General features: G+C 36.6%; 7 protein-coding genes, 1 long non-coding RNA gene and 1 pseudogene across 15 annotated transcripts; 3 read left to right on the plus strand and 6 right to left on the minus strand.

Moving 5' to 3' along the window:
• The first annotated feature begins 71148 nt into the window (after positions 1 to 71148).
• si:ch211-195b13.1 (STKc_SGK domain-containing protein) lies at positions 71149 to 91106 on the plus strand. Of its 2 annotated transcripts, none has more exons than XM_051136451.1 (12): positions 71149 to 71532; positions 85471 to 85546; positions 86551 to 86658; positions 86759 to 86816; positions 86904 to 86987; positions 87075 to 87206; positions 87325 to 87437; positions 87530 to 87653; positions 87896 to 87991; positions 88098 to 88253; positions 88340 to 88429; positions 89439 to 91106. In XM_051136451.1, exons 1-12 carry the CDS (start codon positions 71499 to 71501, stop codon positions 89604 to 89606), a joined length of 1239 nt encoding a protein of 412 aa, XP_050992408.1. In that variant the 5' UTR covers positions 71149 to 71498; the 3' UTR covers positions 89607 to 91106. The 2 variants fall into 2 exon arrangements, with proteins under 2 accessions (XP_050992408.1, XP_050992407.1); XM_051136450.1 differs by lacking the exon at positions 71149 to 71532 and adding an exon at positions 84649 to 84884.
• A 4826-nt stretch (positions 91107 to 95932) lies between these two features.
• On the plus strand, positions 95933 to 129900 carry eya3 (EYA transcriptional coactivator and phosphatase 3). Of its 3 annotated transcripts, none has more exons than XM_051136659.1 (19): positions 95933 to 96040; positions 105724 to 105847; positions 106066 to 106115; positions 110618 to 110721; positions 111907 to 111990; positions 112070 to 112139; positions 113221 to 113330; positions 113567 to 113704; positions 113905 to 113984; positions 114220 to 114400; positions 118327 to 118496; positions 119504 to 119587; positions 119707 to 119796; positions 119877 to 119935; positions 120124 to 120284; positions 123685 to 123799; positions 123969 to 124090; positions 126927 to 127027; positions 127534 to 127720. In XM_051136659.1, the coding sequence occupies exons 2-19, from the start codon at positions 105815 to 105817 to the stop codon at positions 127627 to 127629; spliced, it is 1848 nt and encodes a 615-aa protein (XP_050992616.1). In that variant the 5' UTR covers positions 95933 to 96040; positions 105724 to 105814; the 3' UTR covers positions 127630 to 127720. The 3 variants fall into 3 exon arrangements, with proteins under 3 accessions (XP_050992616.1, XP_050992617.1, XP_050992618.1); XM_051136660.1 differs by having other exon boundaries at positions 95940 to 96040; positions 127659 to 129900; XM_051136661.1 differs by lacking the exon at positions 113567 to 113704 and having other exon boundaries at positions 95940 to 96040.
• Positions 129901 to 130495: 595 nt separating this feature from the next.
• Positions 130496 to 135147, minus strand: LOC127181487 (XK-related protein 8-like; annotated as a pseudogene).
• A 15592-nt stretch (positions 135148 to 150739) lies between these two features.
• Positions 150740 to 165232, minus strand: LOC127182326 (XK-related protein 8-like). 3 transcript variants are annotated; one of them, XM_051137590.1, is made up of 4 exons: positions 164268 to 164408; positions 156552 to 156739; positions 154449 to 154660; positions 150740 to 153868 (listed from the first exon to the last, which is right to left on the minus strand). In XM_051137590.1, exons 2-4 carry the CDS (start codon positions 156719 to 156721, stop codon positions 153138 to 153140), a joined length of 1113 nt encoding a protein of 370 aa, XP_050993547.1. In that variant the 5' UTR covers positions 156722 to 156739; positions 164268 to 164408; the 3' UTR covers positions 150740 to 153137. The 3 variants fall into 3 exon arrangements, with proteins under 3 accessions (XP_050993547.1, XP_050993545.1, XP_050993546.1); XM_051137588.1 differs by lacking the exon at positions 164268 to 164408 and having other exon boundaries at positions 156552 to 159012; XM_051137589.1 differs by lacking the exons at positions 150740 to 153868; positions 154449 to 154660; positions 156552 to 156739 and adding exons at positions 156865 to 159738; positions 164743 to 165232 and having other exon boundaries at positions 164268 to 164461.
• A 2131-nt stretch (positions 165233 to 167363) lies between these two features.
• Positions 167364 to 179069, minus strand: xkr8.3 (XK related 8, tandem duplicate 3). The gene is made up of 3 exons (XM_051137729.1): positions 178344 to 179069; positions 171303 to 171490; positions 167364 to 169145 (listed from the first exon to the last, which is right to left on the minus strand). Exons 1-3 carry the CDS (start codon positions 178676 to 178678, stop codon positions 168409 to 168411), a joined length of 1260 nt encoding a protein of 419 aa, XP_050993686.1. The 5' UTR covers positions 178679 to 179069; the 3' UTR covers positions 167364 to 168408.
• A 1568-nt stretch (positions 179070 to 180637) lies between these two features.
• LOC127182003 (hepatic lectin-like) lies at positions 180638 to 186651 on the minus strand. The gene is made up of 7 exons (XM_051137069.1): positions 186538 to 186651; positions 185946 to 186005; positions 185665 to 185790; positions 185392 to 185481; positions 182899 to 183023; positions 182121 to 182227; positions 180638 to 182010 (listed from the first exon to the last, which is right to left on the minus strand). Exons 1-7 carry the CDS (start codon positions 186602 to 186604, stop codon positions 181860 to 181862), a joined length of 726 nt encoding a protein of 241 aa, XP_050993026.1. The 5' UTR covers positions 186605 to 186651; the 3' UTR covers positions 180638 to 181859.
• Positions 186652 to 193578: 6927 nt separating this feature from the next.
• On the plus strand, positions 193579 to 194774 carry LOC127181613 (uncharacterized). The gene is made up of 3 exons (XM_051136423.1): positions 193579 to 194024; positions 194134 to 194326; positions 194439 to 194774. The coding sequence occupies exons 1-3, from the start codon at positions 193681 to 193683 to the stop codon at positions 194625 to 194627; spliced, it is 726 nt and encodes a 241-aa protein (XP_050992380.1). The 5' UTR covers positions 193579 to 193680; the 3' UTR covers positions 194628 to 194774.
• A 6605-nt stretch (positions 194775 to 201379) lies between these two features.
• Positions 201380 to 202402, minus strand: LOC127181621 (uncharacterized). Its single transcript, XR_007829789.1, has 3 exons — positions 202298 to 202402; positions 201681 to 201742; positions 201380 to 201511 (listed from the first exon to the last, which is right to left on the minus strand). It is a non-coding gene; the product is annotated as an uncharacterized LOC127181621 (long non-coding RNA).
• Positions 202403 to 215707: 13305 nt separating this feature from the next.
• On the minus strand, positions 215708 to 255405 carry ptp4a3a (protein tyrosine phosphatase 4A3a). 3 transcript variants are annotated; one of them, XM_051136426.1, is made up of 6 exons: positions 255302 to 255405; positions 232620 to 233081; positions 231260 to 231352; positions 221867 to 221997; positions 217044 to 217118; positions 215708 to 216694 (listed from the first exon to the last, which is right to left on the minus strand). In XM_051136426.1, exons 2-6 carry the CDS (start codon positions 232722 to 232724, stop codon positions 216577 to 216579), a joined length of 522 nt encoding a protein of 173 aa, XP_050992383.1. In that variant the 5' UTR covers positions 232725 to 233081; positions 255302 to 255405; the 3' UTR covers positions 215708 to 216576. The 3 variants fall into 3 exon arrangements, with proteins under 3 accessions (XP_050992383.1, XP_050992384.1, XP_050992382.1); XM_051136427.1 differs by lacking the exon at positions 255302 to 255405 and adding an exon at positions 254792 to 254888; XM_051136425.1 differs by lacking the exon at positions 255302 to 255405 and adding an exon at positions 233607 to 233768.
• Between the last annotated feature and the right edge of the window lie 5931 nt (positions 255406 to 261336).

The following is a 261336-nucleotide window of genomic DNA, read 5'->3' on the forward strand; positions in this document are numbered from 1 at the left end:
TTTTTTCTCAGTGTAGTTGCATTTAGCATTTTTTCCCCTGCTATCCTTGACCTATGTGACCTTATCAAAACAGTGCTGGTATGCATTTTTATGTCACGACCCATCAGTTGCGAAGCATTGCTCTAATAGCCTTAAACAAATATCTTTAATGAGCCAGCAGTAGACAAAAAAAGATGAACCACTTAAATAGTTCTTGGATAAGACCTGGCTGGTCGGATGACAGCTGTCTCCCTCTCCCTCTGGCAGCCATTAAGAGCAGTAATCCATCTAAAGGAATTCTGGGTAAAGTGCAGTTTAACAATGCTGTAACACAGTGACGCACATCACAAACGTTAGGACTCTGACCGCTGCGCTGGCCTTGAGGTCAGATGTCACTTTTCAAGAAGCAAACAGATGCTGCTTTAATTCTGCACAACTTACACCCGTTTGCACTGAGATTCAAGAAGTCGTGTTTACCTCTGAGATTAAATGCAGTTGCTTTTGCGTGGAGTTACATAAGCGGAGCAGTGAATGATGCCTTTGTGTGTGTGTTGCAAACTCTCATCAGCTGAAGATGGGGGAGGAACACAGCGCTACACAGCGTGAAGGGCAAGAGGACACATATACAAACACTCATTTAGGGGAAAGTGATTCATTGAAGGACTTTTGCATTCTGTACCAAAACACTGCAGTGAAATGAAACAAAACAGTACAGAACTAGTATTAAACACATAGTGATACATCTGCGGCCCAGCTAGTTGAATAGGCCAGCGTAGGGTTTCAGTATAACACCTGGTATATGTTGACCTCAATGTAAATTTTCCACTGAATACCCTGAGAGAGCACAGACTCCAGCACAGGGAGGTGATCGAGTGATAGTCGTGTACACAGCTGCCTGTGTAACAGGAGAACATTGGGAAGATTTTGAAACACTCAGATCAACGGTTTAAGGTCTTATTGACGTATAATCAGGGTTCATAAAATTCCAGTCAGCTGACCTTATCGGTATATTAGATTAAAAGAGGCAAAAACAACAACACAGGTCTCATAGCATGGTCTCATAGCGGGCCACACACACGAGAGAAACTTGAGTCAGGTTCATTCCTGCCCTAGTAGGTTTCATTTCACAATTTTTCTCTTTCCTGCTGGTTGTTACTAGCTGATAATAACTGTTATCTTTCACAGCTTCAGGTTTATAGTGGTGTTGTGTTGTGTTTGCTGTGTTCACATGAAAATGAACATTCTGTCATCATTTACTCACCCTCATGTCATTGTAAACCTGTGTAACGTCATTTCATGAAACACAGAGGAGATATTTTGAAGTGCATTTAAAATGCAGTTGTCTTTTCAACAGATTAAATTATTACTATAAAATAAAGGCCTTCTGAAGTGAATCAATGTATTTGTGTAACAAGAATATCCATATTTAAAACTTTATAAACCATACTATAGTTTCCACCTACTCTCGTTTACGGAACAGGTTCCCAACCACCGGGTCGCAAACCACTACCGGGCCGTGGAAGAATTTCTACCGGGTCGCGAGAACATTCTGGGGAAAATTTGTATAGATATGATGCTCTGTTATTTATTGGGCATAAATGATTGTTCTAATTATTCTGTACTTTCGTTGTATGCGATTGATATGGAGTAACAATTTGATGATTTCACGTTAAATTAGTAAATAAAAGATTGCTCTGATCTGTCATATAATCTATTAGGGCTTAAACTGATCGCAGTTGATCCGTGATAGCACGAACCAGGTCCAGACCCCACCATTCGGCATGTGATTTGAGGATTAATTTGCCAATTTACACGTTCAAGCTATTTAAAACCACAAGAAGAATAAACGAAACAGAACTCAATTTGTTACTCACGCTCTGTTCTTGCACACACCCAAAGCTCACACAAGCATAGAGACGTGTTTCAGACAGCATGACATACCGAGTTGATTCCTCTTTCATGTCTCCCCACATTTAAGATACATATGCATGGGGGTTTGCGGTTACGTCACAATATTGGAAATATTTCTGTTTTAAACCACAAATGAAAGCCAGTGGATATCACACAAGAAACGTGAAAACTTTGCACATTAGTTTTGCCGGTGAACATCTTAACTTCAGTCAATTCACTATACAGAAAGCGAAGGCAAAAAAAACTGTCAAAGTTTTCTAATGCTGCATTAACGGCACATATTCTCTCAGAGACGACAAGAGACTAATCTACTGGTCCACAGGAATATTTTCAAACCGTAACTGGTCCATGGAGAAAAAAAGGTTGGAGGCCCCTGGTTTACAGGGTTCACGAGAGATTGACGTTCCATCGGATGACATAGGACGCAGCGTAGCGTAAGCAAAGTAAAACCAGTCTCTTTTGACTTGTATCTAAATCCTCTGATATTTTTCTTTACAAATCCTTGTTTTGTACTTCAAATTTTTGACCGGTGTTTTGTTTAGCTCTCTCCACTGTGCTTCTGCATTAATCACCATGTTCGCCTACAATTTTATGATGGATGGATGAACTTTTTTGTGCTTCAAAATCTCAACATCCATTTACTGCCATTATCTGGGAAGAATCAGGACATTCTTTAATGTAACTCTGACTGTATTGGTCTAAAAGAAAGTCATATACACATAAGATGGCTTGAGGGTGAGTAAATCGTGGTAATTTTTAATTTTTTAAATAAGGTGTACTATTCCTTTAAACTAACTGATTTTTCTATTTTTTCCCCAGTAATCCCATATCTCCTCTGCAGAACTTAAAAATTCTTACTCTACTGCAACAATTGTCTTTTTATGTCTTCTGAAGAATTTTAAAAGAAAATCTGGGATGAAATTGATACTTTAATGAAATATAGACCCATGGCATAACATGTTTAAACTACTTCCGTCTGGTAGGCATTATAAGGCAGCTCTTTATGGCTGCCATTTATGCCTTACAATTTATTAATTGCATCTATTGGGAAATTTGCATGTGAAAATAATTTCATTGGTGGGTACAATGAAAGTTGTTCACATACAATGACAATAATGTAATTCAATTCAGTTCAAATCAATTCAGTATAGCTGAGAACTTCATTCAGTCACATGAACTGTAAAAGAACAACATCTGAACAATACATTTTCCATCAGGCTATGCAGAGCTGCACTGTGCACTTAATGCCTGAGCAATGTTTGGTTTGCCTGTGTTAATATAATATGCCAACGGTGATCATTGGACTGCATGAATGGCGTCATGGAGGAGTTGTATTTGCAGTGTCATCTTCCTGGCTTGTTAGTCACGCAGTAATACCCGCTCCAGTCCTCCTGCTAGTGGCCTGATGACTCAGGTCTCATGTACTGCCACTGGTTGCTGGATGTTCTGCTCAAGTGTGACAGTGTCACTGGCCTAATCCTTCCTGCCTTCCATCTTTTTCAAGCCAGCTTATTTCCGTTCCATTCATTCATCCATCTCTTTCCCAGGCTCATTCTCCTCCCTCCATCCTCCTCCCCTGTCTGTAGGTCAGCTGACTGGATAAATCCAGGTTATTTGTGGCCTGATCCCCGTGTAATGGAATTATCACATGACACACTGTACCGTGACACAGCATGTGTGCGCCGCCCATCCGCCAGGTAAACTGACCGTCTGGGCTTCTCAGACATGACATGGAGGTTAAATGGACAGTGATAGATCAGTTTTTGACCATTCAAGAACATTAAAGCCTTAAAATGATAGTTAACCCCAAAATTTTGTCATTAATTACTCACTCACATGAGTGACTTACTCACCTGTAAGACCTTTATTCATCTTCAGAACACAAATAAAGATATTTTTGATGAAATCCTAGAGCTTTCTCAAGGCCCAGAAAGGTAGTAAGGACATCATTAAAAAAGTTCATGTGACATCAGTGGTCCAAACTGTCATGTTATGAAGCTACGAGAAAACATTTGTGCACAAAGAAAACAAAAATAAAGACTTTATTCAACAATTTCTTCTCTTTCATATCACAACGCATGCATGTAGTGCTGCTGATGCTTTCTTTCTTCTTTACTGTTTTACTATAGGAGAAAGCCATCTACATCTTGTATGGCCTAAGGATAAGTAAATTCACAGTGGATTTGAATTTTTTGGGTGAATGAAAGACTAAATGTGCACACTGAATACAATTAAGCACACTTATTTTTCACACTGAGGTATCTGTGTTTCTACAGATCAGAATGTTCCGTCTATTAATGTTTTAAAGGAGGTGGTTGTTGCAATCGCTACTGATTGCAGAACATTCTGCCATTGCAGTATTTCTCCTCGGGACAGAATGTTGTGAGAGTTAATGAGGTATGACTCTCTTTGCTGTCAGCATGTTATCAGTAAAGAACATTTGCTCACAACGGGAATCTTCTGCTGTGCTTTGATAAGTGAATATGACTATAATTGCTATTGCTCTTAATGTTCACTCCATGCTTCTTATGATTCACTGTATAATCCAAAATCTTGTTCTAGATAAGCATGGTAGGAGGTTGTGCTTGTAAAGTGACATGTTTCCTAGTTTAGTTTAATTTATCAGTGTGTTGTCAGATTAGATAGAAAACCGGCAATTTTTACCCACACACTTGAATAAGATGTGTTTAGTGTCATCTCAGGTAAATTATATAAAGTAAGTATAATGCATTTTGCAAATTAATGCATTCAGTTAATGCATTAACATGAGAGATCTAATATGTGTAATATATGGGAAACTTGGTCAGATCACACTTAGAATAAAAATGAAAAATTGCTGTTATTTTACTCACCCTCAGACAATCCAAGACAGAAGACTTTCTTTCTTCAGTGGAACATTAAAGATAATTTTTGTCCCATGGTTCTTGGTTATTCATAAAATGCAATTTAACGGGTTCTGTTGTACTGAGAGTCAAAAAGCGAATATAGGAAACATAAAATAATTCGCCGTGGCTCCTGGTGATGTATTGAGGTCTTATGAAGCGAAAGAATCAGACTGTGCAAAACACTGTGAACGTTATTTACAATATTATTGCTTGTAATCCATTGCTTCAGGCAAACTTAGTGCTTTTTGACTCTTAAACTGACAAAAAACATTTACTTGCCATTAATGACCCACTGAGGACTTAAAAAAAAAACAAACAAAAAAAGAATGTCATCTACATCTTGAATGGCCTGTGGGTATGTAAATTAACAGCTTATTATCAGCTAATTTCAATTTTTGGGTAAACTATATTTATACTCATATCTGTGAATGGCAAATGTATGTGAATCTTTGCTTTCAGTATCTGGTACGTCCTCTTTCTTAAACGTTTCTTGTAACTGCTGATAAGTCCTGCACTGTAACACTGGATCACTTTTCTCAATAAATAAATGATAAAGTATATACTTTCTGTCTCATTTGTTTGATTGGGTTCTCTTTGCCAACTTCTGGAAAATCTGATGATCTTTTGGGTCATGTTTATGCAGAAAATTCTGAAGGTTTTTTTTGGTTTGTTTATTCAGAGCCCTGTAATGAGTTAATTATTTCCGCTATTATTTCCGTTCAGATGGTCATTTTAAGTATCCAGACTTCTCTTCTGTGGCAGTCCGGCTGTATCTGTTCAGTACAACCTGTATCAAGTCCCCTGCCAGTCTGTCTCCTCATATCTGCATCACAATTACTGCACAGTGGATGAAGTTATAATTTAGCAGAGCAATTGAAGCACAGTCCAGTTACAACTGCTTTTTGTCAGGCAGCCTGGGTGCTGACAAACAGCAGGAGTGTATTACGTGAGTTTGTGACTCCAACAGGGGCTCTGCGTTTTTTCCCACAAGTCTTGCAGACACCATGCAAGAGCTGTTTTCCCACAAAACTTCTCACTTCAAATAACTGACTGGAGAAACTCCAGTATGTGACATTGTAACTCTAGTTACATGTGTCTAGTTTAATTTTTAGTTTACTAAAGTTTATTTTAGTTTACAAATTTAAACTACCTAGGCTATTAGCTGAAATAAAATTTCATAATTTACTCACCCTTATGTTATGATGTTCATGTCTTACTTTCTTCAGTCGAAAAAGAAATTAAGGTTTTTGAGCAAAACATTCCAGGATTTTTCACGGTACTGTGGACCTCAATGGTGGCCAAAAGGTCGAAGGTCCAAATTGCAGTTTTAATGCAGCTTCAAAGGGCTCTGCACAATCCCAGCCGAGGAATAAGGGTCTTATCTAGAGAAACAATTGGCCATTTTCTAAATAATAATAATAATAATAAAAAAAAAAATTATATACTTTTTAATAGGGGTGTAACGGTACACAGGTCATGGTTTGACACAATTTCAGTACAACAGAAAAAAAAACAAAAAACAAATCTACTATGCTAGGTTTCTTTACATTTATTTTAAACAGACAGTGCACAACTTACAATTTTTTTCCACCTACATGTGAAAATACTAATTATATCAAATTATTGTCATATATAGGCTATAAAATCTGCAGTACATACATGCATACAAGGAATAAATATTTGAAATATATTTAATTTAGTTAACTGATAGACAAGGGGAAAAAACTGCGACACGTAACGTAGCCTATATTTGCTGAGTTTCAGTTCAGTTTTGTGACAGAAAGTAAACTCAAATGGCAGAAAGCGACATTCTGTTTGCTTTTTAAGTTGATTTTTCTGGTATGAGGAAAGCTGAAGTAATCACGCCGGCAAACAAATATCAGTTCCAGACTTCTAGCATTGCTAACTTGACAGCGCAGTTGGTACTTTATCAAAATAAAACACAGTGAACCAAACATCAGCGCGCCCGCCTCACTGTGTCACCGTTAGAATGTGACTGAAGTAAAAAGTCTACAATTTACATAATAAATAACAGTTTAGCATTTGGATGCATCACAAATATGGAAATATTATGGAATGTTTGTTTTTGTGCCGAATGAAAGAGGTAGGATACAAAAGCACAAAGCTCCATTTCACAAAAACTTGAGTGCACAAGCCTTTAAAGTAATGTTATGCTCCTTTGTCAGTGAGAGAAGCGTTCAGAGTCAGCACATGGTCACTGTCTAGTGGACTTTGTTTTCAAGTGCGCAGCTACGTGCATTCGCTGTTCTTCTGCCGGCGGTTATCAAACAGAGTTGCATTACTGCGGGCACCCCCTTCTAGATGAGATGGGGGTGAATTGCTTGTATTAGGCCTCATACACCGAACCGAGATGCCCATACCGTGACGGTTTGGTGTGAATACATGTATCCTTACACCCCTACTTTTTAACCACACGTGATGTAGGCAGAAGAACAGACTCAGTGTTTACAAAGCGAACATGCAAAAAAAGTCAAACTGCCTTTACAAAATAAATAAATAAATAAATAAATAAATAAAACAACGTCTGACGATTTTGAAGTTGGAGGAGAAAACAAGATGAAGTTTTTCGCCTTACCCTACCTTGTTGAACCGAAGTACACAGATGAAGAACTAGCCACCCATGACCTTTCCAACTTGATTATGCAATGAGTAAAGTTGTAGACATGCAACGCAGAGCTGCTGCAAGACGAGCATTTGTGATTATAAAGTATATAACTTTTCATTTATTTTTAGAAAATGACCGATCAGTTCACTAGAGAAGACCCTTATTCCTTGGCTTGGATTGTGTAGAGCCCTTTGAAGCTGCATTGAAACTGCAATTTGGACCTTAAACCCACTGGCTCCCATTGAAGTCCACTATATGGAGAAACATCCTGGAATGTTTTCCTCAAAAACCTTCATCGACTGAAAAAAAGGAAAAGAAAGACATTGTAACGAAGCGGAGATGAGACGAGGATCTATGTGCAGGAGTTTATTGAACATCCAAGGAAAACAACAAATAATCCAGAACGGGGAACACTGAGAAACCAGGCAAGAACAGGGAGCAACCATCACAGACATTAAACAACTGACAGAATACAGGGGAAAGACAAGGACTATTTATACACAGGGTGAGGTAATGATCTAATTAGTAACCGGGGTAACTGATGAGGGAGTGGGTGTGGTTCAATGAAGATCCATGGCAACAAACAAGGGAACAGAGGTACAGGGAAGCAGGGAACAATAAGACACAAAAACTACAAAATAAAAGTCCTTAAACAGAAGACAAAGACCAGGCACATGACATAACCCCCCCCTCAAAAGAGTGGCTTCCAGACGCTCCAAACAGAAATACCAGTCCAGGAAGGGGGAGGAGCTCAGGCAGAACTGGGGAAGGGATGGAGGGCCAGGTCCATGTAAGGGGAGATAAACAAGGGACTGAAGCAGAGCAAGAGGCCAGGGTGGAGTCGGCCAGATGGGAGGAGCTGAGGACCACCAGATCATGAGAGAAGACCTCCACGGCGGAGCAGGCGGTACCCAGCAGGGCGGAGCAGGAGGCTCAGGAGCCCTCCAGGGCGGAGCCGGAGGCAGAGCAGGTGGCACTAGAGCCCTCCAGGGTGGAGCCGGAGGCAGAGCAGGCGGCGCTAGAGCCCTCCAGGGCGGAGCCGGAGGCAGAACAGGTGGCACTAGAGCCCTCCAGGGCGGAGCCGGAGGCAGAACAGACGGCGCTACAGCCCTCCAGGTCGGAGCCGGAGGCAGAGCCAGCGACACTAGAGCCCCCAAGGGCAGAGCCGGAGGCACAACAGCCCTCCCAGGCGGAACAGGAGGCGGAACAGGAGGCGGAGCAGGAGGCGGAGCAGGAGGCGCAGCAGCCCTGCGGGGCGGAACAGGAATCTGCATCACGCTCTGGGACCTGGGGAGAGCAGGGACAGAGGAGGCAGACAGAATAGAGGGAGAAGGCGCAGCAGCCCTCCAGGGCGGAACAGGAGGCGGAGCAACCCTCCGGGCGGAACAGGAGGCGGAGCAGCCCTCCGGGGGGAACAGGAGGCGGAGCAGCCCTCCGGGGCGGAACAGGAGGCGGAGCAGCCCTCCGGGCGGAACAGGAGGCGGAGCAGCCCTCCGGGGCGGAACAGGAGGCGGAGCAGCCCTCCGGGGCGGAACAGGAGGCTGCGTCATCGACTGGGACCTGGGGAGAACAGTGACAGAGGATGTAGACAGGGAAAAGGGAGAAGCAGAGAGTTTGGTGGTTAACGCCCCCTCTGTAAGAGGTTCTACGGCTGGCGCCGACACCTCTGGAGGCATTGGCGCAGCTTCTCCGACGGGGAAGGCCTCTGGAGCAGACTTGAGACCAGACGGGGCCTCTGGGGCAGACTTGAGACCAGACGAGAGCTCTGGTGCAGGCTTGTGATCAGACGAGAGCTCAGAGGCTGACCTGTGAACAGGCGTGACCTCAGGAGCACAGTGTGTAGCCCACACACACCACATGGCCACTGCCATTAAGGGAAGAGCAGCAGCGATAACGTCACTTGGCTTGTGAAGATCTGCTGTAACGTGGCTTGACTCGGGAACAACATGGCTTGACTCGGGAACAACATGGCTTGACTCGGGAACAACATGGCTTGACTCGGGAACAACATGGCTTGACTCGGGAACAACATGGCTTGACTCGGGAACAACATTGACTTGGCTTGACTCGTGGGGAACAGCTGCTGTAGCTTGACTCGGCCCTGTAGCTTGACTTGAATCAGGGGTAGCTGCCGCAACAAGAGGGAGCGCCATCTTAGCTGTCCGTACAGCCATTAGGGGTGAGTCCAACACGTGGGTCATCATGTGGCGTGACTTGGAGACAGCGACCATCTTGTGGACTGGCTTTGGCGTGGCGGCCATCTTTGCGACAGGCTCTGGCGTGGCGGCCATCTTTGCGACAGGCTCTGGCGTGGCGGCCATCTTTGCGACAGGCTCTGGCGTGGCGGCCATCTTTGCGACAGGCTCTGGCGTGGCGGCCATCTTTGCGACAGGCTCTGGCGTGGCGGCCATCTTTGCGACAGGCTCTGGCGTGGCGGCCATCTTTGCGACTGGCTCTGGCGTGGCGGCCATCTTGTGCAGTGGGTCTGGGCTGGCGGCCATCTTGCAAGGAGACTCAGGAGTGGCGACCATGCTGTGAATTACCCTTTCTACTTCCTTAACAGAAAAAGGGGATTCACAGAACAGCAAAACAAAGTCTATATACTGTGACAGGGTCCAGCTGGGGTCCTCATCCGGTAAGTTTAAACTAACCTCTGGATCGAGTCCACTCCAGAAACAGTCCTTTATTTTGGTGTCATCTCCAGGCACTAGCTGGCTGTAATAAAGGAACTCCTCCACATAATATTCGATCGGTCGGCCGTTTTGAAAAATTGAGCAAAGAGTGCTCAGAGGGTCGCGATAAACTCCTGCTAGATCCATAGTTGGTCAGTTGTTCTGTAACGAAGCGGAGATGAGACGAGGATCTATGTGCAGGAGTTTATTGAACATCCAAGGAAAACAACAAATAATCCAGAACGGGGAACACTGAGAAACCAGGCAAGAACAGGGAGCAACCATCACAGACATTAAACAACTGACAGAATACAGGGGAAAGACAAGGACTATTTATACACAGGGTGAGGTAATGATCTAATTAGTAACCGGGGTAACTGATGAGGGAGTGGGTGTGGTTCAATGAAGATCCATGGCAACAAACAAGGGAACAGAGGTACAGGGAAGCAGGGAACAATAAGACACAAAAACTACAAAATAAAAGTCCTTAAACAGAAGACAAAGACCAGGCACATGACAGACATGAACATCTTGGATTGGGTTGAGTAAATAATCAGGACATTTTTGTTCTGGAGTAAACTAATCCTTTAATTACAGATTAATAACCCTGCACATGACCTATTGTTTGTTTTCTGGTTCAGACACATAACTGGTATTGACAACACTTGAAAACACTTCACACAGCACATTTAAGAGGTCTAGACACAATCTACCAGACAAAGTCACTTTCATTGAGGGGCATGTCAGATATCAGAGTTACCCTACAGACTAATCTGATTTGATCTCATTATATCGGCGCTCCTACCTCTGCATTCAGTAGCATGCTCTGAATATTCTTAGCAAGTCTTTCTCAGCACTCCGATGGTGAAAGTTCAGTGTGTTCATTCCTTATACCAGCGTCATACACACTCTAAAAGGCTGGGTTAAATACAACCTACTGCTGAGTAAAATATGGACATACCCAGCAATTGGGTTGTTTTGACCCAGCGGTTGGGTTAAATGCTGGGTCATAACAACCCAATCGCTGAGTATGTCCATATTTTACCCAGTGCTAGGTTGTTTTTAACCCAGCAGTTTTTAGAGTGTAAATAACAATTATCATACACAGACAAGAAAATAAACAAGTCATTACAATAAATTTGGCCATCTTTGCAGTGGCCACAGCTGACTCTATTAAGATTTATGAAGATCACAGTACAAGCAAAGTATTGTAAGAATTAAATTTCCACTGGCTTGTTATTGCATAATATCCAGAGCCTTTCCAAATTCTTTCATTGTACTTTAATCAATTATCCTCTTAAGATTATTTGCTTTCAAATATTTGGTCTCATTACTTTTTTTTTTTTTTTTTTTTGGGTAACAGTTGAACAGTTGTCATCATTTACTCAACCTCATGTCATTTCAGACCTACAGCATATGAGTTTCTTTTTTTCTGTGGAACATAAAAGAAGATATTTTAAGAAACGTCTCTTTTCATCCTTAAAATATCTTATTTTATGTTCCACAGAAGAAAGAAAATCATATAAGTAGAACATGAGGGTGAGTAAATGGCCCATTTCTAGGTGAACTATTCCTTTAACTGCTCTTTTTTTTCACATCTCATGGCATGAATGCCAATTTTTAAGAAGCCATATCAGGTTAAAATATATTTTAACTTCTAAATGCATCTCAAGAGTGGTTTTGAATGAAAGAATACACCCTGCACGGCTTCTCAGGTGTCAGTTTGAATGAGTCCAGAGACACAGTTGACTTTCGACCTTCTGTGCAAGAGCAAAAAGTAGATTCAGGTTAAGTGGGGATCGAGTCACAGACGCTAAATCCATTTTCTGGAACCTTCCCCATCAGACAGAAGGTGAGCCACCGGTAACCATGGTAACCAGACTAGGGGACTTTCCATTTGCCTGCAAGTCCCAGTCGCTCAAACCATTCATACACAGACACATAAACAGCAAATTCAGCAGGGGTCGTTGTCCAGACCAGACGGATTATAACCAACCTGCTGTACAGATGGACATTAACAAACAATACAAAGCTTGTCAGTAGGGGCGACACATATTCAGGCCATGTTAAGAAGTGCAATATGAGAAACAGATCAGACGCATTTTCCAGGTCAGGAATTATTAATTTTAACATTTGTTTACAGCATTTAACAGGAACCTTTATCAAAAGTGACGTGCAAAGGATGAATATGGCATAAGAGCTTCATTCTGAGGAAGCAGTAAAATATGTGTCTTTAGATGTTATGCAATTTAAGCAGTTTTTTTTTTTTTTTTTTAAGCATCAAGTCAAAGAAGATGTTCGTCATGATTGTGTCAGAAGATATACATTTTAGTTAAGACTAGCTGTGTTAAACTGACAATTTATGCGACCACCCACACACAAGTTAGCCTTTTCAATAATTCTGGCAGTCCTTTGCCTGGATGACAAGAGCGTTGGCGTGCCTGTAGTGAGTTGTGACTTGAAAAGAGGGAATTCACCATCAGTTTCTGTGCTCTTATTGTTTCTCCATTAGTCAGCTGTCGTTGGAGCGGACACACTGCAGCACTGTGATCCAAAATTTATGAAACTGTCAACATTTCCGAGGTAAGGATTCATCACAAGGGCATTCAAGGGGTGTTCAGTAAGCGTGACACATCACATGAATAGTTCATGCTCTCTGCATTCATAATGTCATCCTAGAACCTTTCAAAGACAGCGTTGCTTCCGGTGGACACAGGTTTATAAATGTCCCTCTAGCTTTTGTTTATTTTGTTAATTCACTTATTTGTGTCACTTACTGTACAAACTGTCACGAAAAATTCACTGCGGTTTCAGAACATTAGTGGCAGTGAAACACTAACAACTTCTATTCTAAAAATGTCTAACAGTTAGCATACAGTTTGGATTGTATGGTTCTGTTCTGGTAAAACACTCTCTGCCTATCCATGCTGCCTAGCATGGACAAAACAGAACAGAACCAACATCAATGAAAGCCACAGACATATCACCCTGCAGCCCAAGACTGGTTGCACACTGAAGCTAAGCAAGGCTGAGCCTGGTCAGTACCTGGATGGGAGACCTTATGGGAAAACTAGGTTGCTGTTGGAAGAGGTGTTAGTGAGGCCAGCAGGGAGTGCTCACCCTGTGGTCTATGTGGGTCCTAATGCCCCAGTATAGTGATGGGGACACTTTACTGTAAAAAGCACCATCCTTTGGATGAGATGTTAAACTAAGGTCCTGACTCTCTGTGGTCATAAAAAATCCCACTTCTCGTAAAGAGTAGGGGTGTATCCCCAGTGTCCTGGCCAAATTCCCTCCTCTGGCCTTTGTCAATCATGGCCTCCTAATAATCCCCGTTCACTGAACTGGCTCTATCACTCTCTCTTCTCTCCACCTGTAGCTGGTGTGTGGTGACCACACTGGCGCCATTGTCCTGTGGCTGCTCAAGACAAGATGAGCATTTGACATTAAAAAGTATATAAATTGTTTAGAGCCCTTTAAAGCTGCATTTAAACTGCATTTCAGAAGTTCAAACTCGGAAAATCCTGACATGTTTTCCTCAAAAAACATAATTTCTTTACGACTGAAGAAAGAAAGACATAAACATCTTGGATGACAAGGGGGTAAATACATTATCTATAAATTGTTGTTCTGAAAATGGACTTCTCCTTTAACAAATAAATATACAGCTCCTTGGACAACACTATGTTATGACCTCAAAAGAGTTACCATAGTGCTTAATTTGTAAAGGAATACATTTTAACATGTACATCAAATATCTGTGGGTTTTCTGGCATAGTAAGCTTGCTTGGTAGCTCACCTGGTACAACATTGCACTTGCGATGTAAAGTAAAAAAAAAAAAAAAATTACATTTAAAATACATTTATTTCATACTAAGTATACTTCAAATCCAAATCCTAACTTACTGATATTAAAATTACAACTATTTTTATTTGGACTTTTTCTTTATTGAACAATGCACATTTCTTAAACATTAGCTATTGTCCCTCTTTTTACAAAATGTAAACAAATGTAGAAAATAAGTCTTTGATGTCCCCAGTGTGTGTATGTGACATTTTAGCTCAAAATACACAAAAGATAATTTTTTATAGCTTGTTAAAATTGTCACTTTTAGGGTATCAAAACGTGCAGTATTTTTTTTGTTTGTCCCTTTAAATGCAAATGAGCTGGTGCTCCCGGTCCCCTTTTCTCAAGACGGTGGAGCTTAAAGAGCTGGCAAAAATAAAACAGGACAATCTTATGCACTGAAAATGTCAGAAACTCTCAGCAGCGGTGTTTAGCCGGTGTTCCAACCAGAATCAGTTTAAAAGTCAGTCATCTGATTGTACTGTGCATAATAAATGCGTGTTTCTGAATTACACAGACAGGAGCACGGCGCAATAAAACTTACAGCATAGCTGGTCTCATGGTGCCGTCATGTGCTATCACTAACTTTATAAGTCCCACTTGTGATTATGAGTTAGACAAATTCAAGTGGTCGACTTCACATTTCTTTCATATGCAGTTTTTAACTACCACATTCCAATTTACGATTATTCTGGTAGCACATAAAGGCAGCTTCAGTGAAAACAGGTAGAGACAATGGTAGCTTTATCAACATTAGCCTTACACACAAAGCGCTGGTGTTGATCTGTAAACATACAGGGGACTTTACAGACTTTTTACAGGACATTTCATTCGAAAATTTAATTTAATTTCATTTTATTTCATAGGATAGATATTGTCACAAATGGGCGGGATTTCACCCTACAATGACATGTACGTAGGGAGAAATTTGGAATTGTGTGTTCAGAGAGTCTGTTTATGAATTAATTGGATTTATTGGTGTTTCCACACACTGCAGCCACACAACTGTGTTCAAACATGTTATAAAAGTGATTTTTGCATAATAGGTCCCTATTAACATAATTTCTAAAATGTGTTTTAATATTACGTATGTATGATCTCTGCATAATACCAGTCTTTAAATGCAAGATATTTAACTTGTACCAGAAGTATACTCGTAACTAGTTACATGTAACGAAATTACGTAATTTAATTACAAAATAAACGTAACTGTGATTAGTTACAGTTACTGAGAAAAAATGTTAATTAAATTACAGTTTGAAAATGTTAATGATTACAAAGGGGGTTACATCAGAATTTTTTCACACACAGCCACATACAGATTTAATTGACTTCTTTCATAAACTGCATTAACTGCTCTAAAAATGAACATGCTTTTAGCAACGCTAACTGGACATTTCACTTTGACAGTGTTGCAAATGTTCAAGAAGTGGTATAACATAATTTTGCAGAAATGTTGCCACAGTTTTTTTCCCCCCAATAAGTCTGGGTGGTTAAAAACCGTTGTAACTCTTGGAAGTTGCATAGCTGTCAGGGTGTAATTCTAGCTTGCGATTTCCAGTTTGCAAAAGTGATTTCCTGTTTCATGTGCAATATGCATCAGACGGTTATGAATAGACTGAGAATAGGCTTAGAGACACTTCCTTCCTATCTGGGCAGTTCATTGCTAGATTAAGCTACAACATGGACCAGACTTTGTAATCTAATAATAAAGTAATAAATTAGTAAAGTTATAGAGTCTGGCCTTGTAAGACTATCTGATCTCATTCAGAATCAGTGAATGATCCAATTATGGATCTGCTCATAGAGATGACAAAAGAATGTAGCAGACTGTGAACATCTGTGAACTTCATTCCTCCACCTCATGACAGCACTAAATTCAGGTTTCAACAGGATTGAACAAAGACTGTCCAACTGTCAGGTTCTCACAGAATCAGCTCTCAACCACCAAGGGAAAAGACTGACCTGTTGTGTCAAGAATGAACTTTGGAAACAACTCATGCCATTGAAAACAAGCAGCGAGGAGCATTCACAACACCAGCTGTCTAAAGACCCCTCCACGGGTGACAAAGCTATTATTAGTATTAAATAGACAAGAATGAAAATGGATCAACAGGTCGGTTCTACTAATGCACGTCCACAAAAATGCTCCCCCAGTGAGACATCTATTTTAGCAAAGTAAATACAAACACTGAGTGTCATAATAGCAAAATCTGTTGTATTGTTTTTGCTTATGAAAATTATATGTTTAGCTTTTGCTGTTTCATACTAAAATTAGTTTTTAAAGGGAACTAATAGTTCACCCAAAATTGAAAATTCTGTTATTACTTACTCACCCTCATGTCATTCCAAATGCGTAAGACCTTCGTTCATGTTCAGAACACAAACTAATATATTTTTGATGAAATCTGAGAGCTTTCTGAATCTGCATAGACAGCAACGCAACTACCACATTCAAGGCCCAGAAAGTAAGTTGTTTTATCAGTGTCCCAGAGGTCGCGTTAACTGAAAATTTTCCGTCATTGCCGGATTTTTTTTTATCAGTGACAGAAAAATTTGAAGGCCGTCCGTCATTTTGACGGATACACTGAGGGTGATCTATTGTAAAATTGTAGCTGTAATTCGCACCTCTGTCCAGTTGGTGGCAAGTGCACGCCAATGTAGCAGCAGAGCACTGGATCCAGAACAAAAACGGAAATGTCACAAATGTTTTCCTATGCCTTTGATTACGCACAGACGAGTATACAGAAGCTACAACGATCTATCACGCCATTAAAAAGCGCCAAGACGGTATTTATTGCTTGAATTTCCTAATGAAATGGACAGAATTTGAAATCTGAGACTTTGTTTTATATCAAAAGTAACACAAAGCCTAGCCTATTGCTATTTTTTGGAAGGAAGACGCACTCTGTATTGTAAAAACTGCGCTGTCGTCCTGTAGGTTCATGATTAAAAATGAAAATGTGAACAAAAATAAAAACAATTAAATGTTTTATTATAATTAAAATATGAAAATTATAATGACGGGTAATAACAGATTATGACGGAATTTTTTCGACACTGTCTGTTAAAATGACAGACAATGTTAAAGTCTAGCGCAACCTCTGCAATGTCCTTACTACTTTTCTGGGCCATAAAACATTTCAGTTGCATTGCTGTTTATGCAGGGTCAGGGTTTTCATTTTTGGGTGAACTATCCCTTTAATAATAGCAGCAAATAGAAGAATACAGCAAGCATACAATCTTAAAAATAGTAGTTCTAAAAAGGGTGTTTTCACAAACATTCCAGAGAAGAACCATTTTGGGTTCCCAAAAAGACAATGTCAGTAACAGTTATTAAAAGAACCATTTTTTCTTGGTGTGGAGAAACATTGTAATAATCTAAAGATTTTCAGCTATATGCACAGTGGAAAGGTTCCATGGATGTTAAAGGGTCTTCGTAGAACCATAGATGCCAATAAAGAACTTATATTTTCAAGAGTTTAGGAAGACAAATTTTCCCCAAAAATAAAAAAAGTATTTAAATTTTGTAAGCCTGTAAAATACACATCTGTGGTTTTACTCAAAATGTCAAATATGACATGTTGAAATGTCAGAAAGTTGGAATATAGGTCATCAAGGCTTTAAAATCTGTTCTCCATGAGGAAAGGCACTCTCATGTGAAATTTAGGCGTCTAGCTCAAATGAGGTGGCAGGGCTGATGTTTTGAATATTGCAAATGTAACCTCTAGTTGCTAAGCAACCATATATTCCATCCATCCCAACCTTACATAAAATGCATTAGGTAACTCACTCTTCATGCAGGCAAAGTTTTCACTGTAAGGATAACAATTTATAGGTGTTCAAAATGTAATAAAGAATTGTTTACAGAATAACAATACTAGGTCTGAGCAAGAATCCCACATATATTGAAGTTCTGGTTCCAAAAAAGAACAATAATAGACATAATTAAAAATAATGTTGAGATGTGATTAATATACAGTACTGATAACATTTCCTCAAATGTGTCAGAGATTTAATCTTATTTATTGGTCATCATTTGGCGTCCAGATGTTGGTTGCGATCTGTCGTCTGGGTCACATTATTTCAAACCCCTTGAATCCTCTCATGTGAAGCAGTCCGTTCACTCAGGAATAACATCCATCATGTGATCTCCTGTCTGTCATTCACTCATACCCCTCTGTCACTTCATTCATTCTTTGGAAGGAGCTTCAAGATGTGTGAAAATATATTAACAGTGTGTAAATACCATTCAAAACTAAAGGTAATGTAGCTCTAATCTGTTTAAACCTTGTCAGTTTTAGGTTTTTGGTTTTTTTCCTTCTGTTTTTCTGAATGAAGATTTTGTGTCATGATTAATCTGATCGGTTCTCAATGAAGATGGAATAATCCTTTGTAATCCCACTGACGGAGACTCTGTAATTCCACAGCCACTTCATCCATCTGCTTAACCGTCCAGTATGTCCAGTGTACAGTACATTTGTGTGCATTAATATGAATGTACATAGATCAACCCAAAATACATATGGACATTTAAAGCAATAGTTCACTCAAACATGTCAATTTGCTGAAAATGTACCCACCCTCAGGCCGTTCAAGATGTAGATGAGTTAATTTTTTTCATCAAAACAAATTTTGAAGAAATGTAGCATTTCATCACTAGCTCACCATTCTCTGTAGTGAATGGGTGCCGTCAGAATGAGCGTCCAAACAATTGATAAAAACATTACAATATTTTTTTAGAATTGTTTTGAACATTTGCTTGTCACTGGTGCTTATTCTGTACATATTTCTCTAAATTTTTTTTTTTTTTTTTTTTCAAGATGTTAACTGATGGACTAGAGTGGTGTGGATCACTTGTGGATTATTGTGAGGTTTTTATGAGCTGTTCATACTCTCATTCTGCCGGCACCCATTCACTGCAGAGAATCCATTGCTGAGCAAATGATGTAATGCTAAATTTCTCCAAATCTGTTCCCATGTAGAAACAAGCTCATCTACATCTTGGATGGCCAAAGGTTGAGTACATTTTCAGTGTTTAAACATATCCTAACAAGCCTTTGTGCAGCATAATGCAATTTTAAATGTGACTTAAGATCCAAATACATTTTGAGGCAACTGTAGGTTTTCATTATTCTTTTAACCAGACTGTATTTTTATGCTGTGTGTGTGTTCGGAATCATCTGACTATAAATGTGTGTGTTTGTGTGAGTGTGAGAGCGCTCTGAAGTTTGGTGGAAAATCTCCTGCTGCTGTAGAGGAATCCAGTCACGGCCGGCTGCCAGCGCTGCATCTCACAAACACACTTACTGCAGCCTGGTTTAAATATCACTCAGACATGACTGACTGACACAGCAAATGCCACAGCACAGCCTACTGTAATGTAAGCCTCTAAACTGCATGTTGGTAAACGTTATTGCGTATTAAAGGTTCAACAAACACTCAAAAAAACAGGGCAAACAACAACCCAGCCATGTAACGCTAATCAGTGCGACTGAAAACTAATCCACTGCAGTTTATTAAATGCTCCTGATGCAGAAACTGACCACGTATTTTTCACTGTTTCTAGGTCACTAAACAAAGTAATTTGTGACAGTGAGTATATTAACTTGTTTGTACAGACAGTCAGGTGTTATTGCTTCCACTGAAGCACAAAATGTTTCATTAATGATCTTCTCAATCATTTAACAAATGGTTTGATTGAAAGCAGTGGTTCTAGAGGCAAAGTTGTTCAGAATGAGGTGGTCTATCATATGATACAGATATTGTGTGTATGTGTGAAAAAACGCACAATATACAAATGTTTACGCCCTTGAACAATGAGATATTGTACCCCCGTGGTCGATTTTGATCAAATTTCTCACAGACCTTTAGGGCCGTGAGTCAAACAGGCCAATCGATCTCTGTTAACTTTGTCTAATAAGTGCTCAAAACAATGGCGGCCATGCTTTTTGAGATACACAAATGTCCTTATAAATACTTGTGGCACTTTGGGCCAAGACCATGCATACCGATTTTCATGTTGATAGGACAAACGGTTGCATAGTTCTAGCAATTTTTAGCTTTATAGCGCCACCAAGTAGCCAAGCTCAGATTCAGCTCTTACATACGTGTTTTGAGTTTGGTGAAGATGTCTCATTATGTTCAAAAGTTGTAGTCGTTTTAATAAAAGCTGCCCTGCCCCTTTTAGACATTTTGTGTCCCTTTGCAATGGAGAGCCAAAAGTTCAACTTTTTTTGATAATTATTGATATTTTACTCTCTGGAGAATCTTCTTGCACTGATTCGGTTCTCATCGGGTGAAAAACCTGGGACTATTTTGCAAAAGTAGGAAAATTTCACTATGGTGACAATCAAATAGGGAACCTGCGACAAACGGTTTAGGAGTTATGAGCGATTTCATACTTTTGTTCGCAATAACGCCCCCTTCAGGCTAACTAGGGTGATCCTTGGTCACATTGTCGGCGGTGTGAGTGCTACCGTCCCTCCAAGTTTTAAGTCTCTATGACTTACGGTTTGGTCTGTACAATCAGTTTTACATGGAGATTGCTGATCCTTGGCCATTCTAACAATTACAATAGTGTTTCAGTGCTACACGCTTGAACCCCTATTTAAACACTAAAGCAGATACTATTCAATGATGCTACAATTTTTATGAAAAGTACTTGGAAAAAAAAGAGAAATAGAAGTGTTTCACTAGTAGTCTTACACTTTTAAACTCCACTGGATAAAAAATACACATATACATGCTTTGCTTTTTACACTAGATGGACCATTTGTGCAAACTACATGAACATATGCATTAAAGAACCACACAACATGACCTCAACTGATGAATACATCACCCTGACTTAGTGCAGAGCATTGGGTCATAGAATGCACAATATGAAAAAGCATATGGGATCCCTATTACTGAATGTGTTTAGCTGTGATCACTGCTTCTATAGTAAAAGACAATGCAAGAGTTTCCCACATTGATAAGTCTGTAGAAAATATGCGTTAACTGCAGCTGTAGAAGAGATTATAATTCAGCTAATGAGCTTTATTGACTTAAAACAGAGTAGACTTTATAGACTCAAACTTTCCTGTGGCACATGACTGCGCACAGGGTTCCACATGGTCAAAAAATCCAATCCGGAGTACACTCAAGAGTTTTGTACTATTCTGTGTAATTATGTAAGGCCCTTCCTGTGAATATCAGGATAAGAGAGCTCATGTGACTCTTTACAGTCAGTATCGTTAATAGCACAAGGAATGTGCTGAGAACAAGCTCACATGACCATGAGCACAGGAAAGGTAGTGCTCGTAAAATGGCTTCTCTCATGTACTGTATCTGTGCACAGAATGAGGTTAATGATGTGTTGTGTAAAAAATGTTCATAATCATATATATGTAATCATATAAACTTTGTAATATGTAACAGTTTATAATAATACACTTATTTGTTTTATATAAAAAATCCAAATATTATTACAATTGAAAATAATGTTTTCTATTTGAATATGTTTCAAAATGTAATTTATTCCTGTGATGTAAGGCTGAATTTTCAGCATCTTTACTCCAGTCTTCAGTGTCACATGATCTTTCAGAATCATTCTAATATGCTATTTTGCTGCTCAAGAATATGTATTCTTTAAAGGTGACATAGAATGGAAAACTGTATTTACCTTGGCATGGTTGAAAAATAACATCTGTACATGGAAATGACATACCGTGAGCCTCACGCTCCATTGTTTCCTCCTTCTTATGTAAATCTTGTGTGTGCATAAGACCACTGAAAAAGACACAAATCCCAAAATAACACAGACTGTGACGTTATATTCGGGATCATTAATAGTGACGCCGCCAACATTTGCACATACCAGAAACAAGCAAACAAGCAAGAAAATGGCAGATCATGGGAATAAATGTTATGTTCCAGGGTGTGCAGGGATGGGTTGGTGACTGTATTCAGAAAGGCATGGAAAACAAATAACGCGTTCTAATAAAATAACGCGAGCCACTGAAGGGACATGGTTAGCTTCTTGTTAGTGGTAGCTGGTTACATTACAGTACATCAGGTTTCACTTACCACATAAAGTAAAGAAGAGTAAGAAGAAATGACTGAGGACGATGGTGAATGATTTGCAGATCCTGAGCACCACTGACAAGCATCTAATCTTGTAAAATTTGTGGTAAGTACTGCCGCTGTAGTATACACAGAGCATGACTGTGTGTGACTGCAAATCTTGAAAGTGCAAGTAAAAAGTGATCATGCATTCAAAAGCAGATTCAATGCCCTGCATATTAATAGCAGCTCCCTGAGTAAATATATATTTTCCCCCCTGTGTTTCCTTTCTGCTCTGAGCTACTGAAATGAGCCAATCAGAGCAGAGCTCATTATTATTATTCATGACCCTTCCAGATAAGGTGATAGCAGATCTTTTCATTCTAGGGACAAATCCTAGGGTTGTAAATGGACATGTAAAACCGGTTCTGGAGAATTTTTGCTCTTACCTAAGCCATATACCTTCTATGCAGATATCAGAGAACAATTTAAAATATTGTATCAATGCATTCTGTGGCGCCTTTGATATATTTAATAAATACATTAAATTTGGTATAAAGGCTTGTAGAAGTAATTTCAGTATCAAGCTGATTTTGACACTGACCTTCAAGGTCATTTAATATCTTACTGAGTTGAGTGTTTCAGTGCAGACTCTAAAACTGTGCATGTGAAAGGTGATAGTTCAGGATTCCGGAAGGGTGACCCATGGATATAGGACAGGATTTCACCCATCCATCAAGTCTGCTGACTGTTCCAGAGGTCTAACACAGATATACATCTACCTGTTGGAGAATTGTCAAGCTACTGTATATTATGTAACAGTCTTGATATTGGAAACAGCTGTGTGAGTGTTACATAATAGAAGAAAGAGGTCAACTAATATTTACTGTCATCATTTACTCACCTTCATGTTGCTCCAAACCTGAATGACTCACTTTCTTATGCTGAACACACACACACACAAAAGAATGCTGGCAACTAAACAGTTTCAGGTCCCTTTGACTTCCATTGTATGAACAAAAATACAATTGAAGTCAGTCTGAACCGAAACTGTTTGGTTACCAATATTCTTTAAAGGGAACCATGAGTATTAAGACATAATATAATATACATAAGTATTAGAAAACCCATTAAAGTAAAGGACTATGGGGGGTGCAGTTATTTCAATTATATGAAATGGTTGCGCTCGATAAGCTACTGGTGCTACCTGTTGATATTTTTACCACAACACAACTCGGAAAAGAAAATACCGATACGATGGTCACAGCTGCTGAGAGACCTTACAGGTGGTGATGGATGTAAGCACAGGCTTAAACAAAATGCCATACCATCTATTTTTCCCCAACAAGGAGTGTAAACGCTCCGGATATCCAGTGAAATCTACACTGAGAAACTCCTGCAATGTCTGCGGCGTCGTGACAAGTGTCGGCATGTTTACATCTTGCCAGGATGGCATCTAGCATTTCTTGTCTCTGCCATTTGTAAGCTCTTTCAGTAGTTGTGGTCTACTAAAAGCCTCTAAGGCATCAGGGTTAAAGTGGAGAGAACAAATACGCAGGATTTAGGAAGTTTTATTCATCCACAGGCATCTTCCCAATCTTTTCTCCTCTTCTTATTACTAGGAAAGCAGTGAAGACTTGCATTGCTTCTCTTGTTGCCCATCGACTGAAAATTGCACCCAAAAGCTGCACAATGTGGCATCATATCAGTATTTTATCTTCTGAGTTGTGGTACAGTAAAAATAGCAAAAGGTAGCACCAGTAGCTCACAGAGTGCAACCATTTCATGTCATTGAAATAATGGCACCCCATAGTCCAAAATATGTGTCTACTACATATTTCAGTAAAAAGGCATCATTTAGAGCATTCAATGACACATTTCTCTTGAATGCAGCAAGTTATTTTTAATCTGTTTTAACCTTAATTTTTAATTGAACACAAACTGAAGACATTACTTGAGTTGCAAGTAAATGTAAAGGCCTTTAGCCAGTAAAGTAGGACACTAAATTGACTTCCAATAACATGACAATCTTGTAACGCTGAAGGGTTGGGTGCGACTAGGTTATCTATAAAAAGACTAAATATACCTCAACTCTTCAAAGCCAGAAGAGAGAGTGAGACTCATGCTGACTGTGACAGTTTATAAACGACATTCACATGTCTTTCAAAGGGTCTGAGGTTTTTCGACAGGGGCCTGGCCATATCAGCTGTGCCTGAACAGCATGCTGTTACACAAATACTTTGTTCAACATGCTTGTGAACATGATCAAACCTCTTTTTCCTCCTGTCATGTGAGACTGCTGGAAACAGGAGGGGGTCTCTTTGCAGTTGCAATGTCTGAGCTTGTTTCTGATTCGACTCGGCCTGGAGAGCAGATGAAGTTTCAACAACATCGAGGAGGGTTTTATTGTGCTTTGCACCACAGGAATCCACTTATTGTTGAAGGCCTGGGAAAAAGAGACATTGCATTTAGCAAGAATGCTCCAAAACAATGTCTTCATCTTTATGTACACTTGAAGAGAAAATGTATATGTGCCAACAACATTGTCTTTATGTAACACAGAGCCATCAAGACAGTATGTTGTAGCCTGAAGCATGAAAACAAACACTCCCTTTTACAAATGTCATCTTTTATCATCTAAAGCCCCGGTATTAATGACAGCTGGTCTGAGAGAGTGAAAGTTGTCTGTTACGTCAGCTGAACGTCAACAGGCTATTTTTAAAAGGGTTTGAATGATCACCACTGTAATTTGCTGAGTGGAATGTGAGCAGTAAAAATAAGTGGTATTTTAAACATCCTCACTGTATTTTTATCTTTGCAAGTGGTATTGTGTGTGAAACTGATTTTACCTTTGAAAACCTCCGCCTTTGAAAAGCATTTGAGCAACATTTCCTGCCTGGGGCCTTTTTATGCACAGACGTGCACAATGCCGGCGAGGAGAGAATAGTGACGCATTGAACTGCATGCTTTAAATGAATGAAGCACCATTCTTGAACCATTGTACTTCTTTAATGTTACATATTTCTGTGTTTAAAAAGACAGTGTTTGATTATATCCATTTGGAAAGAACTGGATCATGCAAAGTTGTCTCAAGAGGGGTCAAGGTTTATTGGTTAGTATGGGTAATTATATATATATATATATATATGTGTGTGTGTGTGTGTGTGTGTGTGTTGTGTGTGTTTGTGTATTTAATTATATCCATTTGGAAAGAACTGAATCGTGTATATATATATATAATGTGTATATAAAGTGCCTTGCGAAAGGTTTTAAATTACTTTTTTTCACATTAATCTACACTACATAAATCATAATGTCAAAGCAAAAACAGAATCGTCATAACATCACAAATGAAATAAAAATAAAAAACCTAAAATAAGTACGTTGTATAAGTATTCATACCCTTAACTCAGTACTTAGCTGAAGCACATTTACAGCCTCAAGTCTTTTTGGGTATGATGTTACAGGCTTTGCACATCTGCATTTGGTAATTATCTGCCATTCTTCTCCTCACGTCTTCACCTTTCAAGCTCTGTCAGCATGGTTGGTGGCAGACACTCATTTTCAGGTTTTTCCAGAAATATTTGATTGCGTTCAAGTTAAGGCTGTGGCTGGGCCACACAAGGACATTAACAGAGTTGTCTATAAAGCCACTCTTGCTGTGTGCTTAGAGTCATCGTCCTGTTGGAAGGTGAACCTTCTGCCCAGTCTGAGGTTCTGAATGCTCTGGTCTGGGTTTTAATTAAGGCTACCTCAATATTTTGGTGCACTGAGAGGCACATGATGCTTGTAATTGAGGTTCATCAGACCAGAGAATCTTATTTCTCACAGACTGAAGGTCCTTTAGATTCCAAGTGTGTTTTCATGTGTCTTCACTGAGGGTAGGATTGAGTCTGGCCACACTGCCATAAAGCCCAGATCGGTGGAGTGTTGCAGTGATGTTTGTCCTTCTTTAGGTTTCTTGCATCTGCATATATGATCACGGAGCTCAACTAGAGTGACCATCAGCTTCTTGGTCATCAGTATAGCCAAAGCTTTTCTCCATCAGTTGCTCAATTTGGCCAGGAGGCCATCAATAGGAAGAGTCCTGGTTGTTCCAAACTTCTTCCATTAAGGGTAATGGAGACTACATGCTTCTGTGAACCTTCGATGCAGCAGAATTTTTCTGAACTCTTCCCTAGATGTGTGGCTTGATGCAATGCTGTTTCTGAGCTCCACACACAATTATTTATTTATTTACTTATTTATTTACCTCAGGACTGTTTTTGCTCTGACATGCATTTTCAGCTGTTAGACCTTTTATTAACACGTGTGTGCATTTCCAGATCATACCCATTCAATTAAATTTGCCACAGGTTAACTCCACTCGAAATAACATCTACAAGCAATATGAATGCCCCTGAGCTAAATTTCAAGCATCCCAGATGAAGTGTTTTAATTATAATTCGTTTGCAAAGATCTTAAAAAACTAATAAATAATTTATATTAAATTGCAATCAACATTAGTGTGTTAAAAAACGTTGCACTCAGTTCACACTTTATATTATTTTAAAGTATATTATTTCCACATTATGTACTGCTTTTAGAAGTATGCTAAAGATTTGATTTTTTTACTTTTTGATGGACAGTATGAGGATGGAATAACGTGCACCTGTGAACTACACATAGTAAGACCAGAAACATATGTTAAGACAATAAATAAGATCAAGTTGATTTCATTTTAACTTTACTTGACCTACATTTCTAACAATGGTTATGTTGAGAAATCACAGTTTGTCCGTTATGACAGTGGCCTAATTCAGTAGCTCCCAATCAATAAAAACAGATAAGAGAAGCTCATTTTTCCTCTGAGAAAAAAAAAAAAAAACCTCCTCCTGCCCTCCCATGAATAGCCAGACATGCTGGACAAACTCTGCATTGTTTCTTTATCTGAGGAATCTTTGGGTGGTGGCAAAAGTGTAGGTGTCCGAACAAGGGGGGAAAAAGCTCTGCAGATGAACATGGACATTCCAGAATGAGAGGGCAGGGAAGATAAATGAGGTTAGATAGTAAACAGACAAAAAAGAGAACAATGATGACAGTGCAAGAAATCACAGAGCAAATACAAGCAGAACAAAAATAGAGGTGTCAACAACACCTGCGTCATCATCATTAACTTCATTAACCCAGCGTTATCACTTTCACCCACTTCAAACAAGTAAAAAATCTAATAAAAGAAACAAACCTTATGAAACAATTACACTAAAATTCTTTACAATAATATAATTAAGTGAGAACTGAATGTAATGTTTTCAGACAAAATTCCATGCTAATTAGAATTAAATAAAAACATATTTACATTTATATTAAATGTAAATCAAGTGAATGTTCTGGGTTTAAGTTAAATCATTATTTTCTATAGTAACTGACAGTATGAGGTTAACTTGTTTTACTCTTATAACATTATGTTAAGAAATGGGACCAAAATCACGTAATTCCCTCACAAAAACAAGATCAAGTCTCAGATGTGTCATTACTATTTTTGCAGCACAGTCATGATAACGTATTTTGGTGTGCCCATGGGAAGCTCTGGGAGAAGTAAACAGGAAGATGCATCTGTTATTGGTCTTCATAGGATAATGTGATTGCTGCCATGGCCCTCCAGTGTTATATAACATAAACCAAAAGATATTCTGGTGAGCCTGAAGTGAACTCGTCTCTGTGCTGTTATTAGAATTGCTGGGCTGAGTGAAAAGGTTGCAGACTGCTGTAGCACCCTATAAACTGTCTAGCAAAAAACAGCTCCTACTGCATGACATTTTAAAGGCTCCAAAACATTAAAATGACCAAAAATAGGCCTTGATATGCCATATTTTAGTGTTTGAAATTTTCAGCGATTTCACTGGAAATATTAATGGCACAATAAGCCTGCAAAACAAAACAGACAAAAACAATACACAAGTAACAGTCAATAATATATGCAAATGCCTTATTAATAAACTTTGTTACAGTTTACTTAGCAGGACATTAGATAGTTATTCCTGCAACTCTACAGAGGGTTTGGAGAACTGGTAAATAAAAAAAAAGTTTAAAAGTTGTGATGACAAGTGCTACAAGTGCATTAATTATTTATCCATTTTAAATCTGGTAATTATTATAATTTTGAAATGACTTGTACACACTTGGTTTCAGGTGACTTGTAATATAGCACAATGGTTACATGTTTTAGTTTTTTTGTTTGTTTTTTGGCAGTTTTTTTTTTTTTGGAGTTTGGAAGCCCCAATACCCATTTACTTTTATTGTATGGACAAGAGCAGACAGAACATTCTGCAAACTATCTTCTTTTCTGTTTCTCAAAAGAAAGAAAGCCATACTGGTTTCTGTGTTTGATTTTTCAAATTTTTGCCATTTTTTGGACCTCTGTACTTTCAATACTTTGCATATGGCCATGAGTATAGTATGCCAACAGAATGAGAACAATTTCCATTTTTATATGAACTGTGCATTTACATTTTGAGCACAAAGGTTGCAAACACTAGTCCCCGGTTTCACTGATAAGGCTAAAATGTAAGTCTGAGCTTACAAAAAAAACTTAGACTGACTGACCTTGTTTTGTCTCAAGATGCACAGCAGTAATGTTTTTTCTAAAGCATGTTTATAAAAATGACTTTAATGTCTTATAATTGAACTGTGGTCTAATCCTGGCTTAGTCTAAGTTCTGTCTGTGAAAGCAGCCCTAGGTTTTCTTGTCAGTTAAAAGAAATAACAAAGGAGACAAAAGAAGAAACATAGTTAAAGAAGTTGTATAGTAATGCATTTGATCTATTTGCAAATATTTTTATTTTAATAGACTAACTGACTGTCCTAACCAAAGCCACATTTTTTGCCATGTATGTAGTGTCTGAGAATGATAAGTGAGTTACTGAAAGGCTATCAGGAACTCATGACCAAGGTTTCATTCAGAACATGCACACATTCATTCTTCAAGAGATAGTTCACCCAAAAATGAAAATTGTGTCATTAATTACTCACCCTCATGTCGTTCCAAATCCATAAAACCTTCGTTCTTCTTCAGAACACAAATTAAGATATTTTTGATGAAATCTGAGAGCTTTCTGACCTGCAGCAATGCAACTGACATGTTCAAAGCCCAGAAAGGTAGTTAGGGCATCATTAAAATAGTCCATGTGACATCAGTGGTTCAACCATAATGTTATGAAGCTATGAGAATACATGTCAGTTGTGTTGCTGTCTATAGGGTCAGAAAGCTCTCTGATTTCATCAAAAATATCTTAATTTGTTTTCCAAAGACGAACGAAGTAGGGACTGACATTTTTTTTTGGGGACAGGAATCCCACAGGATGGGAAACAAAATCACTATTAATCACGTGATTGGGACGGGACAGAAAAAATGTCAGCGGGAGTGGGCGGGACCGGGAATCGTAATAACACTATGATACCCAACTTTATACACAAATATACCTTTTATATAAATAAACCATAAACTATATCATGTAATTTTGAACTTAATTCTAGTTGACCTGTCTCTTTATGCTCTCCTTCTGCTTTGGTGTGGCTGGTTAAGTGAATGAGTTTGTGACGGACAGATCGTTAACGGCTGGTCTATGTGGTAATATAGTACATCAGGCAGGACATCCAAACACTCACCTATCATTCATCGACCTCAAATATGGCTTTTCATCTGAAAGATGTATGTAGTAGCAACTTTACACAGGCATTTAAACTAATGTTAACCTAGAAAAATGTGTACTATTGAAGTGTCTGTGCGGAGTGTGGAAGCTGAAGAGTAGACAGCATGACAGATGGAAGCGCCGATGCGGTCACTTGCTCTTAAAATACCATCATTTTTGGTCATACAGATAAGAGTAATACATCTTTCGAATCTGTGAAGACTCAAATACGTTTATTTGTGTGCACTCAGAATAAAAAGGAAATGTTGCGCTTTTGTAAAATAATGAAAGCAAACAGGACGCGCTTTCTGCCGTCGTTCTCTGTGAACTTGAACGTATCACTTTGAAACTCTGTGTATACTTGCCTTAGAGACATGAAAAATATATTTATAGAGAGTGAAATGTCTACTTACAAACCAATTCAAACAGGAAATGTGTGTGTGTTTACATGGATGATTTATATGAAATTTAATGTGCATGCGATGCCCACTCTGCATTTAAGTTGGTTTTCAGTTAAATTAAAAAAATATACATGTTGGATTTTTATTCAACTAAGGTGGGCAAGCTGTGATCTGTACTGCATTTTTTACTGTAACTGACAAATTCCAGCCAAAAAAAAAAACACAACAAGGGATTGGGAGGGAATGGGAGTCATTTCCTGAGTCACCCCAATGGTAGGTACAGCCATGACAGTACTGTAAGTGTAAGTGAAAGACTTTATTTTTTGGTGATCTATCTCTTTACGAAGACATTCGAGCTATTTCGACCCTTAAAAGTTTTGTTAGTATAACCTGATGCTTCAAGATGCTTCAGTCATATTAAATAGTGTTTCTGACCTGGGTGAAATCACGTAAATTTACATGTTATGACATGAAGCACATTTTGGAAGTTCCCTGACAAACACTTTGTAGTGTTAAAGAGATAAAGACGGTTCTTCACACAGCAGTGAATGTTCTAGCAGCTCTGAGAGAGCATCCAGGCCATAGGGTGTGGAGGAGTGATGTGACAGATGATTCAGGGAGAGGTGTGATGAACAGATGAGGTGGATGAGTGGAGGGGGAGATGGAGAGGAGGATGGGGTCTGTGTTGTGGAGGTGGAACAGTTGTCTTTAATGTCGGCCTCTTCAGAACATCACCAGCAGCCTACACTGAGTCTGAGCCACAACATTCATTCTCCCGCCTCCTGTCTAGTGCTCTCTCTGTCTCACTTTATCTTCTAAACGTCAAAACCAACCTATCTATCTATCTATCTATCTTTTTCACCAACTGATATTTTGTACAAAATATATAATTGTTTTGATCCTGTAAACATTCAGTACAGTGTTTTAACAGATACTCATGGTGATGTAATGTTCAGCAATCATACACCGTTTAGCACAGCAACAACACATAGAACATAATGCCAGCATCTCTCTGGCACAACACATAAATCTCCCAGTCTCGTGGGGAGCTTAAACACACCTGCACATGCTGGCCGAGCCTGATGGGAAAAAGATTATGTCCAAGCAGAGGGGTCAGAACCTCAGAGTCTGCAAATCCTGCTGCCTGCTTGCTTACACAGAGGAGACATTTCACACATGCCTGTTATGTTCCCACTGGCTGGAGGCAGAGTTCACCGCTCGTCTGAAAACTTGTTTGTGCTTCTAAAAGCAGGGGTGTGTGGGTAAGGGGGGGTTATAATGCCGCTCTTTCTAGTTACTGTAGGACTTGCGCAAACTTTAATTCCACCTCATTCTGGTCTTGACTTGGCGTCCGACACATAAACACAGCTTAGGTGCAGGTTTAGCCTCAAGTAAGGTTCACCCAGGAACTGAGGAGTTTTTCTGATCTTATTTCCTCTCTATAGCCATTGAGCACATCACATAAAGAAGTAGTTCGTTCAAAAATAAAATGGGTGCTTTTCGTCTATTTTTTGAGGATTATGACCATTGGTTACTATGCTTGTGTGTGGAAAAGAACATCATATAATTCAAATTTTCACAAAAGTAGGAAAGTTATACTGGTTTGGAATGGCATGAGGGTGAGCAGTGATGAAAGACGATCTGGAATTTCAGTTTTGCAGAAACTATAACTTAGTGTTTGTAATGAATACACTACACGTGGCTGTAGATAAAATGCATATGTACTCAATAACTCATTTCGTGAGAGTGATGCCAGGATACATGACAGCATGTGCTATAAATCTGTGTATCACTGACATATGAAACTGCATTTATGCTGATAGAGGTCTGATGGTCTGGCACGTAACCCAAATGAACTGGACAGAGTTGGGACAAACTGTTCTAGCCGTAGCGTCTGTCTCTCCACGCACAGCTAAGCTCTCATGAAGGACTTGAGTGAGTGCACTTTTGTAAAAGCATGAAAGGTCCATAGAAAATACAAGTACATCCATTCATTAAATCATTCATTTATTTATTCATTATTTATTCTGGTTTGTTTTTGAAGTAAATGTGAGCATGTGTGATTGCATGAAAAATTAATTAATTAATTCATTAAACACATAAGCCATTGGGTTCATTCCAAACATAGTGAAAGCATTTAGTTAATGTACAGTCCACAGCTGGAAGCAGCTTTCTGATGACGTCAGATGTGCGTAGGAACATTCAGGTCCAGACTGAAAACACATCTGTTTACCTGTGCATTCTCACTCTAGAGTACAGCTGTACTTTCCTGAATACACTGCACTATTTTGTTTATCCTTTTATACTTCTTTCTTTTCAGTTGTTTTAGTCTCTTTTAAAGTAAACTTGTATTTATTTTTCTTGCTTATTTCTATGTTCTTAAATAATTTAGATGGACTTTTAAATGTTCTTTGTTCTCTCTCTGTTTATTATGCAAATATAAAGAACTTCAAAATGCCATTGCCTATTAAGTGTACTATGTAAATAAACTTGGTGTATTCTGAATGGTTGCCAGGTTGGAGAAGGTGTGTAATGTTGATGTACATTTGGTGTTCTTAGAAGGTTGTTTTTCAAGCAGCTGATAAAAACATCACAATAATCCACAAGAAATCCACACTCCACTTCACTCCATCAAAAATATCTTAATTTGTGTTCTGAAGATGAAGGTTTTATGGGTTTGGAACTACACGAGGGTGAGTAATTTTTCGTTCTTTTTTTTTTTTTTTTTTTTTTACCAAATTTACCAAAATCCACCAACATATTTATCACACACCATTAAAAACTGTTTTTACTTGTAAATTGTGCTTGATCTGTCCATATTTCGCTCCTGATTCAGATGAGACAATTTATTCCCTGGAGAAAATAATATTATTCTCACATTTTTGCCAAAAGCTGTTTAAAGTTAAAAATGTGTGTTAGCACTGTAACACATCCACCCTATAATGACAAAAATCCACCCAGTGGTATTTTTTTAATCAAATCAAGCCATTCTCAGCTTCTTGTCTGTGTGAGGTCACATAGACCAAGGCCACTCCCACGACAGTTGATTGACACTGCCTTCTTACCTTAGACCCACCCTGAGTGAGCTGTAACAGTCCGACCGCCATTGTTTCGATGCCAGAACAGAGACATAGACAAGAATGGCGCCTAAGCGATTGAGGTGTTTTGTTGTTGGATGTAATAATGAACATAGTAGTTGTCATTTACTCCCGACATCTGAGCCGCTGAAGACACAGTAGATTACGTTTGTTTGTGAAGGGAATGCGTCTCCCGATCTACATAAATGTGTCTATGTTTCTCGCAAATCATTTGTGATCAAGCTTCATCTACAGCAGAAGTGAGTATAAAGGGTTTTTTTTATTAATCTTTGCAATCGCCATTCCTAATAACGTGCTATAGTTAGCAAGTTTCACAGCTAAAGTATGTGGCTAAAGTAAACAGTCCTTCAGAGCACGGCTCATCGCCCCACAGAAGAGAGGGGCAGGGTGAGCAGAGCTCATCTGCATTTAAAGCAACATGCAGCAAAACACGTTGATGTCTGCAGAGCTGATTTTGACAAGGTTAAAAGGGTTTTATTTTGCACTACTATTGAGAAATTTTAACCAAATTATGTTATAGACTTTTCATTCAAGGGGTCATCGGATGCCCATTTTCCATAAGTTGATATGATTCTTTAGGGTCTTAATGAAAAGTCCATAATATACTTTGGTTAAAAAATCTCAATTGTTGTGTAAAACAATACCCTTTTTACCTTGCCAAAATCAGCTCTGAAAAAATCATCCTGTTCTGGTCGAGGCTGCCTTAAATGTTAATGAGCTCTGCTCGCCCCGCCCCTCTCTTCTCTCTGTGGAGTGACGAGCCTGTTTACTTTAGCTGCATTTATCCGCTAAACTTGCTTACTACCACATTATTAGTAAAGATGATCGCAGAGATTCATAAAAAAAACCCTTATACTCATTTTTGCTGTAGGTGAAGCTGAATCACGAATGATTTGTGCGAACATAGACGCGTTTATGTAGATCAGGAGGTGCATTCCCTTTCACAAAAAAATGTAACCCACTGCATCTTCAGCGGCTCAGATGTCAGGAGTAAATGATGAACACTATGTTCATTATTACATCCAACAACACAACACTTAAATCGCTCAGTCAGAGATATTACAGGGAATTTACATCCCTGCTCTGGCATCGAAACAGTGGAGGTCGGACTGTTACAGCTGATGTAAGGTGGGTCTGAGGTAAGTCAATCAACTATCGTGGGAGCAGCCTCTGTCGGTGTGATTGAGAATGGCTCGATTTGAAAAAGGGGATATTATTTTTACAGATTAATTAAAAACCACTATAATGATTTTTAGCATTATAGGGTAAATTTGTACATACACTGCCAACACACATTAATGTTCAAACAACATGTAAAAGTGAACTTTGCATCAAATGGGCATCTGATGACCACTTTAATGATAAATTTGTTTCTTACAAACACGCAGCTTTTCACTTCATAAAACATTAATTGATAGACTAGAATGTGGATTACTTGTGGATTATTTTGATGTTTTAACAGCTGTTTGGACTCTCACTCTGACGCCACCCATTCTCTGCAGAGGATCTATTGCTTAAGTGATGTAACGCTAAATTTCTCCAGATCTGTTCTGATGAAGAAACAAATTAATCTACATCTTGGATGGTCTGAGGGTAAGTTTGTTTGTTGTGTTGGTTGCACTATTCCTTTAATCTAATATAATAGTGATAATAATGAAAAGCATGACATCACCATTCTATTCACAAACACATCTTTCATGTGGACAGCTAAATAATGACGTCATTTTAGTTGCAATCTAATTCCAAACCACTGATAAATCAAATTTTCATGTGAGGACAGGCTTTTTCATTTTAAAGGAATATCTTCTAGAATAAATGGCACAGGAGGAAAAAAGATCCCTTTGATTTGCTGGATAAGAGCCTTTGGTGATATAACATATGTAAGCTCAGAGATTGAGCTCAGAGGAGAAATCACTCATTTAAGCTCTTGACTGAAGAGATTTACTGTGGCCCCTTTCTGGCTTGATGGCTTTGTGTGGAGTTTGGGCATTGACGTGAAAAATCATGAGATCTCTCCTGCTAACACTGATACTATTACTACAAACACAACTGCTGTGTCATAACTGATACTTGATCAGGCAAAAATCAACATACATTTACTTAATTTGTAATACAGATCTGAATGTTCACATGGGGCAGTAAGCAACTGCACCTGCTGAATTTAATTATTTAAAAAAGCACTTAAAAAATACTGACTCTAAACATTTGAACAGAAGTGTGTAAAAAACTATTTTCTATTGTTTTTCTTTGCAACAGGAAATAAAAAGAAAACACATATCCAGCTAATGTTGTTTTTGTTGATGTTATTGAATCATCACTTTTCACTGTAATAAAATAGAGCCGAGTGGTGCTGCAGAAACATTGTCTGCATTGGCATCATTTGTAATATTCAGCCCCAGCTGAGCTCCCTCATAAACCCAGCTGTGCCTTTTACCATTTGGGTTCTCTCAGTTCCTCCTTTTAGTCTCTATCTCACTGTTGGTCTTCGAATCGCTCTCTCAGTGGGATTCTGGGTAATTCAGCTGTGATTTTCCACGATTCAAGGTCATGTGCTTCTTCTCCATGGCAGTGAGATCAGATGGTTCATATCCACATCACCCCATGAGAACGGTCCCGTGTGGCGGAGCTACTGGAGCGCTGTGATGCCATCTCCATAGCCACATCATCAACCCAATGTGGCCTATAAATAAAAGCTCTATTCATGGTGAATGAGTGTGTCTGTGTGTGTGTGGTTGGATGGCACATTTGCACACAATTCCCCATTGATTGCTGCTGCATGTGAACATCATGTCAAGTGGGAAGCCTGACTGAGTGACTAACAACAATCAATACGCAGCTAATAATTTGCCATGACGAAAATCACCACAAGTTCACGTCAGCAACCTTATTTATAACAGCTGAACTGTAAGTATATCATTCGCATTATCAGAGAGGCATTAGGGTTAAAGTTACCCTCTGGGTGAAGAGTTATTTATATTCTGGCTCACTGACATAATCAATCAGAAATCTGCCAATATTAAAAATCTAAATGGACAGTCGCATTTGCTCTTGCTTTTATTCCTGGAGGCATATCATGCTCTATATAGCTCTAGCAGAAAATAGCGACATGGTAGTTATTAGATAACATCCATCAAAACGATGAAGTGACCTCAGTCAGTCCTACAATAAACTTTGTGTGTTATGCAAAGAGTTGTCTTACATCACAAGCTCTCAAAGCTACTGTCTCACTTGAATACATTAACTGACTGGTGATTCAGTACGTTAATGTACAAAATAGGTCAAATTCCCTTTAGAATTCCTCTTGAGAAAAAAAGAAATGCAGGATGAATTGGGGTTATTTTTAAATGGAAACAAGATTTGACTAGCAAAACGAGAATTTGCATAGTTACAAAACAAAAACACATGCACCAGTGGAAAACCCAATGCATGTCAAAGAGCGAAATTCCCCACTTACAGTTGAGGTCGAAAAAGTTTACATACACCTTGCAGAATCTGCAAAATGTTAATTATTTTACCAAAATAAGGGGGATCATACAAAATGCATGTTATTTTTTTGTTTAATACTGACCTGAATAATATATTTCACATAAAAGATGTTTAAATATAATCCACAAGGGAAAATAGTAGTTGTATTTATAAAAATGACCCGTTTCAAAGGTTTATATACACTTGATTTCTTTCTTTGTTTCTTTTTTTTTTTTTTTTCAGTGATAGTTGTTCATAAGTCTTTTGTTTGTCCTGAAACTGCTCTTCAGAAAAATCCTTAAGGTCCCACAAATTATGTGGCTTTCCAGTATTTTGGTGTATTTGAACCCTTTCCAACAATGACTGTATGATTCTGAGATCCATCTTTTCACACTGAAGACAACTGAGGGACTCATATGCAACTATAACAGAAGGTTCAAATGCTCACTGATGCTCCAGAAAGAAACAAAATGCATTAAGAGCCGGGGGGGTGAAAACTTATTGAATTTGAAGATCAGGGTAAATTTAATTTATTTTGTCTTCTGGGAAACATGTAAGTATCTTCTGTACCTTCTGAAGGGCAGTACTAAATGAAAAAATATGATATATTATGCAAAATAAGAAAAATGTACACATCTTCATTCTGTTGGTGCATGTAAACTTTTGACCTCAACTGTATGTTTTATTAATAATTGATTATTTAGATTTCACAATCAGCTCAGCTGAACCTGATGTTCTTATGTCTCCATCATGCAGCCGAAAAAAAAACGCTTATGGCAAACTGACACAAATGTCTCCACATCCTGCTTATGCAACCACTGAATTTAACTCAACTTAACCTGAGGCCCCAGAGTGAGAGCGGATACAGTCAGAGACAGAAGGACATGAGAGAGCGGGAATGAAAAAGAAGACATAGAGAACAACAGCCTCACTGAACTGTGCTGGTGAGACCTCAAGGCAACATAGCTGATCGTGAGGCAAATGCACTGCAGAAAGCTGAGGTTAAAATGTTTTACGATCCCAGGCCACACATTTATGTAAGAGTAAAAACTGACGTCAGTGGAATCGGGAGATAAGAAGTTTTCGCAGAAAATTACAAGGTATATGTAATCAAGAGACTTAGTTTACAAATTAAAACAGATTTTAAACTGGATTATACAATAAACAGCTATAGAAAACTGTGTTGGAATAAATGGGGGCATTGAGTGTCTCTTGAGGACCTCATAACAACCTCAGAGACCCAGTTTCTGTAGCGCCATTGCCTGATAAAACTTTGTCTCGACTAGGTCACCCAAAGCTATCCCATTCACATTTAACTATTCACTGACGGCTCATAATCACAGCACTCGTGCCACTTAAATTCATGTAGAGTGCAAAGACAGATTTTGATGATTGCCGAATGACACTTCATGTCCATATTCTAGTCTGCATGGCTGTAATCCCACGCATATGATGACATTATGCCATAATGTAATGAAATACAGTTGGAAACATGTGCTTTTCTCCCAGCTAAAGCAGCAGGCTGGAAAATCTGTTCAAATGAAAACTAAGTCTTACTGGAAAGGATAATCAGGCCTACGAATTTACATAAGCTTCCATTTTAAGCTGCACTACTGTCAGTGAGCGAATGATATGATGGGTCAGAGAGTGAAACAGTAGGCTGTAGTTGTACAGCTGGACAGATGTTTATTATTTGATGAGCTGTGAAAGGTTACCAGGTAAAGAGATTGAAATATGAAATGAAATGAAATTGAAAAGTCTGAGTAACATTTTCCCCACATCCATTCTGACAACATGGATTTCCATGAAAGAATAATAGCAGTTTATTAGGGGCGCATCAAGTCCTTAGCAACCACCTAGCAACCGTCCTGAACATCTGTAAACAATTAAGCATACCTTAGCAACTGCCACCACCCAGAGCACCACAGTCACCGCCTATCAATGCCCTAGTGATTGCTCAATATACTATAACATAGCACATAGCAACACACTAGAAACAACCCAAAACGCATTAACAAAAGCCTAGCAACCTCTTATAGCACCTTAGCAACTGCAGTGTCATAGCAACCACTTAAGAAAGCCCTGGAAACCACTGTAAACACCTTAGCAACTGCATGGCAACACCCTTGCAACCGTCTGTCAAGACCCTTATGATCACCCTGAACAATTTCAAATCTGCATAGGAATGGCATAGCAACCAAGAAGGTCTTAGCAACCATGTCAAACACCTTAGAAACCACATAGCAATGCCCGAGTGATTACTCAAAATACTTAAGCAACCACATAGCAACACCCTAGAAACAGCCCAAAACACATTAGCAAAACACTCATAACACCCTTGCAACTGCAGTGCCCTAGAAACCAATTAAGAAAGCCCTGACAACCCTGGCAAATGCATAGCAACACCCTAGGAACCATCTATCAAGGCCTGTATGATCACCTGTATCAACCTAAAATCTGCATAAAAAATAGCATAGTAACCAAGAAGGTCTTAGCAACCATCTCAAACACCTTAGAAACCACATAGCAGTTTCCTGGCAACAAAGAAGAATACCTTATTAACTATATTCACCCAGAAAACCCTAGCCTTAGAAACCACATAGCAATAGTGATTACTCAAAATACTTTATCAACCACATAGAAACAAATTAGCAAAACACTCAGAATACTATAGCAACTGCCGTGAAAGCCCTGGCAACCATCCTAGAAACTGCATAGCAACACCCTAGAAACCATCTATAAAGACCCTTAAGATCATCTGGAACAACAAATAGCATAGCGACCAAAAAGGTCTCCCTGGTGAAAAAAACAGTCAAGGACCAGCATAAACCAGCAAAAGACCAGCTTAAACCAGCATCAAAACATACCTAACCAGCATCCCAGCATCAAAACATACCTACCAGCATATGCTGGTTTTTTAACCAGGGTTAGCAACCATCTCTAACACCTTAGGCTTCTAACAATGCCCTGTCAACAACCAAGCATACCTTAGCAACTGCAACAACCCAGAACACACAGGCCATTGCCTAGCAATGCCCGAGTGATTACTCAAAATACTTTAGCAACCACATAGCAACACCCTAGAAACAACCCAAAACACATTAGCAAAACACTCATAACACTTTTGCAACTGCAGTGCCCCAGTAACCACTTAAGAAAGCCTTGGCAACCATCCTGAACACCTTGGCAAATGCATAGCAACTCCCTAGCAACCATCTATCAAGACCCTATGATCACTTAGAACAACCTAAAATCTGCATAGAAATAGCATAGCAACCAAGAAGGTCTTAGCAACTATCTCTAACACCTTAGGCTTCTAGCAATGCCCTGTCAACAACCAAGAATACCTTAGCAACTGCAACCACCCAGAACACCTTAGCAACTGCATAGCAACACCTTTGCAACCATCTATCAAGACCCTATGATCACCCAGAACAACTTAAAATCTGCATAGAAATAGCATAGCAACAACATTGAATACTTTAGCAACCACATAATAGTGCCTGGAAACAGCCAAGAACACCTTAGCAACTGCAACCACCCAGAACACCCTAGCCACTGCCCTAGTGATTACTCAAAATACTTTAGTAACCACATAGCAACATCCTCAAAACAACTCAAAACACATTAGTAAAAGCCTAGCAACCACTCATAGCATCTTAGCAACTGCAGTGCCCCAGCAACCATTTAAGAAAGCCCTGGCAACTATCATGAAAGCCTTAGCAACTGCATTGCAACACCCTAGCAACCATCTATCTCCCTTACAATCACCTGTAACAACTTAAAATCTGCATAGACATAAAATCTGCATGGCATAGCAACCAAGAAGGTCTTAGCAACCATCTCAAATACCTTAGCAACCACATAGCAGTGCCCTGGCAACAAACAAGAGCATTTTAGCAGCTGCTACAACCATCCAGAGCACTCCATCAACTGCTTATCAATGTACTGGTGATTACTTGGCAACCACATAGTTACGCCATATCACCTTAGCAACTGCAATGTCCTAGCAACCATCTCAAAAACCTTGGCAACTGGATATCAGCACCCTATCAAACCTCTTTAAATACCCTAAAAGTCACTTACAACATCTTAGAAACTGCATAGAAATGGCATAGCAACTAAGAAGTTCTTAGCAACCACCTCAAACACCTTAGAAACAACATAGCAATGCCCTGTCAACCACCCAGAACACCCTAGCCACTGCCCTAGTGATTGCTCAAAATACTTTAGCAACCACATAGCAACACCCTAGAAACAACCTAAAATGCATTAGCAGAAGCCTTAGCAACTGCAGTGCCCTAGAAACCACTTAGAACTATTGTGAACACCTTAGCAACTGCAAAGCAACACCCTAGTAACCGTCTATCAATACCGTAATCCGGTCACTCAGAACACCTTAGAAACTGCATAGATACTGCATAGCAACCAAGAAAGGCACAACATCCATCTCAGACATCTTAGCAACTACACTGCAGTGCCCTGGCAACAATCACGATCACCTTAGCAACTGCCTAGCAACCACCCAGAGCACCCTAGCCACTGCCTATCAATAAACTGGTGATTAATCAGAACACTCTAACGACTACATAGTTACATCATATCAACTTATAACACCTTAGCAACTGCAATGCCCTAGCAACCCTCTCAATCACCTTAGAAACTGCATATCAGCACCCTAGTAACCGTCTATCAATACCATAATGGTCACTCAGAACACCTTAGAAACTGTACAGATACTGCACAGCATCTAAGGCAGGCCTAACATCCATCTCAAATACCTTAGCAACTGCATGTCACCACCCTAGCAACCATTAAAGCAACCAAGAAGGCCCTAGCAATCATCTTAAACACCTTAGCAACTGTATAGCAGTGTCCTTGGATTACTCATACTTTAGCAACCATATAGCAACACCTTAGCAACAACCTAGCAACCTTAGCAGCTGTCTAGCAACCATTTGTGAATATTATAGCAAGTACTCTAATGTTTTAGTGTTGAGTTTTGCACAGAAAAACATCACTGATACTGTCTTCAGAATTCCAACTGGTATTTGTCCTTGGTGTGTTGAATATTTGAGAGAACAGACATAAAACAGTGTTACGTCACCGAGCAGATTTTCCTAGATCTTTGTTCATGCAACACTGCAGCATGATTTGTCAGCATGCTGGGTCTCAGGTCTTCAAATTCATCACACTATTCAATAACATTGTTATCATTTTTTGTGCCAGCCAAGATTGTGAGGGGGAGTGAGGAATGTGACTAATACTTTGCCAGGCCTGCAGGCATCTCTAGTAAAATCGCCTGTTTTGATGCTCTACTTTAGGGATTTAAAATGTTGAAATGCTGGATATGGTCAAATGCTAGTGTGCTTATGGCCATTTACACACTGTAAAGTATCAGAAGTGACAACCACATTATAATATAGTAGTGAATCCACTAAATTACAGTTTCATGTGTGTATAGAACAGCATTCGCTCTCGAAATTGCGATGATTGACACGCTGGTAACCATAGCAACATTAATATTACAGCAACCAAAGACTCATTAAGTTCAGGGATTTTAACTAAATCATTGTCGACAGGGCCGGTGTGTTTTGTTTTTGTTTGGAAGGCTGCTTAGCAGCGTGCTTTCGAAGGGATTCCATGTCAATTTATTAGAAGCCATACTTATTGTGTTTGGGTTTGCTGTTTGGGCTCGGTTTATAAAATGCTCCAGTTTATGAATTTAATAAAGTAAGAGGTGCAGGTTGCAATAGTTTGGTATGTGGCTTATTTCCAAGGTAACACATTTGGATTTGAGTTTCTTATGGGCTTGTTAGTTTTTTCTAGCAAGATCTGGCAACACTAATGAGTCAAAGCGTATCCTGTGATTACTTGCACTGCACATACAAAAAAGACACAATGCTTTATTATTGGCTTCTTCTTATTTTCAGGGGTAGTGCTGAAACCCTGTTGTAACTGTTAGAATGGTCACAGATCAGTGATCTCCACGTAAAACTGATACCAAAACCATAAGTCATAGAGACTTGAAACTTACACCACAGACTCAGGCTCACCACAAACAACCTAAGGGGGCGTTAAGGCGATCAAAAGTATGAAATTGCTCTTAACTCCTAAACGGTCAGTCGCAGGTTCAAGTGTCTCACGTCATTGGAATCCTTTGCTCATGTCAGACAAAATGCGAAATTTTTGGGTATTTCGCATTTTTTGAAAACCTACTTTTGCCAACTAGTCCTAGGTTTTTCACCCGATCGGAACCAAACCAATGCAGAAAGATTCTCTGGAGAGTGAATATCAATAATTATCAAAAAAAAGTCAAACTTTCGACTTACCGTCACAAAGGGGCGCCAAAATGTTTAAAAGGGGCAGGGCCACTTGTAGTAAAATGCTTATAACTCCCGAACAGAATGAGATATCTCCGCCAAACTCGTAACACTTATTAAGTGTAAGAGCGCAATCTGAGGCTATATGGAAAAATCACTGCACCTGGCCACTTGGTGGCGCTATAAGAGGGAAAAATCATAAAAATGATATCCATATTGCATTTTTCAAGGGCACAAACAATTGTACTTTGTGCAATATTCGTATAATATAAAATCAATAGAACTCTTAATTCTAGACAACTTTGCCTCTAGAACCACTGCTGTCATTCAAATTGCTTGTTAAATGACTGAGAAGATGTAAAAAAAAACTACTTTTGCAAACTAATCCTAGGTTTTTCGCTCAGTCTGGAAATAAACACTGCAGTTGAAATTTAAAAATGTTGAATTTTACCTATTGGGAAGCTATAACGGGGTTGTTTAGAAGAGGATAAAGTTTTAAGGGGATCGGACCACAGCTGGCGCTCACAGTCATATCCGTTAACAAACATAATATTTCTATGGTAATCCTGGATTTACTAAAAATGCTTTTTAAATCATTGATTTAGATGGTTACAAGTTTGCTAAATACAAGCTTGTCTTTTTTCATATGTGCTTAAATGCCTTAAAGCTCTTGAACTCGATAATTGCATCTATATTTTACTTATTTTATTTTCTAGCAAAATCTGGCAACAGAACAGAATTAAGCTGTAAAAGGTGAATTGATAACCATGTGTGTGGCCATAGAATGTTGTATGTAGAATGCAGAATGAATTAGTTTTGGGCCACATATACACTGCAGCCAAATTCAGTTGTCAATTCTCCTTTTACAGCTTAATCCTGTTCTTTAAATAGACAGTTAAGTAATTTACAGGAGTGACAACTGCATTCTACAACCGAACTGACTCCCAGGAAATTCAGGCATCAACAACCGCATTTTACGGAAATTCCATTGCAGTGTGTACCGAACTGAACAACTAGTTTATAGATGTTTTTCCTGAACATGGAAGTCACATCTGACTTTTAACCGGAAGGATGCTTTGCATTTCCGGTCTCCAGTGTCAAATTAGCATATATTCTGAGCTGATAATGTAATGTTAAAACTATTCAAATGTTTTCAAAAAGCACATGGCTCCATAGTGCCATAACTTTGCAATGTCACAATGATCGTTATTTGTCAGTGCCTCACTCCACAAAGTTCAGTGAGTGTGTAGATGACACGAAGCTGCCGATGTTAGCTACATTAAAAACAGATGGGCACTATTTGAATGGGTCCCTATGGAGACTGAAACAGAAGAGCATCCAATCAGAAGTTAGAATTCATAATGGCGGCGCTCATCGGAAAAAGGTCTATACCCAGCTAACAGAAAATGTTCTCCTAACTTTGGCTAATGTTCTCCAAAGGTTCTCTCAAAGTTTTTGAAAAAACGTTCATGCAGTAATGTCAGTAGACCATTACCTCAAGGTTATATGTCATTGATAAACGTTCTAAACACATTAGCATAAATACGTTTTTTTTTTTTTTTTTTTTTTTTTTTTTTTGCATTGTTAGTGGAATGTTTTAAAAAAGTTATTAAAAATATGTCTTGACAAAATGAGACATAATTTCCATAGCAACATAATTTGTGTATCCAATGACACAAAGACACATTCCAGTGGCCTTTTCCCCCTGGCATGAGAGAGAGCAAAAAACTTTCTGTAATTACAGGGTACTTTTTGACTCATTAGTGTTGCCAGAACTTGCTAGAAAAAAAAAAAGAACAAGCCTATAAGAAACTCAAATCGAAATAAATGGAAATAAGCCACATACCAAAATATAGCGACCTGCACCTGCCTACTTTATTAACTCCGTAAATTCAGTCAGTGTTGCTTATAATAAGAGAACATGGCAACCCTTCAAGAACGCGCTGAGAAGCAGCTTTCCAAACATTAAAAAAAACACACACACACACAACGGCTCTGTTGCCAGTGGTTTAGTTAGTCAGTGAATGAGTCTTTGGTCGTTGTAACATTACATTGGTCACTCCTGAAAATTTACAGTGTGTTCGTGGCCTTGGAGTATTTCAGTAAATCTGTATAGCACATTGTTATTTATTTATTTATTCATTCATTCATTCATTCTATCATGTAGTATGTACTATGCAACACTTTGGACAGGATCTCAGTGCAAGTGTAGAAAACAAGTCTATTAAGTCCTGGATACCCCAGAGGGCATCTTTCCATTGACGTCTCCATTTAGTATTACAAGAAATTGTAAGCACATGAGAGTTTAAAACCACTGTGTGACGAAGAGTATACTGTTTGGGAGAGCTAATTCATCCAGAGCACCTCAAGCACTGTGACGTCAACTTCTGGTGTTTAAATGAAAGATGTTTTTATGAATGCACAAAAGGCTCATTTCAGATGGTGCGCATGTGACGATCCGTTTGTACATTTTTGTGTACTTTCAAACCCCCAGGGTTGTCGCCACGTGATGTTTATATATGTGCGTATGTGACGTCAGTTTATGACGTGTACATTCTTCTTCCTCTGGGACACTCCAGCTGCATATTTCACATGAATGTGAAACACGACCTCACTACGATAGCAATTATTTGTGAGAAGACAAGAGGAGGCCGAGGGAGGTACAGAAACAGTGATACCCCTGGAGATATCGTTCTACCGGCTCAGGTATCCCAATGCAGTGTTCCCTTCATGAATAATGAAGAGGTGCTCTCAACTTTTCTTTGTCAGAAAGTTCCAGAACAGCCCCTCGCTCTTTTTGCCTCCCTTTCGTTTTCTGAACAAACTTCAGTATTTGTTTAATGTTTTATTCAGGAGCATAAAACATAGCTCAAGTCTTCCGTGGACCTCAAAGGAAGATATTTTTAAGACTGCTTCAACTGTTTTTGTAAATTATGAAAACGATGACAGAATTTAATTTTTTTGGTCAGCTATATCTCAAAACAGAAGTACACTTTAGTATACTTTTTTAGTGCTAATTAGGGGAAAACATTTTTTATAAGAATATACTTGTATATTGCTGTCTATGCAGGGTCAGAAAGCTCTCGGATTTCATCAAAAATATCTTAATTTGTGTTCTGAAGATGAATGAAGACCTTACAAGTTTGGAATGACATGAGGGTGAAACTTAATGACAACATTTTAATTTTTGGGTGAACTATCCCTTTAAGAGCACATTCTTTTTCACAAGTGATGCCTTTAAACTTAAGTTTTGCCACCAACTATGAGTCAGACTAAGAAATGAGCCTTATGTAACTCATTTTAAGTTTAATTTCTTAGCCTTACTACCAATATCATTACAGTGTTTTCATATTCAGTCTTGGGACTGTGCTAACAGCATGTTTTGTTTGCACATGACTAGTTCCGGTGGGTTGGAACCAGACCCCAGCTTGCCAAAGCCAGATCCCCTTTAACTACCCATGTGAGCACACCGGATTATGTTGTTAATGTTCTCTCTCCCTCTGTCAGATTCCACATGTTCACGATTGTTTTGATGGGTAGAGTGTATGGAGGCTCTCCAAAATAGAGCCTTCGCTGTCCACACAGCACCTGCAGGGGTCACAACCTTTTTCTTTCTTTAGTTCATCATTGAAGGGAACTTATGCAAGAGCGGAGTGTAAAGTCAAAACAGACCGGGGGTGTGTGGCGTGTGTGCTCAAAGTAATTCACTGACCTGCCGCTTGCCAAGTAAGAGAGATGGCTCATTTCCCCCAAGTGCATTGAGGCAGACTTTAGAGCCACAGATTGTAATTGGAATCATTAAATGTCTCCTCCCTTACTGATACGCTTGATTTAGTAAGTCATCCTGCTTCTGCTCAATGGAGCGTTTCTGTTGTTGCCAAAGAAAGCAAACTGGTCAAGGTGACAACAATGTGAAAAAATGGTCAACAGACATTTGACATCAAAATATTGCATAATATTGCATCATATCTATTTTATATTATATTATATATTTATTTTAATTTAAAAAAAAAAATAAAATAAAGGCATGTAATAATATTGTTTCATCATTTTAGATTATTTTTTAAATATAATTTTGGTAGTACTTTAGATTAGGGAACACTATTCACTATTAAATAGATGCTTATTAGTGTGACGCGGTCAACAACGGAGTCGTAGGCGGAGGATCCATTTGCGACGAGCTTTATTGTGAGCGAAGTCAAACAGGCGAGGGTCATACAATAACAAACGGGAGCAGAGCAGATAATCCACAAACAACAACGATAGTCCAGGCAAGGGGTCAAAAGGCAGGCAGCAAGAATCACAAGGGGAATAAACAGTTCGGTCGGCAACGGGAAGACAATAATACAAGGAAAACGCTCAGAGTTGTTAGTATAACTAGCCAAAACTTCGCGAGGGAAAACCCGCGAAGAGAGTCTATAAATGGCCGCCAGAGGGAAGAGCACCGGGAGAGACCCGGAACCGGAAGTGGGGTCCCAGGTACGGGATGTGGTTAAAAGTCCGGGGGAGGGTTCCCGCTGGCGGCGGGCAGAGGGAGCCACAGAGACCGCATTGGTGACAGAGCCCCCCCCCTGCGAGCGACTCCTGGCGCGAGGAGGTGCCCGACGCCGGGGTCGACCTCTTCTTCGGGGAGCTGGCCGATCTGGGTGGAGGGCATGGAATTCAGTGGTGAGGGCCGGGTCAAGGATGTCCCCGGCAGTGACCCAAGATCTTTCCTCGGGTCCGAAGCCCTCCCAATCGACCAAGTATTGAAGATGACCTCTCCGGCGCCGGGAGTCCAAGATGGTGTTCACACGATACACCTCCTCGCCGTCGACAAGAACGGGGGGAGGTCCCTGGGGAGCGGTCTCGTCTAGGTTCCCCCCCTCCTTCCGGAGCGCCAGCGGGATTGAACAGAGACACATGAAAGGTGGGTGAGATACGGTAATCTGAGGGAAGTTCAAGACGATATGATACTGGAGTGATTTGTTTGATAATCTTGAATGGACCCACGTACCTGGGACTGAGTTTCTTGCAGGGGAGGCGTAACCGCAGATCCCGGGTTGACAGCCAAACCCACTGGCCGGGCTCGTAGGGGGGGTTGGGACGGCGCCTGCGGTTGGCCTGTTCCTCAGTGCGGCGGATGGCTCCCTGCAGGTGGACGTGGGAACGATTCCAGGTCTCCTCGCTGCGCTGGAACCAGGAGTTGACTGCTGGGAGGCTGGACGGCTCCCCGGACCAGGGGAATAAAGGAGGCTGGAACCCTAGGATACACTGGAAAGGTGTGAGATTAGTAGCAGGTTTATGCAGGGAATTCTGGGCATATTCGGCCCAGAATAGATACCGGCTCCAGTCCTCCTGATGATCCTGACAGTATGAGCGAAGGAAGCGAGTCAACTCCTGGTTCAGTCTCTCGGCCTGACCGTTGGCCTGTGGGTGGTACCCCGAGGTGAGGCTTATGTTGACCCCCAGGAGGTGGAAGAACCCTGACCAGAGCCGTGAGGTGAATTGGGGGCCTCGGTCCGACACCATATCCTCTGGAAGGCCGTAAAATCTGAACACCCAGTTGCAAAGCAGTTCGGCCGTCTCCATGGCCGTGGGGAGTTTCGGAAGGGGTATGAAGCGACAGCCCTTGGAGAAGCGATCTACTACAGAGAGAATGGTGGTGTGTCCGTTGGATGGTGGCAGGTCAGTGATAAAGTCCATGGCGATGTGGGACCACGGGCGCTGAGGTACAGGCAATGGTTGAAGCAGTCCGGCCGGTAGGCGACGTGGGACCTTGGTGGTGTTACAAATGGCACAGTCTCGGATGAATTTGATGGTGTCCTGGCGTATGGTGGCCCACCAGAATCTGTTGCCGAGTAGACGTAAGGTAGCCTCGATACCTGGGTGTCCTGAAGCAGGAGTTGCGTGAACCTCGGTTAGAACTCGTGGTCGGAGGCATAGGGGAACATAGGTGAGATCGGCAGGGCAGTTCGCCGGAGAGGGGTCCTGGATCTGGGCCTCGGCAATCTCCGTCATGATGTCCCATGACACGGGCGCTACTACCATGGTGGTAGGCAGAATCGATTCTGATGAGACTATGGGTTGTCCGGGTTCGTGGATACGTGAGAGGGCGTCCGCCTTGGTGTTTTGCGTGCCTGGTCGGTAAGAAACCTGGAACTGAAAGCGGGTGAAAAACAGGGACCATCTGGCCTGACGATGATTGAGTACCTTGGCCGACCGAAGGTATTCCAGGTTCTTATGGTCCGTAAGAACAGTAAAAGGGTGCTTGGAACCCTCAAGCCAGTGCCGCCATTCCTCCAATGCCAGCTTAATGGCCAACAGTTCGCGATTGCCCACGTCATAATTTCTCTCAGCGGGAGTTAGCTTGTGTGAATAGTAGGCGCATGGAAACATCTTGGCCGGGTCACCCTGTCGTTGAGATAATACTGCCCCTACGCCGGTACTAGATGCATCCACCTCCACGACGAAGGGTTTCTCAGGGTCTGGGTGATGGAGAATGGGTGCGGTGGTAAATCTTCGACGAAGGTCGTCAAAGGCCTGGAGGGTAGGTTGTGTCCAAACGAGACGGGAGACGCCCTTCTTAACCATGGCAGTGAGGGGAGCGGCCACAGAGCTGAAATGACGTATGAATCGTCGATAAAAGTTGGCGAAGCCAAGGAAGCGTTGCAGTTCCCTTAGGGTGTTGGGGCGAGGCCATTTCAAAACTGCGTTCACCTTCCTCTCGTCCATGGCGACCCCATCAGCACTAATGATATATCCAAGGAAGGAGATCTTGTCTTGATGAAACTCGCATTTTCCTCCTTGGCGTAGAGCTGGTGGGCGATTAGGCGTTGGAGAACTGCTCTGACGTGTCTGATATGTTCGGAGAGGGAATTGGAGAAAATCAGGATGTCATCAATGTAGACAATCACCCAGCGGTTAAGCATGTCTCGGAAGACTTCATTAATGAACGCCTGGAAGTAGGAGGGGCTATTGGCTAGGCCGAAGGGCATGACCCTGTACTCGTAGTGCCCCGAGGTGGTCGAGAAAGCAGTCTTCCACTCGTCGCCTGCACGGATTCTAATCAGATTATAAGCAGAGCGCAAGTCCAGCTTGGTGAAAATCCTGGCAGACCGCAGCTGTTCCAGGGCTGAAGGAACCAGTGGCAGAGGGTAGCGGTACTTGATAGTCACCTCATTAAGTCCGCGGTAGTCAATGCAGGGACGGAGGCCTCCGTCCTTCTTCTTTACAAAGAAGAAGCCTGCTGAAGCTGGTGAGGTGGATGGAGTGATGAAACCCTTGGCCAGTTCCTCCTGGATGTACGCGTTCATGGCCTCCGACTCGGCCCGGGACAAAGGAAACACCCGTCCCCGGGGTGGTGTAGCTCCTGGAACGAGATCGATGGCGCAGTCCCCTGGCCGATGTGGTGGCAGCCGGGTGGCCTTGGATCGGCTGAAGGCCTCGAGTAGATCATGATAGTCCGTTGGTATAGAGCTAGGGTTGGTGTGAGCCCCTGGTGCGGTTAGTGGGTGAGTTGCGGTCTGTAGACAGTGCTGCTGGCAGTGGGGTGACCAGTGGGTGATGGTGCGAGCGGCCCAGGAGATGGATGGTTCGTGTTGGTTCAGCCAGGGGTAGCCCAGGATGATGGGTGACTGCGGTGACGTGATAATGAAGAAACGTATGGTTTCCTGGTGAGACGGTTGGATCTGTAGGCTGAGGTCGGCAGTGGTGCGGAGGATTCTTCCGGGTCCTAGCGGTCGCCCGTCGAGGGCGGCCACTGCCACATGGGGGGAGCAAGGGAGAGTGGGAAGATGATTAGCATTCACGAAATCAGCGTCAATGAAATTTCCAGCAGCACCAGAGTCAATTAGGGCGGTGGTCTCCACGACAGAGTTGTCACTTCCGATTTTCACCCGTATAACACAAGAATTTGTGAAGGACTTAAGAGGACTCACCGAGTTAGGTTGGCGTGGTGGACGGGTGGGGCAGTTGGCCCGGATGTGACCCGCCAGTCCACAGTACAGGCAGAGGTTGCCACGCAGCCTTCTCTCCCTCTCCTCTAGGGTCAGTTTGGTTGCCCCCAGCTGCATCGGTTCGGGAGTAGCTTCGGTGTTGGGTGAGAATGGTGGTACCGGAACTGGTAGGCGGCCAGGCTTGCGAGCCCTCATGATGTTGTCCACCCGGATGGAAAGATCGATATATTCCTCCAAGGAAAGGTTCTCGTCGCGACAGGCCAGTTCTACTTGAAGGTCTGGATGAAGCCCCTTACGGTAGTGTAATTTCAGCGGCCCATCGTTCCATCCGCTCTGAGCTGCAAGGGTCCGGAAGCTGAGGGCGTAGTCCGCAGCAGTCCTCCTGCCCTGCCGAAGCGTCATGATCTGCTCTCCTGCCTCGCCTCCCTCCGTGCTTAGCTGGAACACCTCCTTAAATCTCTGTAGGAACGTAGCAAAAGAGGGAAAAGTGGGGCGGTCAAGCCGCCAAACCGCCGTGGCCCACTCCAACGCTCTCCCGGAGAGAAGAGAACACACAAAAGCAATTTTAGCCTCATCAGTAGGATACAGGTGCGGTTGCTGAGTGACAAACAGCGAGCATTGCAGGAGGAAACCCTTACACTTGGTGGATGTGCCATCGAATTTTTCGGGAAAAGCTAGGCGGGGACTAGAGGTTACTGGTTGAGCTGCTACAGGCGGTGGAGTCGCGGGAGGAATGGCGGGCGGCGCCGTCAACTGTAAACCTTGTAATGCTCTTACCAGCTGTCCGGTTAAGTCGGTAAGGCGATCCAGCTGTTGTTGGTGCATGAGGAGGGTGGATGCCTGTGCCGTTAGCTCGGTGGTCAGCTGGTGCACGGTCGCCGAGTCAGCCGAGGGAATCCCCGGAGCGGCAGCAGTCGCTGGATCCGATGACGGCGAAGTTTTCTGTGACGCGGTCAACAACGGAGTCGTAGGCGGAGGATCCATTTGCGACGAGCTTTATTGTGAGCGAAGTCAAACAGGCGAGGGTCATACAATAACAAACGGGAGCAGAGCAGATAATCCACAAACAACAACGATAGTCCAGGCAAGGGGTCAAAAGGCAGGCAGCAAGAATCACAAGGGGAATAAACAGTTCGGTCGGCAACGGGAAGACAATAATACAAGGAAAACGCTCAGAGTTGTTAGTATAACTAGCCAAAACTTCGCGAGGGAAAACCCGCGAAGAGAGTCTATAAATGGCCGCCAGAGGGAAGAGCACCGGGAGAGACCCGGAACCGGAAGTGGGGTCCCAGGTACGGGATGTGGTTAAAAGTCCGGGGAGGGTTCCCGCTGGCGGCGGGCAGAGGGAGCCACAGAGACCGCATTGGTGACAATTAGCATGCATATTACTAGCATATTGGCTATTTATTAGTACTTTTTAATGCATAACTGCACTGTAAAAAACAATTTGTTGAGTCAACTTAAAATAATTTGTAATCTGGCTGCCTTAAAATTTTAAGTTCAGTCAACTCAAAAAAAAGTTTATTCAACTTTAAATGTTAAATTATACTAAGTGACAGCTTAGATATTTGAGTTGAATCAACTTAAAATTTTAAGGCAGCTGGGTTACTTACCCATCTGTTAAGTTTAGCAAACACAAATATCTAAGTTGTTACTTACTACAACTTAACATTTCAAGTTGAATAAACTTATTTTAGTTGACTGAACTTAAAATTTTAAGGCAGCAGGGTAACAAATTATTTTAAGCTGACTCAGCAAATTGTGTTTTTTATTTTTTACAGTGTGTAGATCCTTTCAACCCAACCCCATACGCAAACATAACTACTACAACAACTGCCTTACTTACTAACTTTTCAGTAAGCAGAAATTAGGAGTTTAGTTAATAATGAATATGTGTTCCCTAATCTAAAGTCTTAGCTATTCTTTCTTTCTAAAGAGGCTTAAAAAGAGGGTGAATTATTTAATGAAATATTTTGTTATTAAATTAATAAACAACCTTTTGACATAGGAGTCTGACATGCACTCACAGTTGAGATAGATAGATAGACAGACAGACAGACAGACAGATAGATAGATAGATAGATAGATAGATAGATAGATAGATAGATAGATAGATAGAGTTTACATGTTTATAGTCACAATACAATATAAACAGTGTATTTTAATTGGCAAGGTCATTTTGGTTTGGTTCATTTAGAATCAGTATCAGAAATCAGAAAGAGCTTTATTGCCAGATATGTTTACACATCCGAGGAACTTGTTTTGGTGACAGAAGCTTCAACAGCACAAACAGTATGACAGTCACAAGACACAGATATTAAAAAGAATAAAAATAGAACAAGTAAATAATATCTAGTAAATGTAGTAAATTCTAGTAAATTTATTCTGTCTCCTTGAAAAGACATAAAGTCATCTGCACATAGTATGCATTCCACACGCACTGGAATGTTGGAATGTCAAAAAAAATCTAAATGTTTAAAATGTGCACATTTGTGATTCACTCACTCACTGTGTGACTAATTCGCTTCTGTCCTTACTGTAACGAAAGACAGGCTGACCTCACATTATGCAACCATGTTCCTTGGTTGGTCTTAACAAAATAAATAAATCAGTAGGTAAGTAAGTAAGCAAGTAAGTAAATGAATGAATGCATAACAGGTGCTGACCAGGTGTGTGCTTTCCAAAATCATCATTAGCCAACTATGGTTGCAAATTCCGTTTTTTTATCAACATAGTCCAACGATTTGTTGTTTCTCGAAACCATAGTTCAAATGAACATTCGCAAACAGTGTCAGAAACTTACATGGTTGGAACTAAAGCTCTCGACTAGTTGTAGTTCCTTGTTAGTAAGACGTGGACTTAAATAAATTATGCTCTTGTACACAGTAAGCAAGCTACCATGCAGTACAATCTATATCTTCCATTCTATCTAAAAACATATACATTTTAATCTATATACAGGTGCATCTCAATAAATTAGAATGTCGTGGAAAAGTTTTTACTGAAAAAATTATTTCAGTAATTTAGCTCAAATTATGAAACTCGTGTATTAAATAAATTCAGTGCACACAGACTGAAGTAGTTTAGGTCTTTGGTTCTTTTAATTGTGATGATTTTGTCTCACATGTAACAAAAACCCAACAGATTAGAATATGGTGACATTCCAATCAGCTAATCAACTCAAAACACCTGCAAAGGTTTCCTGAGCCTTTAAAATGGTCTCTCAGTTTGGTTCACTAGGCTACACAATCATGGGGAAGACTGCTGATCTGACAGTTGTCCAGAAGACAATCACTGACACCTTTCACAAGGAGGGTAAGCCACAAACATTCATTGCCAAAGAAGCTGGCTGTTCACAGAGTGCTGTATCCAAGCATGTTAACAGGAAGTTGAGTGGAAGGAAAAAGTGTGGAAGAAAAAGATGCACAACCAACCGAGAGAACCGCAGCCTTGAGAGGCTTGTCAAGCAAAAAGAATTTGGGTGAACTTCACAAGGAATGGACTGAGGCTGGGGTCAAGGCATCAAGAGCCACCACACACAAACGTGTCAAGGAATTTGGCTACAGTTGTCTTATTCCTCTTGTTAAGCCACTCCTGAATCACAGACAACGTCAGAGGCGTCTGACCTGGGCTAAGAAGAAGAAATGGACTGTTGTCCAGTGGTCAAAAGTCCTCTTTTCAGATGAGAGCATGTGTTGTATTTCATTTGGAAACCAAGGTCCTAGAGTCTGGAGGAAGGGTAGAGAAGCTCATAGCTCAAGTTGTTTGAAGTCCAGTGTTAAGTTTCCACAGTCTGTGATGATTTGGGGTGCAATGTCATCTGCTGGTGTTGGTCCACTGTGTTTTTTGAAAACCAAAGTCACTGCACCCGTTTACCAAGAAATTTTAGAGCACTTCATGCTTCCTTCTGCTGACCAGCTTTTTAAAGATGCTGATTTCATTTTCCAGCAGGATTTGGCACCTGCCCACCCTGACAAAAGCACCAAAAGTCGGTTAAATGACCATGGTGTTGGTGTGCTTGACTGGCCAGCAAACTCACCAGACCTGAACCCCATAGAGAATCTATGACGTATTGTCAAGAGGAAAATGAGAAACAAGAGACCAAAAAAATGCAGATGAGCTGAAGGCCACTGTCAAAGAAACCTGGGCTTCCATACCACCTCAGCAGTGCCACAGACTGATCACCTCCATGCCACGCCGAATGCAGTAATTAAAGCAAAAGGAGTCCCTACCAAGTATCGAGTACATATACAGTAAATAAACATACTTTTCAAAAAAAAATTCACTTTTTTTTTTTATTGGTCTTATGAAGTATTATAATTTGTTGAGTTTTTAGTGGGTTTTTGTTAAATATGAGCCAAAATCATCACAATTAAAAGAACCAAATACTTAAACTACTTCAGTCTGTGTGCATTGAATTTATTTAATACACGAGTTTTACAATTTGAGTTGAATTACTGAAATAAATGAACTTTTCCACAACATTCTATATTCTATTCAATAACATTCTATTTAATAACAATCAATAATCAATAACACTTTATTGTGATGTTCCCCTTTAGACATTATACTAACTAACTTTGCAACTACATGTTAACTAGCAGTCATTAGAGTATTAGTAGACTGTCTGCTTAATATCTGCTAACACTTTATTTTAATGGTCCTGCAAATCTACTGACTATTATAACTTTGCAAATAAATGTCAGCTTATTCCACTAATCCTAACCCAACAGTCTGCTAGTACTCTAATAAGAGTTAGTTGACATGTAGTTGCAGTTACTTCAACAGAATGTCCAAAGAGGATCATCACAATAAAATGTGACCAAAAAATAAATAAAGTTGATTTAAAATATAAATGAATACTATAAATAATACTAAAATAATACTGATTGTTCTCCAAAACTGATATAGTATAAAACTTTATCAGCTGAACTAATTGCATACTGACCCAAGGATGTCCTTTACTGTGTGATATAACACCGAGTGACCTATTTGCAATCTGACCTGTTGCCAAAACACCCGTTTCAGTGCTTGCATGCAAATACGATGAAGAGCAGCTGTGTTCTGCTGCACCACCCCACATCTGACACTAGCATCAGTATGACACAGCTCTCTCCCTCACTAACCCTTCTTAAACCCATAATCCCATTCACTACAGCAGCACATAGCTGAAGGACTGTTGTATAACCTCAAGACCATTATGCTGCATAATGCTTTACATTTGACCCTCCCTACCCACATCAGAGCCTATTCAGGATGGCATGACGGCATCTGGCAGATCATTTTTAACCAATGCCAAGATGATTACCAATACTAAGAAGATATTTGGGATTTTTCATGGGGGATAAAGCAGCAGCCCCTCTGCAGACCATTGGAATACCGTGATGTAATGATAACGTTACGCTTTATTAATCAGGCCAGTCTGAGAATTTATTGGATTTCTGAGAACTGCTGACGCATGAGTAACATGTGGGCCCGGGCTATTTTAATGTCAGGTCATCCTTTACATTGTGTACAGCGCTAAACCCGGCGCTCTTCTTCCGAGGCACAGTCAATGAAAGCATTAATCTGAATGGCAAAGTGCTAAGCTGTCACCTCTTCTCAGAGACATGCTCATCTCTGAAAGGAAGTTTCCATCATGTCAGGATCACACAGTACATCAGCCGGATTTTTAAAGGTCAAAGAAAGGCACCAAGAAAATGGCCTTGCAAATCTGTCTGCCAAATTAAAAAACAATTATAGCAAAGTTATAATACATTATAATACACACTAAAATAGTGTATTTAGTATTACATTTTAGTGTCACGTTTGGTAACACATTTAGTGTCCTTGTTACACATGTACTTACTATTATAATAACAAATAATTATGCATAATTACATGTAAGTAAAATTAAGCCAAACCCTAATCCTAACCCTAACCATATAGTAAGTACATGTAGTTAATTAATATTACTTAGTACTTAAATGTATAATTACAGTGCAACAAGGAAACCTTAAAATAAACTACATGTGAGTAACCTCATATTTTAATATCACAGTCAGTTTACATGTCATTGTAGTAGTGAGAAACTATATTAATTTTTATTAATATTTTGCATTGGTTAACTGATATATTAACTGATAACTGGTTAATTGGTTAACAGATATATAATATAGTTTTTGTAAGTTATGTTATGACAAATGTTATGTTGTGTCATTTTTATTAGTTTTTTTATGTCTATAGTTTTTTTCAGCAACAAGCTGAAGTTTATTAAGTTTAGAGATTTTTTAAAAATATGATTTGAGTATAATAAAAATTTAAATTAATATATTTTATTCGATTTCTGTTAAACTTTGTTATTTCAAATATTTTTTAAAAAATTCAATTAAATTTTTTTTTGATGGTTTTAAATAATAAACGGAGCATGGTTGAGGGTATTTTATGTCTGTTGTCTGTCTGTTTTTTTTTTTTCATGTGATGTTGCTAATAGGAGACATCAAGCATGTACCTAGAGGATTGGCACTGGTGTGTATAGTGCATAACATTGACCTTTATACATGATTATACTCACAATAAAGCACTGCTTTTGTACCTTTTTGCTTAAATAATGCATTATATTTATGGACAAATACAGTCAGCTGGTCATTACCTAAAACGAAAAATTGGACATTAAAAAGCTTGAAAATTACTACAATTTTAAGAAAAATTACGATGACAATAGAGAATAAAAGAAAAAAAAAACTAATTCAAACTATTAATACAAACTAATTATGAAAACAGCCTGATAACATTTTACAGTGTTTTATAATTGGTGTTCCCGAGGGCAGGAGAACAGAAGAGAATGATATGTAACCTCTCTGACGTCTAGCACATGCTTCTCACATGGATTTACAATAAGCCTTCATTCCTAATCTGGAATGAATGGCAAGTCTTTCCTAGAACTCAACAATGTCCAGAGCGGAAAGATTCATGAAGCCTGAAGCACGTGCAGACAACTGTCAAATGCAAAATATTGCATATATCCCAAACCATTTTTAAAAATAAAGCTTTATTTGCATCTGTGGTTCCAAGAATAACCTTTATCATTCATTGAGCAATTCCATTACACAAGAGGTTCTTTAAAGGATTATTTCACTTCCAGAATAAAAAATTCCTGATAATTTACTTACACCAGTGTCAAGATGTCAAGATGATCTTCAGTCAAAAAGAAATGAAGGTTTTTGAGGAAAACATTCCAGGATTTTTCTCCATATAGTGGACCTTTATGGTGCCCATTTGAATGTCCAAAATGGAATTTTAGTGCAGCTTCAAAGGGCTCTACACAATCCCAGCCAAGGAATAAGGATTTTATCTAGCGAAACTATCAGTCATTTTCTAAAAAAAAAAAAAAATACAATTTTATATACTTTTTAACCACAAATGTTCATCTTGCACTAGCTTAACCTCACACATTATGTAATCATGCACGCATGACATACTGTAGGCGGAGGTACCAACCCAGTATTTACAAAGCTAATGTGCAAAGAAAGTCACACGTCCTTTACAAAAAAAAGGTAAATCAACGATGTCAGACCATTTTAAAGTTGGATGAGAAAATGAGATGGAGTTTTTTGCCCTACCTTACCTTTCGAAGTACACAGACAAAGAGCTAACTGTGCGTGACCTTTCCAACGTGATAAGGTAATGCATCAAGCCATGCATCCACATCGCAGAGCTGGTGCAAGATTGCATTTAGCTAGTGCATGATAGCATTTGTGGTTAAAAAGTATATACATTTGTAGAAAATGACTGATGGTTTCAATAGATAAGATGCTTATTCCTCGGCTGGGATCATTTTGAAGCTGCAGTGAAACTGCAATTTGGACCTTCTACCCGTTGGCCACCACTGAAGTCCTCTATATGGAGAAAAATCCTAGATTGTTTTCCACAAAAACCTAATTTCATTTCTACTGAAGAAAGAAAGACATGAACATTTTGGATGACATCCGGGTGAGTTAACTAATCCTTTAAAGTGGAAGGAGATTCTTCAGAATCCTAAAATATTCTTCACACAAAGAAATAAAAATGGACCTTGAAAGCTTAAAGCTTCTTTGAAGAACTAAAAATATGCTTCATTGCATTTCTATGAAAACCCCTTTGGGAACCTTTATTTTTAAGAGGGTGTGACTATAGGCTGTGGCTATTGGGCTGTAAAAAGTCCCAAATGTTTTTTTGGGGTTTTTTTTGGCCCTGAAAAATATTATATTTTAACACCCTATGCACACTGCATTGAGTATGAGCAATGCAACAGCTTTTAAGATCACACTGCTGCAATGCAGCTTTGTATGTGCTTTTCGACAATTATTGTAAAAATGTACAGATATTGTACTCACCCCATTGTCATCTAAGATGTTCATGCCTTTCTTTCTGTAGTTGTAAAGAAATTGTTTGTTTGTTTGTTTGTTTGTTTGTTTGTTTTTTGAGGAAAACATTTTAGGAATTATCTCCATATAGTGGACTTCATTGGTGCCCCTGAGTTTGAACTTCCAAAATGTAGTTTAAATGCAGCTTCAAAAGGCTCTAAACGATCTCAGCTGAGGAATAAGGGTCTTATCTAGCGAAACAATCTGTCATTCATACTTTTAAACCTCAAATGCTCATCTTGTCTAGCTCTGTGATGCACATGCGTACTTAATTTGTAATTTGTTTGGTTTATCGAAAAACTCCCATCTCATGTTCACCTCACCCACATTGCTGTTTTACCCTTTTTTTGTAAAGGGCATTTGACCTTCTTTGAATGTTCACTTTGTAAACACTGGGTCGGTACTTCTGCAGCGATGTAGAACGATTTTGAAGTTGAAGGAGAAAATAAGACGGGAGTTTTTCGGCGTACCTTAACTGTACTGACCCGGATTACACAGAGTACACATGCGCATCACAGAGCTAGACTAGATGAGCATTTGAGGTTAAAAAGTATATACATTTTAATTTTTTTAGAAAATGACTGATTGTTTAGCTAGACAAGACCCTTATGCCTTGACTGGGATCATTTAGAGCCCTCTGAAGCTGCATTTAAACTGCATTTTGGATGTTTAAACTCGTAAGTCCACTATATGGAGATAATTCCAGAAATGTTTTCCTCAAAAAAGCATATTTTCTTTACGACTGAAAGAAAGGCATGAGCATCTTGGATGAAAAAGGGGCTGAGTAAATTATCTATAAATTTTTGATCTGGAAGTGAACTTCTCCTTAATAAATACCATTGGCTCCATTTTGTTTTACCCCAATATTATTTACAGTATATTATTTGAACCAATTTTGGACTTTACTTTACATTACTTTACATTACTTTATTACTTTATATACGTTGTACAATAACAATGTAACAAGGACACCTTAAAAATTCAAACAAATGTACATTCGAGATTTGAAGCACACTAAAATTAAACTTTTTTCCATTGGCCATTGACTCCTTTACTCACTCCAACTTTGGCCTTAACTACTATGTAGTGATATTTAAATGAATAATTTGATACAATGCACTTATTGTGTACATGCATGTTTTTACATTGTTCAGACCTATTCCTTACACCTTAACCCACCCTTAAACCCACCAATACCACCAAACCTGTCCCTAACCTTACCAGTATCCCACCTCAATAGCAGCAAATATGAACACAATAAGTACATTGATGTAAGTAGTTAAGGCCACCTAATATAAAGTGGGACTTTATCTATAAAAGCAGCACACATTTTAGACTATTACTTTAAGGAAAGAAAATGCCTTATATGCAATGTATACACCATAATCATTGCAATCTCAGCCCGTATCACATTGTTTCATGTCAAGCAGCCGTAGATGTTTAATTAACAACTGTCTCTGGCTCGGTGCCTCTAAGGACTTCCCATAATGGATCTCTGACTGTGTGTTAACTTAGATTATTCTCCAAGGGAACAGCTTATCTTAGTGACAGGAAAAAGTGTGAGGCTATTTCTGGCACATGATAGTCCTGCAGCGCTAGATCAGGTGAAATGTGGGTCAGCGTGAGTTCGGGACAGAGCTATAGCCACACATGTCAGTTTTAGTTTGCTAACTCAATTTCAGAAAACACACTTAACCGAAATGAAATTAAATGATTGCCCGAGAGTGAATGAATTGTTGGCATTCGCTGTTCTTTGCTGCTAAATGTGCTAAGATTGGAAGCCTGATTCAAGTACTTGTCCATAAGTCCAATCAATCCTGTCCATAAGTCTCATCAGTACAAACTTAGAGACGGTCAAAGGCTATTTAAAGAGTGTCCTAGACAGTGTGCAGGCTCGAAATGTCATCTTTGACCCTCTCTTTCTCTCTCTTCTCCTGTGCTGCCCACTCTTTATCATGAATAAGCATGAGTGAGCAATCCTCAAACTGACTGTCACACTGAATGATTAGATGCTGTTTGCTGAAGTGCAGCACTCAGAACGGTTACTTTTTATTCATGAGTTCACAGTTCAAGTAAGTGTTAAAAGACAACTGTATTTTCTGAGAAAAATGTGAGCGGTGTTTACCATCCACAATGCTAATCATGGTTGTGGGTGTTGTGTCTGAATATGCAGCTGCAAGAGCGTTCTGTGTGGTTGCTAGGTGGAATCTATTATGGGATGGGTGGTTGCCAGGCAGTTACTCAGCCTATATGGCATTAAGGTCCCTTGATATTTGGGTTATTCACGCTCTTGTAAAAAAGAAGTCCACTTAGCATACTTTTATAAAGAGTATTATTTTACAAATAATACACTTTGAAAGAATACTCATGTGAAATGTTTTGGTGCACTTATGTTAATGTTCAATGTTATGTTACATTTTGTAAATTCATTTTTTTAAAATGTAGTTTATTTATAATAAATGCAAAAGAAGTGCTTTTTTAAATCATTTAAGTACATCTTTATGTGTAAGTTCATACTTTTGTTTTTGAAAAATATTTTAAAAAATATTAACTTTAAATATAATTTCAAATAACACAGTTAAAATTATAAGTTAAAAGCTTATTAAAAATGTTAATGGTTTAAAGTGTACTTAATTTGACTTATAAAGTGCATTTTTTAAAAGTCTACTTAAGTGTGTAAACAGTCATGGAAGTAAATTCTCTTTAATTGCACTTAAGTGATCATATTTTCATTAATTTTATATTATCAACAAATACAGTTTTTAAAAATATTTTTACTTATAAGTAAAAAGTACTTTTAAGTAACAATTTAGTACATTTAAAAAATATTAACTTTAAATAAAATTTCAAACAACACAGTTAAAATTATAAGTTAAAAGGTTATTAAAAATCCTATTGGTTTAAAATGTACTTAATTTAACTTTATTATAAAGTGCACTTTTTAAAAGTCTACTTAAGTGTGTAAACAGTCATGGAAGTAAATTCTCTTTAATTGCACTTAAGTGATCATATTTCATTAATATTATATTATCCACAAATACAGTCTTTAAAAATATACTTTTAAGATTTGAAGTACACTACATGGGCACATTCAATAAAATTAAGTCCCCTTTTAGTATTTTTTTTACTCGGCCTATATGGCATTTAGGTCCCTTGATATTTGGGTTATTTATGCTCTTGTAAAAAAGAAGTCCACTTAGCATATTTTTATAAAGAGTATTATTTCATAAATGATACACTTTGAAAGAATATACTCATGTGAATTGTTTTGGTGCACCTGTGTTAAATTCAGTGTCATTAAAAAAAAAAAAAAAGTGTTAGTTTATTTAAAATAAATGCAAAAAAATGCTTTTTCTAAACAATTTAAGCAAGACTTAAGTACATCTTTATGTGTAAGTTCATACATTTGTTTTTGAAATATGGTTAAAGTTTTCTGTGGAATGTACTGACAAGCATTTATAAAAAATGTAAGTATATTTTAATGTCATTTCTATTGAAACTTGTATATCATGTATTTAAATATATTTGTAATTACATGTATGTAATGATAACGTTACAATTTAGTACATGTAAAATATATTAACTTTAAATACTATTTCAAAAAACACAGTTAAAAATGTAAGTTAAAAGCTTATTAAAAGTGTCAATGTTAAAAATGTACTTAATTTGACTTTATAAAATGCACTTTTTCTATGTAAATGTGTAAACAGTCATGAAGGTAAACTCTCTTTAATTGCACTTAAGTGACCATATTTTCATTAATATTATATTATCCACAAATGCATTTTTTAAAAATATACCTTTAAGACTTGAAGTGCGCTACATGTGCACATTCAATACAATTAAGTGCACTTTCCTTTTTTTTATTTTTTATTTTTTTTACTTGGCCTACATGGCATTAAGGTCCCTTGATATAAAATAAAATAATATATAAAATAAAAAATATAAATAAATTAATTAAAATTAAATTACATTAAAAATTAAATTAAAAATTAAAATAAAATAAATTATAAAATAAAATAAAAAATGTAAGTTAAAAGCTTATTAAAAGTGTCAATGTTAAAAATGTACTCAATTTGACTTTATTATAAAGTGACTTTTTAAAAGTCTACTTAAGTGTGTAAACAGTCATGAAAGTAAACGCTCTTTAATTGCACTTAAATTGACCATATTTTCATTAATATTACATTATCCACAAATACAGTTTTTGAAAATATACTTTTAAGATTTGAAATGCAGTACAAGTGCACATTCAATACAATTAAGTGCACTTTACTTTTTTTACCCGGCCTATATGGCATTAAGGTCCCTTGATATTTGGGTTATTCATGCTCTTGTAAAAAAGAAGTCCACTTAGCATATTTTAATAAATATTATTATTTTACAAATAATACACTTTGAAAGAGTCTTTTTAATGTATTATAGTTTATTTATAATAAATGTAAACAAAGTGCTTTTTTAAACCATTTAAGTAAGACTTAAGTACATCTTTATGTGTACGTTTATACTTTTGATTTTGAAATATGGTTAAAGTGTTCTGCTGAATGTACTGACAAGCATTTATGAACAGTTTAAATATATTTTAATGTAATTTTTATTGAAACTTGTATGTATTGAAATATATTTGTAATTACATATTTGTAATAATGAAGTTACAATTTAGTACATTTAAAATATATTAACTTTAAATGTAATTTTAACTAGCAGTTATGAATGGTTTAAAATGTACTTAATTTGACTTTATTATAAAATACACTTTTTAAAAGTCTACTTAAGTGTGTAAACAGTCATGAAAGCAAACTCTCTTTAATTGCACTTAAGTGATCATATTTTAATTAATATTATATTATCAACAAATACAGTTTTTAAAAATATTTTTACTTTTAAGTAAAAAGTACTTTTAAGTAACTTTTAAGATCTGAAGTACACGTTTTTTCACAAGGGTGTCAGTATCGAACAATACAAGACGAGTTGCACACTAAAGTTTACACTTGAGATGTTAAATGGTGCATGGTGCAAATACACTTTGTTTTGTTGCTAGGTAAAGTGTGTTTTTCATTTCTTGTTACTTCCTCTCAGTATGTATTATTAGATCTCAATACAGTATCTTACGAAGGAACTGAAAGTAGTAGCTGTTTGAACTTTGATGATAAAAAAACACACAGAACTCCGCTGGGCTTACAAGAGATTCCAGCTGGCCTGTCAACAGCCTTAGTCACGGTTTATCATGAATGTTTGTCATTCCACAGAACTCAACATTCCTTTGTTCTCTTCCACGAATCATTTCCTTCACGTGATCATGGCAGAGTCTGAAAACATGAATGACATTTGCAATTAATCTGCTGCTAATAGCATAATGTAACAACACCATCACTGTATGTGTTTCAGGAAACGCTAACCTCTTTCTTTTCATTACTCATTAACCTTAGTATGCAACTTAGTTGTGTAACGTATCCTATATCTGTGCTCCAGACTCCTCAGTAACGGTGTGACTTAATGAAGAGGTGTGCTGTTATCTAAGACTTATCATAGAGACTTCGGAGTGTACTTGTTAGATTTAGGTCAGTAACCAACAGCATAGCAACCCCTTCAAAACACCCTAACAATGCTCTGGAATTCCCCTAAAACCCTAACAGTGATTTGGTGGGTTTTGAGGAAATCACCCATCACATTGTCTTTGTAACCTTAAAAATTTCCACATAGCTTAGGGAGTTATTTCTACCTGATATAACTTATAAATTTAGCTTGTGTGTACGTTTGTAACTTAATGCATTTAGGTTCAATAGCACAATTTAGCTAATAGAAACTAACAATGTGCAATATATTTTAAAGCATTTATTCATCTTTGTTAATAGTTGTAATAATGACTATTGTATTTTTAAAGTTGCTTTACAACAGAATTTGAATTTATCATATTTGACTCATAATTGATGTTTATACTGTGATGCTGCTTTGAAACAATCTGTAGCACATAAATAAAGATGACTTGGCTTGACTAAAATGATTAATAATAATTAATAAATGCTGTAAAAGTGCTGTTGACTTAGTTTGTGTTAATGTAGTTAACAAATGTTAACAAATAAAACCATAATGCAAGCGTTACATTTTTAGGTTATTTTGTGTAGCTCATTATTATTATTATTATTATTATTATTATTACTTACTTACTTACTTTCCTTTAGAAAAAGACCTTGGAAAGTTACAAAAAACACACTGAATTGTCACATGGAGCTAAATTTAGTTAAACAGGAAGTGTAACGTAATAAATGACTGCCTTTGCTAATAAAAAGTACCAACACTTTCAGTTCCTCTGTTAAAAGCATCATGGGATGATGCGCTAATTATGTACAGTGTGGCTGTAAAACATACTGACCTTAAGATGTGAAAATGTCAACAAAATGACCTTAAGATGTGAAAATGTCAACAAAATCCACTCGGTTTGACACCTAGATCAAAGTTCAGCACATCTGTCCTCAGTTTAAAAGTGAGAAAATAAAAAGTCACCACATTTTTAAAACAAATACAGTAATTGTGAGGAAGTCAATAAATACAGTGCACCCTGAGGAACTATATGCAATCTCTCTATCTATAAAAGCTGAACTAGCACATTATGAACAATGAACAAAATCCTGATTTATAGTTTGACATCCGTTTGATAAAAAAGCTCTGCAGTGCTATTGCCGAAATTGCCTTTGTGCCCTTTTTGATTCCAGGCTAACTGAATTGGCCCGCAGAACGAAGGAAGACATAAACTTCGAGGTGTCCTATGGAAAGGGGTAGGCAATAATAAGGATATAATGGTTTCATTAAACTTCCTGCGTGTCATTAAGCCAGCCGTTTAGAAAGCGCGGCCTAGCAAATGCCATTTACGGACGCTGCTGAGGTGGTCTCTATTACCCAAAAGGCCATTAACAGAAAACGGCTCTACCGGGGGGACGAATGTGCACTGGGCAGGAAATAAGTAATGAAAATTTTGATTGTCTCTTTAAAAATGATTGTTGTCTGTGGATGGTCTGTGTGATTTAATGAGGAAACCTTTAGCACGAAAGGGAATGTGCTTCTTTTCATTAAAGCACTTCAGTGTTTAGCTTTCTTGAATTTGCATTGGTTGATTTGAATGAGGCTGAATGAAATTGAAACCATTTGAGGTCATTAGGACATTTGAGGTCTTTACACATGTAATATATGCAAGTAGATCTTTAAAAATTTTCAAATGCCAAAAAAGAAATTAAAGGGGACATATCATGAAAATCTGACTTCTTCTGTCTCTAAGTGCTATAATCGTGTCCCCAGTGCATCTACCAACCCAGAAAATGTGAAAAAGGGCAACCAAGTACTTTGTTTTGTTAAGCTGCTCATATTTTGCTCCCCAGTGACATGGTAAAAGGATCTTATTATAATATTGCCACCCTTAATCAGCATGTTTCCACCCACACCTCTGCCATTTTTCAAGTGACAATGGTGTGACAGTTCTAGCAAAGCATGCTAATTGTTCTGTTGTTGGCTGCACAGATGAGCACAGAACACTATTTAGAGTCCCAGCCTGAGAGAAAACAAGAGCAGTGCACTTATTGATTTATTTACTGTATATTATGCTGCTGCTACACAGATCTAATATAAACTTGCGATTTGTTTCCCAACTGTTTACCTTCACAGATACAATATAACCGACTGTTTTTGTAACTTGTGTGTTTTTAACATAAACTTGTGTGTACTTGGCAGTTTAAGCACAATAAGACATGAAGGAGAACTTAGTTTAGTACTTACATGCCGTGTGACAGCTGCTTTCTGTGCGCTTATAAAACCGTATATCAGAAGTTTAAACTAATATGTTATAAAACGCATGATTTCAGCACGATAGACATGATAATCAAGAACAAACAGATGTTTTTTGGCAGAGTATCTGAGGTATGAGCTGTGAAGGCACAGCCCTATTCTGGAAAGGAGGGCAGGGAGCAGTAGCTCATTTGCATTTAAAGAGACATGCACGAAAACAGCGTGTTTCTGGCTCCACTCAAAATTGGCATTTTCAAAATTATATAATACTTGATTTGTGTGGTATTTTTAGCTGAAACTTCACAGACACATTCTGGGGACACCTGAGACTTATATTACGTATTTTAAAAAAGGGCATAATAGGTCACCTTCAAGGTTTTTGAGGAAAACTCTCCAGGATTGTTCTCCATATAGTGGACTTAAATGGGAGGCAGTGGGTTGAAGGTCCAAATTGCAGTTTCAGTGCAGCTTCAAAGGGCTCTAGATGATCCCAGCCGAGGAATAAGGGTCTTATCTAGTGAAACAATCAGTCATTTTCTAAAAAATTTTTTTAAAAAACTAAAAAATTAGATACTTTTTGACCACAAATGCTCATCTTGCACTAGCTCAGGGATGCACATCTATGACTTCACGCATTACGTAATCACGTTGGAAAGGTCACGGGTGGTTAGTTCTTCGTCTGTGTACTTCAGTTCAAAAAGTTCGGGTAGGGTAAAAAACTCTCATTTTTTCCTCCAACTTAAAAATTGTCATTTAACCTTTTTTTGTAAAGGGCGTTTGATTGTGACAACGTGACTGTGTAATGCATGAAGTCAAGCTATCACTGTAAAAAATAAAAAACACAATTTGTTGAGTCAGCTTAAAATAATTTGTAACCTGGCTGCCTTAAAATTTTAAGTTCAGTCAACTAAAATAAGTTTAGTCAACTTGAAATGTTAAGTTGTACTAAGTATATTTGTGTTTGCTAAACTTAACAGATGGGTAAGTAATCCAGCTGCCTTACAATTTGATCCAAGTCAAATATCTAAGTTGTCACTTAGTATAATTTAACATTTCAAGTTGAATAAACTTTTTTTGAGTTGACTGAACTTAAAATTTTAAGGCAGCCAGGTTACAAATTATTTTAAGCTGACTCAACAAATTGTTTTTTACAGTGTATAGCAAATGACTGATTGTTTTGCTAGATAAGACCATTATTCCTCGGCTGGGATCTTGTAGAGCTCTTTGAAGCTCCACTGAAACTGCAGTTTGGACCTTCAACCCATTAGCCACCATTAAAATCCACTATATGGAGAAAAATCCTAGAATGTTTTCCTCAAAAACCTTAATTTCTTTTTGACTGAAAAAAGAAAAACATGAACATTTTGGATAAATTATCAGGTAATTTGCATTCTGGAAGTTAACAAATCATTTAAGGGAACATTCCATTTTAGAATTTTGCAAACATTATGGGAATGTTACTTTTGGACATTCTCTGAATGTTCTAAAACACTTATGTTCTGAAACATTTAAACAATGTTAGATGAACATCCAACAGCTCAGAAATGTTTCAAGAATGTTGCATAATGACATTTACTATCATAAAAACAGATAGACCATTAGACCATTTTGCTAGATGTAAACAACACTGGTCCAGAAGCACTTCCTGTTTTTTTGTTTTTTATTTTTTATTTTATTTAACATATACAAATACACCTTAAAGGTGCTAATGTAACATTTTTATCCAGTCAAATGTTATGTTGGTTGTATTTTTTTGTGATGTTTGTGTAAAGTTAAAAAAAAATGAAACAGGAAGTGTATCGGGACCAGTATGTTTACATCTGACGAAATGGTCTATAGATAACTCTCCAGCTAATAAATATATGTTCTGAGGATGTTTTGCTAGCATTTTATTAAAGGAGAAGTCCACTTCCAAAACAAAGATTCACAGATAATGTATTCATCCCTTTGTAGTCCAAATCAAGTCAAGCTTTATTGTCATTCCGCTACATGTGTGGACATACAGTGGAACGAAATGTCGTGTCTCGCAGGACCACGGTGCTACATAAATAAACATAAATATGAACATAAATACACTAGACATACAATTTTTTTTTTTTTAAACCTATACATGTAACTATACATATACTATAAATAATTGACTATACATACACATAATCTAAGACAGACTATACAAGTACTTTACATAATAACTGTGCATGATAATGTGCAGAAGAGGTATTTAAAGGTTAAGATGCAAATAGTGCAAAAATGATTTGTGGTGTGTTGACAAGTAAACATTTGTAAGTCCTTATTAGGTCCTTGAACATGTTAATAAGTGTTAATAAGAAAGTGTCTGGTGCATAGAGAGAAAAGAGTGTTTCTACAGGTGGTTTGTCTATCCCACTCACCTGTAGGTAGCACACTCAGAGGTGCACTGTGTTTTCTGTGTACATGTAGTGTTTATAGGAAAGTGTCTGGTGCATATAGAGATGAAAGAATGCACTACTACAGGTGGTTTGTCCAGCCCACTCACCTGTGTGTAGCACACTCAGAATTGCAAAAATTGTGTTTTGAGTTTTTCAACAGTTCACATTGTGGATAAGGTTTCAGAGGGGGGTGAGGTGGTTGGAATTGAGGGCTCTCACAGCCTGGGGGAAAAAGCTGTTGAGCAGTCTTGCAGAGCGGGCTCTGATGCTCCTGATGGCAGGAGCTGGAAGAGATGATGGGAGGGGTGGGTGGGGTCCTTCACGAAACTGGTGGCTTTACCTGAGCATCGTGCAAGGAAAATGTCCAGAAGGCAGGGGAGAGGGGCACCGATGATCTTTGCAGCTGTGTTCACTGTCCATTGTAGGGTCTTGCGGTCAGCAGCACTGCAGTTCCCGTCCAAGATGTTCATGTCTTTGTTTCTTCAGTTGTATGAAAGCATTTTTCTTCATATGGTGCCCCAATTTTGAACTTCCAAGATGCAGTTTAAATGCAGCTTTTTTTTCTTACGGTTTATGAAAGTTAGGGTATGTCGAAAAACTCCCATTTCATGTTCTCCCTCAACTTCAAAATCGTCCTGTTTTTTACCTTTTTTGTTAAGGGTGTTTGATCTTCTTTGCATATTTACTTTGCAAAGACTGGGTCGGTACTTCTGCAGCAATGTAGGATGATTTTGAAGTTTTGAGTTTTTCGACATACCCTAACAGTCTTGAGTCAGAATACACAGAGTTCAGGGAGAGAAAGACAAGATAAGCGTTTGAGATTAAAAAAATGTTTAAATTGTATTTTTTAATGAAAATAACCGATCGTTTCGCTAGATAAGACCCTTCTTTCTCGGCTGGGATCGTTTACAACCGCATATGGGATCGTTTGAAGCCACATATAAACTGCATTTTGGAACCACCATATCAGTCCATTATATGGAGAAAAATGCTGAAATGTTTTCCTCAAAAAATATAATTTTTTTTTTACGACTGAAGAAAGAAAGAAATGAACATCTTGGATGACAAGGGGGTGAGTACATTATATGTGAATCTTTGTTTTGGAAGTGGACTTCTCCTTTAAGTTATGAAACCATTACTGGTGAAGGTTCTCTGTCCATTCAAAACGTGAATGGTGGTTAATTTGTGTGTTTCATTTGAATGTTTTAGTATGACCTGCTTACGCTCCAGTGATGGCTATGTTTAGGACCTTTATGCTTACTTTTTTTTAACAAAATGTCTACGTTTCCATACAATTCACACTGAATTCATACATAATCACCACCTTGTTTTCTGGTAATTCAGGTTGGTAATTCTGTAGCTTCTCTTGTGGCCTATTTGCACAAATCATGCTGGCCAGGTGTAGCTGCACATTTGCCTGAACACGCAATTCCTGACAGCACGAATCTAAAAAAACTTGCCAAGTCATTGTTTTTATTAGTTTTATTTATGTAAGACATAAATCTCTGAGCATAGCAAGGGACTGGGGAAGTCATTAGAAGCTCATGGCACAATTCAACATGCGTAAAAGTCAGTGCAGGTATTGCCCTAGTGACTGCTGTAACCTGGAAACTGGTTTCCCTAGGGCGGGACCAGGACACTCATGAGACGAGCTGCTATCCGACACCTGTCGCTTTGTTTTGTTTGTGAGCCTCGGGAACAAGGGAGCTGGGAGGGCAAGTAGATGCGTCACTGGTCTTCGGTTTCAGCTATCATTGAACTATGAGAAAGACAAGGAAAGAGCAAAAAGAGAGGCGAGGGATACAGTGCGAGGAGTGATGAGGCCAATAATTTGCTGATCTTTGAAACTGAGGCTATGAGACTGCCTCTAACAATACTGCAGCAGGACAGAGATAGGCTCATTTAGACACACACCTACACACTCCCACACACACATACATGTTCACACGCAAAATGATGCAAAATGAAGAACTACTGAGGATACGGTGCTAAAATCTGCTTTTGAAAGGATTTCTGTCATAGCGCAATTGAGAAGAAGGATCCACTCTGGACTGTGAGATACGCTGTTAAATGAACATGAAGACTGGGAAGAAATCATTCATAGGTAGGAACTTTTTCTATTAAAGCATCATCCTAGATGTAACAAAGTTTGTAAATTTTACTGGTAACACTTTACAGTAAGGTTCCATATGTTAACAGTATGTTAGTTAATACAAACTAACAATGAAAAGTACTTGTAAAGCACGTATTAATCTTTTAAACATTTACTGATAATCTATAGGCTGTCTGTTAATAATATGATTTAATGGATGAGCTAACAATTAAGAGTTGTGTTTTAATATCTAACATTAAAAAAAGATTACAGAAATACTGTAACAAACGTATTGCTCATTGTTTGTTAATATATCAATGTTAAACAGTGGGGCCTGATTGTAAAATGTTGCCATCAACCTTTATGTGTACAGAGTACTGCTCTGTTCTGTTTAACTGTAACTGTAATGTAAATGTAACTTTTAAATCTCCCATTTTGTGAGATTCGTCAAGATCTGAAGACAATAAGTAAAGGTTTGAAGGTTTGCAACCCTGTTACCAAAATGTGGGACATGTCTAAATAAAGTTTAAAGCTTTGATTTGTGTGATTCTTATAATCATGAAACAAACATCAATAATACATTAACAATATGTATAATGCTTTAAAAAATACTATACGAGTAACAGGGTGATGGTAAAAGGGAACAACTGGCCTAAATTAAGCTGTTGCTATGTAGTTGGTTTAGGACCAAACCTTTGTTTATATTTATTTGGAAATATATATTAGTCATTAATGTAAGAATAATATTTACACTCACTTGTGTAACAGGGTTGAATATCTTGACAAATTCAGCAAACACCTCAATATTTTAAAGAAGAGATATCATTTACAGTTACAAAAAATGTTAGTTCTTAGATGTTAATGCAAAAATGACAGAAAACCATGTGGAATATGGCAAATGTACACTCTTAAAAATAAAGGTGCTTAAAAGGTTCTTTACAGCGATGCCATAGAAGAACCATTCAGTCAAAGGTTCTTTAAAGAACCATCTCTTTCTTAACTTTTTATAATCTGAAGAACCTTCTTTTGCCACAAAGAACCTTTTGTGAAACAGAAAGGTTCTTCAGATGTTAAATGTTCTTTATCGAACCATTTAAACAAAAAAGGTTCTTCTATGGCATCGTGAAGCACCTTTATTTTTAAAAGTGTAGGACATAATATTGTGGTTTTGGTAAATAAAATGTCCTAATAATCAGCGAATTGTGTATTATGATGCTGTAATTGCTGGATCCAAGTGAAAAGATAAAACCGATGAAGTAAGATACACAAACAAATTCCCATGTAAAAGTATGTGTGAACCGGATGTCATTACTTAGTTCAATATTTTGATGTATTCATAAGTGAAACCGAATATTTAAAAGAGGGCGGGGCTTCATCTTAGGGCTCCTACACAGAAGAAATGGAATTCCAGACAACAATCGTCTAAACAAAATATGAAGATGAACAAGTCTTTCATTTTGCACAAAGGAAAGAGACATTACAGAGAAAATTATTGACATGACACATATTGTCTTCAGTAGATCAGCTTTGCCAGTCCATCCGTTCATTCATCTATCACAATAGACATAATCCACTTTAGACTGATCCAGTCATCTAGGCTTTGATCTCTCTGGCTCTCTGTTTGTTTCATCTGTCACCTGAGTGAGCAGGACACTCTCTTTCACTTTTATATTCAACCTGCTACTGAGGCCTTTCATTTCTAAATACAAATAGTCTAAATATGTACATTGGACATGTGCATATTTCCAAAGAAAGATGTCTGATTACTTATATTTAAATCAAATCCCATCTTACTTTTTGTCATTAAATATCATTAAATATAGGCACATGTAGCAAAATAGAAAGTAAAATGGGTTGTGGATTCTTCATGTTAGCTTCAGTTATTATCAGAAAGAGAAACAACAATAGTTGTCTCAACCACAGTGATCATTAAGGGAAATACCGTAATGTGAAAACCCTGAACTGAACACAAACACACACATTTTGCAGAAATTTGCAATGACTTTCTGTGGGACTTCTTCATATTTCTCATAGCAGAGATTCAATATCCATATTTAGCAAAGCAGATTAGGCTTTGGAATATTATTTACTTATTTTCATTTATTTATAATATCTGCAAAAAATAATAATGTAAATAAATATTTGTTTATTTATATTTATAAACAACAATTTCAGGCCATATTTAGTGGATTTCATTACTAATGCAGTAAGGTTTAATTTACTGGGTATCATGAACTAAAGATAAATAATACTCTTACATTCATTAATTTAGGTTAATGATCAATAAAAAATAATTTAAAATTATTTAGAATTGATTCATAAATGATTCATTATAATTATAAAATAATTAATGTATGATTTTGAGATCCATCTTTTCACACCGAAGACAACTGAGGGACTCATATGCAACTATTACAGAAGGTTCAAATGCTCACTGATGCTTCAGAAGGAAAAACGATGAATTAAGAGTCGGGGGTGAAAACTTTTGAACAGAATGAAGATGTGTACATTTTTCTTATTTTGCCTAAATATCATAGATTTTTTCATTTAGTACTGACCTTCAAAAGCTACAGAAGATACTTACATGTTTCCTAGAAGACAAAAAAAGTTAAATTTACCCTGATCTTCAAATTCAAAAAGTTTGAAGTCATTCGTTCATCACGTGACAGCCCCATAAGATAAACGAACAACTCGAAAAACCCAAAGACTCAAAACAGGTGAACTAATTCCACCACAGAACCTAATGGGATGTTGCACATGTGCGACTGAACGAATCACTCCCCTAAACGACTCGTTCTTCCCGAGTCACATTAAAGATTCATTCAAAATGAAAGAATTGTTCAAGAACGACTCATCACTAATTCGTAGCATCGTGGATGCACATCCCAGAGCCTGTGCTACACGAGTTTTTGTGCTTAAAAAGTATACAATTTTTTATTTTTCAAAAAAATGACCGATCGTTTTGCTAGATAAGACCCTTCTTCCTTGGCTGGGATCATTTAGAGCCATTTGAAGCTGCATTTAAATTTAGCTGCATTTTATTCTACCCGTCACAAGTCATTTTCTAGGATTGATTATATTTTGGTTGATCCCTTTTTGGTCCAACACATCAGTACTATTGACATTTTGTCTATTTTTGATATCGGATTATTCACCGGTTACTTGTAATATATAATTTACAAGTGTTAAATTCTCTAAAAATCAATAGATGACGCTTTAATAATACACTATTATATGATTATATATTAAATGATGAGTTTAAATTATTTCATTCGATGCTGTATTTGTCTGAGCTTTCCCTTGACAGAGGAAAATGTAGTGATTTTCTTAGTTACTTCAATCTTCCCACTTTTATTGATCACGCCTGCACTAGTAATGTTACCTGCGCAATTTTTTCTTTGGATGCTCTCAAAGCGTTTGACAGACCTGAATGGGACTATCTATGGGCCGTTCTGGAGCGATTTGGATTTGGCCCCAAGTTCCTAAATATTATACGACTGTTATATAAAGGTCCTTCTGCTTCCGTAACAACAGGTTCCTGTCAATCACAGCCTTTTTCACTTCAAAGAGGTTGCCAGCAAGGTTGTCCCTTATCACCAATTTTATTTGCACTCTCATTAGAGCCTCTTGCACAAGCTCTTAGACAACTCCCATCATCACATTATGCTTTATCTCTCCGATTTTAAATTCCTCTCTACCAGAGGTTTTGCAGTTGTTCAGTTCTTTTAGTACTATGTCTGGCTACAAGATAAGTCATTCATAATGGCACTTAATAGTATTACTAAAGCAGCATCTTTACCTAGTGGCCTTGTCTCTGCTAATTCATGTACTTATCTTGGTATTAAAATTGTTGATTCTCTGTCTAGGTTTGCTCAGACAAAGGTGCGACAACTTAAAAACGTCAATGCCATCTAGAATCAGTATGATTAAAATGAACATTTTACCTAGAGTTACCTTTTTTTTTCATGCTCCCTTGTTTTCCTCCCTCTAAATTTTTTAAAGAATGAATTCATTAATCTCTAAATCGTAAGCGTCCTAGAGTCAGTTTTTCAGTATTACAGCGTGCAAAACTGCATGGTGGTCTTGCTCTCCCTAATTTAATGCTTTACTACCTTGCTTCAAATTAGGGCCATGCGTGTCTGGGTGGACAGTCACTCCAAAATGCCTTGAAGGAGAATTGAGTCTGACCTTGTTCTTCCCCATAGGCTTCAAGATCTACCTTTTGCTGCTGTAGGCTCAAGAAGTTTACATTAGAACTACTTTAAAAGCTTGGTTTAACGCAGAAAAGATTACAGGTCGTGTAAATCTTACGTCAGTCTCTTCTTTGGAACAATACAGGCCTATTATCTGGTATTCAACCTTTCAGTTACCCTCCCTGGTCCTTAAAAGGTGTGTTGACATTTGGTGATATATTTTTGGATATCAAAGTAGACTACTCCTTGCCAGGTACCTCCTTTTTTATGTATTTGTAGTTAAGATCTGTTATGAAAGCATATGGGGTAACTTGGAATTCTAGCTTAGATGATCACCCATTGTTAAAGTGGATCAAAAACACTGGAAAACTCAGGGCACAGTCTAATGTTGTTAAATGATGATTCTTCTTACAAGTTTACATTAGTTCAGAGAAGATTGTTAATGTCTGGCTTCACTGCTGCTAAACAGACAATTATTTAGCAATGGTTTACACCTGACATGGATCTTAGAAGATTCTGGCTGCTTTCTTTAATCATATTGTTTGTTTAGAACGTAGGACTGCAAGGATTAATGGGGCTATACAAACTGTCACCTATTGGAGTAATATAGCTCAAGCTTTGAAAGAATTGTTTTAAATTGAAGATTCATTATTCTGTGTGGTAATTTGCTGCCGAGGTCTTTCTGTATGTTGCTTTTAAGTTACTCTTAAAGGGGTCATCGGATGCTAAGTTCACTTTTACATGCTGTTTGAACATTAATGTGTGTTGGCAGTGTATGTACAAATCGGCCCTATAATGATAAAAATCCATGCAGTGGTTTTTAATTAATCTGTAAAAATAATTTCCCCGTTTTCAAATCGAGCCATTCTCAGATGTCTGTCGTTGTTGCGTCACACTGACAGAGGCCGCTCCTACCATAGTTGATTGACATGAGCGTCTTACCTCAGATCAGCTGTAACAGTCCAACCTCCATGTTTTGATGCCGGAGCAGGGATGTAAGTTAGACGAGAACTGTGCAATTGAGGTGTTGTGTTGCTGGATGTAATGATGAACGTAGTGGTTGTCCTGACATCTGAGCTGCTGAAGATGCAGTGGATTATGTTTGTTTGTGAAGGGAATGCGCCTCCTGATCTATGTCCGTCTATGTTGACGCAAATCATACGTGATGCAGCTTCACTTACAGCAGAAGTGAGTATAAGGGTTTTTTTATGAATCTTTGCGATCGCCTTTCCTAATAATGTGCTAGTTAGCAAGTCCAGTGGCTAAACATGGCTAAACGCAGCTAAAGTAAACAGGCTCATCACTCCACAGAGAGAAGAGAGGGGTGGGGCGAGCAGAGCTCATCTGCATTTAAAGCAGCCTCGATCAGAATGGGATGATTTTTGCAGAGCTGATTTTGACGAGGTAAAAAGGGTGTTGTTTTACACTACCATTGAGAATTTTTAACCAAAGTATATTAGAGACTTTTCATTAAGACCCTAAAGAATCATATCAACTTGCGGAAAATGGGCATCTGATGACCCCTTTAAGTATTAATCACTGCACTTGTGGTTTGGTGTTTCTTTTTTATTTATTTATTTATTTATTCTTCCTTAGTACTCGTGCTGTCACTCAAGCTCTGTAATGTTATTATTTCAAATAAAAATAAAATCACCAAAAAAAGCAGTTAAAGAAGTCCTATTATTCCCCTATTTACAATATGTAATAAAAAAAGTTTCAGCTGTCCCCAGAATGTGTCTGTGAAGTTTTAGCTCAAAATACCCAAAGATCATTTATTATATCATTTTGAAAATGCCTATTTTAAGTGGAAGCAAAAACACAAACGTTTTCATGTATGTCTCTTTAAATGCAAATGAGCTGCTACTCCCTGCCCCTTTTTTCAGAATAGTGCCTTTACAGCTCATACCTCAGATACTCTGTTCAAAAACATTTGGTTTTGATTATCATGTATATTGCGCTAAAATCATTTAGTATAAAGCAATATTAGTTTAAACTTCTGATATAGGGTTTTTTGAGCGCACACATCCGAAGCGAATGCACAGAAAGTGGCTGTCACACAGCATTTGAGTACTAAACTAAGTTCTCTTTCATGTCTCTTTGCACTTAAACTGTCAAATACACACATGTTTATGTTAAAAACACATATGAGTTACAAAAACATTGGTTATGTCTGTGAAAGTAAACATCTGGGAAAGAAATTGCATGTTTATATTAGATCTGTGTGGCAGCAGTGTAATATACAGTAAATAAATTAATAAATTCCCTGCTCTCTTGTCTCCTCTAAGCCAGAATGATGGCGCCGCGGGTGGAAACGTGCAGATTAAGGGGCAGTAATGTTATAATAAGATCCCGAAATCTGAGAAAGGTTTACCAAAACAAAGTTACTGGGTTGTCCTTTATCACATTTTTTGGGTTGGTAGATACACCGGGGACCCGATTATAGCACTTAAACATGGAAAAAGTCTGATTTTCATGTCATAATATGTCTAAAATTTAACCTTATTAAATTATTCCAATTTCTTTTTGCAGCTATTGATATAGGCTTTAATTATGACATCCTAATGCAGGTTTTCTCCTTTGCACCCCTAGTGCACAGACCTAGTAGTAATATTAGCTTTTATATACACACAGCTTGTTTTCTAAATCATGTCTTCCCTGTAATCAACATTCACTTAACTAAATAGTAATGGGTGTAATCGGTTAAGAGTTGAGATTTGAAGAACACCCACTTGCAGAGACGCCAATACCCATTAGACAGCTCCTATTGAGCTCTATACAATACAAACACACTACAGACAACATTACTGTACATAGCTGAAGCATATGAAGGATGACAAGAAAGAGAGAAAAACGGAAGTAGTGGGAGGAAGTCGTGAATAAATTAGTCAAGAAAACGCAGAGCTGAGATATCAAACATCAAGACCATGGGTCCGACAGGGCTAACTATCGGCGGCTAGAAAGAACTCGATCTGATTTGCATGAGTGTGTGGGCATGAGGTTGGCGCTTGATTCCCGATGGCGAGCCGGCATGGAGGTAAAGTCTGGGTCCAACGGGCCCTGAGCAGTGAGAGGAGGTGCAGAAGTTGAGAATAAACTCCCCCTTCTCTTTGGATGATTCACTTCCTGCCCACCAGAGTGTGGCAGACGGTATCTGACCGAACGACACATTTGGCCTGTTATGCAAATGCACACTCTCTTGCACTCTCAGTCGCGCAGCAGAGACCTGCGTCTCCACGGTAACGGGGCAAGTATAGTAACAGGAAATAAATAGTAATAATTGGATCTGTGACAACTATGATAGAATGACTCATTGAGAGAACCTTGTGCAGTGGAAAGACTTTGCCACCTGTCCGCTTGGCATATGAGATACTGTTACTGTAACACGATTATGTGAAATCATGGGCAGGTTAATGGGGGAAGGAAGAGATAAGAAAAATAGAGAATGTTATAAAGCTGAACCAGTCACTTGTCATCTGATCTAGGTAAATTTTGGTAATATTTTTGTTTCCTTGTGCTAGTCTCAGAATAAATAAAGAAACAGAATTATTAAAATGGAAATTTAACTTTTAGTAAATTATTTCAGAAGCGTTTTTTGTTAAGTTTCTTTTTGGACAAGTTATTAGGTTATTCATCAGTGAAAAAAGTCAGTGATCATTGTTTTTGATGTATATTCATAGAAGAGTAAGGAATTTTTAATGTATACATAAATAGAAATTAATGAATGAATTTCATTTTTAAAAACAACTTTTTAAAATGGAAATGTCATGTTTCATAAATTCTTCCCTTTTAAAGTTTTTTTTAAGATTATTTTTGGATAAATTATTTAATATCATAAGTATTTTTGGTGTATTTTCATTGAAGAGACATTTTTAATGTATAAATAAACAAACAACTTTTCAAATGCATATTTTTTTATGTACAAGCAAGCAAGAAAGCATAAATACATAAATAAATATTCAAACAACTTTTCAAATGGACCTTTTTCTTTTAGTAAACTCTTCCTTTCTAAATGTTTCATTCTTTCCTCTTTTCTTTTCTTTTTCTTTTTCTTTTATCTATTTTCATAGAAAGGTACATTTTTATGTATTAGCAAGCAAGCAAAATAAATAAATAAATATTCAAACAACTTTTCAAATGGACATTTATCTTTTAGTAAATTCTTTCCTTTTTAGTTTCTTCTTTTTGTCTATTTTTATAAGATTAAGGATGTATAAGAATATAAGCAAGCAAAATAGAAAAAAAAATAAATACACACATAAATATAAATAAATAAATAAATATTCAGACAACTTTTCAAATGGACAAAATACTTTTCTTTTTAAAGTGTTTTCTTTTTTTTTTCTTTTTAACTATTTTCATAGAAGAGTAAGACACTTTATATGCATATGAAATTCTATAAAATTTAATACAGTCAACTTTGGCAGGAACAAATGGCCTCAAAGAAGTGGATTAACACCACAAAACTACATTTTTACATTACTCAGTTTATCTTACATAGCACATTTACTGGGTCTGAAACTAAATAATAAATAAAAAACTCTTTTTCAGTCTAATATGCATCAGGTTCCAAGTTATGAGCTGAAATGTATTCACTATGCGTTGGAACCACATAAACACTATCCAGTATTCCTCTGAACTAGTTAATCTTTCAGTGAAGATCTTCCTCATAGTTTTTGTTATTTGAAACGTGAATTTCCCTTTATGGTTCCTCTTAACTGTTATCAGAATGATAAGATGTTAATACAAAGCATGTAACTCTTTAGTTATTTAATATCACGCCACCTGATCCTGCTCATGTACACAGACTTTGGCTAGTCTCCAGTAACCCACCAACAGTGATAAATTGCTCCGCTGGCAGGACCATTTTAAAGCTGTCTGAAAGTACTCAAGCTCTTTGTGTAAAATGAAAGGATGAAAAGGGCATTACGCATATATAGACCGGATTTACAGATAGAACAGGTTATGCATTCCAGAAGAAGAGTGCCATGGAAGTGAAAATGCAAATCATACACACCAGGGCTAAGTAACTAAAACTAGAACCATAAAAAAAAAATAATAATAATAATAATAATTTTGCTAGTTGCCAAGGCAAAATTTCTCTTTTTCATTTAAATAGGAAATGTACTCAATGACTACAACTAAAACTGAAATAAAAAACAATCAAACTTATATAGACATATTTAAACAAAAACTAGTAAAAATGACAAAAACATACAATACAATTACTTCAACATTAACTAAAAGAAATGAAACAATATATAAAAATAAAAACTAATTCAAAATGTTACTAAAAACGATATCTTAATAATAGAAAAAACACTAAAGGAACAAGGAAATATAAATATACCTTTATTTTTCTCGTCCTTTTTTGACTTTACTGTGGCTATATATCTACGATGGCGTTTTAGTGCCACGTTAAAACATTTAAAAAATACTAAGATTACGAGTAAAAATTTTAAATATTTGAGGATGAAGTCGAAATATTTTTAAAATAAAGTCAAAATTACAAGAATGCAGTTAAAATATAGTTAGAGAATACAGTCAAAATTACAAGAATTAGGTTAAAATATTTTGAGAATTAAGGCAAAATTACGAGAACTAAGTTGTAGCAATTAAGAATAAAGTTGTAGGAAAATATAACCTATATTGTGCATGCAAATGGCCAGGAGTGGGAGCACCTGACCTGGCATCTGATTTGAATATATGTGGGATTATTAGCAGAAATCACAGCATGTGTCATGTTGTGTTCAATCTTTCATTCCTCACATGTATGTAATTAAAAACAACAATATATAATATATAGTAAATGATTGGAAATAATATTTCACGTCTTCAAATCCACTCATTATTTGTTGCGCGCATGCCACCCAGTAATTGCAGTAAATTTTGTGCTTTGTTACTTTTAATTTAACACAGCTCAGCTTTAAAATTCTGTCAGTTTTATCACAAAATACAAATAATGTGTTTTTCCACTTTATTACAAGTTATAGCATGATATAAACATGAAGGAACATCAGAAGACATTGAAAAAAAGTACAGCGATCTGTCATTTCACATTAAAGACTGTGAAAAACACATTGTAATAGACACATTGTTTGTATTTCGTTATAAAACTGACAAAATATGAACGCTGTGACTGTTTAACATTAAAAGTACCAAAGCTTATTGCTTAATGTGTGGCTGACGCACTGTAAATAATGAACGCATTCCAAGACGTGAAATATTATTTCCAAGCATACTGTATTATAACTTTTACTATAACTTTAGTCTTGTAATTTCGGTTGTATTCTCGTTATTTCAACTTTATTCTCAAGATATGTTGACTTTTTTCTCAAAATATTTTGACTTCATTCTTGTAAATTCAACTTTATTTAGACTTTATTCTCATAATTTCGACTTTATTCTCGAAATATTTTGACGTTATTCTTGTAATTTCAACTTTACTTCAAATTTATTTTTATAATTTCGACTTTATTCTCAAAATATTTCAATTTTATTCTTGTAATTTCAACTACTTCGAATTTATTTTTATAATTTCGACTTTATTCTCAAAATATTTCAACTTCATTCTTGTAATTTCAACTACTTCGAATTTATTTTCATAATTTCGACTTTATTCTCAAAATATTTCAACTTCATAGTTGTAATTTCAACTTTACTTCGAATTTATTTTCTTAATTTCGACTTTATTTTCAAAATATTTCGACTTCATTCTTGTAATTTCAATTTTACTTCGAATTTATTTTCATAATTTCGACTTTATTCACAAGATATTTCGACTTCATTCTTGTAACTTTTAACTTTACTTCGAATTTATTTTTATAATTTTGACTTTATTCTTAAAATATTTCAACTTCATTCTTGTAATTTCGAATTAATTATTGTTATTTTGACTTTATTCACAAAATATATCGACTTCATTCTTGTAATTTCAACTTTACTTCGAATTTATTTTCATAATTTCGACTTTATTCTCAAAATATTTCAACTTCATTCTTGTAATTGTGACTTTATTCTAAAAATAATTTGACTGTAACCTATTGCTACGACTTGATTCTCATAATTTAAATTTTATTCTCAAGATATTTTGACTATTCTCATGATTTTGACTTTATTCTCTAAATATTTTGACTTTATTAATGTAATTTCGTCTTTATTCTTGTACTGCTATGACTTTATTCTTGTGTATTTTGACCTTTTCTCAAAATATAACGACTTAAATCTCATAATCTTTTTTTTTACATTGTACTAACACAATGTGGTAATATATCACTCTCAGAAATAATGCCCAAAAATGGTACCTTTGGTCACAACAGGACAGTTTACCCAAAAATAAAAATTCTGTCATTAATTACTTTACGTTCCAAACCCATAAGAGCTTTATTAATCTTCAGAACACAAATTAAGATATTTTTGAAGAAATCTGAGAGCTTTATGACCCTGCACTGTAAAAAACAATTAGTTGAGTCAACTTTAAATAATTTGTAACCTGGCTGCCTTAAAATTTTAAGTTCAGTCAACTCAAAAAAAGTGTATTCAACTTGAAATGTTAAATTACACTAAGTGACAACTTGGATATTTGAGTTGAATCAACTTCAAATTTTAAGGCAGCTGGGTTACTTACCCATATGTTAAGTTTAGCAAACACAAATATCTAAGTTGTTACTTAGTACAACTTAACATTTCAAGTTGAATAAACTTATTTTAGTTGACTGAACTTAAAATTTTAAGGCAGCAGGGTAACAAATTATTTTAAGCTGACTCAACAAATTGTGTTTTTTATTTTTTACTATTTTTTAGTAAGGATATCAATAAAATAGTCCATGCGACATCAGTGGTTCAACCGTAATGTTACAAACCTATGGAAATACTTGTAAAGACATGATGATCAATTAATGACAGAATTTTCATTTTTGGGTAAATTGTCCCTTTAAAAGCACATCTTTGTACCTTCTTTACCCCTAAAGTGTGTCATAAAAGTACATTACTATCTTAAGGGTACATATTACTACTAAGGTACTAATATGCACCCTTTAGGTGTCTCTTTGAGGGACAATTTTTGCACATTTTTCCTGACTTTTTATACTTTTTGATGCCATAAAACCTCAAATATGATGATCCAGTTGTCAGAACCTCTTTCCTAAAATATCTATAAAACATTTTTATAATTAAAATATCTTGTGGACCCCAGTTTCAAAACCCTGGGTTATGCCTCAGTTAGGCCCCTTTTATACAGCTGATGTCTAACCTGGCAAATTCTGTACTAAAAGACAGGATGGCATCATATTATGGCACACTTATATAACATACAGGGTCAGTGGACCACATTTGGAGAACAGGCTGAAAAATAAATGATGTGGCTCAGAGAGTATCGGTTTACGTAAACCGTGCTGCCGCAAACTCCTCACACCCTTGACCTGGTCGGATGGCTTCAACACTGTGGCTTGTTCAAGAGAATCTGGTAAAGCACAGGCTTTAACAGATTAATAACATGCGTCATTATTGAAAATGCTAGACACAGGGTGAATATTTTAGCACATCTGTTCAGCCTTCCATTAACAAAGACCTTAATCCCAGATGCATGATCCTACATCCCTAATTCCATCACTGCATGCTTTTCATTTCTCATTTTTCACCGCTTCACGTTCCTCTTCATCATTACTGATAAGGATTAGAAGTTAATCTGTTACACTATGATGAGTTTACGAGCCAGCTGTGTAGTAATTTTCCGTTCATAGAAAGACTCCGACCGCTTAATCTGGCTCACATGAATGGAAGCGCTTCCGTTTCTCCTCGCGTCGCCCGCTAGTGGCGAAACAACGATTCGTGGGATCCCGTGACGTCACATTTTGCAAGTCTCCTCGGTTACTCGAGTGATGTCACAGCCTCGCCTCCACAACCACGTGTTCCGTATAAAAATACCAGTCCACGGCTGGCGGGGGGAAGACAGTAGCGCTGACCACCCGACAGCCCGGCATCAGAACTCAGAGGTGCGCTCCGTCAAGCCGCTTGCTGCTGGGAGATCAGCGCGTTGCAGTAACAAAAAAGGCTTAACCGAAGGAATACATTCCTCCTGTGGATTTACACTTATAATACTAGTGATGGCAGTTACTCAGGCTGGATGTGACTTGACATACTGCAAGATGAGGGGGATCGTGTCCGTTCTTACTGGTACGTCTCGGCAGATTTGAGTTCTTCTGGTGTCTATAATGGATTTCGTTCATTTGTGTATGCTTTTGAGGAAAAAGATGCAATACATCAAATATGGAAAAAAAATGCAATGAGAAAAAGAGGTGTAAAAGACGTTTTTGTGTTTGTACAGTCAATTTTAGATATCACGTTTTATTATTATTATTAATATAATTATGCTAATCGCATTTGTATATCCTTTATACAAAATTCAAGATAAAAAAATAAATTTAAAAATTTTTATGTGGTTCCATGAGAGTGATAGAAATTAAGCAACATTGTTCTCGGATATTAGTACAGCTACAGTGAGCAATGCGGTCTGTTGTGTAACACTGACACTCTTGTTGACATTAAACCAATTCACGCGGATCCTCTGAACCACGGCATCTACAAAAACCCGTTTTTATGGCATAGACTTGACGTGCAAATGATTATTCTACCGATAACCTTTAAGATTTCTTAGGGTTTCCTGTCACATAGCGTTGCCAGTTCATTCAGTTCAAATGCAGGGTGTTAGTGACGTCAGCTGTGGATTTCCTTCTGACGTAAATACTTGTTTTTATTTCAGCTTTTATTAAAGAAAGGAAGATGGGCTTGAACGACTTCATCCAGAAGCTTGTTTCCAACCCTCCCATTTGTCAACAGTAAGTATCTCAATATTTACAAACACCAGTATGGGAATAAACAAACGCATGATGCTTTTTACAATTACATGCAGATGTGTGAAGCAAAACATCAACACATAAGAGTATTTTTGTGTTTTAAAATCTGTGAGAAAGCAGTTCAGGAAAATTCCAGCATTCATTCATAAAGGCAACTCTGTGACCTGTAGTGTATTTATAGCATGCATTCACTGAGGTGACTGTACTAGGGGATGTAATCCCATCATCTGAGTTTAGCTGTGCATTCGGCTAATTGTGTAGGTTAATCTGTACCGGCGAGATAAAGCCCAGCACCAGAATAGTGCTCCACGAAAAGCAGCTGTTCGGCCCGCCGCTTGGCCGCAGTAAGCACCTTTGAGAAAATCCCTGATGTCCCCTAGACGAGGATAAGGGCCTAATTCAATTAAGCACGGCCCATTTGGTCTCAGAGTCATTCAGGTCGGACCAGCGGAAAATTTCTCACCGCGTCATCTCTAGCCTCCATATGCTCCACAATATTTATTCAAAGAGGATTGTATAAAAGGTTGAGATTTAAGCTTGAAGTAGTCTAAAAGTCATCATTTTGAGCAGGGAGGAAGTTATAATGAAGGCAAATGGTGTAAATGAAATATTATTTGATCTATATGTTAGCAGATGCATCTGATCTAAAAATCTGACTAATGACAGCTGTCAAAAAGAAATTTTGAATTTTTAACATACCTGAAACACCTCTCATAAACTTCACCAATACTGCCATCTATCTGTCTGTAAGGGCATTACAATAAATAAATAATTTAAAGGAATGTTCTGGATTAAAAACACACTGTGCTGTACAAAAACAAACATTTTGACTCATTTTAAAGAGATTTTGAAACAAATCCACTTATTGGAGTCTATTAGGCAATTGTTGCATAATTGTGGTTCAATAGATTTCCATTGTTTTACAATGAAACATGTTAACACTCCGAAATGGAATCCATAACAATTTTGTAATCTCTTTCCCTTAGTGCCGAGGTTGGTTCGTTCTTAAAAATCGATGAGAACCAGAATGAAGAGCTTGAGGAGAATCACCTGTGTTTGACCAATCCCAGGAGCTCTTTGGCTGAGGAGACTCAGTACGTAGTTGCTCTTCGTTTGTTTGTTTATTTGGATTTCAGCCAGTCAGGCTGAAAGCTTGTTGTTTGCATTACTAAAGTTGTTTAATTTTCTTAACAGGATCAAACCTTCCGATTTTGACTACTTAAAGATCATCGGGAAGGGGAGCTTTGGAAAGGTGGGTACAGACAGCTTTCATACAGTCAACATGTAAACACATGTCATATTTATAAACTGAGAATGCTAACAGCATCGAAATCCACAGGTTCTGCTCGCGAGGCACAAGGAAAACGAACAATACTATGCTGTGAAGGTTCTGCAGAAGAAAATCATTCTGAAAAAGAAAGAGGTAAGACCTAATGCAGTGTTCACACAGATGCGAAAGCACTTTGCACTAACTGCAGTATAGTAACAATTGTACATATTGTGTTTTCAGCAAAAGCATATCATGGCAGAAAGGAGTGTATTAATGAAAAATATCAAGCATCCATTCCTGGTGGGGCTGCACTTCTCTTTCCAAACCACAGACAAGCTGTATTTCGTACTAGACTACGTCAATGGAGGCGAGGTGAGTAAACAATGCATTCATCCTGTACTCTCATTAAGCCTAAAAGAGGCCGCACCTTTGCTCAAAATAGCTGACTAACTTAATGAATTTATGTTTTCTTTTTTTTTTTCTCCTGCAGCTGTTCTACCACCTCCAGCGCGAGAGGGTGTTTCTGGAGCCCAGGGCGAGGTTTTATGCTGCTGAAATCGCTAGTGCACTCGGTTACCTTCACTCACTGCATATAGTTTACAGGTATGTGATTGACTGTAGCGCTCCCTAGTGGAAAAGCAGTGGAAATGTGTCCTCAATAATGGGGTCTTAACATTTTCTTTCAATTTTCACAGAGATTTAAAGCCAGAGAACATCCTCCTGGACTCTCAGGGCCACATTGTGTTGACAGACTTTGGTCTATGCAAAGAGGGACTGGATCCCAACGGCACAACCACAACATTCTGTGGAACTCCTGAGGTAAAGACTAATCCTAGTAAAAAAATAAGTGTGCTACTTACTGTAATTGGTTTAAAAGTCTAAAGTTCAGCTAATTGCATTTAATACACACGTAAACTATAATGCCTTTTTTACTGAATTGCAATTAACATTTCTTTCCATTCACATTTAAGTATATTCTTTTAAAATGTATTATTTGTATATTTTAGACAAGAACTTGTATTTTAACCAGTGTTTTGATGTCATTTTTTCTTTTTCAACAGTATTTGGCTCCCGAGGTGCTGCAGAAACAGGCATATGATCGTACGGTCGACTGGTGGTGCCTGGGATCAGTGCTGTTTGAGATGCTGTATGGACTGGTGAGAAGACCTATCAAATCTTTTGCCTCAGACATTACTAGATCAGCTGTAGCCAAGGATGCATTTTGCAAACAATGTGAATTAATCTCCGTCTCTTTTATTCTAGCCTCCATTCTATAGTCGCAACACAGCCGAGATGTACAACAACATCCTTCACAAGCCTCTAGTCCTGAAGCCCAATGTGTCCAACGCTGGGCGTGACCTGCTGGAGGGTTTGCTGCACAAGGACCGTACCAAGAGACTGGGGTCCAAAGATGATTTTGTAAGTGGAGCAACACACATGGCACATGCGTAACGTTTATTTTCCTGAGATTGCAGATTCTTATACAAGCTTTTGCTTATTTGTAGCTGGAAATGAAGTTCCACAGCTTTTTCTCTCCCATCAACTGGGACGACCTCATGGCCAAAAAGATCATTCCTCCTTTCATTCCTACAGTGGTAAGTTAACTCTTTACCTGCAGTAGTGCTTTAAAAAAGACACAGACTGAAACACGTTTTAACTACATCAGGGCTTTACAGTGCGACTGATAGATGAGTGACAGCTTTTAATGATTTTTAAGGGAGTTTGTAAATAAGATATTCATTTAGTACAACAGTTAAATTAACAAGAAGTTAATATTAAGTGACTTAAATAGTCTGACTATAATACTATTGCCTGATTTTGCTTTATTTCGTCATCAAAAATCATTTGAAACAAGTCACAGCTGAGCCGCTGAGCATCTCCATTCAAACACAGCAGTGTTTATGAATGAACATGCGTTTATAAATGAATCTAGTGAGTCTGTGATTCAATTTCCCATTTTTAAAGACAGTCACTTGCTTTATTCCTGAATGAATCAACTGTTTAAACAAATCAAACGAATGATTCAGTAATTAAATCAGCGATTTGACGCCACCTACTGACAGTTTTAGTTTAATTTTTAAAGTATCTTTTCAGTTATTTAAATAATTTAATTTAATTTAATATTTCTATATTCAAAATGTTATATTTAATGAATTTATGAATTTGAGCCTCATTAAACATGAAAATACACCTACAAGTCACTTTTGTGAAATTTTTAATTTTTAATTTTTTTTTTAATTTTTAGAAATGTTAAAATCTTATCATTTTAAATTAGCTCATAAAAGATACATACTTTTAATAAAGTTAGACAAATGCCATTATGAAGGTAAGAACAAAATTCCCCTTTAATTCACTTTAAGCAGTCAAATGGAAAGGCAAAGGCAAATTTTTGATCAGATTTTTAAATTATTGATTAGAAGGTACTGCTGAAATTTTAACAAGTGCTCCTAAAAGGAAAGAATAAGCTTAGAGCCCTGGCATGACATATGAATTTCAACAGAATTTACATTCAAGTATATCTTAGCATCCTTGTCAATACTGTGGTAGCATTAAGAACAATATTTCTGATGTATTTAATAAATTCTCTCTCTGTTGAATCCCCAGACTGGTCCTACTGATCTCCGGCACTTTGACCCAGAGTTCACCCACCTACCCGTGTCGACCTCCCTATGCAACACCGATAACCTTCACGTGACCAGCAGCGTACGAGAAGCAGCCGGAGCCTTCCCAGGCTTTTCTTACGGTCCCCCGGCTGACCATGCCTTCCAGTAACGGCTTCCATGACCCTCCAGAACGTCCATTCCAGCATCACTAGATGCATCGAGAAGAAGGACCACAGTGTGGGACATTTAGCTCTTCCAATTTGTTTGCATGCACGACCTGGGACGCTCGTGCGTGACCAAGAGGAATGTGGGACGCTGTAGGACACAAACTACCGTAACAACTTCTAGAAAGGATGCAATGTGTGCCAATGGATGCAGAGAGGACCTGAGCTCCTTGAGAGAGAGCTTAGAAGTGCCTGAGGCAAATTTACACAAGAAACAATTGCTTGCCAGAGATGGTGGCACCAGCTACTAGGCGAAATGCCTATTGCGATCTTTTACATTTGATTAAAATGTCTTTGGATGATGTTTTATTTAATTGTATTTTTCATGCATCATTGCACAGTGGAGTTAAAGGATCAAGAAAAGTACAAAATACACGGATGGTCCGAAAAAGGGGTTATTATATCAACCCCCATTAGTACAAGAGGATACACAGGCTGTCCGACTCAAATATCAATACATTTTTAATGAATGCATTTGTTATCTTCTTCCTGTTGACAAATGTTAATTTAATAACTGCATTATTTGTCATACTGCATTATATTAGTGTGGTTTAGCTTAACTCTTCGGTCCTACTCAAAACTTCCTCAAAAGCTACATTTAGTTTTATATTAGAAGGAGAATTAGTTCCGCAAAGCTTTTAGCTGTGATTATTTGTCTGAATGAGTAGAAGACATCCTGTGTTCCTCCTAAGTGAATATTTTGTCTTACAAGTACTTTCTTTCCTTTCTTTTCTCCAATGCCAGCACTTTTACACAAAATGCCAGACACTGTGTTTCCTAGGAAGGCAATTTTAGTAGTCGCACATCACCTTCTGTTATCATACATTTAGTGAGATGGATGTATGTTTTATCTGAAGCGATTGCTGTCCATTGCAAACACAGCATGTCGATTAGATTGTATTGAAACCTTTGCATCATGTATAGAAGTCATACAGTAGCCCACAAGGAACTGTGTCTTTTTTTGTTCAAACTGTGCCTGTACAGCTAATTTATGTACGTTGTGATGCATTTCCATGTGTGTCTATCATTCCTGTCTGCATCGCTCTGGGTTGGATAGGGACATGGAATGCTGTGCAATAGAAACGGTGACTTGATAGAGATGTGAACAATTTGTCATGGGACGACTGAGTGGTATCGACTTAATGAAGGAGAGCGGTTTGGATGCCCTCATGAAACGCATCCCTGTTTTATTTGTAATATATTTCATATCATTGGACCAATAATGCGCTATACGTTGTTCTTTAGATAACTGCAAACATGGCAATATGGATAAAGTTTATTTTCTTCCATTTTTGGAAGTTATTCATATATTGTTTTATATTTTTCCATGTATATTTATTTACATGTGGCATATTTGACCTCTAATGATCAGAGTATTAAATTCTTAGAATAATGAAATGTTGAGAATGATCTATATGAATGCAAAATAAATATATAAAAATGAATATGTCTTGGTGTATTTATTCCTTACCTTAGTTGTGATGTTTAATTTGTTCACATTAATTTGTTCATGCTGTGAAGGAATTCGCACAAAGGAAGGATGGGTGAATTCTTTTATACTGTATATATATATATATATATATATATATATATATATCATCTGAAAGCTGAATAAGCTTTCCATTGATGTATGGTTTGTTAGTATAGGACAATATTTGGCAAAATAAGATAAAACTATATGAAAATCTGGAATCTGAGAGTGTAAAAAAAATCAAAATATTGAGAAAATTGCCTTTAAAGTTGTCCAAATAAAGTTCTTAACTGTGTAATATTAATCGAAAATTAAGTTTTGATATATTTACCATAGGAAATTCACAAAATATCTTAATGGAACATAATCTTTACTTAACCCATTTAATCACAATTTTTTCACATGACAATATCCAAATGATGTGTCATTAGTAACCCTTTGAAATAATAATATATATATATATATTTAATTATTATTATTTATTTATTTATTTTATTTTTTTGGAAAAGTGCGTAAAAAATGTGTTTTATGGTCGGTGGGATAATGTGTGTACTGAATTAACATATTTCTGCAGTCATCAAAATTATTATATGTGACCCTGGACCACAAAACCACTGTTAAGTCGCTGGGGTACATTTGTAACAATAGCCAAAAATACATAGTATGGGTCAAAATTATTGATTTTTGTTTTATGCCAAAAATCATTAGGATATTACATAAAGATCATGTTCCATGAAGATATTTTGTAAAATTCCTACTGTAAATATATCAAAACTTATTTTTTTTTTAATTATAGTAATATGCAATGTTAAGAACTTTATGTGGACAAATTTAAAGGTGATTTTCTCAATATTTTAATTTTTTTGCACCATCAGATTCCAGATTTTCATATAGTTGTATCTCAGCCAAATATTGTCCTATCATAGCAATACATCAAGGGAAAGCTTGTTTATTAAGCTTTCAGATGATGTGTAAATCTCAGTTTGGAAAAATTGACCATTATGACTGGTTATGTTAGCCCAGCTATTTTAAACTGTTTGATCACATTCTAGGGTTACTATTCTGCATAAAAAAACCTTTATACAACATTGATAGGAATACAGAGATAAAAGACAAAAAAGTGCAGCCATCAGCATATTTCAAAATTAGTGCTACCAGTATTACAGTATCAGTATTGTAACTTACAGTATTTGTTACATTTGAACTTTTCATTTAGCGCAATCATCCTAAAGAGGCAAATCAACACAGAAAGTCCTCATAATACCATATAACAGGCTTTGTTCAGATAAGTACAAGCTAGAAAGGGAAGAATAAGAGAAGAGTAAAACAAAGCCTTTCGTCACTAGCCTTTCGTTTTGGAGCGTTGATGCAGCCATCATCATCTCAAGGTGCAAACAGGAAATAAACTGCTCTGGTCATGTGACAGTTTGCACTTTCCATATGAAACTGCACATATTTAATTGAGACCCTTTTTTTTTTTTTTTCCCATATTTGCAGGAAGTGCACTAACACATTAGTCAGTAAGTTTTTTAGAGCTTTATAAATGAACACCTTTTTTACAGTCACTATTGTGACCGGTGGGATTAAATGGGTTAATTTATATCCTAATGATTTTTGGCATAAAAGAAAACTCAATATTTTTGACCCCATACAATGTATTGTTGGCTATTACTACAAATATACCCGTGCTACTTAAGACTGGTTTTGTGGTCCAGGGTCACATATGCTGGACATTACTTATTATTATCAGTGTTGAAAACAAAGTTGTTTTCAGTTTACTTTTATTATTATAGAGTGTTTTCATGCGTGTCATCAGTCGGCCATATTGGCAGCACTGATCGTAAACAATGCCACTGAATCGAACAAAACTCGCATATTTTGCTGCTGAAAATAGTCATGTTTTAGGCTGTACTAATTGGTCGGACTAGGAAAACATTTAGAGTACTATATTCTGTCAAAAGTTATAACAAATCAAGGAGAAGAGTGCAAAAAACTGTCTGAGGAATAAAAGGCGTTTGTGGTTGGCCAAACTGAACCAGGATTTCCAGGGTAAGAATCTTGACAACACTGGGTCAGGTAGGTGAAATATTAGGCTAATTTCTTAACACTGCTCATACATATCTTTAGCACTAAGTGTACTAATAGCAGAACAATGTATTCAGTAGTACATTAGCCATGCAATACATGCTGTTGTTTACATCCGAGTATCGCCAATATGGCCGCGTATCTGGGTAACTGACCAAATCGTGACGTAAGCGCGAACTCTCTATTGCTAAGATCAATATCTAGTATTCTGACCTAGATTGTAGTTATTGATCAAACCCCTCTTGTTTTGCCTACCTCTGTTCATTTAGTTACTTTCTCTTACCTGGTGGAAATCATACTTAACTTAAGCCAGCTTACTGATGGTCAGATATTATTCCTTCTTGTCTTATAATTCAGGTTTTGAATTTTGTCACTCTTAAAAATAAAGGTGCTTTAAAAGGTTCTTCCCAGTGATGCCATAGAAGAACCATTTTTGGTTTCACAAAGAACCATTCAGTCAAACCATTCACTTTAACCATCTCTTTCTTACCTTTTTATAATCTGAAGAACCTTCTTTCACCACAAAAAAAAAACTTTTGTGAAACAGAAAGGTTGTTCAGATGTTAAAAGTTCTTTATGGAACCATTTAAACCATTAAGGTTCTTCTGTCAACAGTGGATAGGAGTTTAATAAATGGCACAGTCTTTATTTTAAGTATGCTCTGGTTTTATAATTACAGATCTCAAAATTACCATTTCTAGCAGCTCCTGGAAAAGGTTGTTTATAATGAGCTTTCTAAATTTACAAATGATATGATTTTTGACAAATTTCAATCAGGTTTTAGGTCAAAACATACAGTAGCACAGTAACTAATCTTCTTTAAGGACTAATGATTTGTTGATGTTGGTAGATTAGGGGAACTGTCCTGTTTTAGTACTTCTTGATCTGAGTGTGGTTTTTGAAAGGGTGCATCATGAGATTCTTCTTGGCTGCTTAAGTTAGAGTGAATTCAGAAGCTTGTATTAAAGTGATTCTCTTCTTATATAAAGGTGAAACATTTGCTGTTAAATTAAGGAGCTTTGCCCACATCTCCTTTGGGGTTCCTCAGGGTTCTATTCTTGGCCCTGTTTTGTTTTCTTTATATATGCTTCCACTGGGATTAATTTGTCAATGTTGCATATTATTGTTTTGCGGATGACAGCTGCATCTACCTTTAAAGTTTAAAAATAACTCCAAACTAACGTCTCTGCTAGGTTGTTTGGATAACATAAAGAGATGGACAGCACTTGGGTTACGATCCTTCAGTTTAATGTTTCAAAATCTAAAGTGGTGGCATTTGGCCCATCTGATTTAGCCAAACAATTAATTAACCATGGTCCTCTATTCACTAACTGAATCTTTCAGCTGAGGAATCTTGGTAGGTTTATTCAACTAAGGCTATTACTAGGCTAAAATATTATTTATTTATTTGTCTTTGAAAGATATAGAAATTGTGATACATGCTTTTATTTCATCTAGACTGATTATTGTAATAGTTATATCTGGGACTATCAAACAAACTGCATTCATGTATACAGTTAGTGCAAAATGCAGTGTCACATTTGATGAATTCAATGAATTAAAAATAATAATAATAAAAAATTCTTACTGACCAAGTCGGTAAGTGGGGGTTACTACACTGTAAAAAACAATTTGTTGAGTCAACTTAAAATAATTTGTAACCTGGCTGCCTTAAAATGTTAAGTTCAGTCAACTCAAAAAAAGTTTATTCAACTTGAAATGTTAAATTATACTAAATGATAACTTAGATATTTGAGTTGAATTAACTTAAAATTTTAAGGCAGCTGGGTTACTTACCCATCTGTTAAGTTTAGCAAATACAAATATCTAAGTTGTTACTTAGTACAACTTAACATTTTAAGTTGAATAAACTTATTTTAGTTGACTGAACTTAAAATTTTAAGGCAGCAGGGTAACAAATGATTTTAAGTTGTGTTTTCACAAATTGTGTTTTGTATTTTTTACAGTGTAGGTAAAGTCTGATATTTTACACTACCAGTTAAAAGTTTTTGAACAGTAACATTTGTAATGTTTTTTTTTTTTTTTTTTTTTTAGTCTCTTCTGCTCACCAAGTCTGCATATATTTGATCCAAAGTACAGCAAAAACAGTAACATTTTGAAATAGTTTTACTATTTAAAATGACTGTTTTCTATTTGAATGTTTAAAAATATAATTTATTCCTGTGATTTCAAAGCTGATTTTTTTTAGCATCATTACTCCAGTAAAATCAGAAATCATTCTAATATTCTGATTTGCTGCTCAGAAAACATTTATTATTATTATTATTATTATTATTATTATTATTATTATTATTATTATTATTGTGTTAAAACAGCTGAGCAGTATTTTTTTTTTCAGGTTTCTTTCAGAAGAACAGCATTTATCTAAAATATATATATATTTTTTTTTCATTATAAATGTCTTTATCATCACTTTTGATCAATTTAAAGCATTAATTTTTATGACTTATTTCCCCCCTCAAAAAAAGCTTTTAAATGGTATAGTGTGTAATGTTACAAAAGTTTTTTTTTTCAGATGTATATAAATGATAAGTGCTGATCTTCTGATCTTTCTATTCATCAAATAATCCTAAAAAAATGAACTTAACTGTTTTAAATATTGCCAAAAATAAAAATAAAAAAAATTGCAGGGGTTTAACGTTTTGTGATTCGAAGGAACGTTGGTAGTTTCTGCGCATGCGCGTTGCGAATTGTAGCGACTTCCTGCCAAATAGTTGTCCCTAACAACACACGGCGCCCCACCGAGGGAATTTCAGTTTAAGGAAACATAAAGTTTCCTCGAAAGTAGCAGTGGGTGACATGGTAAGAGTTCCTTTCCCATTTGTGTGATGTACATTATACATGTGAGCGCTTTAATGAGAGGTTTAGTGTGAAATGTTAAGGTCAGTGAGCTGCGAGCTAAATAACGCACGTTGGCTAACTGGCCAAACTGTGCTAAACGCTACATTAACACAGACACTACTGGACAACAGTTGATGTTGCGTCCTTTTTATAGTCTGTACGTCATGCGTGTTTCCAAAGATGATCACATTTAATGTGTGTGGTGTCTTGGACATCTCCGGTGAACTAGCCACAGTTTTAAGAGAAACACTGGCTGTGTCTCAAACCCTGTTTAGCTTCCTACTTAGACAGCGTTTTTCGGCGTCATAGGAGCGAGACGTTGTTTTTGTAACGAAATATTGGAGAAATAAGTGTCTGAAAGCAGTTGGGGGGATGCTCTTCTTCGCTGGTCACTCGTCCTTGACTCACTGCGGTTGAGTGTATGTTAAATTTACATTACTTAAGCCTCTGCCACGGAGAGCCTTCTGCTATTGTGTTTTGTTTAATAGGTAAATGCTGTGTACTGCTCCGATCCTACCTGAGCTGATCTATTTATATCTGACAAAGATGTCTATAAAACATATAGGGTTATTCCGTGTCAAATTTCAGAAACTTCCTAGGCTCAGATGTTTGATTTTGTCAGTATTTTATTCTGAAAAAAAGATAAACATGTATAGTGATGAAAGCCAAAATATGACTGTATGTCATTGATGTATATTTGCTGAGTAATCCACTACTTTGTAGAGGAGGGTCAAAATGACCATTTTTTAATTTAGATTTAGAGCCAGATTACAGGGGGTAAAATATACCTTCAGAAAGATTGCAGCATCAAAGACTGTAAGGTTTATTAGTAAAAATTGGTTGACTTTAGCAATCTCATAGTATTATGTGCCACTTGTGAGCATTCAGAAATGGGGGGAAAAAAAACACTTTTCAAAGTTTGCATGCCTGCAGCTCAAGAAGTATTAACTGCTATATATCTTAATCCTTTTTTATATTTTGGGTCTTAACAAACTTTCCTTTTGGCATCTTTTTTTTTTTTTTTTTTTTAAGGCTCTATATGGTTCCATTCCAGCAATGTTGGAATCTCAATATGGTTCCAGAAGTAAATTGTTAAATTGTACACATTTTCAGTGGTCAAAATCCATACGTGGGTCACTTTACACACATACTTTCTTTTTTTTTTTTAAGAGCGACGTGTGAAGAACAAATAATGTTGAAACTAGAATTGTATCTTGTTTCCCTATATCAAAAATAATTGCATAGAACACATCTGTGAGTGCCATAAACATCATTTTCCCAAAGTTTGCATGTCTGTAACTCAAAAAGCATTAAAGATATATCAAAATTATTTCAGATTTGAATTCTTAATAAACATTTCCTTTGGAGTTTTCAATTTTAAAGCCCTATAATGTTCAGTCCTAGAGATATGGGGATTTTAATGCAGTTCCATATTCAGATTGTTGAGTATTACCTATTTTTAGTGGTCGAAAAGCAAATGTTGGTACTTTAGATTCAGCTGATGCTTATTGTATTTAAAGGGAAATGTCTGAAGAAAAAAGAATGTTAGCAGTAGAAATGTAGCTTGTTTTCCTCAATCAAAACAGTTGCATAGAACTCAGACATGAATGTATGCAATTGTCTTGATAGAATGAAACAAGATTTGTTTTAAATGTCTTCAGACATTGTTCTTCAAATACAATATATCTGGGATTGAACCATATAGGGCCATAAAATAAAGATTACAAAAGAGTAAAAAAGTACAAAAGTTTGTTAAGAACCAGAGTTTAAAATGATACGGAGAGATTTTTAATACTTCCTTGGTTACAGGCACTCAAACGTTACAAAAATAATATTCATGGCTCTAAAAAAGGTATGTTCTATGTCAGGGGTGAGGAACCTTGATCCTGCAGATTAGGATTGGAGCTAAACTCTGCAGGGACACCGGCCCTCTAGGATCAAGGTTTTGACTTGGGGAAACAAGCTGCAATTCTAGTTTCAACGTTATTCTTCTTCAGACATTCCCCTTTAAATGCATTAAATATCTGCTGTATATAAAGTGACCAACACTGATTTCTGACTACTGAAAATGGGTAATATTCAACAATCTGGACATTGAGCCTCATTGAGATCCCCATTTCTCTGGGACTGAACAATGTAGGGCCTTGAAAATGAAGATTAAAAGAGAAGAGTTTATTAATGAACCAAAGATTTAAAGAGATATTGAGATAAATTTAATAGTTTTTGAGTTACATGCACACAACTTTGGAAAAAGAATATTTTTGGACTTGGACATGTATGTTCTATGCAATTATTTTTGGAATCAAGATACATTTCTAGTTTCAACATTATTTATTTTTCCAACATTTCTTTTTAAAAGAAACAACGTATCAGCTGAATACAAACTGACCCACATTTGGTTTTGACCACTGAAAATGTGTACAATTTAACAATTTATTCCTGGAGCCATATTGAGAATCCAGAATTGCTGGAATATGAACTATACATGGCCTTAAAAATTAAGATGCCAAAAGGAAGATTTGTTAAGAGGCAAAATGTAAAAGGGCATGTCACATGATGAACAACTGACTCAAACCTGAAAACTTGTCAGATAAGAGGCGAGGTGAACTAATCATAGAGTAAAGACCCAGGTAAACAATGAATTAATCTTTTCTGTTTCTTATAGTAATATAGTTTTGTTTTGTTTTGTTTGTAGTGTGATCAACGTTTGTGTAAGCAGTAGATATGTTAGGGAGGTAACATGTAACATTTTAATTATATTTTGCTAAAATGAACGAAATGACTCGAAAAAAGATTCGTTCATTTTGCTGAACGAGACTCAAAGGTCTGAGCTGGTGAAATGATCCGAACTTCCCATCACTACAATCTCTACAAAATAGTGTATTAATGAATAAATATACATCCATGACATTTAATATTTTGGCTTTCATCGCTATACATGTTTGTCTTTCTTCAAAAAAAAAAAATGACAATCTAAAATTTAAGCTGAGGACCATTTGGTGAGTTGACACAGAATGACCATATTATACATATATATATATATATATAGTGTGTACTAAAACATAAAAATAAAGAATTAAATTTTGCCATTTAAAAAATTGTATACACTTTATAAAGTTTAAGGTCAAAAATATTTTTAAAAAGAAATGAATACTTGTGTTTAGCAAGGATGAATTCAATAATCTAAAATAACAGTAAAGACATTTACAAAAAACTGAACTTCTAACTGAAAGAATCCTGGGAATATGTATCACGGTTTCCTAAAAAGAAATTAAGTAACACCACCTACTAAGTTGATAATGAGCAACAAATCAGCCTTTTAGAATATTATAATAATTTCTGAAGGTTCATGTGACACTGGAGACTGGAGTAATGATGCTGAAAATTCAGCTTTGATCACAGGAATAAATTACATTTATTCAATAGAAAACATATATTCAAATAAAAAGTTATTTTAAATTGTAATATTTCACGTCATTATTGTTTTATTTACTGCTACTTTTGTTCTGTATTACTGATCAAGTAAATGCAGCTTTGATAAACATGAGACTTTCAAAATCATTAAAAATACCCTCGAAGGTTTTATTTTTATTTTTATTTTTTTGTTTATGGTTTTTCTTCCAATTTTAGTTCAGTACATTTTATGCAATCTTACATGTTTGTAATGATTGATCTAATGTTATATGAATTGGTCATTTACTGAATTACTTTTTATGTTCTTTCATTTGCATTACTGTATTGATTGGTTATTCTAACCAAGATGCTCAGAAAACAAAAAAAGAGACCATGGGAGGAGTTTTTTTGCTTTCTAGCCTAAACCAAGGTCATCTGGGTTCTAATCTAGTTCATCTGAGTTCAAACCTAGCTTGGGTTCACAGAAGTGCAGATATAGATAAAGCTGCCTGGATATTTTAATGATATTCAGTGTTTTTGTCTATTTGATCTGAAATGCCATTCATAGAAAATATGGGCCCGAATTGCTCCCTGTTTCTGTTTATTAGGGCCCGAGCACTGCAGTGCGAGGACCCTTCTCTGTTTCTTCTTCTTCTTCTTCTTCTTCTTCTTCTTCTTCTTCTTCTTCTTCTTCTTCTTCTTCTTCTTCTTCTTCTTCTTCTTCTTCTTCTCCAAAGTAAAAAGTCTTTTTGAGGGCCTAAACATGCTCGAAAACTCATGAAACTTTGCACACGCATCAGTCCTGGTGAAAATTTACATCTGATATGGTTTTCAGAAGTGGGTGTGGCAAAATGGCTCGATAGCGCCACCTATAAAATTTCAACGGAGTGCGCCTCGAGCTGCGTTTCACGTACATGTACGAAACTCGGTACACAGGTGTAGCACACCAATACCTACAAAAAGTCTCCTGGTACAACATCCTAAACCCAACAGGAAGTCCGTTATAACGAATTTCCTGTACGATTTTTGTGCAGTTTTTGCCATTTTCAGGCCTCGTACTTTAACGAACTCCTCCTACAGTTTTTATCCGATCATCTTCAAATTTGCTGAGTGTTATCATAAGGCCCTTGCGATGTTAAATTGCGAAGCTTTTGAGTTTTCGTCGAGGGGCGTGTCCGTGGCGGCCTGACAAAATTTGACGTGTCGCCATGAAAAAGGAAGTGGCTGTAACTCAGGCAAACAATGTCCGATCTGCCTCAAACTTCACAGGTGTGATAAGAGTCTGGTCCTGAACACATGTCAGTGCCCATATTCAGTTATAGTCATAGCGCCACCTGATGACAACAGGAAGTGACATGTTTAACACTGTTACGGACTCCTAGCAACATATTAAAAAGCATTAGCAAGTTTTAAATAGGCTAGCAACATGCTACAGTCATGCTACAACATGCTAGCAACACTTAGCTAAGAGCTAATGCATGCTATTAATACAAAGAAAAAGAAAATTGCTGTAACTCATGCACACAATGTCCAATCTGACCCAAATTTAATATTCAACATGCTACGAACATAGTAAAGCATGCTAACAACACTTAGCTAATATGCTAAAGCATGCTAATAATACTATAAAACAGGAAGTTACTTTAACTCGGGCATACAATGTCCAATCTGCCCCAAACTTGACATGTTTGATAAGAGTCCTGGACTGAACACATGCCCATGCCCGTATTCAGTTATAGTCATAGCGCCACCTGCTGGCAACAGGAAGTCACATGTTTAATACTGTTGTGGATGCCTAGCAACATTTTAAAAATATCAACACGTGTTAAATAGGGTAGCAACATGCTAGAAACATGCTAAAACATGTTAGCGACACTTAGCTAAATGCTAAAGCATGCTCTTAATGCAATGAAACAGGAAGTTACTGTAACTCAGGCATGCAATGTCCAATCTGCCCCAAACTTAATATGTTTGATAAGAGTTCTAGCCTGAACACTACGTGCCTATATTCAGTTATAGTCATAGCGCCACCTACTGTCAACAGGAAGTGACATGTTTAACACTGTGATACACTATTATCAACACACTAAAAAGCCATTGAGTGCTAAAGTAGTTAAAAACACACTCAAACATGCTAGCAACACTTACTTAATGCTAAAGCATGTTGTTAAAGACATAAAACAGGAAGTTGTTGTAATTCATGTAAACAATGTCCAATCTGCCCCAAACTTCACATGTTTGATAAGAGTCCTGGTCTGAAGATATATACATGCCCATATTCAGTTATAGTTATAGCGCCACCTCCTGACAACAGGAAGTGACATGTTTAACGGTGTTACGGACTCCTAGCAACATATTAAAAAGCGTTAGCAAGTTTTAAATAGGCTAGGATCATGCTAGAATCATGTTAAAACATGCTAGCAACACTTAGCTAAGAGCTAAAGCATGATATTAATACAAAGACAAATTGCTGTAACTCATGCATACAATGTCCAATCTGACCCAAACTTAATATTCAACATGCTACAAACATAGTAAAGCATGCTAGCAACACTTAGCTAAAATGCTAAAGCATGCTAATAATACAATGAAACAGGAAGTTACTGTAACTCAGGCATACAATATCCAATATGCCCCAAGCTTAACATGTTTGATAAGAGTCCTGGCCTGAACACATGCCCATGCCCATATTCAGTTATAGTCATAGCTCCACCTGCTGGCAACAGGAAGTGAGATGTTGCACTCTGTAATGAACGCAACATTTTAGAAATATCAACAAGTGTTAAATAGGGTAGCAACATGCTAGAAACATGCTATAACATGTTAGCAACACTTAGCTAAGTGCTAAAGCATGTTATTAATGCAATGAAACGGGAAGCTACAGTAACTCAGGCATACAATGTCCAATCTGCCCCAAACTTAACAGGTTTGATAAGAGTCCTGGTCTGAACACATTTACATAACAATATTCAATTATAGTCATAGCGCCACCTACTGTCAACAGGAAGTGATGTTTAACACTGTGATACACTATTAGCAACACACAAAAATAAGCCAGTGAGTGCTAAACTTGCTAAAAACACACTCAAACATGCTAGCAACACTTACTAAGTGCTAAAGCATCTTGTTAAAGCCATGAAACAGGAAGTTGTTGCAATTCCTGCAAACAATGTCCAATCTTCCCCAAACTTCACATGTTTGATAAGAGTCCTGGCCTGAAGATATCTACATGCTCATATTCAGTTAAAGTCATAGCGCCACCTGCTGGCAACCGGAAGTGACATGTTTAACACTGTGATGGTCTATTAAAAGCACAGCAAAATATGCCATATTGTGCTAAATATGCTAGACACACTTTCTAAGTGCTAATGCATCCTATTAATGCCATGAAACAGGAAGTTGTTGTAACTCAGCCATACAATGTCCGATCTGCCCCAAACTTCATATGTTCGATAAGAGTCCTGGCCTGAACACATCTAAAGGCCAATATTCCATTACAATTATAGCGCCACCAGCTGGCAACAGGAAATGACTTGTCTTACACTAACTCAAGCATACCATGTTCAATCTGCACCAAACTTCATATGTTTGATAAAAGCGCTGACCTGAAGACGTCTACATGCCAATATTCAGTTATAGGCATAGCGCCACCAGCTGGCAGCATGAAGTTTGGCACATCTAAATGACTTTGATATATTCCTCCTAAATTTACTATGTCAAAAGCATAGTGCCCACCGTTCGCTGTTTCCCTAAAGCCACCGGTCGGCGGTGAGCCCGGGTGCGAGGGCCCGTTCATCGCTGCTTGCAGCTTTAATTAGATTTAACATTTAGCAGATGCTTTTATTCAGAGCAGCTTAAAATAGTGTAGAATAGCAATTATATAAAAAAGAGAACAAATTTTGAACCAACAGTAATTTTTGCCAGTCATTTTCAAAATGATTAAACCAAGAAGTACAAAAGAGTAAAAATAAGTGGACATTTTGGGGCATGAAAATGCTAACTTTTAAAAACTGTTTTTTTGAAACAGTACCGTTATTGTCTGTATGTATAGTACAAAAAATGAACTTGTGAAAATGGTGATGTAGCATGTGTATTATGTGCAGTGTTGGGGAAAGTTTCTTTTAAAATGAATGCATTACAATATTGAGTTACTCCCTGAAAAAGTAACTAATTATGTTACTTAGTTACTTTTTATGGAAAGTAATGCGTTACTTTTTAAATTTGGGCAGGGCTTACTTGTTTGTTTTTAATATAAAAAGTTCTATTTTTGGCAAATGTAAAAGCCTTTTGACACCAAAAGCCTCAGGCTTTGAGAAAAGTAAATTCATGTCTGTACAGTAGACCGCAGAAGAAAAAAATGTCAACTCTTCAGCAATAAAAAAAAAAAAAAAAAGGAAAACTAATGTTAGATTATCTCAAGTAATTTTTGCTTATTATTATGGTTGAATTGGATCATCGAAAGTCGGCAGCAAAGACATCGGGTAATAAAATGGGATTAAATGCATAAAGTATATTTGTATTATTTAACATATTTAATTATTGCAGGTTTGTGTCTTAATTTGAGTTGAATTTCACTGTTTTTATTCATTTTGAGGAATACTGAATCTGTTTTTTGTGAGTGAGATGAATTAATGCATGTTCACATTTATTCTAGAACTAACATCTTAGTCCCAATTTCTCTCAACATGGGGACAGGATAATCAATAAATGGGGAGAAGAGTAACTGGCGTTACTTATTTGAAAAAAGTAACTCCGATATTTTTCTTGTCAATTAAAAAGTAATTTGTTACTTTACTAGTTACTTGGAAAAAGTAATAATATTACGTAACTTGCGTTACTTGTAATGCGTTACCCCTAACACTGATTACATGTTCGTTTAGTGTTTCTTTACAAAGTGACATTGCCAGTTACTGACCTGGCAAAGTGTTTTAAGTCATGTTTTCACATCCATGTTATTTGTATGCAAAGGAAAACCTTTCTTTTTTTAGACTTTTCATGAAATTAGCAGAATTAAAAAAATACACTTAAAAGTTTTCCTCCATTTGCACCAATATTACAGCATTAATTAATCATTTTGAATACATTTTTATGAGTCTGTTAATTGAAATGCATAGTTTGAACCTTGAACCCAAATGATTTAAACTTACCTACTATGCTTTTGCTACCAGATTGTACATTAGAGATGCTCTCATACTCAAAAGCTGCAAGGAGAAATCATGGAAATATTCAAGCTCTAGGAATTAGCTAACTATCTTCATGCCTTTCCAAACCTGTATTTCTTTCCTCTTTAGAAAATAAGACAATATTTTGGAAAATGTCTCAGTTGGTGGTGGCCAGTGTTCTGTTGGACATTGACTTTCATTGTAAGAGTTAAAAAAAAAAAAACAAAACAAAAAAAAAAAAAAAAAAAAATATATATATATATATATATATATATATATATTTTTTTACTCATGAGCAGGTTTGGAGTGACAAGTAAATAAACGATGACAGAATGTTTATCTTTGGGTGAACTGTCCTTTTAAAGATGTTTAATGTAGGTTGACTGAATGAGATGTTTTAGTATTTGGTTCACTTGTTTTTTTTTTTTTTTTTTTTCCACATTTTCCATCCACATTAAAGTTGTTTTTCATATCCAGATCACGTTCCTGAGACATCGAGCTGGACATTGCATAAGGATCGCTCAGGGCTACACGTGATTTATTAAACATTGTAGTCTCACATTATGTGAATGAAGCTTTAGCACGCGTCTGCAAAATTGGCTCAAGTGTAAGTGAGCATCTGACCTGCTTTCTGTGTTTCCTGCTTCATATTCCAATTATATAAATGCAGTTTAAAGAAAGAACGGGGTGAATAAAATTAGGTTAGATCTTATCCTCGCCCGCCCTTTAGATGTGACAGCTTGCGCAGAAACACCTAATGCCTTTGATATAATCAGGAAAGAATACAAGCTTCCTAGCTTTCACCAAATGTAGGTTAGCATACATGTAAGGAGACGCGGCCATATAATCCAGGCATGTGCGCTGGAAAGTGGGAGGGTTCGGGGGAAACATCTGGTGCTTTTGTGGGGGAGCCTCACGTGCCTCACCTGCCGGGCTGAGCTCACCTGCTAGCAGGGTGACAGTGGGATTAGGACCCGCAAGACCCAGTTTTTCCCTTGGCTTTCCCATAATGCAAAGCTCCTAAGAGGTAGGGGCTGGAGGAGCATATATAAAGATGTTTCACAGTGTTGACTTGTGTCTTTCATGCAGGGCCTTGGCCAAAGCAGAAGCAGCAGAAACTGCAGAGACTGACGGCGCAGGTTTACCAGGGCGGACGGTGAAGACGTCCTCTCCCACAGTCATGGACGAGTCTCAAGAGGTGCCCGAGCTCCCTGTGAGTACAGTGCACTTGACATCAGGATGTTTTTTTCAATCACCCTGATCACTTTTGATATTTAAAATGACTAGAAATATCATTAAGTATAGTATGTCACTCTGAAGGATGCAGCTGTCACTGCATAAAATGTTACACGTTAAAAGCCATTGGCTGCTGTTAATCATTTAACACAGTGAGAGACATAACTCGTTTTTTCTGTTGTTTTGGTTGAATAGACAAAGAAAGCTCGGCATGATCCAGAAGTGAGTCAGGAGGGTGATTCACGGTAGGTCCATGTGCATTTTCAGTATTTAGAGTGGTGCATTTCATATTTTCATAAATAGCTTGCATATAGGCTATAGCTTACTAGTTCAGGATTGGGCTGCTAGGATAAACGGTGAAGAAGTACAGATAAAGGAACTGGATGTAAGATTGTAATCTTGCTTTATTACTGCTCTGCCCTTGAGCAAGGGGAAAGAGAGAGAACAAAGAGTTTCTTGTCAGAGTGAAGTATGATTTCCTTTTGGGTAATTGCCAATCTTCAATCACACTTTATTATCGTTTAGTAGAATGTCAAGACATTTAAAAAAAAAATGGCATCAGAAAGGCTGCAATCACTGCATCTTTTAGCCACTCATTCGGAAGATTGAAGAAATTTTGAAGATGACAGTTTTCAAACCTCATCTTAAAGGCGTATCTTTAGGTCTGGGTTGAAATGATTGATTTCCAGATTTAGCAAACCAATGTCTTAAATATTATAATTCTTAAATAAACAATGTTTGTTAATACTCCTCCCATCCAACAATTGCAATATGTGTTCTTTGTTGCTTTTGATATTTAGTGGAATTGAGTGGAATAATTTCTGTGAGAATACCCAGCCCTATTCATCTTATGATATTGTTGCCGATTGTTATTGCTACAACTTGATCTTCCTATTTCTATTTGTTTGTTGTTGTTGTTGTTATTTGTTTTAGTGTCTAGGGATGTAGGAAGTCAATACAATGAATAAATTAATAAAGAAAATAAATTAAAATGTTATTAGAATCAGAGCAGCTTGTTACTAATAAAATTGAGCTGTTTGAATTAATGAATCAGACAGCTATTTTTAGTAAATAAATGCAGTCAAAAATCAGTCAAAAGTTTTTGAACAGTAATATTTTTAATGTTTTTAAAGAAGTCTCTTCTGCTCACCAAGCCTGCATTTATTTGGTCCAAAGTACAGCAAAAACTGTAATTTTTTTTTACTATTTAAAATAACTGTTTTCTCTTTGAATATGTTTTAAAATGTAATTTTGTTCCTGTGATTTCAAAGCTGAATTTTTAGCATCATTACTTGATCAAAAATCATTCTAATATGCTGATTTGCTGTTTAAGAAACTTTTTTTTTTTAATTTAAATAATTAAAACAGTTCAGTACATTTTTCTTCAGGATTCTTTGAATAGAAAGATCCAAAGATCAGCATTTATCTGAAATAAAAAGCTTTTGTAACATTATACACTATACCATTTAAAAGCTTTTTTTTATTTTTATTTTTTAAATAAACAATAGAAATTAATATTTTTATTTACCAAGGATGCTTTAAATTGATAAAAAGTGATGATAAAGATATGTATAATGTTACAAAAGATTTCTATTTCAGATAAATGCTGTTCTTCTGAACTGTTCATCAAAAAAAAAAAAAAAAAAAAAACTGAAAAAATTCTACTCTGTTGTTTTCAAAGACTACAGAAATACAAAGACGGTTCACTCCTATACTCAGAAATGGGAGAAACAGCAACACGCCATATGGCAGAATAGTCCCGCCTTCTAAATGAAAGAGCCACTCGCTGATTAGTAAAGTCATTGCGTCACTGCAGCGGCCGGTAGAAGCGCTGGTTCCCATAGAAACCTGAGACTGGACCAGCCAATGTGCATGCGCAGTCATAAGCATGTTGTAGCTGCGCATGTGCATTGGCTGGTCTAGCTTAAAAAATAAACTTTTTATAATAAATAAATTTATAATTAATAAACACTATTTGAGCATAAGAAACTACATTCATGGGGCAGTCATATTTTGTTGCTGATTTGAAATATGCAATTTAATTGTGAGCTCAGCGATTTCCCCCGTTCATTTAGATAGGACTTGGTCTTAGATGAGCTGCCTGGAGGCTGAGTGAACAGACTTTTCTTGAACGGGACTTTGGTTGTTTTCAACATAATAATAAATGCTTTTTGAGCAGCAAATCAGAATATTAGAATGATTTCTGAAGGATCATATGAGTCAGCTTTGAAATCACACGAATAAATTACATTTTAAAATATATTCGAATAGAAAGCAGTTTTTTAAATAGTAAAAATATTCAAAATGTTACCGTTTTTGCTGTACTTTGGATCAAACAAATGCAGGTTTGGTGAGCAAAAGAGACTTAAAAAAAAAAAAAAGACATTAAAAATCTTACTGTTCAGAAAGTTTTGACTGGTACTGTATATCCACCAAAACAATACACCTAATTGCTCTTTAAATTTAGTGACAACCAAAGCTTCGGAAAGATGAAGGAAGAAAACAGTATTTACAAATTATATACAAACATATTGATAATGAACCCAAGAGTGTGAGACAGAAAAGAAAAAAAAATAATAATACACATGCTAACATCAGCCAATCCAAACACTAATGTAAACGAACAAAAAAAACAAAACCAAATCTTTAGCGTAGAATGAAATAACTCCCACTCCTAAACTAGTGTTTTTATGTAAGCTTAAACTTAGGGCACTATGATTTCTGCAATGTGGAAAACGTGGATGGAATCGCAGAATCCAGTCATACAAATGGAATTTACTGTATAACGCAGAATGCCATGCAGTTTGCCAAATTTTGAATGACTAAATCAAAAGTAGGTCAGTACACTTAAGACAAAACCTGGTATGGACTAATGTCTGGGAATATTAAGCTGCAAAATACTATTTAAAAATGAATGCGTGTCTCTTGCTTAATTAATAGCGCATACTGAAGCGCTCGTGATGCTTTTAGTGTTTTCAGCCTCTGTCGCCTCAGTATATGAGTACATGAACAATCTCTAGAACTGCTCTGAGGGTCACTTCATGAGCTTTTTACCATTTCTTTTGTGAAAAAAAAACTATTACCATATCATTAACAAACAGAAACTTAAACTTCTTCACATCAATCCGTCAAAATGAAAGTTTGATTTAATTTAAAGAAACTGTCACAGAAATATGACTTACTGTAGTGATGGTATACCTACTAATAATAAAAATATTATTAAGACATTAATGTTTAAGGCATTATGTTTTACACAACACAGTATTTCTGATCAAATAAATAAATAAAATATTATGCAATTTTTTAAAAATTAATTAGAGATGCTTTTGATCATTAAATTGAATGAAATAATTAAAATGGAATTCAGAAAATTAAAAAAAACAGAGAATTTGGTAAAAAAAAAAAAAAAAAAACTGAATTTGAGAGAGAATTTATTTCATAGGGCCTTAAAATTGTAATTTGTAATAAATACAATATTTAATTATTTTAATTAATTGCTGTTAAAATGTAAGTTTCATAATTTCAATTAATTAGACATGCTTTTTGATTATTAAAATGTTACTTAATTATTAAAACAAAATCTAGAAATATTACAGTGGAAAAAAAACTAATCCAGAAAAATTAAAACGGAACAAAATGGAATTTGGGGAAAAGTAAAACGGATTTCATAGGGCCCTATAAACTCGATATGTTGCTTTGTGTAAGTCACTTGACATACTAGCCTTGTCTCAGCACTACGAGTAAGGAATAAATCAAAGAAATATAATCTTGAACAGAGAATGAGTGTCAGCTTGCAGTACAGGTGGACAAAACGACATCAGAAAGACATCACGTCAGAAAGACTGAGAAACAGAGCAACAAAACTTCAAAAGGTGGACAGCATGACGAACAATCAAGAGCGATGAGAAAAAAATAAACTTGTGCTCCCATCTTGTCATTTCTGGGTCCTTATACAAGGCAGAGGATGTCTGATTGGTTCTGAAAGGGGATTTGTAATCACATTGACAATGACGATTGACAGGGATGATTTCCAATCCCAGGATGTCCAATCCCAGTAACAATCCAGAAGGGAGATGGAAAAAGAGAAACATCCCAAAACACTACGGAACAGAACATCCACACCTTAAAAACAAACATATATGTTTGACAAAGCCAGAATTCACAAACCAGTCTTTAGACTTCAGACAGAGCAACTGCCACAATATTTTCCATACCTCTTTTATACTTTATCTAAAGGTTGTAGTTCTGAATGATGAGTGACCATCTCATCAACCTCTTGTTCTGGTTACACATGCATAAAACAAAAGTTATTCGGTTACAATCTGTGTAAACAACTACAGGAAATCTCGAAATGTTGAAGTGCTAACAGCAAAGCCAAAGCCGCCTCCTCTTCAGTTACATTGGCTTTTAAAGAACTTGTTAGAGAAGTAGTAAACAGGATGATTGATTCTGTCCCTAATAGCCTGACATTTTGCCATTACCCATCATACTTGTCCTACATGTTTACCTAAATAGGTCACGGTTGCTTTGCTGATATCACATTTGGCAAGGTTTAATGTCAAAAATGCTTTCTCTACATGCCTAAATACAGTTGCTAACAACAGTACATGTTTGGGCTAACTCTGTGAATAAACAATCAGATCATCAAGATAGACATTACAGTTGGGAACATCAGCAAACACTAAATTCATTGATGATTGTTGTGTTATTGAACTGAAAAACAGTTCTAAAAGTTGTTATTTTGCAGAAGTGTGGCTGCTAATGACAGCAGTGACTCCCCTAACCGTAACGAATCAACAGCTACAGAAGTCAATTCATATCCACCGTCATCTGTCGCTCACTTGCACACAAGTAAGTTGCCTGCTTTGATTTTTATCATATGAAATGCATAAAGTTTGAGCAATACAAATGCATGTGTATGGGCAGGGTGATTATATCAGATAGCAACTGTGTAAACACTGAAATGGTTTTAACACCTTAAACAGTGTAGAAACCATACTATATTTTAATAACTTAATTTTTACTGCTTTACTGACACATTTATGTTCATTTTAAATATACTTTGCAGTTACAGCTCTGTTAAATTGACTGTTCCTCTGAAACATTTTTTTTTTTTTCATAATTTCATTACATAATTTCAGATAATTTCAGATTTTTTTATTGTTTATAGAAGTCTCTTCTGCTCACCAAGCCTGCATTTATTTGATCGCAAGTACAGCAAAAACTGGAAAGTTTAGAAATATTTTAGTATTTAAAATAACTGTTTTCTATTTGAATATATTTAAAAATAGAATTTATTCCTGTGATTTCAAAGCTGAATTTTTAGAATCATTACTCCAGTCACATGATCCTTCAGACATCATTCTAATATTCTGATTTGCTGCTCAAGAACATGTAGTAGTAGTAGTAGTAGTAGTAGTAGTATGTTGAAAACAGCTAAGGAGAATTTTGTTCAGGTTTCTTTGAATGGAAAGTTCAGAAGAACACCATTTATCTGAAATAGAAAAAAAAAAATAATACACTGACTCCAAGCTTTTGAATGGTGTATAATGTTACAAAAGCTTTTTATTTCAGGTAAATGCTGATCTTTGGATCTTTCTATTCATCAAAAAATCCTTAAAAAAAAAAGTACTAAACTGTTTTAAATATTGATGATGATAATAATAATTAAAAAAAAATATTTCTTGAACGGCAAATCAACATTAGAATAATTTCTGAAGTATCACGTGACATTGAAGACTGGAGTAGTGATGCTAAAAATGTAGCTTTGATCACAGGAATAAATTACATTTTAAATGTATTCAAATAGAAAGCATTTATTTTAATTAGAAAAAATATTTCATAGTATTACTGCTTTTGCTGTATTTGGGATCCAATAAATGCAGGCTTGGTGAGCAGAAGAGACTTCTTAAAAAAAAAAAAAAATCTTACTGTTCAAAAATTTTTGACTGGTAGTACAGATATGAAATATTGTCATAAGGCTATAGTGTCCCTACATTATGTATACTTAATGCAACACCTCAATGTCTCCGACAGTGTCTGGAGGTCCAGACCAGTCAAATCAAGAGACGTTATCAAGATCCCAGGGCTGTGTCACAGAAAATGCATATGATCACAATGGTAAGGCCCATTGCTGTCATGCTCAGACATTTATTTAAAGCATGATACGTTTGTAACAAAACATCCTAATTTTTAACAGCAGTGACATGTAAAGACCTCACCACAACCACAGCCACTGAATATACCTCACAGATCTACCAAGGAAGCAAGTAAGTACTAAAAGTTGTTTAAGAATGGGTTTGTATCTTTTAAAAAACAGTTGATTATGAGTTTATTACTCATAAAACCTGTACGGAATGCAGTCTGTATGGGATACGCATTCATGTCAACTCTAAGATCATACTGCATATTAAAGGGATAGCTCACCCAAAGATGAAAATGTGATGTTTATCTGCTTACCCTCAGGGCATCCAAGATGTAGGTGACGTTGTTTCTTCAGTAGAACACAAACAAAGTTTTTAACTCAAACCGTTGCAGTCTGTCAGTCATATAATGGCAGTCAATGGGAACCATGGCTTTGAGAGTCAAAAAAAACATGCACAGACAAAACCAAATTAAACCCTGCGGCTTGTGACGATACATTGAGGTGTTAAAACACAAAACAGTCGGTCTGTGCAAAAAAACTGAACAGTATTTATATAAATTTTTTTTTTTTTTTTTTTTTTTTTTTTTACCTCTGATCCACTGCAATGTCCAACCGTTCTGAATACGTTCACTATAGCCCATGTGTGACACTCATTGTTTATACAGTGAGATTGTGGGTACGACGGCTACTCAAAATGGTAACTACTTGTGCTTATCCTGATTGTTTGAGGCTGATCGCATATAGCCAGAGCACGTAGACGCGTCATGTGCCGGCTGTTGTGAACACGCTCAGGACAGTTGGACATTGCGGTGGATCAGAGGTAAAAAAAATATATATATAAATACAGTCTTGCACAGACCGATTGTTTTGTGTCTTAACACCTCAGTGTATCGCTATGAGCCGCAGGGTTTAATTTGTTTTTGTCCGTGTATGTTTTTTTGACTGCCATTATATGACTGACAGACTGCAACGGTTTGAGTTAAAAATTTTTGTTTGTGTTCTGCTGAAGAAACAAAGTCACCTATATCTTGGATGCCCTAGGGGTAAGCATATAAACATTAAATTTTCATTTTTAGGTGAACTATCCTTTTAAATGGACTGCAAGTGAATGTGGCATCTACCCAGACTAAAGTCTATAGCAGCCTTCCTAAGTTCAGTTGTGTTATTGAATGTTCAGCTGGTAACTTTCCTCCGTTATTCTTCAGCACCGCTGTCACTGCATATGCCAGTCAAGTGGCTTTCCCCTCCCTGGGCCAGTCGACCGTATACAGCGGCTTTCCTCAGTCCGGCCAGACGTACGGACTGCCACCATTTGGTCTGTGCTTCACCCAGTTGCCGTCTGTGCTTTAGTTCATCTGAACACTTCACCCAAACTCATTCCACTTAACCCTCACCCTGCATTCACACTGTACGCTGGCAGTCAGATCAGTTCATGTCTCAGTGTTACATCCTGTTCTTAACCTCCCTCTAATCACCTCTTTCATCTCTGCATCCCTTCTCTCCTCCACGCCTTTGCCCTCTCCCGCTCCATCTATCCATGCACGGCCTCAGGCGCCATGTGGCCGGGCTTAAAGACAGAGTCGAGGCTGCCCGAGGCGCCCTCTGTTGGTCAGACGGGGTTTCTCAGCTTCAGCTCAGCCTATACCTCAACCCAACCCAACCAGATCCACTACTCCTACCCCAGCCAAGGCAAGCCTGCTACCGCTCTCTCTCTCTCTGTCTCTACACGCTCTCTGCACCTCACAGCCTTAGCAATACGGGACCGCTGAGGAGAAAGACCTGCCCATCAGCCAAAACCACTTCCATTAACAGCATTTCATTCAGTAATACTTATGATCGTACTGTTTGCTGTTTGACATCTTGTATAATTGTTCTTCATCCCCAATCAGGTTCCTGTTTCACTACATCCAGTGTGTACACTAACATCCCTCCAGCAACTGCTGTGACCACAACTGCTGGCACACATCAGGTGAGTCCACCTGCAGTCAGAAGAGGAACGAAAGACAACACTACTATTATGAAGATGCTGTTCACTCCTTTCGAATTAGATTATCTGCAGACTTTACAAAAATACAAACAAAACCGTTATGTTCTTGATGGCATATGTTGCAGAATTGTTCAGAAAAGTAGGTTTTATGGATTGCTTTGTTGAACAAACAATGAACATGGTTTAAACTTCTTAATCTTAATTTGTTTTATTCCAGGAGTTTTCAAGTTACAACTCTCTTGGTCAGAGTCAGTTCTCGCAGTACTACGTTCCCCCTCCCAGTTACCTGTCCGCTGGGCTGCCCAGCAGTGATAGAGATGGAGCAGGTGTAGTTGCACCTGGATATCCAGCCATTAAGACTGAAGGCAGTGCCTCAGCAAACCTGCCCAACACAACAGGTGTGTTATTATTATCCCTTTATAAGTGGCACAAGATCTTGTGACAATATCCTTCAAAACATTTTGCATTGTTTACATTAAAGCCGCACGATTAATCCTTAAAATATGGAGATATCGATTCAGACACTCACGCGATCTTATTCCTGAATGACAACCATTTAGCTATGCCTATTAGGACTGTTTCACATCGCGATTGTCAGTGGAGCGTGAGAAGCACGTTTTGTCACTGCCCATGTTAATGAATCAGAGGGTCGGGGTAAATGTGAACGCAAAAAGAGCAACGCAAACAGTCTTTTCAACCACAATATAATCATTATTTCTGTTGCAGACATTTAAATAATAGAAATACTGGGATAAAAGTTTATAGTTTGGGTATAAACGTTTATTGTCTACAGTAGCGATCAAAACGAAAGTATCTTAACACTTGTATGTATAGTAATGCTTATCCTCTTCCGCCAAGAGGTGGCGACAAAAAAAGTAAAAAAGTAAAAAATACTGAGACACAGACTCCTTCATTGAATGTTTTTTTTTTTTTTTTAAGTAATTATATGTTTTAAAAAGATTTAAGCAATGAACAGTTTGTCAGAACCACTTGTAAATCATGTTATTTTGTTTAGTTTTCTAATCTTTTTTTCTCCAGAATGGTAAGAGAATCATGGTCTCCAATTTATAAAAAGCAACTGGGATTCTCAATTTATCCAGAATTGTGAAGCTCTTCTTTAAAAGTTGTTTATTACTGCATATAATTCATTAAAATGGAAGTTTAATTTCATAAAGTTCAAAATGCACCTACATTTTTTTTGCATTTTATCTGTTTTAGTTGAATAAAAGACTATTTTCCCTATATATTTCATCATTGAGGATTTCTTAAGAAAAAAATCTGGTCTCGTCTCGTTCTCGTGAGATAAGAGACCTTCTGTGAATGGCAAAAAATTGTCTTTGCAACTAAAATTAGAATAAAATTAATCCACACATTACCATTCAAAAGTTTAGGTCTTTTTTTTTTTCCTATTTCGTCAAAGACAAATTAAAGTAACAAAAATCACTGTAAAGGCATTCATAATGTTACAGTTTCTAATTCAAATAAATGCAGTTTTTTAGTTTTTTCTCTCTCTCTCCTTCGGCTTGCTCCCTTTTATCAGGGGTCGCCACAGCGGAGTGATCCACGTAGCCGATTTGGCACGTTTTACGCCGGATTGACAAAAAATGTTTAAACCAAAATATTAACTGTTTTTAACATTTCCAATTATAAGAAATGTTTCTTGAGCAGTAAATCACCATATTAGAATAATTTCTGAAGACTGAAATTAATGGCTGCTAAAATTCAGCTTTGCATCACAGGAATAAATGATAAAATTAAAATATATTGCAATAAAAAAACAGTTATTTTAAATTGTAATATTGCTTTTGTTTGTTTGTTTGTTTGTTTTTTTGCTTTACTGTATTTTTAATCAAATAAATGTAGGCTTGGTGAACATAAGAGGCTGCTTTCTAAAATATTTTACAATAATACCAACCCCAAACTTCAAAACATTAATAGCATATATATAATGTATGTACATAGTATACTGCTGTTATATATTGTACCTAAAACAGTATAAAATTACTATATTAAAAATATTAGATTTAAATATTAAAATAAAGACATAAAGATTTATTTATGACTTAAGTAAAGAATAATTTACAACAGGTAGTTGAACTGCTAGAGAATAATGCACACCCAGGGTGGTTACCTGTTACACCTTAGGTGTGCTTTATTTTCTAATAATTCAGTGGACCAGAGTCAATTGTTCTGCTATTACAGTTACCACACCTTAAATATTGTTCAGATGTTGTATTTAAAGACATTCGTCAGGTTTTTGTCATTGAAAAGCTTTTGTAAATAGAATTAATCTCTTCCAACACCTCCATTGCTAATTCTAAAACAATGTATTTAATAATGATGTTATTACACGGTGTCCGCAGGGTATTAAAAAGTATAAACTAAATACATTCTGAGAAAAAGAAGGCCCTTAAAAAGCATTAAAAAGTCTTTAACAAGGTATTCAGTTTTATATAATATCTTCATTATGTAGGCTGTATTTGTCCAAAGAGGTTGCATGCTAAAGTTTGCCTGAATTTAAAGGAGAAGTCCACTTCCAAAACAAAGATTCACATATAATGTACTCACCCCCTTGTCATTGGAGATGTTCATGTCTTTCTTGAGGACAACATTTCAGCATTTTTCTCCATATAATGGACTGATATGGTCCCCCCGGTTTTGAACTTCCAAAATGCAGTTTAAATGCGGCTTCAAATGATCTCAAATGATCCCAAATGCGGCTGTAAATGGTCCCAGCTGAGAAAGAAGGGTCTTATGTAGTGAAACAATCGGTTACTTTCATAAAAATAATACAATTTATGTACTTTTTAATTGCAAACGCTCATCTTGTCCTGCTCTGCCTGAACTCTGTTTTTGTTCCGGGTCATGAAAAATTCAGTTTGAGGTTAAAAAGTATTTAGATTGTATTATTTTTATGAAAATAACCGATCGTTTTGGAAGTTCAAACTCGGGGGGCCCATATCAGTCCATTATATGGAGAAAAATGCTGAAATGTTTTCCTCAAAAAACATCATTTCTTTACGACTGATTAAAGAAAGACATGAACATCTTGGATGACACTGGGTGAGTATATTATATGTGAATCTTTGTTTTGGAAGTGGACTTCTCCTTTAATCATTGCAATGGCGAGTTGGGATTGTGTGTAATTTACTGATGAAATCCCGCTAGATTACCGCACTGACTGACTGACTGCACTGCTACATGATAGCGCAGATTTTCTTGATGCCGCCCACTCCCGCAATGTGTGTGGCACATCAGGGAGCTGAAATCAGTATGCGGGATTTTAAAATCGTTTTGAATCAGTGCTCATTTCACTTTCAATTTCGTGATCACGCACACTTTGTGTAATGGGAGCACATCTTACGATACAAGATATTTGTCTATGAGCCCAGGATCTGTTGAGAAGCAAGTCTTGATCAGGTGCAGTACTAACACACTTGTGTTTAAAGGACTTGCTCTGGTGCCTTAAATCAAGCACCCCGTAATCGCAGGTAAACTGTCTGACCAGTCAGGTGTTTGTCATTAGAAGTGTTCCACAAAAGAGCTATGGTTTGCAGACAGTTATAAGAGCTGATGTTACAAATATGTCTTTTGAATGTGTGAACTCATTGTCCCATTAGCTCGGTGAGCTTTATTTTCCCTTTCCAATAAGCTTTGTTAATTTTGTTTATTGGTCTAATTCTTGTTTTTGGTTTCTCTTTGGGTTAGTCACTCAATTAATTTTCTTGTGCTTCATTCCCACCCTTCTGAATTATTTTGCGTTAATAAGCAGTTATCACAAACTAAGACTGTTTAGTTGTGCTACCTTACAATCAATATATAGTATATGTAAGTTAAAGTGATGCCGACGTAACCGGTTAAAACTTGAAGTGGCGATGAGTTCTTAAAATGTATGTGAAGGGTCTTAAAAAAGGTCTTATAAGGTATTAAATTTAACTCCACCATTCCTGTACATACCCTGTATTAGACAGAGAAAGAGAGGGAGAGAGCGAGATTAAGCGTGTGAATTACCTGAGTCTGCGTTTCTCATTTCTCCCTGGAAACTACTTCAGCTATGTGTTTTCCTAAAAAATAAGTGCACACCTTAGAATGTTCGTCAGCCAATTAGATTCAAGCATTCAGCAGTGCTGTGGTATAGTTCACATGTAATTCATATATTAATTTGAGTGTTAAAAGTATTTCAGTAGAAATAGTTTAGTAGTAATTTTAACAATAAATAGGAGCTATACTGTTTGCTCAGTACAGTCCTGGAGTAGATAATCATTGTGGATGCCGTCATTCTTCGGGCTCTCACTACTGTTCATGTTTTTGCTCATTCCATTAGATGCATCCCCAGGTGTGACGCTCCCAACAGGTGTGGCTCTGCCTGCTGGGATGGCCCTCCCCACAGGAGCACGGGACCAAGATGAGGCCAACCGCAAAAACCCTCCTGGCAAAGCTAAAGGCAAAGCCAAGAAATCTGATGGTTCCCAATCCACAGACAATGACCTTGAGGTAAGGAAGCGACTTGCATGGTTTTAAAGGAGAAGTCCGCTTCCAGAATAAAAATTGACAAATAATGTACTCGCCCCTTGTCATCTAAGATGTTCATGTCTTTTTTTCTTCAGCCATAAAGAAATTGTTTTTCGAGGGAAACATTACAGGATTTTTCTCTATATAATGGACTGATATGGTGCCCCAAGTTTGAACTTCCAAAATGCAGTTTAAATGCAGCTTCAAACTATCCCAAATGTGGCTGAAAATGATCCCAGCTGAGAAAGAAGGGTCTTATCTAGTGAAACGATTGGTTATTTTCATACAATTAATACAATTTATATACTTTTTAATGTCAAACGCTCGTCTTGTCTTGCTCTGTCTGAACTGTTTTTTTTTTTTCCGGTTCATGACAGTTAGGGTCAAAAAATTCCCATCTCATGTTCTCAACTTCAAAATCGCTGTTTTACCTTTTTTGTTAAGGGTGTTTGATCATCTTTGCATGTTCACTTTGCATATACTGTGTCGGTACTTCTGCAGTGATGTAGGATGATTTTGAAATGATATTTGAAGTTGAGGGAGAAAATACGATTGGAGTTTTTCGACATACCCTAACTGTCTTGAACGAGAATACAGTTCAGACAGAGCAAGACAAGATGAGTGTTTGAGATTAAAAATTGTTTAAAGTGTTTTTTTTTTTTTTTTTTTTTTAATGAAAATAACCAATCGTTTCGCTAAATAAGACCCTTCTTCCTCGGCTGGGAGTACATTATCTGTAAATTTTTATTCTGGATGTGAACTTCTCTTTAAACAACACTCTAAAGTCCAAAAAAATATGCAAATGCCGACGCAAATAAAAAAAACACATTAAATTGAGCTTGCTTAGTTAAACAGAGCCAGCTTTGCTGTTTATTTATTTGCTAAATGCACTAAATTGGAAAGTAGAGTGATGAACCATGATGAGCATAATGGATTGTGCAACAGCCAGTTGCAACGAACAAGATAAGGAACTCCTTTTCTTTTCTCAGCGTATCTTCTTGTGGGACCTGGATGAAACCATCATCATTTTCCACTCTCTTCTTACTGGCTCATTTGCACAGAAGTTTGGCAAGGTACAGCAAATTGCTTTTACAAACTGGCAGAAGTAATGCCTGTTTTTTTTTTTTTGTTTTTTTTTTTTTTTTTTTTCTTCACGTTCTTACTGTATCCTGGGATGCTTTTATTTATTCAGGACCCAGCGACAGTTCTCAATCTGGGTCTTCAGATGGAGGAGCTGATCTTTGAGCTCGCAGACACGCATCTCTTCTTCAATGATCTGGAGGTAAGCGGAGTATAACACAAGGGTCGGTTTGCTTTCTGCTATGTTCAAGTAAATAACATTAACCCCTCCTGTCAACCCAGGAATGTGATCAAGTCCATGTTGATGATGTTGCCTCAGACGACAACGGGCAGGATTTGAGGTAATGAAACCAAGTTAAAGTTTCTGATGAGGCTTCCAGCAAGTTTAAACCAGAAAATTGCTTTTCAATAACGGATCCATTTTCCACTTTACCTCAAAATACAGATATTGCCATTACAGTTATGACCAAGGCGATGTATAGAACCTTTTTGTCGATAATAACCTTTAATATTGATTATTCTGGTTTAGCAACTACAACTTCTCCAGTGATGGTTTCAGCGGGCCCAGTGCGGGCGGTGGTCCAGGGTCCACCACAGCGGTACAGGGAGGAGTAGAGTGGATGCGTAAGCTGGCCTTCAGATATCGCAGACTCAAAGAGATCTACAATGGATTCAAAGGGAATGTGGGAGGTGAGTGTGTCTGGTATCTCTGCTCCAAACCACACTGCATGTTCCCACAGGGTGGCGCTGTTACTGTACTTTTATTACTTTGTTGAGAAATAGTTCCCTGCCTTGCCTTCTAGCATAATTGTCCTCATATTTGTTTGATTTCTAATCAAGAATACTGGAATAAAGTTCATGACGGCCTCATGTGTGCTGTCTGATTGAACTGACAGGGATTATGTGGAAGAGCTGGTTTTATGTGGGAGCTTGTACACAAGCCAACACACACATATGACTCTTGTATCAAAATCACTGATGCACATACTTCAGTAGCAGTGTTACACCACAGTGTGGATGAAGTCACACCAAGGACGATAACTATAACATTAAAGATACCGTTTAAATAATACATTGTATGGGTCAAAATGATCAATTTTTCTTTTATGCCAAAAATCATTAGGATATTAAGTAAAGGTCATGTTCCATGAAGATATTTTGTGAACTTGATTTTTGATTAGTAATATGCATTGCTAAGAAGAGTGTTCCCACGGGTTCTTGAAATCCTTGAAAGTTTGTGGTTCTGAAAAAAAACATTTCAAGGCCCTGGAAAGTTTTTGAAAATAAACATACATGCATACAGGTCCTTGAAATTTATTTTGTGCAAAAAGGTTTCTAAAAAAAATTACATATTAATCCCTCCGGTCTGCTAATGTGTTATTTCGCCAACAGTTCATATCCTATGCATACTAGCTTGCTTGATTTACGTTAGTTACGCGCATTTACGTGTTAGGTTAAGTGTTTCCCGTGTGGGGTACTTTGTGTTGTACATTGCCATGATGTTCAAGCATGCATGAAACTACTACGATGGTACCTCAACGTTTCACAGGCACCCCGTGAAACATTGCAAAAATTGTCTGAAACCGCTGAAACATGATGTTGTAACATGGTGTAACCTTGCTCTCACATGAAATGTGTTCACACATTAAGTCTTAAAAGATCCTTGAATTTGAAGTTAACCAAGGTGTGGGAACCCTGTAAGAACTTCATTTGGACAACTTTAAAGGTGGTTTTCTTAGTATTTTTATTTTTTTATTTTTTATTTTTATTTATTTTTTATTTTTTTGCACCCTCAGATTCCAGATTTTCAAATAGTTGTATCTCGGCCAGATATAGTCTTATCCTAACTATACATCAATGTAAAGCTTATTTATTCAGATTTATATCCTTATATGATGTATATGTAATCTCTTTAAAAAAACCTGAACCTTGTAACTGGTTTTGTGGTCCAGGGTCACATTGTTGGAATCATTTTCCAATTTTTTTTCCAGCTAATGAATAAGAACACTGACAGCTAATCTGAAGCCATCACACCTTAAAAAACCTGAGCATATAAAGCGTCAGACGGCATACCTATATTGCATACTTATAATAAAATGTTACTATGCAGGGCTCCAGACCAATTTGTGACCATTTTTTCTGCTGGTGCAACTAAATCTTGTGAGTTGTCCCACTGGCAAAACCACTGTGTTGTTTAATTTGTAACCCTGCTATTTCTGTTGCATATGAGAAACATCAAATGGTAAACAAAACAAAAGCGTGCTACTCGTTTGAGCTGCACAGTGCAGACCATTTGTCAGCTCGGACCGCAACGCAAACACACTTATCCAAGCTCAAACCAGTTTTACTAGGGAATCAAAGTTGACTTTTCGACACTTACTGCACAGCGCTGTGAGATCCAGTGAGAAGCATTTGAATTCACCACAGAATGTATTAGGTTGCTGCGAGATCTAGTGAAAATCATTCAAATTCTACTCAGAATTCTCTAAACAGTGCTGACGTTTGTCAGAAAACCAGTAGTAGAGCTAACTGTAACCTTGGTGTTGTGTCGAACATAGTCGAATGTTATTCATTTCAGGGTTCATACAACCTTTTGAGAGAGAAATTCAAGCACTGTTTAGTAACTTCCAAGCAAACTATTTCCAGCACTTTAAAGCTCTAAAATGAACCAATTTGAATGTTATTTTAATGAGATGACCAAAATATACCTTTTGGTAAACAAACACTTATGTAAAATTTAAAAAATGCATCAAATCACCATTATAACCAGTAAATCACAGCAAAGGAGCACTTATTGGCTTATTAGTCATTCCTTTCTAGTTTTTGCTTTGTGTTTTGAAATAATAAAATCACTATTATAAAATCATCAAAAAAATCAGATTTTGCCAGAGTTTTACACTTTTTGTGTATGAATTAAAAAGTGACTTGAAAAACTAACTTTTTTTCAGTTTGCAACTAAATCACAGTTCCATATAATACCAAAGTCCCTTTAAGGCAGGTAATTTCACACGACCGCCATCTTTGAAACGCCTCTCGGGCATGCAAGTGCAGCTCCTATCTCTTTGAATAAAATGAAAACATTAAATTCTCCAAAACTGTTTACTAAGCTGACGATTAAATTTTATATTTAAAAACACCAATGAAGTCTGACAAGAAGTCTCATAAAGCTTGTTTTTAATGTTAATGTTTTTGATGTCAGACCAGTCAGTGCGTATGCACAGTCATGAGCGCAAGTGTGTGGATGCTGCTTGCTTCTATAGGAACCAGGGCTTCTAACGACAGCTGCAGTGACGCGATGACTTTACTGATCAACGATTGAGGCTTTCTCCCATTCATAAGTAATAGGAGTGTGCAGTCTTCCCATGTATAAAATTTTTGATAATACTATAGAAGAATAATGGTACATTTAATAAGAGCAGAATGTACAAGTTTTCTATATAAAAATAGAATTTTGCACATTACTGTCGTTAATAAAAGTACATTTTGTATGTTTCCCAACTCAAGCTTATTCTTTACTGTCAAATCTGTATAAGCATGAAATAAACAAGAAATGAACATGTAATGTTATTGGTAACTGCACTTACTTACAAAACAATAGTGCTACCAAAATTCGTCCTGGCACCGCCATCTATAGAACTTTGTTGTCCTGGTGCTACTGCTGTCAAATGTCAAAAGTCTGGAGCCCTGTTATGTGTTAAAATGGACAGTAAAGACATTTAGAATCATATAAAAGATTTGTATTTCAACTGAATGCTGTTCTTGAGAACTTTCTTGCCATCAACAAATCCTAAATACTGAATTTAGCGTATGATTGGCCTATTTAGTTTTTTTCACATTGTTGTTTGTGAACGTTGTTTGTAGTTTTACATGGATTAACAAGCTATACAGACTAGGTGCGGCAGTGTCTTCAAATTACTGCTTATCATTGACTGCTTTGTGGGCAGCATCCCAACATAAAGTGCCGTTGCGCTACAGGCATCCCGAGTTCGATACCCATTTTGAGGACCTTAAATCTAAATTGCTGCTTATCAGTAAGCCTAATACAGTATACAATGTATATTAATGCCAGCGTCTTCTGTCGATCTTGCAGGTCTGCTGAGCCCAATGAAGAGAGATCTACTGCTCAGGCTGCGCTCTGAGATCGAGACTGTCACGGATGCCTGGCTGAGCACTGCCCTCAAGTCTCTCTTGCTCATTCAGTCGAGGTGAGACCTGTGTCTGTTCTCACAAGTTTAGAGGAAATCATCAGACCCGCCTCTAGGCATCAAACATTGTATGTGATGTGCTAGAGCAACATGCTAAACTGGTTTCTCAGTGTAGATCCTTTGGCTTTAATGTAGTATACAAAGGGCTAATTGTTTTGTTTGCTCACAGGGGCAGATGTATGAATGTCCTGGTCACCACCACTCAGCTGGTTCCTGCTTTAGCTAAAGTGCTTCTCTATGGACTGGGTGACGTCTTTCCCATTGAGAACATCTACAGCGCCACTAAAATAGGTAATAGGTTTGGTTTACCTAAAATTAAAATTCAGACGTTTACTCGCACTCATGTCATTCCAAACGCAGATGCTCCAGAACACGAAAGGGGAAATTCTGAAGAATGTTCACATTGCTGTTTCCTATACAGTGACCAGGGGCTGTCAAGCTCCACAAATTTGAGACAAACTAAAAGAAATGTATACGTTTAGCTGTCAAAATCTCAAATAGGCATTTCCTCAAATTTACGTTCGATTAAAAAACCTGTGGAATTGTGAGAATTAGGCTGGAATAAAGTCCATAAGATATCAGATGGCTTCAGAGGATAATACAGGGGTGGCGAACATCGGTCCTGGAGAGCCACAGCCCTGCATAGCTTTGCTTCAACCCTAATCGAATGCACCTGAACAAGCTAATCAAGATCTGAAGGGTTACTAGAAAGCAACAGGCAGGTGAGTTTTAATTAGGGTTGGAGCTGATCTCTGAAGGGCTGCGGCTCTCCAGGACCACCACTCAGTTCATCACCTCTGGTATAATATAGCACTTGGATTTAAGTGTTAGGCCATTTTGGAGCTTTCATCCACTTTCATTTACCTAGTGATCCACATAAAATGTATGGTTTTGAATGAGAGGAGAGTTAAAGGGATAGTTTCTCACCCCCATGTCATTCCAAACCTGTAAGACCTTGCATTCATTTTCAGAACACAAATTAAGATAGTTTTGATGAAATCTGAGAGCTTTCTGAACCTACATAAACAGCAACACAACTGACATTCAAGACCCAGAAAGGTAGTAAGGATGTCTGAAGATTTCTGACTTGTAAATTTTTGCTCCGCCATACTTATTCAAGCCAGAATATACAGACGATGAACTAAGATCATAACGCTAGCTCCTGCGTCATCAGCATAACACACATGCATCATGATACTCTCATGAACGCGCTGTGAAGACTTACACGTAGGGCTAGGCATATCACCATAATTTGTTATATGTGACCCTGGACCACAAGCTTAACTTAACTTAATTTTTGATTAGTAATATGCATTGCTATGAACTTCATTTGGGCAACTTTAAAGGCGATTTTCTCAGTATTTAGATTTTTTTTTGCACCATCAGATTCCAGATTTTCAAATAGTTGTATCTTGCCAAATATTGTCCTTTACGAACAAACTAAACATCAATCGAAAGTTTATTTATTCAGCTTTCAGATGATGTATAAATCTCAATTTCGAGAAATTTACACTTATGACTGTTTTTGTGGTCCAGGGTCACATATCAGTCGATATCGATAATTATCATGATAAATGTCAATTTTTTATTTCTTTCAAGTTTGAAGGCAGAATTTTGCTACAGTGTGAACGTTGTAAAAAAACAGACAGTTAATTGTGGCTTTAAACTATTCTTTATGGTCAGAACATGACAAATGCTTCATGTTTTTTTTTTTTTTTTTTTAATTCTTTACACTTTTTCCAGTTATTTTTCCTTAATAAATAAATATCTTAATAGGAAAAAATATTCTTAGTTCTGCATATTTTAATAAATAATATTGTTTTAAATCAAGAAACAGGTTTGTGTTGCCTGATGATGATGATGATGATAATAATAATACTATTAATAATAATAAAAATTTGTCTCCTAGAAATACACATTTGATAGTAGCTTGAGTTAGGATGCAGATGTAAATTTGTTCATTATCAAAATCAGTCATATCTGTAAAAAAAAAATGTAGCAACCTCATTTTTAAATGGTGAAATTTAATTTGAGGGTTTTTTTTGTTTTGTTTTTTTGTTTTTTTAATTAACCATTGCTCTTCCATAGTAGCCTACATTTAAATCATGGTAATCACAGATAAAACCACAAATATAGCACCTCAGTACCATGGTAAAAAATGTAATATGGTTTCTTGGTATTTGTATGAAAAACTAGTAGTCTAAATACATTTAATATAAATGCAAGCTATATCACAAAAATTACCATAATTGTATTCCATTACTACTACTCCAATATATTCAATACATGTCTACATTAATAATGTAATAAAATTCAACACAAATGCTGACACAATACCATGGTGCAGTTAGTGCTACTACAGTAAATCTATGGTAAATGATGGTGATTTGTAAATTAAAAAGTCTCTTGACTGTATCATTGTACACAGTGTTTCTCCTGTTTGTCAATGTTGTTTTGTCTGGCTGTAAACAGAGTAATTTGTGTTCTTCACTGAATTGAACCACATTGAATTAGTGACCAGGACTTATCAGTGAGTGAACACAACTGCTTAAACGGTCCGAGTGGCGTGCTTTAAATGACTAGTGGTCTTTCGTTAACTCTTATTGTTAATTGAAGAAATTTATATTGCGTGATAATTATCATTAGAGATTTATCACCCAGCCCTACACGGAAGAGAAAAAATTGAATAAGTCGTTTTTTTTATAAGGGTTTTTTTCTTTCTTTAGACATTAAAAGTATTCTTGTAGCTTCATAACATTAAGGTTGAACCACTGATGTCACGTGGACTATTTTAACAATGTCCTCACTACCTTTCTGGGCTTTGAACGTGTCAGGTGCATTGCTGTCTATGCAGTGTCAGAAAGCTCTCGGATTTCATCAAAAGTATCCTAATTTGTGCTCCAAAGATGAATGAAAGTCTTACAGGTTTGGAATGACATAAGGTATGAGTAATTAATGATCAATTTTTTTTATTTTTGAGTGGACTATCCCTTTAATAAATGGTGACAGTGTGTTCATTTTTGGGTGAACTCTTGTTTTAAAAGCATTAGTATCAACCTGAAACTAAGCACCAGGATAAATGTACAAGTTATGTGTAACACATTATCTGTGACTTTAATATAAACAGGAAAGGAGAGCTGCTTTGAACGCATCATCTCTCGCTTTGGGAAGAAAGTGACCTATGTTGTTATAGGGGACGGTCGTGATGAAGAGTTTGCAGCAAAGCAGGTACATTCTCAATACCAGCATTTAGACATTTTATACCCCTATCAATGTGATCATATCACAGTATAATACCTCCTATTATGCCAAAGCAAAATATTCCTGATGATACAGCTATTCAGAGATTCCCAAACTATTTTTTTTCTTGCAGACCTCTTCGATCAAAATTACTTGCCTAAGATAAACTAACATTAAGAAAACATCAGTAAAATGCTGTAATGCTTATAAAAGCTATATATTACCATTTAAAATGATTTTTTTTTCCTATTTAAATCTATTTTAAAATATAATTATTCCTGTGATCAAAGCTGAATTTTTAGCATCTTTACTCCAGTCTTCAGTGTCACATGATCCTTCAGAAATCATTCTAATATGCTGATTTGCTTATTATTTTTGTGGAAACTTTGTTACAGTTTGATGAATAGAAAGTTTAAAGCAAATGATACATTTCATGCTTCCTTGCTGAATAAAAGTATTAATTTGTTTCTTTCTTACTGACCGCAAACTTGAAGTTGAACAGGCCTGACATAAAGGTTCACAAATGTTGCTTTATTGTACTGATTTACATTTTAATTGAAAGTTCTTTGTACTGTTTTGTGCTTGATTGATCTAATCCACGTGCATCGTCACTCTTTAGCACAACATGCCGTTTTGGCGAATCTCTTCTCACGGAGACCTGATTTCCCTTCACCAAGCTCTGGAACTGGACTTCTTATAGATGGAGCTGGAGCCAAGACATGGATCTCTCCGGCTGCACCCATCAGCAATCCCATCCACCCCTTACCTTATCCAGCGCAGCCGTGGAGCAGCCGACATAGACTCTGGGACGCTAGCGGTCATAGACGAGAACTCAAGACGATCTGTGACGCAATCTCACAAGCCCTCCATTCCCTCAATGGCAGCTATCCTCCTGCTAGGTTGAATCTTGCACTGGGACACCACACAACCATACATGAGGAAAAGAGGAAAAAAACTGTCTCCCATTCGCATCTTTCTCTTGGAATAAAAGGATGTACTTTACCATCTTCAACATAACTGGATTCACCAAAGGAACAACCCATGACCAAAGGTCTGCACTGGCACACAAACTTAGTTTAAGTCGTTTTTGCATTCTTTTTAAAAGGGCTGAAAAGTAAGTTGGAGTCATTTTGATTTGCACTCATTCCAAAGGTCAGGATATTGGTTCTTGTGAGATGGCATGTTACATGCTTTAGAAGCCTCCAAGAAATAATGCAGTTATTTCAGTTCTTAAAACTGTCTACAGATGGTACCAACAGGGTTTAGCATAGATCCCACTTCATTTTTACTGTATCAACATATGAAATTGATTTCCTAAGTGCTCCTCAGTCCCAGGGATCTGCATGCGTTTACCTTTCACTTTATTTTGTCTGCTTTAAATTAGGCAATGTGAATTATAGAGTGCCTAATGAAAACCATTTCTTTTTGTACATTTTGTCCCTCTTTTCTAAAAGAATAAATCACCCAAAAATGAGAACTGCCAACATTAATGTTGCTTTTGTTCCAAATCTATATAAAAGACTGACTTTCGTAAAAGAGGAAAGGAGATGTTTAGAAGAATGTCCATGCTGCTCTTTCCATTTAATGAAATGAGATTTCAGAGCTGTTACTGGAAGATTTTCAGTGAGCGTTTACGTAAATTTGTCTGTTTTAGTGATTTCAGAAGACTTTAGGATCTCTACTAACTTTCTTTGTATGGATTCTCTTCCACAGAAGAAAGTTTTGTGAGTTTGAATCAACAAATGAGACTTTTTTTTTCATTTTTGGGTGAGCTATTTCTTTAAAATCCATATCAAAATGATGTTTCGAGGGGAACGTAGGCTCCTAGAATGATGCCGTCCCATTAGAAATAGATTTGTTTTATGTTTATAATGCAATTATGAGCCACACGAACTAACTGCGTTCTTATCCCCTGAGGAGAGTCACCTGGCTGAGTGGGATTTTGTAAAATTACCTCTTGCATATAGCCAAAATTCCCCATGGATTTAAAGCCACAGGGCTCCAGCCTGTGACCGTTTTCTTTCGTTTGTACAAGTTTGGGAGAAAAACTGTGTGATAGTGTGCAATACATTTCTGGTCAGTGATAAATGATTGTTTCAATTTTGGTTGAAGGTGGTTTTGCGAGCAGGTTTGGGTGGGATATTCCTAACCGCTGCGAGATTTTGACTGAACATTACTGAGCCTGAAGAAAAAGCATTTTTACGCAAGCAGCTTTGACAATTAAGAATGTGTACTCTTCATTTGTTTGCATAGATGTGTGTGTCTGTGTGTTTCTTTTCCTGTATATATTTATATTGTGCCTTTTAACTATAATCACCATTCAGTAAATGTATTATCTTAAAGGGAATACCTGAAATATGACAAACATATGTTTGAATTGTTTTTCTTCTGGTGAAGTGTTACCTTTGACTCATAGGCCTTTGCTGTTATCTTTTCGTTTGGTACTTTCGATGTGCGCTGACTTCATCTCTGCCGAAATCATTTTTCTCCACAGCTCAGCCAATCAGATGCTGTTGTTCTTTAACTTGAATCATAAGAACTGCTCTTCTGGTGCTCTTTCTATGTCCTACTTTGTTTCCTGCATTTTTCAGGAAAGAAAAATGATTTAGTCCCTGTATGCTGTCTGTTATCTACGCTAACTGAAGATACATGATTGTATCATCATGAGATCTTGGGATTTGTTACTAATGCATAGACAATCAAGGGATGTATTGGCGCTTTTAGATCAGTAGGAGAACCTCTGGCATATTCAGACTGAGACTGACTGAAGAAGCAAATATCTGTACCTACACTGTTTATGGTTTTGTGTAAGTGATGTTCATTAAATACTTTGAGGCTGGCCTACCTGCTTGGCTTCTTCATCTCTGACTCATACTTGTGTGAATCTCATCAAAACAAAACACCTTCCATGGCAACACATCATCACAAAACATTATCAGAAATATGTCAGTTAAACAGCTGAGCCCAAGCCTTTGTTACTGATTTGAAAACATGTTTAGAACTAGTCAAGAAAGAACGTTGAGTTGCGTAATTTAAAGCTTATTGCATTACTGTATTACAAGCTCACGGTATTATTAGAGAGATGGACTGAGCGAGTGATTACCTGCATCTGATACAGCATTCATTCTTCAGCTCAATCTTATATTCACAATAAAACATTAGTTTGAATGTCCGCTGAGGAAAGTGATATCTTTGTCGTACTATCCTTTCATCTGTTATGGGTGATTTCCAATGACGGCGCTGCTCAGCGCACTTGTTGGCTGCATCTTACAAGGTGTTGTGAGTAAAAAATAACATCCACAACACTGTTTCAGTCTCTTTCAGAATAAAGAATCTTATATCACCATCACAAACACACATACAGTTTCCCAATACTATATACTAGTATTGAATACTACTAACATTTATATAAAACAATATTTATTGAGTAATAATATTTGTTAAACAACAGCCATTATAAAAGTTGCTAGGCAATTCAGTCAAAAGTACAAAGGCAGCGCTCTGATATACAGCATTAAACTTACATAAAATATAACGTGATGAGATTTTGCCCTCAGCCAAAACTACTTGCTCTGGAGCAAATAACAGATTAATGAGACCAAAGACTTCCAGTTAGATTTACCCAAAACAAATGATCTCCCATGTATAACCACTACGAAGACATCAGAGGCAGCGGCAAATTCCAGAAGATTTGGCCGAGGTAAGGCTGCTCTCGGCGGGTTCGTGAGAGCTGAACGCCCGTTGACGTCCTGGATCTCCGAAAACAGAGGCAAATTTTCAAATACACATTTGTATAAACAAACCTCATATTCCAAGTCTAGTACATTCTCACCTAAACAAAAATCTTAAAACTACATTCCGTGACATAAAAATTGTATTACTTATAAAATTATAGTGGATGTGTGCGTCCGCAATGACACTTGCAGTGAGAAATACCACAAGCCAATCAGATTATATATATATATATATATATATATATGAATATCTCAACCAATCAGATTCAAGGGGCAGAAAGAACTCTTGTATAAATGAAAATAAAATTATCTGGCTCTATGTGGACAAAAAGTTACTTTTGGGTCTCTCTAATTAAATAGGTTACCATCTTGCTCTCTTAAATGTATAATTTGTTCACAGGTATGAAGTTCTGTCAAGAAACTCTAGATGATGCATCTGATTGGTTTCTTTTCACATTAGCAGCCAATGAGCTTGCTGCTTAACATTTAAATAGTTGGCTCGTGTTTGCTGTAGCAGTTGCAGCGCTTCAGAAACCCTTCCACTTTCCCAGCTCCATCTGTATATATCTGCTACAGGGTGATTTCATGTAGTTATATATGGGGGTTATTTAATATATGTGCAGCAGCAGTATTTCTTACATGTTCACAGCAGCATGTCTATGGTTGTATTAGCAGTAGTAAGTCAGCACAGTACAAACACATGAAAATTGTGATATATTACCATGCTAAAGTTTTCTTCCACTAAAACAAGGTATACTCTGTATAAAAACAGATAATAAATACATTTTTATAAATAAAACCTTAACTTGAAAAGTTCAACCAAGTACTAAAAGTAGAAATTAGCAGCCATGGTCCTGCTCCTCTGGAGGACTCCAGTGGTAGGCTGTGGAGGAGTTGCAGCTACATCTTCCGGGGTCAAATCTATGTCCATGTCATATGTTGCAGCTCTTCTGTACTTCCCTTTGGGTTCAGTGGGTTGATCTGTTTTCTCTTTATCACAGTTGGGATGACACCATTTGTAATATATCATTTTCACTAGTATTCCAACGACATACAAACCTAAGAGTGTCGGGATCACTACATAAGGATTCAAGGAGCTCCAGCAGCCTGCATACTCAAACACCTTCCAGCACCAGAGGCCCAGCAGCAGCATTGTGTCCAAAGCCATAAAAATATAATACAGAACCATCTTTAATTTTTTGCCTTCTGTCGATACGTTAAACCAGCTGAAGTACCAGATGAGTCCAACAGCAGCTCTGTAGAGCCATTCCCAACCAGGATGTTCCATGTAATTTGTTTTGTGTCTCCAGGCCACCAAAACCAGCAGCATCCATATGGACAGGAAGTGAGCTATGATGAAGCATGGCAATACACTGCAGAAGAGCGCCAGAGCAGTTACACGTGGAATGATCAGCAACAAGTTCCACAAGAAGTAGACGCCGGTGGAGATCCAGCTCATCTTGCTTTTTTTTCAGGAAGATAGATACGCATGCTGCGGTGGTACAAGGCAACACTACTGGCAATTGCAGCAGCTGATGTAAGGAATTTTAAACCTGAAATGAAAAACCATTGCATGAAATTTAACATCACATAAAAATGTAATATATATGCTTATAATTAGCCATGCTGAAACACTGAGAGACACAGAGCAGTGCCTCTGCTGAATGCATTGTTGTTTGGAATGAATTTGTTAAGTAAATTGACCAATGACTCATTCATAACAACAATAGCTGCACCTGAAATCACATTCTTTCTGAGTATGATCTCCAAAAACCAGTCATTTTCTAAAAAAAAAAAAAATGTATACACTTTTTAACCACAAATCTTGCACCAGCTCTGCGATGCACATGCGCATTTTCATGCATTACGTAATTATGTTGGAAAGGTCACTTGTGGTTAGTTCTTCGTCTGTGTGCTCCTGTTCAAAAAGGTAGGTTAAAGCGTAAACCTGCGGCTCGTTTTCTCCTCCAACTTCAAAATCGTCTGTTGTTTTACCTTTTTTTGTAGAGGGCATTTTATTTTCTTTGCATGTTCGCTTTGCACGTTCCACTGTGATTATGTAATCCATTAAGGCAAGCTAGTGCAAGATGAGCATTTGTGGTTAAAAAAAAGTATATATATGCAGTGTCATGTGAAAGTTTGGGAACCCCTTGCAGAATCGGTGAAAATGTGAATAATTTTAACAGAATAAGAGAGATCATACAAAATGTATAGTTATTTTTTATTTAGTACTGTCCTGAGTAAGATATTTTACATAAAAGATGTTTACATCCACAAGACAAAAAACTTAAAATAGCCCCTTTCAAAAGTTTGGGAACCCTTCGTTCTTAATACTGTGTGCGGTTACCTGAATTATCTACGACTGTTTTATTGTTTAGTGATAGTTGTTCATAAGTCCCTTGTTTATTGTGAACAGTTAAACTGAGCACTGTTCTTCAGAAAAATCCTCCAGGTCCTGCAGTGTCTTCAGTTTTCCAGCAGTGTATGATTTTAAGATCCAACTTTTCAGACTGAGGACAATTGAGGGACTGAAACACAACTATTAAAGTTCAAACCCCAGAAGGAAACACAATGCATTAAGAGCTGGGGGGTGAAAACTTTTGAACAGGATGAAGATGTCCAGATTTTTCTTATTTTGTTAAAATATCTTTTTTTTTTTTTTCCATTTAGTACTGCCCTTCAGAAGCAACAGAAGACACCTGCATGTTTCCCGAAAGACAAATTAAGTACAATTTACCTTGATCTTCAAATGTAAAAAGTTTTCACCCCCTGGCTCTTAATGCATAGCGTTCCTTCTGGAGCATCAGTGAATGTCTGAACCTTTTTTAATAGTTGTAGTTTGAAGGGGGTTATTTTAATAATTTCCATTGTTTTTTTTTTTTTTTTTTTTTTTTTTTTTGTCTTGTGGACTATACATCTGTTATGTAAAATATCTTACCCAGGAGAGTACTAAATAAAAAACATGCATTCTGTATGATTTCTCTTATTTTGTTAAAATTATTCACATTCCCACATATTCTGCAAGGCATTCCCAAACTTTTGCATGCCACTGTATATATAGAGAGAAAGAGAGAGAGAGAGAGAGAGAGAGAGAATATATACAATTTTTTTTTAGAAAATGACCGATTGTTTCACTAGATAAGACCCTTATTCCTTGGCTGGGATCGTGAAGAGCCCTTGAATCTGCATTGAAACTGCAATTTGGACAATTTGGACAATTGATCCCAATTTAAGTCCACTATATGGAGAAACTCCTGAAAAAACTTTACTTTTTTTAAATGAATAAAGAAAGACATGAACATCTAAGATGACACAGGGGTGAGTAAATTATCAGAAAATTTCAATTCTAGACTGAGGTGCTGTATATGGATTACAAAACTTGCAGTTTGTTCACATAATTTTGGATTTCTTCTTTTGAGAGCAGTCACAAGACCAACTATGAACTATGAATGAGACACAGAAGAATTCTGATTTGAAAGAAACAAAGTGTTCTGGATTTGAGACAGACCTGTAATAAACTCCAGCTCTCTTCTCTGTAGGATTATAGACATCATGAGTATGAGTTGTGGGGCACTTTCAGAAAATGTCTCAAATACACGAAGCATCTGAAAGTCTTGGTTCAGGTGCATAGCCATACCCTCTCCAAAACTATTAGTGTGACTAAGAAAATCCTTTGTGGAAGTCTCTATTACCCCAGAATACCTAGGAACAAAAAGTTTTTTTTTTTTTACTCAAGCAACAACTAATGTAACAAAACTTCACAATAGCCAGCAGTGAAGCCACGGTTTGGATTTTGTTCTACATTATGAAGCACTTGCTTTATTTTCATTTGTAAACATTTTTAGTTTTCATTAATATCTTTATATTTGTCATTTTGAAAGCTAACAAAAAACTTTGGTTTGGAAGTACATTAGGGTGAGTAAATGATGAAGTATCTTATTCCTGTAATAAGGAATGAAAATGAAAAGCAATTTTGTCACAGACCTGAGGCAGACTCCAACCTGCAAGAAGTGGAATGGTTTGATCAATGAATGCCTCATTGAAAATGTCTCCACTGTAGTCTCAAGCTTATCCAGTGAATCAGAGTACCAGAGCCAGCTGAACACCTGTAACAACACTGAAGAGCCCAGCAGCAAAAAGATCAGCACTGCCATAGACACATAGGACCCATCCTGATAGAATGACACAACAGTCCAAATGTCCAGCGCTATATCCAGCAGGAACGATACTAATCCCACCAAAGTAAACAGGTATTCCAAGAAATGAAAAAAAGTGAATCTCTCCTGAGTCTCCTCCATGATTTAGCCCAGTGTGAGAAACCTTACAGCTTGACCATCTAATGTTTTTCTTTGGAGATGCATATATATGCTGTTAAAAAGTTCTGAAACAGAAAGTAATGTTTCCACCAATCTTAAACGCCTTCCAAGCCACGCCTTTGAATGATCAGTCATGTGTCAGCTGTGTTGAACTGGATGACGTCAAAATACCACAAAGCGAAATATACCAGAATGCTCCGTATACTCCGCATATATAATTTTATGTCATACACCAATCGGTATATGCAAGGCGGCATCGAATCGAACACACATGAACACCTCCATATATAGTGAGTGATGTCATTTAACACAAACATGTGACCAAACTCACACGCATTGGTTCAGAGTGGGAAATGTCAAATATTTGCTCAGTATGTTTAATTTATAAATCTAAACTCCAGTACTGAGCAGTGATTCTCAGCCCAGTATATATAAACATAAAATGTACACCTCGAATGCATTGTATTTCAGTTTATATATAATTACATAAAAGTGTCTGCCAAATGTAAAATATGTACAAATGTAAATGTATCTGTCACTTTGCAATAAGGATAATATATCCATAAAATATTTGTCCCATTCAGTTTGGTTCAGTAATGTTGCTTTGTGGTAATAATTATAAATTCCACATGAAATCAGTAATCTGTTTACATTTGTATAATGAACAAAGTCCAGTGTAAGCAAAACGTGTTGAGAACTACATTTGCATCAAAGTGAAGTAAGCCTTTAATTGGCCAAAAACCTTTAATTGCTCAAAATAAATAAATAAATATAAATAAATAAAAAAATATTGGAATATTACAGTTTTTCCTCTATTGCTAAAACACTATAACCAGTTTTTGAACAGAATTCAGAAAACAGCTTTCAGGAGTGACACAAAGTCTGTTCACGTCTCTATGGTTAGATCAGTGTAGTCAATAATGTGCTTTTGACCTTCATTATGTATGTTTTGATGATGCTTTGTTGTAAATAAAATACAAATAGTCTAAAACTAAATATCCATGGCCGTTGTCACTCCCTCACATATTCCCTTTCAATCACAAAACATGTCTTAGAAAATTTAAATCAATATATTGTTTTCTGTAAATGAGTGAATGTGATGATTTTCACATCATTTTGTAGAAAATACTCTAGCCTACCACATCCCGTTCTCAAAAGTCTTGTGAACAAATGTTCTGAATGTGTTTCATGGCCTTATTTCAGTGACTTAAAAATTGTGGTTTTTCACTAACCACGCATAAACGTTTTCTCAGAAACACAAACATGTACATTAATGTTGCTTGCATATTATTGTAGCCCAGTTTGTGCTGATTACAATGTAACCAGACTTTAGCCGTGAATATGTTTTTAAGATACTGAAAAAAGCACAAATGTCAGGGAGCATCAAAACTTGACCCCAAACCCCAAACAGACCCCAGAGGGTTAAAACCACAAGAAGAAGAAATGAAACAGAACTCAATTCGTTACTTTCGCTCTGTTCTTGCACACTCCCAAAGCGTGCACAAGCAGAGACGTGTTTCGGACAGCGTGACATACGGAGTTAATTCTGTCATGTCTTCCCACATTTAAGATACATACGCATGGGGGTTTGCGGTTCTGTCGCTACATTGGAAATATTTCTGCTGCCGGTGAACGTCTTAAATTGCAAAGTCATAATGCCATTTTTTCAAAAAGCACACCCATTTCCCCGAACTATAAACACTATTCCCCCGCTTTAACACATGAGTCAGATTTGGTGAACTGTTCCTGTAAAACTCTACACACAAATCCCTACATTTCTCAATGCTTACACCATGTGGTCATTTAGAAAGTACTAGCATTCAATATTGAGCATTCAAAGTTTGAGCTCAATTAGCACACAATTACCCAAGTGGAAACACTGGGCGTCAAAATTTATCACACACCAATCAGAACCTTTGATGAAGATAAAAGGGCCAAAGTCATCTTACAGTTTGGTGCATTTCTCAGATCAGAAATGAAATTGTTAAAACTACTTGTTTAACCTCCACATCATCCAGTCACTTGTGCACATCATAAAATGTTGCGTTTGCTTTGAACGTTCATGCAACTGATTATGCAGCTGTTTTGTCTGTGGTTTCCTACATTATCAGTTCCTATTATCATGTTGCTCAAAATGTATTACATGTATATAGTTCTCTGTGCTATAGTCTTACCCCTCAAAACATCAAGTCATTAGCTCATCATACACTATATTGCCAAAAGTATTCGCTCACCCATCCAAATAATCGGAATCAGGTGTTCCAATCACTTCCATGGCCACAGGTGTATAAATCAAGCACCTAGGCATGCAGACTGTTTTTACAAACATTTGTGAAAGAATGGGTCACTCTCAGGAGCTCAGTGAATTCCAGCACGAAAACCGGTAATAAGTGTTGCTTGGAAAAAAAAATCACATGAAGAACACAGCAAATGTATGTATTTGCAAGTGTTTTAATCCTTAATTTATTGTGCTATAGAGTACAGCACAAAACAGCAAACAACAACAAAAATAATTATTCTGCCCCAGCATCTCGTCTTTGGTCTGGGACAGGCCAAACAAACTCCTCAACATCACAGACTAAATGCCAATCAGGGATATTGATTTAAAAAGGACCAGATGGGATTCACAGTTAAAAAAAAAAAATTAAAAAAAAAATACAATACAAAGTGAAATAGAAAAAAGAAAGAAATATGGGCAAAGACGGAAATTAGAAATTACAAATTACAAATTAGAAAGTCCACTGTCAGAATGTTTAACTCATGTGTCCTCTGTCTATATGCTTTCCAGTTGAAGGTTCATGAGATGTTGAGATGTACGTTATTTCAGCTATTTCAAAGAACTGCTTTATCATTGGTTGATCTGTAGTCTCTACATTACTGAAAGTCAATATTCACTTGAACAATTCATGGCAAATTTACAAAAAAGTAGAATAGAAATGTGTAGAATATGCTTGACAGTTTAAGACAACTAGATCAAAAATTTAGCATTTACTGTAAAGACATATGATGAGCTAATGACTTGATGTTTTGAGGGGTAAGACTGTAGCACAGACTGTAGCCCATATTGACAGAAAAACACAGAATTGTTGACATTTTTGCAGATTTATTAAAAAAGAAAAACTGAAATATCACATGGTCCTATATATTCAGACCCTTTGCTGTGACACTCACATATTTAACTCAGGTGCTGTCCATTTCTTCTGATCATCCTTGAGATGGTTCTACACCTTCATTTGAGTCCAGCTGTGTTTGATTATACTGATTGGGCTTGATTAGGAAAGCCACACACCTGTCTATATAAGACCTTACAGCTCACAGTGCAAATGAGAATCATGAGGTCAAAGGAACTGCCTGAAGAGCTCAGAGACAGAATTGTGGCAAGGCACAGATCTGGCAAAGGTTACAAAAAAAATTTCTGCTGCACTTAAGGTTCCTAAGAGCACAGTGGCCTCCATAATCGTTAAATGGAAGACGTTTCGGACGACAAGAACCCTTCCTAGAGCTGGCCGTCCAGCCAAACTGAGCTATCGGGGGAGAAGAGCCTTGGTGAGAGAGGTGAAGAAGAACCCAAAGATCACTGTGGCTGAGCTCCAGAGATGCAGTCGGGAGATAAGAGAAAGTTGTAGAAAGTCAACCATCACTGCAGCCCTCCACCAGTCGGGGCTTTATGGCAGAGTGGCCTGACGGAAGCCTCTCCTCAGTGCAAGACACATGGAGTTTGCTAAAAAACACCTGAAGGACTCCAAGATGGTGAGAAATAAGATTCTCTGGTCTGATGAGACCAAGATAGAACTTTTTGGCCTTAATTCTAAGCGGTATGTGTGGAGAAAACCAGGCACTGCTCATCACCTGTCCAATACAGTCCCAACAGTGAAGCATGGTGGTGGCAGCATCATGCTGTGGGGGTGTTTTTCAGCTGCAGGGACAGGACGACTGGTTGCAATTGAGGGAAAGATGAATGCGGCCAAGTACAGGGATATCCTGGACGAAAACCTTCTCCAGAGTGCTCAGGACCTCAGACTGGGCTGAAGGTTTACCTTCCAACAAGACAATGACCCTAAGCACACAGCTAAAATAACGAAGGAGTGGCTTCACAACAACTCTGTGACTGTTCTTGAATGGCCCAGCCAGAGCCCTGACTTAAACCCAATTGAGCATCTCTGGAGAGACCTAAAAATGGCTGTCCACCAACGTTTACCATCCAACCTGACAGAACTGGAGAGGATCTGCAAGGAGGAATGGCACAGGATCCCAAATCCAGGTGTGAAAAACGTGCATCTTTCCCAAAAAGACTCATGGCTGTATTAGATCATTATGTATTAGACAATAAATCTGCAAAAATATCAACAATTCTGTGTTTTTCTGTCAATATGGGGTGCTGTGTGTACATTAATGAGGAAAAAAAATGAACTTAAATGATTTTAGCAAATGGCTGCAATATAACAAAGAGTGAAAAATTTAAGGGGGTCTGAATACTTTCCGTACCCACTGTATCTCCATCAAAGGTTCTGATTGGTGTGTGATAAATTTTGACTCCCAGTGTTTCCACTTGGGTAACTGTGTGCTAATTAAGCTCAAACTTTGAATGCTCAATATTAAATGCTAGTGCTTTCTAAATGGCCACATGGTGTAAGCACTGAGAAATGTAGGGATCTGTGTGTAGAGTTTTGCAGGAACAGGTCACCAAATCTGACTCATGTGTTAAAGCAGGGTAATAGTCTTTATAGTTCAGGAAAATGGGTGTGCTTTTTGAAAAATGGCATTATGGTTTTGAAATTTTAGTTCAAAAGACTGGTTATAGTGTTTTAGCAATCGAGAAAAACTGTAATGCCGCATATTCTAAAAATAGACAGGCAGTGGAGCACGCTGAGTTGGCTCTCGAGGGAGCCGACTGTCCACATTGCGAAAGCTTCCTTTGTGGACACTTCACTCCCGGAAGGCTCTTTTCGAGGAGGGAGCTTTCACCAGCTTTCCCCAGCCGTGTAGCAGCTCCTCGTACCGGGAGGTTCAAAAACTGAGCATCGCTCATCATTGTTCCGAAGAAGGATGGAGGGCTGCGTCCTATTCTAGATCTGCATTGACTCAACCATTCAGTCATGAGGCTGAAGTTCAAAATGCTTACTGTCAAGCAGGTAGTGTCACAAATCAGATTCGAGGACTGGTTTGTGATGATAGATCTGAAGGACACATACTTTCACGGCTCCATCCTCCCTCAACAAATTCCTGAGGTTTGCTTTCAGGGGCAAAGCATTCCAATATCGGGTTCTTCCCTTCGGCCTAGCACTCTCACCCAGTACGTTTACGAAGTGTGTGGATGCAGTCCTGACCACTCTTCGTCTCCAGGGCATTCGCATACTCGGTTACATAGACGACTGGCTGATTTAAGTGCAGTCGGAGAGTCTAGCGGCTCGACATCGAGATGTCGTCCTCGCCCACATGAGAGCGTTGGGGTTAAGACTAAATGGCAAGAAAAGTGTGCTTTCTCCATCACAGAGGACCACTTATTTAGGCGTGGTGTGGGATTCGACCACGATGCAGGCACGGATCGAGTCGATCCCCGCAGTAGTCGTGAGAGTGAAGGAAGGTCACTCACTGTAAAGCAGTTCCAACAACTGCTGGGTCTGATGGCAGCTGCATCCAATGTGATACCTTATAGCCTGCAGCAAATGAGACCCCTACAGTGGTGGCTCAAAATCAAGGGGTTCTCCCCGAGAGGGAAATCAAGGAATCTAAATCAAGGCCCGGTGTTGGGAGTTCCTTGTCGCCACGTGACGCTAACGAAGGATGCATCCCTTACCAGCTGGGGGGCAGTCATGAGCGGCCGCCCTGCCCAAGGTCTGTGGAGCTATCACCATCTCAGCTGGCACATCAACTGTCTGGAGATTCTGGCCATGTTTCGAGCTCTGAAACACTTCCTCCCAGACCTAAGAGATCGCCATGTGTTGGTACGCACCGACAACACTGCTGTGGTGAATGAGATGCTGCGTCTCGAACCATACTTCCGGCATCCCTGCGAGCGCTTGCTTCATCCCCTGAAGCTGACGCCAGCTCCGCTGCACATGCTTTTAAGCTTCCTGGTCACTTATGCCACCCGCAAATGACGTCTCGCCCTTTGATTGGTCAGATTACGTATGTGTTCAGAGCATGATCTTGCTGTAGGCGTTCCGCTAGCATTTTCGGACGCAGCGTCTCATTCCCTCGGGGAACCAGGGTTACATACGTAACCTGGGATGTTTTTATTCACCTTGTTTACAAGTAGTGGAATGCACATGCATGTGTTATGGCATGGCAGAAAATGACATGGAAGAGACTACTTTTAAAGACTACTTTGCTGATCTCCTTTATCTTTGTGTGCTCATCACAGCCACAGCGTTACACAATGTGAATGATCTAAACTATATTTATATAAAGAGACTTGTTTAAATGCATAACTTAATGTATGAACACTAGTAATAGGCTACTGTTGCTTACTTCAGAACAACACAATAAAAAGGCATGTATTCTCTGTACTAAATGCTCAGTTGTCTAACAGAGAGTTAAATGAATACTAGCCATAATCTGAATTATTTACTAATACAGTAGCTGGAAAACTACATGGCAATAGTTTCTCAGAAACAACAAAGTAAATGAACCAGCAGGGTACATAAAGGACACTGAGAATAGTCTGGGTAAATTAATTAATACATCCACAAAACATTCAGTGGAAACCTGTCATAAAAGTCCCTGAACAGAACTGACGTAATATCATAACCCATGATATGTTATCTTAAATTAACACACCATAAGACAAAGTTGAACGAGCTAACCAATATCTGACTTTCCAGACTCATGACGCCAAACATTTCCATGCAAATAATCATAATGATATCAAAATGAAACTAGAGACACCAAATACATAAACTTTCCATAGTGAACATTCAATATTGGGTAATGTTATATTACTTACAACTGTCACACTCCTGTGGACTGTTTAGTTTGGTTTCTCTCTCTTGTGCCCATATTTGGTCGATCCTGTTTCCTGTCCTTGTTTAGTCATCATTAGTTTACCTTGTATCACCTGTGCCTTAATTAAGTTTATCATTATCACCTGTCTTTATAAGTTGCATTCTGTTCAGTGTTTGGTGTTGTCTGACCGGACCAGGACATGGTCCCCCTTTAAGGCTGGCAGAAAGGTTTTCAGGGCCTAAAAGACTGCCATCATTTCAAGGCAGCTGATATGTAGGGGTTGCCCTCGTACAGAGCGCCCCAGCCTGAGCTGGAGGCGCCTGTCGTAACTGCCTTCCTTCTGGAGGTCTGGCCCAGTTGGGTGCCTGGTTGAAACAGGTAAGAAGTTGTCCAGGGAGCCACAGAGGTGGGTTACCCTGATATAACACCGGCCAAGGCACCAGGCAACCTTTGAGCCGAAATACCTAGGAGGCAGCGACATGAAACTGAGCATCCTATAAAAGGCCCTGAGGGGACGCGAAGTCCCCGATATTAACAACACCAAGGTACATTCCCAGAATAATCCATGCTAGCATTTGAACTGAGTCTATAACTGAATTGATGTAACTGAATTGATTCTTAGTCCAAGACGTTCCAGGTGGTTGAGTAACAGTGACCTGTGAGCGATAAGTTCCCGTTCTGATCCAGCTAGCACCAGTTAATTGTCAAGGTAGTTCAATATGCGAATTCCCATCTGCCTCTGCCTTGTAAAAGTGCAAGGGGCTAGAGACAGTCCAAATGGTAGGAGGGTGTATTGATAGGCCACTCCCTCAAATGCAAATCTCAAGAACGGTCTGTGATGTGGGCTATGTGGATGTAAAAGTAAGTGTCTTTCATATTCACAGTCAACATCTTGAACGGCTATCTCATAAGAGAGTAATTCAGATGCCTGAGATCGAGAAAGGGTCTCAGCTTGCCATCATTTTTGGGAAAGAGGAAGTATCAACTGTAAAAGCCTGAAGTGTTTGCTGAAGGGACCATTTCTACAGCACATTTTGCAAGCAATGTTTGACCAGAGAACCTGAGTGACAACCTGTGCCAAAATCTGAGCAATGCCTCTGAAACGAGGCAGCCTGCGAACAAATTAAAGCAAGTAACCTCTTTCTACAATATTTAAAATCCAGACTGATACGCCCAGAATGGCTTTCTAAGCCAAATAGCTCTATTTTTACCGATGGCAGTTCGCTGTACTGGGGCACGAGCGCTGCCTAGGCAAGCAACACACTTGTTGGCTTCTCCTCTTTTGGCGGGCAAGAGCGCCATTGGTTTGTGCAGCTACACAAACATGAACAAATCAGGCTTCAGTAATAGAGTAGACAAAAGTTTACCCCATTGCATCAGTGACACAATGACAGAGAACATTCGAAAGGGAACTTGCAGTTTGCTTGCATAACTTTGTTTTTCTTCTTTTGAGAGATTATCTATATATTTGTGGCTTGAAACTTGAAATGGAAACTTGACTGGTCTGTATTGAAGCTCTATGAGTTCTTTGGAATTCTGTTGTTTTGTGTCTTCTAGGCCTCCGCACCAGTCACATGACTAAAAACTCCAAATTATCACTTTGTGGTTCATAAGATTATTATTTGAAAGAAACAAAATGTTCTGTATTTGAGACAGACCTGTAATAAGCTGCAGCTGTCCTCTCTGCAGGATTACAGACATCATGAGTGTGAGTTGTGGGGCGCTTTCAGAAAATGCTTCAAACAGAAGAAGCATACGAAGATCATGTTTCAGGTTCACAGCCACATCCTCTCTAATACTATGCTGCACACCCTTTCGGAAATTATCAATGCGATGAAGAAAATCCCTTGTGGAAGTTTCTATCACCCCCGCATACCTGTGAACACAAGGTTTTTTCATTTACTCAAACAACACTTAATAAATAAATCTTTACAATAGCCAACAGTGAGGCCACAGTTTGAATTTTGTTCTACATTATGAAGTACTTGTTTATTTAGATGTGTAAACACACTCCAGACTGTTTCCATACCAGTTCTCATTCACATTTATTGAGGGCTTTTTTTTAACGATAGCCCAAATCAGTTGTTCATAATAAGAATTAATTCCATACCAACCCCAAAAGACTTTGAAACACAAATGAAGATACACACAAGAACAAACCTATTGGTTCTTGTGGAAGATGAAATGTGTTTGAGCTACGCAAAATAATGAAACTTCTTGCTCATGTGTTCACTGCGCATATTAGAGCTTTTGCCATATTTAATGAGCTCTATAAATGTGTTAATCAGCATTTGTATTTAAATATAAGCCTAATTAAATCTGCTGATCATATAAAGTTATTTTGTCTTTTCAGAAGACTTTAATTAAACCACTCAGTTAATAAAGATTACAATGTCAATGAACATTTTAAAGTGACAGGTTTTGAGTAAATAAAGATACCGAAAGGACTCTTTTCTGTCACAGACCTGAGGCAGACTCCAAGCTGTAGGAAGTGGAATGGTTTGATCAATGAATGCATCTTTGCAAATTTCTCCACCTTAGTCTTAGCCGGGGAATCAGAGTACCAGAGCTAGCTGAACACCTGTAACAACACTGAAGAGGCCAGCAGCAAAAAGATCATTACTGCCATATACACATAGGACCCATCCTGATAAAATATCACAACAGTCCAAATGTCCAGCGCTAGATCCAGCAAAAAAAATATCAGTCCCACCAAAGTAAGCAGGTATTTCAGTAAACATCCAAAAGGAAAGCCTTCCTGAGTATCCACCATGATTCAGTCCAGTGTGAGAAACCTTACAGCATGACCTTGTGATGTTTTGAGAGAAATATGCTGTTAAAAAAATCTGAAACAGAAAATAAAATTGATGTCCACTCATAACTCTTTCCATGTCATGCCTTTGAATGATTAGTCACATGTGACCAAACTCACGATCAAAGTGGGAAATGTCAAATATTTGCTCACTATGTTTAGTTTATAAATATAAAATCCAGTACTGAGCAGTGATTCTTGGCCCATATCAATAAATTAATAAATAAAAATACCTTGAATGCAATGCTTTCATAAAAGTGCCTTCCAAATGTAAACAATGTGCAAATGTAAATGAATCTGTCACCTTATAATACGGCTAATTTATCCATACAATATTTGTCCCATTCAGCTTTGGTCGTGTTAATAATGCTACTTATGGTTAGGCCCGTGCCATTCATGGTAACAATTAAAATTCCACATTAATAGAATAAATGCTCTGATTTTAAGCATATTCTGTTTACTTTTGTACAATAAACAAAGTCCACTGTAAAAACTGGGTCCTAAACCAAAATATGTTAAATAAAAGAAAAGACAACCTGGTAACATTTTAAAATACAGTTCCGTCATTAATGAATAACTACACAGGAACAAATGACTAATGCACTATTAACATTCTAGTAACCAATATTAACTTACAAGAAACTCTGATTAACAAATTAGTAAATCATAGCACTCAGTTGAACGTGGTAGTTCACTATTAGCTAATCAGTAACTATTATTTTTTAATATCTTCCAAAGAACTACTACTAAGAACTACTATATATATGTTCATAATTAATGTAAATAACGCTAAATGTATAATTAATTCTAAAGTGAAGATCATAGTAACCCACTAGTAATGACTCGGGTGTTACCAAATACTTCAGAAGGAATTACTAATTATTTGGATCGGTATTCTAAAGTGAAGATCATGATAACTCCTTAGTAATGACTAATGTCATTAAAAACTATTGAGGTTTTTGTAAGGTTCTGGATTGTTATACTTCCAATGGCTTTGGTAACACTTGAGTCGTTACTAGTGGGTTACCATGATCTTCACTTTAGAATCCAAATAATTAGTAATTCCTTCTGAAGTATGTAGTAACACTTGAGTCATTACTATCCAAAACCTTACATATACCTCAATGGCTTAAAATGATTTCAGTCATTAGAGAGTTATCATGATCTTCACTTTAGAACACGGATCCAAAAAAATAATAATTCCTTCTGAAGTATTTGGTATTACTAGTGGGTTACCACGATCTTTAATTTAGAATTAATTATACATTTTGCATCATTCATCATTATGAACATGTATATAGTATTTCTTAGTAGTTCTTTGGGAGATATGAAAAAATAGTAGTTACTGATTAGCTAATAGTGAACTACTACTATCATCTGAGCACTATTACTTACTGTTTCTTGTCAGTCAGTACTAATGAATGGTTACTACAATGTTAATAGTGCATTAGTTATTTGTTCCTGTGTAGTTATTCACTAATGATGGGACTGTATTCTAAAGTGTTACCGGAAACCTTTACTTGCCCAAATATTGAGGATTTCCTCAACAGAGACGATGAATTTAGCAAGCTATAAATGCCACAATATTGGGATATTTATGTAAGTGTAAAAAGTGTGTTCTGGATAGCTTACAGTGCATTGCTATGGTGTTTATTTGATTATTCATATATTAATAGACTTGTTTAAATCCATAACCTAATGTATGAAAACAATAATAAGCTGCTGATGCTTGTCTCAGGAAACGCATAAATAAAAAGGTACATATTCTCTGTATTCTCATAATCTGAATTATTTTGACCACTGGGACATTGACACATAAAGGACATGAGAATGTCCTTTATGAATTTAATAAATCCACAAAACGTGCAATGGAAACCTGTCAGAAATGTCCCTTATTACTGGAAAGAACTGACGTAATATTATAACCCATTAAATATTAGCCTGAATTCACATGACACAAGACACGTTTTGAAGAGCTAACCAATATCTAACTCTCCAGACTCATGACGCCAGACATTTCCATGTGATTTTATGAAATGAAACTAGAGCCACAGTGACCACGTACAGGAACTTACCATAGTGATCATTTACTGTTGTGTTATAGATCACCTCAAACATTTGACAAGAGCGGTTTTAATGAGAAACAGATGGGAAGTGAGCATAAACGATTTGTTTACAGTGCCATTCAGTTCAATCCATAGTGAAAAATAAAATATGGTAATTTCACCAGATAAAATACGCACATAACATAGACCAATATGTTTTCTGGTCTTCTGAGACATTTCTTAAAATATTTACTTTTATGTTCCACAAAAGTCAGTCACGCAGGTTTGGAAACACATGTGAGTAAATTACATAATATTCTGTTTTGGGGGAACTCTCCCTTGGTTGGATGGTTTTCAACTTATTTTTAGATTCTTGGAGCAATCTTGTTTGATCCTATTGTGACTGATTCCAAATTATCCAAGTTACCTCTGAAGAGCCATTCCCACACGCCAGTGGAGATCCAGCTCATCTTAAGCTTTTTTAGGGAAAAAGGCACACTATTGGCAATTGCAGCAGCTGATGTGACGATTTTTAAAGCTGAAATGAAAAACCATTGCATAAAATGAAAGAATATCACATCATAACGATTTTAAAAAGTTTTAAATTTCTATGGCTCGCCACTAAGGGGCGATCTATGTGAACTTATGAACCAGCGTCTGTATGATTTTACCTGATCTCAAATCAGTTTTATTTGTAGACATTTGTAATGAAATAAATAAATTGGTTGTTGTAATTGACCAAGCTCGAATAAAACAAGCCCTACAAATGAATCAAAAACATATTATGCAGACACTACATAGTTATTGGTGTTATATTATTTGTTAATTGCATGTAATAGATCACACTTTCAATAAAACATTTTCAACTGGTTTGAAAAAAGTTATGTTATTATGTTACTGTTTACGCAACACGTTCTCACTCCCAACTCGTCACATATTGACACATATTGTCAGGACCCCTTGGCGTCAGTTTTTGACGATCAGGGGTTGGGTTAAATGTTTAAATAGTGTAATATAAATGAAACTGTTTTAACTGTTTGCATTGAAAAAAAATAAAAATCACACCCCAATATGTATTAATATCAATATTATTACCCATAATTTAATCATGACGATACAATTCCCAGTGCCTTTCGCGTCAGCACATTATGGAAGGCCGGATTATTAAAAATGTCTTTACACGTCACGTGTACAGACGTTATAACGCGTGTACACGTAATTGCGTCTACACGCGTTATTTCGTGTACAGACGTTCTGACGCGTAGTTTTCTATATAAAAACTCAAAACATTTCAATAAAAATCTAAACACACACACACACAGCAGCAGCAGCAGCATAATTTTAGAAATAATTTTATTAAGTAAACAATTCACTCTTAGGCCCATTTTGACAATCCTGGTTGTCCTCCATGCTAATCTCGTTGTCTGGTAGTGCTGCTGGTCTGCAGATGGATACTACAGTCTACAGTTTTATGTTGATTATTTGTATTACTTATGGTGGATGTACCCTATGTTGTTGGATGTTCCCTCTGGATGTTCCCCATCTTGTTGTGTACAATTTTGCAATTAAAAAAACAGTTCCTCGATTGTGATTGGTTGAACTGTGTTCAAAGTTGTTGCGTTCAATACACCTGTGAAAAAATATTTATTTAAAGTTTTTATTTATTTTAAGTATATTTATTTTATGTTATTGTTTTTACAAAAGCTAAACTTTTTTTTTTTATTAAAGCTTATTGCTTTATTGAGCGTAATCTTTTTCACAAAAACTCATTCAATAAGGGGCAATAGCCATATGTTAAATTTTGGGATCACTTAAGCAGTGTAAACTTTTTTTTTTCCACCTGTATTTTAAAATGTATTTCAATTAATACATTTTAATTAATTTTAATAAATATGTATTTTTACATGTGTAATAAAGTTTGTAAATTATATTTTTAATCAAAATAACTATTTTAATATATGTCACTGAAATTTAGTGTTATTTATGATTGAGTGGAAAATATATAATGTGCGGACCAATCGCAGGCAAATGTTGAAAAAAGCGGGTTTTGTGAAACTCCCGCCTATACTATGTTGTAAACAAAGATGAGCTCCAGAAGGGATCGTATCGTTAATTTAATACAAAGATTTAACGTTGCTGCTGATAATGCCATTGGAAATTTGATAAATTAAAGTAATGTCCCATTGGTTGACAGGTATGTGGTAACTTAAGACATTTGGTCACTGGCAATTTTACCTAACTGAAAAAGTGGTTAACCTTTATTTCTGATACAGTTCATTTAGTCAGCAATTTTCTCTTATTTGAAAATAATTTATTTCGCCATGACTCCTCTAACGCACGTATTTTGAAATGCCGCCTCCTTCTAGGTCATAATACGACGTCATTATCATGTGACTAATAGATAGCGCTGACATATCCGGAAAGAGAAAATGACGTGCCGCCAGGTGCGTTAGTGCGTATTTTGGTACGTCACTTTTATATGTATTATTAATTATTGACATGTCATTATGTAGAGATTTACATCACTATTATATGTTTAATTAATTTTATGCAAATTTCGATGTTTCCAGCCTTGCCATTGGCCAAACATTAACGTCTGTACACAAAATAACGCGTGTAGACGCAATTACGTGTACACGCGTTATAATGTCTGTACACGTGACGTGTAAAGAAATTTTTAATAATTACACATTAACGCCAAGGGTTTCTTATGTAAACTACTGGATGACCCTGCACGTCGAAAAATGACGCTAAAGGGGTATCCTGAGCGTCCAGAAATGACGCCAAAGAGGTCCTGCTCAAGCATCAATATGTGACGAGTTGGGATTTACACCGTTCTGACCAGCATGCGTTACTAGTGTTGTGTTGACTGCTTTGAAAAAATTAATCATTTTGCTACGCAGCTGGTTCAATTGCTTCAAAAAGCTTTGTGTCTGCATCACTAATCACAGCCATGCTGATGCTGAAACTCTGGGGCCATATTATTTCACTTCCATAATAAAAATTCCCTGATAATTTACTCACCTCCATGTCATCCAAGATGTTCATATCTTTCTTTCTTCAGCTGAAAAGAAATGAAGCTTTTTGAGGAAAACATTCCAGGATTTTTCTCCATATAGTGGACTTCAGTGGGGATCAGCAGGTTGAAGGTCTAAATTGCAGTTTCAGTACAGCTTCAAAGGGCTCTACATGAGAAAAAATGGTCTTATGTAGCAAAACAATCTGTCATTTGTTAAAAACAAAAGTTTATATACTTTTTAACCACAAATGCTTGTCTTGCACTAGCTCTTTGATGGAACATTGGAAAGGTCACACGTGGTTAGTTCTTTGTCTGTGTACATCGGTTCAAAAAGGTAGGGTAGGGCGAAAAACTAAATTCTCATATTCTCCTCCGATTTCAAATCCGCCCGACGTTGTTTCACCTTCCTTGTAAAAGGTGTTTGATTTTCTTTGCACATTCACTTTGTAAACACTGGGTCAGTTCCTCCATGTACACATGACCTTTCTACATAATGTGTGAATTCGAGCTAGTGCAAGACCAGTATTTGTGGGTAAAAGTATACATTTCTATTTTTTTTAGAAAATGACTTATAATATAATCATAATTGTGTAGAGCCCTTTAAAACTGCATTGAAACTGCAATTTGGACTCCCATTGAAGTCTACTATATGAAGACAGTATCACTGAGTTTGAACCCCTGAGGTATGACAATAATAATATGCTACTGATGCTTTCCTCAGAATAATAAATTATTCCTGGTTGTGCTTCCCATCAGACTTGGTGAACAAAACCAGCTGTCAAGTAACAGACAGTATGGCAATAGTTATTGAATTTATTTAATACTTCCACCAAACATTCAGTGGAAACCTGTCAGAAAAGTCTCTGAGCAGAACTGATGTAATATCATAACTCATGATGTATTCGCTTGAATTAACATTGCATGCAATACATGTTTTAAAGAGCTAATCAATATCTAACTTTCTAGAATTGTGACTCCAGATATTTCCACGCATGTGATTTCAAAAGAAACTAGAACCACAAACACTATGTACAGGCCCTTACCAAACTTATCATTCACTATTAGGTAATGTTACAATACTACAACAACAACAATGAAAAATAAAACCATTTTTATATACATTTGTATATACTGTATCAAGTACATCCAAATCCACACACACACACACACACACACACACACATACACATCACCAAGTGCTTAACTGCTACTTAAGAAAACTGAAATGTCATTTAAAGTGCAATCATTTGACATGTTATACATGAACACAAATATCAGAATAATAAAGGAATATTCAAGTCCATCCAAAAATTACGGCAACAAAAATTGTGTAATTAGAAAAGAGAGTTGGTCTTCAAACAGTTTGACCAACATTGTATGACATATCTTTCGGGTGAGTAAATAAATAAAAAATTAAATATATAAATAAATTAATTAATTTTGAATTAACTATCCTTTTAATCAATATTTACATGTCACACTGTCTTAAATGAAACAATCTATTAGTGTGTCATAAACACAGCAACAGAATCAGGGAAAATGTCAACATCACTATGAGATCACTTGGTTCTGGACATTGTATCATGACAATACTATGTTGAATGAAATCTGTGCAAAAGTAGTATGACAACATGTCATCACAAAACACTCTTAGATAAACAACTTTTGATAATAACATTGCTGATAACAAATTGTTCTGTGTACGTTGATCTCCAGTAGTCTTCCAGATCAAAAATACATTATAATATAGCTGCAAGCAGCGGTTACAGAGGTTCAAGCACTTTAAAACATTTAAGCTAATGTGAAAAAAGACATATTGTTTTGCAAGTCTGTAACCACCTAAATCAATAACTGAAAAAAGCATTTTTGGCAAATACAGTTAATATGATGTTTTTTAACATTGATGACTGTTATGGTGCCAGCTGTGGTCCGATCTCCTTAAAACTTAGCATGCTTGTTTAGAATCACCTGTGTCATGTGCTCACCAGGATTCGTGAAGTTTTACATTTTCCTTTAGGTTTTATAGCATTTTTGATAAATTTGGACAGGACCCTTTTCTAAACAGCCCCATTATAGCTTCCCAAATGGTACATTTTAATTTTTTTTTTTTTGACCTGGAGAGGTCAAAAAAAGAGAGTCCAAAGAATTGACCTAGAGAGTCCAAAGAATTGTACTGCGTGTTTTTTTTCCAAACCTAGGACTAGTTCTTGACATCTTCTCAATCATTTAACAAATAATTTAATGAACAGCAGTGGTTCTAGAGGCAAAGTTGTCCAGAATGAGGAATTCTATCATATGATACAAATATTGCACAACGTACAATCATTTACACCCTTAAAAATACAATATCGCCCCCCCATTGGCTGAATTCTTTCAATTTTCTCTCAGAGCTTTGGGGCCGTGAGTCAGGCCCACAGAGTTTCATTCTGATCAGCCTCTGTTAACCTTGGCTAACAGGAGCTCAAATTTCATTGGCCAGTGGCAGCCATGTTTTTTGAGATACGCAAATGTCCTTATAAACACTTGTGGCACTTTAGACCAAGACCGTGCTCACCAATTTTCAAGTTGAGAGGACAAATGGTTGCATAGTTATATTTTTATGTTTTTCCCCTCTAATAGTGCCACAGTGGCCAAGCGCTGTGATTTTTTCCTGTGACCTCAGATCAAGCACTTACATTAGTGTTCTAAGATTGGTGAAGATATCTCATTCTGTTCAGGAGTCATAGGCATTTTACTAAAAGCAGCCCTGCCCCTTTGAAACGTTTTGGCATGCCTTTGTGACAGTGAGTCAAAAGTTCCGCTTTTTTGATAATTATTGATATCTTTTGGTGCACTGGTTTGGTTCTGATTGGGCGAAAACCTAGGACTAGTTCGCAAAATACCCGAAAATTTCGCCAGGCTCACAGCATGCATTTTGTCCAGCGTGAGCCAAGGATTCCAATGACAAAAGACACTTGAGCCTGTGACTGACGGTTTAGAAGTTATTGTCAATTTCGTATTTTTGTTCACTGTAGCAGCCATGTCAGGCCAATTGGGACGAGCCTTGGTCACGTTGTAGGTGGTCTGAGTACTACCCTCCCTCCAAGTTTTAAGTCTCTACGACTTACAGTTTGGTCAGCATGATCAGTTTTTCTGTAAATTCTGGTTTTGCTTCTGCACTGTGGTTTACTTTATTTTAAATACATTATTAATACAAACTTGGAATCTTCAAAAAGTTCAACCAAGTACTAGAAGTAGAAATTAGCAAACATGGTACTGCTCCTCTTGAGGACTCCAGTGAGAGGCTGCGCAGGAGCTGCAGCTATATTTTCCGGGAATGAGTCTGTTGAGTCTGTTGAATCTGTTGAGTCTGCATCATATTTTACAGCTTGTCTGAACTGCACACCTTCACTGGGTTCAGGTAATTTGGGATGAAACCATCTGTAGTATATTATTTTCACTAGTATTCCAATGGCGTTCAAACCTAGGAGTGTCGAGGTCACTACATAAGGATTCAAGGAGCTCCAGCAGCCTGCATACTCAAACACCTTCCAGCACCAGAAACCCAGCAGCATCGTTGTGTCCAAAGCCATCAAACTACAATAAATAGCCATCTTTACTTTTATGCTTCCTTTTTTTGATACGTTAAACCAGCTAAAGTACCAGATGAGTCCAACAGCAGCTCTGTAGAGCCATTCCCAACCAGGACTTTTCATGTGATCTGTTTTCTGGCTCCAGGCCACCAAAACCAGCAGCATCCACAAGGACAGGAAGTGAGCTATGATGAAGCATGGCAATACACTGCAGAAAAGCGCCAGAGCAGTTACACGGGGAATGATCAGCAACAAGTTCCACAGGAAGTAGACGCCAGTGGAGATCGAGCTCATCTTGCATCCTTTAGAACCATGGACATGCATGCCTTGGTGGTACAAGGCAACATTAAAGATAATTGCAGAAGCTGCTGTGAGGATTTTTAAACCTGAAATGGAAAAGTCCTGCATGTAATTAAACAATATCATGGGAATATGCGAGGCATATAATCACAGCCATGCTGATGCTGCAGAATGAATCAGTGTTTGGAATGAATTGGTTGAGTGAATGAACCAATGACTCACTCATAAAGATTTGTTACCATATCACAACATTTTCTTTTTTGAATTTTCAGTGTGAACACACTAATCATACTAAATCTCACTCATAATACAAAATGACATTAAATACACTAAATGGCACAGAATAGTGCATAGCTATCCCAAAATGGGACGCACTTACTGTGTCCTGCTCTTTTTAGTGAAATACTGCACTGATGTGTATTACACATACCCAAAATTTGCAGTTTGCTCACATATCTTTGTTTTTCTTCTTTTGAGAGATGATATTAAAAAAAATGTGGCTTAAACAAATGGAAACTTGTATTGAAGTTCTATTCTAATTTGATGTTTTGCAGGTCTCAACACCATTCACATGACTGAAAACTATAAATAATCACTTTGAATGGTTCAGAGACACATAAGAATTATGACCTGAAAGTAAACAAGTGTTATGGATTTGAGACTGACCTGCAATAAGCTCCAGCTCTCCTCTCTGTAGGATTCTAGACAAAATGAGTGTGAGTTGTGGGATGTTTTCAGAAAATGCCTCAAACAGACGAAGCATCAGAAAATCATATTTCAGCTTCCCATCCTCTCTGACACTATGCCGCACACCATTTCTGAAATTTTTAATGCGACGAATAAAGTCCACTGTGGAAGTCTCTATCACCCCAGCAAACCTGTGAAAACAAGGTACTTGCATTTACTTAAGCAACACTTAATAACAACTTTACAATAGCCAACAGTGAGACCACAGTTTGGATTTTGTTCTACATTATGAAGTACTTGTTTATTTAGATGTATAAATAAATAGACTCCAGACTGTTTCCATACCAGTTCTCATACACATTTATTGAGAGCTTTTTTTGTGTGTGTGTCATTTTTTAGCCTTTATTATGACAGGACAGATTAAAATGGACAGGAAGCAAAGTGGGAGAGAGATAAGGGACGGGATCGAGAAAGGTCCTCGAGTCGGGATTCAAACACGGGACGCATGTAGCACAACGGCGCTTTCCTACGCCCCATGAGCCCTTGCGTCAAAAGTGGGAGCGTCTTTTGGTTCGAAGTAAACAAGCTGGATGTAACACTCATTCATTCAACAGATGACAGTAGTGATGGGCCTCATAAAGCCCTGACATGTCATCTGACTGTTTCGGGAAAAGATTCAAAGCTTCAAGTGAGTCAAAAACAGCACAATCTGGTGGTTAGCAAAAAATAAAGCAGCCAGAAGCATGTGAAAGAAAAAATGTCAGACGAAACACTCACCACACATTTCACAGATCGACTCATGTTACGTGCACAAATATAAGTGTAACAGTGTGTGTTTGTTGAATGTCTGTCTTTGATAAATTAATTTGCCCATTAAACTGTGGCATTAAATGCTAGTATGAGTAACTATATGACGTAACTGAAGAACAATGTACACTTTAAGTGCATATGGCAAATATTCTTTTCTGAAATAATTTGTGATTTTCATATTACTTGTAAAAATGGGTATTTAAAAATATAAATTAATAAGTAAGATCTGGGGGGTTAAACCGACACACAGTGAATCTTGCACGGGACTGGGGAGAGTTAGTGAGGCTTCATCTGGCACACCCCTTAACACAAGCTCTGATGCCTCGGTTCAAATGTGACATCACTAGCTAACAGTCATTCAAGATTTAGCGATCCAAACTTTCTAACGATGTGGGAGCACAGTTTCGAACAACACGTTGTCCCTGAGCACCGTAACGACACCTCTCATAAAGGTTTGCAACTTTACAAGGTAAACAATGATACAAAAAATACTTTGCCACTCGCTAATTAGCACACAAAATACCATTGGTATACTTCTACTGCCGCCTCACCGGAAGTTGTACCCATGTTCTTTTTTACAGTAATATTGAAGGGATCCTCACCCTCATGCCATTCTAAACCCTCTGAACTTTGAATCACAAATGAAGACACACACTAGAACAAACCCTAATGGTTCTTGTGGAAGATGAAATGTGTTTGTGTGACACAAGAGAACGAAATTTGTTTTCGTCTGTTAATTGCGCACATCCCTGGTGAAAAAACCAGCATATGCTGGTAGGTATGTTTTGATGCTGGGATGCTGGTTAGGTATGTTTTGGTGCTGGTTTAAGCTGGTCCTTTGCTGGTTTATGCTGGTCCTTAGCTGGTTTAAACTGGTCCTTGACAGCTAAGGACCAGCAAAAACCAACAAAGGACCAGCATAAACCAGCAAAGGACCATCTTAAACCAGCACCAAAACATACCTACCAGCATATGCTGTTTTTTTCACCAGGGATTAGAGCCTTCGTCATATTTGATGAGCTCTATATGTGTTGATCAGCGTTTAAATATAAATCTGCTGATCATATGAAGTTATTTTTTCTCTTAGGAAGACTTTAATTAAATCACTTAATCCATATAGTTACAATGTCTTAATGAACATGAGTGAATAAAGACACCAAAATCTCTGAGGTATCATTAAAAATATCATCATCTTCATCCTTTTGAGGGTTTAGGTCTTTTTAAAAATATTATAAAGTGTACTAAAAAATGAGAAGCAAAACGCTCACTGACCTGAGGCAGACTCCGAGCTGCAAGAAGTGGAATGGTTTGATCAATAAATGCTTGTCTGCAAATTTCTCCACCTTAGTCTCAATTTTGCCCACGGAATCAGAGTACCAGATCCAGCTGAACACCTGTAACAACACTGAAGAGCCCAGCAGCAAAAAGATCATCACTGCCATGTACACATAGGACCCATCCTGATAAAATAACACAACAGTCTGAATGTCCAGCGCTATATCCAGCAAAAATAATACCAATCCCAACAAAGTAAACAGGTATTTCAGTAAACATCCAAAAGGAAAGAACTCCTGAGTTTCCACCATGATTCAGTCCAGTGTGAGAAACCTTACAGTTTGTTTGTAGAGAGATTTATGGTGTTAGATAGATCTAAAACAGAAAATAAAGTTTATATCCACTCATAACTCCTCCCATGTCATGCTTTTGAATGATTAGTCATGTGTCAGATTGTGGTGAGTGATGTCATGTGCAACCAAATTCACATGCATTTGTTCAATGTGCAAAATGTCAAATATTTGCACACTATGTTTAGTTTATAAATATAAATTCCAGTACTAAGCAGTGATTCTCAGCCCAAATAAATGAATAAATAATGAACTAAATAAATAAATAAATAAATAAAAATACCTTGAATGCAATGTTTGCATAAAATGTCAAATGTAAACAATGTACAAATGCAAATGTACCGGTCACTTATGGATAATATATCCATACAATATTTGTCCCATTCAGCTTTAGTCATGTTAATAATGTTGCTTATGGTTAGGTCTGTGGCATTCATGGTAACAATTAAAATTCCACATTAATAGAATAAATACTACAATTTTATTTTTTGTACAATAAACAAAGTCCAATGTAAAAACTGGGTTCAGAAGCAAAACATGTTATGCATTAGGGAAAGAAACCCTTTACTTGCCCAAATACTGAGGATTTCCTCAACATAGACAATGAATTTACCAAGCTATAAATGCCATGATATTGGGATATTTATGTAAGTGTAAAAAGTGTGTTCTGGGTGCATTGCAATGGTGTTTATTTGATTATTCATATATATTTATATGCATATATTTGCTTAAATCCATAACTTAATGTATGACAGCTACTGTTGCTTGCCTCAGGAAAAACATAAATAAAAAGGCACATATTCTTTGTACTTAATGCTCAGTTATGTAAATGAATACTAGAAGTTCCAGACATAATCTGAATTATTTTGACTGCTGGGACACTGACACATAAAGGACATGAGAATAGTCTGGCTGAATTTAATATATCCACAAAACGTGCAGAGGAAACCTGCCAGAAATGTTCCTTATTACTGGAAAGAACTGACGTAATATCATAACAAATGAAGTATTACCTTCAATTCACATGCTATGACAAGACACGTTTTGAAGAGCTAACCAATATCTAACTCTCCAGACTCGTGACACCGGACATCTCCATGTTTATGATTTGAAACTAGAGCCACAACGACCACGTACAGGAACTAACCATTGTGAAAATTTACTATTGTGTAATAGATCACCTCAAACATTTGACAAGAGCGGTTTTAGTGAGAAACAGATGGGAAGTGAGCATAAACAATTTATTAACAGTGCCATTCAGTTCAATCCATAGTGAAAAATAAAATATGGGAATTTCACAAGATACAACACGCACATAAAATAGACCAATAATAGAAGTGAACACTTTATAAGCTGGCTTACAGTACATATAATTAGATCCAATATTTTTAGAAAAACAAAATGTCTTTAAGCATTTACAGATGAGGTAAATAAATGTGTTTCAGCGTAGCCTTTGACAACTTCCAACACATTTACGTCAAGAAATCTTGAAGGAATGCTAGTAGAACTGAAAATATCAACAATTTCCTAATGGAATCAAACCCAAATCCTTTAAAGTGACAATTCACCCAAAAATCAAACTTGCGACATTATTTATTCACATTTATTGTACCAAAACTGTGTGACTTTTTTTTTTTTTTTTTTTTTTTCATCTGTGGAACACAAAAGATATTTAGAAGGAAGTTAGTTTGAGTCAGTCCTACAGGTTTGGAATAACGTGAGTAAATGACATAATATTCATTTTTGGGTGTACTATCCCTTTAAGAATCAAATATTGTAGGATGGTTTTCAATTTGATTTTAGATTCTTAGAACACTCTTGTTTGATCCTACTGTGATTGATTCCAAATGATAACACTTTTTGAAAAACAGCTATAATCTAAAAAAAGACATAAACGTAAAGATAATTTTGTAAAATACAAATATTCAGACGTCTGCCTCTGGTGTGTTCTTCAGCCATGTTAAACCATTTCTTACCATATTTTATCAAAAGGTTTTTGTACAAAAACAAGGTATTCTCTGCAGAAAAACAGATTATAAATACATTTTATAAATAAAATTGACATTTTAATCAATTACGATAAACTACTACTTAAAAAGTCTTTTATAAGTAGAACTAAAAGTAAAAATTAGCAGCCATTTTCCTATGTCTGTTGGGAAGTGCAGTTAGAGGTTGAGCGGGAGCAGGTTGAGCAGGAACTGAGTCTGCCTCTATCCTAAAACATGCGCTCTCTAGTCTGATCTCCCTTTCCTCAGTGGGTTCAACTATTTTCTTTTTATCACAGTTGGGATGAAACCATCTGTAGTATATCATTTTCACTAGTGTTCCAATGAAGTACAAGCCTAGTAGTGTCGGGATCACTACATAAGGATTCAAGGAGCTCCAGCAGCCTGCATACTCAAACACCTTCCAGCACCAGAGGCCCAGCAGCAGCATTGTGTCCAAAGCCATAAAAATATAATACAGAACCATTTTTAATTTCATGCTTCCGGTGGATATGTTAAACCAGCTGAAGTACCAGATGAGTCCAACAGTAGCTCTGTAGAGCCATTCCCAACCGGGATGTTCCATGTAATTTGTTTTGTGTCTCCAGGCCACCAAAACCAGCAGCATCCACAGGGACAGGAAGTGAGCTATGATGAAGCATGGCAATACACTGCAGAAGAGCGCCAGAGCAGTTACACGTGGAATGATCAGCAACAAGTTCCACAGGAAGTAGACGCCAGTGGAGATCCAGCTCATGTTACTTTTTTTAGGAAGAAAGGCACGCATGCTGCGGTGGTACATAGCAACGCTACTGGCAATTGCAGCAGCTGATGTGAGGATTTTTAAACCTGTAATAAAAAACCATTGCATGAAATGAAACAATATTACACGTGCAATGATGGTGTTCTTTTGAATAATCACAGTTAGTGATTAAACACTGCTTTGTGCAGCTTCAAAACCTATCCACAAGTGGGAGCGTCTTCCGGTTCAAAGTAAACAAGCGGGACGTGAAACTCATTCATTCAACAGTTGACAGGAGTGACGGTAAATGAAGCCGCGTGAAGCACCGAGACTTTCCTCTGACTGTTTCAGGAAAAGATTCAAAGCTTTGAGAGTGTCGAAAACAGCGCGATCTGGTGTTATAGTAGAAAAGCAGCCAAAAAACTAAAGCTCCGTCAAGCTTTTTTCTCAATTTCCATAGATCGGTCCATGTTGTATGCACAAATAAAAGCTTAAACGTGTGTGTGTTTGTTTGTTGAATAAATTAATTTACCCATTGAACAGTGTCATTAAATGCCAGTACGAATTATCAGTATGTGATAGAAGAATAATGTACACATATATTAATTGCATATGGCATATATTTAATTTTCCTGAAATAAATTGTATTCTTCATATTACTTGTATGACTGGGTATTTAAAAATGTAATCATTAAATAGTTCCCAATGAAAATGTACTCGCAAAGTAAGATCTGGGGGTCGAAACATTAGGACACGCAAAGTGAATTGCGCACGTGACTGGACAGAAGGTGAGGCTTTTACGAAAGTGATTTATGCGTTAACAAGCCTCGAATCGAGGCTTCATCTGGCGTGACCTTTAACACAAGCTCTGATGTCTCAGTTCAAATGTCATTTCACTAGCTGACAGTCATTTAAGATTTAGAGATCCAAACTTGCTAATGATGTGGGAACACAAATTAGAAAAGCATATGTTGTCTATAAAAACGTAATGGCATCTTTCATAGACGTGTGCATCTTTACAAAGTAAACAATGGTCTAAAAACACTTAGCCTCTTCCCTAATTAGCACACAAAATACCATTGGTATACTACATCCGCCACCTCACCGGAAGTTGTACCCACGTTCTTTTTTACAGAAGCGCCCCCAGAAACTTGTGGATAGAGCTCGGGAGTTTACGTCACTGCGCATTGCATTGTGGGTAGTCACCGCCATGTTTTAGGACATACAATGACAATAAATACAAATCACTAGAGGAAAAAACGACTGTATTTGCTTTAATATTTTTAAGAGCTGCTTGCACTTGCGTAGAATAAATGTACTAATATTTGAATCCATTGCGTTCATTCGAGCACTCAGTCGTGTGGCCAAAACACATCACATACTCACAGAAATCATCGCCTTCTATTGTACCACACACAGGACCGAATTAATTTCTCTTTTGCAGTTTTTAATAACTAGGTGGCACTGATATATCTGCCCGATAAAATAAACACACTATAGCTTGATCTCAGCCAGTTGATCATATAATTAAACCATCGCTCTGCACATTTTGTGTTTGTCTCAGATGTCTGTTCTATTCAAAAGTAAGTGCCCTGCGAACTCGAAATATTCCGCCCTGAATCTGATTACAATTCGAAGACAGCGTATGTTCCATTAAACGAACTTTAAAGTGTGCAACACATGAGATTAAATTGCATTTATTTACAGGGGTATATTGTGTCACACTTCTCTAAGTTTCGTCTGTGTGTGAAGACTATACAGGCGGTGGCGTAGCGTAAATCCATGAATGAATATTCCTAAGTAAACTTAAACTGATTTCCACTGCTCAGGGAGTAGGGAGCAATGAACATTGTTTAGGGCCCATGTTAATCGCAACACAGTTCAGTCATGGAGCTCTCTTTGGACTAGCTGGTTGTCTGAATCGGGTTAAATAAGAGAAGCATGCAGAGCGACGGTACGTGAGGAATGGAATTGAGAAACGCCGATGTATTTAATCATATGTCATATCGCCCTAATTTCATTAAGGGATAAAGTTCAATAAGTTTTACTGGACTTAAACATAGACGGATATATGTAGATCGGGAGGTGCATTCCCTTCACAAACAAACGTAATCTACTGCATCTTCAGAGGCTCAGATGTCGAAAGTAAATGACGACCACTATGTTCATTATTACATCCAGCAACACAACACCTCAATCGCTCAGTTGGAGATATTCTTGTCTAACTTACATCCCTGCTCCGGCATCAAAACATGGAAAGTTACTGGACTGTTACAGCTGGTCTGAGGTAAAACGCTCATGTCAATCAACTATCGTGGGAGCGGCCTCTGTGGGTGTGACGGCACAACGACAGGCATCTGAGAACAGTTTGATTTGAAAAAGGGGATATTATTTTTACAGATTAATTAAAAACCACTGCATGGATTTTTATCATTATAGGGTAGATTTGTACATACACTGCCAACACACATTAATGTTCAAACAACATTAAAAAGTGAACTTAGCATCCGATGACCCCTTTAACATCTACCTCCACTATTTCTCAGTCTAGACTGTAGCGTCCGTGTCCGAATGTCCCAGAATGCCGTGCGTTGGTGACGTCATGTTCCCATTCTCTATTATTAACAGAATAATTTCTTTTGAACCAGTGATTCAGAGAATGTATCAAACTGCCAAAGTCATGTGATTTCAGCAAAAGAGGCTTTAGGTGTGTTCGACTTAATGCAGCGCTGCGCAGCTCGATCAAATTCTAACTTGAAGCAGTGCATGCTGGTTAGAAATTTTGTCCGACTTGAGGCAGCGCCGACGCCTCGTGACTGTCACGTGTGGCATCAAAGTACCGCGAGAGCGATTCGAGAGCAGCCGACTGACTCGGCCGGCGCAGTTTCTTCAGAGCAGCTGCAGGAGCTCTGATGACCACATGGCTGTTTCACGATTGGCCAGATTCACCGCATGACAACGATCACGTGTGTTTATTCTAACATCCTCAAGTCTGATAATGCTGACAAATCTGTGTTTTTAGAACAGTAAAAGTGTTTTTACTGTAGTCGCAATGTTATATTGAGTCACATTTATTCATAAAACACTGATAAAAGCATAAATAACCCCACTTCATTAGTATTTAAATAGTATATGTTTATGTTGATTATTATTCTTGTTCAGATGGCGCTGTATTAAGCATTATATGAAACGTGTTTCTGTTGCTCATGAAAATGCTTTGAAAAGTTTTCAAATTTCTATGGTTCACCACAAGGGGCGATCTCCGTGAACCCATGAACCAGCATCTATATGGTTTTTAGCTGATCTCAGATCAGTTTTATTTGTAGACACTTATAATAAAATAAATAAAACGATTATTGTAATTACTATTCTCTTACTGGCCTGATTAACCAAGCTCAAACAAAACAAGTCCTACAAATGAATCAAAAACATATTGTACAGACACTACCTAATAATTGGTATTATATTCTTTGTTAATTGCATTTAATAGATAACACTTTCAATAAAACATTTGCAACTGGTTTGAATGTGCATGTTTAAGCGGAGTGTTTATTGCTGAGGCCATATTCACAAAACATCTTAAGGCAAAAAGTTGTTCCTATATTGCAGATTTAGGAGAAAGTCTTAACAATTATGGTCGTGTCATTCCTAATTTTAGGACTCCTATATTTTTGTTGTAAGTGTATTCCACGGAGCATTATAATTTGTGAGCTTGTAAATGCTTTGCCATTAATAGTGTTGCCATAGAAATGCATAATTAAGCTTCGAGTAGGAGGTGGCTAATTCGTACAAATTCATACAATTTTAGCGAAAACGTACGTATTTTACGAGTTGCACAATACATATTGATTAGTACGAATGACCAGGGTTGCCAGGTTTTCACAATAAAATCCACCTAATTGCCACCCGGTGCAAGGACACGCGACCAGGCATCAGTGTGTATTTATCAAAAAAAAAATAAAAAAAAAAAAAAAATATATATATATATATATATATATATGGTGGTTGTGACGCCGGGACGCTCCCTTGACGCCGGGCCTGCCATTTGTTCCTAAAAACTAGTTTCGAGGGGGTCGCCCGTTCATTCGGGGGAAAGAAAATACATGTGTTTTTTTGTCGGGGTTCGCTTGGTAAATTCGAATTTCAGGGGCTAATCTGATGTTATTGGGGTCGCTTCAACCCGTGGATATTAAAACAACCCCCGGCAACAGTGTTAAAGTAGCACAATTGCGCAGGAAAGCCGCAGACATGGCAACACTGCGAATGACCTACACCTAACCCCACCCCTAAACCTACCTGTCAATGAAATCATACAAATTCCCCTGGTGAAAAAACCAGCATGTGCTGGTAGGTATGTTTTGATGCTGGTTTATGCTGGTCCCTGACCAGCAACATGACCAGCATAAACCAGCAAAGGACCAGCTTAAACCACCTAAGGACCATCTTAAACCAGCATCAAAACATACCTACCAGCATATGCTGGTTTTTTCACCAGGGTCGTACCAGTGAAGTTGTATGAATTTGTACGAATGAGTCAGAATTTGTCATGAGGTAATTACGATATGGAGTGATTAGCTTATGATCTGAAAAAAAAAAAAAAAAAAAAAAAAGGTGGTGTTCTGGTATTGAGACAGACCTGTAACAAGCTCCAGCTCTTGTCTCTGCAGGATTATAGACATCATGAGTATGAGTTGTGGGGCGCTTTCAGAAAATGTCTCAAATAGACGAAGCATCTGAAGATCATGATTCAGGAACACAGCTAAACCCTCTGTAAAGCTATTAGTGCGATGAACAAAATGTGTTGTGGAAATCTCTATCACCCCAGCATACCTGTGAACACAAGGTACTTGCATTTACTCAAGTGACACTTAATACAACAAAACTTAACAATAGCCAATAGTGAGGTCACAGTTTGGATTTTGTTCTACATTATGAAGTGTTTACGTGAGTTTGTTTTTAAATGATAACCCAAATCAACTGTAATCAAAAAGTATATTATTTCATATATTACATTTCTTTCAGTAATAATAAGCTCTCTTTTAAAATGTGTGTGAAAGTTGATTTCTGCCTCACAAGTGTTTTCAAAGAAAAATGAGAAGCAAAACTGTCACCTGAGGTAGACTCCAAGCTGCAGGAAGTGGAATGGTTTGATCAATAAATGCCTGTCTGCAAATTTCTCCACCTTAGTCTCAATCTGTTCCAGTGAATCAGAGTACCAGACCCAGCTGAACACCTGTAACAACACTGAAGAGACCAGCAGCAGAAAGATCATCACAGCCATGTACACATAGGCCCCATCCTGATAGAATGACACAACAGTCCAAATGTCCAGTGCTATATCCAGCAGGCAGAATACCAATCCCACCAAAGTAAACAGGTATTCCAATAAAGTGTATCGAAAAGGGAAGCTCTCTTCCATGATTCCCAACCTTAAAGTTTGATAATAAAAAGACAAAAACCTCCTTTTACCATGGAAATATACATACACACAGTTGAAAAGATCTGAAACAGAAAGTAAACTTTAGACCCACTGATAAACTCCTCCCAGTCCAGGTCATTACTTTGAATGATTAGTCAAGTCAAAATGTAGTGGTTTCCCTTAAACATTTGACCAGACTCAAATATTTGCTTACCATGTTTAGTAAGCAAATGTTGTAATCTCTCTCTCTCTCTCTCTCTCTCTCTCTCTCTCTTTTCTAATGTGCAATATAATAAAAAAATAAATAAAATAAAATAAAATAAAATAAAATAAAATAAAATAAAATAAAATAAAATAAAATAAAATAAAATAAAATAAAAGGAAATCTCAATTTATAGAAGGCCCAGGTGGTGGGCACTGATTCTCAGCCCAAAATGGAAATTAATGGAAATGCTAAAATGTATAACTTGAATGCAATATACTTCACTTCGCATAAGACACCAAAAATGCATAAAATGTACAAATGTAAATCTGATATGAAGTATGTTGTGTTAACTTTTGTACAATAAACAAAGTCCAATGTAAAAATTGAGTCCTAAAGCAAAACCTGTTAAGAATCATGTGCATTAAAGTAGATAAGAAAAGAAAACCTTTACTTGCCCAAGTTTTTGCATTGTTAGAGTGTTCTTATTGGTTTTCAGGCTGCAGCTAGTGCTTTCTGGGTTGTTTTCAGGGCTTGTTAGGGTGTTCTTGGAAGGTTTCATGGTGCTGCTAGGGTGTTCTTGATAGTTTTTTTGGCTGTGTGTGGTTAGGAGCAAGCGCTCTTTGCTCCTGTGGGAGTTTATTGCGCTCATTTTATTCTTTGCTTGTCTCTTGCGAGAGGCAAGCACGCTCTGATACCCGCACCTTTCATACGGCTTTTGGGCTGTGCATATATGGTGAGGACTAAGAGAAAAATCGTCTCTCAATGGAGTTAGAAGAGATTGTCGCATTTATTGCTTGTTGTGAGATGCAGACACGTTCTCATACCCGCTTCACGGGGCTTGCTAGTTCCAGCGCGCTCTTTATTCACGCTCAACCTCCTTGAGCAGGGAGTTACCACTTGCGTTCTGTAGTACGGCTCCTGAGAGAACCTTGCAGAGCTGCAGTAGCTCCTGGGTGACATGCCAACCTAGGTAATCCTAGGCACTTGGCCGTATCCCCTTAAAGGAATACCCTCTGTTTCCACGCCACCCCGGGTCCATGTTCTGACCCCTTGCAGGTAAGTTTGGGGTATGCAGCCCAGGCTCTGGCCGTAGGGGATATGTCACTGACAGCCGTCACTACGTCTCAGGGGCAACTCCCTTAAAGCTTAGGGAGTTGGTACTTAGTGCTCGCCTCTATGATGACAGGCACTCCCCTCAGGATGGCAGCGTGGGTTTAACCGTTCCCCATAGCGACCCCTAGAGGACGCAGTTTTGTTTTCCTCGAAAGGGAACGTCTCAGATTACGTATGTAACCTTGGCTCCCTGAGAAGGGAACGAGACACTGCATCCTCTAGTCTCATCGCCACGCTTCGGATGTGAGCTTCAGACGAAGAAGCGAATGTTATGTTCTACCAGCATCCTTTTATACTGTAGTCGCACCGGTAGTGACGCACCGACAGCGACGAGTCGCGCCGGAAGTGACGTCATAAGCTGTTGCCGGCGAACGCTGTTGATGTTTTTGTGTGTAGGCTTCAGACACGGGTCACGGAGTTGGCGTTCCCCGTAGCGACCCCTAGAGGACGCAGTGTCTCGTTCCCTTCTCAGGGAATCAAGGTTACATACGTAACCTGAGACGTTTTCAGGATGCTGCTAGGGTGTTCTTGGAGGATTTCAGGGCATTGCTAGGGTGTTCAGTGTAGTTTATAGGCTATTGTTAAGCTCTTCTGGGTGGTTTTCCGGGCATTTTTAGGGTGTTCTAGGGTTTTGTCAGGCATTGCTAGTGTGGGCATTTTGTGTGGTATACACAACAATCCTGGGGTGTTATGGGTGGTTTTCAGGGCATTGCTAGGGTGTTCTCCACAAAGAGTTCACACCTGTGTCTCTAGATTCAAATACGATTTGGTCTCAAAACCTTCTTTCAGTCTAAATCTATGGTATTTTTTTCTTATTACTGTTCATTGTCAACCACCAGGTAGAAATCACCAATAAGTCAAAAGTATCAAACCTCTCCTAAATAAGCCACAGAACTTGAAGTCTCATTTATGTCTGTGGCACGAATAAGGTATGCACCAAAGTTCAATACTTAAATTTAATGGCCATAACCTAATGTAAAGTGATGCTTGCCTCAGAGACGAATTAAATGCTAAAGGAATACCAGAAGTGCCAGACATGATTTGAATTGTTTTAGCTGCTTAAGCCTACAGTAGCTGGAAAAACACATTCCCAGCTGCGCTTTCTATCATGCTTGTAAACAAAATCTGCTGTCAAGTAACCCAAGAGGCAGCACATGGCAATAGTAACTCGGAAACAACAAATAGCACAAACAAACAGGGAAACACAATAACCCACTTAAATGACACTGAATAGTCTGGCTTAGAGTTTAGTATATCAACATTCAGTGAAGACCTTCAAAAAGTCACTTTATTATTGAACAGAACCGTGACATAACATCATAACCCATGATGTATTAGCTTCCATCCACATAGCATGACAAGACACGTTTAAAAGACCTAACCACTATCTCCAGACTGGTAACAGTAGGCATTTCCCAGGCAAATGACATTAAAGTGAAACTACTGCCTTAAAGATGGGAAATTACCCAAGGGACCATTCACTATTGGGTAATGTTACAACACTACAAGAACTTTTAAAATTACCTCAAACATTTGTGTTGACAATACTGATTCAGGTAATGTAGTGAAAACTAGATTGGAGGTGTAGACCATAAACATGAACTTTACTCACAGTGCCCTTCAGTTCAATCCAGATTACAGGAATTTCACAAGGTATAATACTCACATAACATGAGACCAATAATACAAGCTAGCATTATAGGCTGTTTGTGTGCATTTAGATCCAATCTTTTTGGAAAAAGATGTCTCTAACAGGTGAACAGCCTAAGTTCCAGCATTGTTAAGAAACACTGAAGGAATGATAACAGAATTGGAAATGCCAATCATTTAGATTCTGAAATCAATCCTAATGGGATCAAACCTGAACCCAAAAATGAATCTTGTGTCATGAGTGAAGTGTTTAAAAATATAACTTAAGATGGCTTCGTGTGACTTCAGATCAACCGTAACATTATCCAAAAAAACACTATGTACAATAATTTACAAATATAATAAAATGTAACAGTCAAACAAACTGCATACTATTGATTTTTACAGTAATTATACATTAGTTGCTTTACATTCATTTGCTTTAATGGCAGATGAGGCGTTTGTTGTGTAGAAGTTAGCAGCATGTCGGCCCATCCTCTTGTTAAAGGTTTGAACCAAAGCACCGTCGGCCTGAACGTCCACAGACGGCTCCACTCCATCCGTTACATCATATGCAACTTTTCTCAAATCTGCTGCCCGCCACAGTTTTGGGTGAAAACACCAATAGTAGAAACCTTTTAGCAACAGGCCCAAGACGTAACAAAGCGGGATGGCGATTATCAGACTCAAGGCATATGACTGAGTCATCTCTGCATCGCGGTACAACCACCATGTGGCCAACAGAATGCTGGTGTCTGTGATTATAAAAGTGTGGTAGATCAGACTTCTGTTTCTGGTGTGACCTTCAGTTACATTAAACCAGCTGAAGTACCAGATGAGCCCTACGGTGGCCCGGTAGAGGCATTCCCCTGCTAAGCTGTCCATAAAATCGGTGCCCTGCATGCAGGCCCATATCGCAAAGACGAGCCACAGACACAGGAAGTGAGCAGCGATGTGGAAGGGCAACACAGAGGCAAAAAGAGCAATCGTAGCCACTCGTGGACCAATCAGAAAGAGGTTCCAGAAGAAGTAGACCACAGACGACAACCAATTTTGCTTGTCCTTGTCGGGCAGGAATGAACGAAGCGATCGATGATAATCAACCACCATCCAGGCTATAGATGTAGTGGAGGCGACCAGGCTAATATCTGCAGAAGAGAAACATCAGTGTCAAATTTCAGTTTCTTTTACATGCATTTACATCGGTGGTTCCCTAATGCTGGGTTATAGATAGCAGGTGAAATAAAATTTGACTAAACCGTATACATGTGAATAACTACATAAATACATGTGTTGTTATTGTTAGCTCAACTCTTAAACATAGTTTTGGTTTTGGTTAACTGAAATAAACCTGACCATCCTCTTTATATAAAAGTCCAACTTTATATATGAACATATTCACATGTAGGGGAAGATACACTGTCATTCAAAAGTTTGGAATCAGTAAGAAAATTTAAATGTTTTTAAAGAAGTCTCTTATGCTCATCAAAACTCCATTTATTTGATCTCAAATACAGTAAAAAAAATAAAAATACAAATATAAAATATTACTGTAATTTAAAATAAGCTTTCGGTTTTAATATACTTTAAAATGTAATTTATTTCTGTGATGCAAAGCTGGATTTTTAGCATTATTACTTCGGTCTTCAGTGTCACATGATCCTTCAAAATATTTCTAACATGTTTTACTGTGATACTTTCAGGATTCTTTGATGAATAGAAATTTAAAAACAAAAGCATTTATTCAAAATAAAAAATCTTTTCTAACAAACTATATGTCGTTATAACTTTTTATCAGTTTAACACATCCTTGCAGAATAAAAGTATTAATTTCTTACAAAGAAAGAAAAAGAAAAAAAAAAATTACTGACCCCAAACTTTGATTGGAAGTGTATATTGCTACAAAATTTTCTATTTTAAAAAAATGCTGTTCTTTTTAATGTTTTGTTCATCAAAGGATCACACACACAAAATAAATAAATAAATATATTTTTATTTTATTTATTTATTTATTTATTTATTTAGCAGCACAACTGTTTCTAACATTGATAATAAATCAGCATATTAGAAGGATTTCTGAAGGATCATGTGACACTGGAGTAATGTTGCTGAAAATTCAGCTTTTTATCACTGGAAAAAAAAATATTTTTTAAACTATATTAAAATAGAAAACCACTATTTTAAATTGCAATAAGATTTCACAATATTACTGTTTTTCTCTGTATTTTTACTCAAACACAGCCTTGATAAGCAGAAAAGACTTCTTTAAAAAACAATTTCATTGATTTCTTGCATCATCACAAAATGTAAACTATATGATTGGCCAGCTCTAATCTGATAAATGTGACTGTATGGCATAAAGATATTAAAATATTATAAACATGAACATCACAATTTTATGTAAAGATGCTTTGAAACAATGTTGTGAAATGCACTCTACAAATAAATTTGACTTAACTTAAAAAAAAATTAACAAATATTAAATGAAAATTTTCTGGAAGTATACTGAAATTACTAAAACTGACATAAATATGAATTTACGCTAAAAATAATATATTTTTAATAAGTTAATTCAAAATAATAAAACTGTAACATTATATAAATAATACTAAAATAGCTGCACAGAAACACAAATAAACATGTCAACTTTTAAAAGACAGCAAAATACTAATATAACAAATACTATATTAATATACTAATATAATTTTTTTCCCTATATAAATATTTTTATGTTTTTTTTGGAGTCTCAACAAATGACATGCTACACCCTGAAATAACTAACATTTTAAGATATAATGTACAGTCTTGAGGGTCTGTTTTGTCTTCCTGTGTGTTGGTTGACTTTGTTGGTCTCACCACATGACTTACAAAATACTAAATAGTTTTTTATACTAATATTCATTCTTAGTACTACTATTTGTATGACTACTAATACTAATTTACTAATGTATTTCAAATATTAATACACAGTGAGGAAGTTATTAAAATGCTTTTATAAGACATCATTTGATGTACGATGAAAAATAATAAACCTGGCGATGTCCGTGTAAGTAGGTGACAAAACCACACATTTCTGCATGTTCCCCAAGTCAATGTTCTAAGAGGAAATGCTTTTTACCACAAGCTGTCAAGAGGAAATTGAGTATAATTCAGAGGAAGTTTTGCTTAGCTTGTTTGTTTTAATGTAAATTACATTGTTAGGAAATCTTGTGCGGACGGTCATCTTTTGAGCTGATTGGATGTCATATGTTTTAAAATGAGGTGGTTATAAGCATCAATAGGGTAGAAGTGTAGTGGTTACCCACATTGGACCAGTCTTGCATGGTTGCTGCGCAGCATGATGTACATCATGAGGGTGAGCTGTGGCGCGCTCTCACAGAACGTCTCAATGAGCCGCAGCATGCTGAGGTCATGGGTCAGGTAAACTGCATAGTCAGACCCAAAACCCCCTCGCCACCACACATGAAAACCCTGCCAGATAGCTGATATGTGCCTACGGAAAGAAAAAGAAAGTGATGATCTAAACATGGAGATTCACAACAGCAGTTTGACACAAACATATATATACACACACAATACAGCACCATGGCACTGCAGGGCTTTGTTTTGTTTTATCTATGATACAATGGTTTTTAAACAATACCATTATATTTTTTAAGTATATCCAACTGTCTATAACAGCTCTGCCTTTTAGCCACACTGGAGAAAAAAAATTGCTAAAACCAGCCTAGGCTGTTTAGTTGGTCTTAGCTGGTTTAAGCTGCACATATGTGACCCTGGAGTTTCCATTGATGTATGGTTTGTTAGGACATGACATTATTTGGCTGAGACACAACTATTTAGAAATCTGGAATCTGAGGGTGCAAAAAGAAATAAAAATCGAAATATGGCAAAAATCACCTTTAAAGTTGTCCAAATGAAGTTCTTAGCAATGCATATATCCTACTGATTTTTTGGCATAAAAGAACAACCTGCTAACAAGCTCAGGGAATAGAGATGGCACCACTAAAAATAGCCCACATGCCAAGTATCAAAACTAAAAATATGCTATTCTCAAATCAAAAGTACGTTATTTTACAGTCACTGTTGAAAACCAATATATTGGTTCCTTTCCCGTGACCCTCCTTCGCAAAACTTAACATCTACCTCATTTTTATTGGTAGATTTTTATTGGTAGAATATAAAATATTGCTGCACAAGCATTTAAGTGAAATATAGTTTAAGCAATGTCAAACCATTAACCCACTGGGGGGGACCTGGGGGGGCCAACCTGTGGCAACAGTTAAAGTTGAGTTCTAGGGGAAAACCATGAACTTGGCAACCCATGACATCCACAGTGACTAAGGAAAGGAAAGGACATGACGTGTGGCCAAGTATGGTGACCCATACTCAGAATTTGTGTAGTGAGTAGTGAACAAACATGCACACACGCATGGAGTGGACAGCCATATAATATCGCTGCGGTGCCCAGGGAGCAGTTGGGGGTTCGGTGCCTTGCTCAAGGGACTCACCTGCAACTGAACCTGGGACTCGAACCTGCAACCTTTCGGTTACAAGCCAGACTCCCTAACCATTAGGCCACAGCTGCCTATGTTTACATGCACAATTTTTGGTTCAATCGGACTGAATTCGTTCCGACTGTATGTAGCGTTTACATGAACGCTAAATAAAGTGATCGGGTTGATGTGCACCTTTATATGTCACAAGCTTCAAATCAAAGTAGTTTTTTTTTTTTTTTTTTTTTTTTTTTTTTTTTTTTTTTACATGCACTGCACAAATATAGAGTTTCTCACTGTTTGCACATAATAACCACTCTCCTACACTGTTTCTTTATTTGTTTTTAACAGCAGAATTATTATTTATCGATTTCTGGATAAATATGCATATAAATTGCTGTGCTACTCATATTTATCACAAAGTAAAAATGCCCCTCCCCGCCCAAAAACAGGTTGCCAGTGTTGTGCCCATTTTCGACCCCCTGCCAAATTATTACCCCCTCTCATTAAAATTGCTACCTGATTGCCTAATCCTAACCCCTCCCCCACACCTAATCCTAAACTACCAATACTAGGTAGTAATCTGGCAGGGGTCGGAATTCAGCACAACACTGGTATCTGAAACAAGAACTGGTGGAAGGTTGTCCTGCTCCACTTCACAGTTTTATATTGACAGGACACGCATTTATGCAACACTTAATTCAAAAGGAAGAATCGCCTGTTCTGTGCGTCATACATCATTATGTTCGTTTTTTTTTTTTTTTGCGTCATTGCGCATGTAGCAACTGTATTAGAAAAGGAATAAACCACTCTCTTCAAACCAATCAAAATTTCATTCCGATCAAGCTCAGTCACATCGTTGAAGGTGCTTACATGAAGGCTTTTTAGTATGATTGAGCCATCAATTTGAATACAAACAGATTATTTGATTGCATGTTAACGTAGCTACTGACTCAAAAACCACCTGACTCGATGGCTGACCATTGGCTTGGTGTGGTCCGGGCTTTAGACAGGTAATGCTGAACTTTTACCAACACATCTCCTGTCCAGCCAGAGGGGGAATTACACTGGACCACTGCTATTCTCAATTCAGGAATGGTTGTAATGCCAACTCGCTACTGGATTTTGGAAAATCTGACCATGCTGCCATCTAATATAAACAAAAGTTTGTGCAGGAAGCTCCTGAGTGGCAGATGACAAAGTGATGGTCCGCCCAATCAAAAGCTGCACTACAGGATGTGCTTGATGATGTGGACTTGGACATAGTGTGTTTGGATTATCAAGAACACCATCTGCTCCATTCCTAACCTTGACTCATCCACCACGGTTCGCCTATCGCCCCAATTGGTCTACTGGGAATGCTGTCCCCCATATCCTGCATGCTACTCTCACCACTGACAACAATAAAGGGAATTATGTGAGGATGCTGTTTATAGACTACAGCTCAACCTTCAACACTAAGTCCCCCACAGGCTGGTCTCCAAACTCAGGGACCTCTGTACCTGGGTTCTGGACTTTCTTTAATGTAGTGAGAGTGAGACAAACCACCTCCAACATCATCACCCTGAGTACAGGAGTCCTCTGCTTTACTCCTGATGATACAGTAGTAATCATCTTCAACAACGAGGCTGCCTATGTTGAAGAAGTGGAGAATGAATGTCTCTGAATGTCAGCAAAACCAAGGAGCTGGTTGTGACCTTCAGGAGGTGGCAGCAGTGGATTTACACTGTGCACATCACTGAGAATCTGACCTGGATGGGGCTTTAGAAAGTACAGGTATATCATGAAAAAGTTCTTTTTTTATTGTGACTTATTTTAAAAACTGAAACGTTCGTATATTCTAGATTCATTACATGTAACATAAAATATTTCTAAAGCTTTTTTGTTTTAATTTTGATAATTAGAGCTTACAGCTCATGAAAGTCAAAAATCCAGTATTTCAAAATATTAGAATATTTCGTAAGATCAATCAAAAAACGGATTTTTAAAGTTTTTTAAAGTATGTTTAAAAAAGTTTTTAAAGTATGTTAATTTATGCACTCAATACTTGGTCGGCAGCACATATTACAGCGAAAGACTTGCTCTTAGCACAAAGTACAGCATCAGTGAAGTGTGGAATGATTCTAGCTTCATTCTACTCCTTGTGAAGCTCTCCCAAGTGTTTGAATTGGCTTTACTTGACAGTATTCTCAAGCTTGCGGTCATCCCTGTTGCTTGTGTACCTTCACCTACCCAATTTCTTCCTTCTAGTCAACTCTGCATTTAATATGCTGTGATACAGCACTCTGTAAACAGCCACCCCATTCAGTAATGAGCTTCTGTGACTTACTCTCTTTGTGGAGGGTGTCAATGATTGTCTTCTGGACCATTGCCAAGTCAGCAGTCTTCCCCATTAGTGTGGTTTCAGAGAACAAGAGCTGGACCTGGAATTTATACTGCAGGGATGGTCATTTAATGAAACTCAAATGTATATATTCTAATATTTTGAGATACTGGATTTTTGACTTTCATGAGCTGTACACTCTAATCATCTACATTAAAACAATTTTTTTTTTTTTAAATATGGAATATGAAAATTTCATTTTTTAAAATGTTACAATAAAAAAAAAGAACTTTTTCATGATATTCTAATTTTTTGAGATGCACCTGTATACTGACTCAGTGCATTTCATTGTGGTATGGAAACTGCTCAGCCCAGGACCTTAAAGCCCTACAAAGAGTGCTGCACTCAGCTGAGCATATCTCCAGAACTGATCTCCCTTCTCTGCATGACATCCACATCAGGTGATGCAAAGCCAGGGCTGTTAACTTCCTCAAAGGCTCCACTCACCCAGGAAATTCACTGTTCAGTCTGCTACGATCAGACGCTTCCACAGCCTAATGGCTAAACATGGAAACACACTGCACTTTGGCTCTGGTGGTGTAGGGTTACACAGTAACAGTCCTCACTTTATGTCAAGTTAATCTATGTAACATCTCCTTCCTGCACACTGTTAGCTTAGTTTCAATCTCTGCACACTGCCAGTTTTGGTTTTAAAATACACTGCCGCTCAAGAGTTTGGGATCAGTAAGATAGTAATGTTTTTTTTGTGTGTTTTTTTTTTTTTTTTGCTTTTATTTGGTTCATCTTAGGTCAGACAGAAAGCAACAATAAACACAAATATAGTAATATACTATAAATAATATAGATATACACATATCTAGATATAGCACACTGTTAGCTCAGTTTCTGCATTGGGTATATATATATATATATACCCAATGCAGAAACTGAGCTAACAGTGTGCAGTGTGCAGGGAGGAGATGTTACATAGATTAACTTAAAGTGAGGACTGTTACTGGGTATAAATGAATAAATAAATAAATAAATAAATAAATAAATAAATAAAATTAGTTGTTTTCTTTAAATATTTCAGAAAAGGGCTCCAGACTCTCTCTCTCTCAAAAAAAAAAAAAAAGTTTGCAATAAAACAAAACAGAATCTTTTCCATCCAGAGAGGATGTTAAAAGTCAAAACCCCATTGGTGATAACGAGTGGTAGCTGCTGGCTTCTAATTTACAAGAATAAATCGCCTAGCCAGTAGAGTTGCAAAGGTTACACAATCAGCCTATAATGGGTTTAATTTAACAGATTCTGCTAAAATGCCAAACAATGCTGTAAAGGGGGTTGGGTCTATCTTTAAAGGAAAAAAATAACAGAAAAACACCTAAAGACTTTCCTCCAAAAATGTTTCAGACAAGACGTAGCTGGTTCAGTTGTGCAACGACGGCAGGTTGGGTCAAAAATATATTTATTTTTTTTTTATTTCTTTCTTTGTTTAAAAGAAATTAATACTTTTATTCAGCAAGGATGTGTTAAATTCATAAAAAGTGATAGTAAAGACTTATATGAATATATTAAGACTTATAAGAATATTAAGCAGCACACTTGATTCCAACATTGATGATAAATCTGAAGGATTGTGTGACACTGAAGACTGGCGTAATGATGCTAATGAAAAACAAAACTATTTTATTGCACAGTTGACAAAGTTATATTTATAGAACTTGTATGTGACAAATAAAATCTTGAGTCTACTCTAAAAATACAGAAACAGGTGCATCCAAAGTTATTCCCTAAAAAACTATATATTTTTTTGTTTTATTTATTTATTTATTTTTTTTACTGGTGGGTGCAGGACACTATAGCTCACTTATGTAAGTGAGGATAGCAAAATAAAGTAAACTGTGACATATTATTCCCAAATATTCATCATAAAGTGGACTACCAGTAAAATTGATCATTCAGACACTTTGATCTGACCATGTTTTGCTTAAGTGTTTTTTCTTTAATTCCTAACGCAGACTTTTTTACATGACAGACTGAACAAAATTAAGCATTGCTTGGTAATTAGTCAACAAAGTATTGATAGTTGTGTAAATATTGTCATACTAACAGTTGTCTGAATGTCTGTTTGGTTGATTGTAATCTATTACATATCTTTCTATCAAATGTCTCTGACATTATCAAGATGAATTTGTTCCAATGCAGTTTAACTCTGAGTTCTTGTCATATTTTATTACCATTTTCTAAACTACAGTGAATTAACTGTGAAAATGTGAGAAATGTTGAAAGTGTATATGTGACCCTGGACCACAAAACCAGTCTTAAGTCGCTGGGGTATATTTGTAGAAATAACAAAAAATACATTGTATGGGTCAAAATTATAGATTTTTCTTTTATGCCAAAATCATTAGGAAATTAAGTAAAGATCATGTTCCATGAAGATATTTTGTAAATCTCCTACTGTAAATATATCAAAACTTAATTTTCGATTTGTAATATGCATTGCAAAGAACTTAATTTGGACAACTTTAAAGGCGATTTTCTCAATATTTAGATTTTTTTCCACCCTCAGACTACATATACTGAAATAGTTGCATCTCGGCCAAATATTGTTCTATCTTAAACCATACATCGATGAAAGCTTATTTATTCAGCTTTCAGATAATATATAAAGCTCAATTTCGAAAAATTGACACTTATGACTGGTTTTGTGGTCCAGGGTCATATATGTGTGTGTATATATATATAGTGGGTGTTACCACAGTACTATCATCCAATACATCACTATATTTGATACTTCCACAATCCTTTGTGGTTTGCATGTTCCAGATATATAGATTTGCATTTTAAGGATGTAAATCTAAGAATTTGCGTGTTTTGAAAAAAACAAAAAAAAATCATCATTCAAAGAAAAGATTAACTAGGGTACATAACAAACGTCACTATACACAAGTTGTTGTCAGGCTGTAGATAAAAACGATAGCACGATATGATCGGAATGTGACAGCTTCAAGTTGTACATATTTATTAGGGCTGCAACGATTAATCGAACGATGTGTGAGGCGCGTTTAGTCAATGAAGCCGGTACGTTGATTAGTAGTAAAGCTCCATCACGTGCGTTCAGTACACAGAGCAAGTAATACACAGAGCCGTAAAGCACTGACAAGCCACGCCAAATCGGCCGCAAAATCGAATTCGATTTTGAGCGCGATTTTGGCGTAGCTTGTCAGTGCTTTACGGCTCTGTGTATTACTTGCTGCTCCAGCTGAACGCATGTGATGGAGTTTTACTACTAATCAACGTACCGGCTTCATTGACTAAACGCGCCTCACACATCGTTCGATTAATCGTTGCAGCCCTAATATTTATCTATCTGGACCTTTAAGTAAATATAAACAAACATGATTTTGCAATTTTATTTTTGCACTTAAAACTTCATTTTATTCGTTTATTTATTTAAGATGTACATGTGAGTAACTAAATCTGCTTTTTGTAAATCGCCCCTGAAGTATCTTTGGTCTCACCTGATGAAGAATCCCAGCTGACACACATGCAGGAACAGCAACAAATTGACTCTTTTCGCTCCACTTAACAGAACTACGTTCCCGGCGGACGCTTGAGACTCAAAGTCCTTCAAATCGCGATCATACCTAAGCCAAAACCAACTGAACAGCTGAACGACGACAGATGACAGGAGCATGAAGCCCACCAAGACGCCGAACCACACGAACTCTCCATGCACGTAGAACACCGTCGCCACCCACAGATCCGAGCCCACGTCAAACAGATACGTGCACACGCCGAAGACCGTGAAGAATAAATCCAGCAAGGAATAGTCGGGAAAAGTCACGCAGTTCATCTTGGGATGAGCTTCAAAGCCGAAGCCGCTGCCACAGCATGTGCATGTAGCCACGTACGATTAGCACACGTACGAATACAGTTCAAGTACATAAAGATTCAGCAACAGCTCAATATTCACTTAACTGGCTGATTCATGTAAACGAGAACTCCACGAGAAAATACGACTCTTCGGAGCCATTTATAGAGCTGCAGAAACACGATGGCATTTTGTAGCCCATGAAAGTTACCAACTTTCCGTGGTATACAACTTAAGCCACGCCCACGTGACGTTACTCACTAAAACGGGTTACGTCAAGTCTGCTCTTCTATGTTAAATTTGTTTTGTTCTGATTTGGACTTTTATATTTCCTCGACTGTTAAAAAATAGAACGTCTGTGACATGTTTAAAATACTATGATACAATCTTTAATCCCCCTAGTACTTGTTCAAATTGAATGTGTGCTATATATTATTCTAATGTTGTTTATGTTATTGTTTTGTATGTTCTTCTTTTCTGCAATTAAAAAGAAAAAAAGCATAGGTCTTTGAAGGAAAGTAATGGGAGTTACCAGATCGGGGCGTTTTTAGACCACGTGTTAGCTGATTGGCTGACGTCTTAGTGACGATAGGTTTAGGGGTGGGGTCAGGTAAGGGGCATTGCATGATAGAAACGCCCACTTTTGCTCTGCCTCAAATACAGTTTTATTAGATATTAAAATGAATATAAATACACACAGATTCAGTGTTTTTGCAAGGATTGGCTACATTTTAAGTTGTTTGGATATAAAACTTTTTGTAGAGAATGCAAAGTACATATAGGACATATAGTAAAAATACTAAAATGATTAAATACACTACAAATACAAATGTGAAAAATGTGAAAGTGACATGTATATTTGTTTCTGACCATTAGAGAGCACGGTTGTACCGCAGACAATGCAGGTATTTCACTAATATGGGCAAGTGAAAGTGTACCATATTATCTCTCAGTTAATTAATTAGAGGCAATAGAAATGGATCTTACTATAGTTAGATATACTGTAATATTTAATAAAGTACCATATTTATTCATGTATAATTATTGCTTGATATTTAAAGTAAATTATCCTGGTCTTACTGAGTTTTTTTTAATATAGTTTAAAATAATTTGCCATGTAATAATCATCTTCATATACACTTTTATTTTCAAAATAATTGTACCATTTTCCACAAAAATCTTAATTTCAAGTTATGCAGACAATTAAAACATACTTTAATTGCACTTATACACACACACACACACATTGCGTGTCCATGTTTTATGGGGACAATCCATAGGCGTAATGGTTTTTATACTGTACACACTGTATTTTCTATCACCCTACACCTAAACCTATCCCTCACAGGAGACTGTTCACACTTTTACTTTCTCAAAACAAACTAATTCTGCATGATTTATAAGCCTGTTTCCTCATGGGGACCTAAAAAATGTCCCCACAAGGTCAAAATTTACTGGTATTGCTATACTTGTGGGGACATTTGGTTCCCCATAATGTGATAAATACCAGGTACACACACACAATGTCGTTCAAAACTTTGGGATCAGTAAGATATTTTATGAATTTTAAAGGATTCTCTTATGCCTACCAAGGCTGCATTTACTTTATCAAAAGTACAGGAAAAAAACAGTAATATTGTGAAATATTGTTATAGTTTAAAATAATGGATTGCTGTTTACTATATTTTAAAACATAGTCATTACTCCAGTCTTCAGTGTCACATGATCTTTCAGAAATCATTCTAACATACTGATTTATTACTGTTATTATCAGTGTTGAAAACAGTTGTGCTGCTTAATTTATTTATTTTTTTTGGAAACTCTGATTCTGGATTCTTTGAAAATAAAAGTCCTTTATAACATTATAAGTATATGCTATCACTTTTTATCAGTTTAACACATCCTTACTGAATAAAAGTATTTATTTCTTTAAAAAAAAAAAAAAAACATATTTACTGGCCGCAGACTTTTAAATGGTAGTTTATATTGTTACAAAAGATTTTTATTTTTAAAAAATGCTGTTCTTTGTAACTTTTTATTTATTAAAGAATCCTGAAAAAAATGTATCACAGGTTCCAACAAAATATTAAGCAGCACAACTGTTTTCAACATTGATAATAAATCAGCATATCAGAATGATTTCTGAAGGATCATGTTACACCGAAGACTGGAGAAATGATGCTAAAAATTCAGCTTCAATCACAGGAATAAATTATATTTTAAAACCTATTCACATAGAAAACAGTTATTTTACAATTAAATAATATTTCACAATATTACTGTTTTTTGTTCTGGATTTTTGATCAAATAAATGCAGCCTTGATGAGCATAAGAAATTTCTTTAAAAAATCTTGCTGATCCCAGACAACTGGGTTTGCATCTCTATGCTGGAAAATGATCAGCCAAAGACAGATATTCAAAAGTAATTTTTGTCATAGCATATTGTAGAAAAGAGTGTTATGCAGTTTTTTTCCCCTTTTTTAAGGTCTATTCTGTGTTGAACATCTGTAGGATGCAGGGTTTACTATGGTTTAATATGTAGCACAAACAAGTGCAATGCTAAAAGTGCTTGTGTAACAATGCAACTATATGTTTCTGTCATATGTTTTTTTAGGATTCTATGTAGAACACCGTAAAATATCCATATCATGAGTTTTACCATATCATCCTTGAAGAAAATGAACTGCCTTTCAGATATTTGAAATGCTTTACAGAAAAATAACATTCAGCAAAAGTGCACGTTTAGTCAATGGCTTTATTTCAAGCATTCATTGCTCTTTTAGTAGACATGACAATGCATATAAACATCCGAAACCTTAAGAATATTTAACTGAAGACATAAAATGATCTTTTCTTGTACTGGTCTATGGGTTGGTAGGATTTTTTATTTGTTTTTGAAATCTCTGTTAAACATCAACATTTATTGTAATATATGTTAAAATGTAATTTATTCCTGTGATCAAAGCTGATTTTTCAGCATCATTACTCCAGTCTGATTCTTTGATAAAAGTTCAAAACAACAGCATTTATTTGAAATATTTAATGTAAAAGTATCTTTTGATCAATTCAATGCATCCTTCCTGAATGAAAGTATTATTTTCTTAAAAAACAAATCTTACTGTTCCCAAACTTTCGGATGGTATAGTATGCCATGCTATCAATTTTACTTTTCACAGATAAACTTTTTCAGTTGTAAGCATGAAGCATCAAACCATTCACTCGCAGTTCCCAGACAAGCACAGTTTTCTCCATTTGAGTCCTCCTTAGTCCAGTTATCAGGTTCAGATAGACTACCTGTCCTTTTATGCCAGAACCTATTACAGCAAACCGTTGTACATTTCTTAGTTGCAGTACAGAAATCAAAAAGTAGCACAACAACATGAAACAGATGCATTTATGGTGAATAAAAAAAAAAAATTCTTACGTTTCTCCTGAGAGAGTAGTGTTGTCCACCCACATCCAGTGTCCTTCAGTGTACAAATCATTTAGTCCAATCCAATGCACCTCTTTCAGCTTTGAGGCCAAATTATCCTGGAAAAGGAAACAACGACAAGTCCACGACACTTTTCATAAATAAAGTACATTTGTCCCATGACTTTTAATGTTACATTTAATTGTGTCTATGTGTATTTAATAGTTATTCTGGTAATGGGGTTGGCAAAAAATAAATGTTATTGTTAATTATCAACATTTTCTGGAGATCAAGCACCTCCTTTTGGTTGTTTTTAAGAGTTTCTGCCCTATTTTGTATCACATTTTTAAAGTAAAATTTAAAGTGTCTCATGGAGTTTGTATAAGTGCAGACAAATCTGAAAACATAGAAATATATGGTCCCACTTTATATTAAGTGGCTTTAACTATTATATACTTACATAAAAAAAATAAGTGCAATGTACTTAATGTGGTCATATTGTATTGCAAAACACTTTTGCTGTTATTGAGGTGGAATATGGGTAAGGTTAGGGAGAGGTTTGGTGGTATGGGTAGGTTTAAGGGTAGGTTAAGGAGTAAGGGATGGGTCGACAGTGTAATTATAAATGTAACTACAGAATTTAATTACAGATGTAATTACATGCAGGCATTTTTTACATCTAAGCACAATGTAAATGCATTTATGTACACAATAAGTGCATTGTATCGAATTATTAATTTCAATGTAAGTATACAGTAGATAAGGCTACTTTATATAAATATATTCTTACCTGATCCTCTTTGCCTGTTATTGTGACCAGCTGGCCTCCAGTTTTCACACAGTAATCTCGACTTTCCATCCAGTTCAGTTTTTCTGAAGAGAAATAGTAGTACTTTCTCCTCTCAAATGTGCTGTCTGTGCAAGAAAAGTTTAATGCATATTAGTAAAATAAATCTATGGATGCATAACATTTGACATGAATGTACACACTTGAAGGCCACGTTCACAATGTCAGTTTTTGGGATTGACAACCGCATTTACTTACAGGTGTGAGTCTCGAAATGCGGTCTTGCAGCTTACAGTCGCTTTTCGAATACTGTCTGCGTGCAATGGTCAATCATATAACCATAGCAACACAAACCAAAGCAATATCAAATATGGCCACGTTCGTAAAACTGAGAGTATTACCAGTTTCTGACACAACATAAATCCAATCTAGCCATGAGTTCATCCATCAAATCATCATTAACCGACAGCAGCTTTTTGAGTGGATGGAGCATTTGAGCCGCGCAAAGAATGCAAAACTGACGGGAGGGAGCGGCTCCGGTGGATACTGGATATAAAACCAGTCAGATGACACACAGCTCATTTTTTTGTCACTGTAAGTTACCGAAACCACAAATTAAAGCACGCAGCTCACGGTAGACGTGCCTTTGTACGGCAGAGCGGCTCTCTAGCACTGAATAACGTGACAGACAACTAGTTGTCCAGTCCTGTTCCGTTCACACAGCGTGTGTGTTCTAAGAATGCGGTTGTGAGTCCTGAAAATTTAGGGGTGTGGGTTCGGTTATAGAATATGGGTTTCACACCTGTAAATAACCGTACTGTGTGTGAACATAACCGTATTAAAGGAGAGGTCCACTTCCAAAACAAAGATTCACATATAATATACTCACCCCCTTGTCATCCAAGATGTTCTTGTCTTTCTTTCTTCAGTCGTAAAGAATTATGTTTTTTGAGGAAAACATTTCTGCATTTTTCTCCATATAATGGACTGCTATGGTGCCCCGATTTTGAACTTCCAAAATGTAGTTTAAATGCAGCTTCAAATGCGGCTGTAAACGATCCCAGCCGAGGAAGAAGGGTCTTATCTAGTGAAACGATCGGTTATTTTAATTTAAAAAACAACAACAACAACAACAACAACAATTTAAACAATTTTTAATCTCAAACGCTCGTCTTGCCTTTCACTCCATGAACTCTGTATTTTCGCTGCAGAAGTACCGACCCAGTCTTTGCAAAGTGAACATGCAAAGAAGATCAAACACCCTTAACAAAACAGGCAAAATAAGGATATAACACAATTTTGAAGTTGAAGGAGAACATGAGATGGGACATACCCTAACTGTCATGAACCGGAACAAAAACAGTCCATGCAGAGTAAGACAAGATGAGCATTTGGCATCAAAAAGTATATAAATTGTATTTTTTGTATTAAAATAACCGTTACGCTAGATAAGACCCTTCTTCCTCGGCTGGGATCGTTTACAACCGCATTTGGGATCGTTGAAGCCGCATTTAAACTGCAGTTTGGAAGTTCAAAATCGGGGCACCAGAGCAGCCCATTATATGGAGAAAAATCCTGAAAACATAATTTCTTCACAACTGAAGAAAGAAAGACATGAACATTGTGGATGACAATGGGGTGAGTAAATTATTTGTAAATTGTTGTTCTGGAAGTGGACTTCTCCTTTAAGGACTCAAATATGGTATTGACAACCATATTCTGCTGCTGTGTGAACGGCCTTTAGCAAAATGTCAAAGCTGAGTTTTTTTAAGAATATAACCTAAGTCACCCTAAGTTAATGCCGATTACTGCAGCAGGATGGTCACAGTATCAAAAACAAAAAGTTTCTCTTCCTCAAATAGTACGTGGAGATGTAAAATAAAACTGAGACAGCTAAAATTAGTCACTCTTCTGTACTTTAGCAACTTAAACCATGATAACAGCAGGTGATTGTGTTACTTCCTCTCTCAGCCTTTTTAATGTTTTTGATAAAAATCACTTCTGCTCACCAAGACAGCTTTTATTTGATATACAGTAAAATATGAATATTGTGAAATATTAATAAAGTTTAAAACAGTTTTTTATGTGAATATATTGTAAAATGTAATTCATTCCTGTGATGCTAAAGCTGAATTTTCAGCATCAATACTCCAGTCTTCAGTGTCACATGATCCTTCAGAAACCATTCTAATATGCGGATTTCCTGCTCAAGAAACAGTTCTTATTATCAGTGTTGAACATATGTTTTTGTGTACACTGTGGTACATTTTTATGATTCTTTACAAAGTTCAAAGATACGATGTACTTAACAAACAACAACAACAAAAGTCATTAAGAAAGTGGAAGACGTAGTTTCTGTCCTGTAGTAGCACATCTGATACATGGGAAACACGCAGCCAAGGAATTCACATCCACACCCACAGTCTTTTCTCACACAGTCATGAACCTGCACCGGAAGGTCATTTATAACAACTAAACCACAGTACGGTTCCTCACCTGTGGCGTTCTGCTCCTGTATTTCACTGTCGACTGCAGCATTTCTGCTTTGCTCTTTTAACAAATCAAACAACCTCAGTTGCTTGGAATCTAGTGGTTTGGAGAATATCATATGGTCAGTATGTAAAAGTGTACTGGTCTAATGCTTTTATATGTAAAATCTACTATTTATTTATGATGTGCGTTACAGTATATGCTACACAATATGGCCTGTATAAATAAATGTTTCACAATGCGTGAACGTAATAAATGTTAAAAATACTGTGTACTCACAGAGAATTCCCAGAACGCACAGAGCCAGCAGAGCCACGAGGAGAGAGATACAAAGAACAGCCAGAAGAACTGCCTTATAGGACGGGTCTTTCTCTTTCTTAGATAGGAATGGTTGTTCAGATGCATCTGTAAGCACCCAGGCAGATCTATTATTCACATATTAAAGTTAATTATGATATTATGTCTGCAAGTCTCTGTCTAAACACCTCAACATTTTGGTCAATTTGAAAGTCATATTTTAGATGTCTGTGATAGATTGAACATCTAGCATTGAGAAGCACCTGCAGTGTCTTTTGTCTTCAGGTCATCAGTGTTTCTGTAAGTATAATAGTCTGCTTTACCTAAAGGATGCAAATGAGAAGACCTTTAAAAACGTAGAAAGTAAACATTTTGTAAAGGAAAGCAGCAGATTTCACATTTGTGAACCTAGACCACAAAACCAGTCACAAGGGTCAATTTTATATATGGAAATAAGCTTTTCATTGATGTATGGTTTGACTGAGATACAACTATTTGAAAATCAAGAATCTGAGGGTGCAAAAAAATCTAAATATAGAGAAAATCACCTTTAAAGTTGTCCAAATAAAGTTCTTAGCAATGCATATTACTAATCAAAAATTAAGTTTTGATATATTTACGGTAGGAAACTTACAAAATATGTTCATGGAACATGATCTTTACTTAATATCCTAATGAAATAAAAGAACATCAATAATTTTGACCCATACGATGTATTCTTGGTTATTGCTACGAATATACCTGTGCTACTTGCGACTGGTTTTGTGGTCCAGGGTCACATTTAAAAAATAACATCATTTACCATAAATGAAGTCATAAAATAGCATAGTCTAAAATTCATTTTATATGTCTTACCAGCTGAGGTTGGCTGTTTGTTGTCTTCCAGCCTTATAAATTCACCATTTGCATAGATAGTTGTCATTTTACAAGCTTTGTCTCTACAGCTCTAACCAGAAATCTAATCAGACCTCAGACTAATGTAGCCAGGAAATGTGGTTGTCTTTAACTCGACCAAGAGGAAGTCAGAACCAGTTGATCTGAACCATAGATAACATCTGTCTCCCCTAAAATATTATATATTTTATAAATAATATTTTATATATTGTAGATCAGAGTTTTGTTTACATTAATTTAAGAAGATTCTTCACTTGAGTAAAGTTTACTTGAGTATATATGAAAAAATAAAATGCACACAGACTTCCACCATACTCCACGAGCTTGAACTGTAATTCAGTGACTGAAAGATGGGTCTTTTAAAATCGCCTGCTCATAGCCTGAGCATTCAATATCATTTTTATTTATTTATTTGCTGTTTTATATCTGATTTGAGATAAACCAAAATCAGTTAATTCTCAGCACATATAGAGACCCTTTCCCCTATCATACTATGAGACTGTGTCTGTTCCCCTGAATTCCTCAGCATAACCAATAGCTTCGAAAAACTTGATGATGTAACAGAAACTACTGACTCTCTCTTTTCTAGCACTGTAGATACAGTCGCTCCTTTGCGCTCAAGGAAGATTAAGGAAAACAGTCCGACCCCGTGGTATAACAAGCACACTCGCGCCCTAAAGAGAGCAGCCCGAAAAATGGAGCGCAGCTGGAGGAAAACAAAACTACAGGTTTTTCGTACCGCCTGGCGTGAATGTACCCTATCCTATAGAATAGCATTAAAAACTGCAAGAAGAAAACAAACATAAGGGTATTAGGTATTTATTCAATACAGTGGCTAAATTAACAAAAAATAAAGAACCAACAGGCATTGACTTTCCCCATCAGCACAGCAGTAATGACTTCATGAACTACTTTACTTCCAAGATCGATACTATTAGAGAGAAAATTGTCGCCATGCAGCTGTCAGTTACAGCATCGCCTCAGATAGTGCGCTATAGATCTCCTGGGGAAAAATTCCACTCATTCTCTACTATAGGAGAGGAAGAACTGTATAAACTTGTTAAATCATCTAAACCAACAACATGTATGTTAGACCCTATTCCATCTAAGCTACTAAAAGAGGTGCTTCCAGATGTCATAGGTCCTCTTCTGAATATTATTAATTCATCACTGTCATTAGGATACGTCCCCAAAACCTTCAAACTGGCTGCTATTAAGCCTTTCATTAAGAAAAAAACAACTTGACCCCTATGAATTAATTAATTACAGACCAATATCAAATCTCCCTTTTCTGTCAAAGATACTAGAAAATGTAGCATCCTCACAATTATGTTCTGTGAGGATTTCCAGATAGGTTTTAGACCATACCATAGTACTGAGACTGCTCTCATTAGAGTTACAAATGATCTGCTCTTATCTTCCGATCGTGGTTGTATCTCTCTGTTAGCGCTACCGGATCTTAGTGCTACGTTTGACACTGTTGACCACAACATTCTCTTGAACAGACTTGAAAATTATGTTGCCATTAGTGCTAGTGCATTGGCATGGTTCAAATCATACTTATTGTGTGATATTGAATGAAAAGGTATCGTATCGATCATAAGTGCAGTATGGAGTACCTCAAGGCTCAGTACTGGGGCCATTACTTTTTACGCTTTACGTGTTACCCTTGGGTGATATCATCAGGAAACATGGTGTTAGTTTTCACTGTTATGCTGATGATACTCAGCTCTATATTTCGTCACGGCCCGGTGAAAAATACCAATTTGAAAAACTAACGGATTGTGTAGTTGAGATGATAACTGGATGACGAGTAATTTCTTACTGCTATATTCTGAAAAAACAGAGGTGTTGGACCTAAAACCTCTGCGTACAACAACCTAAAGCACTGTCTAAAACTTGATGGCTGCTCTGTCAATTCTTTGTCAGCAGTCAGGAACCTAGGTGTGCTATTTGATAGCAATCTTTCCTTCGAAAGCCACATCTCTAGCATTTGTAAAACAGCATTTTTCCATCTCAAAAATATATCTAAACTACTACCTATGCTTTCAATGTCAAATGTAGAAATGTAAATTAATGCGTTTATGACCTCAAGGTTAGATTATTGTAATGCTTTATTGGGTGGTTGTTCAGCATGCTTATAAGTAATAAGTAGCCACCAGATCCAGTCTGTATCCAGATCAGAGGGTCACTGCAGTCCCCTGGATCCAGTCCGTACCCAGCACAGATGATGGATCAGCACCTAGAGACGACCTTTACATCCGTGAATGTCAGTGGGGACCATGTCAACAAGATGAGCCCCAGAGACGGACCATCAATGAAGAATTTATTACCCAAATGGCCGTCGGCGCAAGACCACGGGAACCAGATGAGTCCTCTGCAATCTGACTTTGCTGCAGCATGGAACTTTTGCATTATTGACACACTATTGTCCTATTTAATACTGTAAAGTTGCTTTGACACAACCTGTTTTGTTAAAAAGCGCTGTATAAATAAATGTGATTGATTGACTGATAAAAAGCTGATTCAAAACCCACCCAAAATCAACAAAAACTAGCCCATTTACCCCCGATCCAGTCACAGTTGACAGTGGGATTCCCATAAAGGGCTTCAATATACTTTATGGGATTTATTAGTATGTCCCATAAAGTATATTAAAGTATTTTGATTCTATTTACTCTTGTAAATCTAATTTGGATGATTTTAGCTAGACTTGGATATACACAATTAATTATGTAATCTGTATTTTATACATCTTCAAGTACTTTTAAATATTTTTAATACATAAGCATTTTTAAATGTTTTTGTGCATTTAATTCTTCTGACTTTGAACTAAATTTTTATTGCTTGCATTGTTTGTTTAAACGCTGCCACCAACATAGTATAATGTAGTATTTACAATAGTAAACTATAGTATACTATAGTATATTATAGTATATTTTTTAACTTATACTACAGTATACTATACTATTGACTATAGTGAGTTCATAAACTGTAGTAAATACTGTAGTAAACTTTAGAATTTACTATAGTAAATTGTAGTGCACTGTAGTATATTATAGTATTTACTATACTTAACTACATACTGTAGTATTAACTGTAGTGAGTTTGCAACTGTAGTAAAATGTTTTTGCTATAGTAAACTTTAGTAATACTGTAGTATACTGTAGAATATTATAAACTACACTTTACTATATCATAATGTAGTATTGACTATAGTGATAATCTGTGAGTTATTATAGGATACTGTTAGAAAATACAGTGTGTGTTCAGTAGATGTTGCTATCTGTACCACTCTGTACTTTTCAGAATGGGAAACTGGGGATTAACCAGAAAAACTAAAAATGGCACTTCATGACCTAAAGTTTGCCGAAGTTTTTGCCTCTAAACCATATAGTCCTCTTACTTCTTATAGTCTTTGAACTAAACTCTTTTAACACGTTTGTACACATCCTCTTACAATAAATTAAAAACTGATATTTTCTGGTCTGTGTCAAATCTTTTAACAGCATAAATATACTAATACTTCACAGGATTCGGGTGAAGTAATGAACTGATTATAACTGATATGCCACCAGAATGGCCATTTCACGATTCCCAGCCACCAGAGGGCATTGCTGCCTGACGTCCCATAGATTTAACCAAAATGACCCGGTGAACAGGCGGGAAGGATTTTTTTATTTTATTTTAAAATGCCTGTAAATCAGTTGTTGCTTCGCACATTAACTGTTATGTACATGGTTATTTCGCGGACAAGCGATATATAGAAGTCGTAAAGATGGATGTGTGCACACTGGCAACACAGGTAATTTACTTAACACTAAATATGTCTATTTGTAGGCTATTTTGCAGGAAATATTACCCATGAACATATATCTGGAATTATTAACAAAAAACTATTTGAATATAATATGCAATAAATAATCCTCTAATATTACTAAATTTGTAATGGTTTTACTGGTTATAACGGGACTTGAATTGGTTTTAATAGAAACGATAATCAAGTGGGTTTTTACTTGTAATTGATCGTGGCTTGTTAAAACCACTAAAACCTAATGGAATATTTCCCAAAACACACTATGGAAAACCGTTTTATAATAGTTAAAAGTTGATGGTTTGTAATGGTTGTAATGGTATTTGTAGTGGAAACCATTAGAATTTCTGTAATTATTTCTATTTTTTATAGCAAGTGCAACTCTGTCTTTTTATATTTGCAATATAAATGTATTAAGTTTTTATATATTGATGTGTTACGTGTTAATCAAAACTTCTGCCGTTAAATTAAACGCTGAATGATGCACATGCTATACTAAAAAACACAAATATGATAACATGCATATAAAGTATTCAGATTTAAAATGATATTTGCAATATTTATACTGGTGTCTCCTCTTTTTAGCATTTAATGCTCGCTCATGATGATGAACATGCTGAAATAATTCGCTTACCCATCAAATTAGAACTAAGTGAACTAATTTACCTGCTCATGAAGTTCGCGTTGTAAGCGACAGTACAGGGAGATGTTAAATATAAAAACGCGGACTACCTGTGTAATGTTTACTTAAAAATAAGATGATAAGGCGTGGGAATTACAAAATGGCGGTGTGGAGATGTTTACTATTGTGATGTTGAGCGTCCCCGGTTGCCTTGGTTACTGTGGAACGTTAGATCATTAAGTCACGCGAGGCGCTTCAGAACCTTAATTGGATTAGAATCATTATTCCGTGATCGAGTATCAGTGAATCTCTGTCTGAGCGAGTACAACTATTTATTTGAATCGTAGTTCTCCTCAAAAATCAGAAATTCAGTTTGATCATTTCCAATAGCTCACGAGAGATCTGTGAACACTCTCAGGACTGTGTAAACGTGAACTTTTTAAAGTTGTATTATTCTTTATATGAATAGTTATCACAGAGGACCACAAATGTCTTCCAACAAGAATACACCATCTTCTTGTTCATCATCATCATCATCATCTTCATCTTCTTCTTCGTCCTCAGTTGTGGATGAAATGTCAGAGATGTCGCTGAACAACACATCTCTCGGCTTGTCCGAGGAGGACTTTTCCTCCTGCTCCGTCGACAGGATTTTAAAACAACAAATGCTGCTGAACAAAATCTCAGACCTCCAGTACAGGGCCCAAGCACGACAGGACGAGTTTCAGACCCTGCTGGAGCGATTTAACCATATACGTTAGTAATCTGTTTTTCATTATACATTTATGCATTTTAAGAGCTGCATTGTGTGAAAAGATCAATTGCAAAAATATCAAAATGACTATAAAAGAACAGTAATTATGTATTATTATAATAGAATTGTTATATAGCCTAATGGAAATGATTGTATGTATTGTTATCCCTGGATCACAAAACCAGTCATAAGGGTCAATTTCTCAAAATTGAGATTTTGATCATCTGAAAGCTGAATAAATACGCTTTGCATTGATGTATGGTGTGTTAGGAAAGGACAATATTTGGTTAAGATGCAACTATTTAAAAATCTGGAATCTGAGGGTGCAAAAAAATCAAAATATTTTAAAAAATCGCCTTTAAAGTTTTGTCCTAATGAAGTTCTTAACAATGTTTATTACTAATCAAATATATTTACAGTAGGAATTTTACAAAATATCTTTATGGAACATGATCTTTACTTAATATCCTACTGATTTTTGCCATAAAAGAAAAATCAATAATTTTGACCCATACAATGTATTTTTGGCTATTGCTACAAATATACCCCAGCGACTTAAGACTGGTTTTGTGGTCCAGGGTCACATATTAGAAAATAAATGTGTTATTCTGATTAATCGTGCAGCGCTAATCCATGTATTAATGTGCTTTTTAATATAATCTAATTGTACTGAGCAGTTAATGATATTAATGTTTTACTTCCTACAGAGGAATCGCTAGAATGGGAGATTGAAAAGTAGAGAAATCCATGGTCAACATGGAGTGGCTGGAGGACTTTCAAACGTCCATTGATGAGTTTCAGGCCAGCATGACGAACAAAGTAAGCCGCCTTCGAGAGAACATCAAAAAAATGCAGGCGGTTGCAGCTAAAAAGGTCTGCCCGTGAAGGCAAAAGGTAAGTTAATGTACACAGCATTGTTCATAAAAAAGCTGATTTTAATCACTTGCAATGTGATCTAAAATGTTGGGGTTGCTTACACTGTAAAATGTGTTTGTTTTCAGGTAAACCAGGAAAAGAGAGTCTTGATGCCAAAGTAGTCAAAAGCATCCAGTCTCTGCCGGCTTGCCCCACGGTAAAAGAAATCAAGGCAAATCCGAGTGCCGCTTCAACGTATTCATCCAACCTGATCGGTGTGTTGAATAACATCACGAAATCAACCTCCAGCAGTCCAGCCACAACTCGGGCATTGAAACTGTCAACAGCGACCATTGAAAACCTCAACAAGGCTTTTCAAGATCGCTGTTTTGAAATAAGATCTCTGAAGACACCTCAGAAAGACAGCAGCAAGGTGGCTAAAGATGCGTATAGAGATCCTGTGCACCAGTATGGGTCTGCCGTTCAGCAGCAGAAGGTGCCAAAACCGCCTGCCTTTCCAAGAAGACCCAAGGCAGATGATTACACTTTCCTGCAGGTCCAGGACTCTCCTGTAAGGGAGGCAAATTTTGAAGGTTTGCCACAAGAAAGACCAGTGGCAACTTCAGACAAGGCTCCAAAAGACCTCCAGAGACCATCTGCTGATGGCCCGTTTCCTCCTGCTACTCCCAGAGCTTTTGCTCTCCCCAAGATTGCACAATCTGTCGAGGAGACAAAGGTTTCAGTGGAGCAGAAGGAAAAGATCCCAGCATTTGAAGAGATGATGGCTCATCCTTCACCTGTGAGGTCTTTTGTTCTTCCTGAGATCAAAGTCTGTGGAAGAGACAAAAGTCGGAGCCAATGGAGAAAACATCATTTGAAGAGATGATAGCTCCGAAAGACCTCCAGAGTCCATCTTCTCATGGCTTCCAGCGTCCATCCCACGTCAGATCTTTTGCTTCTCCTCAGACTTTGTGGTATGTTGAGGAGACAAATGTTTATGGTGTGCAAGTGGAAGAACGCCACAGTCAGTCTCCAGTCCACACCCGTCCTTCCTCGGCTATGAAACTGCCCAGACTTCAGACTCAGAAGTCTGACAAGCCAGAGACTCGTAAATATGATTCACCAGTCTCTGGCAACATTGAGAGGCAGTGCAAGAAAGACAGCGAGGAAGACGTTGACAAACTGCTTCGCGCAAGGACGTACAATCCATCCATCGTAGTAGACGTCAAGGCTCAAGAAAGAAACCTTCAACAGCTGGATCGTTCTTTCGAAAATAGCAACATCTCCTCTGAAATGTACAACCTGTGCAGGGGAACTGTCAATCAGACCCTTCAGAGTGTTGAGCTGCGCCTTGGATGTCTCTTACGAAGATACATCAGACACGTCCAAATGAAGCAATTAAGGTAAGAACGACTTACAGTGAACTGTTTGTGTTTTAGTGTAATCATTTTAAAACATGCCATAACAAAAATCAAATTTTTGCTCATTCCGTATGTGTTCTTTGTTCTACAGGAAGACGCTCGATGAAAATTTCAAAGAGACCAGAAATTTAAAGGATGGACTGGAGTTTAAAAAGGTTCATTCGCAGCTCTGCAAATTCGACCGCTTTCAGCAGAGCGTCAAAACCATCTGGGATGTCGAGCAAGCTTCTGCTGACGAGACGCGCAGGCTGTGCATCGCACGAACGGCCCATTTATTCCAACAGGTTAGTAAGAATTAGACAAAATGGACTTGATGGATACTAAGTCTAATGCTAATTTGTCTTGTGGTAATAACAGCATGTAAATAGCTAATTCATTTTTTGTTTTTGTCCACAGGTGAATGCGATGCATGGCCTACATCTGACAGGCATAGCAAGCATGCAGAAGCATGTATCACTGCCTCTGCTCACGGTGACACCGGTGCGGTTCAGCTGTCCGTCTCCTCCTCAAAAACCGCAAACCGCACCCAGCAGAGCCAGTACAGCGCGTCATCTTCAAATCCACCCAAAGCTCTGCACGGCATAAAGGCGACCAGGAACGTACCAGGCAGTTCCCTAAAGATCAGTCGCGCTCAGTGTTTATGGCCAGTGTAAACAAATGGGTAAGATAATGCCTGTAAATCAGGGGTGCCCAACCCTGTTCCTGGAGATCGACCTTCCCGCAGAGTTCATCTCCAACCCTGATCAAACACACCTGTCTGTAATTATCAAGTGCTCCTTAAGATCCTAATTATTTGGTTCAGGTGTGTTTGATCAGGGTTGGAGCTGAACTCTGCAGGAAGGTCGATCTCCAGAAACAGGGTTGGGCACCCCTGCTGTAAATGAACCCAAGAACAGATTATTGAAATGTTGCAGGAAAATCAAAAGCCTGGACTCTGGAGGCATCAGATTAGGAAACAGAAACACTGGCCTGTATATAATCATAAGAAGATGGGTTCATTTAAATAATTTCAATAATATTTATTTTCATGTGAAATAGCTATTTTTAAAATAATATTTTTGTTTAACCCTTTAACTGTCACCCAACATTTTTAAACATAGATGTGAAAGTGCACTATCCAAATTTAAATTGTTATAATTCTTGACCTAAAGTTGGTCTCTTTTTAAAGGAGACAGTCAGCACATTATTGTCAAAGTGATATAATGAAAATATAGAACAGTTATAGAAAGTTATATTTACTGTAAAGAAAATGTGCTGTACTCATTTTTAAAATTTTCATATTTAAGAAAATTTTACAGAATAATTTTTAATCCAAAATTGGTATAAAATGAAGGACTCCTGTTATGATGTAGATTTTTTTGAGGTGCACTCTTGTTGTAAATTCCTTCGTAATTTGTAATCATAAACAGTGGTAAAATGTATATTTAGGAGTCTTAGATCTTAGAGAATATATAGTTTGGCATGATTAGATTAAGAGTAAAGGCGGGATGGTGAAAGTTAAGGGGTTAACCTGACATTGTAATAAAGTTGTTAAAGATATAAATAATAAAATAATAAAAAAATAAATAATATATAATAAAATTTATAGAAGTTAGATATAAATAAAAAAAAAAAAAATAAAATAAAAATATATAATAAATTTATGAAGTTAAAGATAAATAAAAAAATAATAAAAAAAAAAATAATATAAAATTTATAGAAGTTAAATATAAATAATAAAATAATAAAAAAATAAATAATATATAATAAAATGTATAGAAGTTAGATATAAATAATAAAATAATAAAAATAAATAATAAAATATAATAAAATAAATAATAAAATAATAAAAAATAAATAATATATAATACAATTTATGAAGTTAGATATAAATAATAAAATAAAAAACAATATATAAAATTTATAAAAGTTAGATATAAATAATAAAATAATAAAAAAATATATATATAAAATTTATAGAAGTTAAATATGTAAATAATAAAATAATAAGTAAAATAAATAATATATAATAAAATGTGCTCAATTAAATAATATAAAAATAAATAATAAATTATAAATAATATTTTTAAAATGTATACAAGTTAGATCTAAATAATAAAATAATAAAAATAATATATAATAAAATGTATTCAAGTTAGATATAAATAATAAAATAATAAAAAATAAATAATATATAATACAATTTATGAAGTTAGTTATAAATAATAAAATAAAAAACAAATAATATATAAAATTTATAGAAGTTAGATATAAATAATAAAATAATAAAAATAATAAAAATATATATAAAAATTTATAGAAGTTAAATATAAATAATAAAATAATAAAAAAAATAAATATAATAAAATGTATGAAGTTAGATATAAATAATAAAATAATAAAAAATAAATAATATATAATAAAATTTATGAAGTTAAATATAAATAATAAAAATAAAAGTAATATATAAAATTTATAGAAGTTAGATATAAATAATAAAATAATAAAAAAATAAATAATATATAAAATTTATAGACGTTAAATATGTAAATAATAAAATAATAAGTAAAATAAATAATATATAATAAAATGTGCTCAATTAAATAATATAAAAATAAAATAATAAAGAATAAATAATATATAATAAAATGTATTCAAGTTAGATATAAATAATAAAATAATAAATAATAAATAATATATAATAAACTTTATGAAGTTAGATATAAATAATAAAATAAAAAAAATAAATAATATATAAAATTTATAGAAGTTAGATATAAATAATAAAATAATAAAAAAATAATATATATATAAAATTTATAGAAGTTGTAAATATGTAAATAATAAAATAATAAGTCAAATAAATAATATATAATAAAATGTGCTCAATCCTACAAAAAACTGCCCAAGTTTTAGAAGTTAGATATAAATAATAAAATAATAAAAAATAAATAATATATAATAAAATGTATGAAGTTATATAAATAATAAAATAAAAAATAAATAATATATATACAATTCATAGAAATATGTAAATAATAAAATAATAAGTAAAATAAATACTATATAATAAAATGTGTTCAATTAAATAATATAAAAATAAAATAATAAAGAATAAATAATATACAATAAAATGCGCTCAATTAAATAACATAAAAATAAAATAAAAAAATAATATATAATAAAATGTATTCAAGTTAGATATAATAAAATAAAAAAATAAATAATATATAATAAAATGTATAGAGGTTAGATATAAATAATAAAATAATAAAAAAATAAATAATATATAATAAAATGTATACAAGTTAGATATAAAATATAAAACAGTATATAAAATATAATAAAATGTATTCAAGTTAGATATAAATAATAAAATAATAAAAAAATAAATAATATAATAAAATTTATAGAAGTTAGATATAAATAATAAAATAATAAATAAATAATATATAATAAACTTTATAGAAGTTAAAGATGTAAATAATAAAAGAAGTCAAATAAATAATATAATAACATTTCTAGAAGTTAGATATAAATAATAATAAAAAAATAATATATATAAAATTTATAAAAGTTAAATATGTAAATAATAAAATAAGTAAAATAAATAATATATAATAAAATGTGCTCAATTAAATAATATAAAAATAAATAATAAATTATGATAAAATTTAAAATTTAGAAGTTAAAGATAAATAAATTAAAAATAATAAAATAAAATGTATAGAAGTTAGATATAAGTAATAAAAAATAAATCATATATAATAAAATTTATAGAAGTTAAAGATGTAAATAATAAAATATTAATTAAAATAAATAATATATAATAAAATGTGCTTAAATGAATAATATAAAAATAAATAATAAATTGTGATAAAAAAAACCTTTTAAAACCCAAAGAAATAAAAAATGAATACTGTATGATTGGGGTGTTCTGTGATTGTGTGTTCATTGATTTTGTTAACAATAATTAGGCAATGTTTTGCTAAGTGTGTTTTGAATGCATTTACACTGCACTTACAATTACATATATAATGCTATGAGATGTTTTTATTAAATTATAAATATGATTAAATTATAAAAATGTCAAATTAAAAAGTACTTTACATATTAAACTATGACCGCCAATAGGTGGCAGCAAGTCACTGTTTTAATGAGTGAATTTCGTGAGTCATTCATTCAACCCATTCATTCATAAGGCTGATTCAGCAGGAACAAAGCAAGTGACTTATGAATAGAGGTCGACCGATATTGGATTTTACAGATACTGATAACTAGGTATCGGAAAGATGAAAAAAAAAGTAGCCTACTAAACCATACTTTGTAAATGAATAAAACTATTAATATTAATTATATTATAACAAGGAACAATACTTCTATTCAATAGCTTTTATCAATCTTAATGTTACAAATGCACTCATATTATAAAGTGTTGTCATTACATCAACAGTTAAGCTAAAGTTGCCATCTTTATCTACACAAAGGCCACAGTATTGAAACTGCATACATATGGATATTGTGTACTTTCACAATTTAACTGCTTCTCTTCTAGAACATTTGTGGTTTTAATCAAAATATAAAAATATGTTAGTCACACAACGGGCAAAAGTGCAACGCCGCAACTAGAAGATCCAGTATCACAAACACTGGACGCATCACGTTCAATTCAAGCGGTGTCTACAAGACTTTATTTGATCACCAAACGGGCAAAAGTATACTGCTGTCCTTTCTCCACTAATGCAGCATCTACTGGGCGAAGTCGGTGAGACTGACCAAGGGGGAGCCGGTGGGACGAGGTCACTTCTTTGAGCACGACTTGTATTTTCTGCAACTGAGGGTTTGCAACTCAGACACTGGAGTATTTGCCGACTGCTTTATCACAGGATCTGTGAAAGGGAAAAAGAATTGACATAAAAATAGCCAATAACAGTTTTGCATCCATGATTGAATATATGTATTATAATTTGCATTGTTATTCATTAGAATTTTGTTGACATCTCAGTTTACCTTTTGACAATATCCTCATCAAGCTTGACAAATGAGTGTCCATGCTTATCCTCTTGTCTGTCATCACTGTACAGCACTCTGAGTTACACTGAACATAAGATTAGAAGAAGTCCAACAACAGCACTTACAGTGAGTTCAAGTACAAACTCACTGATATTATTTAATAAATTATTACAATAAAGCAACCTGTGAGTATTACAGGGTCTGTTGATAATTATTGTGGTTTATTGTAAACTAGGGTATTTTGCAAAAATGTGTCTGTTGTGGTAATGCTAACATGCACTCTCTTTACCTCTGTTGCGAAGGTAATAAATAAATAAATAAAAATTAGAAGTTGTCCTAGTAGTCCTCGCATACAATATTTTGCACAAGTGCCTTGCCGCTTTACAAAAAATAAATAAACAACCGATTTAGCCACCCGGAATAGACACATTGCTCACATTTTTCTTCCAAGATTGAGTGAATCACCCTCCATTAGATTGATTAAAAAAATCTCTATAACAGAGGTGATGCGACATTAAAATATACTTACTATTCCTTTGCTCGTCTCTGCACTCAGATTTCAGTTTATCTACTATAGCTGATCTGAAAAACAACAAATGGGAAATCAGGAATTTAGAAATAAATACCCAACTTAATTTTACAAATAAAATAATGTTAATGTTGTACATGTTATAATGTCTAGTTAATTTTTTTCTGCCAATGCATGTGTCAAAAACACAACTGGCACAAATCTTACCTGAAGTCGCAGTGAGGTTCCAAAAGCCCGACGCCATACATGCTTGCAGAAGCTGGTAGAAATGAGAACATACCACTATATGTTATAATTAATTTCATACTTTCACCCAAAACAATTTGAATTGTTTCATCACTCACCCTTCCCTGCTGAAAAAACAGCTTAAACCAGCTTAAGCTGGTCAAGCTGGTTTAAGCTGGTCTCCCAGCCTGGTCATAGCTGGTTTATCAAGCTGGTTTTATAGGGGTTTGGACCACTTTTTTAGCTGGTCAGCCTGACTGGTCTTAAAGATGAACAATAACAGAATTATTTCATTCTTATTTATCTGAGTTCTTTTTAATTCTTATTTTTATTTTATTCTTATTTTAACATATTATGCATTTTAATTTTTTCTTTTCTTTTTTTGTTATATCTTGTATTTTTTGGGATATGTAATGCCCCACTTGTTTCTCCCTCTTCTCTCTCTCTCTTCTTTCAGGCTCCTTTTGTTTCTGCCAGTCACTGAAACAGACTTAAAAAAGAAATAATTAAGATTATTAATGTGTGAATTTTAAGTAAAACTACTTAAAAAACAAACTATAATGTCATGTCCTGATAGCTGTTTTCTTTCATTGCTAAAATAAAGATAAAATTTATATTTCCAAAAGGAAGTGTATATATATATATATATATTTCTGTAGGTGTTTAATTAATGTAGCTATTTTATTGATAAATGAGTATACATGGATGAATATGAATAGGAATATCTTAGCATGAATAATTTTTAGCTGTTTTTTTTTTTTTTTTAGCTAAATTGACTATGGTTACAAGTGCTGCCTCCTGAGTTCTGATCATCAATTAACCATTAGTCTATCAAAATTTAATTAGATGCTTAATCATAGAAAAAAAAATTCCACAGGAAGTGGTGAAGTCCATTATGTAATGCTGGCCCCAGGTCTCTCTGAACTTGAGGGTGTCAAAAACAACAACAACAACAACAACAAAAACCCAGAAACTCCATGCTTGCTTCACAGACATGAAAAATGTATCTATAGAAAGCAAAATGTCTACTTTTGAATAAGCCAGTTAAAATGGAAAACAAATATTTTCAGATCGTGTAATTCATTCAATCAAACATGGAGAGGCCAAATGGTTACATATAGTGCATGCATGAATGAATAGAAAAAATTAGATTACCTCTCAACAAATAGAAAACAGAAAATTGAAATCTTATCTAACAATAGAAGTTTTTACTATCAATTTCAGTTTAACACATACTTGTTGAATAAAAGTTATAACAAAAACACACACAAAAAAGTATCACAGGTTCTAATATAATTTTTTTTTTAATATATACATTTTAAAGTATATTAAAAATAGACAAAAGAAAACAATATTTTAAATTGCAATAATATTTTACAACAATATTTTTTTTCTTTTTTTAATATTTCAATTAATTTTCTGTATTTTTGATCAATTAAATTCAGCTTTGATGAACAGAAGAGACTTATTTCATAAAAAACAAAAAATCGTACTAATCCCAAACTATTGAACAGCAATGTAGATAATAAAAGAATATAATAAAAGAAAAAAGGAGATCTTGGTATGTGCGTATGTCTTACATTTCAGAAATTCCACTGAAAATCCTTCACTTTGCAAAGAAGAGTGGCAACTTGGGTTCACTTCAACCGTTTTTTTCTGTACCATTTGCCCTGTTGTTTTAGATGGCACTTTTCCTTTCGACTTCTTTGCTCCTCTTAAATATCTACAAATCAGTCAGGAACAGACAATATGTAATTCACATTAGTTTTAGCTTTTGAGACATCTGAATCATTCTCCCTCAAAAACTGTCTCTCTTCTGGAGTTGAGAAACATCTTCTAATATATCTATATGTAAAATTCAGGTATTCAAATTCTTAAAATGCAACCATTACCTTTGAATGAACTCCAAATCTCCGTCTGTATCCTGGTAAGGTTACTCCAGAGTGAATATATGCTGCAAAAAGGCCAGACAGGAAGATGGGCTGGATTAACTCATTCTTTGAACCAAAGTTAGCAAAAAGCATTACAATCAAGTAATAAGCGAATTAGCAAGTTATGAAAGGTTCTCGCACAGCTGGCTTTAACAGCACCGTTCAGAGTTTACGTGCCAGTTCACGTCCTCCGCGAATTGCGAGACTTAAGTAACGTCACGCGTTTCATTTCGGCGCCCCTGTTAACAGATGACTGCTTGTGCAAATTTGATTTATATCATTAAAATAATCACAAGAAAGTGTACTGAACAACACGACGTTCCCGTGAATCACAACTGTTGTTAATGAAGCGTGTAATTATTACCGTAGGAACCCAGAGATTTTCCGCCTATAGCCGCTATGAGGCCGGGGAATGTTTGAAATCCTCCCGCGACCGCGCTCCTTAAACCCGGCACAAGTCTCCCTCGCGCCCCGCGGACGGAGGATTCGTTAATCTGCGGTTTCCGCAAATGTAGACACCTTAATACACTACTGCAGTTACCAAGCATGAAAAATTAAAAGTGAAATAAATCACTTACCACAGTTGTGAATCGTACTTATTGCCGCTCCTGAATGTCGACCGTTGAAGAAAACCCCGCCTCTGTAGATTTAAAATTTACAGCAATATGCTGTACTTTTGCGTCAAACCACCACGTGATCCACGTGATCAGATTATGCTTTAAGCATTTCTTGTTAAAGATATTGTTTTTTCCTAGTGTTTTTTAATTGCAGGTGATTGTTATTTATTATATAAAGACTGTGTTTGTTTCATTTATATTTGGTCTTACAACTATGGTGAATGTATTTCCTCAGACAATAATTTAATCTGATTTGAGTTCTATGCTGATTTTTTTGAGTACTAGCTTGATTTTATGCTATACTTTATACTACAATTTATTTGTGAAACCACTTTAATAATTTTGTTTTAGACTCTTATCATATTATCATTAACAACTAGAATAACTGAGGCTGTATCATCTAGCCTACCTGATTATGATACTGAACTTACCTTGAATTGAACCTTGTCAGTAAGTGAAACAAACTGATTAATTTGTAATTAGGTCAAATGGACACCAGCTTGGTCAGGCTGGGAGACCAACTAAAACCAGCTATTTCCAGCTAAAACCAGCCTGGCCAGGCTGGGAGATCAGCTACTTCCAGCTGAAACCAGCATGGCCAGGCTGGGAGACCATCTAAAACCAGCTACTTCCATCTTAAACCAGCTAAAACCAGCCTGCACAGGCTGGGAGATCAGCTACTTCCAGCTTAAACCAGCTGAGACCAGCCTGGCCAGGCTGGGAGACCATCTAAAACCAGCTACTTCCATCTTAAACCAGCCAAAACCAGCCTGGCCAGGCTGGGAGATCAGCTACTTCCAGCTTAAACCAGCTGAAACCAGCCTGGCCAGGCTGGGAGACCATCTAAAACCAGCTACTTCCATCTTAAACCAGCTAAAACCAGCCTGGCCAGGCTGGGAGATCAGCTACTTCCAGCTACTTCATGCTTAAACCAGCTAAAACCAGCCTGGTCAGGCTCGGGAGACCATCTAAAACCAGCTACTTCCATCTTAAACCAGCTAAAACCAGCCTGGCCAGGCTGGGAGACCAGCTAAAACCAGCTACTTCCATCTTTAACCAGCCAGGCTGGGAGACCAGTTAAAACCAGCTACTTCCAGCTTAAACCATGACATACTAATAGATCGACTACAAAATTATGCAGGTATCCAAGGGCAGGCTTTAAAATGGTTTAGATCCTACCTGTCTGATCGCTACCACTTTGTTTATTTAAATGGGGAGTCATCTCAGTTATCACCAGTAAAGTATGGAGTGCCACAAGGATCTGTTCTAGGTCCTCTACTATTTTCAATATACATGCTGCCCCTTGGTAATATTATTAGAAAACACGGGATTAGTTTCCATTGTTATGCTGATGATACTCAACTATATATCTCAACAAGACCAGATGAAACTTCTGAATTATCAAAGTTAACAGAGTGCGTTAAAAATGTAAAAGATTGGATGACCAACAATTTTCTGCTATTAAATTCAGATAAGACAGAGATATTACTTATTGGACCTAAAAACAGTACACCGAATCTTTTGACTTACAATTTACAACTAGACGGATGTACTGTTACTTCCACTACAGTCAAAAGCCTGGGTGTTATATTAGACAGCAACTTGTTTTTTGAAAATCATATTTCTCATGTTACAAAAACAGCATTCTTCCATCTTAGAAACATTGCCAAGCTGCGAAACATGTTACCTGTTTCTGATGCAGAAAAGCTAGTTCACGCATTCATGACCTCTAGACTGGACTATTGTAATGCACTACTAGGTGGTTGTCCTGCATCTTCAATAAACAAGCTACAGATAGTCCAAAATGCAGCTGCTAGAGTCCTTACCAGGTCAAGAAAATATGATCATATTACCCCAATTTTAAAGTCTCTGCACTGGCTACCTATTAGGTTCCGCATCAGCTACAAAATAGCACTTCTTACCTATAAGGCACTTAACGGTTTAGCTCCTGCGTACCTAACTAGTCTTCTACCACGCTACAATCCATCACGCTCCCTAAGGTCACAAAACTCTGGACTGTTGGTAGTACCTAGGATAGCAAAGTCTACTAAAGGAGGTAGAGCTTTTTCACATTTGGCACCCAAACTCTGGAACAGCCTTCCTGATAACGTTCGGGGTTCGGACACACTGTCTCTGTTTAAATCTAGATTTAAGACACATCTTTTTAGCCAAGCATTCAAATAATGCATCTCATAAACTTTTTCTGCAGCTATATCTGATCAAATGTTCATTATCAATCTTTTAGCTCTGGTTAACAAACCTTCCTTTTCTTAGTTTGAACAGCAGCTACGCTAATTATGTTCCTATTTGTTCTCTGTTTTTGCCATGGGATTGACATCCCATGGTAACTAGGAATTCACAAGCTCCAGTCTGGATCCAGAACACTTAAGAAAAGATGATGCCAACCCCACAGAGGACTTCAGATGATGCCAACCCTGAAAACATACAGCACTACCGTATTCTGCTACTAATTTATAGTGTTCTTTGTCTGATTACGTCATCAATTGATCTTTACCACACATCTCTACCATATGTACATCAAGCTACTACTACATATATTGTAAAAATGTCAATTTGGTGTAAAGCTGCTTTGCAACGATATGTATCGTGAAAAGCGCTATACAAATAAATTTGAATTGAATTGAATTGAATAAACCAGCTAAAACCAGCCAACCAGCCTAAGCTGGTTTTAGCAGTTTTTTTCAGCAATGTTCCAAACTATCTAAGACTTTTGTTCATCTTCGAAAGAAAAGCTGAGGTATTTTAATGAAATCTGAGAGATTTATGTCCCTCCGATGATGAAAGACGATTCACCAAAGATGTTCACGTTTCGAAAAGTTCATTGCAAAAAAACATCGCCAATGTAATCCATATGAATTGTGTGGTTTCCTCCAAGTGCCCCAAAGAGACATGATCACTCTATATAATACTGTTTAAATTTATACTTATATTCACATTCAAGGAACATTTGCACGCACATCATATTTGTTTTATGAACTATGAAGCTATCTAGTGTGAGCTGATTATCATACGAACCAATCAGTGCCGTTCAATGGCTCTGGAACCAATCAGGTTTAGTTAGCGGGTTGTTTGAATGTGAACACAAGTAAATTAATGTATCATGTAATGGACAACAGAGTAATAAACCAAAGTAGCACCTTTTCAAGTAAAACTAAACAACATATTAAACAACATATTTTAAGTAGCCTTTTGCAATGCTTAATAATAGTTGACAAACATTTGTACATTGTAAATGTTAAAATGTTTTTCAAAATATTGTTCTTTTCCAAATATTAAAATTATAAATACATAAATATTTAAAATGTATTGCCCATGGTTATAATGTACATTAAAGAAGAATTATCACTGCACATTCACTTAAGTGTTTTCTTTTATTATGATAATAAAATAAAATAGAATACTTAAGTGAGTGTGCAGTTATAATTCTTCTGTAAGTTTGTTCTCCTAACTGGCACCTCTATGTGTGCATTTTCTTTATGACTATATAATATTATAGTGTGTCCTCACACAGACAAGATGCTGAGAATGGCTTGATTTGAAAAAGGGGGAAATTATTTTTACAGATTAAATATCATTATAGGGTGGTTGTGTACATACACTGCCATCACACATTTATGTTGAAACATGTAAAAGTAAACTTTGCGTCCGATGACCCCTTTAAATGTTTACTGTAGTGCTCTTTTTAGAGCTGCTTTACAGCAGAATTGAATTTTTTTGTTTGACTAATGAGGTCCCTGCCAAGGAGAAGGCAAATGTTAGTATTTGGATTAAGAAGTGGAATGCACTTGAGTTGGAATTCCAGTTCTCAGGGATTTGGTTGCACTCCAAGAGTGTTGGACTACTCAGTGCTGCTGACTCCACAATACAGCCACAATACAGGCAGTCTCCTTCAAGCCAGTACATTTTTACTGCATTTGGAAAGGAATATCCCTTTGTTTTAAACATCTCAAAGAACTCTGTTCTTGCTTATGAGCAGTCACTATGTTCATCCAGTATGGCATACATTTTTTTTTACTTGTTCCCTATGATCCTCAGGATAGACACTGACGAAACAAACCTTGGAAAATGCTCTTGCACTCATCCTAGCTCCACATACGTCTGTCAATGTTGATGTTGCTCTTTGGCCGGCAAGTTTTATTTCATCTTCATCATCGCCTGAGGCGGGAGGATAATTTTTTTTTTGCAACGGGTTGGACCTGAATGTAGGGCTTTTGCTGGAAGACTGGACAGTATTGTGTATGGGTGCTGGAGAACTATCTTTTCGATCACCAATACGTGAATGACTTCTTACATAACTGACAGTGCTGTGAATTCTGTCCTTTTTAGAAGAGGACATGCATGGTCCGGCTCTATGATATCTGCTTCTACTGTAATAGCTCTGCCTCAGCTATGGTAGCATCTACAGTGCCTCAAGAGTCACTTGGAGTCTGGCTTGTTCACTTTTTGCGTATGCAGTTTTTTAACTAGAACTAGCTCTGGAGCTTGTAGAAAGCTTATAAGATTGAAAGCTAACAGAACAAACGTCTGCACTCTCCTCTTTCTGACCGTGAAGCTGCAGAGGTTTTCAATGACATGATAGCTTCTGTGCAGTGTGTAGTAGAAGAGCTGAATCGGATGCTTAGAGATACATTTAACTCTCAAAAAGATGCAGTGGTTAGTTGATAGTCTCAGATTTCTCTGTTTGCTTTGTTGTCTTTTCACTGCACTTACTAGATTTTTCACTTTTATTGCAGCTGTTAAATCCTCGCACAATAAATTCCTCCGAAGTGCAAAACTGTAAAGACAGGAAAAAACAAAACAAACAAAAAAAAAACATTATTATGAAAAGAGGAATGTGTTGAAACACTGTAGCTGCTTCATTAGCACATAATCACTAGCTTAAGACATCACAAACAAATATCCAAAAACATTAAATGCTAATAGAAACTACAACAAATTATAAAACAATATTACTCATAGACATTGCATTCTAAAGGACTTTTGATAGTAGGATGAAGATGAATAACTCCAACTGCACAGAAACCTTTGCTGCTGCACTGTCTGGCATACAGCAGTTCTCTATGCAAGTAATGTAACACACAGCAAAGTCTAGCAAAATGTGGAATACACACACACAGTGTTGGGGGTAATGCGTTTCAAGTAACGTGAGTTACATAAGACCATCTTTTTCAGGCAACCAGTAAAGTAACACATTACTTTTTAATTTCCAAGAAAATATCTGATTTACTGTTTCAAATAAGTAACTCCAGTACTTTGTTTTCCCATTTATTGACTGACAGCTTTCCTGAAATTTAGTGTAGAGGCACTGTGTAAACGCACGCTGTGCAAATATGATTTTTACTGTAGTTCTAGACTAAATGTGAACATGCATTACCATTTACTCATCTCACTTGCACAAAAACAAATGCATAATTCCTCTGACTTAATAAAAACAGTGAAAACACAAACCTGTAATAATTAAATGTTAAGTAATGCAATGCAATGTTAAGTAATGCAATTACTTACATTTTTAAGGAAGCAACTCTATATTGTAATGCATTAGTGGTGAGCCGTTGAACCGCAAATGAGCCTGGCAAAGTGCGGATGTGTGTAAATTTTGAGTGTGGAAAGTCTTCCCCAGGTGGATGCTGAAGTCTTCAAAGACTAAAAGTGGGCTGCTGTCGTTTAGGGAATGAAGACAGCAGCACATCCAGCCAAGACAAGTAAATGCAGTTTAATACTGAGTCATGTCAAAACGCACTTGACTCACACTTTAACTTGACTGCAAACACAATCAGTGGTCAGATCTTAACCATATGTGTCAAACAAACAAATTTTAAAATGCTGCAGCTGATAATAAAGTTCAACTATTTTAAATGTTGGAAAATGAAATTGCACTGCCAGTATGTGGCTACAAGTCAAGTGAGTCATAAACAAAATTAATATCTTTATGAATGGGCCATTGGCATACGCGAATAAACAAACAAACACACAATCACAAGAACTATCATCAAAACTCTCTGAAAAAAATAACCAAATTTTTTTATTATTATTATTAATTTTGGCTTTCCCAACCCTGCAAAATGCCATTTTAAGCCAAAGCCAGACTAACTTGTTTGTTGTTCATCTTAATGAAGGACTATTGCTCAGGTCAAACTGGCTATATTGAAATATTTTAATAATAGTAGAACTTCACTGCATAAACAAACAATGCCAAAGTTTAGGGCAAAAACTTTCCTTACCTGGCTGTCAGTGTAGGCAGGTCAGAAAGACATGGAAGCTGCTCCTACTGGTGATAGATTTACGCTAGCTGTGGTGGCTGAGACAAGCGACACTGAAGAGGGGGAGGGGTGCGGTCTCTTTAAATCAGCACTAATCTGACATAAACTGTCCCATTACTGTTTTTTCTAAGAAAAAATTTCTGTAATGTCTAAAATGCGTTTAGGCTGGTACAGCCAATGTGCAAGTGCAGTCCTACAATCGGAGTTCCTAACGGCTGCTGCTGTGATGCAATCACTTACCTAAATGATGACTGGCCCCTTTCATTTAAAAGGCGGCACTTGTATCACTACCTGCTACCATGTCAAGCGGAAACCTTCAAAATGGCATTATAATTCCAATTCCAATTGTCTTAATAATGCAAGAATAATCTAAAAAATAAGCAAAAGACATACAATATAGTTTAATGAGAGCACACAATTTGAAAACATCTCATTTAAAGCCAAAACTGTACCTTTAAATATTTCAGGTTTGTTTATAAAACAGAGCCCTTGAAAAACAATCAGCTCTGTTATTGCAATTTGCATAATGACTGTTACGGTTTTGTCTATTAATTACTCAAATTACACAGATTCATTTAGGCATTTATTGTGTTGCCACAGAACAATTTCAAGTGTTCAAAAACATTAACAGCTCAAAGTACAACGTCAAGGGTTGTCATCTAGTAATTAGACAATAATTAAGGCAATAATTAAACAGTGCATAACATTAATTAAATTGCAGCCTTTGAGATTTGATAATCCCACGTTTTGTTTTTGTTTTTTTGTTTTTTTATTCAGATAAATTGTGCAGCCTTTAGCCCATTTATTGATTTAATGATGCATATGTTTTACTCCTTAAAGAGGAATCACAAGAATGGGAAATAGAGAATGGAGAAATCCATGGTCAGTATGGAGTGGGTGGAGGACTCGCAGAAGACTGTCAACAAGTTCCAGGCCAATATGGCAAACAATGTGAGCCGCCTTCGAGAGAACTTAAGAAAAAGGCAGGAGGTTGCCCCCCCTTGAAGGTGAAAGGTCAGTTATTTATAAAAAAAAAAAACATTTGACTCTTCAAGACTATTCCTGAAAAAGAGGTTCTAAAGCCAAATGCATCAGAAGGTGCCAATATTGTCTGCCATTCCTGAGAGGCTCAAGTCTGATGCTGTGAGCAAATTCAGACCTGAGTAAAACAATCACTTCAGATACCTGAAAAATATCACAGTCAGATAAAATGGTGGAGCAGAACACGAAGAAAATTGAGGAGGATGTGACAAACTATTTAACAAGAGGTTAAAAGGTCAAACTGTTGTAATGGACATCGAAGCTTAAGAAAACTTTTCAAAATAACAGCATCTCCTTTATAATGTACAACCTGTGCAGAGAAACCATCAGTCAGACACTTCAGATCATTGAGCTGTGTCTTGAATACCTTCACAGAGATAAATCAGACATGTCCAAATGAAGCTATTAAAGGAGAAGTCCACTTCCAGAACAACAATTTACAAATAATTTACTCACCCCCTTGTCATCCAAGATGTTCATGTTTTATTTTCTACAGTTGTAAAGAAATTATGTTTTTTGATGAAAACATTTTAGCATTTTTCTCCATATAATGGACTGATATGGTGCCTCGAGTTTGAACTTCCAAAATGCAGTTTAAATGCGGCTTCAAACGATCCCAAATGTGGTTGTAAACGAACCCAGCCGAGAAAGAAGGGTCTTACCTAGCGAAATGATTGGTTATTTTAATAAAAAGAATGCAATTAATATACTTTTTAATGTCAAACGCTCATCTTTAAACTCCCATCTCATGTTCTCCCTCAACTTCAAAATCGTCCTATATCACTGTTTTACCTTAAGGGTTAAGGGTGTTTGATCTTTTTTGCAAGTTGAGGGAGAAAATACGATTGGAGTTTTTCAACATACCCTAACTGTCTTGAACCAGAATACACAGTTCAGGGAGAGTAAGACAAGACGAGCGTTTCAGATTAAAAAGTATCTAAATTGTATTTTTTAAAAAAAAATGAAAATAACCAATTGTTTCGCTAGATAAGACCCTTCTTCCTCAGCTGGGATCGTTAACAACTGCATTTGGGATCGTCTGAAGCCGCATTTAAACTGCATTTTGGAAGTTCAAAATCGGGGCACCATATCAGTCCATTATATGGAGAAAAATGCAGAAATGTTTTCCTCAAAAAACACAATTTCTTAACGACTAAAGAAAGAAAGACATGAACATCTTGGTTTTACAAGGGGGTGAGTACATTATATGTCAATCTTTGTTTTGGAAGTGGACTTCTCCTTTAACGTAAGAAAAAAAAACTAAGCAATGACTAACAATTTGTTATTGTTATTATAGATGAAAACCTTACTAATATGAGCAGGATTACACTGAGGACATGTTCATCTGGCCTTCAGGACTATATAATAATCACAGACAGTGGTGGGTTGTAGGTATTATTATTTTTTTTTAATTTATTGATATTGTTTTGATTTATTGCTGAATCTCAGTTCAGTCAACTTTAGAAGTGCATCACTGAGCAGATTTGGTTATTTGTGTTGTATAGTCAGCACAAATACAGAGCCCTTATAGAAATATGGTGAATGAAAAGACTTATATTCCAGTGCTTATATCAGTGGATTATAACATTAAAATAAAAATTGAAAAGCCTGTATACATCTGGAAAATGCTATTAATGTGTGGAAGTGATGACACTTGGCTTTTTCTGACAAGACACGGTTAACATTGCCATCTGCTGGCGCTTTTGAGGACCACATTTAGACAAAGATGTAACTATATCCTGGTTCCCTGGTGAAAAAAACAGCATATGCTGGTAGGCATGTTTTGATGCTGGGATGTTGGTTAGGTATGTTTTGGTGCTGGTTTAAGCTGGTCCTTTGCTGGTTTAAGATGATCCTTTGCTGGTTTATGCTGGTTTATGCTGGCCCTTTGCTGGTTTAAGATGATCCTTAGCTGGTTTATGCTGGTCCTTTGCTGGTTGATGCTGGTCCTTGACCAGCAACATGACCAGCATAAACCATCAAAGGACCATCTTAAACCAGCATAAACCAGCAAAGGACCAGCATAAACCAGCAAAGGACCAGCATAAACCAGCTTAAACCAGCAAAGGACCAGCATAAACCAGCAAAGGACCAGCATAAACCAGCAAAGGACCAGCATAAACCAGCTTAAACCAGCAAAGGACCAGCATAAACCAGCAAAGGACCAGCATAAACCAGCATAAACCAGCAAAGGACCACCTTAAACCAGCACCAAAACATACCTAACCAGCATCAAAACATACCTACCAGCATATGCTGTTTTTTTCACCAGGGTTTAATTTGTTTAGATTCACTGACTTTTTTTTGCTGTCAAAATTGTAGTGTGTAAATTTACAAAAATAATTCTAGGTCTCAATGGGCTCATTCATGAAACAGGAGCAGAACGATTTTTTGTGTAAATCGTTCATTAAGCCGTTCTGACGTAAACTTTCGAATTCATGAAAATGTTCGTATTTTCAAAATGTTAATTGGTACGAAAGGAATGTTTACCTGCTCCCTCTACCACGTGTAAATGGTGGGTCTCCACAGGAAAAATGCTGCGCAACCAAAGCTCCAAACTCTTTGGTGGAAACATGTTATTGTGTGATGAGTCCTCTGCGTCTGGCCAGAGGAGAACTTGCCTACCGACTGAGCCTGGTTTCTCCCAAGGCTTTTCTCTCCGTTCTGTCACCGATGGGAGTTTTGGTTCCTTGCCGCTGTCGCCTCTGGTTTGCTTAGTTGAGGACACTTATTTTTCAAACGATATCATATACTATTTGAACTGAATTGAGCTGAGCTGGATGATGACATCATTGAATTCAATGATTAACTGCCTTTACCTGAAAATTGAGTGTTTACTGTTGCCCTTTTGCATTACTGATGCACTATTTCCTATTTAATACTGTACAGCCGCTTTGTCACAATTCTGTATTGTTAAAAGTGGCATATGACAGGGTTGCCAACTCTCACGCATTTGGTGTAAGACACACGCTTTCAGGCTCTGACTCACTCTCTCACTCTGCCCATGTAAATGTCACGCAAAATTGGCGACCCTGCTTGCGATTTCAAACAAAGTTTCAGCTTTGAAATGTTGTAAGTTTCAGTACTAAATTCCAACGACAAATAGTGTTTTGTCTCGTGTTTCACAGAGCTCTCAAAACAAACCAACGTTAGACACAACAGCTTCACTATACAGGTATTTGCAGCAATTTTGGTAAACATTACATCATTGATTTTTACGTCGATGACATTTACAGTATAATTTTATTCTAGAGAGTGATGGAGAGGCAACCCTTACAAAAACTGAACATGGTTTTACTACAAATAAAACAAAACAAAACAAAAAAATGGTTACTATATAGTTAAACCATGGTAACCACAAATTAACCATGGTCTTGCTACACTAACCATAGTTTAACCATGGTATTTGTAGTAAAACTACGGTTATACAAATGGTAATCAGTGCGCCAAAAAATGGTTACTACGCTTTTACTATAATAAAACCATGGTTAATTTTCGTAAGATTAATATGGTTTTCTTGTATTTGACCCTCAGGTATTGCTTACTTATAATGTGACCATACAGTTTAACTATTTTTCAGTTAAATAAATGTTCTATATTTTAGTTCAATAATTTTTAATATTTTAAGGAGATCATTTAGTACTAAATACTATTTGTCTAAAAATTATGGTCCATTAATGACTTAATATATATATGTATGTAGAACTTTTGCACAGTACTGTATATATATATATATATGTGTATATATAGTGCTCCACACTGAGATCTGATCTCACCATCATCCAGTCTGTCTCTGGAATGACATCAAGAAACAGAAAAACTGAGACAGACTAAATCCAGAAGAACTGTGGCAACATCTCCAAGATGCTTCAAGAAACCTACCTGCAAAGCTACCTGAAAAATTTTGCGCAAGTGCACCTAGGGCAAAAGCTGCTGTAAACGTAAAGAATGGTCGCACCAAATGTTTTCAAATGATTTCATTTAGTTAATAGAAGGTAATTGATGAAGAAAATCTATTTATGACAGCATCCTCATTTTACAGCATTTTTACACAAGTGCCTACAACTTTTAACAGTGCTGCGACTTTGCAGGTAGGTTTCTTGAAGCATCCTGGAGACCTTGTCACAGTTCTTCTGGATTTAGTCTGTCTGAGTTTGTTCTGTTTCTTCATGTCATTCCAGACAGACTGGATGATGATGAGATCAGATGTCTGTGCAGAGCACTCGCTGTTGTCAGACTCCTTGTGCAAACAAAAATCTCACTGGATTATTACGATTAATGGCAAAATGAATGTTTGGAAATGTAATCTGATATTTCCTACTGACACACTACAGCAAAAGACCTTTAACTGACTTTAAACCATTTTTTAGCTGATGAAAATACTAGTGGCCTAAGACTTTTGCACAGTACTGTATATATATATATATATATATATATATATATAATTTTATATTTCTATTACTTATATTACAACTAGTGTAGAATTTAAGCTTAAATAGAGAAAAGAGTTTTAAATTCCAATGCAAAGAGGCAAATTAGAGTCATTTTGTGGTTGGGGAAAACCATCCTTTTCATCTGTAATGCCATGGTTTACTCACTAGGTACCTGTATGGCTCTTTACTAAATATATGTGTATCTAGAATATTGCAGGTCATACCTGCTTACATATTTTTAAGTTTTTCATGTGAATAAATATTTAGAGATGATTAAACACTATATTTTTAAATGTGAAATTTAAAAAAGTTAATAACTTACATCCTTTTTTAATGATACTCATACAAGTACACACAATGAATGCAAGCAAATACATTTTTATCCCCTTATATGTACAGTATATACATATAAATAGATATGGAATCAAAATCGTCACCCCCTCCCCCCAACCCAAACCCCCACTCCAGAACAAAAAACTCTCACTCCAAACTGAAGTTCAAAGTTGGCAACCCTGATATAAATAAAGGTGACTTGACTTGACTATTGAATATTTGTTGTCAGGCACATGGCCTATTAGTCTTTTAGGCGGGGATTATGCTAACTGTGAATGAGCGTTCAGTAAGTTCATTAACATGCATGTTTAACTATCAAATCTGACGTTTACGAAGCGTTTGTGAATCCGAAGAACAGTTTTCAGGAAGGTCTGTTTTACGCACAAATTTATTTAGAATTTACTTTAATGAATGATAGTTTTAACTGAGGAAAAGAGTGACTTGCATTGAAATCAAGCATGAAAAATCATGCATTGTTCATTTTGCAAGTAAATAGGAGTAAAATTTTGCTTAGCTACAATGTTCAGGCCAGATGTTTGTTCATTTTCTGCTTTGATGTAACTTGCTTTTCAGCATATTCTTGATCACTGTTCTTCCTGAACGTTAAGTAAAGTACCTGAGTAACCTTTCAGTAAAGCACCTAAAGTACTAGGCACTAATGTGGTAGACGGTCAATGAACTTCAAGTAAAGACCTTATATCTAACATTTTAGTTCATTTTCATTGTACCGGATGACTCATATTTAGGTGTTTAGAGGACTTTCCAAGTGGAACGTTATCGGGTGGGTATTTCCAGTCAATATGGGTCATGAAGAGTCTGAACTGTATATTGATATGTAAAGTGAAAATACATGCAGAATGATTTTTAGATGTTTGAAATGATTCTAAATGATTGAAAAATTGTAACTGAACATTTAAATTATAGAACAGATGTATATTTGGCATGTAATGAATGTTAAGCAATGAAAAAAAAAAAGTTCCAAAATTGAGTTTTAGCAGCAATGCTATTTTTTGTAGTGTTGTTGCATTTATTAATAGAGAAATCAAAATAAAAATATTAATAAAAATACATTTACTTTTAATATAAAACAGTTATAGTTTATAAGCTTACTTTCAGCCCACAGAGGAAAGTTTGATATTTGGCCCTTCATAGTTTGTGCATCTCTGATCAAGAACAGTTTGAGTCTTTGCCCTGCAGAGGGCAGTACAGCAGTATTTTGATTAGAACAGTGAACTTGTTAGACATTATGAGGTCACCATTTGACAAAACACTAACAGTCCTGATTCATGATTGCAACAGCCTTTATTTGTATTATGCAGCTGGAGGTGTGTTCTTAAAAAACAGACAAAAACAACTTAAAACCACAGTCTCGTCTCATAACTCGTTCATATATAGGGCCATTTTTTTCACCATCTGATCTCTGTTGACCTGAATGGACAAGTATCGTAGATAGATCACCTCCAGGGAGCCCTGCAGTCCTTTACATATTAAAATTATTTCAGCAAACACAAGGTTTGATGTTAAGCACATAAACACGCATAATAAGCATTATCGTTGTTAAATTCATCAGCCTACACAGACGCAGGCCTTCATGTAGCTTTCAGAAACCGTTTAGTGTCTGGCACTCACCCGAATACAAATATCTTTCACATGAGCCCTTCATTAGTCCAATTTGCTCACAAAACATAAAAGCAACATGGGAAAGGTCACCAGTAAAAAGACTTGTGCTGAAAACTGAAAGTGTTAAAGGAACCGCAGTCGTCTAAAAATCAAACTCCTGGCCGGACAGAGCAGGAAAGCGGTAGAAAGAAAAACAAGTAGTAGAGACAGTGAGAAAGAGCTCAAATTTTGTCCACGATTCACATTATCACGCCGCCTGGCTCTTTCAGACAATCATTTGAGGCATGATTAGGGTGTCGGTCCTGGTGCAGGGTCAAAGGTCAGAGGTCGCCTTCGACCTCCGAGCCGCAAGTCTCAGAAAAGCCATGGCAGTATCCACACCACAATCAGAGTGAGGAGGATTTTAGGCACCAGTGGGGTTCTCATCCAGACCGAATCGGTTCGTATTTTAATAGCAAATCAGCAAAGTGCATCCATTGTGGCCCAGTCCGTCAGGTTCAGCTCGGTTCAGAACAGCAGGGTGAGGGTGCAGTCACATGATGCAGCACTTGTTCTTGAAAATGTGCGGGTGTTTGTAGCGTAGTCTCTGTTTGGGACGATATTTCTCTAGATACGTCAGCTGCTTGCTGTTTATTGCACCCCTGCGCTTCCTGTGAATGTCAAAAAAAAAATTGCTTTAGCATGTTGATTTGCATTCTTTACGTTTCCAAACACGGCAGATAAAAATGGCTCGAGATCTCACGTTTCATTCCAGCCCGTGCTGGACTGAAAATAGCACTGAAAATATAAGCGTGACCAAGGGGGCGGAGCTTTAAGGGTCAACTGCGAATCTTTTGCGTGTTGGAAGCTTTCAGCTTGGCCTTGTGATCAAAAGGCAATCTGGCAAGCGTAAGCGACTGAGAACTAGCGTTTAAGATCCACTCGTATGAATGTAGCAGTTGACGTCAAGAACTCAAGGTCTGTGCTTCTTGAAAGAAGTCAAGAGAGAGATGTACGTACTGTCTGATGAACTGAATGGCATCTTCATACTTCATCCCACTTTCAATCAGTGCCACGGCCACGAGTACTGGAGCTCTGCAGACAAAAAAAAAAACCCACATATATACTGAGAAAGGTGCGACATTGACCTAAACAGACTGCTATATGTGTGTGTGGAAGATCTCTCACAGAAACACTGTTGGACACGTACACTAGCAATGTCTAAATAGCTGTTTTTGTACTTTCTGTATTTTGTGTTTTATAAAAAATGCTTTTGTATTTTGCTTTTCATAGCTCTTATTTCCAGTATTTAAATGATGAACTTCAAGAACTGAAAGCCTAACTTGCATATTTGTTTTATTGTTTTTTTTATTTATTATTTGTCTATTACATGTAAGTTTACTTAATTAAAACATACTTGAAAACTACATGCCATTGTTTTAATTCTTCTCAATATTTGTAGTAATAATTACAACACTGTCATGCAGCTTTCATTTTCCTGTTTAAAGGCAGGGTAGGTGATTCGGTTCAAAAATAGGTTTTGTTATGCTGGTGGAAAGTCTGTTTATATCCCAATAGCAATCACTAAGTTAAGTGGTCTAAATATATTTATAATAGTGCTGTCAATCGATTCAAACAATTAATTAATCAAATCGCTTTTTTTCCTGAAATTAATCATGATTAATCCCACCTAATATTAAATTAAATATTTAATTATTTTTTATGACTAAAGGTGAGTATCGTTGATACCAATATTACTGATGTCTCAAGGAAACAGATTTTTTTCCCTAATATTTAACTATAGCTATTCAACATTACAGTATAACTGAAAGCTATCCATTTTACCATTTATTAGACTTTAAATAATAACTAATTTAAGTTAACTTAAAGTCCTTTTAAAATCATCATTTTTTGGCTTTTAGTATGAATATATTAGCCTTAAGGTTATCTATAATCTAACGTGCTCCATACAATGACAAAATTCGCATTTAAAGATATAAGTATTTAAAATGTACAGATTCTCACTTCCGCCAATATGGATCAGTGATTTTGATGACATCACTCTGCACTTCAGCTTCTCATCAAACTTTCTTCCAATCAAATGCTCCCTAGAATCCAACGTGTCCCGCCCCCTACACTTATAAATAGACGATGAAGCTGCGGCTGAAATCAGATACTTGTTTATTGTTTTTTTTTTTTCTTTTTCTTGACAGGAAAGGTAAATTCATTTTCACTGACATACGACCTGACAATGTCTCATCTGACCGCAGTTCCCTGTTGTTCTACCAAAGATCCCTTGTCACCTGTACCTTTCCCGCACTCGTTTGACTAGCGCCTGGGGCTGAAGTGAAGTTGGAGTTCGCGTCTGAAAAGTCTCCCGATTGATGCGGTCGCAAAGACGTTCTGCGACTTAAACACAATTCTTTTCAAAAAACAAAACAAAAACAAACAAAAAAACAGCAGTTGTGAGTGGGGTAGCCAACCGTAGCCCCGCCCCTGCATTAAATATTTTTAACGCAAGCATCAGTGTTGGGGGTAACGCATTACAAGTAACGCAAGTTGCCTAATCAGATTACTTTTTTTTTTAAGTAACTAGTAGTGCATTACTTTTAAGAAAGTATCTGAGGTACTTTTTCCAATAAGTAACGGCAGTTGCTTATTGCACTTACTTTGCACTAAGTGAAAAGGCATTGTGTGCCCCGTATATAGTTACTAAAATTCTAGACTAAATATGGAAATGCATTTACTCATGTCACTTGCACAAAAACAGATTCAGGATTCCTCCAAATGAATAAAGAACAGTGAAATGCAAACTCAGAATATGATGCAAATCTGCAGTAATTAAATGTTAAATTACACAAATATCCTTTATGCATTTAATCCCATTTTCTTAACCAATGTCTTTGCTCCTGAGCTTCGATTATCAAATTCAATCATACTAATAAACAACAATTACTTTAGATAAACTAACTTTTTCTTTTTGCTGAATTTTTTTCTGCTGTATTCTGCTGCAGAGACCTGTATTAACTTTTCCTTCTTTTCACTTTTTGGTGTGAAAGGGCTTTTACATGCAGAACTTTTTATATTAAGGTGAGACAATGCAGGTGAATATGGTTAAAAAAAAAAAAAAAAGTATTAAAGTATAAAGAAAGTATTTAATAGTAAACTAATAGTATTAGTATAGACTAATAGTTATTGCAAACATTTTTTGTAAGTTTTAAATAAGCAATTCAGGCATTATTTAATGATATATAATCGAATTTGCATACATGCATGCATTTCTACTACAAAAATACGTCAAAATTTAGAAATTTTTAATTTTTTGACATATTACAGTCAAATTTTAGGTATCTCATTTTTGTCACTCCATACACTGTAAAAAATAAAAAACAATTTGTTGAGTCAGCTTAAAATAATTTGTTACCCTGCTGCCTAATTTTAAGTTCAGTCAACTCAAATAAGTTTAGTCAACTTGAAATGTTAAGTTGTACTAAGTAACAACTTAGATATTTGTGTTTGTTAAATTTAACATATGGGTAAGTAATCCAGCTGCCTTAAAATTTTAAGTTGATTCAACTTACTACTTAGTATCTTAGTATCTCACTTAGTATAATTTCAAGTTAAATAAACTTTTTTTTTTTGAATCGACTGAACTCAATTTTAAGGCAGCCAGGTTACAAATTATTTTAAGTTGACTCAACAAATTGTTTTTTACAGTGTAGTTCAGAAAACACTTAAAACAGACAGAAAACCATAATAAAATGTATATAATTAAGCATATTATATATGAACAAATCTTTATAAAAACCTTCAGGAGGAATAAAAAGGTAAAGGTTGTTGTGTGTAAGTGCTACTGAAGTGGAGATTTTTATTCCTCAGCGTATGAGAAAAAACTAATTTTAAGAAAACAGCCTTTAAAAATATGTATTGTAATTGAAATCTATTGACACAAATGGATAAAGTGCTATTGGATTTTTTCAATATTGACAGGTGGATAGAAAAACAGTTTTTGGCAGCAGTGCAAAAAACATGCAAGCAAGCCCAGCCCAGATTTGGAAAGTAACGCAAAAGTAACATGACACATTACTTTCCATAAAAAATAACCAAGTAACGTAATTAGTTACTTTTTTAGGAAGTAACGTTATATTGTAATGCATTACTTTTAAAAGTATCTTTCCCCAACACATTGTGAACCATCTCTGAAATTGCCTGCGTACCTTTAAGTAAGCATCATATGTATTCTACTTTTATGTAATAAACTTTTTATAACAAAGTGTGTTAAACAGTATATTAGCTTTTGTTGTGGTTTCAAGCCTGGCAACCCTAACACATACACAACTTCATTGGCTCATTAGAAAAACTCAATTGTTCCATGATCTTAGAAATAACTGTAGCTGTACGTTGCAAAAATGAATGGAGCAATGCCACATTTGCTCTCAAATGAGTGGAAAGTGGAATTACGACGAGTTAATTCATCATACAATCATTAATGTTTCACAATCCTAAAGGTCAAGATTCAGGCCAAGCAAGTTAGTACTGTTGCTAGGTGATTATTTAATGGCCCAAGTCATATTGAGAGCTCTTCTATATTCTGGTCCCCCCCTTTAACACCCATGAGATATTTCCTTCCACTTTATCGCCTAACAAGTGGAAAATCTTAAACCTGATCTCTTACAACAGTATCAGCAGCTCTCCTTAACAAATCACAACTGAGAGATCGTTCATGTCCGTAGGGACAGCAAAGCTAATTTAAATACTTAACCTTTAATACTTAACCTTCCCTTTCAAACATACACTGTACAGTAAAGACAGTTAAATCTTACAGCATAACTCCAGCTCTAAACAGCGTTGCCATCTGAATTAGATGAAAATAAACGAGTCAGGCCAAAAAAGCTCTGGCACTCCTTCAAGAGTGGAGACCGATTCCCTTTGGAAGTGCATGAAGTGCGTCAGAGACGGAGTTTTACCGCCCAAAAGATGAGAGCAGCGAGGCCAGACTACCTCCTCCTCCTTTTAACGTCACTCGCTGCTTTACAGCCGTCGTTTGGGGTGTTTTGTTTCGCCGCCCGTGCGCCAACAGAGAGCATAAATACATCATCCGTAGGAGCTCCTTATGAGACACACTGTTCCGTATTTATAACTGCAATGTTGTGCAATATTGCTTTGAGAATGACTGATTTTGTTGTCCTTTTCGTTACCATGAAATTGTACCCAGTGAATAAGGTAAAATAAACAGCTAAACGAGTTCCCATTCGCGTTTCAGTCACGGGACGAAAGGAAATACGACCACGAGGCGACTAGGAGCACCATGTATAGCCCATGTACAGCCCAGTCATGTGGGATAGACAGTCTGGCATAAAGGTCACGGAAAGAGCACGCGTTTGAGAGGGTCAGTAATAACACACGCTCGTAAAAAGCAACTTCCTGTTTTGTCTTCGGCCCTCACCCCGATGCCTCTTAAAACAGAGTGGGACTGCAGCGGAGTGAGTGCACTTTGGGGACTGTTGACTTTGGCGGTGCACTCTGTCCACTTTAAAGAGGTACCTATGTACGCAGTATGGTTTTAGTCCATAGGGGACTATCAACTTCATCCACGGTTAATAGAGGAGACGTGTCTCCTGGGAGGCCAGAGGTGCATAATGTTCTATAGAGCACATTCTTTTCCAGATTAAGGTCTCGAACGGGGCACCAGAGGTGGGCTTACTTATGGGCCACCAGACGAGAAATGAACCCATTTACCCCAGAGTTCCCAGGGCTGAGCAATACCAACTAGCCAGCTAGTTAAAGATGTGTTTAGATTTTGAGGGCAGTGCGATTGTATTTCTGTAAGCACATTTACTGACCTTCCTAAACCGGCCACGCAGTGCACAGCCACGCAGCAGCCGGGTTCTTCCATGAAACGTCTCTTCAGGAGACTCAGCCAGTCCTCCACGACCTTAGACGGAGGAGGAGCGCCGTCATCAAATGGCCAGTCCTGGGGAGAGAAGAATGAAGTTCACATCAGTACATTAAAGAGATTGTTCAGTCACAAATGTGACCCTGGATCACAAAACCAGTCTTAAGTAGCATGGGTATGTTTGTAGAAATAGCCAAAAATACATTGTATGGGTCAAAATGATCAATTTTTCTGTTATGCCAAAAATCCTCATGTTTCATGAAGATATTTAGCAAATTTTCTACTGTAAAAGTATCAACTTAATTTTTGATTAGTAATATGCATTGCTAAGAACTTAATTTGGACAACTTCCAGAACAAAAATTTACACGCCCATTTAAGATGTCATTTAAGATGTTCATGTCTTTCTTTCAATCGTAAAGAAATTTTGTTTTTTGAGGAAAACATTTCAGCATTTTTCTCCATATAATGGACTGATATGGTGCCCCGAGTTTGAACTTCCAAAATGCAGTTTAAACGCGGCTTCAAACGATCCCAAATGCAGTTGTAAACGATCCCAGCCGAGGAAGAAGGGTCTTATCTAGCGAAATGAATGGTTATTTTCATTTTAAAAATACAATTTAAATACTCTTTAATCTCAAACGCTCGTCTTGTCGAACTCTGCCTGAACTCTGTGTATTCTGGCTTAAGACAGTTAGGGTATGTCGAAAAACTCTGACTGTATTTTCTCCCTCAACTTTAAAATTCATTTCAAAATCATCCTACATCACTGCACAAGTACCGACTAAGTATTTGCAAAGTGAACAGTTCAGGAAGTGGAGATTTTTTGCACCGTCAGATTCCAGATTGTCTCATAGTCCTAACAAACCATACATCAATGGAAAGCGTACTTATTCTGCCTTCAAATGATATATAAATCTCAATTTCAAAAAATGTACCCTTATGATTGGTTTTGTGAACCTAACGAAAATTCTCATTTTCGAAAGTCATCATTTATTCGCCCACATTTTGTTCCAAACCTGTAGGAAACTCATTATTCTGTTGAACACTAAAGAAGATATTTAGAATAATGTTGGTTACCAATCAGTTTCTGGTAGCTACTGACTTACCTTGTATGGAAAAAATACTGACTATGGAAGTCAATGGCTCTACTCGCACTGAAAGACAAGCATTGACTTCGAAACAATCCATTACTTGTTCTTACTGGCCAACATGATGAGATTTTGATTTTGGTGTGTTATTTTAATTTCATGGTTCTGTTTCAACCAGGGGACAAAATATTGCATCATAAGGCAAATGAAGTGAGCTCCATTTAGTAGTTGATACGCTGCTTATGTGCATAGATAAACTGATTAGATTTGTTCTATCCAGTGGTAGATTTTGCCCATGTTGCCTCAATCTGGCGACTTTGACAATGAATGACCTTCAGCCACTTTGTTGCTACAAACTGCTGTCAGTGTGAATGTCCCCTTAAAGGGACAGTTCACCCAAAAATTAAAACACTGTCTTCAGGACACAAATTAAGATATTTTTGATGAAATCCAAGAGCTTTCTGACCTTGCATAGACAGCAACGCAACTGACACATTTAAGACACAGAAAGTAGTATTGGGTGTAACTAGTTACTAAATAATTAGTTATTGTAATTTAATTACTTTTCCCTTGAAAAAGTAAAGTAAGGGATTACTCTTATTTTTATGTAATTTAATTACAGTTAATTTAACTTAATACTGTGTGTAGACTGTAGAACTTTTATACACAAATGCAATAGTAGAATATTACTGGGATATCGGCTGTTTATTATTACTTAAAAAGCACATGTTATTGTCTTATTCTGTAAGACCTTATTCAAAAAGTCATAGTTAATAGTTAGTTAATAGTGAGAATTGGACCCTAATCTGAAGTATGACCAGAATAATTTATGTAGATATCTATTATTTATTTGAAATGATTAAAAGAACCATCTCATGTCTATCCTTGTATCGTTAACTTGTCAAGGTTGATATCTTACCCTGGACCACAAAACCAGTCATTGAAACTGAATAAATAAGCTTTCCGTTGATGTATGGTTTGTTAGAAAAGGACAATATTTGGCTGAAATACAACTATTTGAAACTCATGAAATCTTATGGTGCAAAAAAATGTATCCTGAGAAAATCGCCTTTAATTTTGTCCAAATTAAGTTCTTAGCAATGCATGTTACTAATCAAAAAATACGTTGTGATACATTTACGGTGGGAATTTTACAAAATATCTTAATGGAACATGATCTTTACTTAATATCCTAATGATTTAAAAGAAAAATCGCTAAATTTGACCCATACAATGTATTTCTGGCTATTGCTACAAATATACCCGTGCAACGCAAGTCTGGTTTTGTGGTCCACGGTCACATACAGTATAGGATTTAGAAAGTAATTAGTAATAAGTAATTAAATACTTTTTAAAGAGAGAGCAATTTGTACATTAACTTAATTATACTGTTGAAGATGTAATTAGTAATTAGTAATTAATAAGGGTTATTCGCAACAGACTTCCGTATTCTGCTAAAACGGTCTCGTTGCTTTCGGTTCACGTTTTGCATATGCCTCGTTAAAAATTAAGCTGCGTTGCTCAAGACATTAAAGATGATCATAACCAATGTCTATCACATATGTAGATGGATATATAAAAGTTATTTTTTATTCTTTTCACAAACATTTATCTAAAAAAAAAATGGAATAAAACGTCAACAATAAAAACAGCTAGCTAGTTCTAGCTGATTACCTTAAAAGTCCATCAATATCACCATTATTTAAAATGGCTATTAATACGTTCTCTGACAAGCAGAAGCAATGAGACCTGTTTTACGGGTTTGGTCAGGTGACGTTTGACATATACCCTATAACTTTTTTAGAGTAACTTACCCAACACGGCCAGAAAGGTAGTAAGGACATCGTTAAAATAGTCCATGTGACATCAGTGGTTTAATTTTATGAAGCTACCAGAATACATGCTGTCTATGCAGGGTCAGAAAGCTCTTGGATTTCATTAAAAATATCTTAATTTGTGTTCTAAAGGTGAATGAAGGTCTAATGGAATGACATGAATGTAAGTAATTAATGACAGAATTTTCATTTTTGGGTGAGCTATCCCTTTAACATAAACAGGATTTAAGGAGACAAATGAAAAACCACACTTAAATCTATGAATGTTATTGCATTATACAACTAAATATCAAACCAGATGGCATTTATTTGAAAGGAATGTAGTACAAACAGCTAAATATTTTGCAAAAAGCACTTTATCCAACATTAGTGCATCATGTTAGGAGAAATGAACTACACCCTTGTTTACTCTCATAGGACACCTGTGTGAATTGCAAAAAAAAGTAAAAACCGAGAAGTTCTGAGAATAGCTAGTGCAACATTTGTTTACAGTTGCCACCTGGTTTGCATTTAATGCAAAGACTTCCTAAATGCAACTTAAGTGTCCAAATACTGGTTGGGGCCACTGTATCAGTCTTCAAGGTCTAAGAGAGATCTGCTTTCTAAATGTTGGTTCTTTGTAAAGGTGGGTGATCCAGATGGTGATGGTGCTGAGGGACCAGCAATGGTATTGGGCTAGTGAGAACCATTCAGAAATAACCTTCCAGGAGTGTGTTTCCCATACAATAATGTAACTGGCTGTTTGTGTACCATAGTACGACACATTGTTGGAGAAATGTACTCTCGAATGCTTTCTGAAACCATAATAACTTTCTGCATGTCCGCAGTTCAAACCTCGCTGGTGGTCATAAAGAACTGTTGCACATGGAGTAATAACTTCTGCTAATGAATCTGTTTGAAATTAGATTTATGTCAGATTATTGCTGTAATTAATAAACATGGCATTTAAGGACATTTTTTTGTTCTCCATTTGTTTTGCTGTATTTCCAGATGTGTGATTCAATCATTGCCTCCCTCTAACATAGTCGGGGGTTCCTCTAAGTATAAAATTACATTTGCACATGCACACTCTTTAAAAACTCTGGCTTTGTAAGACAAACTAAAAAACGTGGAATCAAATTTTAATATATCAGTTATACTGTACGTCTAACCACAGTTCAAGAGCACTTCCAACTGCACAACTTTGCGATGCGGTTAACGAATTACAGTTTTGGAAATCGCCATATTATTAAAATGTGATGGAACTTGCGAACAGAGTTGGTTAACGATGCTTTTGGGAAACAAAGCACTACAGAATCTGAGATCAATGCTAAACAGTATATGGAGCCAAGGAGTCTCCTGTCAACTTACATAGTAATTTATATAGTAATTAAATATGATATGGTCTGTGACTTTAGATGCTGCTAAAAAAACCCTTCATTTTCTTAAATATGATGATCAGAGGTGTACAGTATTTATCCTCACTGATAATATAATTGCAACTGTTGTTATAACAATATGCAAGCTAACATTATCGATTATGTAAGCATTCAAATGCATGATGAAGCCCAATAGAATGTAGTTGCAATGTCCCTATAACAATGTATGATAGCAAAAAATTTGGTTTTTATAAGATATGATAAAGTTAAGTAATATTACAAAGAGTTCCTTCCTGAATATTAGATGCAAAACGTGATGTTGACTGAAAAATAATAAAAAAAAAAAAATGATTTCTTGATTTTAATTGATTCTCACTTTAATGAACCAATATCGGTTCTTGAATACCAGTCAATCTTTTGGTCTATGCTGTTTTCAGTTGATGAATGAACAGTACACAGTGTGCCTCCCATCCAATAAATCGCAATAGTCTAAGTTCTGTGCTTTGTTACTTTTGATATGACACAAAGTCTCAGATTTCAAACTCTGTACATTTCATTAGGAAACTCAACCAATAAATACCATTTTGGCACTCTTTAATGTGGTGTGACAGATCGCTGTAGCTAAAGTGGGTATGCTACTTGCCTGTGCATAAACAAACACATAGCAAAAGATTTGTGACAGTTTCGTTTTTGTTCTGGATCCGGTGCTCTGCTGCTACACTGGAGCGCACTCAACACCAACTGGACAGGGGTGGGCATTATAGTTTTAATTTACAATAGATGACCCTCAGTGTAATCTGTCAAAGTGACGGACGGCCTTCAGACTTTTTTTTGTCACTGATTAAAAAATAAATAAATAAATAAATTAAAAAAATCTGCCAATGACGGACAATTTTCCGTTAACGCGACCTCTGCTTCTGATATTCATTCATGTTTATTTTGTGCTGAAACTGGTTAATTGGAGGAGATAAGTTCAAATGCGCTTCACGCTGCCGCTTCTCTTGATCAGAGGCGCAACAGCGATCTGTCACTCCACATTAAACAGTGCCAAAAAGGCATTTATTGCTTGAATACTACAATAGTACTACAGTGGACTTCTATGGTGCCCAGAGTTTGAACTTCCAAAATGCAGATTACAAGCAGCTTCAAACGATCCCAAAGGTTGTAAATGATCCCAGCTGAGGAAGAAGGGTCTTATCTAGCAGTTATTTTAATAAAAACAATACAATTTATATACTTTTTAATGTCGTCTTGTCTTACTCTGCCTAAACTCTGTTTTTTTCCCGGTTCATGACAGTTAGGGTATGTCGAAAACTTGCCTCAACTTCAAAATCATCCCATATCGCTGTTTTACCATTTTTGTTAAGGAAGTTTGATCTTCTTTGCATGTTCACTTTGCAAAGACTGGGTCGGTACTTCTGCAGCGATGTAGGATGATTTCAAAATAATTTTTGAAGTTGAGGGAGAAAAAAAACGATTGGAGTTTTTTGACATACCCTAACTGTCTTGAGCCAGAATACACAGAGTTCAGGCAGAGCAAGACAAGACGAGCGTTTGAGATTAAAAAGTATTTAAATTGTATTTTTTAATGAAAATAACCAATAGTTTCGCTGAATACCATTCTTCCTCAGCTGGGATCGTTTACAACCGCATTTGGGATCGTTTGAAGCCGCATTTAAACTGTATTTTGGAAGTTCAAACTCGGGGGGACCATATCAGTCCATTATATGGAGAAAAATGCAGAAATGCTTTCCTCTAAAAACAATTTCTTTACGACTGAAGAAAGAAAGACATGAACATCTTGGATGACAAGGGAGTGTGTACATTATCTGTTAATTTTTGTTCTGGAATTGGACTTCTTTAAGAATTAATATCGTTTCGTAAAAATGAGAACAGATTAAAATCGAGAAATCAATATTTTTTACTCAGCCCTATTCAATAATAGATTTGCTGCCAATATTTATAAATATATTTATTAATCCATGACAGGCTTAAATCAGCCAATGTACCAGCATAAAAATGTGATGATGTACATCTTGTTATTTTGATCAATCCCTGTCCCTGTCCCAAGTGGTTGATAAAAGTGGTACATGCTACTGTGTCAGTGAGACAAAGCGTGAGGCCTCGTAGGCATGTGGAACACAGCATAAATTTAGCATACGTATGTGGCTTTCCTGTGCTCCCCTGACCTCAAGGTGAGAGGTGACTCACAATCATGCCTCACAGGACATCCGGAAAATTCCACCCCTCCTTTCCCGTTCGCCCGCCTATAACACTGCTGAGGGACTTTGATGTGGTTCAGCTGCCGAGGGACGTGGCTCGCGTAGACCAGCACGCAAACTGGCATGTCTTCACAGGCACAGATGCCCACACAAACACACACTCATGTGATCCAGAGAGGCTTGGCAGGGCAGGCCTTAATTATAAAGAGCTTTCTCACAGTACAGACACATAAGTCGGCATTTAAAGGCCTCAAAATATCATTTATCACACGGGACCGATGAACGATACTCGGTCACACTACAGCCCTAGGGACGGGACGTTCGACACTAGCAGGTGCGAGTCCTTTCAAGTAAACAAGCCGGACCGGCGAGGCCTCTAGCTTTACAGATAAGCCTTTGAAGCATGAATGACGCGCCACAAATGCTTCCTCCACTTCCCTCCAGTCCGCCCTATTGATTTCCCAGGCAAACAGGCCTCGGGAACCTTTAGCGAGTGGATGGAAGGCCGCTGATGTAATGCACCTTGGGTAAACAGCCCTGGCCTACTTTGGGAAACCAGAATTAGGTAGCAGGGTCACTTGCTCAAACCCGCAGATCTCAGTGCAGACAGTCTGAGCTGGAAGGGTGCGGAACGGCACGTGTGCCTGTCCCAGAAGCACGCAGTTTACTCCCTTGTTGCAGGTGCTCGCACAAACACAAGAGGCGAACAACACTGCTGATTGTTCCCATTGGGGTTTTTTGCTTCAATAGAGTTTCTCAGTAACTTGTACGGCACATGACTGACATTGCATGAAGCTGTGCACATAAACAACGAGCATATGTTTTAGGTGGCGTTCCACACCAATGCAAGCAACTTACGTCCAGTGCATGTGTCTGCTAACAGAATTCTTATTCACTGCACGAGATTTGCGTAAATTATCGGGTTTGGCAAATGGATGCGGGACTGCGGAGGTGCTTCAAGCAGCCGGCTTGTCCTTCATAACCACACAAGGTAGTGAAGATGGGACTTATGCAACAGTTCGCCTTGGGTTTCTCTTTTCTTTACAGGCTTGCTGTGAGAAAGTCAAGAGAGAAAGTATAAAAGAAAGGTTGGGTGGTGGGGGAAGGTGGGCGGGGACCGATCGGAGGCCACACGGAGAGACCAGGCTCTGCAGCTACCATAGCAACAGTGAAACGTTGACGTTGGTAATAAGAAACACGTGTGGCTGCTTGGAAGAGAACGTTCTCTGTAATGACTATAGTGTGTGTGTGTGTGTGTGTGAGAGAGAGAGAGAGAGAGTGTATCAAGGGGTCAAGGGGGTCTGTGGGGAGCTGTTTCACTTTTCACTTCTAATGCAGAACACTTTCTGCAACTGCGAAGTGCAGCAGAAGCCCTTACCTCTTCATCGTTTTCACCATCTGGCCCTTTAAATGTCAAATCAACATGATTTATTTACACAGCTTGTTGGAACAGTTAATTCTGATTGGGTTGCAAATATTTTTATATGATGACCACTTAAGTTTACGCTTTCCTGCATACTAGTTTCATGTCATTCATATCACCCTGTGGTTTGACAAAATGTTCATACTGAATTAATATTTTATATTTATTTATAGATTCTCTATTAAGTAGCAATGCACACTACAAAACTGACTTCTTTTAGTTAGTTTTTTTGACTTCAGAATCTTCAGAATGAGACAGAAGCAACAATGCATGGGATATGACAATATTTTAAAGAATGTTGGTAACCAAATGGTTGACGGTACCCATTGTCTATCATAGTATGGAAAAAAAAAAAATACTATGTCAATGGCTACCATCAACTTTTTGGTTACCAACATTCTTCAAGGTATCTTAAAGGGACAGTTCACCCAAAAATGAAAATTGCCCCATGATTTGCTCATTCTCAAGCCATTCTAGGTGTATATGACTTTCTTCTTTCAGACAAATACAATCAGAGTTATATTAAAAAATGTCCTAGCTTTTCCAAGCTTTATAATGGCAGTCAATGGGTGTTGAGATTTTACATTTTAAGTCCAATAAAGTGCATCCATTTACGCTGCACCTACGTCTCACATCATCTGCTGGAACATCACTCTCTCATGTATGCGTGCACGACAGTTAGCGGAAGCTAGAGATTACAGTTTATAAAGCTTTAAATATGGATTTTTTCTTACACAAATGCATCGATTCACTTTAGAAAGCCTTTATTAATCCCTGAAGCCATGCAGAGTACTTTTTATGCACTTTATTGGGCTTCAAAATCTCAACACCCATTCACTGCCATTATAAATCTTGGAAGAGCCAGTACATTTTTTTTAAATATAAGAATAAAGTCATATACACCCACAATGGCTTAAAGGTGAGTAAATCATGGGGTAATTTTCACTTTTGGCTGAACTATCCTTTTAATTTGTGTTCAACAGAATAAATAAACTTGTATAGGTTTGGAATGACTTGAGTAAATGATGACAAAATTTACAGTAACACTTTATTTTATGTTTTCTTAACTAGTTGCTTATCAGCATGCATATTACTAGAATATTAGCCATTTATTAGTACTAATTAAGCACATATTAATGCCTTATTCTACATCCCTAATCCTACCCAATACCTAAACTTAACAACTACCTTACTAACTATTAATAAGCAGCAAATTAGGAATTTATTGAGAGAAAAGGCGTAGTTAATAGTGAATAAGTGTTCCCTATTCTAAAGTGTGACCATTCTGGTTAGAAATTATAACTGGAAAATTAGACAAAAATACTTAAGAATACTTTCACACTGTATTAAGTATAATGATCTACAGATAAACCCTGGTGGCTTACAAGTACATCAAGAAGATGTGCACTTACCACAACTGTGATCCCATCCTTCTCCAGTGGAGTTTTGTCATAGGTTATCTCACAAACTCTGACCACCGTCGTGGCACCATACTTCTTAAGATCCTGAAGCATGATGGGAACAGAAAGACAGTTGCTTTAAAGGAGAAGTTCACTTGCAGAACAAAAATTTACAGATAATGCACTCTCCCATGTTCATGCCTTTCTTTCTGCAGTCATAAAGAAAGTATGTTTTTTGAGGAAAACACTTCAGGAATTATGTCTATATAGTGGACTTCTATGGTGCCCATGAGTTTGAACATCCAAAACATAGTTTCAAGGCAGCTTCAAAGAAGAAGGGTCTTATCTAGCAAAACTATCTGCTATTTTCTAAAAAGAATTAAAAATGTATATACTTTTTAACCTCAAATGCTCATCTTGTCTAGCTCTGTGATGCGCATGCATACTCTGTGTAATCCGGGTCAATACAGTTAGGGTGTGTCGAAAAACTCCCATCTCATTTTCTCCTCCAACTTCAAAATCATCCTACGTTGCTGTTTTACCTTTTTTTGTAAAGGGCGTTTGACCTTTGCATGTTCACTTGGGGTCGCTACTTCTGCAGCGATGTAGGATGATTTTGAAGTTGAAGGAAAAAATGAGATGAGTTTTTCAACATACCCTAACTTTATTGACCCGGATTACACAAAGTATGCATGCACATTACAGAGCTAGACAAGACGAGCATCTGAGGTCAAAAAGTATATACATTTTATTTTTTTTTAGAAAATAACCAATTGTTTTGCTAGATAAGACCCTTGTTCCTTTGCTGGAATCGCTTATAGCCCTTTGAAGTTGCATTTAAACTGCATTTTGGATGTTCATACTCATGGGCACCATTGAAGTCCACTATATGGAGATAACTCCTGAAATGTTTACTTTAAAAAACAATTTCTTAACGACTGAAGAATGAAAGGCATGAACATCTTGGATGTCAACGCGGTGAGTACATCATGTAAATTTTTGTTCTCCTTTAAAAACAATGAATTCAGGAAAAAAAGACAATCACCATTAGTTCTGACATAATTTTCCCACATTAAAATACAAACACAATCACTATAATGGGGGAAAAGTAAGGTAATCTGCTCATGTACACGCTCTGTCCCTCATCCCTGCCATGTGATGAAGTACTGGGATGGGTTTCCATGGAAACCGAGGCTTTGTGGATGTGCTGTTATCATTAGAGCCTCTATAGTTCACGCACACTTTCCCAGCAAGATAAGAATGAGTGGGCCATGTGACGGCGCACTTGTCTTAAGATAGACCATGTGAGCCGAGACGGGACGTGCTGCTAAAAGAGTGAGAAGGTGGGGGTAGACGGTATACAAATTCTCACCTCTATGAAGCTGCTCAGAGTGGAGTTCGTTGGGTTGTGCGTGATTAAGAACCTCATGTTCTTGTAGCACACCTCCACGGGAGCCGGCCGGTTCATCCGAGCCATTGTGCTTCCTCCAAATCGTTCGCAAGCAAATTCACCCGACGGACACTCTTTGCGGTTTTGTTCAGTCTCTTGAGCTCTAAAACACTGCAAGACTCCTCGATGTTCAAAGTCCCAGATCTCTTATATCATCTCTATAATGGCTTACCGTAGCCAGAGAGGTAAGATCACCCCATTAGATTTGCGAGGAGTTTAGGGTGGCAGGACCACAGGCGGTAAAGGAAAGAGCAACTCAGTGCATCCAGAGATCGGCGTAGGTCTGTTTTCTCCCCGTGTTTAGACGTGCAGATGTTGAGCGTGGCAGTAGTCTCCAGTCCTCTGCAAGAACGCCATGGACAAAGCCACTACCGAAGGACAGAGCTGTTGGAAAGAGAATCGGAAAAGAGAGATAAATGAGTTTTCTCCTCTAAAATTAACTGACAGGCAGACGCAGGCCAGTCCGCTGAAGACAAACATGACGCACGCATGACAGCGTGGCTCACGTTAACTATGAGTGTGTGACCGCAGATTACATACAGTGTCCCCGAACCCGCCCACACAATCCCACTCACACACACGCACTCAAAACATTGCGCAACAAAGAGGCTGATAGGGACATGAGGCTTCACAAAAAGCAGAAAATAAGAGAAAATACATTTCCCAGGCTTTTTCCTTTTTTCTCCAGAGTTTTTTGCACTTTTGCATTTTTTAAAATGCATTTCCTTTTAAAGTGCTGTTATGAATGTCATAAACATTCTAATTTAGTTTTCGGAGTTTAAACCACTTTTTTGTTGAAATGTTTTCTTTATTCTTTAAAAATGATCATTCAATAATTTTAAGCATTGAAAATTTAACAAACCGCACTTTAAAAATGATGCATTTCAGATCAAAAACTCTGTTACTTACCCAGCTAAGTAATATTTTTAGCGTTATGGATTACAGCCCATTCTGGCTCAGACGCACAGACGAACGCTGATTCAGATGCTGCTCTCACGCGCTCTAGAGTTTTACTGAACGCTCCCCCGCTGATCTGCGACTGTAGGGACCTAGTGGCGTCTGCAGCAGTTAAAGGTGCAGAGACTCTCTGAGTGTTGACAGAAGGCGAGTCTCTCGTCCATTCTGTTAGCATCACGATGCCACTAACTGTAAACAATGCTCCAATGAAAGCACTGCATGAGTTGTTGAGTGGCTTACTGATTATAGTTTGAATGAAATATACTGTAAACTGCATACTACTCACTGTGTATTTTATACCACACACTGCTTTTAAGAAAAATTATAGTATGCGAAACTTGTCACTAGGCGTGTGTTGGTTTTGTGTAATATGGTTTGTTGAGGTAGTGGGTATTGTTATCGCACAAATGTAACATTTATAACACTGTGTGTATGCTGCGTGAAAGGCTTGTGATGTAAACAACCCCAATATGGACGAGAAGCATGGTGGAAGGGGGAATGCTGATGATACTTTATCCTTCTTTAAAAGAAGCTTCTGAAGTACAATATATTGGGTTGCAAAAAAATTAGAGGCTGTTGGTCGAAGACAGTTTTGATCTGTTCACATAGGGCTGGGAAAAAAAAAAAAAAAAAAAAAAAAAACTTGGTATTTTTAGGCTGAATAGCAACAGATGGTATGCTTCTCGATATTTTCTAAGATTTCCGATTTGGTTAAAAAGCCACATTTTATTTTATGCATTTATTAAAAAATAAATAAATAAAAACAACAACAATAATAATAATAAAAATAATAATAATAATAATAATATTATATATATATATATATATATATATATATATATATATATATATATATATATATATATATATATATATATATATATATATATATATATATATGGACGAGAAGTGATAGTGTGTATATATAAAAAATAAAATAAAATATATATCATTTTTTTTATTTTTTTTATATATACACACTATCAGTCAAAAGTCTTTTGGACAGTAAGATTTTAATGTTTTTTAAAGAAGTCTCTTCTGCTCATCAAACCTGCATTTATTTGATCCAAAATACAGCAAAAGCAATAATATTGTGAAATATTTTTACTAATTTAAAATCACTGCTTTCTATTTAAATATCTTTTAAAATGAAATTTATTCCTGTGATCAAAGCTACATTTTCAGCATCATTACTCTTAAGTGTCACATGATAAATGCTGATCTTCTGAACTTTCTATTCATCAAAGAAACCTAATATTATTATTATTATTATTATTATCATCACCATCATCATCATCATCATCATTATTATTATTATTATTATTATTATTATTATTATCATCACCATCATCATCATCATCATCATCATTATTATTATTATTATTATTTTATATATATATTTTTTTTTTTTTTTGAGCAGCAAATCAGAATATAAGAATGATTTCTGAGGGTCATTTGACTGGAGCAATGATGCTAAAAATCCAGCTTTTAAATCACAGGAATAAACGACTTTTAAAAATATATTAAAATAGAAAACCGTTATCTTAAATAATAAATAAATCAATAAATAAATAATAATTATATATATGTGTGTGTGTGTGTGTGTGTGTGTGTATATTGAACACTATTTAAAAAAAACAACAACAACAACAACAACAACATTATAATCTAAAAACAAAGTGCATTGCAAAGCAGACATTGCAATTACTGAATTTAAAATTTAAATTCAAAACAAAAGCATAGGCCAAATGTTAACTGGTAAGAACACACATTCACTCATCTGAGCTTAGTAATTATATTGTCATACATTTGACTAATCCCATTACAATGATCCCTTTACAGTTACTGCTATCAAAAAACTATATTTACTTGCAGGTTTAAAATTCAACATATGGCACATATACTGTCCAACAACAAATATAAGCAGTGATTCACTTGCATAAAGCTCATGCACTCCTGATAGAAAAGTGGGAATATTTCCATGAATTTCTAACTTAAAGATCAATAAATGAGAATATACAGTATCGATGAAACACAAGTTATGAAATGTAAACCAAAACAGATGAGAGGAAAACACGTCTTGAATGCATTAAACAGCACAAGTATCTGTCAAAGCACCTGACATGGAAGGCCACGTTAAACTATATGCGTTAACTATATCTTACGAGTTACTTTGAAGGCCTAAATATAAAGCATGTCTCTTGTTTAGCACAATTTAGATTATGCACTTTCTCCACGTCAACTCTATATGCTATTTTTCAGATCTTGCAACATGAAACTACCGTGTATCGATATAAACAGAATTGTATCTTCTTATATAGTTTATAAAAATATACTGATATATTGTACAAACTTAATATACTAGCCAGTCCTATGTTCACAACACAAATGTTCAGCATGAGAATTTGGTCAGATTTTTCCATGTGATTTGTCTGTTCAGACCAAAGTGGAAAAACAGCACTGCACAACTTTGTTTCTGACACCCGCTTGTCATGGAGAAGAAAACAAGTCAAGCAGTATTTACATGTTTTCAAACAGCCATTCAACACCAAATACCTTAATACATCATTTTCACATATTTGTTTACACTTGCACAGTTTTACATTTTAATTCTGGACTAGCACATGCAAGCCTAAAAATATATGGCAACATTTTAGTATAAGGAACAATTCTCACTATTAACTAGCTGCTTATAAGCATGCTTATTATTGTTTATTAGTACTTATACAGCACACATTCTGTGTGAACATATTCTACATCCCTAATCCTATACCTAATACCTAAACTTAACAACTACCTTACTGCTAACAAGCAGTAAATTAGGAGTTTATTGAGGCAAAAGTCATTGTTAAAAGAAAAGTCCAATTCCAAAACAAAGATTCCCATATAATGTACTCACCCCCTTGTCATCCAAGATGTTCATGTCTTTCTTTTTTTAGTCGTAAAGAAATTATGTTTTTGAGGAAAACATTTCAGGATTTTTCTCCATATAATGGACTGATATGGTGCCCCGATTTTGAACTTCCAAAATACAGTTTAAATGCAGCTTCAAACAATCCCAAATGCGGTTGTAAATGATCCCAGCTGAGGAAGAAGGGTCTTATCTAGTGAAACAATCTGTTATTTTTATTTAAACAGACGCTCATCTTGTCTCACTCTACTTGGACTGTTTTTGTTCCTGTTCATGACAGTTAGAGTATGTCGAAAAACTCCCATCTCATGTTCTCCCTTAACTTCAAAATCATCCTATATCACTGTTTTACACCTTTTTTCTTAAGGGTGTTTGATCTTCTTTGCATGTTCATGTTGCAAAGACTGGGTCGGTACTTCTGCAGCGATGTAGGATGATTTTGAAATGATTTTTGAAGTTGAGGGAGAAAATACGTTTTTTGACATACCCTAACTGTCTTGAGCCAGAGTACACAGAGTTCAGGGAGAGCCAGACAAGACGAGCGTTTCAGATTAAAAAGTATTTAAATTGTATTTTTTAAAATGAAAATAACCAATCATTTCGCTAGATAAGACCCTTCTTCCTCAGCTGAGATTGTTTACAACCACATTTGGGATCGTTTGAAGCCGCATTTAAACTGCATTTTGGAAGTTCAAAATCGTGGCACCATATCAGTCCATTATATGGAGAAAAATCCAGAAATGTTTTCCTCAAATATTTCGATAATGGTTGCCACCCTTTTTTTCCAGTGTTTTTGTGTTGATTTTGGCAGTTACTTACTATTCATTAAAATCTATAATGGCAAACTCTCATTATTTTAAACAAGTACTGTAAATGTCATGTAAATAATGCATTGTCGTTGTAAAAGATGGTCATCTGAGATCTGTGCACTAACAGCACATAAAGAGTTCATTTGGGAAGTTGTACTAGGCTTTTAACTGCAATCCTAATCTGCCGTTTATGGCTTGTAATTAATTAAAACTTTAATACTGAAGCTTAACCTAATTTCTGCTTCTTCTCTTTAAAATAAAAAGTTTTTCTAAACATAATCCACGCTTCCAAAATTCCTCATTGCTCATACACAAACAAATCATTTAATTCACTTTGTGAAGCAATAGAATGAATAAAACAATAACAACCAAACAACAATGACCCATTTAAACTAGTTAATATAAACCTACTTTGAACAACTTCACTGAGGCTGTGAGGATCTGGATTTTTCACTGACAGAAAAAGCTTGTCACCGGGACAGTACTCTCAAAGGGACAACTTTGTACCTTCTTTGCCCCTAAAGGGTGTATATTAGTACCTCAGAGTAGTAACATGTACTCTTGAGGTGCATCAGTGTGGAGCAATGAGCTGTTGAACAAAGCACAGCATGTAAAACAAACAGTGAGAAGAATACTTCTGACACCAGCTCCACCGGGGGTCCGGCCCTGAGGTGCTGTACTCGTTTACTTCATGCAACGTAAGGTTAATTGGGTGATTCTGTGCTATGTCAACAGCACACAAGGGTCACACACATTCACCGAAACACACAGAGAGGCTCGTGAATATCTGTAAACAATAGCTGTCGGGGTAACAACAGCACCACCAGCGTGAGATTTACAGCTAAACCCACAGCATTACCATGAACTTGAGCGCTAAGGGTAACCATGACTGTGTTGCGATCGTCTTCACAGGCCAATTACGAGCTCTTGTCCCATAAGACCGCAAACAGTGGTTAAATATTTGTGCTGACAATTGTAAGTGCTGCTGTGGGCATCTGGGACCTTCGTGCGGAGGCACTAACAAATAATCTACAGCAAAACGGGGACGGGAAAGAGGAGAAAGAAATTACGCTTATGTTTGAAAGCAAAAGAGGAATTTGTTGAAGATAAAAAGGACCTTACAAGAGGCGATATGGGTTGGAAATAGATCAGAGACACGCTGGGGCACTTTACACATGGTACTAAGTCACGTTGGTGAGCCATAAGAAAAAAAAAACACACACAGCGACTACTTAGATATTCATTTCTACACATAAACAGGCGCCATGAATCTCCGTGTTATATAAACTGGCCCCTCAGAAGCATCTTGGAGCAGGTCGAGTTGCTATATTCAGTCACTAAGTGTCTGTTCTGTGCCAAAAAAATGGCCTCTTCTGAATGTCAAGTTGTAGACGTGCAGACTTTTAGAAGGATCTATGTGTACTTGACTATGTGAGAAACACAGAAACATGGGTGAAGCCCGTTTCGACCACTAAAAAAAAAAAAAAAAAAAGTAATTTCGACTTTAAAAGATGTCACAATTCTGACTTTTTTTTGCAACTGCAAGTTTATATATCACAGCTCTGACTTTATAACTCGCAGTTGCAAGTTTATATCTCACACTTCTGAGAAGAAGTCACAACTGTTTGTATCATGCAATTCTGAGAAAAAGTTGCAATTCCAAGAAAAAAGTCAGAATTGTAAGTTTGTATCACACCATTCTGATAAAAAAGTGCAATTCTAAGAAAAAAAGTTGCAGTTCTGAGAAAAAAATTGCAATTCTGAAAAAGTCAGAATTGTGAGTTTGTATCACACAATTCTGAGAAAAAAGTTGAAACTCAAGATATAAACTTACAATTCTGACATTTTTTTCCTCAGAATTTTTAGTTTATATCTTGCAATTCTGACTTTATAACACAGTTGTGGGTCTGTATCTCATAATTCTTAGAAAAAAGTAAGAATTGTTTGCATCACGCAACTGAAAAAACAAAAAACTGCAATTCTGAACAAAAAAAAAGTTTGTATTATGCAATTGTGAGAAAAAAGTTGAAATTCTAAGAATTAAAGTCAAAATTGCAAGATATAAACTTACAATTCTGACATTTTTTCTCAGAATTGACTTTATAACACACAGTTGTGTCTATATCTCATAATTCTTAGAAAAAAAGTTAGAATTGCTTGTATCACGAAATTCTGAGAAAAAAGTTGAAATTCGAAGAAAAAGTTAAAAAAGTCAAAATTGCAAGATATAAACTCAGAATTCTGAGTTCTTCTCAGACTTTTGAGTTTATATTGTGAGTTTGTATTACACAATTGTGAGAAAAAATTTGCAGTTCTAAGGAAAAAAGTTGCAATTCTGAGAAAAAAAAAAATGCAATTCTAAACAAAGTCAGAAATGTGAGTTCGTATCACGCAATTCTCAGAAAAAAGTTGAAATTCTAAGAATTATATAAACTCACAAGAGATATAAACTCACAACTCTGACATTTTTTACTTTGTACCACACAGTTGTGGGTCTATATCTCATAATTCTTAAAAAAAAATTAGAATTGATTATCACGCAACTGAAAAAAAAAAAGTTGCAATTCTGAACAAAAAAGTCAGAATTGTGAGTTTGTATCACAATTCTGAGAAAAAATGTGCAATTCTAAAGAAAAAAGTTGCAATTCTGAGAGAGAGAAAAAAAAAAAAAAAAAAAAATCGCTAGATATAAACTCACATTTCGGACATTTTTTCTCAGAATTTTGAGTTTATATCTTGCAATTCTGACTCTAAAACACTCTATAAGTTGTGGATCTATATCTCATAATTCTTAGGAAAGTTAGAATTGTTTGTATCACGCAATTCTGAGAAAAAAAGTTGAAATTCTAATTAAAAGGTTGCAATTCTGAGAAAAAAGTTGCAGTCCTGAGAAAATAGTCAGAATTGTGAGTTTGTATCAATTCTGAGAAAAAAGTTGCAATTTGAGATATAAACTTGTAATCGCATGTTATAAAATCAGAATCGCAAGATATAAATTCAAAATTCTGAGAAAAATTTTTTTCCTCAGAATTCTGAATTTATATCTTGTGATTATGACTTTATAACACGCAATTGCAGGTTTATATCTCACAATTCTAAAAAAAAGGTTGCAATTCTCAGAAATAGTCAAAATTGTAATGTAAACTTACAATTCTTACTTTTTTTTCTCAGATTTGTCAGTTTATATTTTGCAATTCTGACTTCATAACACCAGTTGCGGGTTTATATCTCATTTCATCTCATCTCAATTCTTAGAAAAAACTCAGAATTGTGAGATATAAACTCACAATTGCAAGATAAATCTCACAATTCTGACTTTTTTCTTTGCAATTGTGAGTTTATATAATGCAATTCTGACTATAACTCGCAATTGCTAATTTTTATCTCATATTTCTGAGAAAAAGTCTGAATTGAGAGTCTGTATCATGCAATTCTCTGAAAAAAGTCAGAGTTGTTAGATAAAAAAAACTGCAATAACTTTTTTTTTCACTAATATTTTCTCAGTGACATGCTGCTAATTCGGAAACGCTGGGCTTAAAGAAAGTCAAAATTTTCCCACTCATAATTATGACTTTTGTGGTGGTGATCATCTGTGGTCAACTCATATATACAATCTTTCCGACATGACATGAATGTAGGTTAGAAATCTAATTAGTGAGACATTAATAAGAACGATCTATGTAGCCAACAACTTGTCCCTCCAATTTCATCCCCTTGGATGAATCATGGATAGTTCACCTAAATACGAAAATAAAATTATAAGTATTCATCCTCCTGTCATAATTTGTTTTCGAGTGTTCGTAACCGATCTAGATGTTTCCTACTTAAATATAAGAAAGAGAAAAGATTTTTAGTCAATAACTTAAATTCTCATTCCTGATGCAAACTTTCATCTGGCTTTCCTGGAAGACTTGGGAACTAGCATGCAAGCGATAAAAACCACTTTCACTGTGGCTTTCTGGAAGAACAGAGAAAAAAATGTCCCTGTAAAAGCACCACTTAAGTGACACTAGAAATGTGTCAAAGAGACAAGCCTGAGGTCTGAATCTATAGACATGCAATCCAGGCTAATAGTTTCTCACAAACAGCTCAGAGTGATGATGTGACTGGCCCGTGTGCTGAGTGTCACCTGCATGTTATAAATAGGCCCGGCAGCTGTTTTCTGATGCATTTAGCCCTGACTGGACTGGACATGAGATAACAGCGGGTGGGGGTTTGTTTCCAACTCACTTTAGCTTAGTGAACTTTATTTGAAAGACCAAACACTATCCCGAGCGATGGAAAATCTGTAATTAATTATGGATTCATTGGGCTGTTGATCTGGAAAAACGGGATCATAAAGTTGTTGTGGTGGAAAGTACAAGACGAAGTTAACCAGGAAACATGAGATCAGAACAGAAACTCACAAGCTGACTTATTAAAGTGTCCATAACTGTGTTCATTTGTGCATTCGTTTTTGCTGTGCTTTTGAAATGGATATCAAGAATAGTATAAATTTCAGAGGTGTTGGTGTCAGCTACTGAAATGGGGTTGTGAATTGGGCTCTTTGGTTTCCACGATGCAAAAAACTCAAACGGAATCACGTATTCGCAGTAGAACGCAGAATGTCATGGAATTTGCCTACATTCAGGTGGATAAATGAAAAGTAGGCCTGAACACTTGATCAAATCGTGATATGGACTAATGTCGGTGAATTTTAAACATATGACAACTACTGAAATACGAAGTCTGCTTGTTCTGTCTTTGTGTGACTAAGCGGCATAACCACGCTTGATGCTTGTGGTGTTTTTCAGTGCCTGTCATCAACATCTTCAACATGAAGTCATCTCATATCCATGGAGCTCCATGGCGGCATAACTTCATAAGCTCCATCCATGGTGATAAACAAATGAGATTTGGAGGGAATATTGTGTACTTGTGCTGCAGCAGCTGATGGGCCCTTAGGGACAAATCTGCACCTCTATGTCTACGTACACAGCTATGTGCTTCCCACAGGGATAGTGTGCAGTTGGTCTCCAATAATCTCAGACACATGGATCACCATGGCAAGAATTTGTCCAGCTACGTGCGAGTCGTCATGGCTGTGGTGCCATGAAAGCAGGAGGCCCCTTCACTTAGAGCCATTATACAGTGATGTATATCACACGCAGCCCTCCTCCATTAGTCTCAAGAATATTGGTTTGCATTTTGTCATGTCAGCTTCAAGATCACACTCCTCAGTCCTCTAAAACCAACCTGCACATGGGCAGGGTTGTTTATTTAACAGACATAACATGATGTGCCATTTATTTTGAGCTCCTTTGGCTCTATTCAATAGTAGTCTATGGAGAAAAGCATTCCAGAAACTAAAATGTCAAGTATTCTTGTAATGTAGTGATTCTAGTAGAATCCTGATATTCCATTTGAAAATTTAATGAATTATTTACTAGAAATCTCTGAGTAAGCAAAGAACAAAAGTACTTCAGAAGATCTCGAGTTGTATTAACCCGGAACTGTTTTTTTTTAGATATCGCTCCTGGCACTTTCCTGCTGCAAGGAAATGGACTCATTCAGATGTACCTCATGGGTCTCGCTGCTAACAGTCTTTAAACGCAGCTGAAGACGTCGAGTAGGCCCACTTACAGGAAAACAGGAAGAGGCCAACAACCTCCAGGTGCCTTTGAGCTGAACAACATGTGTATGAAAGAGAAGAGTGGTTTCCTTATGAAAAGATACGTTATTTAAGTAATCAACAAGTTAATAACTGCAGGTAACATGCTGCAAACATCTGCTGTAAGCTAGCTAAACCACAGTTTGCTTTACAAACCACTCTTCTTCTTTTTTGGATTAGGAAATTAGTGTTCATTTTTCATACCATTTTCATGTTTTAGTAATCATTTTGATGAAAATGTTCTTTAAATGTACTCAGCATCTCGTCATGGCGTATTTATTCAAGTCTATTTTATTTTGGCATATAATTGAATTCAATGAAAACAACATTAGGAGATTAATCTCATACATAGACTAGGATGCGTTGAAGTGAGATAATTGAACCACTAGCAAAGTGGTTCACTGGTTTTCAGTGCTTTCAGCTCAAGTGGATCAATATCCAACATGTCGCTTTTAATTAAAATTGTTTCATTGTCATCACAATGTGTCTTTTTTATCATGTCTCAATTACAATTAATGCAATTTCATGGACTTTAAACACTACTTTTTTCAACTTTTTTTAAGGGCTTCAATCAGAGATCTCATTTATCAAACAATGTCTTGTAATTCTAAAAAAAAAAGACAGATAAATAAAAATATATTAAAAAAACAAAAATAAAGTGAAACACATAAAGTATAAGTATTCAATACTTTTACTATAGTAAAACCACAGTTAATTTTCCCAAGAGATTTGTGTTTGTGTATACTTTCTTTTCTATACTATACTTTTCTATTTTTAACTGTACTGCCTTCATGGTTTGATGTTTTCTTCGGTTTAAGAAAAAAAAATCTGAAAAAAAGATTCATGAAATCTCTCAGAAATCCTGATCTGGAACCAATTATTCACGATCCGTGCTCCGAAGTTCCGATCTAAAGCCAAACATTCATGAACCCTCTCTGAAGTTCTGATCTACATAAAATGGATTGTGATCCACGCTCCGAAGTTCTGATCTAAAGTCAAACATTCGTGAACATGCTCCGAAGTTCTGATCTAAATCAAATGGTTTGCGATCCACGCTCCGAACTTCTGATCTAAAGCCAAACATTTGTGAACCCGCTCCGATGTAAATCAAATGGTTTGTGATCAGTGCTCCGAAGTTCCGATCTAAAGCCAAACATTCATGAACCCGCTTCGAAGTTCCGATCTAAATCAAATGGTTTGCGATCCACGCTCCGAAGTTCTGTTCTAAAGTCAAACATTTGTGAACCTGCTCCAAAGTTCTGATCTAAATCAAATTGTTTGGCGATCAGCGTTACAAAGTTCCGATCTAAAGCCAAACATTTGTGAACACGCTCCGAAGTTCCGATCTAAATCAAATGGCTTGCAATCACTGTTCCAAAGTTCAGATTTAAAACCAAATATTCATGAACCTGCTCCGAAGTTCTAAATCAAATGGTTTCCGATCCACGCTCTGAAATTCCAATCTAAAGCCAAACATTTGTGAACCCGCTCCGAAGTTCTGATCTAAATCAAATTATTTGCGATCCGTGCGCCGACGTTTGGAACTAAAGCCAAACATTTGTGAACATGCTCCAAAGTTCTGATCTAAATCAAATGGTTTGCGATTCAAGCTCCGAAGTTCCGATCTAAAGCCAAACATTCGTGAACACGCTTCGAAGTTCCGATCTAAATCAAATGGTTTGCAATCCACGCTCCGAAGTTCTGTTCTAAAGTCAAACATTTGTGAACACGCTCCGAAGTTCCGATCTAAATCAAATGTCTTGCAATCACTGTTCCAAAGTTCCGATTTAAAACCAAATATTCATGAACCTGCTCCGAAGTTCTGATCTAAATCAAATGGTTTCCGATCCATGCTCTGAAATTCCAATCTAAAGCCAAACATTTGTGAACCCGCTCCGAAGTTCTGATCTAAATCAAATTATTCGTGATCCGTGCGCCGATGTTTGGAACTAAAGCCAAACATCTGTGAACATGCTCCAAAGTTCTGATCTAAATCAAATGGTTTGCGATTCAAGCTCCGAAGTTCCGATCTAAAGCCAAACATTCGTGAACACGCTTCGAAGTTCCGATCTAAATCAAATGGTTTGCAATCCACGCTCCGAAGTTCTGTTCTAAAGTCAAACATTTGTGAACACGCTCCGAAGTTCCGATCTAAATCAAATGTCTTGCAATCACTGTTCCAAAGTTCCGATTTAAAACCAAATATTCAGGAACCTGCTCCGAAGTTCTGATCTAAATCAAATGGTTTCCGATCCATGCTCTGAAATTCCAATCTAAAGCCAAACATTTGTGAACCCGCTCCGAAGTTCTGATCTAAATCAAATTATTCGTGATCCGTGCGCCGATGTTTGGAACTAAAGCCAAACATCTGTGAACATGCTCCAAAGTTCTGATCTAAATCAAATAGTTTGCGATTCAAGCTCCGAAGTTCCGAACTAAAGCCAAACATTCGTGAACACGCTTCGAAGTTCCGATCTAAATCAAATGGCTTGCGATCAGCGTTCCAAAGTTCAGATTTAAAACCAAACATTCGTGAACCTGCTCCGAAATTCAGAAAAAAAAGACCCTGCATTTTAGGGATAAAAATGGATTTTATAGGACCATAAAATAAATAAATGTCACATTTAAAAAAACTCAACAATCCTCTGGGATCGTCTTTCGCAAGAAGCTGGACAATCTGGCCTTCCTGTAAACCCCTAGGAGACCACCAGCGGTCTGGTCTGGAGGTCTGTCTGAATGCAGAAATCCGAATTCTCACAGAACTCTGAAAGGTCAGGACTGCCCAAATTTTGGCAGAGCAGGGAAGGGGATCACAACACAGGAAATCCCTCATCCTGTCTCGCAAGTATCAATGAAACACACACACTTCAGTGCACAATCAACACTGGTCAGCAAGCACACAGTATGACCCTGTGTCAATAAATTAACACCCATACACCTGTATTATCACAGTTGGATTCACAAAGTTGTGTAGCAGTTTAAAAGAGAGCAAGAAAGCCAGAATGTATTATCTAGTCATAGTGGATATTTTGGATGTTGTTGTTTTTTTTTTCATGGGACATTCCCTGTCTGCAGCTGTGAGTTTTCAAACAACACGCAAACCCTATGCTGATGTCAGAGGGTTTCCTGTCTGAGAAACACAGCTGGACTGTCAGCCGCATAAAAAACAAAAAAATGAAGGGGAAGACAAAGATGGAGGGGGGAGGGAAACCAGTGTTTGCCAAAATGAAACATGTACTCAAAATGCTCAATAAAATTCATTAGAAATAACTTTGGCACTATCCTACAAATTTTTACACCGATTATCCTATTTCAACTGAAAATATGATGTAATAGATGTACACCTTAGTGAACAATAAATATACTAAAATGTATTTAAAATATATTAATTTCATGCCAAATATACTACAAATACATTTACATATTATGTGCTTAATAAAATACTATGGAATTGTATACTAAATAGTATACTAAACTGGTATATTTAAAGTCTGCTAAATTGGAACAACCAATTTTGTACTTTAATTGTTCGTAATTACTGCTGAAGTTCGATTAATGATATACTTAAGTATATCTGATTGTGCTAAAGTGGGACTATTGCAAGTATACTTTACGTACACTTTAAATATCTTGCATTTAAGACCGATATTATTCAAAGACCATACAATCCTCATCAATAGTGACATTAAAACATATTTGCTTTGTGCACAAGTAGTACTCCAAATAAAGTTTAATTACAAATTTTATATTAGTAAGTTTCGAGTGACAAGTCAGTGAATATGTTAATAGACTTGAACTATACTTAGTATAAAATAAACGCATTATAAATCTATTACTTTTTTACTAGGGTAGGGATCGAATGTCACTTTTTGTTGACTACAGTAAAAAAAATAATAATAATAATTTGATTTCATTTATTTTAGTAATAAAGATATTATTCACGCACATTATAGAAACATTATTTAAACTCTTACGTAAGCCTAACATGCAATAAAATCCTGAAACTTCCCAATGGATATTATTTTCTACTAATCTACACTTTGCACAACTTAAAATGCAATGCAGCATGTGAGCTGGACTCTTCGATCACGATAACGTCTGTGTTCAGTTAGTGACCCAGAATCCACTGTGAAAGAGAGGAGAACGCAGTCTGGGAAGTCTGTTCATTTGGACACACCACAAATACTAAATCTCCCTGAAGGAGAAGTGACTGATCAAATCATGTGATGCAGGCCTTACAATTTAGTACCTGAATTTGGCACTGGCATGTGATTATTATCTCCATTTGAATCATCTATTATTAAATTACTTTTCCTGTTGTTTTATGTTTTTTTCATAGCATCAGTTCAGTAGTAGTATCGCGATAGTTTAGTCAGGTATCGTATCGAAGTCACAATTTTGGTATCGTGACAGTACATAAAATTTCACTTACCACATAAACAGAGTAAGAAAAGATGACTCATAGGATGTTGATGAATGATTTGCAGATCCTGAGCGCCAATAACAAACATCTGATCTATATAGTATAGAAAATGTGTACTATTGCTGGTCCGTAGTATACACTGAGTATGTGTGATCGCAAAACTCGAAAGTGAAAGTAAAAAGTGAGCGCGCATTCAAAATGACTTAAATGCCCCGCATATTAATAGCGGCTCTCTGATTCCTGCAAATTATCCAACGATAAAATCCTGAGAGAAAGCACTAAAATATATGCTTTCCTTTCATCTCGTATTTATTGCCTTTAGGGGATCCGTACCACATGTCATTTCTTAACTGAACATGGTATTTGGATTCGGGCACATCCCTAGACACAATCTGATGTATCATGTTTGTAGCACAGATAATGCGGTATCAATCACCACTAATAACTGTTTCCAAACAGGTTTCACAAACATTCTGTACATAAGATTGAAGAAAGTATTTAGCATACAAAATGTTACACACTTAAACTTTAAACATGGGCCTCACATTTTACATTACCGTATAGGACTCATAAAAGCCGCCCAGTGCCTATTTTGACATTTTAAATTTACAGCAAGATTTGTGAATAATTTCCTGACTGAACACCAGAAGTGTTGGCTGTTTTAACAGCCTGACATGGGGGGGGGGATGAGTTTTCCCTCTTTTCCCACCCCGTCTCCTCGCGATTAAATCCCAGGCTTGCGTCACAGCAGGCTCGGGCAGCCACCCATGGCCCTCCACTGGATTAATTAAAAACATTTCTATTATAACCACTTCACGGGATGAGAACAATAAGCCACTGTAAAAGAGCAATACGACATCGGGAGGTAGATCTATCCGTGCAGAGTGATTGGTTTCCCCGGTGTTTCAAGTTAATGGATGTAAGACAATCGAAACCACTGGTTACGTCCACTGTTGTGTAACTTCCTGTTAAGATCACAGGCTTTTTAAATAATGTGCGATTACGTATCACCACTTAAAGGTGATTTTAGTTGGCAAATTGCATTCTATACTTAATGCATGTTACATTGTTGGTTACTTAGTCTTTTAAGGCCACTCTTTTAATTTTTATGTGCACCGAGTATGAAAAAGTCTGTGGACAGTTCATGAACACAAAGTATGATTCAGAAACTATACCAAGAGTTTCATTTTTACTTTTGATTTATTGTGATCCAATGATACAAGCTGGCTGAGGTTTTAAAACCTGTTTTAAAACAGCTTTTAAAGCTTTTCTACATCCTCTTTCACATCTGCCCTTGATTCAGACTGCATTTCCTGAGCATATTTCTTTCTTCAATTAACACTGAAAATCAAATATTAATGATTATAGGACACAAGAGAGTCCTAGTGCATTGATATCCTGGCCATTTCAACCACTAATGGTAAATACACCGGACTACAGAACGATTCATCTTTACATGATGAACTATTAATTAACTCTCCATCTCATCACCCTAACAAGCCTGAACCAGACAGGCCTCTCGAGACATCTGTATGGTGACGCATTTGATGTGAGAGTCAGGGGCTGTCATGAGAACTGTCATCTTGGTTGCTAAACCAAATATACGCAACAATGGATTCAAGGAGGTGAAGAGTCAGTCTAAAGCTCTGCAAATACAGATTAAGGTTTGATATGTGGAGTGTGTTGGCTAAATACTTCACTTGTTGCACCTCAGTCCACAACTAATGCTCTGCACGTAATTAAAAGCAGACGCAGAAGATGGAAACCACCAGTGTTTCCTGAGTCACTCTTGAAGAAAGTCACAGCAATTGAATCTGCCGCATCATGGCCAAAGATGATATCATCAACTGAATCGGTCAGACAAAACTCGCTTCCTGACTGAATCGTCTCAGATTAAACACTTGCTTACTGAACCACAGGTTATTATGTCTGACTCAATACCGCTACTTTTCAAGTGAATCATAGAGATTGAGATCTTTTATATTCTCATAAAAATGTTAAAACTACAGCAATAACTGGCTACTAAATGACTGTGACTGGACAAATTATATCACACGTCTATTATGTGCGTTTCATGCATGGTGACGTATTTGAAAAAAGTTCAACGTGAGCTAACAGCAGTAGCACGATGAATGAAATTTCATTTTCGATTTTAATAAAATGATCATTGTGCCACATGCCGTTCCTTTCATTTAAAGCGGTGTGCTTTCACCTGTCCTTAAAAGCTTAATGCCCAAATCATTCAAATCATGTAACGTGACTTTTGTAAAACGCAAAAGACAACTGATTGTTTTTAACCCAAATGCTGGGTTCAGCCTGCTGGGTCATTTTATTGGGTTGTTTTTAATGTTTTTACCCAGCTGCTAGGTAGTTTTTCTGCACTCTAAAATATGCTTAGTTATTTTTTTTTAACCCAAATGCTGGATTCAGCTTGTTGGGTCATTTTATTGGGTTATTTTTAAATTTTTTTACCCAGGTCCTCGGTTGTTTTTCTGTAACTAAGCTGCTGGGTCATTTTGATCACTGGGTGATTTTATTTTTTACTTTTTGCATCCTCTACAGGAGAGAGCAGTTCTCAGCGCTGCCGATTTGGCGCACTTCTTCAGCGAAACAAAGGTTGTTATACATTTTATTTTATTTACAAAGTCTTTTCAACGCAACATACAGAGATGAAATGTCAGTCAGCTAAATGCGTCAGCAGCGGACATTTTGCATGATGGAAACGCCTTTTGCCTTGCATAACAAATTGATTTTACTCATTATAACACTGAATTTAATTTGATGTTAAAATATGTCCTCTAATCTCAGTACTGTTTGTTTATAGGCAGGTTATGGAGTCACAGCATCTCTCAGCTACGAGGTACACAGCCCATCACCGGCTCAGATTTCGCTGACACACCGGCACTAGAATTAGCTTACGGTGAAAACTGATTACAGAGAACGGTTGAATACACTTTAAATTAAAATGCTACTTTTAAATGTTCCATTTTTTACTTCTAAAATGCTTGGTAAACAAGTGTAATGTATGTTATATTGAAAACCTGGCTGTATCCACCCAAATAAAATTCAATTTGTCATATATTTTTGTCCATGGGTGTACTTGCTTAATAATAAATGTTCATCTTTTGATTATTGCTGTTGCATCTATAATTCTGTGTGTGATTTTTAATTTCCAGCCCATTTTAAGCCAGCAATATAATACTTTCTTTAAACAATAGTTGACTTAAAAATTACCCATGTTGGGTAAAAACATTTAAATCAACCAGCTGGATCAAAATAACCCATGATGTGTTTTGTCCAATATTCACCCAACACTTGGTTGCCAAGTAACCCAAGTTAGGTTGTTTTTACTACACTTTTTTTGAGTGTAGTACTCAAAATTGGGAAGATCATGATTCAGATTATGATTATGTGAATGACCGTGCACAAGCACCCTATTTACGAATGATTGGAACATGTTTAATTATCAAATAAGAAGGTTACGAAGCATTTGTGATTCCGGAAAAGAATTTTCAGGAAGGTGTTTTACACGCAAATTACTCAGAATTCATATATTTAAGCAAGCTTAATGAATGAGGCCCATTATTTGCAAATTTTTTGACAACGTTTGCTCAAAAACTGAGAAGCATAAACTTAATGAAGATCAATGAGGCCTACAATCAATCAGAAACATAAAACAAAACCTTGTGCTAACTGAGAAAACAAGACGATAAAAATATTGAATCCAATATTTGGTAATAACATAGTTAACATTCCCCTGTATAAGCAAAGTCAAAGCAGGTTTTAATCCATGCACTAAAATTTAGGTAGCATTTTCAGGAAAAAGAAAATCTCACCTGATCAAAATGAACATTAACACTGTGTAAAAATCTATTTCAATAGATTTCGAACAAGCAATACATTTGCATTTAAAAACTGAAAAACTGAAAATAACATAACCAACAAACACGTTTCACATTCTTTTTGGAAAAAGAAAGCATCGCTGCAACTTCTGAAAGTAACAAAGACAACAAATCCAATAATGTCATTTTAACATGAAAACAAAAACTAGAAAACAATTTTAATTCCACAAACTCTTTGCTGAAATTGTTCTTATGTAATAATCTGTGTACTTAAGTCAAGAAAACCTACCCAACAAAAGCATCTGTCTTCCTCTTGTTCCTCTCCTACATGACTAGTTTGTTATGAGAGTGTTACGTCGTCTTCTGTACATCATAAGAATACACACACTCACACGTAGGGCTGCACGATTATGACAAAAATCATAATTGTTGATTATTCCCTTAAAATTGTAATTGCGATTATTAATTACGACTATCACAATTTACATTGAATTATGTTTTGAATAACTTTACACCATTGTTTGAAGCAACTGTATATAGTTTCTTCTTTAAAAATAAAAAAGTAAAAATTGGAAAAATTAAAACAATGAGATAACCTGTAAAAAAACACCCTCTCTCTCTCACACACACACATCTTAAGAAAGCAGAATAATGTAAGTGATTTTTTTTTTTGTAATTGTACCTTTGAATGATTACATAATTGTGACATCTGTAATTTTAATTTGCGATTAGAAATTCAATTAATTGTGCAGCCCTACTCACGTGCATACTAAGTTAGTTGCATGCATAGTCTATTCTCTGCCTAAAACGAAATTTTTAAAGAACTTAAATAAGAATAACACAGTTGCTGATCCTTACATAATTTCAATATATTGTGCACACCAAGTCAGCAATGTAAACTAAACTCTAAATCATCTAAATGCATCAAGGTACTGGCCAATTATAATATGAAAACAAGTTGTAATAGAGTTTTGTGGCATTTAAATAAAACAGTCAGTGTTGAATGTGTCTGGGGAGGGGGATCATGTAGAAAACACTGACAAGTCACAGAGTTCTAGTTCTCGTTGCAGACTGAATACAACTAAGGTAGGCAACGAGTTGTCAGAGCAACGCTAAACACTTCAAGCACAAGTGAAAGCACATCAGTAGGCGCTCTGGAGCGCGCGGCTTAACAAGTCCCCTGCTGCGAAAAACGAAACCAAAGTTATGTTTACTTGGCAACAGCTGAAATTTGCTGGCAGCTGCATGTTTGAGAGTTTACGGTTTACAGTTTGTTACGTAAAAGACGTGGGATGTTCTTACAGTTATCTTAGAAGAAACTGAATTAGGTGTATGCATGTAAATTCACATCTGTGCATGCACATCTTCACAGTTGCTTGTGATACAAAACATGCATGATTAGTTAAAAATGCAATTTAACAATGAATATTTACTTTAGAACTGAGGAGCAACGCTTAAGCCTTAATATGTGGTTATTTATTATTAATTTGTTAGCTTAAAACCATAATTTAGTTTCCTAAGTGATATTTTCCATATTTTCTCTAACTGGATCAGCGGATGACCAATAATTAGGCACACAATCGAAGTCCATGAATTAAGTTTCGTTTGGCTAGAGAGTGTTTGATTGATTTGCATGAGGCTATTTGTTTGTGTGAAATTGGATGTGCCTACAGTTCAATACATCTGTGAGCGCCAAGCTCACGCGCACCTGCAGGAATACTTGCTTCAGTGAGCTAAGAGACTTCTCACACATAAATGAACACCAGACAAACCACCTGGACCACTAAACCCACTTCCAACTTTGAGTCAGCAACTGAGAAAAACAGCGAAAAACTGTTGTTTGCATATGCACAATGCTCTTGAGCACAAGAACGGACACTGGCAATGCCCATATAAGTTAATATTAATGACATTTCTAGTCAGTCTGATTTAAGCCAACAGGATTTTAAGGCTACTTTAATTGTTATGCATATTAAATGTTCTGCACCGCAAAAAGTGGAATCTAATAAGCACATAAATGAGGAACATCTGGAACATAAATGAGGCTAAATCACCTGCGGCTAAATGTAAGTTGCATACACCCTGGCACACTGTGTGTGGCTAACAACTGTTTATCAAACAGATAATTGCATGACCCGAAACCGGTTTGGGTCAAGTGCTGGCTGATGCTCATCAACTTTGGCACGCACTTCAAAGCCGGAGATAGGAGCGTGTTTATTCATTTTCATTCTACAGGGGCTGGTGACTATCAAAGTCCCAAACCTAGAGAGAGTACACAAAGATTTTTCGGATACGATAAGAGCTCTATGACCCCCGCCATCGCCTGGAGCCACCTTTGGCGCTTCAGGAAGGAGCTCCGCATGACTTCTCTGTCGTGTAAGAAGCGGTCGTAGTCATCCAGCTTGGCAGATGTGATCTAAATTTCCCTGGCACCCCACAACCTCGCGGTCAAGTTTTATAGACCACAGCCCGGGGCAAGTAAAATTCCCAAGGAATCGGACAAAAGGGTAGCCCCATATAGCTGAAACCACACTGCAAAAAGAGCAGTCGGCTGACATCTCAAGGAATCCTGTACGTCACTGAGAGTGCAGAAACAGCTCTTTCTGGCACACGGACTGAAGGTCATGTGGAAGTATTTATTTGAGGCTCGGGACCCTCTTGGGGAAAGCTCTGCAGAATTCTTGGTCCTGAGAATTCGCTGGTCTTTCTCTTACCACATAAGAGATCCACTGCAGAGGATGAAAAACACAATGTGCAAAGCAGACAAAAATACCACATTTATCGCTCACAGGCTGGGAGCGTAAATGTGATGTGCTTCTGATAAAAACAGCTGATTTTTCTGTAGAAACAGTCTTTATGTGACAGAGGGCAGTAGGAATGAAAAAGATCTCTAAAAAGTACATTTTGCATTGCGGCGCTAGCAAACAAAGTTGACAAATACTTAAAAGCGTAGGCATGTGAATGGCTATCTACGATTTGACAGCACAAAATGATTTATGATTGAGTAACCAGAAATTATAATACAAACCGGATCAAATATTGTAAAGAAACGCCCCACTGACTTGAAATGACATCTCAAAAGTGCAACCCTAAAAGTCTTAAAAAGTCCTTTGTAAATGACTTATCATTGAGTAGCAATCTGAATTGTGATTGACCTGTTGGATGGGTGTCTTACTTTGCCCATCAATCATGTCAGCTCAACCCAACACAAACACACTGGCAATGCATACCAAAAAAATGTCATCACTCAGTAACAGAAGGAATTAGCTTGTTTAACGTCACTCTAAAGTCAAAAAGACTTATGTAACTGGCACACATCCTTAAAATATGAATCTTGGCTGACATACACTGGTTTCTATCCAGATGTTGCCCTACACATACGGGATATTAATAAGACGTTGTTCTTTAATATTAAGTCTAAAATACATAAGGTTTATCTTTTTATTTTAAACGACAAATTCTTTTCAGTTGTATAACATTTTTTTCTCAGAAGTAACGTTACCTCAAACAGTAGCTTCCCATCTGGAGCTTTAACGATGGAGAGACGTGGACAGAAAATGACAAGATGTCGCCCTAAACCGTGGAAACTGGCCTGTAAACTGACAATACATCATCATTTAATCTGATTTCACTAAAAAAACCCGTGTATAGTCCTTGTTATTTTAGTAAAATCCTGTGACATTTAGTTTATGTTGGTCCCCTCGTAGATTTGTCTCCACATATAAAATGCCACGTTAAGCACGTTCACACCACAGACAGCTATTTACGCAAATTATACTTTACATCTACTGTAATTCAGGTAAAATAACCTAAAACTACACAGAAAACAATGCCAACCACGATTTCCGACAGAAAGCCGGTTTGGGCAACACCCTCAGCCACACAATCCGCTTAAATACTCATCATACGCGGCTCTCCGGCTCTTCGCCAAGTCTTTTTTTATCAGTTTTGACGATCTAATACGAAATTTACTCAAATATAAAGCGAAAGACTAAGCATTCATTTTACTTACCGAAAGCTTCCCGCAAATAATCTACAATGTCTGAGTGACTCAAGCCTCGCCATGCGATAGTAGTGATGTCTGATTCGCGAGCGAATCGTTCTGTTCGACACGTTCTGTTCCACGAATCAAACGAACCGATTCGCAAATCCAAATGATTCGACCAGATCAATTGGCTTGATTTCCACGAAGACTTGATGACGTTTGAGTCAGCGAATAAATGAACGAACAAGTGTGACTGAAATTTGATACTTTTAACTAAGATTTGTTGCGTAAAAACAACTACTCTTAATAATAATCACTGAAAAGTAGCCGTTTAAAGATGGTATAATATAAATGTACATGTCTAGACGATACCCTGGTGAAAAAAACAGCATATGCTGGTAGGTATGTTTTGATGCTGGTTTAAGATGGTCCTTTGCTGGTCTATGCTGGTCCTTAGCTGGTTTATACTGGTCCTTGACCAGCAACATGACCAGCATAAACCAGCTTAAACCAGCATCAAAACATACCTGTCAGCATATGCTGTTTTTGTCACCAGGGTAAAGCTTGCATTTTTATTCATATTTTAATTTATTTCAGTTAAAACAAACGGTTCCTGACACCTAAATGAGTCTTTGACTGAATTTGAATTGGCTGTTTTATGCAATATTTAACTAAGAAAATATTTTTTTTTACAGTATATTCAAAAGATAGTTGTGTGAGACCATAGTGTAAATAAATAAAAAAAAATTGTTATTCTTTAATAACATTTAACACAAAGCCATACCGCCTATATAATTTCACATAAAAATACGACAGAGAAATGACCTGAAGTAAATAAACTAAATATGAGAACATTCTTCTGAGAACTGAACATGTATCAACATGTCCTCTGTGAGTAAAACTTGATTCAGCTGTTGTATCTGTCTTAAGATGAATGAATTTAAATGAACTGTTCAAATGAATCGACTCTGTAAAAAGAATCGAACTACCCAGCACGCTCTCGATTATTTGGTCCTCCCACAATCTCATTCTGCGTCATGACCCGCCACATGACGACAGCGACAAACAGGGCTGGGGTGCGATCTAAAGCGGGATTTCAAATCTTTGTCACATGAATCACAGTTTGACATTTCTAAATATTCATGCGTTCACTGAATTTATTGCTAGTGGGTTTTCCAGGCGTTTTATCTAAAGCCTGAATAATTCAGGCGTCTCAAATCGTCGAAATGGCATGACGAAACAACCACCACATTTTGTAAACAAGAATAAACAGGACGTGTCTGACGAAAATCCATTTACCACAACTGCAGCTGCAGACATCCAAGAAAACTAAAGTTAGGCCTTTTGTGGTTCGGGAATATGATAAAAATACAGTTGCTTTAGATTGCAGCGTTGATTAAAATAACCTACTGTTGAAAATGAATTAAGCAAGTTAAGTGTCATAATAATTTAAACCGCTGACAATCATGTTAAATGGACCCTTTAGCACTTAAGTAATTCATATGCACGTTAACTCAGCATGTGAATTCATGTCTTATGACTAAAACCACTGGAATGCTGGGAATTCAGAGTTTTGATCCAGATTGAATGAAACTGACCTGCTTTGCTAAGAATGAAGTTTGCTCTGATTGCTGTAGCTACTTGTCCTTGTTTAAGCCTTGAGTTTACAGAAATGTTTTTAACAATTTATGGACCTGTTGCTTATTTATTTAGACCATGTTAAAATGATTACATATATTCCAACAAGTATTTAAAGTAGTATATAAAAGTATATAAAGTAGCCTATATTTAGGAATTCTTAAATCTTCAAATTTATAGCATACATATAAATATTACAATAATAAATATATAAAGCCAACGGTACTGTGATGCATGCCTACATGTTAACACCTCTTACAATTATGTAAAAGAGACATTAATGAGAAATGGCCATCTACATCATTTATAGCCGATGTGCTTCATAGATGCAGCGGGAGCGCGCAGACATGCTGGTCAGAAAAAAAATCCAAGAGATACTCTAAACAGAAATTGACTTATCTAATCGCTTATGTTATTCAAAACTCAAAAATGAACGTTTAAGAGGTAGGTTACAGCTGATGAAGCGCTCATAGGACACATTACGCACACAATATGCCCTGAACACACGCAATTCAGTGTCTTATTTTATTGCTATTGCATTTTACTGCTGCTCTTTTTCTTAAAGTTAATGGATGTGGTGACGTTTGTGGATGGCGATAGAAAAAGCCTTGTAAATAATCATCAAATGTTTTATAAAGGCTATTGTTATTATTAGTATTATTATTATTAATATTTTTCCTTTCAAATTTGTATAGGTGCCTATAAATCCGAAGTTCCCAAATACAAATCGCAGCTTTTGGAAAGTGGATGACCCCAAAGATAGACTACTGCGACGACACTTAAGTGGTTTGCGCGATGTTTTCCCTGACTTTTGTGAAAACATGGAAATTCCCTCAGTGAAGAATGCGACTAGATAAGTTTACCAGCCTGTTTTCCATTGTGTCACTTTTGCAGCGGGAAAGCAGCGCCCCCGTGAGGCACAGACCTGCACTTTGTGCAACAAGGAGCCTGGAAAACGCATCTGTGGGCCTCGTAAATGTAGACCGTGCAAGAGAAAAACATGGGACTGGCCCGGTCAGACTTCATACGCCGATTTCAGTGGATCATATTCCCACTTTTTTTTCCTACCTACAGTTTGGGCCAGATCACTTATGGCTGCAGTCCCCCCAACACTGTAAAAAAATTAAACAAAAAAAAAAAAAAAAAAAAAAAAAAAACAATTTGTTGAGTCAGCTTAAAATAATTTGTTACCCTGCTGCCTTAAAATTTTAAGTTCAGTTAACTTGAAATGTTAAGTTGTACTAAGTAACAACTTAGATATTTGTGTTTGCTAAACTTAACAGATTCAACTCAAATATCTAAGTTGTCACTTAGTGTAATTTAACATTTCAAGTTGAATAAACTTTTTTTGAGTTGACTGAACTTAAAATTTTAGTTTGACTCAACAAATTGTTTTTTTACAGTGAAGAGGATGTGCTCAGTCTCTAGGACCTGTCCTGTTGTATAGAAACCCGAGAGCATTATGCAATTCACTCCAAATGATTTGACCTGGGCCTACATTTAAAAATGCACTTAACTGTTTGTTATGAAACGTAACATTTTAAGAATATACATGTTGTTAAACATCTTAGTTAGGTAGTCTCTATGCTGTCGAATTTTTGCCAAATGAAGTGATGCAATGTGTTTTCTAAACCTCTCATCGGCATCCAGTGTGACAATTGACATGGTGGTGGACAAATATCCTTGTACTGAAACATGTGACTTAAACTGTCCAGTTTTATCTGTAAAATACATAAATAAAAAATAAAAATAATCTTTTAACATATTGTTGAATAGAGCAAGACATTTTAATAGTCAAACAGACAAGACAAAATAAATCCATGTACATGCTCAATATGTTTTCTGTTTATTGTTTTATACACCTGTTTAAAGAGTTGAATTATAAGCAAATATGACTGTATCAATTACAGAAAATCAGAACATATTGCTCATCAAATATGTGTTTTAGTACGTTGTGCAGATTGAACTGCAGAAACTGTAATAACTAGTGCTGTCAAACGATTAATTGGAAATAATCGCATCCAAAATAAAAGTTTTTGTTTACACAATATATGTGACCCTGGACCACAAAACCAGTCATAAGGGTCAATGTTTTGAAAATTTCATCATCTGAAAACTGAATAAATACACTTCCCATTGCTGGTCGAGATACAACTATTTGAAAATCTGGAATCTGAGGGTGCAAAAAAATCTAAATATTGAGAAAATCGCCTTTAAAGTTGTCCAAATGAAGTTCTTAGCAATGCATATTACTAAGCAAAAATTAGGTTTGGAAATATTTACGGTAGGAAATTCACAAAATATCTTCATGGAACATGATCTTTACTTAATATCCTAATGATTTTTGGCATAAAAGAAAAATTGATAATTTTTACCCATACAATATATTTTTGGCTATTGCTACAGGGTCACATATGTATGTGTACTGTGTATATTTATTATGTATATATAAATAATATAAATTTATTATGTATATATAAAAACACACACATGCATGGATATATTTAAAAAAATATGACATATTAATATATTAAATATTAATTATACAAATAAAAGTATATACATGCAAATGCACGTAAATGTTTAAAAAATATATGTGTGTGTGTATTTATATATACATAATAAATATACACAGTATACACACAAACGAAAACATTTATTTTGGATGTGATTAATCACGATTAATTGTTTGACAGCACTAGTAATTAGATTCACTTAAAGAGACACTGTAAAAAACTCAAAACTGGAAAACCTGGTCCTGAGCAAAAAAGTTAACCTTTTTTAGTGTATTGTTTGTTCATGAAACAGGAAAGACCTTTAAATATTTAAATATTATGCTGCTGATGTGAAATAAACCCCAAACCCATTGACATAAAGTATATAAAGCTAAATATAAAAATGCTCTGCCTATAAAAAGATATCTAGTCATATTAAGAAAATAAAATCTTACCAACTAAATTAAGAGAATATTCACTGTATTATCTGTTTATTTGTCTTGCCCATATTAACTTAGGTAAATGTAAAGATCACTTAATGAGGTTGTGAACTAGTCTGCTAAACTGACTCATTACCACTCACTCTCTGAGATATTTCATTTGCACATGAACACCATGTGTGAATCCATGTCTCAAGACTATACACATAGGAATGTTGGGAACTCACAGTTTTGAACCAGACTGAATCAATTGCTTTACTTCTTTAGTGAAAATCTTCTTGTATTGCTCTGTGACTAAACCACAAAGAAACTTTTGGTTTACATATTTATTTCTACTTGTAAAAACATTACTTGTAATAAATCCAGAGGATAATAGTAAAATATTGTGGTTACTAAGTAGTTTTACTTATACCTACTTGTTTATTTATTTAATCTGATTACATATAACGTGATTATTTAATTATATATTATTTGTATTTGTTAAATAATATTTAAACACATAATACAAATAATTATATAACAAAACGTTTGTTTAGGATTGTATTAGCCTAGTAAAACTAAGCTTATTTTTACATATATTTATGCATATCTTTAAATTATTTTACTTTTTTGCTTGGACATGTTACAATATTAAAAACATTTACAGCCAATAGACTGTGGTGGTCCAGGCATGTCCGCCCACATGTTAACACCTCCGTCAATTATGTAAAAGAGACATTAATGAGAAATGGCCATTTACATCTTCTATAGCCGATGTGCTTCATATATAGGCCACCAACTACACGACAGACATTCATTATCGCTTCAGATGTTCTCCGAGATGCAGCGAGAGCGCGCAGACATGCTGGTCAGAAGAAAATACAAGAGATACTCCAAACAGAAAATGACATACCTGGGCCTGATAGCGTATGTCATTCAAAACGCACCTCAGAAGAAATTAACGTTTTACGAGGTAAGTTAAACTTTAATGCAGGACTGTTTTGGCTCCAAATTCTGATAGCGGGCTAATGTAGGGTACTATATTTTTTTGGCGGAGGAATTGTTTTCTGTGATTTCTAATTTACTGCAATTTCTAATGTATTGAACATTGTTGTTTTTTATTATTTCGTAAAAGCAAAGCACTTTCTTCGGTGGTTTCTAAAACATATATCATTTATAAAACATATAAAGCAAAATCCGAAGTCTAGGCTATTACAATATTTTGGTTTGACTCTAATTTAACTTGCGTTTTCTCTCATCAGTTAATGAATGCAGTGACGATATTTGTGGATGGTGACAGAAAAGGCCTTGAGAATAATATCAGAGTCTGTTTATCATCAAACAACTGCTTTGTAAAGGTACACAATTCTTCTTCTTTCTCTTCTTCTTCTTCTTCTTCTTCTTTATATTGTTATTAATAAATGCTTTGTCTTCATATTTACAGGTGCCTATAAATCCAGAGTGCCCAAATGCAAAACGCAACTTTTGGAAAGTGGATGACAGTAAAATC

Source organism: Labeo rohita, chromosome 19 (genome assembly GCF_022985175.1).
Source record: "Labeo rohita strain BAU-BD-2019 chromosome 19, IGBB_LRoh.1.0, whole genome shotgun sequence".
Lineage (NCBI taxonomy): Eukaryota > Metazoa > Chordata > Actinopteri > Cypriniformes > Cyprinidae > Labeo > Labeo rohita.

Coding starts and splice junctions, on each gene's coding strand:
- LOC127182326 (XM_051137588.1), bottom strand. CDS start 156,865: ATGGTGGAAACTCAGGAGTTCTTTCCTTTTGGATGTTTACTGAAATAC. Junction 154,661..156,551: donor CAGCTCGGAGTCTGCCTCAG/GTCAGTGAGCGT, acceptor TTGTTTTCACAG/GTTTGCTGGGGTGATAGAGA. Junction 153,869..154,448: donor AGAGCTGGAGCTTATTGCAG/GTCAGTCTCAAA, acceptor TTTCCATTTCAG/GTTTAAAAATCCTCACAGCA.
- eya3 (XM_051136659.1), top strand. CDS start 105,815: ATGGACGAGTCTCAAGAGGTGCCCGAGCTCCCT. Junction 119,588..119,706: donor TTGCACAGAAGTTTGGCAAG/GTACAGCAAATT, acceptor TTATTTATTCAG/GACCCAGCGACAGTTCTCAA. Junction 127,028..127,533: donor AAGAGTTTGCAGCAAAGCAG/GTACATTCTCAA, acceptor GCAAACTTGAAG/TTGAACAGGCCTGACATAAA.
- ptp4a3a (XM_051136426.1), bottom strand. CDS start 232,724: ATGGCTCGGATGAACCGGCCGGCTCCCGTGGAGGTGTGCTACAAGAAC. Junction 231,353..232,619: donor CTCTGAGCAGCTTCATAGAG/GTGAGAATTTGT, acceptor ATCATGCTTCAG/GATCTTAAGAAGTATGGTGC. Junction 217,119..221,866: donor TGCGTGGCCGGTTTAGGAAG/GTCAGTAAATGT, acceptor TTTTGTCTGCAG/AGCTCCAGTACTCGTGGCCG.
- LOC127181613 (XM_051136423.1), top strand. CDS start 193,681: ATGAAACTGCCCAGACTTCAGACTCAGAAGTCTGACAAGCCAGAGACT. Junction 194,025..194,133: donor GTCCAAATGAAGCAATTAAG/GTAAGAACGACT, acceptor TTTGTTCTACAG/GAAGACGCTCGATGAAAATT. Junction 194,327..194,438: donor CGGCCCATTTATTCCAACAG/GTTAGTAAGAAT, acceptor TTTTGTCCACAG/GTGAATGCGATGCATGGCCT.
- LOC127182003 (XM_051137069.1), bottom strand. CDS start 186,604: ATGACAACTATCTATGCAAATGGTGAATTTATAAGGCTGGAAGACAAC. Junction 186,006..186,537: donor CAAACAGCCAACCTCAGCTG/GTAAGACATATA, acceptor TGCATCCTTTAG/GTAAAGCAGACTATTATACT. Junction 182,228..182,898: donor TAACAGGCAAAGAGGATCAG/GTAAGAATATAT, acceptor TTCCTTTTCCAG/GATAATTTGGCCTCAAAGCT.
- si:ch211-195b13.1 (XM_051136450.1), top strand. CDS start 84,815: ATGGCAGTTACTCAGGCTGGATGTGACTTGACATACTGCAAGATGAGG. Junction 87,654..87,895: donor CATTCTGTGGAACTCCTGAG/GTAAAGACTAAT, acceptor CTTTTTCAACAG/TATTTGGCTCCCGAGGTGCT. Junction 87,992..88,097: donor TTGAGATGCTGTATGGACTG/GTGAGAAGACCT, acceptor CTTTTATTCTAG/CCTCCATTCTATAGTCGCAA.
- xkr8.3 (XM_051137729.1), bottom strand. CDS start 178,678: ATGAACTGCGTGACTTTTCCCGACTATTCCTTGCTGGATTTATTCTTC. Junction 171,491..178,343: donor CAGCTGGGATTCTTCATCAG/GTGAGACCAAAG, acceptor TTCTTTCCGTAG/GCACATATCAGCTATCTGGC. Junction 169,146..171,302: donor CCATGCAAGACTGGTCCAAT/GTGGGTAACCAC, acceptor TCTCTTCTGCAG/ATATTAGCCTGGTCGCCTCC.